A 288,358-nucleotide genomic window follows, 5' to 3' on the forward strand; every position below is an offset into this window, starting at 1 on the left:
TGACATACTCTTCAAACGGGAACAAGGGGAGGCTTGCGCCCAACGTCATTTATCCTTCCAACAATCACTACCTAAACAACAACCACCATAACAACCCTCTTTGAGACACACCTCTGACTTCGAGTGACCCCACGGACGGCAGAACTCTGGAATTATGAATAACAACCAATTTTACTTAACAATACCCAGTGACAGTTCCATGGAGGTGTTTCCCCAAAATACATTGTGCTCTTTCACGGTCAAATTAACTCAGACCATCCAATTAGATCACGAAGCTAGACAAATTATCGATGATGAGTAATATCTAAACTGACATCTGCTATTCTCAAGTTGGAGGTGTGTAAAAGAATGGTTGAACATACAGCAGGATCCATGCTCGACTCTGATATTAGGGCAAAGTACGTTTTTTTTCCAGCCACAATAATGAAGTGGTGGGAAAATAGGGAGAAGTGAGCTGACAAAGGTAACATTTAGAATGTTAAAAACACTTCTCTAAAACCAACAGTTGAGACAAATAATATAAAAACAAACAAAACAAATGCTCATTAAACTTTATGAAATAATTACTCTGAGTCAGCAAAATTGCTGCTTAATTTTGTTTTTGCTAAAAGAAGGAAACTCCAAAAAGAGATTACTATCGAAAATGGGTAAAAGATACTGAGGTACAAGTCATTTCCTCTTTTTAAAGGATAAAATAAACTTTTTTCCCTTCCCTTGAAAATAATCTAAAAAGCTCAGCAGCGTAATGATTTCCTCGTGATGAGGCTTTCAAAAAACTTCAAGCTTTATGTGTAAATATTTCATAAAGAATCTCATTGATTGAAATGTAATTGCAGATATAAACACTAGTCCCTCAAAGGGACCGATGAAAACCTTATGTCAAAATGTCTTTACGATTTAAGAGGAGTAGCAATAACAAAATTTTCAAGATCACCACCATTGTGGCTATATTGAGTGTCAAATCAGTACCATTTTAATTTTGAACCAACAAGACTTTATATGAAGTCTTCTGGTGAAAACGACAGGGTGATATGACTTTCCGTTTTGGAGGAGTAACGATGACAAGGTATTTAAGATGGCTGCAATGGTGGCCATATTGGATATCAGATGAGCTCCATTTTCATTTAGAACCAAACAGAAGGATTCTGGTAAAAGAGCAATGTCTCTAACCAGCCATCTTGGCAGACAAATCAGCATCATTTTCATTCATGACCAACCAGACGTTATAAGAAGTCTTCCGGTGACAACCCAATGTCCAAACGAATTTTGTCAGGAGCAGCAATAACACGATTTTTACAAGATGGCTGCTGTGGTGACCATTATGGACATCAGATTCGCACCATTTTCTTTTATGGCAAACAAGACATCATAAGATGTCTCTCTTTGAAAACTCCATGTTGATATGACCATCCATTTAGAAAAAGTATTAAAAATATTTTCCGGAAGGCTGTTGTAGCAGCCATATTGGATATCATTTAGATCCAACTAGACTATAAAAATGTGTGTAAAATTTCAGTGCATCCTTCCATGTACTATGGGAGGAATAATGATAACGAACTTGTACTAATGAACAGACAAAATAAAATATCCAACAAACTCTTCTTGTCTTGATCTGTTGAGCTAAATAAATCATCAAATTAACAAAAAAAAACTGATATAAAGCACGAAAACATAATGTTTCAATAGTTTTATATTGCTCATTGAAAAGAATGAAAAAAGCTGATACCATACTCAGAACATGAAAGCTTTCAATGGCCTCAAAGAGGGAGTGTGTATATGTTTGTAGGGGGAAGGGGGCATCAACTTGAAAAGAGTTAAAGTAAACAATGTTATAGGCAATGGGTCATCTATTTTGCATCCTAGAATGGACCCTGATACAGACCTTGAAAGAAGTAATTTTACCAGTGAAATGAAAACAGAAAATGTACATGGACACAAACAATATGCAGTATGAATGCAAATTAAATGCTGAATGAATGCAAATTATAAGCACTAAATGAATGCAAATTATAAACACTATATGAGTGCAAATTATAAACACTAAATGAATGCAAATTATAAACACTAAATGAGTGCAAATGATAAGCACTAAATGAATGCAAATTATAAACGCTGAATGAATGCAAATGATATATGCTGAATGAATGAAAATAATAAACGCTGCATGAATACAAATGATAAACGCTGAATAAATGCAAATGATAAATGCTGCATGAATACCATCAAGCAGCTGTACGCCAAGGTTACCAATGCAGTAATTGCCCAAGATTCTGTGGGGGGCTGGTTCCAGACAACAGTCGGAGTATGTCAAGGCTGTCTCCTGTCACCCACGCTTTTCAACGTCTACTTAGAGCGCATCATGAGCGAAGCCCTAGAAAACCACTGTGGGACAGTCAGCATTGGAGGGCGTAACATCACCAACCTCTGCTTTGCAGATGACACTGATGGGCTGGCAGGCAGTGAAGACGAGCTTGCCACCTTAATGAAGAACCTGGATGAAACATCTTCCAGATTTGACATGGAGTTAAGCGCTGAGAAGACAAAGCTGATGACAAATAGTGGCAAACAAATCTCAGCCAAGATTAAAATCAGAGGACAAGAACTGGAAACAGTGAGCCAGTTCAAATATCTTGGTTCCATAATCACTGAAGAGGGATCAAGAGCAGAAATTTTGTCAAGAGCAGCACAAACAACAGCAGCTATGTCAAAGCTAAGATCCACCTGGAGAGACAAGAATATCTGTCTGAAAACTAAGATCAGACTATTGTCAGCACTAGTCATCTCAATCTTTTTGTATTCATGTGAGGCCTGGACCCTGACAGCAGAATTACAAGGAAGAATCCAGGCACTTGAAATGAGATGCTACAGAACCATCCTTGGCATCTCTTACATGGACCACATCACAAGTGAAGAAGTGCGTAACACCATCAAGCGCAAAGTAGGCCAATATGAAGATCTCCTCATCACCGTCAAAAAGAGAAAGCTGATCTGGTATGGCCATGTCACTAGAGCTAACAGTCTATCCATAACAGTCCTGCAGGGCAGTGTCCAGGGTGGCAGACGGATAGGTAGACAGAGAAAAAAGTGGACTGACAACATCACAGAATGGACCAGGAAAAGTTTTGCAGAGACACAGGCATTGGAACATGATCGAGAGAAGTGGAGAGAACTGGTCAGATGTTCAGCAGCACAGCGCCTCAATGACCACACTAGGTCAAGAGACTGATGATGATGATGATGAGGGGTAGAAAAATTGGTAGTCTGCGCACGTGACTACCAATTTGTGATTTTTAACTCATTAACTATACGGTTCTAAAGCCCACAGGATTACCATTCACATTTTTAGTTTAACTGTTAAGTATAAACTAAAGCGCAGATTTGTACTACAGTCCTACAATGTACAACGTCAACTGTGATACCATTTACTGCATAATAAGTGATACATTTTGATGTGTGTTCCCCAATAAGTTGATACTATGACATCATATCCTAAGATGCACAGCCTCAAGGCAGGCATATAAAAACAACATAGATTTACTCATACTTATAACAATCATGATATTAAAATTAGTAGCTTTTTTTAGTAAGTAAAACCATAAAAACTGTCAAGTATAATACAATTACTAAATTCACATTTGACACAAACATCTAACTAAAAGCTTTTATCAGTTGCTTTTATAGTATTATTTTACCTTAAAATTTTTGCAAAATCTTCATACAACAACTCTACACCAAGAGTCATTCAAAGGGACTGGCACTTTTCTGGCTGAACATAATTATCTGGTACCCAAGGTTAGTCCATATGTTTAAGTGGTGTTCAATAATATTGAATACAAGTATATTATGGTTTTAAGTCACTGATAAAAATAATGGCAGTATCAATGTCTTGTATCAGTATTGTACTATACTGATGTAAATTTGTACCCTTGATAATCTGCATCAATAACATTTTGTTTCCTTGGGAAGTTGCAGCATGGGTAATCAATAGTTACATGTGAATCTTCATCCTGCTGAAGCTTTAACTTCTCATTGCCATCAAATGAGCACTTTGCTGATACTGATGACTGATTTACCTCAAGCAACAAGTGTTTCAAGCTGGCTGAGTATGTACGACCTGGTGAAAAATTTGAATGCATGTTCAGCCATACTGACTGATTCTGCTTTAAGAAAGAGTAAAATGGATGAGAAGATTGGTGAGAAAACTATTGTGTGCAAAGTATTCGAGGCCCATGTTAAGTTTTCAAATCTAATCTACCAAGTACCGTACTGAGAAAATTGGTCATTACAGGAAGACGGTTGATAGATCATTGATGTCTACAGATGAGAGTTCATTGTGTGAAGATATATATGATCCTTCTAAAACTAAAGCGTCATTACCAACCCAGTATTCTCATGGGTCGGTGATTCTTCCCGGGGTTTTCCCGGGTTCTTCCTCCACCATTAATACTGGCCGCCATGCATAGCCGATCATGTGCTGAAAAATGGTGTTAAACCCACAACAACAACAACAACAACCAACCCAGTAAACCTTAAAAGATCTCACTGGCACAAAATATGCCTTCCATTCTTCACATTTTTTTTATGATCACTAACCACAAACTGTCCAGACATTGTATCAGCTTTGAATTATTCTTTTCCAGTTTTGCACTAAATTAATAGCAATCTGTAATCCTTTCTTAAATCACTATACTACAATAATATTGTGATATTTCATGCAATTATGTAATAAACTTAAATGATTTTTAATTCAATACCCATGCCTAACATTTTGTGTCCTTTCATTATTGCCGAGAACTGTTAACTATATCCTATATTCTTGAACACCTCCAACACAAGATTTATGTGAAGATTTTAAAACTGAACAGTATCCTCTTTGTCACAGTCTGGCTTTTACAGTTCAGAGGAAACTACAAATTTGTTCAACTATATGATTTCAAATGAACAGCACTGATTGTAATCTGCTGGCACATTATGCATCTGGGTTTATGATGCTTGCAGCTGGACATGTGTTACGTATTTTATATATGGTAATGGATGGAGAAGTTTATGGTGGCACTTTCGTATATTGTTGTCACATAATTTATTAAACGTCAGTTATTATCAAACTTTAGAGCTGCCGATTGAACTTCATATGCTTGGTAAGGTTTATAACTGAAACAAAAGTATCTAAAATAATCTCATTTAATTATGCCAAATGATGAAATTAATGTGATCATTGAAAGTTTTTTAAAAAAAATACATTTTTAATATCTTAATTGTGAAAGGCAATATTCTTTGCCTGAAGCCCACACACATCCAGGGCATAACAGAATCCTAGAGAGAAAAAAAACAACACAAATTTCTACTTGCTCAGAATGAGATTTTAATGATAATAAACAAAAATCTATTTTTTCCTCCAGATGTGACATAAATGTCCCTGGCAGAAAAATGGGATATTTTGTTTTCACTTGATTTACAAGTCAATATTCATTGTTATTCAGTCATTAGGCTTTATTATGTAGTGCATTCTTTGTTAATTAGTCACTATTCATGTATATCCTAAGATTTCTCTCCCATATTCTATCTCTTTGTTCCTTCTTTCTTTGGGCCCTCTTACCTAATGTCCTTACAGATTCGATTCTTGTTGATGTCCCATGTACTGATTTGACAGACTTAGTATCTCCAGGTCCAAAATGTGTGATTTTTGCTTTTTTCTCCTCTGATTTATCTGATGCTCCAAGACATTTACGATCTCTTTTCAGGACAGTTTTTATAGGATATTTCTGTCCTTTTCCTTCTGGGCCCAAGCCATGCTCTCCATCCCAACCTGATTTCCGCAGGATCTGATACCCCTTGTTAGTTGATGGAATGACAAATGGATAAGATTTATGGGTGAGCTTCAGATTAAATAAATGTACAGTTGAAGATTCATGTGAATTTCTTGAAGTGCCAGTAAATTCTGTCTTACATACATCACAGTAAAAGTTTTCCGACACATCTTTAATCACAACTTTTGTTTCGTTTGTTTTATCTCTTTTTCTATTATGCGTGTGACGACTGCCTAATATTTGTACCATTCTGTGTTTTCTTGCTAATACTGCTAATTCCTTCATGGTCTGTTGGTTATTATTTCTAATATTTGGGTTAGCCCCTCTTTCGAGAAGACACTCAACTACATGTTCATGTCCGCCAACTACAGCACACATCAATGCAGTCCAGCCATATCCATCCTGAAAATCAACTGGTACACCCATCTCAAGGTTTCTGAGAACGTTATTCAAATCTCCATCTTGAGCGTTTCTTAGAAGTTCATTCCCATGATGCTGATTTCTACTTCTCTCGTAGGACTTCGACTTGGTTTGATCTTTGCATGCTTGACTGCACGAAAATTGTCCATTTAAAGGTCTTTTCATTTTTTCATGATTCCTCTTTGTAAATTTTATATCTTTCTTGTTAGAGCTGGAAAATTCTTGATGCCCTGATATGCATTTATTGCCATCACTGGTTACAGATTCATAGAAGGATTTGACCTCCTCCCCAGTGAGATTTCCATGTGACTTTTTCCTGACCTCCTGTTTGGTTTCCTGGCCCTCCTCTTCTTTAGCAGAAGTAAAACTTATAAGGTTCCGATACTCAAAGGACATCATGGTAGTAAACTCCTGACTGAATACCTGAAAATGATAAAAATAAAACAATTACAATCTCACAAATGAATTATTCTGGAAAATGTATATTTCAACTTAAAATGTTTCCAAAAAATGTAAGATGTTCCATATGACCTCATAAAGATAAGAGTGTGTGTGTGTGATTTGGATTTTTAACATAGCTTTAACAATTTTTAAGTCATATCGCTACAATATCTGCAGTATGACAGTTTATAGTGATGTCTAGCACTGGGGCATCATGCCGCAGACATGTAGCATGATGTCCCACCCAGTCACATTATCCTGACACCAGGCTGACCAGTCCTAACACTAACCTGTTAATGCTGAGCGCCAAGCAAAGCAGCTGTTAGTACCATTTTTGTAAGTCTTTGGCATGACTCGGCCAGGGATCAAACCCACAACCTCCTGCAGCCAAGGCGGACGCTCTACATAAAGATAAGAGGACCATATGGTTAATCTGAAAAGTACTGAAAGTGACTATATAGATTTATGCACAACACTGCAAGATCTCCAAGGCATACATCACTGAAGAAAAAAAACTTAATACATTCAGATGTAGTTTTGCAGAACTATGCAATGTCTTTTTTTCAATGTTTCCTGTGGCCATTTTTAGGAGGGTGCTGCCTTGCTGTCTTAAACCTTCAGAAGTACATGTACAATTTAGAGCATTCAGAAAATATTCTACATGGAAATACCAGACATATAATTTTTCTCATATTTTTCACTTTTAGTACAAATATAATCTTAAATTCACCAGTTGAGTGATAAAAATGCCCTCTTTCATAAAGAAGGTACCCTATTATGTTAAAAAAAGTCAGGGACCAATATATCTGGCTGTTTATGGATGTTCATATGAGTGTCTCTGAATCAACACCTTGCTGACAACTTGGATTGTGTAGGTCCTGCAAGATTGGGATCTGTATGACCTAACTCGTGTTATTTCTTTCTTGAGTGCACTGATACCTACATAAAGAAACCTGTTCATGTAAACCAGCAAGATGAGATTCTATTTATGCATCATGGCACTTAGTGTTACAGTTGCCAGAACATTTGGTTCAATTGCTGATAATGCTTGGAGTACCTCTTTGGTTTGAGAATTCATGCATGTCTCTAGATTTTCAATCAGTGTGAATATACTCGGTTTTCAGATTTCTTATCCAACTTTTTCACAGGCATTTTTATGTTGTAAACCCTTATAATAACTTCTGTCACTATCTACTGTCAAATTATCAAAAAGTACCAGCCATATTTATCATCTATACTGGGTCAGAATGAAATATTTTATTTCCTGTCCCAGAACTTTTGCTGAAATTTTTTTTCTTACAAAAGTCTTATGTTCCAAGACTTGACAAAAGAAATAAATCTGTGATGAATTTTTTGCCCCCCCCCCACTGCAACAAAATAGACAAACAAAAATATTTGCCAATCAAATGAAAGAAACTAACCTTGCATTGTAATCATTTATTGATTGCTTTTTTATCATGAGCAATTTATTAAAGAAAAAAATATATCCATGAACTCCCAATATGTAGCATGTGTATCCATACTGTAGTGTGTAACGCTTATGTCCAATAACACATATATAATTCATTGACATGAATTATAGACAAATGAAATGTGTTTGGTTGTAGTCAAAGGTTTGAATATGTAATCAGACTGAAAACTGGATCCAATAAAATTGCGAGAGAGAGAGAGAGAGAGAGAAAGAGAGAGAGAATGAGAGATTCAACCAATTGCTTGAAGGTACCCGCCATTCATGCATATATTGTGTAAGGTGCAAATTAACCAAGATTGTATTATACCTAAGTTAACTATATGCTAGTAGCTCACAAATAAAAATCATTAAAAAATACATTTGCTGTGAGTACAAATGGCAATCTTTTCACTAGCATGGGTTACAAAAAGTATTATTGAAGCAAGTTACTGCTCTGTATACTATTTACCATGCTGGCGTCAATGCCAATTTGTATCAGTTATGATTACAGATGGCAAGCAAATCAAGGCCCAGGTGGTGAATAATGAGAACTGCCAGTGAGCAATAAATTCATTGTTTGAACTTACCAGCAGGATATCAGTTACAAAGGTTGCCTTATTACAAAGCAAGCCGACCCTGGAAGCCAACATTGGATTCTTTTTACTGGTATCCATGGGAATTTTGAAAATAAATTGAAACAATGGAACCGTTTTTAAAATGACAAAATCTAGTGTTTTAAGCACGGACATCAATGACCCAGAGTACTGGTATCCCAGAAGATTTGGAGGAGAAAATAAAATCGTTCAATAAATTTGGGAAGGCCAGAAGAGAAGATGATTTCAGCAGCAATATGATCATTAACATGGATGAAACTCCAGTGTACTCTGATCTCATTCCTGTAGACTATCAATAAGAAGGGGGTTAAAGCCTGAGAATTCAGACGACTGGTGCAGATTTTAAAAAATCTTCCTTTAGTCCTTGCAGTTTCAGTAGCAGGAGATATGTTATTGCAAATGACAACTGTTGATGGCATGAAGGAGTTTAAAAATATTCATTCACTGAAAGGATGGATCGTATGTGTGCAGCAGGGTTGGGCTGATCAGGTGACACTGCAGTGGATTAAAGAGATTTATCTCAAACACAGCTTAATATTCTTTGAAAATAAAATGCAAGTTTGAGTGCATTATTTTACATGTAATTATCAAATGATTTAAAAGGTGTTCCCCAAAACATAGTGCAAAAAATGAAATTACTTTAAAAATTAATGTATGGTTTCAAAGCAAATAATGTGTCCCAATATATACGGTAAATACAATACATTACTTTTATGTCAAAGTCTGATACAGACTTACTGATCGAAACCAAAGCATTTTTATAGAAAACATTCTTTTCTACCAAATACTGTTTTGTTTTGTATTTCTTTAAAATCTTACATTATCTGGACAACCATGATTCAGGGTCTGAAATTAAGGTCCTGAACCCTCTGCTTGGCCAAGACTACTAAGTTCTGGTTAGTGGCAAGTCCTGGATTTACTGTGGCAGATCCTCAGACTACAGTGAATGGTCATGCAACTGTATTCATGTTCCCTATTTCCAGACACATGTATAAAGTACTTACATATCATTATGCATTATGATTTGTTCAAATAATGGTGATTCTAATGTAAACATTTTTTAAAAATGAACACCAAAAATTAAAATTAATCTGAGAATAGCTTGGGAGGGGACAAATAATGAAAGATATGGATTAACATCAGGCACTAAGAAAGGGTATGTGTGCAGTCTTAACATCACAAAAGGGCTTAGAAAGATTGAAAAACCTGCATGCAGAATTCTTCATGATGGAAAACAAAATGATGGCAGTTATTTTTAAAAAAACTCTGGATAAAAGTACTGTATGTAAAACAATATGGGGCGGATCCCCGAGTGGCCAAGTGGTCTAAAGCGCTCTCCATTACGGATCAGTGCCATCTCACCTCTGTCTGCATGGGTTCAAGTCTCGGATTCAGCCAATGTGGGTATGTGACAAAGCTTGCCAGTAGCTTCTCGTGGGTCGGTGGTTCTTTCCGGGGTTTTCCTGGGTTCTTCCTCCACCATTAATACTGGCCGCCATATATAGCCTATTGTGTGCTGAAAAATGGCATTAAACCCTACAACAACAACAACAATATGGGGCATCAGACTGGGAATTTGTTTCATTCCCAGAATCTAAAAGTAAATATGACATGTCACATGGCTTGGTTTGGTGTTTATGAGACAGAAACACATGCATTCAAGGCAGGGTTGGCCTGGCATTCTTGCCACTACCACCCAACCCACATAAATTGCTGACAAAACTTTTCAGACCCCAGGATGCCCTGTAAAATCTTTTGGTATTCTGGAGGGCCAGTCTGACTTTCTGAGTTATATAGTGCAGTGGATATTAAAGATGGTTGGAATCATATATTTCCATGTTATGTCCCAGTGCAAGCCACTTTGTATATATTTTTTACATACAAAACATTAACAATTTAACATTTTAATATTGACTATGACCCACAGTACAGAAGGTATTTCTGTCACTCTGTATGATTTGTTCCTTTAGATTATTGTTTTTTTTTTTATTCTCAACATTAAGCTTGCGTTGAGCACCTGTGGCCAAATCATGGTGGTAATTTTTCTATCTACTCCACAGCTGAGTAAGCATGGCGGGGCTTAAATGCCCACTGTGATGGGTGCAGATATGTTAAGCTGCATTAGCTATACACTAACTCAAACACTAGAAAACTTTTTAACTGCAGTTACCAATTTATGCTGGGCAATCAAATTTTCAAAGCAGTCTGCAAAATTTCAACCATGGATTTACACAAATTTTCCACCCTTAAGCTGGTTGAGTAGTTTTATCTGGGCATGGATTTCTGAGAGATATACAATGCTGTCAGGCATTTCTGCGCACTTAAGGTTTCCGTCTCCAATACTGAAGCAAAACGCATACCGAATTCGACTGATTGATGAAAATAAAATACAGCAATCATTACCATTTGAAAAGAGGCAATTGTCACCAGAATATTCTGTTCAAAAGAATATTAATTTTGGGCACAGGGGATACCACCCCCACATTTTCCTAACTTGTGATATGTCGGCCTATTCTGCACACAGCATTGAAAAAATGTAATGTTTATCCATCAGGCTATAGAAATAAAATACATTACTTTGGAATGTTTCTGTCCGCAGTTCAGTCGAGTAATTAGGTCAGGTTTATAGCTAGTTTTACCAAATTCAAGTTGTCATTGTTGAAGTGTTGAATGCCATTTTTCAGCACAAGATAGGCTAAACATGGCAGCCAGTTCAACTGGTGGAAAAAGAACCCTGGAAAACCCCGGGAAGAACCACCGACCTACGAGAAGCTAATGGCAGGCTTTCTCACATGCTCACGTTAGCCGGGCTTGAGACTCGAACCCATGCAGACAGAGGTGTGATGGCAGTGATCTGGAATGGTGAGCGCTTTAGACCACTCGGCCACTCTGGGCCCCCACCAAATTCAAGGTAAAAATGCCAATAAATGGAAAGAGATATTAAGAAAACTAAACCGATCTTGTAAAAAAGTTAGTCAAGTTCAACGTTTTATAAAAAATGATGGTGAAAAAATTACTAAAGAATTTAAAAATAGACTATACGCCGGGGAATTTCTTGAGAATTTATGTTCTAGCGGCAAGTTGACACATTGGGCAGCAGACAATTTTGTACGTATGGGACAATTTCTTGCAAAATTGGAAACTTGGATTAAAATGCAGTATTGTTTTTAGGTATACATTTTGCTCTTTTATATAATGTATTTATCTGTATGATTCTAAAAGATACATAGTAAATCAGATTTTCTGGGTTACTGGTTCAAGAAAGTCATGGAGTGGGTCTTCATGTTGACATTAAGAAATCACATTTTCATATGCATTTCAAGTCGAAATGCAGGATATTTTTGTACACTTTATGTATATCAACTTCCTTATCTAAAGTACAATTGTTCTTTCTTTATACAAAATGGATTTTTGAACAAAAATAACACGTGATTCAATGTTTACAGAAATGACGTATTGCTGCACAGAATTACCTGAAGTGCAGAATTGCCGACATGGTGGTACCACAATGGTAATATCTTCATTAGACCAACAAGTTGTTCTCAACCATTTTTGTTTTCCGACTGTTGGTATGTCAGAAAAAAAGGGTGGAGAATAACTTGTTGCCTTACATTATGAGTAGACCAACAAGTTGTTCTCCGTCTATTTTCTAATATGACTGGCGGCTGTCAAATGTGCAACAACAAAAAAAAGGTGAACTACTTGTTGATTTATAGTTTCTGAATATCTCACATAGACAATATTAAAAAGAAAAGTATCTTGAAGACTGTCTTTATCAGGCCTTTTCCTACATCTCAATACACTGATAAACCTAGTCCTACAATGTAAGACACAGTACATGTTCTTTTTGTTTCAGTGCCATCACCCCACCCCCACCCCGAACAAAAATATCGGGTGATGTGTCTTACGTTGCAGGACTATGATAAACCATACTCAGCTGTTTCTCTCTAGCTGCTTTTATTGCTGATTGTATTTTGTTTATTATTATAAAACATATCGCCCTTATGTTAGATTCTACCCCCTACAGATTCATCCTCGAATATAGGTGTTTGTCGGACAAACCAGTTATATCCATTAAATAAATGGTTTCTTGATTATAAGAATGTATATATGATTTTTAGCAAAACTTTCTAATGTGAAGAATCTAGGAGATGTGTGTGGAAAACAGTTCTGAAATGTAAAGGCGCTAATACGTACTTTTTGTTCAAATGACACAGGTCGATGACTGGGTACATACAAACGTAACCTTTGCGTCAAAATATCGACAGCAAATTTTTATCAATGTATAAAAGAAACAAATAAACTTATCAAATATAACAAAATAATATAAATTTTAAGTGAAACTTTTTTATATATAAAAATTAAGCCAATAATAACACATCACACAATAACGAGAATTTGTTTCCATAGTAGTTTTGACGATTTACAATATGGCGTCTCCCGTGCAGACAGAAGGCTCTTTACTAGAGATTCATAGAACTTCATTACTGGATGTCATAGAGGAGAAAAATAGAAATCAAAGCAAGGTAATTAATGCTGAAATTTAAATATTCATTAAATCAGGACCCAAAAGCACACAAACTCCACTAAGTTGATAATAAATAGGAAGACGGAAAAACTCCTACCCCATCTCATATGTTATACCACCATGTCGGCCAATTCTGCGCAACGATACGTCATTTCTGTAAACATTGGATCACGTGTTTTGGAGTGAAAAATCCATTTTTTATCAAGTAAAAATGATCGTATATTAATTAAAGAAAGTGATAGTCATAAAATGTACAAAATTATCCCACATTTCGATTCGAAATGCATAGATAGATGTGATTTCTAAATGTCAACATGAAGACCCACTCCATGACGTTCTTGAACCTGTAACCTAGAAATCCTATTTACTGTGTATCTTTTAGAAATATATAAATAAGTACATACTATAAAAGATGGAAATTTATACCTTAAAACAGTTCTCTTAATTCAAGTTCCAGTTTTGCACGAATTGTCTCACACGTACAAAATCGTATGCTACTCAATGTGTCAACTTGCAGCTAGAACGAGATTTTCAAGAAATTCCCGGGCGTATAATCTGTTTCTAAATTCTTTAGTAATTTTTCCCCGAAAACAAGACACTGTGCAAATACATTACATCCTATTCGATGTTGTTTCTCTTCCTCATAATAGCTTATTTGTTATAAAATGTTGAACTTTAGTAATTTTTTTACAAGATCAGTTTAGTATGCTTAATATCTCTTGTCATTTATTGGCATTGTTACATTGAATTTTGTAAAACTAGCTATAAACCTGACCTAATTACTAGACTGAACTGATGACAAAAACAGTCCAAAGTAATGTATTTCATTTCTATATCTTGATGGATAAACATTACGTCTTCTCAAAGCTGTGTGCAGAATAGGCCAACATATCACATGTCATGAAAACACAGGGGTGGTATCCAGTATGTCCAAAATTATTATTATTTTAAACAGAATATTCTGGTGCCAATTGCTTCTTTTCAAATGGTAAGTATTGCAGTATTTTATTTTTGTCAATCGGTTGACTTCGGTATGTGTTTTGCTTCAGTAGTGAAGACGGAAACCTTAGGTGCACAGAATTCCTGACAGCATTGTATATATACACCATTGTCAGGCATTTCTGAGCATAAATGGGTTCCTTCACCAATATTGGCATAAAACAATTACCGAATTTGACTGACAAAAATAAAATACTTAATCGCTTGCCATTTGTAAAGTGGCAGTTGTCATCAGAACATTCTGTTCAGAATAATATTAATTTTTGACAGATGGGACAGGACCCCTAATTTGTCATGACTCGTGATATATTGGTTTATTCTGTGTATGGCTTTGAAAAGATGTAATGTTTATGCACTGGGCTATGGAAACGAAATGCATTACAATGGACTCTTTCTGTCAGAATTTCAGCAGAGTAACAAGGAAATTAAAAGTAACAATGCCACTGAATGGCAAGAGATATCAAGCAAACTAAACAGGTCTTATCAATAAATTTAAAAAAATTGGTAAAAGTTCAACATTTTTACAAAATAAGTTATTATGTTGAAGAGAAACTACAATTTATAGGATATAATGTGTTTGCATCTCATTTATGGGAAAAAATACTAAAGAATTTAGAAACAGACTATGCCTGGTAATTTCTTGACAGTCAATTAGAGTAGCAAGTTGACAAGTTGGTTAGCAGATGATAAAGTAGGTGTGGGACAACTTGCAAAATTAAAAATTTGGATTAAGATGCAATATTGTTCTAAGATAAACATTTCTATCTTTTAAATAATATATTTATTTGTATGATTCTAAAAGATAAACATTAAAAATGTTTTCCTCAGTCACAAATTCAAGGTCATGGGGTGGATCTTCATGTTGACATTTTACAAATCACATTTTCATATGCATTTAGAATAGAAATGTGGGATATTTATGTACATTTTGTGAATATCACTTACCTAAATTAAAGGACAATCATTCTTTCTTGATATAAACTGGATTTTTGACCAAAAACAACACATGATTCAAAACTTACAGAAATGATGTATCAATGCTCAGTATTACATGGTACACAGAAAAGGTTGACACGGTGGAAATAAAAGTCACACAGGTCATGTATGTATTCAGTCGTGACTATTTAAGCAACGTCATTTTTTTAAAGTTGATTGTACATACCTTTGAATGATGATTTTTTTAAAAGTTGATTGTACATACCTTTAAGTGATGAGTATTCATTTTATTTGGATCTTCATACATCCATATTTTTGTGGAAGGTCATTAATTCCATGCCCCTAAAAACATGGCAAAACTCTATGTTAAAATAGCTGGAAATTGTTTGGATGAAGTCAAACTTAATGTGTGATCCAGTACAAATCAGACTGAATGCCACACATTGTGACATCACAAAGATAGCTAAGCATGTGTAAAAATAAATCATACAACCCTATATTATGATAATTAGACCCCACATGCTCTTTTCATCACCCAGTTTAGGACCTGGCCACCATTTTAAAATTCCATGGTGATCAATAATTTTTGTTCGGAAGTTTTTTCCTGACAGTTAAGGTGCAGAGCATTAAATAACCAGGACTGAATGGACTTTGGTTAAACTATATTAGTATTACATTTTTGAAAAATAATATTTAATTGAAGATGACTCAAGTAAATGTTCCTACATGACCACATTGACAGTCACTATGGTAAAAGTCATACGTGTCCTGTAGTATTCAATATTGATTATTTCAGCAATAGGTGTAATTGTTTAAAATTTGATTCTACATACACTTAAATGGCAATTATTCCTTTTATTTAGATCCTCATGCATCCATATTCCTTTGGAAAGTCATTATTTACATGCCCCAAGATGTAGGTACAGCAAAATCAATGTTAAAGTAGATGGACATATTTGGAAGAGATCAACCTAAAGGTGTGATCCAGTACAATCCAGATTGAATGTAGCATGCTGTGATATGACAATGAAAGCTACAAATGTTAATAAACAAATTTCTTCTACCCCTAGATTGTGATGATTAGACTCAATGTGCTCTTTTGTTAACCCAATTTAATACCTGGCCACCATTGTAGAAGTCCATAGCGATTGATTATTTTCACCTGGAAGTTTCTTGATGAGAATTTAAGGTGCAGAGCATTCTGTAATCGGTATTGAATAGACTTTGGTTAAACAAAATTATTATTATATTTTAAAATAACAATTTATATTTAATATAAAATGAGTAAATGCGCATACTGGACCAGTATGACTTGTATTATAGTGTATGTCAGCGTGGTGATGTAGTGTGCATTTACTCATCTTAATTGAAATATTAATTATTCTAACATTTTATACAAATATAGTTTAAACAAAATCTATTAAATACTGATTACTGAATGCTTTGCACCTTAATTGTCACCAATAGACTTCCAATCAAAAGTTTTTGATTGCTATGGACTTTCACAATGGTGACCAGGTACTAAACTGTGTGAAGAAAAGAACAAGTCTGGTCTAATTGTCCCAATATAGGATAGTACAAATTTTATTTTTAAAATATGTACCTTTCATTGTGACATCATGACGTGTGACATTCAATCCGGTTTGTACTCGATCACACATTTAGGTAGACCTTGTTTACAAATGTCCTCATACTTTAACATTGAGTTTTGTCAAAAGTGTTATTTGGGGCATGTAAATAATGACCTTTCAAAGGAATATGGGTGTAGGAAGATCCAAATTAAATGAATAATCACCATTAAGGTATGTACATATAGAATCTAATTCTAAGAGAATACACCAGTTACTGAAACAGTCAGTACTGAATGCATACATGACCTGTATAACTTTTAATATAGTACCCGTAGGTTAAATTTGATTTAAAAGGAGATGACAATTCTCTGGCAAGTAAGATTATTAATTGGGCTTTGAGTTGAACTTCAAGTAAGGAGCCTGATATGTTTAGAAGAAAGAACAAATATCAAACATAGTGACCATTATTTCACCAAATTACCCTTGCTAAGCTATACAATACTGTACTTGAGCATATACCAGCATTTCTTTTTCTTCTATTTTTATTTTAAGCAGTAAATCCAAATTGGAAATTAATTGCACAAACCTTCAGTATGAGTAATTTTCAGTGTCATGGTTGCTACAAGAATTTGCATAATCAGAGTAATTTAGTTTTGAGAAATGATTGGGTTGTATGAAGATTTTCCACCTGACAGTTTGGAGAAATGATTGGGTTGTATGAAGATTTTCCACCTGACAGTTTGCAGAGTATTTTCAGACTGCATGGGTCATGCATATGGCAGAGCTGGGCCATCAGATCAGTAGATTTCAAAATTGTGATCAATAAATTGGCATCTAGGTCCGTAGGATTTCTTTTCAACATAAATTTTAAGGAATTGGGGGGGGTCAAAAACAAAATAATTACAGTATTTGTTTCTATATAGTGTCTTTGTAATTTAAAAAAAGCAAGTTTTGATCATGAATCAGATTCTGATGCAATGATACAAATAATAATAAATACAAGCCAGGGTGTTGTCAGTTACATAAAAAAGGACAAGTTGTAAATGTCAGTTTAATGCAATGGAATTTTATAAAATCCGCAAGCATAGCATTTTAGTTCCTTTAGATTTTCCCTTAACAGTAATATCTGTAAATGCCTGTGGATCTCATTTCTTCCCCCCCCCCCCCCCCGTATACAGTGTTAAAGTCCACTTTGCATTAAACACACAGTGCAAAACTCAGGACCTTTGCTATTTGCCTACACCAGCTTAAACTCTTTCCAAGCATGCTAGAACTTAAATATAGCTTGAATTATCACCTCAAGTAATGCTGATTTTCTCCCCAAATTCAAGCCTACTACAGCTGTGAGTGACCATAGTACATTCCAGACTGGGAAAACAAATTTGCCTATAATACTTACTGTAGTGATTGGCTTGAACAGGTACAACCAGAAGCATGAAACTGTGAACGTCTCATGCAGATTACACAACCATGTAATACGTAAACAAAGGTTCAATTTTCAATCATTTTTCCATGTAGATATTAAATACATTGATCTTTGTCTGCATGAAAAATTTCATTTCCATCTATAAAATCCAAGCAGTATTTTAGAAATGACCTTAAATCACTGTACAGTGATCTAAAGCTACAACCATACTTTCTGAACTCTGAACAGACAACCTTGTCAAACCTTAAATTAATTAAAGAAGATGAACGATTTACTACAAATAATGGATGAGTCTAGTCAAACCTAAGCCACTGATCAAAAATTTAATCTGTTATTTGTGTGTGTGTATGTGTTGTTTTTAATTGATTCAAAATATTTCCTTGACATTTTGTTCTTATATTAAAAATGTACACCAATTAATGTTTTTCCTTTTTAAAAGCTGGTACTATGGTTTCTCAAAGAAAAATAAATCAACATACAGTTTTCTTAAAATAGAGAATAATAATTATTGTTCATTAGTAATTAAATGAGGAAACATATCAGCCATAGAGTAAGATTATTTTGTCTCAAATATCTATACCATAACCTTTTATAATATGCCATTAAATGAAAACTAAATAATTTGAAAAGATAAATGTATGTTACAGGAATATGCAGGTTTAGAAAGTCTTGATATAAATAAAATGTGTTGTTGTCTACACAATCAAATCTGACAGAAGACATTGTGATATGTTGTAACTTTATACAAATATGCTGAATGGATGCATCCATCACAAGTGCAATATGAAGCAGTTGTAAAGTATTACATCAGGCATGCAATAAGGAATAAATGAAGAAATGATGAACAAACTTTCATAGTTATGCGTAAGAAATACACATAAAGGGTACATCAAAACCATTCTCAGATTGGAAGATCACATTAAGAACAGTTGAAAAGACACATAATAATCTATAGGATCGGTAATAAAAATATGGTGGATGGATCCATCACAAGTGTAATATACATAACAGTGGGTAAAATTACTAATTGGTTATGCACGATCAGATGTCAAGAGGTCCAAATGAACATAGGTTATAATAATTAACAAGCAAGTAATACATCTCCCTGAATCTAAGTGTTTCTTTTTCACTATCACCTTCTGCGAGGAAATGTGATTCCCCAAATTTGTAACTGATATTAACATAGGGCATATGTCAGGTATGTAGAAGTGTCATTTTAAAGTAAATACTGATAAGGGGGCATCCAACTGAATATATTTACAAACATACAGAAATTACTAGGACTTGAGTTTAATTGTTCACTATCTTCTGTGTTTGGAGATATTCCCATGGTAGTGCTCTGACTTACTCCAGATTTCTCTGTAAGATAGGCATTTTCTCACTGAGATAGAGGCACAGATGTGGGTGCATCTGGATCAAGGTTTGTTCTCATGGTTGAAATACTGGAGTCACTGCTTCATAGATTATGTTTGACTGGCACAAGTATGGATTCATCATCCACAAACTCCAAGTTATTTTCACTAGATCTAACTTCCAAAACAAAAACACAGGTGCTTTGAAAAGTGAAGGCATCTTGAAAACTCTAGTTGGATTCAGGGATTAACAGATGGTTCATATTGTCACAGTGGAAGCAAGAGCAATGCCATGAAAGACTGGAGAACATCTCTGTGTATTGTTTAAGACATTTCCCATCCTCTATCTGAGTGACAAACATAGAAATATTTACATTAGGTTGTTCCTTTACCACAAAAAAACTTTTGACTCCATATATCTGCTAGTTTGTGCTTTCCAATGGTATTATCTCCAGATTTATTTGCAGACTTTTGGACTTTCAGGTTATATTATCTTCTAAGCATGGGTGAGTAATGGACCATTATGTCTTACATTGTTTTCTTCTTATCAATCAATGTTCCAAGCATTCTTTAATAATGTTTGGTTTAACATCTTGCACACACCATTTCCCATGGGGTAGTATGGTGTTATTCTGGATGCAGTGTTGTAGTGTTCTGATATCACAGCTGATCTGAAGTTCCTTCTCTGGTCTCTATGCAGATTTTCAGGGAATGATACATTATTGAAACAGTGCTCATACACTATTACTTGCTGTTTAGTTCTTGGTATGGATGGAATGGATATAATGTCTAAATCATCCATTATTACCAAAATATGTTCATATCTACCTTTTTATCTTTTGATGGTTAGATAATCCATAAAGGCAAGTTGCATGGGATCCTGGGTGTCAGTTGTTGGAACTGCTATATTGGGTGCAGCTAGTGAAAGCCTATAGAACCTCATGCAAACCAAGTTGTGGGTTATGTCTCTTCCCTGATGTCTTAGTTATCCTGGAGAGCCAATTAGTCAGTGGCTCTAAAACGGCCTGGTAATGCCAGTTTAGATGGTTTTCTTTGTTTCATTAATATCACTTTTCTGTACAAAACTCTATTCCAAGTACAAAGCTCATTTCACTCTCAAATGAGATGTTGAAGCTCAGGTGGTTGTAAGAGGACACTATCTCATCTTGGTCATGTTCTTACTTTGAAAATATCCATCGCAATTCTAATAGTATGATCCATCGTCCTTTCTTGGCTCCAATTATAGTCAAATGATGAATCCGTGGCTTTTTCTTTCCTTTTTTCCTTAACCTTCAAAGAACAGTTATTGTCTTGATCTCCACTGATTGAATATGCGTGAACGCTTACTGATGGTCTTCATTGTTCCAACAGAACCACATTACAGGGACAGACCTTTGATGCTTTGATTTTTCTCCAGACTAAGTATCAGAACAGCCAGTGCAAGTATGGCGAATTCCTCATGGGCATAATAGTATCTGATGTAAAACAGAATCACGTCAGTGGCTGAGGTTATCTCTAGTTCAACGACCAAAGCTGTTGCAAGCTGTCTAAAGGTTCTTTCAGTGGCTTCTTTGATGTTGTTATCACCATGAATCCTTTATCCAACAACTCTCCTCTTCACTTCGTTTATGAATGTATTGGCTGCTCATTATTGTAAGTGGACATCGTTAGCAGCAGAGGGGCTGTACAGACCGAAACTTTTTGCACAATAAACCCCTCCAGGAAACTATTCCTCGATAGAGGGCTTATTTCAACGAAATAAACCCTTCTATTCAGAATACAGGACAAAAAAAAATGTCCCCCGAAAACTCGAAGAGTTTCCAGGGACAAACTCGTTGAGTTTGCACTGACAACTTGGGTTACTTCAATAAATCTGAAACAGTTTCCGTGGCGGGGTCGTTATTGAAAAATCCATGGGTCGGGTCCATCCCCTCTGCTGCTCTGGGAAATGAGTTTCCAAGGAAAAACATTTTTATGTTAGCGGAATTAAATCATTGACAAATAAATAATGGCAAATATTGGAGAAGCACATACGACTAGATTAGCTCGAGAACGTCTCGAAGCAATTCAGAAATTTCTTCCTGTCCGTGATAGTGTCAGACAAAAATTACAACTAAGACAGCAAGCACGGGAAGGCTTTGCAGAGACTACGGAGGAATTATTTAAACCCGTGACCAAAGCTACTGAAAAATCCGCAGCTGTTACCAAAGAGGCTTTAATAGAGCAAAGGAAAATTTTACAGGATATTTCAGCTGGACTTAAACCCCCGCCTCCACCCGATGAAGTTGTTGTGTCAGTACCTGCTGGTAAGCGAGTAACAGGGAGAATTACTGACCCCGCCAAAAGATTTACGCCGGATTATATTGAACTTCTTAAAAATGTACCAGAAGAGAAATTACCTGAGACAATACTGTTAGGATTGATTAGAAGAGATGTGTCTTTAAACCCAGAACACGGTTCTATGACAGATGATAATTTTATCAAATATTCGTATCGTATACGTGAAAATAAAAAACAAATCAGCAGGGACGATACAAAATACGATAGACTTGTAGATGCTATACGTAAACTTGAAATTCCACCATCGCAACCTCAAGAAGAAAAATCACCGTTGCAACACACAGAACGACAACAATATCCTTCACGGCGAAGAGCAATAGATCCTGACCTAACTCCGTTAAGTGAATACGAGGCTGCATCTGAAGGAAGTCCGCGGGGCCAAAAATTCAAACAAACTAGGTCGCCGATAATTAGCTTAACAACATCTTCTGAAAGTTTGCCTCAAGACATTTTATCCCCAAGAATTGTACCATCAACAGGGGAGGGTTTAGGATCCGGTTTTATTGCCTGCCCTAATAATATCATCGATGATGTATCACGGTTGGAAGTTCTCATCGGAGGAAGACGTGCCGGAAACAATTCTCCGGAAATTATAAATGAAGCCGCAGATATCTGTCAGAGACTATTTCAGCGTGGCATCATGGATATCAGCATCTACCGGGGGCTCATTGATGAACTCGCAGACGGTTACCACAGCGACTAATAATTAAATTTGCTAGCAAATTCAGTTAGATAAACAATAATTAAATAAAATGATACTACACGATTCTTTTCGCAGACCAAGAAGTGTCAGAGTAGTAAACTCACGATTACCAGTATACGAGGTTGTTTACGGAGATGGAGTCGGTGATGTTGTTAGGGATTTAGTCACAAGAATCGCTCCGAAAGCTGGACCGTTAGCAAAACAATTCGCGATGAAAGCCGCTGATGTTGTCAAGGATAAAGCCATTGGCACTGTTGGTAGTCTTGCCGGGAAAGCATTTCAATCAATCAAGGATCGACTAGCACAGCTGATACGAAAAAAAAACCCAGTCGAGAGGTTGGTGCCAGTAAAACTACCATCCACTGAAGCTATGCCGGCAAATGTTAGTAGCGTAGTAAATAAGGCCGTAAATCAGAAATTAGCTGAGATCGCAACAGCAGGAATTACCTCCAAAGCGTTGCAAGATAGTGTAACTGCTAATTTGATAGCTGGTAGTGGTTTCCGGTGACGATAACATTTTAATTAGATCATCACAAATAATAATAATGTTTGCACGAAAATCCAATGACGCGTTTGATATGTCCAAACCAGTACTTAAAGATGATTCTGTACGTGATTTTCAATATTATTCTTATGAAGCACGTGATCCTAACCAACGCGGAAGAATTGAACTACAGGTCCAGGATACAAGTAGATACTTCTTGCCCGCTGAGGCCTTCATCGAAGTTGAAGGTAGGCTTTTAAAGAATGATAACACTAACTAAGGAATCGGCGACCGAGTTGGATTTGTTAACAACGGCATCATGGCGTTATTTAAATCCGCTATTTACATGATAGATGGAAAAGAAATTGAAACAATTCATGATAACGTCGACGTTGCCACAACAATTCTCGGGTTGGCGAGATACTCGGATGATTACACCAGATCAGCCGGACCATCAATGATGTTTGCAAAGGATATAACCGACAGCCCCGAGAACAGGAATGTAACAATGAATAATGCCGGTGACGCAGTTGCATCGATGAACGAAAATTTTAATTTGGGTTTTGCAACACGTAGATCGATGTTAAGTGGAGATGAAGAGTTCTCAGGTGTGATTCCATTGTCTCACATCTTTGGATTCTGCAGAGATGTCCACAAGGTCATATTCGGTGCCAAACACACAGTTGTACTTGTGCGAAAACCTGATGATAATGACGCTATCTGGCGAGATGCTGCTGTTGCCCCTGGTCAGGTAATACTAACTAAACTGTGGTTGTGGATGCCAGTGTTGTCTCCGTCAATCACCGAAGAACAACGACTGTTGTCTTTCTTGGACACGGGCGGTAAATCACTGCTATCCTGGAAAACAACAACCACAGACGTTATTCAGGGTGATAATGGTGGGTTGTTTACATGGCATATATCATCGCAACAAGGAGTATCAGCACCACGACATATTTTCATTGCATTTCAATACCGTGCTAGAACAGATAGCCAGGAAAGAAATCCAATGGTATTTGATACACTTGGAGTTTCTGAAGTTTCGTTGAGAATAAATGGGCATCAGGAGCCATCTGAGGATATATTAATAGATTTCGAACATCATCGTGTCGCACGCGCGTATCATCGTCTGATGTCATTTATGGGGCGCGACCTTAATGTAGACACTGGCCTGCAAATATCACAGCGAGACTTTATGAGTTTATATCCGATTTATTACTTTTCGCTGGAACATCTTGATCTGGTTAAACAATCTGTTGTCGACCTACATTTCCGAGCTCGTGTAGGTGTTCCTGCTGGTGGTTACAGAGCGATTGCTGTCATACTCTCCGATAAAGCAATGCTGCTTGAAGGTGTTGGCGGACGAATGAGGGTCATCGACGCTCCAATCGAGAATATGTAACGCAATTAAAATCAAACTTAGGATATAATGTCATACAGTCATGTTAATGTCACCTTGACTTCCGGTCAAACGAAGAAATTGCAATCAAAGAACGCAAGCACGTGCGGGACATCAATAACACTAAAACGAGATCAGATTACTGGTGGTCCAAACAAATTGTCGTTGACTAATACTCAGCTTAAACATTTTAATAAGGCACTAACAGCAAAAACCGGTGTCCGACTTGATTTCTCTGCTGCAGCTATCAAGGACATGACTAAAACCGGTGGAATATTTCCTCTTCTCGCAGCAATACCGGCGTTGATTGCCGCGGCAGCACCAGCCGTAGCAAAAGCCGCAGCACTCGGTGCAGTTGGAACTGCAGCTGGAATGGCACTAAAAAAGGCAACGGGAAAAGGATACAAGAAAAAAAAGGGACGCGGTCTAAGACTACCAGGAACTCCACCATCATGGTATCCAAAAAAATTCTAACGCCGTTGAGCAATTTTGATTTACTCGATGCTGTTAAAAAATTGCGTGTAAAACATTTCAGAGGCGTATTTATGCGAGATCAATTACCGCAACGACCGAATAATCCAGAAACTGGCATTATCAATCTCGACAACAAAGATGGTCCGGGAACTCACTGGGTTGCTTACGCGATCGATCCACGTGGAATTATCTATTTTGATTCGTACGGTTTAGCACCGCCAGTTGAGTTTCTCAAGTATGTCAGCAGATTTTCTAATGTTCCAGTGTGGCAGTCGACGTTACCAACACAAACATTAATTGATCCGCCCATTTGTGGGAGGGAGGTTTTAAATGTTCTTGATGCAATCTCAAGAAATCCAGCAACTCCTCCTCATAAAGTAGTGTATGAATATACCGCATCGAGAAATGCTAGCATTTGAAAAACAGCAATAAGAATAATGGTGGATATTTACGGAAGACCTTTCACACGAGGAGGTAAACCAAGCACAGATGCTGATCTCTCAAAATATGCGACCAAAGATGAAGTCGATAATCTTTTGAATATAGCTGGAGTTGACCCAGATGAAGTTGCTATTTTCCAAGACAGGCAAGGAAAACTAAGAACGAGCAACATTAAGTGGAATGATATAATTCGCAGAGTTCTTGGAGCTACCAAGGATAACTTCGTTGCATTTAGTGATGGCGGCCGGATCAAGGACTCGAATATATCAATCGCAAGCATCAAAGACAGTATTGATAAAGGTGTTGATAAATGTGTGAAAAAAGCCGGTGACACGATGACAGGCGAACTCAGCATGAGCGGCAACAAAATAACCGCGTTAGCGAATCCCGAATCCGACCAGGATGCGTCAAACAAACAATACGTGGACATCGTCAACGGTAAACTAAATACGCTGCGTGCAGAGCATGATGTTCACGTGGGCGCGTTTACAAGATTTCGAAGAAACTTCGTAAAAACTGATGAGGTCGTGGATAAGTTCTTTGGGACTCCTCCAGTCGTCGATGTAAAACTCGCTGATGTAAAGACCGACATTAACACGATCAAACAAACACAGCAGGATATCGTATCGGGTATTCCTGATATCGTTAACAAAACCAGTTTGATTAAAGTTCCCACTGGAGTTACTCCGGGGCATATCACCAACATCGTATTCACGGTATCATCGGGATTCGCAACATGGTCACGACAAAATAACACTATCAAATATACAGCAACAGCCACCGGTGTTTACAGGTTGTCTGTGTTTTCAGCCGCTAAATTTGAAATCTTCACAACATATCCTTGGAGACATTCCACCGATAAGTATTCCGGGGTTTGCACTGTAATACTAAACAGCGGAACCGAGGAAACATTTATGCTTGAAGCCGAGGACGATAGTTTAACAGCAACATCTTACTGGTTTTGTTTGGAATTCGTCGCTGCAACGCCTCAATTGGTTACCGCGTAATTGAATAATGTCAACGACGCCAGATGCTCAACAATATCGATACAATCAAGTCCGTGAGTGGCAATCTGAGTTAAAAACTGTCATCGAAGTAACTAGTCAAAAAGTAAAAAAATACAAGCGCCGCATAACAGTGCTGGATATTATGGTTTATTCAGTATCTGCCGTTGTTGCATCTGCCGGAGCAATACTATCAGCGGTCACTCCGGTAACTGCAGCAGTCGCCGCCACGATCTGTGTTTCCGCGGCCACAACAACAGCTGGAGTTTTCGGCATCATAGCAAAAAAAATATCATCATGTGCTAACACAAAATTACACGATTACACGACAAAATTAAATACAGCCACGACCGCATATCAGAAATTATCATCGCTGATATCATCATCGTTAGACGTGCAAAGTAGCGACGCTACGATATCAGATTCTGAATTCAAACTAATGTCAGATGCGTACAATGACTATTTGAAAACTAAACAAATAAATAATGTCAATAGAACTGCTTCAACAAATAGTCACAAACACAACACCGGTAAGGACCACAATGATCTCAGTGTCCTCGACGACACCAGAATTCGGTATTAATTTTCGAACTCCAATTCCAGTGAGTGAAATCGCGTTAGCAAAGCTCAGTGTGTATCACAGCTGGCCCAATGTTAGGTCGGCATCATTTGGTGGTCTGCAGCCAAATAATTCATTCGTGTTCGGGAAAAGCAAAGCCGACTCCGGCGAACAGGGTGAACTTGACTGGAATACAATTACACTTCCCACTGGGAGTTATCAGATCGAAGAAATCAATAATGAGATACAACGCCAAATAAAACGAATCACCGGCAAGGAAGCCAAAATATCTATAACAGCTCATGAACCAACGCTGTCTGCGGTCATTGAAATCTCAACGCCAGGATACGCCGTGGATATTTATAACAGCTCAATCCGAACATTATTAGGATGGCCAAAGGCCCCCGAGGTTAAACCTCGTCCACCAAAACCTGAAAAATCGGATTTTATGACCTATAAAGAAGCACTACACGACCTCGAGTACAATTATTATTTACTCCTTGCAGATCAATTACTAGCAAGAAAAAGTACTTTAATGCCCGATACTTGGAGTATAGAAGCTCCACGTGTTAAGGGGGGGCAGGAGCTCCGTGTTTACCGTCTAGATGATATAGAATCTGAATTATTTATTCCGATCAATCTAGTACATAAACAACAGCTACAACTCCTGCGAGTATATTTCCAAGATTATATTTCTGATTTAACAAGTCCGCGTGATAATATTATCACAACCATAGAAAAACTAAACAAACTCGCATCGGCCATGGAAACTATAAATCTAAGAATAATTCAGGCTTTACTGGATCTTAAAGACTATATCGATGATAATTATAGACAGATAGCCAGAGCAGATTTTGCAATTAAATATGGTATTCAAGTAAATGATATTTCAGATTTTAAATTTCCTGGATATAACGTGCCCGAGCTGAGAAAATCAGTCTCTGATCTCATCGATCAATCTTTCGAAGATATTCTTGCCGCGTACGAACGAATAAAACCACAACCTGTTATTCTCAAGCACGACAACAGTACAGCATCCGATGGCAGACACATCTCACCCGGGATCGTAAATATCACAGATGTTATTGCGGTCAATCTTGTATGTGACGTCATCGATGGCAGTTACAGCGCATCAGATACTACGACGGCACAACAGGGGTTTATCCTGTATACGTTCACACCAAGAGACCCCCCTGGTTTTCTGATTGTGCAAGAACCAATCAATCCGGTCTATCTACGGTGTCATAACCCGTGGTTGTCAACGATAAATTTCAAACTCACCGACCAGAGGGGGAATTTGTTGGACCTGCGTGACGAGACTGTTAGTATAAACTTACTGGTGAAGTCCTAAGTCAAGGGATCCATAATATTTATAATAGTTTTTTTTCTGCACTGATCCATTTTCGTCATTTTATCGTGCAAATACCCTATCAAAACCAGCATAAGTTATCGTTGAAAGTGCTAGCACGCATTTAAAAAAAAACGGTTGTGTATAATGTATCAACCCGAGTACATTCATGCACGAGTTCATATTCATGATAAGCAAATTCTTTACGAGGCAATAAAAACCGCATTTCAAATACAGACATTCCCAGAACAGTATTTCCCCGTTAAAATAGTTATTGACGTGTATGGTGACGAAGACTTCTTGTTAACTCCGTCACAATTAACAGAGCTACAGCAAAATCATATGATCATAGTTTGGTGTCAACGAGAACAGATTATGAACTATTCTCATTCCTGTATTGATGTTGAAACGCTTAAGCAAATCCTGAAAATCTGAAAGCGCCCTTCACTTGAGAAACTCTTTGAGTTTCCAAGGGCAAAAAAAATAATACACTTTTTTTTTTACCCGTGGAAATGTGCTTTACACTCCAAGCGGGGGGGGGGGGGGCGCTAGCGTTCTCAGGTTCTACTTTCACTTTGTGCTGTGAGTCACACGCTATGCGGTTTATACTTCCTTGTCGGCCTCGTAGTCAGAAACACTAGTATTTTTGTCAGAAATGCAAGGCATTTCCGTGTCTAGATTCTTTATATAACCTTTTAACCGTCTCACCCTGGTGCTAATTAATTTTCGAGTCTCATACTCTTGTGACAATCCAAGACGAATCTTCTCAACTGCACGGCACAGTGGAATAAATTCAGATACCTGATTTTCAGTTATCCCGGCAAGTGATCTGTAAACACGATCTTGCAAACCCTTAATGAACCTATAACGAGCAGGGAGATTGTTCTTCCCCAAGCGTGATAGCTCATTCAAGGATTCAAAATCTGACATAATTGTTTCAGTGTCTAGTAAAATATTAAAACCTCGCTGTTGTAATTCTTTAATTTCAACAAGTATGGTATTTATATTTTCGTGATTCATATTATTATATATTTTTATATTTTTAATAGAAACACTTTGCATGAGAAACGCTAGCTTTCCAAAACAAAACGAGACAGTCGGAAACATTTATCCCCTGCAAGGGCCTAGATCGTCAAATAACGTTCTAGAACCCCACGAGGACTGCTTCCGACATGACAATACAACATGTAACACGAAACACTTTATCCCCTGCAAGCCTCTAGATCGTCAAATAACGTTCTATAGGCTCAAGAAGACGTGTTTAGTGAATTGACAAGGACAAACATATAACACGTAACTTATCCTAAGGACGGACCCCTCTGACTGCCAAGTGACTCAGAGGCACATTTATTTACAAGACGAGACAGCCCTGGCTTCTAGGATCGAGTTCTCTAGCAGGCCCGGCAAACATTTATTTGACAACACAAACAACCTTTACCTCTGATTCGAGTATCACAGCAAGCAAAGGTACAATGAACATGTAATCTTATCCTAAGAGACGGTACAGAACAGACAACCTTTACCTCTGATTCGAGTATCACAGCAAGCAAAGGTACAATGAACATGTAATCTTATCCTAAGAGACGGTACAGAACAGACAACCTTTAACCTCTGATTCGAGTATGACAGCAAGTAAAGGCACAATGAACATGTAATCTTATCCTAACTTATCCTAAGACCTTATCCTATGACGACACAAACATACACAGGTGGGTCATTTTCTACGGTCAGCAGCAGAGCAAAACCATCCATTGAATCGACCATTGGATGGTGCACAAAAGACACCCGCCATTGGCGGATTAAATTTATGGTTTTGCTTGCGCGTGCTGACTTTCGATCGACCCAAAGGTCTTAGGGAGCGATTTCGTATATAACCCAACTGTTACTTGCGAGTTGGAAATTCGCTCTAGCAGTGGGCGGGACTTGTTTAAAATATTTTAATTGTATGTTTTCTTAAGCGCGGTCATATAACAAGCACAGAAGAGCAAAACAGTCGGATATATTCAGTAAAACGAGGATATTGTTTGTAAAAAAATATATATTCTACGGTAAATAAATGATTACATGTTATGAACTCGATAAAATATTTTATCAAGGTGGCTTTCTTAGGGGGAGCAAATCCTCTGACCAGCAACGACAACTCTGCAAAGCGTTACACACTCTCGGAGGAGTTATCGTCGTTTGTGTCAACGATAAGAGTTATATAACAGAATGAAATCTTCTGTTTGAGCTTCTTTGAAAATGCTGTTTTGTAGATCCCATCTGCGACATGCTGTACAGAAGGTGGACAAATACCGAAATACCTACCGGCTGCGCTCATTGATTGAAATATTATTTCTTCACGAGTCTCAACATTCACAGATTTCACTGCTCTTCTTATAGCTGTTTTACATTTAACTCTTCCTCGTATGGTATTCTTGCTCTGAGTGATCGCTTGAAGGTTTTCAATACTGTTATCAAGTCTGTTCCCGTTAATATGATCAATGACAAGGCCTTTAGGGATCTCTCCGTTAAAAACCTCATAGACGAAACGATGACATAAATACCTCCCTTTCCTAACAGTAAATCTTAAATAACCAGCATTATCAACTGTACCAACTTGTTTCCTCAGCCTGTAGTTTCTCACTATGCCATCTCGGTTTGCCTCATAATTTGGAATAGTTGGATGTCGGACGAATTCTTGATTCATTATACTATAAGCAAATCATTGTCTAATTCATAATTTGTCTGAAAACTTATTTATGTAATCACGCTCGCATTTGAGAGCGTTATCACAGTCTGGATTTTTTTTATCATAATACCGTTTTAGTTCTCGATAGCGTTTTCCACCACACGCTGAACATAATTGCGTTTTTCCTCGTACTCCAATGCCGCATCTGATACACGGTATCGGTCCTAGACTCCCACCGCGGACCTGTTGAGCATGTTGTCCACAGTATTCGCCTCTGCAGGGTTTGCTACACGGCGCTGATGAATTTAGTTTGATCCACTTGCATTGGTTCATCATATAATATATTTGTCTATTTAAATATTTGTCTTAATTATAATAATGGGTTTTGAAAGACTATCCAGAATAAAACCCATATCAGGTTCTAGATTCGATCTTGACCGGTTAACCGCTGATCCACGACGAAGAGAGTTAGCAGAGGTAATTGGTGTTATCAAGAATGCCAAAGAAGAGTTTCGTCGTGATGGTGCCGCACACACGTGGTCTTCGTATAAAATTATCCTCGGAAACGCGAGCATTTCTCGTGACCGTATCATTGATGCTACCATGAACGATACAATCGCGCGTAACATAATTGGGTATCTCGACGATAGAAGATATTTCGTACAGATAAAATTTATTGTTGGAGTCGGCGAGGGAACGTGGATTATCAGAGACAAACTAGACCCTGTTCTTGATGCCAGAGGCGTTCGTGGAAAAACCGTTCTGTTAAGTAAAGACTCAAAACCGGGAGTACTTGTTGGGATTGATATACCATATTATGCCAGAGCGTATCCTGTGACCGCAGTTGTTTATGGAATTTATCCGATGAAGAAACCACGCGTTGATAAACTCAAACCGATGAAGGTGTCGGTGTTGAATTGTGTAGCTGAGCGAGTAATGGAACATTTTAAAAATGCAATGCGAGGAAACGGCCTAACACCGCTAAGACAAACTAAAATAACAGCGTGGGCGACACGAGTAGCGGATAAAGGAGCGTCAATAAATGATGTTGCTGAGCTAGAGCGATTACTAAAATTTCCTATAACGGTTTCATCGTTAACCGGTGAGGTATTGTATGAGTGTAAATACAATTCCCGTGGAACACCAATAACTATTATCGATCATAACAGTCACGCCTGGACTGACTCGGTTAGGATATTTCCGCAAGACCGTGTTGTGAAGTATTATCCGGAATTGCAAAGCAATTCTGGGAGCATGTTTGATTTTATTTATCAGATAAGTAAAACCGATCCAGTGTCTGTGTGGTTATTCAGAAGTAGCGAAGATGGAGAATATGATCAGTTTGTGAGACCCAACGGGGAAATATACAGAACAATGGCGTTACAGCAGGAAATGAAAAAACTCGCAGAAAAATATCATGCTGGCAACACTGATACGTTACTGACACACTGTTTTACTGTCCCGGGTGTTGTCGCGCATGTAGCCCGGGAACGAAATTCATGGAGACCAACTCCGAAAAGTTTTCTTGCTGATATCCAGCAGAGCTGTGTCGAATACGGACACGGCGGTTTGTGGAATACTCAGTATGATCACCGCGGTATGATATCCGTGGACATGACGGCGTGTTATCCAGGAAGTTTCCTTGGGCGTGGAGAATGCAGCGAATATTTTAAACGGTTTGGCCACGCTGGCAATACCATGACAAGAGTAGCTGTCAACGGTGTTTTACCCGATTTTGACTTGACCGGATTTGCTTGTGTGTCGTCGTTTAAATTCGCTAAGGATTTACATCCTGTGTGTTATGTTTGGTTTGGCAGACATTTCGTTGAGAAGCGATGGGCACCGATAGTGTTATTGCGATACATGCTTGACAGTCGAATACTGTTGTCGCTGACGGTCAGCGAAGCGATTATATGTTATTGTCGTCAAACCGAAGTTTGGTTGCCAACTCCAACGCCGGTTACGTTAGAAGAAGTCATCGAAGATTGGTCACGAGAATATCCAGAAACTTCTATCGACGCTATCATCAAGAAAGCTCCTGAAGTACTTAAAAGCAAACTCAGAAATGATGAAAGCACAGCAAAAGATCTAGGACGAAGAATAATAGGGAAATTCACTCAAGGTGGAGCGTATGATCATAAACAACATCACAGTCGATTAATCATGGACAAGACTGAATTGGATCTTATTGTCGCTGATGCAGCCACGAACAACATGTTCTGTAACCGCAAAGATGTGTTTCTGTCAAACGGGGAAAAACTAGGGACTGTTTTTAGTTATATTGACGGAGAATCATCTCAGTACATACATTTGAGATCTTCGATGCTGGCTTATGTATCCATAAATTTGTTGTCGATGATCAATAGATTCCCTGTTGCCGCAGTGAGAGTTGCAACGGATTCATTTTATATTGATAAAAAACACTCAGCGCTGTTGGATAATGTTATATCGGATGATCCATCGTGGGGCTCGTGGAGAATAAAGAATGAAATGTTACACGGATATTGTAAATCGGCTGATGTTGAAATCGAGGATGAGTATCGCAGCGCAGAAATATCTTCGATGGTTTCGTCGGGGGCAACTTCGTTGTTGCCGCCGGTGCACGATCCTGTTACAAGACACAAAACAGTTTATCTGAACGGTCCTGGTGGTTCTGGTAAAACAAGTCGAGCGATTGAATTATTTAGAAACTCTGACATGATTGTGCTAACACCCACACACAGACTTGCCAGGGAGATGAGACAACGGGATGTTAACGCGTGCACGTATCACAGTTTTTTCAAATACAGCGGCGGCACGTGGACACCTGAACGAATGGGAACGAAATATATTCCCGAGAAAATCATCTGGGATGAGATAGACACTGTGCCGTTGGATACATTAAAACAGTTTCTGGATTGGCTGCTAAAGAAAAATACCGCAGTGGTGATGTGCGGCGATCATGGTCAACCACCCCCATTTACAGGTGAATCTCCACACGAGTGGCTGAAAACTTTTGTAGATTATTATGAGGAAATAACTAACGATGTTAGAGCACTCGATGAAACGCTGAAAGAGTTTAAGGCACTGATCAGGCTACAAACCAATAAAGTCCAGTGTGAGATAATGCGTGAAATAATTCCAGAGACTTCGCTGAGCGACTTTTGGGAAACGTGGAAACCAGGTGATTTAATTGTGGCAAGTAGAAAGATAGTCAGGGACACACTTCAGCAGCGGTTATTTCAGTTACATCAGAAGAAATTTCCCATGTTGCCAGTGCCGTTGTGTTATAGACCAGCTGATACGCGATTGCAGAATATTGATGTTGATATTCCAGGGCGCCTGACTGCGTCGGGTCCGGAGAAACAGAATTTAGTATTAAATGATATTGTCACAGTTGATGTTGATGCTGTTGAACAGGCACTGAAAATGAGCAAATCCCCGTGGACGCTAGGATACGCTATGACCATCCACAGTTCGCAGGGACTAACTATTTCAGATACAACAGTTTGGATTGTTGATGATCGCATCGAGTGGTCAAATTTAGTTTATTTAGCCGTGTCAAGAGTAAGAAGGATAGGTCAGTTACGAAGAATTGTATTAGATGATGTTGTCAACGACAGCTCAATCGCTGATGACACAATAAGAAAGAAATTAGCCGGTTACAAACAGAGCGACAAAAAAATGGTAGAGAGTTTGATCCCAAACAAAGTTTGGATGTTGAATTTGTAATACAATTACAACAACAGCAGAATAATCACTGTGCGAGTTGTAATTGTTTATTGCTGTGGCAGTATTCGAAAAACGACCCAAGGCAATTCACCGTAGATAGAATAGATAGCAGTCGCGGTCATACACGTGAAAATGTGATGTTGACCTGTCTTGAGTGTAACCGACGCAGAGGTGTTGCTGCAGTTATTTAAATGATTGAATCACTTCAGTGCGGATCACTTTAGTGATCGGGGTGGTAATTGTGTATCCTCGGGAATCACCTGAAGTTGCTCGCGTTTAAATCCGCGTTGAGGAGCAGTCGAATCTAATCTGTAGATTGCGTTTCTCCCAGTTGATCTGGTTATGCTGGATATCTTATGTGTAGTAACACTCCATGTGGGATCGGTTGCTCTTTTTTTTCCTCCTTCTAGTTCGCCTGGTTCGTATAAATACCTAACGGTGACATTACCCAGCAGTGGGGACGCTAGCGTCCCTGGCTGCGTTGAAACATTTTGTTGCTGTTGTCCGCGTTCACTGACGCGGGGTATATATTTTTTTGTGATTGCATTTACAGGTCTCATGTTTGTTGTTCTGGTAATTTCATTATTCAGTGCGGCTATCACGTTTGGCAGTCTTGCAACCCATTCACGAGATCTCGTATCGTAAATGAATTCCCTCGCGTACTGGTATCCGAATAATCTCTCAGCGAGTGTTCTATTAAATCGCTCAACAATTGCCTGATCCCGATGAATTTCAGTATGTCCTCGTCGTATGGTAACGTTATGCTGCTTTGTCAGTGATGACACCGCGCCCTGAAATTCCTTGCCAGGATCAACTTGTAATAATCGTGGCCAGTTTAGAGGTCCTCGTTGATAAATTCGTTTAAACGCAGAGGCGACTTCGGACGCTGTTTTAGTCGCTAACGGTTCTGCTTCTTTGTATCTACTGGCAACATCAACTACTGTTAGCGCGTATTTGTATATTTTTCTACGGACAGTATCATGAGGCAGGAATAGTATGTCAGCCTGATGAACTTCATTGGGCACACTAACATCAAAATGTGCAAAGTTGATTTGTCGAGGTGGTGGTAAGTAGATTTGCCATATTGCTTGTTTTGATAGCCAATTTTTGGCAACCTCGCGTGTTACTGATGCCGCGTTGGCGAGTTTATTAATTGCTGAGTTACCTCTCCAGTATCCGATTGGGGAATAATAAATCGCTTGCATTTTTATTTAATTATCCAGCGCCTAATACTAATTTAGATTTCATCGCTGATCTTACTAACCAATTAGCGAGTGACTCCTTAAATGATTTATTTTTTATGGCGCTTAGTGCATGAATTAATTTCACATCCGCGATATGCCTGTCTTGTAGATCTTTACTTCGATAAGCAACATCATGTATGTGACACGCTGCGTCGATAGCGTTTATCGGATACTCTCCCGGTTTTGGTTTAGATTGTTCATCAAGTCTGATATCTAGTCGGGTCCCTGGACCGCAGTAATTGTATCCTGGGAGATGTTTTTCTCCGGGATACTTTGCCCAGGGAGTTCCGGGGAGCTTTCCAAGTTTGGCTGCAATGTCACCTCCGCTAAATTCTCGCTTTTTTTTTGAAATCTAAATTTTTTTGTGCCACATCGCGTACACTTACCAGAAAGTGCTTGTCTGTTATTTTTTGTTGTAATGGTTGTTAGATCATTCGTAGGGGTTCGTGCCTTACACTTCACACAATATAGATCCATAATTATTATTCTTTATATACAAATGGAAATTACAGATTTTTCTGCGACAAAAAAGAAAGAGCCAGTTAAGCATAATTCAGTGCTACCAAACTCTATCCGCGCGATTATAATTGGGCCATCCGGTTCAGGTAAAACACAGCTGTTGCTGAACTTGATAATGAAGTGGATGAAATGGGATAAACTGTATTTGATAGCTCCATCTGTAGATGATCAACGATGCTATAACGTTATAAAAGATTTTAATGAGAGTGCAAGCGCGCTGAGTAAAGACGGTGAGGATGTTGTTGAATTTATCACTGATATCGAAGAAGCCCCCAGCGTCGAGGATCTTGATGAATCAATTAACAACCTAGTAGTGTATGATGATGTTATGTTGGACAAGCAAAAAAATCCCGCAAGAATATTTTCCCGGGGACGTCACAAAAACACTGATGTGATTTATGTTACTCAGCGTTATACACAAATTCCTAAAGTAATCAGGGATAATTGTAATCTTCTTGCGATATTCAATGGAGTTGATACACATACACTGAGAAATATTCATCAAACCTGGTGTGGTGGCGATATGGATTTAAATAAATTTAAAAATTTCTTCAGTCATGCTCAAAGAAAACCTCACGGATTTGTGACAATAAATTTACACGATCCCAGAACAAGATACCGTATTGGACTTGATACACTATTTGCAACATAAAAATGTTTTTCCTTGGAAACTCATTTCCCAGAGCAGCAGAGGGGATGGACCCGACCCATGGATTTTTCAATAACGACCCCGCCACGGAAACTGTTTCAGATTTATTGAAGTAACCCAAGTTGTCAGTGCAAACTCAACGAGTTTGTCCCTGGAAACTCTTCGAGTTTTCGGGGGACATTTTTTTTTGTCCTGTATTCTGAATAGAAGGGTTTATTTCGTCGAAATAAGCCCTCTATCGAGGAATAGTTTCCTGGAGGGGTTTATTGTGCAAAAAGTTTCGGTCTGTACAGCCCCTCTGCTGCTTCGTTGAAATCGGTCGTCTGGTTGGCATTACCTCTAGTAGCAATCGAAGCAACTCGAATCCGATACGTCACGCTTAGACCACGTGTGGAGAGTCTGGAAGAAGTTCACATGGCAGAAGTGCTGCGTGCACACGCGTTGGTCTCCTGCAGCTTCAAGCACCGTGCCTATGTATAATTACATCGTGTAGCAGCGTAATCAGGCCATGTTGACGTCATCCACGTCCTCAAAAAGAATCTCTGCCCAAAGGCGAATTCATCATCATCCAGAATGGTATCTAGATATCCCAAAAGAACCAACAACGAAGCAGTCAGTAATACAGCGCTTCCCCATCGATCTGGGTCTTCACAGTTTTTGGCGGTGGGACATATTGCAATTCCTGCAACTCTTTGGTCGTTTGGGGTGGTTGTCCAGCACCAGGCACGTGCCGAGCTCTTTGGCAAGATTCTCCTACTGTCTTTGCATAGGTTGCACAGTAAACTGACCACCTCCTCTGAAGAAACAATATCAAGCACGAACTGCACAACAGTGCTGGCGATTCTTGCACCAGTCTCAATATCAGGGCGGCATGCGATGGATGAAAGCTTGATTCTGATGCAGCTACGAGCATGGACGTCTGGATGCAAGAATTTCTTTCGCAAATGCTTACTTAGGCAGTTGGCATAGTCCGACGAATGCTTTCCAAACGACTCTAGTATCTTGCTGTACAGCCTGCATCGTACGGAGTATTCCTGGTCTTACTTGCGTATGTAGGTACCGGCATTATCGCCAATGGTATCAGTGTTTTCCAAAATAGTCGGTGCTTCGCTACGCGGCAAACGGGCTATGTCGCCCTACTCTCGAATTGTACACAAGATACTCAACTAGAGCTTTCCTTTCGAGCGCTTCGAAGAAATAGCTGGTGTAGCGATAGAGTTTATGCTGTAGCCGCACTACAGTAGGCAGCATTTGCGAAATGTTTGCACGACGTCCATAGTTGATGAAGTATCCGCATTTGCTAGAATAGTTGTCGAAGGCTTTGTGCAACATATAGGCTGTCGATATATTCCCATGACAACAAATGTCATTTGCGATGTTTTTGGATGCCACGAAGCATATAAATTTGCCAAGAAAGCGCAAACTGGCAGATCGAAAAAGGGTGGTTGCGCTGGGGTTAGCGGTTTTTTGACTAATAGGCCAAGTAGTGGTTTCAGCAATAGCCCGTAGGTTCCAGTCCAACATGTTAAAATGTGGTGGTTGTCACCTATGATTGTCAGAAGTTGCAGTTGTCCTCCTAGTACAGCAAACATTAGACCAGCAAGTTGTTCTCCACCGCCGCCAGTCAAACAAACAAAAAAAAAAAAAAGGTGGAGAACAACTTGCTGGTCTAAGCAAACATATGATCTAGCCGCTGAAACACCACAAATAAAGCCCTGCATCGCACATCGCAATTCAAAACAAGTACAAACTGCATTCCACATCGCAGTACAAAATATTTAATAATAATACTATTGCAGGGAAACTTCACATTATTTAGAAAGATTGAGAGACAGAGAAGTAAAGGTTTAAACATCTGGTACGTGTTTCATCAAGATTGGTACCTTTCTGTGGTATAATTAAATGCCTTCTTAGGCAGTGCACAACCCCCCCCCCAAAAAAACACAATCATACACAAAACGAAAATACCAATAAATCTTGTGTTACTGACTTGTGTGCTTTTGTTGTTCATGGAAGAAATATTTTTGTGGCTTCTCAGAAATACAGATGATTGCACATCCATCTTGATGCATCATATGTCATTTTTACTTTTTTCTGATTAACGACTTCTAGAAATAAATTTGACATGGCTTATATATATATATATATATATATATATATATATATATATATATATATATATATATATATATATATATATATATATATATGTATATATATATATATATGCAAAAACGCAGAAAAATACCTTGTTTGACTACGATGTCTCCGCATACAACACACACTTCCAGCTACATTATAGTGCGCGCGCGCGCACACACACACACACACACACACACAAGAGTGGATAGGACTCAAGTGGTCATCATACCACCAATCTATGCTTCTTTTTTCAGTCAAACAATATTGGAATATATATATATATATATATATATATATATATATATATATATATATATATATATATATATATATATATATATATAAATGTTATAATCATACTAACTCACAAAATCTGGAATTTGAGTTTTACTTTTTAAAGTTTGTGATTGGTTGAAACAAATATTCAAGCTCAAACACAGTCTCAGAAATTGTATAGTTTCTAGACATGGAGACCTTCTCACTAACACACTAACTGTCTGAACAATACAGCAAAACTGCATAGCTGTAGAAAAAAAAAGGAAAGTGAAAAAAAGGAATAAAAGGAATGTCGTACATTCACGAAAATTTGTTTTTCAAAAACTAAATCGACACAGAACAGAGGGAAAAAAGTTGAAAAAAGTTTATTAAAGTCTTTTTTAAAAAAAACATCAAGTATGCGTTCTTAAAGGAAAATATACTGATCTCAATTTCTAGTGATATATAAATTTTCGACGTTTGCATTGAAGGAATCAGGAGTCAAACTTTCTACAGCAGACGTTGGTAACCGTTCCATCTATGAACATTTCGGGGGTGGGGGTAGGAATGTGTTACAGTATTTTGAAGACAGCGTTAACTTTCAACAATCGCTTAGTAAGTTAGAACTTTGTGATAAAGATTGGTTGATATAAACATCCATTTGAATGAATTATGGCACGGTTTCAAAATAAATTGCCATCGATAAAACTAGTCCCTTGAGTCCTTCCAAACTGACATACATTGCATAATCTATAGCTATTGAGTGCTTCCAGTCTGAGTGCATTGCATAATTTATTGACCATTTGACATTAACAGATAACCGGTCAGCACATATGGCATCAAAGAAAACAAAAGATACTACTATATTGCAGTTTGTTCTGTTGTTTTTTTTAAAAAATAAAATGCAAGAAAATAATTTATTTTAATTTTTTATTAAAAAAACACTGAAAAACTTAACATGGTTGTAACAAATAATAAAAAGAGGCAGCAGAGAAAATGTTTCCACGGAATTCGATTTTAAGTCTTCTGTTGCACGACCCAATCACTCTTACTAGCGAACTGACCATGACAAAATAAATAAGATGGAATATCCAGAAAATGCCCACATAAGCAAGTCTGACAATGCATGATTTATTGGGGAGGGGGTCATTGTTTTTAAGCAGCTTTTTATGCTGAGCACATTCAAGGACCCATTTCATTTATCATTTAATTTAAAGAGTTTTACTGACAGATTCTTTGAAGAAAATGTTGTCCAGGTACTTCCTTGTGTACCAAGGTAAATAATGTTAGGAAGTCTGGAAAACTCAGTATTAAATACAAATGAAAATTTAAACTTATAGCTGCAGTCTCCCTTATTTTGCAGAGTGCGCGCGCGCCCGTGTGTGTGTGTGTGTCATTTTTAATTCAGATATAAATATGCAAAATTATGCCAAAAGAATTTGATTTTGCTTAATCTGATTTTAGGGTTCAAAAACAGACATGCATTTTTCTTCGACACTAAATTAATGCATTTTGTTAAATTTAATTAAAAATTTCAGTATCAGAGATAATATTTGAGTCTTCAAAGTGTTATGAAAGGATATGTATCTTTGATTAGAAAATGTATTGGAATATCTTCCACCCAGTGATCTGTTAAAAACTGTTGGAATAAAAATAGACAGTGCTCCAACTATACAGATAAAAGAGGAGCGTACCTCCACCCTTTATGTCTTCTCCTCTGATTTCTTGCCTTCCCCTGCCTTTCACCTCAGATTTCGAAGTACGTATTTTAGACTGTTAGTTTTAAAGAATTCACTTAATTTATTTTACTGTATATGATACAAAATGAGTTTCCTCTTTTTTGTTTTAACAGCTCAAAAAAATTAAAAAATAAAAATAAAATATTCTAAATTTTGTCATCAAACGTTTAATCTTTGGTCTTAAAAGCTGCACCTACGCTGGAAGAAAAAGTGTTCCTTTCATGAATGGTGCCCTTCGTCCTCCCCTCTTGTAAACAGTCTTAGCTGATTGGCTTTCGTATTGCTAAATATAATCAACACTTAAGTTGGCCGCAGCAGATTTACCCATCATGCTCTCCCTTCCACGGATTTGTTTCTCTCCATACTATAAATTTATAGTTGGAATCTGAAAGATGTTGGAAAAGTATAGCAAAGGCAGTCACAACATCCCAACAGGCTACTGTAGCTCGTTAACGGAAGTAGATGAGTCTGCACATAAAACGGTCGAGCTACTTTTGTAGATTTCATGTTTGCTAGCCAAGTTAAGTTATTTCCAGTCTCTCGCCTTTCAATACAGTCCTCTTAAGCTCATGTAATAAGCATGCGCGCCATTTGGTGGACTGCAATGAACGCCATCGAAATGAAGACACTCCTTTAGAAACGCTGAAACAAACTCTCGGTCAAGCGAGAAATTTACTTAAGAAACTTGTAAACACTGTCAATTAAAGATGGTGAGATCGAGAAGGAAATCACTCAGAAACCCAAGTTATAGCATTAGTGTCTGAACTATGGTCCCTCTTAGACTAAGCCAAAATTCGACATAAGTTACCGATAAAGACTGAAGTTAACGGTCGAGTCATTACAATGAGCAGCAAACTTACTCAAACGGCACACAAAAGAATGGCAAATAATTAAAATAGTTAACGGCGCCATCGTTCGATTAGAAGAAACGAGCAGAAACTTTTCAAACTGAGGGTAAAGATTTACAAAATTAAGACATTAAAACATTTAAGATGGTGTAAAGGATACTGTGACGGAAACTCGCATCAGAACATCTGCATTTTTCATCAAGTCCAGAAAGAAACGACGGATGTAATTGATCGACATCGAGAACTATATTCTGAACTACTTTCGTTCATATGGAACAATATGGCAGCAGAAAGAGACGAAGTCACAATCAAAACATTTTGCCATGCTCCAGAGTCGAATCACCAAAATACATCAAACTTATGTGTATTTCTACAACCATTTTCGAGGTTATTTAACAACAAGAAGGAAATGTCTGAGCGATGTTCCGATTGGGTAAAATGGAAAGAAAAACCACGAAGTAAACAAGATTTTGATTGCTAAATTGCAAAGAAAAGGAAACGGTCTGATGAGGAATAATAAATTTACAGTTATTGAGTAGAACCGAACATTAAAGTGCAAAAAAAAAATATATATAAATTTTATCTTTAACTACAAAATAAGTGTGCCTGTACATAAGAGAGCTCTTGCTGCAAGTGGTGTAAACCTGTGATTGGGCTGGAGGGGCCAGCTCACACAATAAAACTAAATTATAGCCAAAACCAAAAATTGAATGGGAGGCATAAGGGGACTGACATAAAACTTCCTTCTAGATCTTGTTTTAAATTCTTTTTGATATGCTGTTAAAAAAAAACTTTAATCTCTTGCAGTTAATAGATCTCTTGTGTTTTTGTGATTGTATGTATGTTGTTATTATTGTTTTAGATAAGTGCCCATAAGGTAATTTATGAGGATTAAAATGTACCTGCCAGATTAACAGTTATAGTTTCATCCCAGAAATAAAAGCAAAAATTAACCTAAATTAAAATTGTATTTTGAGCTAGATAGTACCCTTCTTCAACTTACTCGACAGCTCTCACATTGTTCTTTCCTTGAGTTTCTGCTTGTGTCGAAATCACTGCAATGAAAATATTCTTTTTGAAAATAATTTAAGATCCTTTCCTTGCGGCTTCCCTCGAATCAAATTTCAGTTCCAGTTTTTTCTTAAATACAATTTTCTTCCAACAATTCTGGTTGCATATCAATCACTGTTATCGTTGAAAAAATTGGAAAATTTTCTTTATCATTTTGTTATTTCTCATCCTCGTCTGTAGTTAGTGATATATCATAAGCATTTCATAATACAAAAATGTCAGCTTGCAATATGCCCATGGAAGACTGCACTGTTTATACAGGTGTTATTGTCAGCGGCTGAAGTGTCGAAACTTCGTGACGGGCACTTGTAAGCTCAAGTCGTCGGCACATATAGGTGGATAAAATAATGGCACGAATAAAGTAAATATTGCCTTTTCTAAAGAGAGTAAATAAGAGCTAAATGCAACCGATGTGTTCGTATTGAACGTGAGAAGAGAGAATGTTATATATCAACCACTGGTATCTAGGATAGCACAAGCTGAGTATCTCCGGGGGGGGGGGGGGGGTACTCGAGTCAGGCGCACCAGTAGGATTTTGTAGAATCTTAAAGACAAGTTAAGTGGAATCTTACTTTGAACAATTCTTATGTGTTAACACAATGGTAATGTGTTGACATATTCATATGGAATCCTTTGTAGTTAAACCATTCTGTGTTCGTTTCTTCATTTGCTTTTATCCCCCCTCTAGTAGAAAATCGGTGGACTCCAGCTACCGCTTTTTATTTCACTATCGCACTTGTAAATGTTTATTTGTATGCAGCTGATAGTCTTTTGTTGAAATTTGAATGATTCAATGTTGAAGCTTATCTAAAGATATTAGCAACCGACAAAACAAAATGATTTAGGGCTTCATAAAAGCAACGGTATTGTTGGTGTGGGTACACAATATTACATACCAGACAGACTCGAAGTTGGAGCGTTTTCCTGTTTTACTTGTCAAAAGTTTCTGTTGGTTGGATAGAATGCAAGTATCGAATTTGGTCCATGTAGTGACGGAGTAATTTAAATTTATTCATATCACTACATCAAAGTATTTGCACATTTATGGTGTATGCATTCAAACCTAGCATTGTCTCAGCGTGGAGAAATGGCCGAGGCAGAAGCGGCTGACGCTTCAAATGAAGATGAAACTAAATCTAAAGGGTCTAAAAGTGCGCCTGTAAGCAGGAAAAAGGGAAAGAAACAAGAGCGACAGTTTGATTGGCCGAAGAAAAACTATTTTGAAGTGAAATATCAAGACGTAACCGACGCTCCTATGGTACACAGTCTCTCTCGCTCTCTCTTTCTCTCTCTCTCTCTCTCTCTCTCTCATTGAACATTGATTTTTAACCCCTTTAATGTTCACAGGAATAAAAACAGGACCGTGAATGCGACAAAATTACCTGCGATTTTTGGAAATCGTTATTGTGTACAAAACGTAGAAAATTCTAATCCGTCTCTTTACTTTAAAAAAAATATTCTAGAATTGCACGTAGCTTCCCGCAAGATGCGTTCAACTCGATACTGAGGTGATGTACAACAGCTAGTCTTTGCAGAATGTACCCGTTATTGTGCATGCGTTACGGTCGGCATTACACTTGCATATCTACAAGATGTCTCTGAAACGGTTTCAACAGTTGTTTTTAAAAAAATTGCAAGGAGTCTTTCTTCAGCAAAAAAAATCTTAAGAACTGGCTAATGACATCGTTTTCAATGTCAAAAGTGGACTTAGAAGTTTGTATGATACTGTAATATTCCACATCCATTGTTAGCTAGATAGATACAAGTATTAAACCGTTTAACCAAACCTTGCCAACGCTGGAAGGTTTGTTAGGAGGGTCTCAAATACTGATTAGGTTTTTTCGACCTTCGCCTTATTATCAAGGTCACACGCGACTTTGAGTTGTCATGCTAGTATATGTACCATACGTATATTTTTTGCAAGGCATCTCAGAGGCCATGTTGAGATTATTTTTAGGGAAGTTCAAATTTGGTAGGCGTGTTTCTCTTCATTTGTAGATGACCTTGTTAGATTTTCAAACTATTTGAATGGCTTTTCTCGATACCTTTTGTAAAACAAAAAGCGTATTGATTATTTGTGATTGCCAGTCTATCCGTCCGTCCGTCCATCACGCCCATTCCTTCTTCAGTTTTAGACAAAAGTTTCCCAAACCTGGGGAACTTGCTTGGCTATAAAAACTGGTGCGATACTTGTTTCGCTTCTAGCTCCTATCCCTCTTGGATATCAGATAGGTGTCGACAGATCAAATGCCCAAAAGATGCAATTACTACCACTATATTTTGATGAGGTTTTTTGTTTTTCCAGACGTGAAAGGCGAATTCTTTACATTGAACAAGTTCTATCCATATCCCAAGGGACTTGGCTGCCGAGTCAGTGATGAGAAACCACTGATACCTCTGTACCAAAATTACAGAGACACGTTTTGAGCATGGGAAATTGAATTCACATATGCAACCGATATTGTCCACATAAGTTTTGGACTCTTTGTGCGGAGGCGATTCGGCGGTTTGTGTGTGTGTGTGTGTGTGTGTGTGATCATAAATAAATTCAAAACGAGTGCGGAAACACCAAAAACGTTTCCTACAGTGAGTTTTATTTTTAAGTTTGATGGCTAAAATTATGCCATGGAAAGACATAAAATGCAGGACCTTCCAGGGACGCCAACCAAGGGTTCTGACCCATATACCCCTTCCCTACCCCCCCCCGGCCGTATTCTTGGATTTATGCGTGTGCAGTCCAAACCTTGATAGCACAGTTGTGCTAACACCCGCTAACATCCATTAAATTACACAGGCATACTTTTACTCCTATGCAAATGACCTAATTGCACGCCAGATCAATAATTTTGGATCTGTAGCTCGCGTGAGGTAAGTTCAAATGAACATTGTTTCCATTGTCCTCCATGGATCTTCAACCCCACCCCCACCCCCACCCATGGGACCAGTTCAGGTAAACTTGTCCAAGAGCAATCTGGCGTGAAGGGTTTTCACTTGTATAATTTGTGTGACATTCAAATGAATTTTGTGATCTTGATCCGTTTTTGGATGTTCGCGTTAGTATGTTTCCTATAATATTTATGGAAGCGGTCGTTAATATGTACATTAAAATTGTAGGGAAATTCATATTGACGTAAGTAGAACCATTTCGAAGCATTATTTCTTCTCTTTCAGAAAAGCTTGGTCCATCGGCTTGTTTACATAGGTAAACTGAGAGCGGACATTCCTGATAGGAACGAGGTTGGAAGTAAGTCATGCTTTTGATGTCGATGTCAGTTTTCTCTTCACTACCAGAGGCGTACTAAGGGTAAATGGAGTCGGGGAGGGGGTGGGGAGAGTGGCGTGAATGGCTCCCAGGACGACGATGATGGCCCAAGGGCCCAAAATACGAGGTCCCAAGGGCCGAAGCCGGGGGAGGGGCACTAGGGAAGGACTAGTGCCCCTCCCACCAGCTTGGCAACAGCCCCCCCCCCCCCGGCTAATACGCGACTGTTCACTACATACGATATTGTTAATTATTTCAAGAACCATTTTTACCAAGTAATTCTCGGTGAAAAAAAGAAAACAGTCCATGCAATTTTCAAACATCCACTCGTTCTTGCGTGCCTTTGTGAGAGTATATGTAGGATTAAACCATTCGATATATTCAGTAGATGTGCACCGCGTTGTTATTGTTATTACTTTCTAATCAGTCCCTTTCGATAGTGTAAACTTGTTTAGGTGGGACGATGGGGTTAGCAGTAACGGGAGAGCATAGCATCAAAACAGCATGAATTACTACGCGTTGCCTTGGGGCAGTATAAATAACCGAAGACAGCACTAGGGCCATCTTCGGTAGTCAAGGTTTTGATATGATAACATGTTCTACCTAAGGTTGTCATATCGGAACCTTGGCTAGCTTTTTATTTTTTGCTAAACCAACCCAACCCCAACCCCCCAACTTACTCGAAATAGCGAGATGTTTAGTCGAAATCAGGAGTTAGAATCTTGAAATTTTTACTTAGTATCTCAAAACATTTTAGTGTCTCGAATTTTGAGATATTATCTTGACTTTACTGTGTATCTAAAAATTTCGATTTAGAATCTCATAATCTTAAGTTCTCGAACGTTCTGGTTAATAACTCGACAGTTTAACTTAGTATCTTGAAATTTCGAGTTAGCATCTCAAAATGTAGATGTTAGTATTTTTGAAATTTCGGCCGAGTAAATTTTATGTTAGCATCTCGATATTTAGTATCTTTGAAATTTCGAGATAATGAATTTCTTGATACACAAAGTAAATCAGTCCTCTTGGCCCGAATGCTATTTCGTTATGTAACATAGTCCTTGGGCAGAATGAATAACCAAGCAAAGCGCTGTGGCGGTCCAGTCAACCGAACTTAAGTTGGAGTAGTGTGATTTAGTTTAGTATAAAGGCGGAGAATATTTGTCACTGAGCATTCTGTTAGTATGGTTAGATGAGTAAGGGTAGGGTAAGAATGAAAAATTTGAAAATAGCGCTGGCGCAGACAAAATAGCGGAGCATAGGCCGAGAACATGTAACGTGCAAATTTATGTATTAAAAAAAGGCAGTGAATGAATTGAATAATGTATTGTTTTGCAAATCAAACTTTAATTTAGCATTGTATATTCAGAAATGATTTGTGAAATTCACTGTTTTGCAGATCATTATGAAAGACTACTGAAGAACTTGCAGAACGTATTCCAGACAGAGCCCATTACAGGGCTCCTCCTTGTATATCTGAAACATATCGTCCATGTTCTAGAGGTAGGACATATATATATAATGTGTGTGTGTGTGTGTGTGTGTGTCTACCTACATACCTACACTTTGGCTACCAGAGATTTAGAAAAATTTGAATGCTAAATTAGACTTTGATCCATCTTAGCTTACGATTTGCTATCACAGAATTTGCAATATTTTTTCCAATAATCAATACGATCAAATTGAGGTCCCCTCCCTCCGTTTTTACTATCATTACAAGTGAGACGTGGTAGCTCAGTTGGTATAACGCCTGGCTCATAATTCAAGGGTTGTGGGTTCGACACTCGCCTAGGTCAGCCGGGATCATGAGTCTCGGTGTATTATTAGAAAAAGGCACTTAGCTACCATTGTCTTTGCATGATAATGTGTTTAAAGTGCCGTTAAAATCAGCAAGAATAAACCAAAAACAACTCACCATATTGATAGGAGAGAGACAGACAGACAGACAGACAGACAGAGTAATACGTGTATTTTTTCCTAATGTGCATTCTGCTAATTTTTTTAATAGAAAACGTTCGGTATTTCAGGTTTCGACGGACATGGTGACTGAGATTATGCGAGATGTAGTCCACAATCAGGTTGCAAGAGATGGCTTCCTAGAAAAGGCGAAGATATTGGTCATTTCTCACGATATATCCTTTGTTTGCAAAGTCAGATAGGAGAAGGGTGCAGTGTTGTTTTTTAAAAAAAGAATCACACAGCCCTTTTTTGTTATACCGTTCATGAATGATTTTTAAAAAAAAGGACTGAGAGTGGATTTGAGAATCGTTAGTTTAGCGTCTTTCTATCTAAATAAAGTACTAATATAATTTGTTGTTTGTTAGCAAAAGCATCATTGCAAGTGAAACAAACTTTCCATACTATAATGCTATTTAAAAAACTGTAGCAAAATTATTTTAACAAATGGAACAGACTTTTCATGTTTTAATACTATTAATAAAGCTGTAGAGTATCATAACAGGTGGAAGAGAGTTATCGTATTATAATGCAATTTACAAAGCTGGTGCAAAAGTATCCTAACAGGTGAAACAGACTTTCCTTATCATAATGCTATTTTTAAAGCTGTAGCAACATTATCACATCAGGTGGAAGAGAGTTACCATATTATAATGCTATTTATAAAGCGGTAGCAAAAGTCTCATAAGTACAACAGACTTTTCCATATCACAATGCTATTTTTAAAGCTGTAGGAACAATATCATATCAGGTGCAAGAGTTACCATATTATAATGCTATAAAGCTGAGCAAAAGTATTGTAACAGGTGGAACAGACTTGCCATATTAAAATGCTATTTATTAAGCTGAAGCAGGGTTTAATTAAGTTACCTGAACCGTGAAAGAAATCATCGACAGTCGCATCTGGATGCATGGTGTAAATCTTCCTATCACTTGTCATCTTCGCTAGCCAAGGTTTGGATATGATAACCCGATCTACGTACAATCTTGGCTAGCGAAGACGGTCAGTTGTATGACAAGCTAGGATGACTCCAACTAAATACATATTCTGCAAGATGCAGGTAGTATCACTGAATTGATGTTCAGGAAAAGAAACCTGATACATATGGAAAACTGGTATCTGGAATGGGGGATCAGTTACCTTTGTAAATTAACACGCAAGGTCGGCATCCCATCATGAACTCAAATTCAGAAATGTACAGAGCAGTGTTTTAATAATCACCACCATCATCATCATCATCAATAACAGCATTAGTAATGGTTTTAATCGTGGATTACAATTAAAGATTCAGCCAGCCTTAACAGCTTTCAAATATCCAACCGATTGTATCAGCAGTGGGGTATCCGTATGTTGGACATTCAGTCAGCACGACTCGAGTCATACGAGTCATCTGAGGGAGCGGAAAAAGTAGTGATTGATCTTTTGGCTCAGCTGCTGAAACTGGGCAACAAGCTGGCAACCACACCAAAGGTTCTCTCTCTCTCTCTCTTTTTCCTTTCTTCTCTCTTTTTTAGACCATAAATAAACTCCATTTCTTACCTCAGGCCCAGCAGATAGACTACATCAGTTTCCTTCAACAGTCAACTATGAGATGAAGCCATCTTGGCTGCTTTTGGCACAGCTAAATTTATTTAAGATAACTTGCCATTTAATTAGGTGATTTCTCTGCCATGCTGACATGTTTTGTGGGTCAAAAGGGCCTAGAGTTTGAATAAGCTTTAATTTAACAAAGGACAGGTTTGTTTATTCATACCTGATTGGTGACAAAGATAAAACATCTTAGAATAACAACCGAGGACATTTTAAATTCAAATTCAGATACTGAAATCTCATTAGTTGTAGGAAAATTCATTTGTAAGAATAGAGACAGAAGGAATATATGGAACTTTGTCTATTTGTGAGGTATTATAGTTAGTGTGGTTAGCTGGATTTAAATTCTATGGAATAATTCTGATATGCAATATGACAGAACCATTAGGTAGCACAAACAGAGAATTGTAATTTGTATTGTAATAGATGAAGATGACACATATGTGAGGAAGTGAAATTTGTTTTAAAACTGGGGGGTGTATCCTTAAACAGGTGTGGCATATTGTGTATTAGGTTTGACAATTCTTTTTTTAACATACTAGTGGTGGTTGTTACATATGGATAAAGAGACTGTTTTCTGTCTTTTGTGACTGTGGACACACTTCCTATCCATACAGCAAACAATGCAATGCAAAATGTTAGTACAAACCTGAAAAATATCTTAGATCATCATGAATCTCAAAAAGGAAGATGCAGTAAAACAACAGACTGATTTGCTTCTGCTTCAGTTCTATAACCTAGAAAATGATTTATGTATTGTTATTATAGCTTGTATTTATTTACATGTATTAATTTATATTTTGTGTGTATTGTCAGATAATTGCTTATTATATTCCTGCTTCAAGAAGAGAGCTTAAACTGAGTTCACTTTGTCTCTTATTCCATGATTGCTGACTGAACTTATGGTCCTTTTACACTGGGAGTGTATTTTGTGTACAAGCCTGTGTCACACATAAACACTGCATTGCTGTGACCCATCCTGCTGGACTTATTAAACTGCTTAAATTCAATTCCAGGCTTTAATGATAATACCTTTAATTACCTCTGTAACAAGGACATGGAGGGTGCATCGTGGGATGCATATTATTTTGCAAAATAACTTAATTACTGTGACCTACTTTACATGATGTAGTAAAGGTTGCTTAAAATTGTTTTCAGCCTTTTTTCACTGATTTACACAACTGATGGTGCATCATGTGGAAAATGTGAGTTGAATATCATATTTTTGTCACTTTCAGACCCTAATTCAATCATGTTTACCTATGCCTCTAAACTTGCAGTGATCATAGTCTATTCTTATTATGGTGTGTTGCATATCAAACTTTGCTCAATGGGACATACTTTCCATCATTCATTTAAATTACTTAAAACCATGTTCAAACTCAAATTAGAATACCTTTACATTTATTACCACTGCACTTGCACTGTGGATGCATCTTAGAATAAAGAGTGTCACAGAGAAACTGAAACACACTTTCCAGGATGTATTCAAAATTGCTGAATCTCCTTTATATTCAGCATTCCTGACAACACTTATTGCCATCAGACTTGCATATAGGATGAATCATTGGATGTAGGTGTCTTGCACACCAAAACTTAGTGTCAGTTACTTATTTTCTAGGTTCATTTACTACTGCATAGAAAACACCAACACATGCTACTTAAACTGGATTATCTTGCTTATTTCTCAACTGATTATTGTTTTAAAAATATGTACTTTCTTTTACGATAAACATTCTCTTTTTTTCTAATGTATGTCAAATTTTTTATTATCATTAATCACATTAAAATCATTTACAGATCTCACTAAAAAGTACAATGGATACCCTTCATGAAAGGTTTCCAGATTTACTGCCACAGCAAGGTATGAGCAAGTTTTCTTTTGTTTCTTTTTTATTTTCTAAATAGAAAGCCCATGATAAAGCATTTTTTCTTCTTCAAAAGATTACTCAAAATAGAACTATTTTCAAATAAACAACCTATTATAGCGATTTGCTTTCAGTTTACAAGTGGGTCACACCTTGTCCCTGTCCCAGAAGTTTGAAGAATCACTGTTGTGGTCAGATATAATCTAAGAGGAATTATTTACTTAAATTATTCATTGTAATTACACAGTGCTCATTGACATTTTGGACTAAATCATTAGTTTGGGATTATTGTGAATTCATTCAATGACATGGATTATATCAATGTGACACAAAAGGATTATTTGTGCATCAACACATTTAAGACTTGTTACATCAGTACATTCAATATTGGAATACATTCAGAACATTCTGTACTTCTGGACTTGTTACAGAACATATAGGATTATCCAGGATTTAATTCACAACAGTGTAAGTTTCTCTTAAATTTTCACTCTGCTACTTAAAGAATGTTGTTGTTGTAGTTGTTGTAGGGTTTAACGCGATTTTTCAGCACAAGATAGGCTATACATGGCGGCCAGTATAATTGGTGGAGGAAGAACCCTGGAAAACCCATGGAAGAACCACCATCCCACAAGAAGCTAATGGCAGACTTTCTCACGTACCCACGTTAGCCGAGCCTGAGACTCGAACTTAAAGAATGAAATTATTTGTTGAATTTTACAAAACTTGTTGGCTTTGCTTTTATGTTACTTAGTTTAAGATCATAGGGTTAACACGACATTCCAGCAGATCAAGGTCTACACTGTTTCCTTGAAATCACAAGCATAATAAACACAAAAGATGATGATAATGCAAATGTATTACCTAACTATTTAATCATACATCTATAGTTCATCTGGTGATCAACATGGATGTTCGATCTGAATTACCACACTGCATAACTGACAGGAAGAAATTTGCTGTTTTCACTAGCGTTCATGCATTGATGCACTGAATCTGGTGTATATATATATATATATATATATATATATATATATATATATATAAAATCACAATTTGCTTTTAAATTCCGTTGACTGTGTTACCAAAAAAATGTTTGGAAAGAGGAGCTATTTAATAAATTCAAAACTGGATTAATTTTTGACAATTTTTATGTTGTTTTGGAGATGCACATGCATTTACAGAAAGAAATACTGCATTAACTAAATAAGATATAACCAAAGTTCCTTCAGAAAGAAAAGGAATTAACTTTAACACTTTGCAGTTTGTTATTTAATTACATGAGCAAGGTACTTAACTTCAATTCTTGAATACAACTGACCCAGCAACCAATAAGGTTCTGCATCAGTACTTGGTTAACCTAATATGGACTGGTGTCCAATCCACAAGTAATCTTTCACTTTCTGTTACTTACTGAAAGGAATATAAAAGATTGATCTTTTAATTTTCAGTTGTGGAAGAAAAGAATTCTGGCTCTGAAAAGCTTGAAAAAATTCTCTTGGTCTGATAGGTAGAATAAAAGACCTTCCCTTTTATCTGCCATTTTAATTTCTTCTGAAAAAAGAATAAAAATATCCTTGTTGAAAAGAAAGTCAAAGGTCACCCTTACCCACCCACCTACCCCCATCTTTACATAAAATGGTTGGAACATAAGCTTTCTCCTTATAAGCTGTACCCAGTTGTTTGGTAGGACATTATTATTTTACATGCTAAAGATTAGGATTTTCAAGTAAAGCCTACCAGATCCTATTAGATAAAACTTAGACTTTCCAACATGCTCCATTCATTGCACAAAAGTTAGATATGGAAAGTAAAAGTAGTCTGAAAATGAAATTGAAAAGCAGGTTGTTTCATATCTCATTTGATGCATTATAACTTTTCTGTTTTCTTTTGCAGAGATTCTTCACTACTTACTTGAAGAGAATGATAGCTGTATGATGTCCCCTAAAGAATACCTTGACTTGTATGAAAAACCATTTGATGTTACTTTAGAAGAAGGTAAATGACATTATCATACAAGTCCAAAAAGTATATTTATACAGACAACGGACAGTTGCAGTTGTTCATTCACACTACCCATCTGTTTTTATGATACAGCAGCCTTAATTCAAAGACAACATTCACTTCATGTAATTTCTCTAAAAACACTAAAATAAAGAACCATCACTCTTTTAACACAATCTTTATTAGACAATTTAAAAATATTTTATTAATAAAATTAAGAATGAAATTTCTAAAGGCTTGAAACATGTCTTAGTACAGTTCATTTGTTAATTACTGTGTTTCATCAGCTTTCTCTTCTTAAACCATTTAGTTTGCATCACTGAAATAAATTTCTACTTTCAACTTATAGGAATGGTGAGCAATTTACTTGTGTAAATATACCCTTGTCCTTCCCATATCCTACACTAACCTCATGATGGAGATGAATTAAATCTATAATGAAAAATGTGCATAACTCATCTGAAAACAGTGTGAATAAAAATACTGATTAACATGATGACCATAATATGGTTAAAGTTTCACAGCAAGCCTCTGAGAGAAGTTGCATTTACAAAATTGTATCACACACTGCATCCAGCTCTCAGCCAGAAAGGGCACAAACTCCAACAAAAATGGTGGGTTTACGAACATTACTAAATTGCATATATACTAAGACTGGCTAACATGCATACATTTCTTTTAATGATGACAATAACATGTAATAAGTTTAACAGCAAACCACTGATAGAAGCTGCATTTACAAAATTATGCCATACATTTCACCCAGCTGTAGGTCAGAAAGGGCAATAACTCTTACAAAAATGATGGGTGTACAATGATTTGTCAATATATGCATCTTTAAATGATGACCACATTATAAGACACATGTATAGCAGAGATTGGTAAATGGATCACAAATCAAGTGCTCTTCTTGACATCAATTGGCAGTGGTGTGATTGAGTGGAGAGCCAAAGCAATCAAATAGCCCAGTGGTGGGGGACCCTTCTACATCTTGATTGGGCTCCTCCCATATTCCAAGTGAGTTGCCCAGTGGGCTTAAAAGAGTGTTATCCAATTTGTAAAAAAGAGAATCTTGTGACTGATAAATTGGAAACTATTATTTCTGTTCTCTGTATTTCACTGGTTACCTTTAATTAGTGCTCAGTTGTCCTTTATGAATAATAATGACTTGTCCCTTGCTTATGCAAACTTGTATCACTGGTTAAATATATCAAGCAGTACATAGTTGATTGTTTTGACAGTTAAGCTATGGAGTTAGCAACTTATAAAAGGCTCCCAATACAGTTTATTTAATCTTCAAGGAACTTAGATAATTCTAATTTATTTGAATCCATTTAGTTCAAAGATTTGGTAGAGCTGGTTCTGTTGATATATTGCATATTTTCTGATATTGTGACACACCCACAGTACTGTGAAATGAACTTATAAAACTTCGGTAGTTTTTTTAGTGATCGATACAAAAGCTAACATAAAAATCTTGAACTTCATTTCTGTTTTAAAGTTTCAATGAAAAACATGCAGATTTTTGCAGCATTGAGAAAAAGAATCTGCTGATTATAGAGGTTTACATCAGGACCAGAAAAAAAAGCCCAATGCTTTAATGAGATCAAATCAAAATCGCAGCAGACATGGTCACATTCAATTTTATTTCAAAAGTATACTAATACAAGACACAAATCCACACAGAAATGCACCGTAATAAAATTTTAAATATTTTTAGCTTTCTCTTTTTTAAGTATAGCGGATTCTGCATTGTGTCAAAATAATAGTAAAACATATATGGCTCTGTTAGGCAAGTGGTTTTCCTGTCAGGGCAAGTGATTTTTGTAAAGTGAGAACAATGGGGGCAGCTATATTGCAAGTCTACCATAACAGCACATGTCTTCCAAAGTTTGCTTTGAAATGTGGTTTGTTCTTAATACTATGTGATTGTTCTGGGATATATCATTTGATGGAAATAAAAGTATTATAATTATTTCTCGGTATTCTATTGAAATTTTGTGAATATCTGATTTGATCATGCAGATAATGAACCCAAGGTGTGGGTGTGACATCAACAGTTAATTTGTGTGGGGCAACATGTTTTCATGCTCCAAGTAAGCTGTCAGATTATATATGTTATTATCAATTAAATTCCTTATAACTGTAGATTGTTAACCAATTTAAAAAAAAAATTAAAAGTCATTTATCAAATCCAAAATATGTAAATAAAGAAATTTTTTAAATATAAACCAACTTGAACTAATTTAAACTGAATTTCAGTACTATTTGCCAAATGAATTGCCTTGCTCTTTTCAGTGCATTTCTTAATATTTGATAAAAATTTAAGTCATATTTGATGTCATTAAAAAGGAGAGTGAATTTTATGTAGACTGTACAATATTTGAAAAATCTCAATGAAATTTAAGGATAGTCTAAACAAGAACATGCCATGCCATCTTTGAAATAACTAGAATCACTTTTTCATCACAACTGCCCAACAAATACAAATTGCTCTATTTTACTAAATTAAGTTATATTTGGTATTACTGAAAAATTTATTCAGTTTTTAACTAGTCCCATAGTTTTCCTTGGATAGCCATGAAACCTTGTACATTATTATGGTCATCATTTGAAAATGAGCATCAAGACAAATTACTGTCCTCCCCCCGTTTTGTTACAGGTATTATTGTTTATGTCTTGTATATGACATAATTTTGTGAATACAACTAGTCCCACAATTTATTTTAGGGCTTGCCATGAAATTTGGTATGGCTTATCATCATCATCTGAAGATATGCCAATCGAAAAGCCAATGTGCTTCTGCAATTTTTGTTCGAGTTATTGCATTCTTTGTTGTGAAGCTGAATGCAGTGTTATGTTCACAAAATTCTGTCATATATAACATCCGACTCCATAAAAAGAAGGGCCAAAACAACAAAACTCATAGGACAGTGATTTATCAACACATGCATAGTCATATGATGACCATAACATTTACTATGGTTTGTGGCAATCCATTGAAAACAGAGATTTTTCCGCAAACTGTAGTTAGCTGAAGGCAAAAAAGGCAAAAACTAAAATTTTGGAGTCAAGGGATTTGTCACTGCATTGTCAGGTGATGACCATAATATTTATCAAGTGTCATAGCAATCAATCAAAAACTGGCACTTGATGTATTCAAAAGATTGTGTGATAGATGGATGTACACAAGGATTCCAATATACCTCTACCTCAGTTGAGGTTGGGGTACAGGAATACTAAATAGGGACCGCTTCCACTTAAATATAATTGTGACCAACCATATCAAGTATTACAAGAGTAAATAACTCATTTTAATACTATCTGGAGTCAGATTTTTCAAGTGTAAATAACTCATTTTAATGCTCTAAGGGGTCAGATGTTCAGTTTGTTTAACTAGGTCAAAAACAGGTCAGATCAGGCATTTAAATTGTACATTTCAAAATTCTTCCACATAAAGAAAAGATACATGTGTTTTTTTCCCCAAGTGGAAATCAACCTAGGAAAATGGTAAGTCTTATATCATCATTAAAAAACATACTGAATACTGTCATTATCTTTTTTCTTTCAGATTTAGTATGGCCAGTACCTACAAGATTGTTTCCATACAGCTGAACTGATTTTGAAATTTGGCCAGACTTCTGCATCTTTTATTTAATGTCTCCATCAGTACCTATTTTTGGCAACACATAATATCCAAAATATAAAGAATGATGTGAAGGTCTTTGAAAACAACTCTGCATCCAAGATCGATTTTTAAGCTATGAAATAGGAAACTTGTAAAAAATTATGATTTTGTTTAGTTTTTAAAGCTTGGATGCTTCATTTAATACTGAGAAAGATTCACAAATGAATGTGTGATGGAACTTGAGGAATGTTACAATCAATCTTTAGTAGCATGATCATTCAAAATATGAAGACATTTTAATTTACAAGTTATTTCTCTAAAAATTTTTTACTTATTACATTAAATATCCTATTTGTAGATTGATGTATATAGAATCATGGCAATAAAAGTTGAAGCTACATTCTGTTTCAGTGTTTAAATACTACAACAATATAAAATCTCTTCTTAGAGATCACCTGAGGCATCTTCATACCTGCCAACCCTTATGATTTTGCTATAAGCCTTATGGAAATGACGCTTAAAATACGGAGTTATGGAAAAGTGATTGTTTGCAATTACGTTTAGTGGACATCAGGTGTTGATTTGAACATGTCCCTTGGTGGATAAGATGGTTACCATCTCCATGGCCTGCGTTAAATTTAATTTTTTTAAAGGATTATGTCAAGTTGAGAGTTATCATGAAGCCATTGAGCCCTGTACGGTTTGGAACTGCACTTTGTGAAACTACTGGAGGTAATCAAGGTTCAAGTAAACTTTACAAACTGTTGAGTTGAACATATTAACATTGATGCATCAGTCTTAAATCACACTCGTGATCTGGCTTTACCGTAGTAGTACATGATATTTTGTCACACCTCTCTGAAAACTGGTCCAACTTGAATAAAAACTTGACTACCTTACTGAGAAGGTCTTGGTACGGTTGGCAAGTCTGGATCATCTTTAAATAAACAGTGACCTCTATAGAGAGGTGGTCTGTTATCAAAGTCATACTGTATGATAAAGATGATACACATAAAGAATCTGGTCTTAAATTACAGGTGATCTTCCTATGTTTTTAAATAAAATGAGCTGTAGTGATCTTTATTTGATAAAAACTGAACAATATTCCACAATTTCCCCCATTTAGGTGATGTTTTCAAAATTATCATTGATTAATATCTATCTAAAAAGCTCAGGCAATTAAATGCATGATCACACCAAATTAACATGTATGGATTTTGTACAATCTCAGACAAGTTTGAGATTATGATACAACACCATATCCCAGCTTTGAACAAAATCAGATCAGAAAATGGTATCTAGAATGTCAACAAGTTCAATCATTTGCCAGATCACCTTGTTAATATGCATGGGTTTCGCTCATTATGAAGCTTTTACAAGATTTTGTTCATATAAACCCATATTTCAAGTTTGATGAAATAAATCCACATTTCATGTTTGATTCAAGTAGGTTAGGAAATATGGCCTTCAGATTAGAACAAGCAATTGCCAACAGATGGACGATACATGGTGGATGCACAGCCATTCAATAAGCTCACTTGGCCTTATTGGCAGATGAGCTAAAAACACACAAAGTTTCATTAAAACTTTGTTTAGAAAAAAACCTTATTAATAAGGTACTGACAGAACTAGAATGCTGAAAAATTTAAAAAATAAAAAATTTAAAGTTTTGTCAAGTTACACAAGCAAATTTATAAATAACTAATATTTAAATATATTCTTTTCTCTCAAGATATTTAATAGTAGTTTCCTAATAACGTTGTGGATACAATATGGTATTTTTTTGCTACAAATCAGAGCAAGATATTTTTTCCAGTTATTGACAGATGGAATTAAAGAAAAAGGTGTCAGGCTCCAGCCCCAGAACACTGAATTGTTGGTCCTGATTATAATTGCGGTATATGTATCATGGTATGTTGAAAAATACTGTAGTACAAAATCTGATGTGGTACCCAGCTCTACAGAACAGATTGATCCATACTTTTAGAGGGTTTTTTCTTGTTTGCTTTAACAGAAGCCATGTCATCTGACATATGATGAGTAACTCTGGCAAATCTTCAGTCCATTATTTGGGTTTAATTTAAGTGAAATACTTCCACATTCTAGTCTTTTGAATCTTATTAAACCTTTCCACAACAGATTCTTTTATATCTGTGCATGTTCAAAAACACTCTGTATTTACCTTTTCAAACATATCCTTAACTTTTATGCTGTAAAACTCTTTTCCATCATCAAACTATCTTTTCTGGCTTTCTCTTTCTGAAAGTTTCACTGAAACCTTTGTGTATGACGTCTCCTTTTTTTTTCTTACTTTCTCTTTCACTGGAATTGAGAACACATCTATATTTGTCAAGAAGAATTTGTAGCCATTATTGTATTTTTCATATACCCGCATGAAAACAATGTCTGTCTGCTAATATAGACCCTTCTTAAGGGAAATCTTTTTCTCACTTGTATGTGTAATGTGTATGTAGATTATTCAGTTAACCATTCATTAAATTTGGAAAATTTACATTTCTGTATGCCCGTTTTAAAATATCCCCATATTTGTATCATAGTTGTACAAGTGACTTTCTATATTATAGCATAGAATCTTTACATACTGTTCTGTGTCTTGCACTTTATAATCTCCATTAGTCATTTAAAACTAAAAATATCCAGAGTATACTTTATGCTTGATAAACTGTCTGTTCAGCATTATCAACAAGTCAACTGGACATTGTGCAATTTGCAACATTTTTCAGTCCCTTCAAATGTATAAACAATTTCAGAATTATGCAAAATGTTGCAATTGCTCTTACTGATTCAATACTTCAAAGAAACACCTTGTTGTTTTAAATTCAACTTTATTTTCTATAAATTTTATGTTTTTATTTGATCACTGTAGAGTTACCTTGTAAATTTAAAAAGATCATGAACTTGTACTATAATTTTAGTCTCATCCAAATTTGTATATTTATCTACATCAAATCTGTAACATATTCCTTCTTCATACCTTACTGTTTAACAAACTTGCCATCAAGATTGATGATGCTCATCTCTGTTATCAATGAAATCTGTAAAATCTTCATCTTTTTCAAAACACTGCAGTACATCCTTCTCAATGATTCAAATGTGAAATCAACATCTCTGGTAGCCTGAATATTATTTTGGAACACAACTAACTTTTACTACACTTTTATCCCATCTAAACTTGGAAACAAATGTACTACTGAGATTGTTGCTTTATGTTAAATTTATGGAATATTTTTAATCACCTCTCCTAAGGTTTTTGCCTCTATCACCATAAATCTTTGTGCCCTTGTTTATATGGTGCAAAATTTCATTTTATTTTCACTCTACTCAATGCACAATCAAGAAATAAGAATGCAGTCCAGAACTAGAAAGTCCAGGAACATAAAATAGCATAGTTGTATCTAAAAAACTTAAGGGGCCTAGATATGTCATCCTGTTTGGCCATTTTAAAAACTGATTAAATTTTTTTTTCCAAGTGGTCCATCTCCAAAATATAAAATCACTATAGTTTGTATGGCTTGGGGTTCATTTTCTTTTTTTTTTAAAATGATTGTCTAGAAATGTTCTCATATCCCTATACAAGATTTTACATTCAGTTTTTTATATATCTGAAAACTGATCAAATGGTCCAGCTCTGTCAGTACCTATCTACTAGCCTCCAAGGTTATTATAAGCAACTGTTGATTGACACATGGCAGCCATGATGGGCAACAGATAACTTACAATGAAAAATCTATGCTGGATCATACTGTATGTAAACTTGGCCTCTGATTAGACAAGACAATTAAAGAACAAGTGAATTATTAATCATGTATTTTTATTATCACAAATCTATATTCATATAAGCTATTTTATCTTTGATGAAAACTTAACAAGTGTGAAGAAAAAACATGTTTCACACCATGCTTGAATAAGTGTATTAGAAACACGGGAAGGCCAGGCCTCAGCCTCAACCCCATGATTGAGTCATTGCTGTAATATGTGTAACTTTGACTCCAAGGTCCAATGATTGATCAAACATGCTGCAGAATGATTTGTCTTAACTTCATTATGATTCATTCAAGGTGTGAAGAAAATCAATCAAAAGGCGCAGGAAATATAAGCAAATTAAACAACTTTGTCCATAACTGTAACATGTTTCTAAGACTGTCTTGTACTCCAACATCAAGGGCAAGTGAGTTGTGCAGAATGAACTGTCCTAATTTATAATGATTTATTCCAAGTATTAAAAAGATCCAATATGGATTTTAGAAAATAAAAGCCAATCAAAAGTTTTATTTAAAATCTTAATGCAAATTTTCTATGACTGTGAACTTGACTCCAAGGTGATAGGGGCAAGAGAGTTTGCTGTAGAATGAATTGTCTTTGCTTTATTATGCTTTTTTGTAAGTATGATGGGAATCTATCATGTGTTATTAAAAAAAAGCAAATGAAAAAATTTAATAAAAACTTTTACATACATTTTCTATCACTATCACCTTGAACTAGAGTTACAAGAGGTCAGAAGACATGATGCTGAGTGAATTGTCTTACTTTCATAATAATTCATGCAAAGCTATGAGTTGAATCTATCAAAGGTTCAGGAAATATATACAAATGGAAAACCTGAAGCAAAATCTTAACAAGTTATTGAGGATAACAAAACTGCTGCTGGAAACTAACTTACATCTCTCTCCCACAAACATGGGGTAGACAAAAACGTTCCCAATAAATAATGACCTTCCAAGTACATTATTAACTTGCGGCAGAATGCAGTGGGTTGTAGTTGTTCTATTGCTCACAAGATTTTTCATACTGTGACTATTCAAAATTTATTTGCATATTAAATTCATATAAAATTATTTCTAATTTTGTTTTATATGTAGGTGTATAAGATAGTAATTGTGTATGACAATCCAAGCACAATTCAGGACCTACTGCTGAAAGACTGCACAGGCTGCCATACTTATTCTTTACTTTGTGCATTCATTTATACAGTAAAAGAGAAAATGGGCCTGACATTAATGTGCATTTATTGCTACTCTGTCAGTCAAATTACAGAGCAGACTCAACATTTGGCAAACATTACATGACAAATGGTTCTATGTGGCATATGATGTAGTCTCTGTAATTATTAAACCTGTTCAATGATATGTAGTTTCTGTATCTGACAAAATTCCACTAAATTCTGTCAATTTAAGCCCTGTATTTACATAGAATACATATTTCCATTATTTAAAAAAAGCAACCAGTCTAACTTGTCCAAAAATTTCAAGCCCACACAATAATTAAAAGATTACATATAAAAAGATGTAAAGAGCTTTTCACAAGTAGTGGCCACCTATATGGCTTAACTAACTATTTCCTTAAAAAAATACAGTAAGGATACACACTAAAATGATGCAAACACTATTATTATTTCTTTTGCATATTTACAAAAAATGATGCTGAAATAATATCACCCAAAAATGTATCGGTTATGGAGAAAAAAGATTGTAATGTAATGGAAAAAAAAAATAATTTCACAATAACACATCAGCATAAAAGACAGGGTAAACAGTTATTGTACTGATTATCCATAGCTTATGGTACCAGAAACTGGATGTTCCTGTCTTGGGATATAAAATCATCACCTGCATAAGTAAATTCTTAACAGCAACTGAAATGCCTTAAACAGACTGAAGTTTATGTTAAACAAATACAGCATCTTCATCTAGGTTTCTGCTTAATTATGCCTGCGTTCTATGTGTAAAATAATATAATTACCAGAGTGCGATCAATGATTACACAGCTCATCTGTTTGAAACATTTAGTATGACTGTACACATTAATCATCATGCAGAAAATAAATTCAGACTAAAGTGCCCCTGACAATGAAATGTTGGCCCCTTTTCTAACTAAAGATTCATTTGCAATTTTTATCTTAACATCTTAATAAACATCAGGTTTTCACCACCACAATACAGCAAGTACTGTGTTAACACCCCCCCCATACACACACACACTGTGATGGGACATAAAGACAATACAAAAATAAACAATCTTTTCTCTGATTTCAAAATAAAGGAATTAAAAGTCAATAAAAACCAGATTTTTTAATGGATACATTTTTCTCCCTGAAATCTGCTTCAGAATCTATTATCATTATTCACACCTAGAAGCCCAGATTCTTCTTTGTGACAGTCACACCGTTTGAGTAACCCTGGAATGACAAGTATTTGAAGCCTAGTTCATGTGCCAGTAATTATCTTGAGTAGTCATTACAGCCGAGTCCTCAGATAAGTAGAGCAGGCAGTCCTCTCATCTAATTCCTGTACTTATTCGCATGTGCAATACACAGTTACCTTGTTCACAGTAACATATCATGATATGGAATGTTTACCACTCAATAAACATTTTCCTAGGCCTATCTGCAGTGATCAGAAAGGGACTTACGTGTGGCTTATGATGGATATAGCATAGAAGAATCTATGGGTCAGGAGCTAAACACAAATACTTAAGTTAAAAACCATAAAATGTAGGTCACTGTCTGCAATTATAAGGGTGCTGTACTTATAAAGGTGCATCCTATTATCCTGTTTCATGATTGAAACACAAACATCACTCAGTAAATGAACTTCAAAATTAAAATTTCAACTCAAGTTATTGAAGGATGAAATATATGTCAAAGAGACCTATTTCTGCACTAAGGGTGCAGCAACTACCATGATGCATCCTCACATCATCTTTTAGGATTCTAAGTATGCATATAGCATGTCACGATGAAAAAAATGAACCAAGGCAAAAAAATGAAATACAGGTCACAATGAGTTTCATTTGTTGCAAAGGTACATTAATAATACAGATGCAGATCAACATCCGTTTTCACAATTTTAGCATAAAAAGTGCCTGAGAAATGAACATAAAATATTAAATATAACCTACGACAGTGAAGCAGAAAATATTGGTTATAATGACATGCTACTGAAATGACGGTCAAGTACTCAAGATCTATTCCCAAAAAAAATCTGCATAATAAGCATGTTTTTTTAAAAATCTGTGATGGTTGTACGCATTTTATTTTTAATATGTGCTTATCAACAGTTAAATGCATCATAATTTAAGTATTTGTGTAATTTTGATATTTAAACTACTGACTAGATTTTACAACATATTACATAATAAAGATTTGTCAAAGAAAGATAGAACAAACCTGTGTAATAATTACACAACTAACTCACCCCGTTTAAACTTTTAGGAGTCTTCAATAGCCAATGTATACATTATCATGAAGAAAAAATGTTGGATTAGAGTGATCTTGACAACAAAATGATGACTCTGTGACTGGGCATGAAAGAAAAAAAATGTGCATTACTATAATATAAAAAAGAGGTAAAACAAGTTGATAAAAATATTTTACATTCAATTTTGCTTTAATTTCTTTGTAAATCAATGTTCTTAAAATCTGCTTCTGAAGGTGTTATTACTGTCTACCCCTTGAAGCCAAATTTACTGGATGAAAGTCACTGTTTTCGAGTAACCATGGAGTGATATAAATATGACAACTAAAAGAAGCATAGTTCAAACTCAAGGATAAAGACATGTGGAAATGTTCAAGAAACTTTGTACAATAGAACTCTGATTATCTGTCAGGGTACGGGACCAAGAATATGACAGATATGCGAATAGACAGATAACAGAATATGTACATTAAAAGTGTATACAATAGACCGGGTCATCAAAAAAATCATAATATCTACACATGTACCTGTACCTAATATTTTGACGTACAATGCCCTGATGGTTAACAGAGAATGACGATTAACTGGCTACCAGATAATCAAAGTTCTACTGTATGTACTGAACTTAACCTAGAACTGGGCACATTTTCATAAAAGTTGCAGTTTGCCCCTTGCGAGATTTTAGTTTGCCCAGAATAAGACAAGATAATGTATCAATGAAGACTTTCACAAATTTGAATAAAATATGGGATTTATTTCCTGAAAATGTTTTATATTTCTTTTACATATAAACTACATATTTCTTTTCTTGTTATCTTTCCTCACATATTAGTGCGCCCATAATTAAATTTAAAAAACAAAAGATGTATCTAATAGCATACGTAGATATGTAAATAAGAAAATGATAGATGAGCAAAGATAGAGGGATAGATAGACAGATATGTACATTGTCATTACCTTAGTCCAAACCATTGTTTCTGTAACAAGCGAGTTTGAACAACATATTGATGGGTACAATTTTACCTAATATGTGTGAAAATAATCTTTGACAATCTGACTTTTAAGACTTATTAAGCTTGGCACATTTCATTAAACCTGAAAGCTGGCAAGTGGCAAAGCGGTTTCAATGGGCAGCCTAATGATTAGAGAAAAGTCTACTCACTCACTATATGTCATTAGTGAAAGACATGATATTTAGAAATAATATATTTAAAATGTGTCAAGTTAAAATGTAAATATGTGTTCCCTATTTGTCAAAAGATGCTTCAAATAGTGTACATTCATGTCTGCATGAGAAAATGTGAGATTGACAATGCCTACAAATACAGAATAACCCAACTTTGCGAGAATAAAGTGTCAATAGATGAAAGAAATTACCGACATTTATAACTCTGAAGCATATAAAAAATAAATGTCTGATATACTGTACTATGGCAAATTTGAAGTGTATAAAACCTCTGGAACACAAAGCATTATGAACCTGACAGCCTTCATCCTCTCTCAATTTTCTTATCTAATCTGTGGGCAAGCATGAACTGATTTTGAGCAGCACGAAAAATGGATCAGACTGACCAAATTATGTTTGGACTGTACTCATTAAGATGCTTCCTCTCACCAGGTGTCATATTTCCATGTTTAACAGTATGTACTCAAGGTGCAAACCCACCCCCACCCCCGGCTAAATTAACAAACTTAACTAAGAATGCATATGTATCTACAAAGTCAGCCCTCTTGGCCTCCTCCCCAAGAGGTAAGTGCTATAAAACCCATTCCAAACAAACTGATGCCTAGGACTTATAAAGAAGGAATGGTTAAGGTACATTGAGGCAGTACATATGTATACGTTTGTGTGGACACTGATGTTGACACTTGGGGTACCACAATAACTCTTCTCTTCTTCGTAAAGGAAAACTAACATGAAAGGTGGCAGCAAATTTAAACTAGGTGCTATAAATAGATAAACAATGTCATTAATCACATAATTAAAGCTGAATGGTTGTAGATAAAGCAATATTTTGTGTGTTAGACATTTTCTTAAACACAAAGATATGCACTTAATTTTTACACAAGGCATTGCATAGACTTATTGCAGGATGTTTATTTTCTTGATTATACAATACTTTCATTAATCGAGGTAAAACATTTTTAACTTACATGTTAAACAAACCATGATTGAAAATTATAAGACTGCCAACATAGTTGCCCGTGTTTCTCAATAGCATCCTGCAATGTTCATATGGGTTGGAAATTGATTATCACAGTAGTTCCTCTTCTCTAGGAATGCTGTGTCATCAAGAAACAGCCATATCTTCCATTTTAACCTTGTCTTCATTTCTGCCTCCAAAAGATTTCTTGCTGATTATCATCAATATCAGAAGTGCTGGGATGTGAATCAAACTGAACATGAAAAGCTTTCTGGATGAATGACTATCACCATCTTTGTAAAATCTATATGCAAGGTATGTCAAGTAAATATTCAAAGGCAAAGAGTCTGCAGCAAATGTCCATGATGTGACATTTAGGACTGGGGCTAGTGTGCACAGACCAATCATTCCTACACTATACCTGAGAGCAACTCGCCGGCACATTGCTGGATTAACCACAGACATCATCCTGTAACCTCCCCGTGAATAATCTGGCCTCAAGTTCCAACTGAGGGCATTAAAGTGTGGAAACTGCCAAGCATACAAAATAGCACCCATCAGCAGAGCACCTACAACAGAAAATTTTAAAAGTCTTTACAGTGATTCTTTCTGTAATTTTCTTAACTAATGTAAGAGTTTTATCGATGATCTATTGCATAAATTTTATTATCATCAATAAAGCTTTAAAATGCTTATCCGAAATATGTCTGTTACTCCAAATGTCTTGGCACTAAATGACCCATTTGTACAGTAAAACACCAACCACTCAACCATCCCAGATACATCCGATTAACCATCCAAATAGTTCTCATTTATGTCATTACATTAAAAAAAAGAGTGCTGTAGATGTGTATTTCTTTTATAAGGTGGAGAATAGAGTGTGGTAATTGGGTACCTTCATAAAAAATTGTAACATTTAGTATAACAAGATTCTCTTGAAGGGACAGACACTCTACTGCCTGAAATATAATGTCCAATAATGGAGATAACACCATTTCTTCTTTATAACTCCCAGGTGTTGAAAATATCTGGCAGCTATATTGGCTGCAAAATCAGCACCATTTTCATTTTGGACAGAAAGACATCATAAGAAGTTCTTTAGAGAGAATCCCATATCAATATGGCCATCCATTCAGGAATATATATATAACAATATTTTCATGATAGCCATTGTGACAACCATATTTTTACGTAAGATCTGCACCATTATCATTTACAAATTACATACCATAAAAAATCTGTTGGTTTCAATATGACCCTGTATTCAGGAGTAGTGATAACAAAATATTTTGAAGATGGTTATGGTTGTGGCATATATAGCATGTCAAATCAACATCATTTACATTTAGGACCACATGAGATAGCAGTTACCGATAAATTTAAACTTTTTGTGTGAAAGTGTTTTATATATATAAAAAAAAATCACGCATTTTGGGAGTCTTAGATGTGTTATCTTTATCTTTTGTTTTATATACTGTTTAATTACTTTTAACATCTATACCGTTTATATTTAATAATATTGTATTTCATGTTTACCAGTTTATAAGTCAGTATATATAATATAAATAAACATAAATAAACTGAAATGTACAGATCCTGCATAGGTATATAACCAAAGCTTTACACATAAATTTAAACCTGCTATCAACATATTACAAATCTTATGGGCAAACATCAACCATGACTTTGTCTGCATTATCTGCACAATAAAAATGGCAAGTAATATTATGTAAAACAAAGTATTAAAATAAGGTAAGCACATGGTATATAATACACATCAGTGAAATCTAATCATGTTACCTACATGTGGACGCAAAATGAGATACCCAAATTTAACTTTGTTTAGTGGGTTTTATTTGCATTCCTGCTAATAAGCTTCCCAGGATGGATATCTGGATATGAACAGATAATGGATGTACAGGACAGGACAGGTTTCAAATTAAGATGCCCCCTCTGTAAGCTGTAGGGCACAAAAATGTCATACTGTAGTATCATCAATTTTTGTGGGGAACCAGTTTTCGTGGTTTTTGTTGTTGCCTGGAGCTATGAATTTAAATCCCCAATGAAAAATGAGCAACTTAGGATGATCCCCACCCCCCAAGTTTTCGTACAGTGTTTCATTCCTTGAGATTAACACAGCTACTAATATTTGATAAATCAAGGTCAATACTGTAAGCTGGTAATTAAATATTAGCTTTTACATGAGTTTTTTTTTTAACCTTTTGTAACAAGAATTATAAATCATTTTATATTGTTTCAACACACGTTCGATATGGTATCCAATAGCTGTAATTTTACACTCACTGCCTTAAATCAATATGTGAGGTACAAATGCTTCTCGGGTAAATAATCGCCAAATTGCTGAATTAAACAAGCCCAGCTTTGTCAAAACCACTGATAATTAGGTCCAATCTTTCACTCATTGTCGCGTGAGCTGCAATTATTCATTCTGCGTAAACTGGCTTGATTAATGAGGTTGCAAGGTTTACTAATACTGTGCTCTGATCGTCACCAGTAACATCTTTATCTGTAATATTTCCATAATGGCATCCATGACATGTTTAGAATACCACTCAAGGAAGTGTGACTTTAATTCTTCTTTAATAACCAAATGACCAAGTGTTGTTGGCTGCGTCGGTTTCCTTTTATGTTGAGCACTCAAATGAAAACTGGCTAAAGTGATTAATCTTGACAGGTGTTTTATTTGTGCTCATAGAGATGGAAGCATTGTTTTAGTGTTGTTGGCTGCATCGGCTTTGGCTGATAACTTACCAGGTCTTTGATTTGTGCTCATACAGGTGGTAGTATTGCTTTAAACATTAAAATGACTGCCGTTTTGCATCGGCATAGTTTTATTCTTTTGTATTCTTTATTTGGGTATTTGTTGAGGTTAAACCATGAAATTAAATACCTACTAATATACAAAACCATGAAAATTGAGCCCAATTAAAATAAATGATACTGCAGCATATAGATATGGGCTTGTGTATGACCAAACAAAGGAAGCAATTAATATTATATTGAATTTCCATTTCCATGCCAAATTATACCAGAATGACCTAATTTCTGGGAAAAATTGATCCCTATTTGTTGAACATGAAGAAAATCGCAATCAAAATTGGTAACAGAGACTTTGATGTATCTTTTGTTTTATTGTTGAAAACGGTAGATAGGACCTGGACATTTTTATCAACAATATGAAATATCAAGTTTAAAAATAAGTTAAAGCTGTACCAATGTCACCTTTTACCGATTATTAAAATTGCGGATACCAATTATTTCAAGAAACCGCCTGTTCTACAGTTAGCAAAAGCATTAGCATTTGATTGACAAGTAAACCATGTCCTATTTTTTTTATAACTAACAATGCCTAAAATGGGTGCGGATTTATGTTAACAGTTCAAATGTGGTCTCAAGCTACCATACATGTGATAACTATTTCCCACATCTTATATCCCACCTTATTTCTTATTGTTAACTCATATATGCAAATAAAACTCTTTACTAAATAACATATTTATTCCGAATTAATTATATGGGGGCACATATGCTCTGTGATATGTTTCTTCATTCCTTCTTTTAATTTAATGATGGTAATCAATGCTTATATATATGGTACAGTAATGCCAGGTCAAGTTGGCTAGTGTAAGTTTCATTGCTGGGAATGGAGATCATAATCTGCTTGTAAAGAAAAAATCTACAGCATTCAGTGATCATTCCTGGGATTTATATAGCAATTCACTAACAACCAAAGCATGTAAAGCACGGCAAAAAATAAATCTCTGAACTCCTGGTTGACAGAGATGTACTTTGTGAAGCTAGCCATAAGGGGGGGGGGACCATTTAATTCCTGAATGCGTGAAATCGACGGTCGCATTATACGTCACTTATCTTACATGGCAAAGTAAGATCATAGGGTTTTAGTATTAAAATGTCATTATCTAAATAAAGTTTCTTACAAAACTATTAAGTGGAAAATAATATACATAATACAGATTTGCTTAATACCTGAAGTTTCTATTAAAAACAGAGAGACTGTTGTAGGAAAGCAGATATTTTACATTTGATAATGCATTTATTTCAGGTGACAACAGTTAGATCTATGCACTACCAGTGATGTGCAATGCAAAGACCATGGAAGTAGTGCAAAACAGTCATGTAATGATTTATTTTGTAATATTATGGCTGTATTGCTTGTTGTCACTAAAGTAATAACTATCCCATCTTTTTCAATTTTCATTGCCTATTACATTAATAGTCTTGGAAAAATATTCACTACTTATTCTGGCAACATTTTTTGAAAACTGGCAACAAAATATTGAGATTGGTGATATTTTTTGGCGATAACTTTTTAAAAGCCAGGACCATCCCTGTAATGTGTATGCTGGAAGTTCAACAGCCACACGAGGCATCATTGGCTGGTTGGCTGCTGTGATTGGGGTGAGTGCATGCATGGTATTGAAAATTTGTTGTGAGCAGATAATCAGCGGTAGTTTACAGCAAGCGTGTTAAAAAGTATTTACTTTCAAGAAAATAGTGTCTTTCAATTAACCCCCAAATCAGAAGTTTATTCCTTAATTTTCATTATTTAATTCTGATTTAAAATTCAAGCCACGTCAAGATGAATGTTATGATTAAATTTATATTTTGGAAATTTGTTTACATTGGCACCGATTATTTCTGCCGATACCGATTATTCCAATAATTGGCCCGATTATGAGTATGGCTGATTAATCGGTACAGCTTTAAAATAGATCATAAATTTTTTTACATTTTCTTTCAAAACGACATTCATAGTACACCACAATTAATGATATGTAAGGAAATTTCGATCAATGAAAATGTCACTCATGCCGAGTGGAGGCAGTACTTTAAATAAATACAAATTAAATAAATTTTTATCAACTGAAATTTGTGTTGTAGTTCTATCTTTTAGTTTCTTTTAAGTGTAATCATCATAAATGCAATGTGTTCTCTTGTAATTAAATGTAACATAAAATGCACCAATCTACAGTAACAGCTATGTCAGCGAGCGTTTCTCTGAGAACCTAATTAAGTGTACCGACCGTGTTCTGATAACTGACTTCTGGGAGTATTTGTTGTATTTTTGCACTAATTAAAAGCTGGACTCCTTGGTATTATCACGTTAATTATGTCTTTTGAATCAAATAAATGAGGTGGAATAAAAGAAAAGTTAAAAGGCACGAAAATCCTACAAACTTAAAATGTAGTGGCCACGGTCGTAAGTCGGGTGAACTCACTACATTTGATCAACTGAACACTTATAAATGTTATTGTGTATGTAACATAAACTACCTTAAATTAACTGACTCTTTCATAACTGTGATCAAAGATAACAAGGCAGCCAAGTGAAATGAATACTTCGTAAAATAAAGAACTTGATTTCACAGATAGGGACCATTGTGGGCAAGCGAGTTTCAGAGAATTCTTGAACTGGCACTCTTAGAGATATACTCAAGGATGATAGGAAATTTCATTTATTAATTCCAACGAAATCACGTCATCAATATTGTACTAATTGAGCAACACAAACGTTGAGTTTCAATGTAGACGATTGTCTCACGATATAAATGTTGCAGGTTTTTGAAAAAAAAAAGGAATCTTTGTTGGTGTATCAGCAGTTAGTCTAGTTCCCTGCTCTGTGGACCCCCGATTTAGAAGGATAATATTAAACACCACTATGGGAACCATACTCATCAAGAAAACAAAAAGCAGTGACGTAATACACTGATTTTTTTCCACGTACATGTGATGGTTGCTGAAACCAGTTGGAACGATCTTTCATATTTTGGATATTTTGAAATTTTTTTATTTAAACAGAATAACGAACAACTTATTCGAAAAAGTGCATTATTAAAAATTATTACTGATGTGATTGTAAAAAGAGGATGCAGTCAATAAACAGCCCAGTTCCCTAACGCCGCTTCCCCCGTTTTTTTCTCAATTTTTGTAGGTCCCTTGGTAACTCGTGCCTTGCTTACAGTGCGGTCTAAGTTTGTGGACTCCGTTGTGTGCAAGTTATCGAGGGAGAGGTGTAATTGTAAAAAATACTGACTGGTAAAGCTGATCAAAATTATAAATATATAAAGACATAAAAGTGCAAATGTATGCTGATGTAACATAATGCTTCTCTCCCAATTCTGTTAGCATGGGGTTTGAAAACGCAACACACTAAAACTTGATGCTAAAATTACCTTTGTATTGTTTTGAATCCCACTTACCAAATACCATTTGCAAGAAATTATTAAATAGAAATGTTGCTGCGTCATGGCTGCAGTAAGAGTTACTTGTGGGTTAATCAGACATGATTTTGGTCTTCCATAAAAAAAGCTGAAAAAATTTAAGGGGATTTGAGGGTTCTCTCCAAATGGGGCCTTGAGGGGCAGTGCCCCCGATGTAGTGGTGCAGGGGGCCAAAGGCCCTGACCAAAAACGCATTTTACACTCATAAAAAACTGCTCCTGGTGCAACTTATGATCATAAAATAAACTAAAATAATCATTTGAAAAACTAATAAACTTACAAAAAATGTTCAACTTTAATTTCACAATATTTATAATCACATGAATTTGTTCTCCAATACTACTGATGCTCAAGTTATTTCATGTGCACGTCAGTGTTCACATCATAATTAAGTCACAATAATTTGTTAATTTTTGCAGCAAATATATTATACTTCTCTCTTTTCATAACAAATCTGTAAAATAAACACCCAAGTGCATCAACTATATACAAAGAATCCCATACATTCACTTGTCTTTTTCTCCAATGGACACAACTTGTTGATATGCCAATCGAGCTCTTTTTGTGGCTTTGGCAAAAATTTCTTTAACTTTTCTTTTTGTCACCAATGACTTTTCTGGTTCTATGTACAATCATTTGTTTTCCTTCTCAATGACAGCCTTTTTCCTTTCAAGCTGGTGCTTGTATTGGCAACATGCAGTGTGCATATTCTGACATAGGGCTACATCTGTTCTCTTATGCAAGAAATCTTTCTTCATACAGTAATTAAATGCACTTTTTAAAGATGCCTTCTTTTTTGTATGCAGCTTCTTTTGTAGGTACTGTTCCAACCTATTCCAACCACAATTACTGTAATTTAGATCTTTCTTGCAGAGGTCACAAAATGCCAGGCATCTAGCATTCAGTTTTCTCATAAACTGACCAACTAAATTTCCATCAACTTTTTGCTCCAGCCATTCCCATACGTTCTTTTAAACATTTATCTAAACTTTTTGTGTCATGGTCTCTCTCAACAACTCAGGATGTCATGTTTTGCAAGCATGCTTCTTCTATCCACTGCCATCAGTTTCCATTACACAAAGATTCAATGGATGAATTTAAACCTTTGACCAATCAGAATACTCTTTACGAGAGTTGTGTGCTAACATACATATGGAATGAATAATTTACAAGGGTCATTGCGGAATGGGACCAGACAGACCGTTTTAAAAATAAAGGATTAGAGATGATATAAAAAACGGACTATATCAAGAAAAATCTGATTCAAGTCAGGAGTAAAGTGGATTTCTGCTTTAAAATGGAGAAAAATCATTTCTGGTTAATCTTACCTGGTTCCAGGACTCCTGTGCAAGCGGTCCATCCCATTACAGGTGGTATAGCTCCAACAACTGAGCCAACCCAAGTGTTTGCCACACTCAGTCTCTTCATTGGGGTGTATACCATAGTGTACAGGCCAAGAGTGAAAGCTCCTAGCATTGCAGTCATTGGATTTACTTCTAATGTCAAAATTATTAAACCCATTGTTCCTGAGAAAGCAGCAAAGGACAGGGCATGTAAAGGACTGTAAAAAATGTATGTATGTATGTATTAGTATATAAGAGCACAAAAGCATAATAATTTGATAATGGCCTTATGGTACTATTAAATTAATATTAAGTTCTAAAATGTCAAAATGAAGAACTGCACAAAATGTTAGATGATCCATTATGAAAAAAGTTTACATAAAATATAAAAAGTAAACATGTTAAAATTCTGTAAAAGATCTGGCCAATAAAAGAAGAGCAATGATATTAATAATTACTTATTGTCTCTTAAAATACAAACTCTTCTATGTGAATGATTCCTTAAACATTATTTTCATCAGCACTGGTAACCATCTTTTAATTTTAATGTCTGAAAAGGTTAGCCAATTAGTCTGCCAATTGTTGAAATGCATATTATTTTTTATGCATGCATTTGCCAAAAACTATTTTTTTTTCTGGTCGCAAATTTAGTAATCAGGCTTTTATCAGTTTCAGAATGGGTTTTACTTAATTCTGGAAGACCAGCATCATTTATATAAATCTGAAATGTCTTCATGCCATAATACTTTCAGTCAACGAAATCAAACTCTGTTCAGCAGTTTTGGAGATGTAGTCATTGAAAGTTTTTCTATTCTCAGCAATGGTGGCCAGATCTGAAGGCAGATCAAAATCAGCTGTAAAAACTTGAAACTCATCTGTGCCAGGAAATTTCTGCAAAATTTGGCCAAATTGTGTTGAACAGTCTTTGTTTGCAGATCAACATCAGTTGTAAAACTTTGAAGCACCTTCATGCCCAGATGCTACTTAAGTTTAGTCAAATTTCATTCAGCTGTTTTGGAGATGTCGTTTAAGTTGTTTTCATTTTGAAGTAACAGCAGTCAAATTTGATGGCATTTTAGCAGCATTTGTAAAAATTTGAAAGGTCTTCTGGACATAATGCTCTCTGTCAAATATTATCAAGGTCTGTTAACCCTTCACCTCATGCAAGTGTCTTTGGACACCTCTACTCCATTCACATGGAAGCGCCTTTTGACGCCTGCTGTAAACATCAGCCATTTTGAGCTGGTTTTCATAGTGCCACCTTCGGGGAAAACCCTCCTATTAGATACTACATTCATTTCTGCGAATGACAATTGCATCAGATCACGTGGTCGCTATTTATGCACTGGTCGATATCTGCTATTTAAAGTAACTGGGTTGTAATCTCCACTCTCCAAAATGGCGGTCGCGGATTTCATTCAGTACATACGAAGTTTTCACGATTAGAATCACAACCATGAAAGATTAAATAACTTTGGTAAAGGCTCTGATACTGATGTAGGCAGCAATTAGTTTTTATAAATAATCAAATTCAGATGACTTAGTGACGTAGATGCACACGAAAACCTTGTAAATTTCGAGTATGGGAAATAGCAGCTACGGTTGGTCAAGCGGCCATACTGACATGACGGAGAACAAGTTCTCTCTCGATTTTAAAGCACATAAAAAAGTCTTCTATTAAAAATAATTACACAGCTATAACAATTGGACTTTACTCTTAAATTTTTCCACATATAATAAATGTGTACCAAAAATGTAAAATGGTTAAAACTGCTGTTAAACGTAACATACACTACATTGCTTAACAGTTCATAGGCAGGATTTCATTTAGTACTTACGAAGTTTTCACGATTAGAATCACAACTATGAAAGATTCAGTAATTTAGGTAAAGGCACTGATATTTATGTAGGCAGCAATTAGTTTTTATTGATTATCTAATTCAGATGACTTAGCGATGTAGACGCAGACGAAAAACATGTAAATTTCATTAGCAATGATATACTACAATCAACTGGCTGGCCAGACAGCAACGAAAGCAGGACTGAAGCAGATGGCAAGCACAATTTCGTCAAAAATCAGAACCAAAACAAATGCAATTTCCATGCACTCTGGTCCTATTCCAACATCTGGGGGGAATTCAAGCTAACTGGCCTGCCAAAGGGAAGGAGCAAGATCTCCTCTGATCAAAAGTGTCAATAGGATGGTTAGAAGGCTGGACAGACTACTGGGAGCTGGACGGACTAATCAGGATCTGCATGGTGGCAGAATGCACAGATGGCTGATGTGGTTGGTGGAGAAATTCATGCAAGACATCAAGACTTACAGACACTACAACCTTGTCCAGCACAAGAGGGGAATTACACCAACGGAACTACTAAAGAAAAGGAACAAAATTTCCTTAAATATCCATCTCAACAGAATGGGTGTCGAGCATTTCCATTTTCATTTAATACTTCCATAGAACAAATCCCTATGTATCCTCTTGAGACTTTGAAACTCTTGTATACTTTGAACACAAGACAATTGCTTGTATCATTAATGCCTTAGAGTGATGAAAACTGCACACTTGAAAAGTGAAATAGCATTATATCAAATATACTACATATATTAGGCCTACCTTAAAATTCCACAAACAAGAACCCTGTTCTTTGTCCGATTCATCTGCGAGTCAAAAGGAACCTCAAGAAACTGAAAGAGATAACAGAGAGAAAAGTTCACAAGCAAAGCACTGATGATTATGTACAGACAAAAGCTTCTACTGACAAAGGTTAAATTGTAAAATAGGGCCTAACCGAGTAGATAATTTTCACTGAGTACCAAATCCGAGTATTTGGATGTACTATTTGCCAGATCCAGACACGAAACAAGTAGTAGGTGCGACTCTGGAGAGTACTGTTTGTTTCATTATCGTATGCGAAGCTTAAACTTTTTGTGTACCGTATATATAGCCTATAAGACGAAAAATTTTAGTCTGAAACCATGGGAAAAGTCTGGGGGTCACCTTATATACGAGGCAAATCCATTTAGAATTTTAGAAATCCATCAAGACCGACCTACAGTAAAGTTCAATCGACAACATGACTCATTATAAACGTAAGTAACACATTGCACAACAATTGTACATTATGTTTTTTTATTTGAATGACTATACGAAGTAATGAAAAAATTATATACATGCAATCAAAATTCGGAAATAAAGAATAAAAATGAAGTACTAAGTATTACATAGTTTCAGACTCTATAGTCTAGAATATTTAGGAGTAAAATCAGTAAATGTGCAATAACTAACACAGTAGCATTACTTATACTACAAATACACTGTACTACTTTTGCAAAGACTGTCGAACGAAATACCGACTATTACCGAGACGGTAAGTATACTAAGTAACATAATAATTAAAGTCTTATAGCTACTCAAAAATGACAATAAAATCATAATATAACGTAATATTTTAGTAAATGCAATAAATTTCCAAAAAAATTGGTAATTTAGTCGTCTCAATTTTGTTACTGTTGGTAATCGAAATTAACCACGCTCAAGTTATTCTTCAAGAACAACAGCTGTTCCAGTTTGTGTGGCGCCAAGCTTGAATGTTTATCCTCGCAAATGTCACTTGCACTGCTGAATGAACGTTCGCTTTCGACACTGGAAGCAGGTGTTGCAAGAAATGACTTAGCACAATCTGCCAAAATAGGATATTTGTATTGATTTTGCTTCCAGTATTCTATGGAATCTAACGGAGGAGTAATGCATGGCTGAACTGGTTCAGCCAAATAAGCATCCAGCTCCTTGAGGCAGACAGCTTCATCCGTTGTTGAATCAAAACCTGCAGTGTGCTCTTGCTGCTGGTCATCAAAATCTTCCCAATAATCATCGAGAACAGAAGAAGCACAATGTTTCATATCCGAATCAGCAGCAACTACCTCGGAATCCAACTGCTCTGAAGTACATTGTGTTGCTGAAGTCACTGTTGCAGTTGCAGATCGGCGTGTGCGAATCTCTTTCACAGCTACTTCGAGCGGAATCTGCCTGGCTTTTGTTTTCTCATCATTGCCAAAAAATCTCAGTTTGTAAGTTGCATCCAGCACTGTGGCAACAACACAAGTTTTACTGGTCATAAGGTGCTGGAATCGAGCATGCAGATCAGTGTATATCTCCGTACGCATAGTCTGAATCCCAGTGTCATCGCCAGGATTTTTTGTTCTTTGTAGATATCATTCCAGTAGGTGAACACTCTGAATAATCATTCCGGCATGCGAGGAAGCCAAACTGGCTTGCTTAGTCTGCTCTTCAAATGGTTTGAGTGTTTAAAACCTTCTCCACAAGGCTCCACTGATTGGCGGTTAAAGATTTGAAGTCTGCTTCCTGGCTGTATATACCAATCGCGCGCTTTTGTTCCAGCAACCTTTCTAGCATATAGTAGGTACTATTCCACCTGGTCGATACATCCTGTATGAGTCGATGAGCAGGAAGAAGTTGATCTGTAACGTCAAGTATGTCATCGGTCCTATTGAAATTTAATGATTCCTGAATTCTTTTCAAATGGTCTGTTGCTTTACTAGAGTGTCTAGAATGAACGACAATTTCATGTGCAACTGCGATTGCGTCTTTAACTGCCCTTTGCATGTTGAGACTTTCACCAACTACTAATTGCAGAGTATGAATGTAACATCCTAAGTCAGATATCTTAGCTACACGTGCTGCTTTTACCATATTTGAGCCACTGTCTCTTACCAAAATTCCCCTCCTGTCACCCACTACTTTCCACTCTTCCATAATGGACAAAAGTTCAGCAGCAAGCATTTCTCCTGTATGCGACCCTTCTAACAAACGAAGCTGCAAAAATGCGTATTGTCTCTCCCAGTTGCTGTCTATCCAGTGAGAAGTTAGACTTAAAAATGCATGTAAATTATTATCACTAGTCCATGCATCGCTTGTGAAGCTTACATATAGTGCTTTGTCAACCCTTTCTTGAATGATGGCTTTCACTGACAAATACATGTCGGGTATTATAGTACGAGAAAAGAGCATGGCCGAAGGAAGCTTATATCGTGGTTCCAGCACCTTCATGAGTCGAGTGAAGCCAATATCTTCAACCAAACAACACGGTTGCATATCAACTGCTATCATTTCTCCTCCTGATTTAGTTATTGCATGCTTGCGTGGATCATTTTGTCCGAATGGTGTCATTTTCTCTATAAGTAATCGAGGTTACCTTGCTTTGAGTGTTTCCTCTTTAAATCTTCTTCATCATCTCTCTTTCTTTTGTGGCTCTCTGTGGATCTGGTGTATTTGTCATACTCAGAGTGATGGAAGGATCAAAGGTGATTTATTAGAGCTGAAGTTCCATATGAACGAGCATTTTTGCCACCTCATGTTAGCCTTTCATTGCAGACATCACAATTTGCCTTCGATTCGTTCACAGCATTTATAGTGAAAAAGTTCCAAATCTTGCTACTTAATTTCGGAGTAGACATTTTTTGATGAGTATTTTAATAAATATATTTATTATTTATTAATTTTATTTTGAACATGTAATAATTAAATTTTGTTAAGATATTTTTTACAAATGGCATCTCTACACTCAAATATTTACCGGAAGCAGAAAAGTTATGCCACCTGGGGAATGCTAGTGAAATTACTAAAGGAAATTGAGTTAAATAAATTATCATCAATCATGATTCATGAAGTCCCATGGAATGTTAACTGTTTGTGTAATTGTAATTTATTTTTAACTAAATTATTATGTATTAAAAAAACTTTTTTTTAAAAGTTCGATATTTATTGAATTATTTTACTTGTAACCATTTGTGCACGTATTATTTGCCAAGGCAAATACTTCTGAATAGTACCGAAAAACGGGATATTCGGCCGAGGCAAATGTCCGAGGTGATTTCCGGTTAGGCCCTATTGTAAAATCACTAAAATGACTATATTACTGCACTCTATTTACTTCTCTCAATTATTACAATCTGTACAATAATGTTTGGGTAAAGATAATTCCTAACATGTCAATCAAAGCCTTATCTTATTACAGCACAGACAAAATTTTATAGATAAATTTCATATTCGACAATTCAGTAAATTAAAGTTGGGATGACATACTGTACAAAAATTCACTGCAGGACAAAAGCCAGAACAATTCTTTACTGTTTAAAATGTGTTAAATTTACACTTTCTAAACAAGAAAACCAGAAATGTGCTCATGGAACATGACAATATCCCAACATGCAACACACACAAAAATACCATATTTTTACCTGATTGATAGAATTTGCTGAGCAGGATGTCAATGCTGTCCCTAGAGTACACATCAATAATGTTTCCCATTCGAAAGGACCTGGTGCCATTCCATAGCCTGCCATTGTAGTCAGTACCACTAAACCTGCAAGCAGTATATACATTAGAATAAACAGGTTAAATGCATGGTTTGGGTATTACAGTGGTAACACATTCACTTTGCTTCTTTGCAGTCTCATTATAAATGTACTGGTAAAAAAGTTCCTATCATGCATATTGCCTAAAAGTATATATCCTAAATTATGCATAACAGTCAATGATAAGACTTATAAAACTTTTGTTTTGAAACAATGTACAAATGAAGCAAATATTTCCATCAGGTTTGGATGATTACCTCTGACACCTATTTTCATTTTCTTTTAAAATGCTTTGCACATGTGTATGTTTACCACAAATTTTCTATCGTATTCATGCCAGAATCGCCCCAGATTTTTCTATTATTTGTTGATCATTTTTCACAAAAAAAGGAGTGAATACACATTGTACATTAATAATGGCTGAATGTTGATAATGGGTAAAGAGATTAATTAAGAATGTTCAAAATGTTAGCGACAAAAGCCATTTTGTTTACGCATCATGGGGGGGGGAGGAAAAGATTAAATTATTTTATTAACAATTCAGAGAAAGATATTCCTTATGATTGACCATAAAATTTTGACTTATTTCTAAAAATTTCATATGAGAGATAATACAGTATCTGTAAACTATACAGCATGTGACACTTGTTCAACGTATATAGCATGGTTTTATTACTTCGCCGACCGAAGATATGAGTTTTGATACATTGTCAATATGAAGAGTAAATTGGCATGGGTTTCTTATTATGTTTAAGATGGGTTTCTGAGATATATGGTATATAATACAAAAAACTACACAAAGACAAATTAGTACAAATGTATTTGTTCCAGTACATAATGCTTCCCCACTCTATGAGCTTATCATTAGCCTCATTTCTGTGTCAACTCAATAATATCTCATTATTTTTAAATACATGCTATTTAACCCTTAAGCTCCCATATATTCAGTCATTAAAAAAATCAGGAAATGTCTCAAAATTCATTTTTGTAGAAAATCATACCATATTTTTGCATTTGTCCCCAGAGCTGCATTAAATGACTTGAAAAGTAAGGATGGTGCCTTATAAATATAGATATACACCATAGAATTTTATCTTTATGAACTTTGTATTACTGAAACCTTGAACTTCAAATAAGCCAGGTCATATGGCATTGAGTTTCAAGCTGACATGGTAATATTTTTCTTCTTGCAAGAAAGTAAACATAGAACTAAAATTTGAAAAGACATACACCAGTTTTAAATTAATGTTAGAAGAATTAAACAGGAAAATCAGCAAAATATCAGGTGTGAAAAATGTCCAAAATGTTTTATATGTGCATCCATATAGAGTTCATGCATAAGAAGAATTTACATTCATTCACGCATAATGTGTACAGAGCTGTACACACAGACACACAATCATGCACCCACACACACACAGGGTCCAGGGATATCAAGACTGTTCAAAAGAGGCTGTTTACTCAAGGTTAAGGAGACTATCCAAACAGTGGTGAAGTCCACAATCAAACTGCTTGTTAATGATTGTAAAAAACAAGGAACAGCTATGGTAGAACATCTTGCCAAATTTTGACAATCCACCTGCATGTATTTGCATTACAAGTACAGAAAAGTTCATAACTTTGCAATATAATCCCTTTTTTCAATAAATACCTCATTGATAACTACCGTATTTATCGTATATCCTGGGAAGCCTTATTTGTTGGATCACCATAAATTAATTTTTAAATTAATTTTTTGGTTCACTGTATGTTCTGGGACATGTCGTCTTTTTGAGTCATAAGTTGTGGCCACTTGTGCAATTGTTCCAGCATAAATGTTATAGGGGTTATTTAACCAAAAAAAATTTAGAAATCATTTTGACTGCCATTTTATAGTGAACATTTAGAGTACAAAAAATGTTTCAGCGGTAGCTAATTAAGCAATTTTACCAACATGCAATTACAAGACTTATCTCGTTACTCCTATCAGGTAAAATTAAATACAATGTATAGTTTCATCTGTGGCCTTTTAAAGTCATATGGACAAAATACACTGCATGAATCTCTCCAACAAAACATACACACTTTCAAATACAACAACAATGGGTATGAATATAATAATTTTTATACATGTAAAAAATGTGTTGATAATAAATATTTAACCCAGATTTTTTCAACTTGAAAATCAAGAATTGCTTAAAACCAGTGTTAAATGCATATTGAGAAATAGAGGACATAATTCAAATAAGCAAACAAAAATAAACACACACATACATGCATCCCTCTTCTGTAACTTCATTATCTGCTCTTTCTTTCCGAATGCTTTGGTGTATGGAGATTGAACCAGAAGTGTTTCCAATGCATATTGCCAATGGTCAACATTTATCAATTGCAACACAGAATGAACTGAAATTATATTTCTTGCCTTGGGACAAACTTTCCAATTAACTGCCCTAAATAAAAGTGCAATAAAGTAATTAATGAATAATTCTTAGGCACAATGGATACAATCATATATCTAAAGGTATGTGTATAACCTGTGCAGATACTTGTAACTGAAATATGGAAAAAAATGCAGAAGAGGAATATAATTTGAAAATAGTAAAAAAAATGAAACATAGTTCCTTGGCAAATCAACAAAAATAACACATACAAATATGTTTAAAAAACAAAGTAAATTTAAAATCAATGCTGAAGGTAGAATTTTATTTAAGTCAATTATGAACCTTCATTTATGATATGTTCTATATTATGTATAATGCTTTGAATATGCATCTGATGATAAGGTTCCCAAGCTTTTCTAAAGATAAATTTCCAGGTCATTTCAAGGGTTTTTACAGGATGAAATTTATTTTTTTCAAGGTCCACATATGACCATTACTGAATGGAATTTAACTATATTTTAGATTATAAAATATGCATTTTTAAATCTAAAGATTTTTCTCTGTCAAGACTCTAAAACATCTAAGTCAGAAAAGATGATCATGCACAAAACCAAAAATGTATCAAACGAAACAATAATACGACGATTGCATACTTTCTTAAATGTACATGTTTCATACATTAGTATCAGTTTTGAAAATTCTATTTTCTGTTGTGCAAATCAAACAGATATGTATGCATCTGATGATCATAAACTTTTGATTTTTTTATAATGAAAACATTAAAAACAAAAATTCCCATTGATTATTTTATTTCCATTTTCTTCCTTTTGTCCGCAACAACTAGACCGTTAATCAAGTTCTTTTACAGAGAACTGTATACCATTTTTTTTGTGGGCGCTTATCCATCCTTTAGCTATGTTAAGCAACTGGCCTTTGATGTGCCCCTCCCTACACCCATCTAAAATTTTAAAGGATTTTGTGATTCTGTATCCCCCATTGTGTACGTTTTTCATTTTTCTGTACAAGATCAAAAAGAATTTGGAAGAAAAAAGTAGTTATTATTTTTGTTCAGGGGTTGCTCTTTGCTAATTTCTTTAATGGTGGGACACATTTACAAGGCCCTTCGAGCTGGTCCCTTTGTTTTCTTTCCTGGTATAACCTGTATGACATATTTCCCTCCTTAGATACAAGGTCTTGCAGCTGGTTTCTATATCATGGTCCGTAAATTGTACTGATACTGGCTAAGGATCATTTTGATGTCCTCTGTGTGTTATATGTGTATGCCATATTGTTATAATCATGCTACATCGTGTTTTTGTAGGACTGGTCATGTTATCTATTTTAATTTGTGTTTAAATTTTTTTATTGACTTTTTTTTTATTACATACAAACAGAAAGAAAAAATGGTGTAAGGTATAGCAGTTGTATAAGATTATTGTTACTGTATACATATGTATTTGCCCAGTCCTTTTACATTAGAGTAACTGTATACTGTAAGAGGTGAGAGGGGATAAAAATCGTTCAGCACTGCATCGTGGTTAACGTAACTAAATACAAAAAACTTGGCAAAGGCAGATTCATTTGTGACGATAGCAGATCATCTTGTCCAGCAGCTTTATTACTGGATGTAGTAAATACTTTATAAAGGAGATAACTAGGTTACTGAAAGCATCTATATATATTACATTTCTTGCTTTGTTTCCACTTCTCCCTCTTCAGCTCTTGCTTCTCCCTACTCTGTCCAAACGGAGATGTCACATCTACCTAAAATTCAAATCCAGCTTGACCACTGTAGGCCCAATTAGAATCCAGTATGAAATTCAAGTTTTGTAACGATCATCAGGAGTAATAATGTATTAACCTATATGATGGACAAAACAAGCACAGCAAAGAAACCAAAGTAGATTCAACTGTTAAGTGAATTTTAACTTACCAGTGAGTCGTATTTTGGATAATCTCATATAGTAGTGAGGTAGCTTATCCAGTTCAAGTTTCTGTTCTCGCCAACCATATACAGTTCCCGATGAAATATATTTCGGTGGATTAACTTGTTCATCATTACTTTTTGTTTCCCCACTCTTTCCATTCTTCCTTACAGCAATGTTTGTGTCAACATTTACATTTACTAAATTCTTTAAGAATGGTAAATGGATAGAAAATCTCTGTTTATGGTCAGTTACAGTAACATCTAAAGCTAGGTTGGAGTCTTTGACAAACATAGTGAAATTCTTTGAATATGGTTGTTCCCCATTTTCTTGACTGGGAACAATGACTTTTATTGTTTTATATGGAGAATGGACCTCTGGTCCTGTTCGAGAATATTCAGCAGTCCTATCCACCAAAGTCTCCTGAAGTCCATTTTCAGTTGGGGCAGGTTTTGTTGGATACTGGAAAATTAAATGACAGGATGCATAATGTAGGTTTATGAATGTATTTAAAAACCCACTCCAGTGCAATTTATATATGTAAAAGTATGACTTGAAGATAGATTATTAAAACAAGCAAGGATATTCATTTGTAATAACATTAATCTTGTCAATGATACAAAGATAAATTAATTGCAGAGATGACATGTACAAAACTTAGTCAAAATTAGGAAACAAGAAACGTGTCCACAGAAAACAAATGCCACAACAACACCTTTTGTACAACCCTGTATTCAAATGTATATAAGGAACTAATATAAATGGTAAACTTAACCAGTCACATGGATGTGAAATATAGATCAGTGACCTAATTGTGGTAGGTGATGTTGTACTTGGCATGATGCATTTATGTACAGAGTTTCATGCCTCTGTGACCAATAAAACCTGAGAAACTGACTTATGCGTAAAATGTCACTGAAGCATGCTATGTAGGTTAGTAACCTAAATATTACAATAGGTTGTACTTGACCAATATGCTTCTATATACCAAGCTGCATGAATCTGATGATTAATACTTAAGAAACTGACCCAAGCATAAAATTTAAGCAAACTCACTAAACTATAAAATACTGCCCCAGTAGCCTAATTTGGTGGAGTTATGTATCCACCAAGCTGCATTTATTTATGCAGCTGCATGACTCTAGAGCCAACAATGCCTGAGAAACTGATCTAAATGTAAACTTAAAGTTGCTTAAGCATGAAAATTAGATCACAACTACCTACTATGAGTTGATATAAAATGTGAAATATAGGTTACCAACTTTTAGTAAGATAATGGTAAACTGTTCGATACATATCTGTAGCAAAAACTACAAAAGTCTGCAACCGATTCCAGAGAAACTGTCCTAAATGAAAAGTTTAACTCAAGTTGCTGAAGTGGACAAGTCGCAGTAACCAGACTTTGTCAGGTGATGTCATCCACACCAAAATGCAGCTACATACAATGATGATGGCTTAAATACTTACACTGCTTGAGAAACCAACCTAATAGCACAACTTAAAGTGTAATGGGCATACTTGTAAACAAATGCTAGGAATCATGGTAGCTTCAATGGTAGAGGGTGGGTTTTGTGATCCAAAAGACACAAAACACACTCTCTTATTTCTTTTCTGGTACTAATTGTGAAACCATTGCTCTGTACACATGTAATAGGAGTGAGGTAAAATTCAAAGACTTGCCAGTCCTGCTTCAGCCTCCTGCTTTGTTGGAAAATGTGTTGATCAGTTAGCTGTGCTGATATTTACAATGACAGAATTCAGTGACTGAAAGACCCCTTGATATACATACATGTTCCATTTTATAAGAGTACATAAAAAAGAACATGATGCAATAGCTCAGTGGCAAGTTCAAAGGCTTTGACTGGCGGCAGGGTGGTAAAATGTACTGATATTTACAGTGATTGAATTCAGAGGTAGAAAGACACAGAGATGTACATGTCGTCATTTATAAAAGTACATCAAAACAAACAACTTTAGCTTTCATTATTGTGTTCATTTCTGAATGTAGTGGAAAAAGCAGTGCACGTGACCTCAGAATCAAGACATGTGGATACTTAGACAAAATGCCATTTGTAAGCGTGTGACAAGTCGCCTAAAAATGTAAACTTCTTCTTCTATTAGGAAAGCAAAAACGACTTTGCCCTGTGATTATTTAAGAGGTACATTGACCGACTATACCGTATTTTTTTTAAATGCCCCTCGCCTTAGCCTGGTTAGTTCTAGTGTTGTAGCAAAATGTATTCATCAAGGCATCAGCAGCTAGGTCTAGTTTTTATATCAATTACGTTGACAAACAAACTCTTGCCCATTCACAAGCATTATGTTTTGATAGCTGATTGATTAACCCCTTTCCGAGTAAAGTAGCAACTATCAATTTCCTGCAGGGTATCCTTTGATGATAAAACATATAAACTTGTGTTTTAAGATCAGAATCTGTGATCTGGATATATATTAACTGCCTCTTATACAATATTTCGTCATAAAATTAGTTTGAAACTGTAAGTGAACCAGTAGGCCTAACAGGAAATAATGGCGGAATTCGCTAAGTCTGGGATGTACCAGTTTATTAGATTGTCTGTTTCTTAAATCATCGGGCAAATATATTCAGAAAAAATATACAAATCATTGAAACCAAAGCCTAGGTATTATTTTATTAAAGATTTAACTTTAAAATGCAAAATATGTAGGTCAGAAACGTATGGGACAATGCTATGCTGTGGAATTCGCGAGATGTGCCTTAAGGTCTAAACTATACAGGAAAAACAGCAAATCAGATACTATTTATTTGCCTAAAATTACTACAAGTAAGTATACAAATAAATAAACCATAAATTTGTGATCCTGTCAATGGACTGTTGTAATGATGCTATATTATAGTAAGTGATTACATTACGAAAACCTCTTCATCTAAAAATAGATGCACACACGTCTGTTGATTCTGTAGGAAAGAAGGGACTGCAACTTTTGATGGTGGGACTCCTATTTTTACCACAATGGGAGTCCTGGACTCCTAGTTTTAAAATCCTACCGAGACCTCTGGTGTTGATAATGGCCTGATTTAGGAAAAGTTAATTTTATATTTTCTTTATGGAAACAATGGTGGTGGTGGTGGTGGTGGGGTTTAACGCCATTTTTCAGCACACGATAGGCTATACATGGCGGCCAGTATTAATGGTGGAGGAAGAACCCACGAAAACTCCAGAAAGAACCACCGACCCATGAGAAGCTACTGGCAAGCTTTCTCACATACCCACATTGGCTGAATTCGAGACTCGAACCGGCGCAGACAGAGGTGAGATGGCAGTGATACATAACGGATAGCGTTTTAGACCGCTTTGCCACTCGAGGCCCCTGGAAACAATGGAAAGTTATTTTGGCAAAAATAAATGTAAATGCAATAGCTCATATATTGTTTCCGATTTCATCTAGATGAAATAAATTTAAAATGATGAAACTCTACCTTTTATATTATATTACTATGTTTGCGAAAACATTAATAACTTCTAAAATACACCAGTTATGCGTGTTTCATCATTTGTATTTCTTCTTTTAATCAGATTGTAATTTGGGTCATATTTTGGCATGTCCTCTCGATTTGCTATTGAGACTGAGTAATTCATACACTGACAGAAAGAATGTACCATGTAGAACACCACTAGTTGTATTTATTTCAGTAAATATGTCTTACGATAAGGAATAAATTTTATTTTTCAATATGCAGCATAAGAAGAACAACATGGCGAAGGGTTGATCTCGATCTCTCTCATTCTATACACACACACACACATACATATATATATATTGGGTAATCTGTCATCTGGTTACATATCACCCCCTCCACCCGACTAAAGGTGTTAAAGCATGAATGATAATTTCTCAGGTAAACAGGATTATAAAGCCTTCTACTTGAACTAGGTCACAATTAACATTTTCCGGAAATAATACTACTTAACACATTAACCCCTGGCAACGAGTATACTCGTTGTACTTTTCCTCCCTGATCTCCCGCGTGCCTTGCTAACGTGGCTGAGTTTACATAGCTTGTATCCCAAGCGCCGAGTTTGCGAGGCAGTATTTGTCTAGGCCTGTATCCCGCACGACGAGTTAAATCGGCGCAAACCATTGGTTGATTTGAAGCCATTTCCTAATTATACAAGCAGTTTAACCAATAAAATTGTAGCGTACAAAGAGTGAACATTGCTGAAAGGAGGGGAAAAATTTGACTTCGATGGCACCAGAAATAGTGAAAATATATACATCTGAAAATGATGCAAATTGACGAGAATCAGCAACTGGGAGCAGACTTTTACTTGACAGATTCTGACAGAATTTTCTGGATTTTAATCAGACGAGATTGATAGTGACATCGAAAAAGCTACCGGAAATAACAGCGGTAGTGACGAGAATGAGAATGTTGAAGAAGAAGAAGAAAATGAAAGTAGAGCTGATCGATGATCGTAAATGATAAAACACACATTGACATGAGGCTATACAAAGGACCAGCAACAGATTTAGACCCTGATGCAAATGAATTTGATTTTGTGGAGCTTTTTTTTTTTGAATAATCGTTAAATAAATGTTTGGGAAATATATGTTGTTAACATGAGTGTTCACAGTTCAAGGTTTGTTAAGTGTTTTATTAGTTTTAAAAATTTCAGTGAGAGTTCTAAGGAAGAAAGGTGAGTAAAGAGCAAGTAAAATATGCCCATTTGTGTACAGTATTCACAGGATGTTTAGTTTACAAGAGACGACAAGTGTTATTTCTGTGTACATAAAATATAATTATTTCATGTGTTGATGGCATTAATAATTCTGTGTAATTCATAATGGAGTTTATGGATTATTCACGGCAAGAGAAGCAAACTGGCAAGTACATCATTTGTTTTCACCATCATGCATTAGTTTTATTTCTGCATGTAGCATGAAATTGATACCATTAAGTATGTAAGTTTATTGAGAACTGCCGTGCCAAATTTCAGCTGAATTAAATGAATACAAATAAAATAATGACAATTTTATTGTAAGTAGCCCCCTCTATAAAAATCTGCAAGCCAATTGCTGTCAGCTAGTCTCAGGGATACAGGCACTGGAAAGGCTAACACTGCTCTAGGTGATCTCTGCAAGTATGCTGCAGGGGACTACCTAGCTGTTTGACTCAGCAGTTAATGTGTTAATGGATTTTTCCATTCTAGAACATTCTGGGTTCTCATCAAGATAAAATCTGTTATAAAATTATAATACAAATTAAAGTGTAAGCAAAACGGTCATTTATTGTCTTTAACACGTGAATATTTAAGATTATACAAATGAATATTTATCCAATATTAATGCTTGAATAAGTGTATTTGAATTAAACGGCTTGGTGGTTTGTGAGTTACTGTTGATAAATAATTGTCTATGTGACTGTACCAATCATTAAATGACCTATATATTCAGACAGTTTAGATAAATTAAATCTGATATGTCAAGCATGACAATGGTGTAAAATCAAGGGAATTACAGAGCAATTTTCCTTCCCGGCTATGTAAAATCTAAAGATATCACTCCCGTGGAGTTTGTAACACTCTTTGGTCATGTATTTTAAACGTCTGTCAAAAATTTTGATGCAGGATTTAAAATGAAAATTTGTATATAAACCGTTTATAACAAAATGAGAGAAGTATGGTGCATTTCCTTTCAATGAGGAAATTGTTTAAAAAATAATATAAAATTAAAGATTTGATGCACAATAGTTTCTGTAGGTTATTGGAAATAGGTCCATCAACCAATAATATTAATAAACTGATAGTAACAATGTCCGTATATGTGTGGGGTTGTTTTTTTTTTTTTGCTTCTTGGTACGTTTTTGAGAGCTTTGGTGCAAATATATATGTGGGTATGTGAGAAAGCTTGCCATTAGCTTCTCCTGGGTCGGTGGTTCTTCCCGGTGTTTTCCCGCGTTCTTCCTCCACCATTTATACTGGCCGCCATGCATAGCCTATCGTGTGCTGAAAAATGGCGTTAAACCCCACAACAACAACAGCAAATATATATAATATTGGGGTGTTCTTGGAGTCTTGGGTGTCTTGGGGCGTTTAGAGAGACCGATTTTCAGCCTAGTCACCGTGGAACTAAAATTTCGTGAGAAATGTAAGCGAAAAACTTTGCGACATGTCCTACAAACATACCTGTCTAATGTGTTGCCAGTGCTTCTGTGGTAGCCTCCCTAAGATTTGCTGGGTAGGTAAATGCAATGAGCACAGCAACCGTTCAGGTAAGAACTTCAAAATTACTGGTGAACCTTGGCAACAATGGCGGAGAAATATGCGACAGTTTAGTCGATGACGGTGCATTTTGATTTGTAACAGTGAAAGGGCTTATCCCTTTCTATAATGTTCATGTTCATATCATCCATACATAATTCATTTTCAAGATTAGTGTCATGGTACGAAGGCGTCTGCAATAGCACGTTGCGACTCAAGGTCAACTTAAGTAAAGGAGAAGTTTATTTTGAAATATAAACAGGCAATAAGCGTCTTGTTCATGAGGAATGTCATCATTTGGAAATCCTCGTATTTAGCCGTATTTCATACTAAACTGATGAAACATGAAAGCCGGCAAGAACATTTCTCCTTCATTTCACAGAATAAACTATCTTTATCAGGTATGTAATGAGTAATCATGAAAACAGTCTGACAGCTAATTGTGGACTAGAATCATAAGTGACAGTATTGTGTGCGCGAAATTAGTGGAGAGCTTCAAGAAAGTACTTGAACAATATTACCAACTTTCTATAAAAAAAACAATTCCATACATTTTGGATTTTAATCTCTTTGAACACATGTATACAAGAGTTCCTCCTATTTATTTGTTCAGTTTGCTTTAGAATTATTAAAACTAGATGTTGCAGATATTGGACGCAGACGACACATATTTACTCAACTAGACTATTTTTAACTCAACTAGACTATTTTTGAAACCAAAAACCGATGACCAGGGCCCTTTAATTTCAGATCAGGCCCCTTCTGTGTTCTAAGTGAAGTGTCTGTCAGCTTTGTCAACAAACTTTGATTTGCCAGGGAAAACTTAAGTCACGCTGATGAAATGTGGACATTTATTTTCAAGATGTTAACATGTCTGCTATAATATGGCATGTCATGCTAAAAACTATTTACTCCCGAACTGGCTGAAATGTTTGTTTTGAAACGCACTATTTTCGGTCATCTTCAAAAACAGAAGAAAAGAAAGCACTTCAGTATATGCCCATTACATGTAAGATATATAAATGGTAAGCATTAATGATTGGAGTTGACGTGAAACTATCCTTTGGGCAGTTTAAATAGAGGCAATTAAAAGGTAAAGAGGCCAGGTATAAACAAACATTTCAAATATTACTTAATTGAATGTCAGTATCTAGTCAGCTGTAATGCAGTGGGTGAGCCCATAGTACTAGTTTGTGTAGCTAAAGACCAAAAAGTGAAACAACCCTCTATAAGGTAAATCCAAGAGATGCATGTAGGAGAACAAAATTTATTACATATATTTCCCTTGAATGAGAATATTTAAGCCATCTGTATTAAAGATTACTGACAAGTTTGTGAGCAGCAATGTTTCTTTGAAGTCGGATTTTACTTCATACAGCAGAGGTCTCGCTAGTATTTTAAAACTAGGAGTCCAGGACTCCCATTTTGGTAAAAATAATAGTCCCACCATCAAAAGTTGCAGTCCCTCCTTTCCAACAGAATCAACAGAGATGTGATTACATCTGTTTTTAGGTGGAGAGGTTTCCTTAATGTAATCACTCACTTTAATATAGTTTCATTGCAACAGTTCATTGACATGATCGCAAATTTATGGTTTATTTATTTGTCAACATACTTGTACTAATTTTGGGCAACAGTTAAATAGTATCCGATTTGCTGTTTCTAATCTATATTTTCACAAATACAATTAGCTATCAGCAAAGTCCAGAAAAATAAATTTCAGAACTCCTGGCTGACAGAGTTTTGCTATGTGAAGCATGCCAGTAAGGGTGGGCGGGAGGGGCAATTAATCCCTGAATGAATGAAATTGACATACAAATTATAAATGACTCATTTTACATTGCATACTTTGATCTTAGAATATTAGGAAAAATATTACTCCTTGCTTGGTGACATTTTTTATAAACTGGTGATACACTATTGAGGTTGCCGATGGGGTGACGTTTTTAAAGCCAGCATTATCCCTGTTTGTAAGTATGTATATATATGTGTGTGTGTGTGTGTGTGTGTGTGTGTGTGTGTGTGTGTGTGTGTGTGTACACATACATACATTGAGATGAAGCTCACTATATGCCAATTATATTTATGTGCTCATTTTTATTAATGTCATTTATAATGAACAAAGAACATTCAGTTTGGAACAACTGTGCTTGTTTTTATGCCATTGCTGGTGCCATGCACTGAGACTTGTGCACAGCTCATGTACATGTTATATGTATTAATTTGTTTGAAAATCATGAATAAATAGTCATTACTTCAAAACTTGGGTATTAAGTATCCAATGGGAAAAACATTACTTTTGATTTACACCATAACCTCATCAAAACATTATTGTATATATATTGTTATGACTATTTATCAGGGTTCTTCAAGACCTAACACATTCTGGGTTTGCCTGGTACAGGTTTGAAATGAAAAGAAGGTAGAAGATAAAAGAGACCACAGACAAGAAATATATGCCATATGTGACATTTTAAATGAGTAAAGAATAGATTATGTTTTATTGTTTACTATGTTCTCTTTTCTTTTTCTCTTCTTTACATATTAAAAGTCTTAATTATATACAATGTCATTGATTTAAATTGATTACCATATCATAAACTTAACAAAACACAGATTTCACAATACAGAATTTCAGATGTGCTTAAATATAAAAGATTTCTTATTTTGGATATTGTGTGGTGGCTGTGGATTGAATATAGGTTAATAATATATATATATATATATATATATATATATATATATATATATATATATATATACCAAATTCATATTTTCTAAATTGAAATTTGGTAAATGAACATTACTGTGTGTATTATCAGGGTTAAGTCAACTTAATTCAGTTTATTTATATGGAGACTTATACTGTTTTCTTATATCAAAACACTAATGGTGTCAACAAGTACTCGGGTACCTGCCTGTTCATAATTACCTGGGTAATAGGGTAACTGTTAAATTCATGTTGTTGTGGGGTTTAATGCCATTTTTCAGCACACGATAGGCTATACATGATGGCCAGTATTAATGGTGGCAGAAGAACACGGGCAAAACCCTGGAAAGAACCACCGACCCACGAGAAACTACTGGCAAGCTTTCTCACATACCCACATTGGCTGAATCTGAGACTTGAACCCACGCAGACAGAGGTGATGTGGCAGTGATCAGTAATGGAGAGTGCTATAGACCACTCAGCCACTCAGGGCCCTGTTAAGTTCATGTAAAAATAACATTTCCTTTGTCAGATTAAAGATGACATTTGGAGACATCAGGAGAGAGTAAGACACAAAATAATGAGTACAGTTTGAGGCTTGTGTCATGTGACATTGATCCATTGTAGACTACTGATCTTCATATTATTGACTTGTACAACCATTTTGCTATGTACTTGAACAGTTTCCTTATTTTCTATTAATAGTAACTATATGATATGCTTAAGGAAAACAGAGGCTTCTTGAATTCAAAACTGCGTGTCACAGATTAATTATTGTTTGATACACACTTATGTAGTGGACCAGTCTTGATACACACTTATGTAGTGGACCAGTCTATATTGTCACCAAATATTATTAAGTGAAACGGGCTTTATTGATGTGATTCATGGCTGTTATATGACTGAAAAATGTTAGAGGAGAGGGATTTTGTTAAACTGAAGGACATGTTGCATCAGGAAGAGGACAAATCAATAGCGCTTTAAAAAGGTTTGAATGAGGCATTCTACTTTGATATAATACAGCATTCAGAATTTGTGGATTTGACTTTATAATCTTTGAGTGAAAGTTAAACATGTGATGTAGACTAATTGAAGTGAATGTTGTGTATAAATAATTTATCATTTTGTTTTGTGTCTCTTAAAATGTCACAAATAGCATATATTTCTTGTCTGTGGTCTCTTATATGAAATATATAGATCACTCTTTTTATGCTCAGATTGAGCTTTTTTGTCACTCATATTAGTAATAATTATGATTATACCTCTCAGGCGGATGGCATGTATGAACTTAAAACAACAAAGCAGTTTAGGTTCACATTTAATATAATTTCTCTTTGATCAGGTACCAGGGAAACCGATCATTAGGATTGTGGGGTACGTAGTTGACTTTTTCTAAAATGTTGACATTTCTAACGAAAACTCAAAAAACTAGTTTTTTGAGCTTCCTAAAACTGGGCAAGTGAAAATCTGGGAATCTAAAATTTGGTACAATAATAAATACTTAAATCCTCTTAAAGCAGAGTTATATGTGATATTAACCGTTTACCTCATAGAGCATAGTTACAAAGTGCAGCTTGCTATAAATAGAACACCTGTTACCTTTTTGACTCCATACGCATAGGCCTGCCTGTTAACTGTTAAGCATTGTAGTGTATGTATGTTTAACAGCAATTTTAACCATTTTACATTTTTGGTATACATCTATTATGTGTGGAAAATTTTTAGAGTAAAGTCCGATTGTTATGGCTGTGTAATTATTTTTCCTGGAAGAGTTTTTTATGTGCTTTAAAATCTTGAGAGAACTCATTCACCATCATGTCAGTGAGGCCGCTTGATCAATCGTAGCTGCCATTTCTTATACTCAAAATTTACAAGTTTTTCGTCTGCATCTCCATCACTAAGTTATCTGAATTTGATAATTTATAAAAACTAATTGCTGCCTACATCAATATCAGAGCCTTTACCTAAGTTATTGAATCTTTCATAGTTGTGATTCTAATCGTGAAAACTTTGTAAGTACTGAATGAAATCCGCGACCTCCATTTTGGAGAGTGGAGATTACGACCCAGTTACTTTAAATAGTAGATATTGACCAGAGCATAAACAGTGACCACGTGGTCTGACGTAATTGTCATTCGCAGAAATGAATGTAATATCTAATAGGGTGTTTTCCTCGAAGGTGGCACTATGAAAACCAGCTTAAAATGACTGATGTTTACAGCAGGCGTCAAAAGGCGCTTCCATGCGAATGGAGTAGAGGTGTAAAAAGGCGCAGAGGCGTCCAAAGATGCTTGCATTGAGGTAAAGGGTTAAAGAAATATGGCAGATGTTTTTTCAGTTTAGCAATATTTATTACTTGGAATTTTTATAAATTAGAATTTCTCTGTGACTCAAAATATAGATAAATTACAATAAATTATTAAGAATCTGATGACAATTTTACAAATAATTTTACCTGTTATAAATTTGTCATTGTTACTCAATTTCCAAAAATGGAATCTCAAGAGAGACAGATGACTGATGATGCAAATGTCACATCTGAAATCTGGGTTTACTGGCCCCTGTTATGCTCTTTGCACCATCAGGGAATCTCAGATATTTACACCTAAATTCGTAATGGAGTGAACCAGGTTCTCCAATATGGGTCTAAGAAATGTTAATGCTACCACCTTGCACTCAGTAACAAAGAATGGTGGGAACAATGCCACCATTATAAACATAATGAGGCACATTCCAGGAGGCAAGTAATAAATGAAAATGCACATTAAAAAAACACAGCAGTATGAGTGTTCTATAAGAAATAACTATGTAACAGTTCAGATGCAATGTAGTGACATGATATAAAAATGAATGATAGCTGATCAATCTCATCCAATACATTCATTGGTTTCCCATTGATTTTTTCTTCTTTTGTTTCCTCCAGGTTCTTAGATTTTCTGCTTCATACCAATAGCTGAGCTATTGAAATTTCTTAAGCGGTCAATTATTGGAGTTTCTTTGCAAATGAGACAACTTGGACCAAACGCAAGTTGGCCCAGGTTTAGGACAACTTGATCCCAACCCTAATTCAGCGTGGCTTTTTGCTGATTCATAAAGGACAACTGAATCCCATGTTTGTTGTTATTGTAAAATTATTTTGCATCATTTGAAAGGCTGACCCTATGAAATAGACCACAGGTATTACCTGCCGCTAATATATATTGGCAAGTGATGTATCATTAAAATGATGAACTCTCTAAAGTAAGTAAATTTGTGATAGGCTTTGAAAAGAAAATTGATGCTTTGAATATTTAAGGAATTAAAATAACTAATGCTACATCTTTGGTCAGTATGGTTATTGTCTATTACTGGTATCTTGATTGCAGGAATGTGCGTCTCTATGTTTGTAATGGTCCCATCATTCCCAGCAATTTTTATTAATGTTAATTGATAAATCGAGAGGTAAAAATTAAATGATGAAAATTATCGGAAAGAAGAACAGAAATACTTTGCATTAAAACATAAAAGTGGAAACTGCATATTTTTGGACTTAGATTTTATAAACCACATTGAAAAAATAAATACATCAGATTCCAGTTTGTTTGAAATTATTGATAATAACTCGTTCAAAAATGACTGTAGTACTTGATCCATGGGGGATCTCCCACTGTAAACGTACTCATTATGTCCTCATTAATAGAATTTTGTAATGTTTTACCTGATATTTGTTGCTCTTATTTCATTAATATATGAACCAAAGGCTTAATGAATATAACATGTTTTTAGTTCAGTTGTCTATACCCTGTGATAAAGAACAACTTATTTTTCAATGTTTGTAGTATCTATTTTCCTTGCTTTCATGCTCTCACATTTTCCCCAGAAGATTCTAAATAGTCAACATTAATTTTTCGCCATTTAGAAGAATTTTTATGCTTGTATAGCTTGTAATATGGTGAAAACAAAGAATGAGCAGTACATCAAACTTGGAAAGCTGTTCGTAATACTTTCCACTTTAACACAGTATGATAAGAAGATCCCTATTTTCGGAGTCCTTTATTTAGAAATTCAAAAGGAAAAAAGGGCCCTTATCAGTTTTAGATGCGACTTTGTGACCACATACCTCCTGCACAAAATGTGTCATTTTTACTTGCCATGTAGTCAGTACATTTTTATATTAATGGCTAGTCAGTTTGTTCTGGAATGACATCACACATAACTGCAAACTGACCATTAGTCAGTAGAGGTAATGCAATAATGGAAATTTTCAGGAATTTGCTTGGAGTACATTTTATGAAAGAAAATTTTTTTGAACACAGGATGTTCTACAAAAGCATGAAATAACATTTTGGAGATTTTCTGCCTAATTTTCATTTATTACTTTCTGTAATTCCTCAAACTACAAGCATATGGATAAAAGGTCTTTGTCTTGGCTTCATTTACTATAATCTAAGATGTCTTGAAAAATGCTACAGCATGGATGAAAACTTGGACCAATTTGTCATGTAACTGTGTCATGTTATTTTTTGTTGTCCTTTATCAAGTTCATGGAGACAGGTTGAATTGGGGTTAGGTCCACATTGTTCCAAACCTAGGCTGGCAGTTGTTTGGAACAGCTATGACAATACTGTTTAGTTCGGGGGAGGAAATGGGGGGGGGGGGCGGTATTTTTAAAAATTACATTAAATAACTCACAGAGAAGAAATGCATCAAAAATATATTTTGGTCAAAGTGCTTCAAAACATAAACAAGAATTCATTGATATGGTGAATGCTTCTCTACAACCTAAAATGTAAATCCTTGTTACATAATTCTTCACCATGTTTTATTTGATATTTGCAGTTCTTAATTTTTGTTGTTGTCATTAATCATTCCAGTTAAGGTTAAAATGAAGAGATGTTTTCAGTTTTAATTTCAGTACCACAAAGAAGAGGATGACATATTTATAAATATTCTCTCTCTAGTAAAGAAAATAATTGCCTAAATTCATTATCCAAATCATTTAGAAGAAAATTCTGAATGAGCAGTACTCACATTGCTCTTTAAGATACTTAATTGGTATCCATATTTTCTTGCCTTTTTTAACTTGAGACATTAAAAAGATGAAAACAATTAAACTTTTCTTCTGTTTATAAGTTATTTTATTTGAAATGAAAGTTCAGTCAGTACACCTGGAATAACAAAAGTCCAGCTTATTCTGGAATGATGTCACACATAATAGGAAATGAAAACTAAATCAATCAATTCTAGCTGTAAAGTTTGGGAATTTGGTAGGAGTACATTTCATCATGCAAGCAGATTTTTAGTTTACTTGTTTGCTTCAAAAAGCAAGATTTAAAGATTTTTTCACTATTTGTCATTTAATGTATGTTATGAGAACTTGTACAAATGACAAAATTAAAGTTTAAAGATGCAGGTATGAAAACACAGACATGAATGCATTTTCTGCATATCATAAGGCAGAGCATATCATTTTGTGATGATGTCTGTCTGTATGTCCAGCCTTCTATTTCCTGTTTTATTTCCACTCAGTAACTTGTGTTTACCACCATATAGTGTCATCAAAGAAACATAGTTTGGATTAAGAGGGTTAAAGGTCAAGGTCATTGGAACTCTTTTTGCATGATAACCTGTAGTTTAGAAAACATGACTAAACCTTATAAATGACTTGAATTTAAGATAAGATACATACATATTGATTTTGGGGTCAGAAGGTTCATGTTAAGGTCACTGCTACTGAAGGAAGAAAAGTGCTTTCCATATAGTAGTATCAGTTGTACATAAGAAACCTTGGCCACAATTGATGGATGGCATGCATTTTGAGTGAGAGAGAATCAATTTGGGTGCAACAAGGTTGAAGGTCAAGTCATCTGTGATTGAAAGAAGAGAAACTGTTTCCACACAATAACTTTAGTTCTTCAACATAGAGGTTGACAAAATTTGTGATTGGCTTGCATTTGGAGTATGGTGGAAGTGTGTTGATTTTGGGTTCAAAAGATCAAAGGTCATAGCCACATTGCCTGAAAATGAAAAATGGTTCCTGCTGGAAAATTCCGTTATTGGACATGCACATTGCCAGTGTGTGTGGCTGGTTTATACACTGAGTGAGAAAGAGGCCTGTTTATTTTAATGTCAAAGGGTAAAAATTCCATGCTACTGTGACTGGAAGAAAAAGTTCTTTTGCATAATAGCTTTAGTTCCAGACCATGTACTTGCTTCTTGTTTGTCAGTGGTTCTTTCTGGAGTTCTTCCTCCACCATTAATACTGGCCACCATGTACAGCCTATCATGTGCTGAAAAATGGCGTTAAACCCTACAACAACAACAACAACAAGACCATGTACTTTGAGCAAGGTTTGTTGAGGATTTGCACTTACAGAATTGGTCTTTTGTTTTTGGGTCAAAAGTTAAAAATCAAAATCATTGTGAATCAGAGAAAGACTGGTTTTCATAGTAACTTTTATTTTAGAGTGGTTTCCTTGACCAAACTTTACGTAAAGTAGATTAAGAAAGAAACCATTAGATTTGGGGATCTAAAGGTCAAGATTATGGTAAATACAGTGAGAAAATTTCTGTAGTTCAAGATTGCATTATAGCTTGGGTGACCCTGTAGTCAGCAATCTCAAGAGTTATCCATTCCCTACTGGTGCCTTCACAGAAAAATTATTAAACACAAGGTGGGCATATAATATGCTATTGTTAGTGATGGAAATGAAATTAAAGGAAACTAGAACTTCTATTAGAACTAACTCGGCATATAATGACTATTATTCTCTACACCACCAAATGGCAAATATGCTGTGTTTATTATAGGCTTTTACTGATAAAGAAAGGTTTATTACAGTGCTGACATTGTGGTAAACTGTACTTTGTTAAGAGAAGATACAAGTACCATACCATGTATAAAAGGTGTGAACATGCGTTTGTTTTATTAATTTAAACATAATGATTAACATATTTTTTAGAAAGAAATGTATTAGAAACGTAATGAACATTACAAATCAGTTGTAATTATTGTGTATTGGATCCAGCTTTAACATATATGTGTATTCATAATCGCCATTTTCCATTATAGGCTGCTTTTCTTTGTATGAAGACAACACCTGAGAATTTGGGTCTCTGCAGATTCTACATAGAAACAATCAAAACCATTGCCAAGAAAGAAGTGCTTAAGCTGTAAGTATAGTGATAAAAAGAGCTTTCTGTCAACATTTCATTTGTATTCTAGACCCCATAAAACTGTTTCTTTGTCTGATTTTGTGTCTGACCCTTTCTCACTGCATTGTTTGATATTTAGACAGGTTTATTGGGGTGGGAGTAAAGGTGCCTTACATGGGCTGGGAAAGGTCAGAAGAAACTCAGACCAACTGGTTCACAAATTTGTTCCAGTCCAGGGTAAATAATAATAATCTTTTTCTTACTAACCTGGGCTGCCAATTTTTCATCTCTCCCCCTACCCACCAATTTCTGATGACCTTAGACCCATGACTCCTCACTGGAAAAAGCCTAAAGGAAACTGCTTGAGAAGTATTTTTATACTGAAATAAAGAACACTCAAATTGAACATTTTGATTACTTTTTATGTTATGACGTTGTCTGTCCATAACATCAACTGAACATCTGTTACCTTTTTTTTATTCTTGCATGATATTTTTTGTTTTACACTATCTGCCTCTTCAGAATTTTATTAATGTCTTGCACTTTGGGTTAAGAATGAAGCCTCAATGTCTTAATGCCTTGGTAGATCAAAACCTGTATTTGGTCTCCTTCCCAAGCATTCACAGTTAAAACTGACAGCCTCGGTGAGAATGCAGAAGCCACAGGGCAAGTAACATTTACTATTTTGTCACTGTCTTAGGAATGGATCTACTGAAGAGGCCCAGGAATTAAACAATCTTAATGATAAATAAAATATAGAGATTGGACATATCTTGGTGCTTGTTATTGTTAAGAGGTTTAACAGCACATTTTTAAGCACAAGATAGGCTATACATGACAGCCAGTATAACAGGTGGATTAAGAACCCAGGAAAACCTTGGAAAGAACCATCAACCCACAGCAAGCTACTGGCAAGCTTTCTGATGTATCGGGCATATCTAGGAAGATAGAATACACTGATTTGACAAAGTACATAAGCAACTGGAAAATTAGTAATTATGGTACAGTACCATTATTTTGTAAATGATGGAATTTGTTTCTCAGAACTGAACTATTCACACTTTATGTTATAATTTGGAAGATGGACTGAACACAAACACAGTATAAGAGGTTTCTCAATTTGGCTTTAGAAGTAGGTTAAGTTATTTCATGCATGCCTTTGAAAAAATTACAAGCCCTTGAAAAGTCCTTCAATTTGTTCTGAGTTGAACCCGTGAACTGTACCATTAAACCAGAATTACATAGCCATTTTGTTTTATTATTGAGCCTACCTTGGCATCATAATCACTTTCATGTGCAAACATGTGTCCATCCATAAATTCATCCACACCATAGATCAAGGCAAATGTTTGAGCTTATTATTTTTTTAATAACACAATGTTAAAACGTTTTGTTTTCTAACTAGATAAAAAGGAGTCTATTGTATTGGCCAATAGTCTTGTATAAGCCAGGTGAGCCATCTCAGGCACACTTGGGTCTTTTGTTTCTTACCATGGCTAGAGAACTCTTTTATCAAAATTCAGAGGTATATGACTAAAGTTATGACTATTCCTCCTTGTTATTAGGAAAGAAATATTTATATAGAGCTGCACTGAGAACTTAGCTAACATGTTTTTGATGGGTCCATTCATTTTGTAAGAATATACAGCAGAAAGTGAACAATAAACTATGTAATAAGAAAGTTCACACACAAATTTTTGACAGGTGTCTTTTACTGTAATAATGGGATATTGTGACAAAGTTATGGACAAAACTATTTTGTCCATATGAGATAGATGGTTTTTATATTAGAACCAATTGCTTATGACATTGTTGAGGACCCAGTGTCCCTTGTTGATGTATATCCATAACAAAAATTATTACGTTTATGCCAATGAATGTATTTACAGTATAAGAGACCATATATACTATATACTCCCATATAAGTCTGATTTTACTGCAGTCTCCTTTAACTTAGATTTGCAGTTACAAAATGCACTGACAGATCATGGTCTGTGCTGTTTGTTATTAGTAATCACTGAAAATATAAAAGCAATGACAGATCATGGTCTGTGCTGTTTGTTATTAGTAATCACTGAAAATATAAAATGCACTGACAGATCATGGTCTGTGCTGTTTGTTATTAGTAATCACTGAAAATATAAAAGCAATGACAGATCATGGTCTGTGCTGTTTGTTATTAGTAATCACTGAAAATATAAAAGCAATGACAGATCATGGTCTGTGCTGTTTGTTATTAGTAATCACTGAAAATATAAAAGCAATGGCAGATCATGGTCTATGGTATCTGAGCAAATATATTAACTTTTAAGCGAATATATGTATAGTGATATAAAAATCTTTCATTTAGACTGGTTTGACTATTTTATTTTAAGCTTCTTTTGGGTCATGTGTTAAAAAGTTATGACTATTCCTCCTTGTTATTAGGAAAGAAATATTTATATAGAGCTGCACTGAGAACTTAGCTAACATTGCAGATTTTTATGTTGCAGCCATCCTTACATGAAGAGAAATTTCTGCAAGAGATGTTTTGTTCTTCTGATACCAGGTGTGAGTGCCAAACTCCGCATCAGAAGTGAGTTATCATTTTGTGAACTATATCCATATTACCAGCTAGAAAAAAATCTCGTTTGTTTTATTGTTTCTTAGTTACATGGTGAATTCTACAAGCAACATGAAGACTCTTATGATGGATTTCTTACATACACCAAACAAACATGATTTCCCCCCCAAAAAAACCCAACTTCATTTACTATATCAGTCAGTCTATCAAGTTTTTGAAGAAGAAAAAAATGCCCTAAGCTGTCAGTCTAATTTTGTCATCCTAAAGGGAACTGACTGGAAAATTCAAGTTGCCCATGTGGAATTAGACCTTGTTCCAAGTTATGAGAACAAAATGTTGCAGCTAGAGTTAAAAATATGGTACATTAAAATATGTTATGTTTTAAAAAAATTGCATAATATTTATTTCACAAGCATGAAAGGTTTGTTTTCATTCTATTTTTGTTTGCACCTTAAAGCCATATGTTAGGAACTAAAGTTATTACAAAAGATATATGTAAATAGTTCATGCAGATAGATTTGTAGGTGAGGTAAAAACAGAATGCATTGTTAGAAGAGCAAAGACAGATGCACACATGTATAAAAACAGGTAAATGGATAGATAGATAACAGTTTGAGAAATGGCATGAGTTTAAGAGAGATGGAAAGATTCTCATTGAAATATTCAAATATAAAATTCACTCTGTTTTTTCTGGTTAGTGTTTTGTCCATTCACACATTTGCTTTTGCTACATCATCCAATTTTCATAATGCAACATGCATCTAAACAGTCTACAACAGGCCAACTTTTGAAAATGATTTGAGATCACTTATTTTGATCCATTGAATAAAGTTTGTATGTCTCTTGTTAAAACCACCTTAACAACCTATGATAAACGCCATTTGTGGGTGCTAGAATTCCAGCTGGCTAATCATTTGAGATGAGTGGCTTTTATTTCCAAGCACACGTCAAATTTCTTGAACTATATTATGAACAATTGTCACCTAGTTACCCTGAAAACAATGACATGCATGAAAGCAATCTTTGACAAAACGTATATTCAGAGCATTGGCACATTCAGAGTGCACAAACTGCCTGTGACTGGTTAGGACTTGAAATTGGCATAGAAATGTTAAAATTAAAGTGTTACTAAAAAGTTAAAATATAAATATGCAAGACTGACCTTGATATTGACTACAAGATGGAAATGACAAATTCTGAATATGTGTAATAAAGGATCGAATGATTAAAGAAACTGGGGACACTTAACTTATGGAAGAATGTGAAATTCTGCTATATGTACTGTGCTAAGATCTCAAAATATAAACCTTGCAGAACATAATCTGTACACAACCTTTCTCTCAGTTATTTTAGATTTGATTTTTTGGGCAAGTACATTGCAAACTTAAGCTTGCCCCAAGCATCAGGCAAGTGGATGTGTAGAGCCCTGCCCATGCATGTTTGCTATAGTCGGATGCTTTGAAGGCACAAATGTAAACAGTGTATCTGTTATGTACCAGATTGATGGTAGGGTACATTTCCAGCTTATCCTGAAGTACTTCATACAGCCAAATGTTTGCTTATGTAACAACCTCCCCAGAGACTTGCGAAAAGTAACTTTTACAAGCAGGTGGTCTTTACCTGCAGATTAATATGTATTGATTGATAAAGTAAAAGGAACTATTATATCTTTTGATCTTCAGGCACAGGTAGCTATGTAACAGGTTTGACTGAGGTTTTCAGTAAAGAAACATTCCTCAAATGGTCTACTTGCTCAGAATCAAAACTGTAAGAAATAGCTTCAAAACCTTTTCCTTAATACATGTATTTTAACAAAATGTCTGGGCAAGTCACAGAAAAGTTTTACTGCTCATCAACAATATCATTTTGTATGTGGTTTCCAGAGAATTTATTTCTCATTGAATACATTCCCCATCACATTAGGATTATAAGTCCTACTACCAACCCAATCCAGCCCTCTCAAAGTTAAAAATTCATCTTTTCTGTCTATAATATATAGACAAAGGGCAATAACTCTTATCTCCCATTGCTGCCTACAGGTAGCGCAAGTTTATGCTTTTGCTTGTGAACTGACAAGATGTTGTTCACTTCACCTCCCAAAACCAAATGGATATTTGTGCATTTCATTCTGTCCATTGAGGATTTTATTATTTTAGGATGTATTACAGATTATTCTGAAGGTGGTATACAGTATATTTTTAATTTTGACCATAATTGTGTGATTTTTTTTCTCACCTATATGGACTACATTGTATTAGAGCATGTTGAAGTTGTTGTTCATGCAGGCTCAATATTTATCAGCCCAGGTATCAGGGGTGTCTCTGATGTTTTGGCTGTACTGTCCAGCTCTTGATTTATACCATCTGGCTGCACCTCAGTTTTGAGCCAGCTGCCAACTGTGCAGTCCAGCCATCTGACTCCTGATCTATAATGTCCAGCTGCATGTCAGTTTTGACGCTTTATTGGCTGATAACCGTACCAATCAGCCATCAAATTCTAGATTCATACCGTTCAGTGACTGTATGGTTTCTATTACATCTCATGCTATGCTTTGTCAAGTTGAGCCATAGAACATTTTTTAGATTACAAGGAATTTTATTGATAGATCTGTCCATCTGCCTAACATTACTACTACTCTGACAGTCCAGCTGGCTGGACTGAAATCTGTATTCCCAACACCAGCTGTTTTTGTTTACAAAAGCCATCCATACTGAATTGACGACTACATCCTGCAGATATGGCTAGCCATTTACTCATGACTTACCCTCCTGGATGGATTATTAGAAACAATGGCCATGTTTTGTCTACGTCTTTGGAAATGTATTATAAGGATATTGATCTTAACCACAACGAGGAAGACCTGCCCGCTGAATGTGAGAAAAACCTGATGATACCTCATGCTCAGATTCCACCACAGAGAGGACCAAGTATAGCTTCATGGTGGTGATAAAAATTTTGGGGTATTGCCGGACTCAGAATGTCTGCCACCCCCTATTGTGTACTGACATACAAGGGTCAAGGCCTCAGTTATTTTAGGATGAAGAGGAAGTCATCCCTTCCTTCCATCTTCCCCACAGTTGGAAAAAATCTATGAAGTTTTAGAGAGTCTATCTGCCAAGACAAATGGCCTATGCAATTCCAAAGCCTTCCTTTTTCTGAGAGTCAGCTTCCAGTGTATGTTGCTGTATTGCTGGTATAAGAACCATACTGATGCCTTCATCACAGATCTCCTAGCATTGGACAAGAATTATGCTGCAGTCAGTCTGACTTTGCCTGCTTGTATACGGTGAATAAAGACATTTTGCACACCATTCACAATAAAGTGACCATGTCCTTGTTGTTGGACTTCACATCTATGGTGTTCTTTTAGGCTTGCGGACAATACCAGCAGTGTATATCCCACCCTGATCATGCAAACTTCCATTTGGATCACCTCTGCTGTTCAGTGGAAAGATAAAAGGACCTGTGGAGGCAGGTAGCCAGAGAACTGCCCCTCCATTTCTCTGTGCAGCAGCCATCTCCTTATACATCATCTCTGATTCACCCCCAATGACATGATGACCAGAGACAGGGAGATATATGATCTTTTGCTTCTCAACCCAAAAGCCAGCTGCATTCTCAATCCTATGCATGAAGACAAACTACTAATCATTTTCAGAGAAAGTCATATCAAGGGGATAAGAAACAATTTCTTTAACCCCATACCTCTGCTCTCTTACCATTGACTCATGTCCCCGATCACCCGCAGGCAACTATCCAGTAGGCACCTGATTCTTGCTTGTTTTTCAAACAGGGTTGGATCTGTCTTTTTCCACCAGGTGAATGTAGAACCAAATTGTCTTAGAAGGGCCTTAGTTCTCATTTTTCCAAGCCCATCCTCTGTTGCCCTCTCCGTTTCTGACTAAGGTATTGTTGGACTCACTTTTGGTATTCAAGATGGAGATAGCAAGATCAGTCCTCCTTTCCATCCATCTGAATGAATTTGCCATCTGTCTCAGTCAGAAAGATGCATAGTTTTATGTTCACATCCTTACAGAAATTTATATGGTTTACATACCGGTGAAATTGTTATCAGTTTCACGGTATCTCCTAGCTTGAACATAGGTACTTGGGCCTAGTTTGTGAAGCTATTCCACTGTATCATATCCCTGTTTCATATTGCGTCATTTGTTTCTATGGCAGTGTATTGTGATGACATCCTCAAGAAACATCAATTCCATTTTGCTCAAAGAAGATAACAACTTCATATCCTTTTTATGTGATCTAGGTTTTCTGATAAATTGGGAAGTCCCATCTTTGTTCATCCCATCAGTTCATCCATCTATGGGTATGGATTTTCTCATCCACCTCATCCTGGTACATCTTCTCTACCTTCAGGTGGTCAGAATCGTTGTCCTTGAAGAATCCATCATAAAATGGATCACAACCAGGAAGTGTCTGCAACAGCAGATTTTATCCCATTAGGTTGCCTTTGCAGATGATGTCACTCAAGTACAGGATTAGTGTAACAAGTTAGATATTATCATTCTTGGACCAAGTTTGGCTCACAACAAGAATACCTCTCAAACAGATGCACCTAAATGTGACTGTGTGTACAAGTACAAACACATATGGTTGAGAAACCCATCTGTTACCAGACATTGATACTGTCATTGACCAGTGGGGTCCAGAGGACACAGGTCTCCACATCAATCTCTTAGAGATGAAACCTGTCATCAGGGCCTTTCATTTGGATTATCTTCAAAATGAGCTGGAACTCCTGATGTCAGACAACTCTGCAGTGGTGACATACCTCCACAAACAGGGCATTACCAAATCACCCCAATTCTTCATTTTGGTCTGGGAATTTTGTAACACAACAATGACATCCAAATTGGACACCTTCCTAACAGACTCATTGTCATGGCCGATTATCTGTCATGGAGAAGACAGATTCTCCAGACAGAATGGTCCCACCATTGGTGGGTCTTTCATCAGATTTGCCAGCTATAGGGGCATCCAATCAATCTTTTTGCAACCAGGTGGAATCATAAACTGCCTGTCTTCATTTCCCCAGTACCAGGTCCTGAGGCTTGTTCCTTTGATACTCTTTCTCTCTGTTGGGATGGTATGTGGGCCTTTGCCTACCCTCCAGCTACCTGCAAACTATATTAGTTCAATAGGTTATACAGAAATTGAGGGGACAGAAGAGCCAACTAATTGCAGCTCTCTGCTAAGACAAATACTGGATCAACGATCTTCTCGATCTAGTGATTGATATACCTAGGAATATCCCAGTCAGGCTGAATCTTCTCAAGCAACCTTAGACCCACATGTTCCATCCTTGCTCATAATGTCTTCTTCATGCTTGGTTCTTGTCAGGACAGCCTTGTAGCAAAAACAATTCAACCCTTCATTCATAGAAAGAATTGCACAAGCTAGAAGGCCCTCCACAGGGAAGTGGCAAATTTTAGGGACTGGTGCAAAGTCAGAAACATATTCCCTTTGATTGCCTCCACCCCACAAGTAGCTAACTTTTTTCTTTGCCTGCTCAAGGAGAAAACGTTGGCTTGATTACTTTTAATGGCTACTGTTGTATGATATTGACACATTCCATCATCTTGGTGGGTAGGATCTTGGTTATAAGAAAGACCTCTCTAATTCGAAGTCCAACTCTGACTTAAATAGGTCTAAATCACTCACTTTGTTTCAGTTTGGAAGTGAAATCTTTCTTGAATTATGAATTGGCAGAATTCAAACAAGTTCAGGCCTTCAGCCAGTACCTCGTTGAATCTCCTTTCATACAAAAGCTTTTTCCTGATAGCGTTTGCTTCAGCATGCAGTCAGTAAATTACATTCCCCCTCTCTTGGTCCAGCCTAACTTAATTTTCGATCAGACCAGTTTCATTGCCAAGAATAGGTTGCTGTAAGTGAGCAGTAAAAATGTATCATATATCCTCCCTCCAGTACTGATGGATCCCAAGAGGCTTTCAAACAGGACCTGGTATGTGTGGTCAGACTTTATCTGAAGTGGACTGAGCCAGTTAATCTAGCTCGAAAACATCTCTTTCTCCTAGTTAAACATGGGAAGGAGAACATAGCCCCTCAAGCCCTCTCATTGTGGCTGTTAAGTGGGCAATATGTACAGCATCCTCTGCCATACCTTCAGAACAGAGTTGTCTCATGAAGATCTCTGTTAACAAAAAAAGAGCGAGCCTTGCCTTTGGCCATAATGTCTCTATCAAAATATTGTCAAGGCAGTCAATTGTCATGCTCAGTCAACCTTCTCAAATTTTTATCTTGGAGACATTACTTCACAATGACAAACTATGGATCTGGTGGGCCTAGTCTCAGTCACACAAGCAGCTACCAGACCCAGCTGACACCAGCATGACCACCAAACAAGCACCCAGCTTTTGCTGTATTCGCCTGGAGATTTTGTATACAGTAGTAAAAAGATTTCATTATTTCTTCTTATCAGACATAAACCATGCCACCTACATTTGTGATGCTTATATTTAGGAGAGTGGGTTAACCTTCATTTGGGGAATCCAGTTTTCTTCCATCGTAGGTTATCTGGGGTATAGGTTGAATTCTCAACATTCCCTCAGGATTATTGTGATCAGGGAAATGTGTTTGGAGAAAGAAATTTGTATAGTAAATTATGTTTCTCCTACAATATATGTACTTACCTGATCAAATTAATTTACTACCCTCCCATCCATGCCACAATGCAAGCATCCCATTACACTATGTTCAGCTCAGCTCAAACTAGCACCATCTGTAGGTGACAAGGGAAGATAATGGGCAAGAGTTATTGCCCTTTGTATTTTGAGTATGGATAGAAAAGACGAATCTTTGTCTTTAGGAATTTACACAAAATTTCATTTTCTCCACCTTGGCAGTAGAGGAAAAAAACTTTACCAGTAACTTTTGTTGTCAGTTACATTGCAGTTAGTTGCACAATATACTGCTTCAGTGGCCTAAGTGGATAAAGTATCTGTCTCAGATGCAGGAGATCAAGGGTTTGAACCCAGGTCAAGTCATACCAAAGACTTATAAAAATGGCTCTAGCAGCTGCCTCACTTGGCACTCAGCATTAAGAGGTTAGTGTTAGGACTCATTGGCCTGGTGTCCAGTTATTGTGTCTGGGTGAGACAATACTACATGTCTGCGGCATAATGTCCCAGTGCTAGACATCACTATAAACTGCCACACTGCAGATATCATAGTGATAATCATACAAATAAAAAATTGTTAAAGCCACATTAAAATCTAAATCACACACACACAGTTGCACAATACATATATAACATAGTTAAATTATTGACATGCATACTCTCTTTGTTGAATTTGTGACACTCATTGAGCTTATAATCCTAGAGCATTGTTAAAGTTTGCCTCAATTCCAAACCATTTTGCAGAATATTTGACAAATTCTGATTTTATTTGTGGAGCATGCATAATATATCAACACTGGAAACGATAATTACTGATTTGGTTGTTAGTAACCTGCCCTTGTATTTATGAGAAGTTGAAATTTTATTACCTGTGTTCTTAATAGCTGGAACGAAGCCAGGTTATATATTATATTATCATAGTTACATGTAGTTCATCCATCATTCATTCATATACTGTAATTTTAATTGAAGAAGGATTGATAGTTAAAATCTAATTTCTTGGCATGCAGAGAAATTATCTGCCCAATGGTCACATATATATAACCATTCTGGAAGTTATACAAATGTACAATAGACCGAAACCCAGTTTTAAAATCCAAAGAACTACTTTAAATATTTTCAGTCAGAAATTATTTAATGATGAGAAACAGATTTTTATATACCAAGAATGGCATGAAACAAAATCTAAATTTGTTATGAACATCTCACACCATATCAATTATTTAAGTACAGTGAATATTTTTTCATGACACAAATGTCAAAATGAAATATCATCTGTGCATTTAGCTAGAACATTCAGCTAGATTTAGCCTCTTGTTTAGTTTGTTTTCCATCATACATCTCAGTTAACTCTTAACATTTTAATTAATAGGCAAAAGACAGAAGCATACAGTAATCACATGCCTAGAGTGTGGAAATATTAGAAGGTTTCCAAATATTCCAAGGGAAAAGAAATGGTTTGATCAGGTGGATGATGATGCAGATGACAAAACTGTACAGCATCAAATGACACATGGGAATGAAAAACAAAATAGCAAAGCTGGAGATAATAGTATCAGTCAACAGCGGAATACATGAACAATTTTGACATTTATAAAATTACTGAAAGATGAAGTCATTAATAACAATTAAAAACTTTTTTATTATAAATTCAGTTTGTATTAGGAATCATTCGAGTAAGCAGGCTGGATCTTCTCAGGTTGAGGATTAGAAGAATGCCAAAGTTTCAGCAGACGAGGAAGTCATCTACATCAGCACAGGATGTATCATGTTTAACCCTTTTCCAGGCATTTGTAATCAGTGGATATACTGTATACATATACACATCTACGTAATTATATATGCCATCTTCCATCAAATGAGATTCCTCATCAGAAATATGTGGCAGGCGTTCCACAAAAAAAATAAAAGTTACTCAGAAGTAATGGTCTTTCAAATTCAAAATAATGATAAATAGTGCATCACAAAAATTATATGTTGATTTATTTTATTTGTGTCCATTTTATAAATGGTAATATAAAAATTGCAGTTTTATGTTGATTTATTTTATTTGTGTCCATTTTATAAATGGTAATATAAAAATTGCAGTTTTATTTGCAAGTAGACATCTCTTTTTTAAGGGTGGTAAATATCTTACTTACCTGCAATTTTTCCATAAAGCATTAGCATAGAAATTGCTGACTTGCACTTGGAGTTTTTTTCTAATTGTACAAATATACTCTTCAAATTGAGTAAGTAATATTGGTGATTTTAAAATTTAAAGTCTTGAATGATGTACAGAGAACACTCTAAATTTGTGGGTTTCCAATTTTTGTGGTTACATGGGTGAGTCAGGGCCTCCAATGGAAATATCTTTCATTGCACCATGAAATTTGCCAAATTAAAAAATTTGGAGCCACTTTTCAACCATAGGAGCCATTTTATGCCATGATGCAGGGACTTAAATATGTGTGTAATATTATATTGTCCCTATTTTCATTCTATGTAAACATGACAATAAAACTGTTTTTACATGTTTTTATTACATTTCAAATCACAAGAATAATTATTAATAAATACAACAAGACCATTATATACATGTGAAGTCCAATGTATAGCATATGAAAAGCAAGAATGAATAAGAATGTTTCTTTATAACTGATAATACAAAATACTGCTTAGTCTTTATGAACAATGTCATTGACACTTCTTCAATATCCACTTCATTTTTTTTTCTCAGTCCATTTCTTAAAGCCTTCCTGAAATCCAAATTATCAACGCTGGGCCCATCAATAGAATTTCTCATTAAATTGTTCAGAGTAGATATACCCATAGAATTGTACAAGTTTGTTTTGATCAAATTATGGTAACTGAACACCCTCTTACAGTCTGCAGTAGAAATAGGGGCAACAAGTAATCTGGTAGCTGCCTCAGATGCTACTGGATATCAATCTTTGTTTTTCAGAGCTAGATTAGCCATATTCTTTGTACCTGATACAGACTTGTTACCACTGTTAATTAAAGATTGAGCATAACATACTAACTCATCCCAGAAGCCAGCCATACCTATTATACCTAGTCAGTGATTACTTCAGTATTATCATATTTTAATTCTTTATTAACGGAAGGATTGAATAAATTACTCAGGACACTGAGTATAGCACTATCATCAGTGTCAAAAAATCTGTCATTAAGACTTCTAATCAAGCCTATGATAAACTGGTCACAAGCACTGACTGCCTCTTGCCTTTGCTTTTGTCCATCTCTGATTGTATGGCCTTCATACTCAAAGGTACAAACACCATCTGAATCTAGTTCTGGCTGTAATGGGACCTTCCTCAGGAGCTGGGTCAGTCTGGTACCATTTTTGTTGTCACCCTTAATTTTTCAAGCATGTCAATAGTTGACCCGAGCAAGGGAGTAGCCTCTGAAAAGTCTGTCAGACTTTTGATACATTTTACACAGGATGGCCAGTACTTTTAGAAAATCTCATAAAAATTTACAACATAGAGAAACTTGAAACTTGAAGCATGTTAATGCTTGTGCAAACTTAAAGATTTGCCAGAGTTTTCCTCTAGAAACACTGAAATTAAAGTACTGTAATTGGTCACCAAAGCTTCAATAGACCCCTCAAAACAAAGCCACCTAGTGTGAAAAACTTCCTTAAATTAGAAATTTGACCAGGGATTGAGGCCTGAATTGTTTCCAACATAGCCATATTTTTAGGAGATAAGTGGAAATGGTTGTACACACTATTCAAGATCTCCTGGACCTTCGCAAAATATGGAATGGAATCAGTACCAGTACAGCAACTCAGTGCTAGTCTATGTGCAATACAGTGTGTTGCTAAGATACCAGGGATATTGGCCTTCAACCTAGTAACTACACGATTTGTTACCAACCATCACAGAGGCACCATCAGTGCTCACACCAGAAAGGCATGCCAAGCTTATAAATATTCCATCAAGCATTGAAATGACCTTAGTATCTATGGTTTCTTCATTTGCCCATGGGCGACTGTCGATGTCTAGAAAGTAAGTGTGGGGCTCAAAGTAACCTAGGGTATCTGACTCTTGAATGTGAATGTATATAATCAGATTTTGATGTACAGAAAAATCAATACTTTCATCAAACAATAAACTATTTTGGCACCTAATTTCACTTTCTTCAACATTTCTTCATCTGTCATGTAAGCTGTTGATTCTTGGAAGTCAGCAACAGATGTTGAATATTCATATGTTGTGTTGTGATTGACTTTAAGGTGCGTAAGTTGGGTCAAACCCTGTACAATAAGCAATGCAAGCCATAGGATTTATGAAACTAAAACAAAATATAATCCTCTCTTTTCCCTATTCTGTCAAGAAAAAATATGTACTGCACAGAATAATTTTAACGTCCTTCATTAAAAAGTCTGTAGTATTTGTGTAAGCATGAAAAAATACGCAAATATTAAGTTAAAATAATAAAATGAAAATTTCACCTTCCATACTATAATTTTTAAATATTTTGGATAAGAATCCAGCAATTAATTAGGACCAATACGGCTAGCAGCATTTCTCAGTTCTGATGATTTAGCAAACTACATATAAATGTAGTTTGTAATGTATTTGAAGCACAATTAACAACTGAATAATGCTCAAGTGTCTGTCTTGTAGTAAATCACTTACAGTAAAAATAATATTGAGTTAACATTATTCAATAAATCTTTCACTATCTTTTTGGTTCATACATGTACGTAATACAACATCCATTCATTTAGCTTTGGGGCCAAAGAACTTGCAAGTTCCTCCTTTGTGTGGAAGTATACATTTGCCATGGCTTTCATAATTGGTCTCACTTTTACTTAGTGATGCTTGCCTTGCTACTTCCATGTTAATGCTTAGTTTTGCAGCTTCAGCTGCTTTCTGGTGAACTTAAAGTATAAAAATATAATAGCTTATAAATATTATTTTTTTTAATTGTACTTACATAACAATCCAGAATGCTAAAATGGCCATTTTACAGTCATGATTACAAAATCCAGTAAACATATTTTGTGATTCACAATGACAGTTGTCAGTATTTCAATTCAAGGTAAACATATTTGGCACGTATTTTATAATGACATTACCTATAAATTGGTTTGAATAAAAATTACATTTTTGTGCTTACCTTTTTAGAGGCATGTTTTGTCATGGATTCTTTCTTAAACACTGTGCAGCCAAATGTGAATATATTTAAATTATGTGCCTTCAGACATATCACAAAACATAGATTTTGATTTGTCAAGGGTTCCAATTTTCCAACTCTCTTTGAAATTCCTAGCAGGTAAATTCTGTACTTTCGCAGGTGGAGATTCACATGAATCAAGGGCATGCTTTCTGATGTCCAAGGCCATAGTGACAATGAATGATGACAATAATTTGGAAATCATATCTTTTATATTCAAAATATGACTGCTATTGGTTAAATCAAGCTATCGCTCCTGTCAAAAGCTATTATGTCTTATTACCTCTTTTTACAAAGAAACAAAACATGGAAACATTTTCATCATTTGCCTTTGAGGTTGGTGTTGAAATGGAGATCAAGTTAAGTGTTTGTATACACTAAAATTGTTACATGTCGGCTTACTAGTTTGATCTTGTTGATTCCTTTACAGTCAATGACTGGCATCCTTGTAGCCACATCCTGTATTACTCAGTTAATTTCAGACCACAGAAATGTGTTATCTAAATAAATAATCCCGAAAACACTAAACAGTAAATTAATAACATGTGCAAATGACACAATCTTTTTTCCGACCTGTTCAACAGTAGTGTATATCAACCGGCCATTCCTTATTTCCTACTAATCATATTATATTGCTTCTCAAAACTGACTGACAGTTTGCAGTTAGCTTTAATCATGTTCAAATAACGTATTATTCATCATCTACCGATATGATCCACTGATTGCCACAGATAGTGAAAACAGGTATTAAGTGGCCCATGTCACTATTATCAATGAAAATTTATAAATTTACTTTATAAAAATGTCACTAGCAACTTTTGCTAGTCACTAAAAAATAGTGCCACTTAAATGCAGATTTACTCACCATATCCATCTTGATTTTCTAAAAGAAGATATTCCCATTTATAAATACATTTTTCAGTCATGTCTCTCCAACGTGCTTCTTTGTCATGTGTGCAGATAAGCCAATTTGCATGAATTGGCTTAAGGGTAGATGGTTTCAGATCAACTGAAACCTTACCTGAACATACATCTCCACTTCATTTAACTGACTAGTCACCTTTGTTGAATACAACTCATAAAATTGTGACCGGAGTTCCTCCTTTTAAAAGTTGTTAACAGTTGCCTCTAGGGGTTGCAACTTAACCATGCATGGAGCTGGCACAAGTATTGGTATAATCCTGTTTTCTTTAAGGGAGACAGCCTTTCTCCACAATGCACACTGAAAACATCAAAGATTGCTACAGCCTTCGATTATACAGAGTAAGAGAAAGCAAGCTGTGTACAGAGTTTACATAGGGTGTCAGAATTTGGTAAACAAACTGAATCATGGGATTCTTATTGCTCCATTCAGTTCCTGTAAATGTCGTGTCCAAGCAAGTTTGGAAGATTGTTATGAAAAAAAGAGGTTCACAATCATTGGCTTTTTCCCTAATTGTTGAGAACTTTATAATTTGATAGGGGTCTTGAAGAACACCTGACAACCTAATTACTGAAGATTTCAATCTACAGTTTCATCCACATGAGTTTGAGGCTCAGCTTGACCAATGTGGTACATGAGTGAAAAAGCATGCCATTAGCTTCAGGTGGGTTGGTGGTTCTTTATTGGGTCTTCCCAGGTTCTTCCTCCACCAGATACATTGGCTGCAATGCATAGCCTATCATGTGCTGAAAAGTGACATTAAACCCCACAGTCAAGTAAATCTGTCATCCAATATCGCCATCATTCTTAAAAATTATTTTTTTAAAAATGCATTGCAAGAACTGCAGAGTTTGATCAAATTTGACAGAAAGTATCCTGGCATAGAAGGCTTCAAAACTTGTACAAATGTAGCTGAATCACCATCAAATATGGCAGATATAACTACCATCTGTTTAATAGAAGTTGTTGGTATCTGATATGGTTTTAATTGTGTTTCTACTTTGAGTAACTTTGGATTGACTAGATTCTGCATTGGCATCTTTTGTTTGAATGTGAAAGACATTCAGACTGGAACTCTACATGTGTTCACACCAGGACTCTATCAGCCACACCTGGTCTGATACAAAATAAATTTGGAAATCAATCTACGAGTCTTTTTTGTATATAATATTAGTCCCATTCTGGATGGGAAATAAGTATCATTTTAAGGTTTTCTACCATATGGAAGCCAAACCATTCCTGGGAAAGCCATCCTGAACAAAACTTTAATAGAGCGTGCGCTAAGAAATATTCATACCAAGTTTGATCAAATTAGGCTCTGTCATTCTTAAGGGGGGCCCCGAGTGGTCTAAAGCGCTCACCATCACAGATCACTGCCATCTCACCTCTGTCTGCGTGGGTTCGAGTCTCAGATTTGGCTAATGTGGGTATGTGAGAAAGCTTGCCAGTAGCTTATCGTGGGTCGGTCGTTCTTTCTGTGGTTTTCCCTTGTTCTTCCTCCACTATTAATACTGGCTGCCATGTATAGCCTATCATGTGCTGAAAATGGCGCTAAACCCTACAACAACAACAACTGTCATTCTTAGGAAGAAGTTGAAAATTTAACTTTCCATATGTTAACTATGGAAATGACACCATTGCTGAGGGTCCCACCTCAATATTGAAAGAGAATGCAGGATGTCCTCAGAAACACTCCAGGTTTGAAAACAGCTGCTCAGCTGTTCTAAAGAGGTCAAATATAGGTTTTCCACCTGGTCAATAAGGCAGCAACACTGTTGATGGGAGAGTCAACTTGGACACACTTTTGAGTAGAGCATGTCCTAAGAAACATTCCTATCAGGTTTGCTCAAAAATGGTTCAGCCATTCTATAAAAGTTAGAAATAGACTGTCCTTATGATTGTTATTGGACACAAATATTCTTAATTTGAGTTGTAACAAGATCAGCCAATCAGATGGGATCATCTTGCTCATTTTCTAACTTGTCCAAGATCTTGATGATATAAGCATTTATCCCAAGATTAATCAAAATTACATGTGGCCTCTTCATTGGAAACAATTTCAGTCTGTTGGATGCAAGATTACCTTTTTAATATGCACGGATTTTGCTCATTATCAAACCGACCAAAAATCTTTAGGATATAACCCCATAGTTCAAATCTGATTAAATTCAGATCAGAAATACAACCTCCATAGTGTAACAAGTGAAACCAATTGGAAAATAACTTTGTAAATATGTGTGGATCTTGCTCATTATCAAACTCATGCAAACAACTCCAGTGGCCTAAGTGGTTAGAGCCACTACCTCAGATGCAGGAGGTCGAGGGTTCGAACCCCAGCCAAGTCATACCAAAGACTTATAAAAATGGTACTAGCAGCTGCCTCGCTAGGCGCTCAACATTAAGAGGTTAGTGTTAGGACTGATTTGCCTGGTGTCAGGATAATGTGATTGGGTGGAACATGATGCTACATGTTTGCATCATGATGCCCCAGTGCTAGACATCACTATAAACTATCACACTGCAGACATCAGTATGACATTTTTTTTAAAGCAACATTAAAAATCCAAATCACATACACAAATCTTGCAAGAGATATGGCCTCCTGAGTGTTAACAATGGCAGCCAATTAGATGCAGTATTACTTCATTAATGTGCATGGATTATCAGACTTGTCCAAGATTTTGCAGATATAAGCCCATATTTAAGGTTAGTTCAAAACATTGGATCCCTTGCCATAGTCAGACTATCTATGGATGAATACCATCATAAATCACAGGAAATGGTTTGATGGAAGTTCTCACAGATGGACCCCTTCTGATTTCCAAATAACTTCAAGTTTGTTTTGAGACTCGAGACATGTTTAATTAAGGCAACAGATGCACTGTCCTGTGAGAGACTCTTTCTTTGAATAACGGGGGTTTTAAAACCTGAAACTTTTGCAATTTACATATTCCTAAATCAGTTAAGTACTTTCAACCTTGCCTTCATTTTTAGCATTAAACAAGAAATGTAACCACAGAACACAAATGCCTATCACCTCTCTTTGTATGACCCATAGTCAACTGTGCTTGAAAAATGGACTTCAGTTCTGAACCTTACCAATTTGTGAGGGAAGTATGTTTGTATGGACATACAGACAAAGGTGACACTGTTTCCCTTCCTCATTTATTTTGTTCAGCATGAAAAATGAAGTATTTGATGTCCTAAAGGTGCATAACATTTAAAAAATAAACACAGGTTTCAAACTTATGCCAGATAACAACTATCCATGGCTGGGCAACTAACTGTGGCAAATTAAAAGTAGAAAGGAAATAAATATTTCAATATTTTTTATTGAAATTTAGGCATATTCTTGTTTTACTTTTAAATAAAAACATATTACAGATATACATATATTAACACAGAATGAAATCAAATTATTCTTACTTAAACTGAACAACTATGTTCAACTAGTGAAACATCATTTCTTAAATATGTTGATATCCGTGTCCATTCTGTCATATTCTGGCTTTTTTAATAAAGACTTGTAACATGCACTGACATCATATTAAAGTGTACTTACTTAATAATTCACATTAAACAATACTACAACATTACATAACCACGCAAAGAGAGAAAGAAATTCAAAACAATGGGTATTCATAGGTTTAGTGAGGTAAGGTGCCCTAGAGTCAGACAAGTTCCAAGTTACCACAACCCACCCTCCCAGGCCCATGATCTAAATATATCTCACTGAGATCATGTCTATCTTACAAATTTCAGTTTCCTTCTTTTATCATATACCTAAGCTACAAGAATGTGCTAATGCAATTACCTTGATTCAGTCCGAATCAGCACTTGAAAGAGTTCATCTTTTTGGACAAAACCAAATGTGGACAACTTTGTTCTTGAAATTAAAATAAAATTCAAACTTCAGTGCTGAAATTTACATCTTTATGCCCTTTGCAGGTTAAATTTTTTTTATTAGAGAAATAGTTTTGAAATAAGGAAACTGACAAGATGTCCAACTGGAAACAAAGATCCTTATCTACCATTAAATCCCGATTAATTTAAACAAAAACTGCACAGACCCAGATCTGCCAGTGCATTATACAATGGTGTAACAGAGTGAATATTGAGGAAAAGAATTAATGCATGACAAATTAAGTCGATTTTGTCATTGTCATTGTCAGCATGACATAATTAACTTTGACGTATGAGCTAGACAAAGCAAAATATTTGTCTCAATTGCATAAAATATGTTCATTGATATAAGCTTGTAATTAGTTGTTGCATTAATTTGTTTTAAATTCATACAATATGACCTTGATATGAATTCTGAGAAAACTGCTCAAATTTACTCGTGTATTCTACGAATGTCATACAATATTACCGTGATAGGAATTTTGAGAGAATTGTTCTAATTTACTCATTTGTACGTAATGGGGATTTCATGTTGACACTGAATTTATTGGTCTTAAATGACATAAATCATGTAGGCTAGAAACTGATTTTTGCCATGCCTGGAAATGTTATGCCAATGATTTCTTATTCCAATGATTTATAGCTCTACAGGGGCCTAGTAGCCTAGTGTCTATGCCATGTCACAGTCTTTTTAGGGATGTGACTAGCACTAAGGGAAGACATTATTTTTAATGGTAATAGGGTTGTGTATCAGTGTTAGGTTGTGCACTGACCCATATTATCCTTAGTTCTATTCAATTATGATAAGATATCTGACATTACATGAGTGGGGATTATTGTTCAATCCTAAAAGCAAAAAAGCCAAACAAATATTTAGGTTACATTATTTATTTAGAAGGGAAAGATAGCTCCTATGTGCACCACACAGTGGAATGGAGAACAGACAACCAAGTTAAGGTTGATGACTTGAACGGGCTGGAGAAATCGAGAGAAGAGGAAAAGGAATATGGCAACTCTGACCAGTCATCAACTTTGACAGGACTGGAAACAACCAGGTTATGCAGGCAAGCTAAGCCAAATGAGTTTGATTGTTCACTCAAATCTATGATGAATTTTGTTTTATTTGTATAACAGAATGGCTAATTGCATTTCTTATAAATTTTGTAATTTTATTTTTCAGAGAAAGTGTATCCTTCAAATGTCATTTTCAATTTCATTTCATTTATTTAACTGAATAAATTGTAATATTTTTCATGCAGGGACTAATATTGTTCTATTCTATATCTCTGCTCAGATCACTATTATTCCATCCATTAATTTCATGTTTTTATTTACTCGATCTGGGCAATAACACCATGGTCGATCATTTCCTAGACAACAATAACCAAAACAAATGTGCCACATAACAAGTGGATGACCCTAACAGATAGCGGATCTGGATCTGTGCAGTTTGCAGATGGACTCAACTTATAACTGAGTATACATGGTCTTATTTTAATACAGTACCTTACAAACACTACATCTGCAGATGTTGCATTTTACAAATGTATTCAGTCTATCAATACTGCTTGCAGTGCTATGCATGGGATCTTCTAAGGTGATGTAGACTGTACTAAAATCATATGCCACTAAGATTTAACAAAATGATAAAACAACCATTGTGTGCTAAACATATGTATGGTTTCTTAGAGACAAGTACTGAGTAAAATAATTGAGTTTATATCTGTCCAGCTTATGGTACCAGTCCAATGCTAGGGCAGTATGCTGGTATTTAAAACATATCACATATGCAGCTTGAATCTGCATCAGATTTAAAAAGGATTAAAAACTGTCAAGCAAGTCCACACATACTTTTACTCTGTACAATCATTTTAACTTGGGCCATATATGATTATTGCAGAGAATATATATATATATATATATATATATATATATATATATATATATATATATATATATATATATATATTCATATATTCTCCATTTAAAATGAGGGTTATATAATGACAAGATGGTTGTGTAGCTATAGTGATTCCATGTCTAGTAAACCTGACATCCACTCCCTGGCTTTCCTTCAGTGGCTCTGGCCCAGGAGCTTCATAAGTTCCACTAGACTGGGTCTCTTACCAACAAGTACACAACCAGTTTGTCCTTCAAGTGTTGAAACAAGATCTACCTTAAAAAAAAAACAACTAAGTGATAATATTCTACATCAAAGATCATTTCACGAACCTAAATGTTGCATACATCTGACAAAATAAACTAAAAAATTTATGATGTATGCAATTACATCATCAAATAATAAATTGTTCCTAACAGTTACTTATTCAAAATTCAAATAACTGAGAAATACTTTTCCACAGTATTATTTTTATCCTCATTTAATAAAAAATATTTACAACTTTCTTCCCACTCACACATGTTGAGCCTTTTTGGGTAGTTTTACTTGATTTCAGTTTTCAAAGCAAATTAATAATAAACATGGAAGAAGAATAGGACAAGCACGCGTTCCTTATAGTTGATAAAATGTTTAAGTATCAAATCATTTATTTCAACAGTTGTCATAGAGAAGACCTGATATCTGCAACTAATATCAACTGCAAAAGTTTAATTTCATTATATTTAATGACTTAAAAAAAAAACATATGTCTCTTCCAGCGCTGTCTATGCCAAAAAATTTCTTCCTAGGATAGTGAAGACTATCGTTATAAAAGCAAAGAAAATATATACAACTGGCAATAGTTTCCAGTTATACCATTGTAATTAATGAACATTTCTGTTATGAATGTAATTCAAACTTTAAAATACAGATCTGACTCGAGGGAACTTTGACATTTTTATAAACTTTTGCAAATAAAATATTTGGAAAATATTTGAATTGCATTAGATGCTAACTTAATGGGTTGAAAAGAAAATCAGAAAAGTTCTTGTGGGGCTTCTTGCATATGGTAAATTAACTACAATGTCATCCATGCTGACTATTAAATTTTAAGATTGTATAACTGAAATTATACAAGTCTGAGCCTTAACACACTTTCAACTGATAAAAATACCTTATTTTGATTTATATTAATTATAGCCTATAACACGCATATAAACATGCTTTAAGCGGAGAAAAGTATCAGATCTAACTGAAGAGCATCCTTCAAACTGTGAAATACATTTACCAATGTTTGCTACACAGAAACAACAGGAGGCCCAAGGTGGTCTAAGGCGCTGACCTTTACAGATCACTCATGCCTCACATTTGTCCAGGTGAGTTAGAGTCTCTGCTTGACGTACATGAGTAAGTGAGAAAGCTTTCCAGTAGCTTCCTGCACGTTGGTGGCTCTGACTTGGTTCTTTTCTCACCAAAATATACTGGCCATCCTGTATAGCCTATGATGTGCTGGAACATGGCTTGAAATCTTACAAAGAAACAATTGTAATGATTCCTGCAGAACCTTCAAGTATGGGACAAACATTTGTTTTTATTAAATGATATTAATATCATCTTAAAACATGCAGAATAAGCCCTCCACACTTTCCCTCAACTCCTTTGTTTTCACTCCTGAAATTTAGATATTATACTCTCTGGGCATTGCAATATCAACTGTACGTTTCCAGTCCTTCACATGTACAAGTCCTTGCTGTAACTTAAAATGAAATTCACTATGTGGGTACTCTGGTCCTTCCAATCCAAACATGTATATACTTATTATTACTCATGATCTGACCTGATTTAACACTAGATGTCAAGTAGAAATATTCATTAATTACCAGCATCTTTGATAATTAAGTGATTAACATGAAATGTTTCATTAAATGTGACTATTAACAAACTTAATAAACAGTACAAAGAAGATCAACATTGAGCTTCGGTGGCTGTCTGCTGATGTCTGTATTTATTCTCTTCTTGTCTCAACACCTGGATGTCACAACAATAGGAAATCTCTCTTGAAAATGATTGTCTACCCTTTGATTTCTGTGGAAGAAAAATGAAGCACACACAAAACATTAGTGGTGTGATAATTAATCAAATCTAATTATATTTATATGCAAATTCTGCACTTCATATAAATGTACTTGGAAATATAATCCTTTCTGTGAGAAAATAAACTCAGTGCTCCAAATATTTTACATGTTTCATCTGCCTGCCATGCTTGTTTACAATTAAAACAGAACATCTCAAACACCTCCACAAAATCTTTACTTGCCCTAAGGATTCAGTTGTTAAACCTGACAAAGAAGTTACTTAAACTGAGTACAAATACTGTACTCCATGTGGATTCAATACAAAGGAAATCGGAAAGTACAATAAAAGAACATAAATTTGTTAACATGAGTACTGGTATATTATTCTCCTGTCCCAAGTTTACAGTCCTCTACATAGATATTTAAAAATTGTGCAGCAAACAAATTTTCTTTCATCTGTCAGTGACCTTGAACTTTGACATCAAAATTGATAGACCTATTCCTTATCCCAAGTGTAAATCATGAACAAAGTTTGGTCCAGATATGCAATGCAGAACTAGTGTTATTATTTTTCTTCTTTCAGTTGATAACATTTCACCTTTTCACCCCCAAATCAATCAAGTTCTTCCTTTTCCCAAGAAAAAGCCAGCTGCAAAGTTTGGTAACCATAGATGATAGAGAACTCAAGTTACTGTGCAGAAACCTTTTTTCTTCTTTCTGTAACAGTGACCTTAACCTTTGACCGTTTGAACACAAAATTTGATAGGCTTCTTTCTTACCTAATATGCAAATCATCCAGAAAGTGTGGTAACTGTACATGATGGTCAGCTTGAATTATTGTGCAGAAATAAAATTGGTAATAGACTGAGAATATGTTCTGCCTTATGGTATGTGTAAGAAAAGTCTTACAGTCAATGAACCTATGGATTTACCAATGAAATATTGCGTCATTAAGCAGATACTGATTCTGTTAAACCAAAATTTCCCATGAGTCATGAAAATATATACATGTGATACATACCAATCATGAAGACATCCATATCACTGTTGTTGGTAGCATCAACTCCAACTTCGCTTTTTCCATTACAGTGAATCCTAGCCTACTGGGGGCTAGGGTGGGGTATGTCAAAGGTCACCCCCAAATTTATGCATATTTTGATATAATTCAATGCATATTTACTATGCTGCGTGCCTGCATCTTTGAATTTATCTTCTGAATACTGCATAGGTAGACAGTTAACTTTAGTTTGAAACTAACACTGCCCCTGGGTCATGCCACTATGTCTGTCTTTACATAACTCTCTTTGGCCCAGCCCTTGAATCATAATTAAAACACCACTGAGTGAGACCACCATCCTATAAACATACATATTCTATCATGTTGTGAAAAGGCCACATCATTTATGAAACCAGTATTGCCTACTGGGTCTCTCCCCACCCCACTAGATTGGCACCATGGATCACAAATTGTTCATAGTCCCATCCTAAAAGTATGTATACACTTATGTGTCATAAAAAGGTGAATTCAGTTATGTAACCTACGCAAGCTAAGACTAGGCTAAGACTGAAAAGATGAAAGAGTGTTCTTTTTAACCCTTATCTGTCAAAATTAGTATTCCTTACAAAATTATTTTATTGCTAATAAAAATAATGTGAGAAAGTTTAAACTGACTTACTGTCTGCTGGGACAAATTTCAATGAGGAACTGAATATTCAGAAACGGCTCTGTCCTTCCTTGGGCCCATCTCCCAGGAATTCATGGCCCAGTCCATTGCCACACTTAGAACAGGAAATCTGAAAACAGATGAACAAATATTTACTGATACATATTTGCCGCAAACATTGTAGGCCCAGAGCTGCTCTCACAATATGTGGTGTTACAATAAAGGTACATGCCATTCACCTGAAACTAAACATGAATAAAACCATGTATATCCAGATCTGCTATCACATGACTTGATAAGTTACTCGAAATTAAAAGTAGAACAAAACAGTGCAGACCCATATGTGCTGCTGAATGGTGTGGTGAGGGAACAGAATCTTGGTTGTTCTCTTAAAAATAAAAGAACAAAACAGTGTATACGAGATCCGTCACATGGTATAGTAGCAGGCTAAGATCAATGCTGTTCTTCTGAATCTTTTAAAAATAGAACAAAACAGCATAGATCCAAATTTGCTGTCAGATGGTACGATGGTGGAAAACGGATTTTACCTGAAGCACATTAGGCTGCTCTGACTCTCCAAAAAAGCATAGTCTGAATATTGCCATGATATCTTTCTAAATTGCAAAAGTCTGTAAATTGTTTGTCTCACCACTAACACAGGAACTATTTTATCTCATTAAGATTTAACTTAATAATGCGGACAACTGGAAATCGGGTACCTCAGAACCAGTCTAAGGCACATATAAAGGCAGGCAAGGAGGACCATGTTCAAATCCACACGTTGCAAAATGAATTGCCCTAACAAAATTATCTTGCAAATATCCACTTCCTGATGAAGATCAACTCTAAGAGCTTGATAATCCATGGATATGGGGAATATGAACCCTTGGCATATTTCGAGGAAATGGTACTTTGAACAAGTGCAATCTTGCTGATAAAAAATAATCGTAGCACATGAAATCAATTTATCAATAACAGAGCTCATTACATGACCTGTTAGGTATTCATTGAGGCAATTAATTAATGTTCACAGGCACTTGGAATTAGAAGTTGTTTAAAATGTTTAAAAGCAGAAACTGATTTGCAATGTGTCATTGTGTATGGAGGCCATTACAATAATTCCTAACCATCTCCCAATTTAAATGTTTTGATCATTTTCTACCAGCTGCATCTAATCAGACGGCAGAGCAGTAAATACCATTTAAGCTAACTAGATGTAGAACAAAATGGATGGACAACCCTTGGTAAGCAAATATGGGGGATGGTGGGACAGCATGCAGCATGACTTGTTGATACGACAGACCTCTGGTCACTAGCTCAAATGAACAGCTGGCTGGACTGGCTGGTTGACAGCTATGGTGGATGGCAAAGACTGCCAGTAATATGTACATGTAAGGTCAATATTATACCCCAGACTTGCACTAAGGCCAAACTCTAATATGCAGTGAGATGAGTACCCACATGGCTGCCAAAATGTGTGAGGATAACTTCCCATTAATTCCAAGTCAGTATTTGAGAGACATGATAAAGCATTGCTCTTCATTCCAAAACAAAGTCGATGTGCTCTATTGTCAAATCCATTTTTCAATATGCTTGTCAATTTTGGACACTCACATCAGATCAACAAAGCAGGATTCAAACCTTCAAAATGAGATGTTACCACAAGATCTTGGGCATCTCATACATTTACCATGTAGCCAACAAAGAGGTCCAAAACAGGATCCAATGAGCCATCAGTGAAAAATGCAGACTGACATGGTATGGTCATGTCTCAAGATCATCTGGACTTGCAAAAACAATCTTGCAAGGCACATTCAGAGGTTGCAGAAGAAGAGGCAGACAGAAAAAGAGGTGGGAAGACAACATTAAAGAGTAGACAGGCATGGGGTTTAGAAATTCTCGTAGGGCAGTAAAAAGAATAGGAAGAAGTGAATTGGTTGCAAAGTTATATATGGTGCCCCAACAGCCTCTTGGGTTACTGGAGGAGGAGGAAGAGGAGGATAAAGCAATGAGAGAAACTCTATTGAAGCTTGCAACTGCATCACATTCTTCTGTATAGCATGGATATCTCCAGTGCACAACAATCTTTCACTGCAAGTTTGCCATATGTCATGGTTGCTAAAGGAATGGTTCAAAGAATCTCGGAATGGGGAGAAGTTCATCATGGCATTACCAGCTATGGATGATGTTCTAGGATGGAAACTTAAAATTTCATTGTCCATAGACTTTGACCATGCCCATCTGTATTTGCAATTTAAACTTTTCTGCAGCATGGTGGACCACAGTTTCCGACCATGCTGTGCAAACACTTTAAGGAGAAGTTGACAAACTATTGGTACACAGCATGAGTATCCTTGTTTACCTTAAACTTATTGCTTTTGGAAAACTGGTCACATCGAAAATGACAATGAAAATGATAAAATTGCACGAAATAACAAACCAAGCATGTCAACTATATCAAAGGTTGTTATTAAAACAAGTGAGAAATTCAAATGGTGTTTAAAATAAAATTAAAATGTATGAACAGCAGGTAGAAATGATACTGAGTGTGACAACAAGGTCAGAGAAACAAAGTCCTCAAAAACTGCAAAACTAATGCAGAATTGTCCATTAAAAATCAACTTGCCAATATATCGCACATAACTTCAGTAACTTTAACTAACCATGCCGACTTTACATTGTAATGGACAGAATAATGATGACCAGGAGAGCTATCAAGAGGCAATGCAATGTGATGGTACTTGTACAACAGTGAAAATTTATATGGATGGTACTTGTACAACAGTGAAAGTTTATTTGGATAACACAGGGTACATGGGAATAAGTAAACACATAGTGGTAGAATGGGGGCAATGCAAGTTTGGATGAATTGTCCCCTTTATATATATATATATATATATATATATATATATATATATATATATATATATATATATATATATATAGAGGTGGAAAAGATTCCATTTTTTGGCAGCAGGGTGGGGGCTAGATTTGTGGATGTGAAGTTTGTTTCCCTAAGCCCAAAAAAGTGTTTCCTATTGTACTGGTTTTAAAATTAAGGTTGGTAAGTAGTTGAGTTTTTTGGGGTTTTTTTTACAGTTTGACTCAACTTACAAGCAAGTATATAAGGTAAATGGAATAATGTAACTCCTAAATTAATAATACAGAAGCTGGCTATACCTTTATTGCTCTAGCTGACTCGGGACAACGTGAGACACTGTCTGGATGAACAGTACTAGTGAATGCTGGCCATGGAGTATGATGTTCATACTTTGTGCTGCTGTGAAATAGCTGATTGTCACATCGAGAACAGACATATATACCTGAAATATATAAAAACAAAATTCCACCATTATCTGACAAAATTTATCAAGTCAGCTAATTTTTCTTAAGTACGTGGAGCCAGGAGTTCAGTTTCAAAATGTTTCTATTTTGCAAATCTGAAATGAAAGGTCATACTCAGGTGCACTGATCTGTTAAAGTTACAGATTTCAAACTGACTTATTAATGTTCCATAATTAGTCCAGTTATCCCAATAATGTACTCTAACAATATGTGTACTGTAAATATTCTAATAGTATGTGTGCAGTTATGTGTTTTACATGTAGCATACTAAAAATTTGTCAACCAAACATGAAACTAGTGACATTGGTAAAGTGTCAGGAAATCAAGTCCTAAATGATAACTGTAGCATAAATAAGGCCATTTTTTATTAAGTTCTGACATTAACTGTCTTGGTGGAGAACTAATGTACAGGGGAAAATTCCATGGTGGATCAGGTCAACTTCAGATTCTGTATTTTGAGTGACTCATAAATTCTTTTTATATTGTCTAGACTTACCTTTATGTATCAGACAGCAAATGAAATCAAATCCCAACTCCAACACTCTTTTATTAAAACTCTTCAAACAATCCCTGTGTATTATCTCTGAATTGACCACCTATCAGACCAGTGCTTGAATTCCATTATGATTTGCTAATTAATGTACAATCACTGAACTTCAGAACGTAAGTTCTTTGCCAAAACCAGTAAGGACAGAAAATAATAAAAATGGCAGAAAACTACTTGCCGGTCTAAGAAAGACACTTCTCTTGGTCCTATATTCAAAATATGCATCATGAAACTATTAAGAAACAAAAATACATCTTTTTTTTAAATTTCCTACTCATTTCACCAAGTTAAAAAAACAAAACAAAATGTATTAAAGCTGAAACAAATATCTTTACATTTGAATCTGAAAACTTTCAAGGCAATATCATAAAAATTAAAAAAATTAGTATTCAAATATTTGTTTTGTTTACCTTGCAAGTTTATGAGTATTTTGTAACAGACAAAAAAGCCAAATGTGAACTATGTAATATTGAATTAGTTTACAAGGAACACTCTCAAATCTGCAAAATCACCTGCAATTCAATCTTCAGCTAACATCATAAACATTATGAACAGACACACTGCACAAAACATTACCAGTAATTATCACATTATACTCTTTGAATCATATGAAACATCTAATATAATAAACAACATAGTACAGAAAGAGTGGTCAAATCAAAGTCAACAAAGCACTACATATCAGATGTGTAATACAATGAAAAACAAAGCCTTTTATGTATCAATCAAACCAGAGTTCTGAAAAATGTGTAAACTATTGTTGGACATTGGTTCTATCAGAAGCAATTGTAGTCAATTCTGAAAATCATTACTTTAAGTCCCACCCCCACCCACTAATCATCTAACCTCAGAAGACTGAATGCAATACATTTTCCAGATTTAGTCTTTTATTTAAATTTTGAAGCTGTTACACAGCAGTCAAATTTCCTATATGCTTCAAATCTGACACTATCCTTTTCTTCTTAACTCAGCAATACAGATGTCAACTTATTTCATTACTAAGATCTCCATAGGCCAGTTTTAATTACTCTGGAACAGAACCACTTAAGTTGTAGGGATTGAGAGTTTGTGGTCACAACAAAACTTGTTACTGTTTTTGCTGTATTTGTATATAGTCATAGTTATGAGCAAGTATTTAAATTTTTTAATTTCTTTCCTTCTTATGCTATTTTGAAATGAACTCAACTGTTTGCTGGGAATCACTTTTTGCCCATAAACCTGAGTAGTCTACTCCCTAACTTGGTTGGGCATGGAACAAATTCTCAGGGACAGATGGCACTTTTAGAGGTTACATTATACTGCCATAAGCTACAATACACATCATATGTACAAGGTACCAGTATATGTATTTCAGTAGAAACAACTGATTATCAAGTCTGAATAACCTTCCAATGTCTGATCTGAATGTCTGAGAGTAATGGTTGGAGAAAACAAAAAAGTCAGCCCCATCAGACATGTCCCACATATATAATTTCCAAGATCTGCAAATTAACTTATTAACATATCAAAATTCAATTAATTTGCTGCATGTGCATGTCCTTGTAATTCTCATTGGGTACAGATCACTTCCTAGATGAAAGTTTTGGGGTAATCCCCACATTCACGTGGGCAGGTAACAAAGTTTCAACCATTTTTTTTTTCACCATCAATTTCCAGCACCAAAAGAAAGTTTGTGGTCGAAATGTGTTTGAGGATAAACATGGAAATTAACATCCACGTTCATTTTTTTTTTTTGAAATCCTCAAATTTTTTTGTTATTCAAGGCTCTTAAAATGCAATTGGATTGGACTTAACTTGCTTTATAAGGTTGGTAACGCGGCTTGGCGCAGTCAATAAATACTAAAAATACAAATTAAAGATTATATTCCTTACCCTTATTGACATTGACCAATATCTGAAACTTATTCAAATACCTTCAATCAATATTCGAAAAGGAAATTCTGGTATTCGTTTCATCTCTAAAGTGTATAAGCTCAGGCTACTCTCAACGAATAGTAGAAAGTCATCATTTGTTGAGCAGCGAGAGTTACCTTTCTCAAAATGATCTCTAAAAACTTCTCCTCCTGACCACGAACAAAAAGACATCTCGATCTGATTTGGCCCTTGTTACACAACACACAGGCTGACAACAGGTCGAGTTCCGGTTCAGCAAAAATAAAATCAAGCCTGAACACCTGCACTGTATATAAATTTATCTAGGGGGCAAATATAAAAAAAGAAATATTTCAGGAAATAGTGACCCCTATTAAGAACTTAAAGCTCTGTCAATTTGTGTATTTCTTAAAATAACGTTATGAATTGCTTTCCTGGCGCAAAATAGCGAACGTACAGTTCGGTGATTTATCGACTACATACTTATGATCATCAAGACGATTAGTACATTTCTGGTGTGCATTTTCAAGCTTCCAAGTGATTGCAAATTGAGGGCATCAAAATGGTGGAGTACAATCGAGTTGGGTCCCCAATGGACCTTTATGAAGAAAATTTCGAAGAATCGAAGTCTCAGATAGAAAAAAAGAAACGAGAACTTGAATTGAAACAACGAACTAGATCTCGTATCCTGTTTAAAATGTCAATTTATTATCTGGAATAGGTTTAATGAATGTTCAACAACCGGTTGCTATAGCAAATGTCATACATATGAAACAGGTTCTATCTATCGATAAATACGTTGACGCAGTTATACATGATTATTAGGCAACGGGTGGTACGTGGTCAAGGATAAAGTAAAGACGGAAGTGAGGAAGTGATAGGACAGTCAGAAGAGTAATGATAGGAAAGGCAGAAATAAGTACAAGAGTGTCAGTGTACGTTTTCGTCCCTTCATATTCAGACCACAGGAGTCTGAAGTTTTATCAGTAAAGTACGGCTAAATCTCTGACAACATGAAATCATCTTATCGGTAATATAAATGAACACAAGGAGTGCAAGCATAAACACAACCCTCTGCTCGATTTCTCACGCATCTTTTATCGCTTTAGAATCGCAACAAGACTGAAATACTACACATATACGTTCAAAAGACAGTAACGTACCAACGCATAACTCTCGGACGACCATCGCATGAATCCAATCCGGCGAATTAACCTTTATTTTCACCATTACAGTCACAAACCCTTTCTATTAGAATCCACCATACGGAAGTAGCCCATTCTACCACTTTCTACCCTGCAGTAAAAATATGCGTTAGGGTCTAATAATCATACCAAATGCGGCGCAGAATCTGTGTTATCTTTTAATACTAGGGAAATTTAATAATGCGGTATCAATAGATTAGTTGAATTTGCTCAGAATTATTAATGCATCATGAAAGTTTTATTTACATTATTATATTACTACTATTTTCAAAAGTTGTAAATAAAATGCTCTCACTCTGCACATACATACATACATACATACATACATAAAGTTGCTGATAGTATTCAGACTGTCCTCGCATTGTATGCACATTAATCCTGAAAATTTTAGTATTTTGTGTTACCTGCCTCATCTCTCTCTCTCTCTTGCACACTCTCACGTATATGTGTGTGTGTGCATGTGTGTGCCACTGTGACCCAGTTGGTACAGAGTCTGATAAGTAATGCACGGGTTCCAGACGTTACAAGGCCACCTTCATCCGGCTTGTATGTGTTCCATTGGAAAAGCATTTATCTATCATTTTTAAAGATAAGATAATGTCGTAGTTCTTTATCTGTTTCAGTTTGTGCTTCTCCGCTAATGTTGCTTGTTCTTCAATCACCACTCTCTCTCTCTCTCGTTTGTACCTACCTATGCAGAAATAAGGTGTGTTTCATGAACATGTATGTTACCTGGATATGGGACAGAAGGGAAATAAGAATACCTTTAAGACATTTTCAGATAAAACTTAAGGAAAATTTGCAACCTCATTTTATTTGGTACTTTAAATGTACTGCCATGTGCATAGAGCACCATCCTGGTACTAAAATTAGCACCTGTCACTGACATCAATGGACAACCTCAGCATGACCATGAAATTAGTGAAAGAATGTTGTTTGTGGAATTATTCATTGAAAAACTAATAAATACAAAATTTCTTTAGAATTCTTTTGTTGATATATGGAAAATAGGTCTTGCACTTAATGCAAGTGCAAATAAAGTGCAAAATATAAGTAGTGACTTTGACTGTATTCCTGGGTCAGACAAGAAATGTAAATAGGGAACTAGGCTTAATACATTTGTTGTACTGAGTATTTGTTGGATACTAAAGACAATTAATACATTTAGCATTCATCACTTTAATGTTTATTAAAGACATGTGATTATTTTGCTGACGATAATTAGACTAAAAGTAATGTACATGTGTTACAGTTGCATGCATGTTTCTTTAATAAACGATGCCACCAGTACACAAATTAAACATTGACCGATCCCATCGATGTCAATTCATCTCAGTTATCACATGGCTCATACATATATGCACACACACACACACACACAAACACACGTACATACATACATACATGCATACATACATACATACATGTGTGTATTTGAAAGAGAGAGAGAGTGAGAAAGGAGAGGGGTAGTTTTGAAGATTGAATATTGTAACCTTCCCAGACCTTTGAAAGAATTTCGTCAAGTATTAGATGAACTGTTACAATTTCGGTACAAATCTTTATATCATTGGCACGAGCAAGGTATTAAACAGTGAAACATGTTTCTCTTCACTGTTGTCATCATTATTAACAATGGTAAATCTCTAGGAAACAATATTGTATTCACAAGTGTTTCTTCTTTCTCATCGTCATATGTGATAAACGTATCATTCACTATCATTTTTTTCCTTCTATCCTTCACCATCATTATCAATGGTATAATTATCAGGTAAAGTATCTCTCTAACGTCAGTATTACCATAAATGCTAAATATATGTAATTTGTTTCATTTGTCATCTGCCTTTACTCTCTCTTTCTCTCATTGGTAAATCAAACAAGTATCATTTTGTTCTCACTCACTTCGTCATTAATTGTAATGTATTGTATTACGTATTGTATTACGTATTGATTTTATCTGTCACAGCTATTTTCTCTCTCTCTCACACAGACACATCACCATCAATGGTTTATCAGTGGTATAAACTATCTGCTGTTCTCTTTTCCTACTGTTTTTTTCTCTCTAACATTATCATTATAATAATAATAATGATAATAATGAGGACTTTGTATAGCGTCTAATCTTTAGAAGCTCTAAGCGCTTTACAACATTAGACAACACCTATAAGATAAAAAACATATAATGATATGATTACAAAAACAAACACCATGAAATTAGAAAACATTAAAAAACATGCTGAGAATATTTAAGGTAGGAAACATTAGGTCTTTAAGTTTGTTCTTGCAGTCGAAATAAGTGAGTTTTGAGAGCATTCTTGAATGTGATCACTGTGTTTTTGTGTCTAAGTTCAGTGGGCAATTCATTCAACCTTGCTGGGCCCTGGTATGCAAAAGTACACTGTCCATATGACTTTGTTTTAATAGTGGGAATAATGAGTATACAATTGTCAGAAGAGGAGCGTAATTATCTTGCTGGTGTGTACACATGGGTGAGGTCAGATAGGTATGTTGGACTAGAGTCCGACAGTGAAACGTAGCACAGAGAACAAATTTTGTGTTTGATTCTGGATCGAATGGATAGCCAGTGTAGGGTACAGAGCAGCGGGGAGGTGTGCTTTGATTGTGGTACTCTGAGTATGATCCGAGCAGCTGTGTTTTGAACTTTTTGAAGTTTCTGGAGCAGATATTGAGATGAACCAGACAGAATTGAGTTACAGTAGTCCAGTCTTGAAAGTACTAATGAACACACAAGTGTTTTAGTGGTATCAACTGAAAGATATTTGTGAATTGAGCTGATGTGTATCACCTCAAGATATGCAGCCTTGCATATGTTCATGACTAGTTGGTGCAATGTGAGAGTGCTGTCCAGAGTAACACCTAGATTTCGTGCTGATTGTGTGAATTTAATGTTGGTGTTGCTGATATTGTTTGAGGTAAAGGATGTGAATGAGAAAGTCTTTGTGTTGTTATCAGAATGGCCTCAGTTTTATCATCATTCATCTGCAGCTTGTTACAAGTCATCCATGATTTCACATCAGAAATGCACCTCTCTACACCTTGGATGGTAGCATCAACTTCAGTTGGGTGGCTAGATTTGTTTATTTGGGTGTCATCAGCGTACAATTGGTGAGACACTGTATGATGATCTATGACACTTGAGAGTGACTGAGTGTACAGAATGAAGAGAACAGGTCCAAGAACAGACCCCTGTGGAACACCACAACATAGATCAACTGGGCTGGAGTGTATTCCATTTGCAGATACAATCTGTGTCCTGTTGACCAAGTAGGACTTGAACCACATTAAGGTTGTATCATGAATGCCAAATACATGCTGAAGACAGTGAAGTAATATATCATGGTCTATTGTGTCAAATGCCGCAGACAAATCAAGGAGGGTGACTGTAATCTTTCCGCTATCCAACGCAGAGAGAATGTCATTAATTACTTTTAGAAGAGTAGTTTCTGTACTGTGGCAAGGGCGATATGCAGATTGTACATTGCTAAAAAGACTGTTTGAATTTAGATGAGATACAAGCTGGGATAGAACAACCTTTTCTAAGATTTTTGATATGAATGGGAGATTAGAAACTGGGCGGTAGTTCTTTGAATCATTATGGTCTAGTGTTGGTTTCTTCAGCAGAGGCTTTATAATGGCAGCTTTGAAAAATTGTGGGAATTCCCCAGATGAGAGAGAGGTATTAATAACATCAGTTAGTGAAGGCAATACTGGATCTAAGCACTCAAGCAGCAGTGATGTTGGAATTGGATCAAGTTCACATGACTTTGGTGCACTTGTCATCAGGATTGTACGTACGAAGTCCATAGAGACAGGTTCAAATGCTGCTAATGGTTGCCGCTCAAATTCTCTATCCCAACTGTATGGTGATGACGAGTCAGTTGAAATTGTGGTGTCAAGCTTATCTCTAATGGTTTGTACTTTGTCACGGAAGAAATTTGCAAACATGTCCGGAAGGTTGACTGGAGCGAAGGTAGTTGGAAGTGTTGTTGATTTGTTCCTTGACATTAGCTTGTTAGTAAACTCGAAGAGCTCTTTGCAGCTGGAACTTTCCATGATCTTAGTAGTATAGTCAGCTGATTTCGCTGCATGGACTATATCTGTGACATTCTTCTTATCGGCTTCATAGATTTGCTTATGAATAGTGAGTCTGGTGGAAAGCCAAAGCCTCTCAGCTTTATGGTGGTCTCTTTTAGCAGTGCAAATCTGGTCCCTAACACTGCTATACCATGGAGAACACTTTTGAATTGATACTTTGCACTTGGTAGCTGGGGCATGTTTGTCAAGCAATGAACGCAGGCAGTTAACGAGTTGTTCTGTGGTAGGAGGTAAGCAAGTTGTTAGGTTAGCTTGGATGTCATGCATTAGTTTGGTTCTATTTATCATACGGAGATTTCTCTTAGTAGCAGATAAAGATGGAGGGTTAGGGACTGATATGTCAAGATGGCATATGATGAAGAGGTGATCTGATGCAAGGTCATGGGATACCAGGGAGGACCATAGAATGTTATCATCAGGTCCGTGAAGAATCCAGTCTAAAATGTGACCGTGTTTATGGGTGGGTTGATTAACTGACTGTTTGAGGTTGAAAACATTAATGGAATCTCTTGAGTTTTGATGTATTTGGATTTCTGGGATAGTCAAAGTGAAAGTTGAAATCTCCAAGAATAATCAGGTTGCCACCTATTGAATTTCCATAGTCCAGGAGATTCGGAAACTGCTCCAAAAAGAGAGAGTCAGCCAGCTTGTTTTTTCTACTAGGAGGAGGGCAGTATAGGCAGAAAAATGGACTGACCTTTGCTCCAGTGTGAGTGTGGTTTGGACTAGTTCAAACGATGTGTGGTTGAAGTTGAATGTTGTGGTGTGGTTAAGACATTTTATCATGGAGTTCATTGTGATGACAGCAATTCCACCTCCGCGAGAATTATCATCATAATAAATAGTACATCTCTCATACAAGTATCATATTTTTTCTTCACTATTATTTTCTGTTTTGAAAAGAGATCAGTACAAACAACAGATGATCTTACCAGGTGGCAACCTTTAGAAAGTCGATCAAACATGTTTTTAAATCTACCGGGTCCAGCATCCATCTTAAATAATTGAAGTGTGATGATGTCATCAACCATTATTTCTACTATTTTTAATTACATATTTCTTTTCTAGAAATTTATATAAAATTATTAAATAATCCAATCTGAAATAAAAATCAAGCTAAACATTTTATCTTGTGAAATTACTTTCATCATTTATTCAGCCCATGGTAGAATGGGCTACTTCCATATGGTGGATTCTAATAGAAAGGGTTTGTAACCATAATGGTGAAAATAAAGGTTAATTCGCCAGATTGGATTCATGTGATGGTTGTCCGAGAGTTATGCGTTGGTATGTCACTGTCTTTTCGATGTATATGATTATGTAGTTTTCCAGTCTTCTTGTGATTCTGAAGCGATAAAAGACGCGTGAGAAATAGAGCAGAGGGTTATGGTCATGCTTGCACTCCTTGTGTTCATTTATATTACTGATAAGGTGATTTCGTGTTGTCAGAGATTTTGCTGTACTTTACTGATAAAACGTCAGACTTCTGTGCTCAGACCAATCTGGCTACCGTAGCAGTGATGAGATATGGAACCTCAACCAGCATAGCCCTGAGATTCACTAGGTCTTACTTGTAGCTGACTAGCTCATTAGAATGTGATTTTGGAAAGCTCCCGCCAAGTCAGGAGCTTCTGCAATTATTGATGGTAATTTGTTCCACGTCCCTATTGTACATGGGAAGAAGCTGAACTTGAAACAATTTGTCAATACTGACTTTAATTGGAACTTTTTCCTGTGGTTTTCCCTAGTTTGGCAATATACCAGGGTCATGTATTTGTCTGCTGGTATGTCCGCTAGGTTGTTCGCAATCTTGTACAACATGGTCAGCTGGGGTTTGGTTCACCTGGATTTGAGTGATTCCCACCGGAGATGGTTCAACATTGCACTGACACTGCTAGTGTAACACAATATTTATTTGTGGTGAATCCAGCAGCTCTCCTCTGAACCATCTCTATCTTATTTATTAGATCTTTATTATGTGGGTTCCACATAGTTGAGAAGTACTCAAGACCTGGTCAAACCAGAGTGAAATATGTTGCACATTTTACTTCATTGTTGATTTGGAGGTTGCGGCACAGGAAACCAAGGTTACTGTTCCCTGTTTTCACTATCTTGTATATTTGCCTTTTCCAAGAGAGGTCTCTGGACAGTTCAACCCTGAGATATTTTGTTGCCTGCTCATTGGCTAACTTGTGCCCCCTTAAGAGTATATTCAGACAAGATTGGTGATTTCTTCCTGTAAACTCTTAGGATGTTGCATTTTTCTGGGTGGAATGACATACTCCAAGTTCTTTCCCAGAGGGCCAGTTCATTCAGGTCTTCTTGAAGGATCTCACAGTCCTTGGAGACATTTATTTCCCGGTAGACTATACAGTTATCTGCAAAAGTCTTGTGTTGGATTTGATGCTTGCAGGTAGATCATTGATGAGGGGCCCCGAGTGGCCAAGTGGTCGAAAGCGCTCACCATTCCGGATCACTGCCATCTCACCTCTGTCTGCGTGGGTTTGAGTCCAAGGCTCGGCTAGCATGGGTATGTGGGAAAGCCTGCCAGTAGCTTGTCGTGGGTTGGTGGTTCTTTCCTGGGTTTTCCAGGGTTCTTCCTCCACCAGTTATACTGGCTGCTATGTATAGCCTATCTTGTGCTGAAAAATGGCGTTAAACCCTAGAACAACAACAACAACAAGATCATTGATGAGCACTAGGAAGAGGATGGGGCCCAAAACTCTCATGAGGTACCCCACTAACAACTGGTGCTTGGTCGTATGCTGCTCCATCTACTATAAATCTCTGTGATCTGTCTGATAGGAAATCTCTGATCCATTTCTGGGTGTTGCCCCAGATGCCATAGTAGTCCAACTTACTGAGGAGACTTTCATGGGGGACACAATCAAAAGCCTTACTGAAGTCAAGGATAGCAAGGTCATACTGCTTCCCTCTGTCTAAGGATTTGGTGAGCTCATCCACTAGGGTTATGAGCTGTGTTTCACAGCTTCGTCTGACACAGAAACTATGCTGGCAGTCTGTTAGAATGTTGTAGCAATCTAGATGTTGCATCATGTTGCTGACTTTGATGTGTTCAAGCATTTTGCAGCAGATACGTGTGAGGGAGACAGGTCTGTAATTGCTGGCCTTGAATCTTTCTCCATTTATGATGATAGTTGTAAGATTTGCTGTTTTCCAAACATCAGGGACATAACCTGTTGAAAGGCACTTCTGGTAAATATACCTCAAGTATGGTGCACACTCTTCTGCTAGATCTTTCAGGATCCTTGCTGGAATCATGTCTTGTCCTGTGGCCTTCTGTGGGTTAATTTTCTGCAACAAGCTGTATACAAGAAGGTTATTCATCTTCTTCTATTAATGTGCTAGGTTTGTCATGATGTGAACTATGTACACTTGTTGTATTGTAGATGTATGTATTGTAGGCATTCAGAGATGGATGATTCAGTAATGGGTGTTAAAATTGCGATTACACATACCTTAAATGGCAAGTATTCACTTTATTTGGATCCTCATACATCCATATTCCTTTGGAAGACAATTACTTACATGCCAGAAGAGGTGCATTCAGCAAAATCAATGCTAAATTATTGGACATTTTTAGACAATCTAAAGGTACAATCTAGTACAAACTGGGTTGAATATTACGTGCTGTGATGTTATAAGGAAAGCAGCATGTGTTGAAAACAAATTCATACTACCCAGTTGTTAAAAACCTTTCTTGACCATGTTTAGTGCCTGGCTACCATTGTACAAGTCCATATCAATCAATAATTTTAGCCTGACATATTTTTGGTGACATTTAAGGTGAAGAGCAATGGACAATAAAGATAGAATAACTTTTGTTTAAACTACATGGGTTTTAGCATTAAGTTTTAGAAAACAAAATTTAGTTTAATTTGAATATCAGCACCTACATCATCGCCTTTGTGTGTGTGTGTGTGTATTTGGTGGAAACCAAGGACATTAATAAGATTACACATCAACGTACTGAGGACACACCTCCAACATGGTAAAATCTTGCTTCTCACAACTATTTTAGCCTATAATAACGTAGAATCATGATTTGTAGAAAGGTCCCCATTTACATGCTTGGTACTTGTTCATGATTTTGGCGTGTATCTTTCCTCAAAAGCTGGTGATACACACGCCCGAAACCATGTCCTCGATTGCCTTGTGGAAAACTTGTAGAGAGATCTCTACTATCAAATTACACGTTGCAAACACATATTATCTCCCTTTAGATCCAAGCATCAGATACCAACTACTAAGATAAACTATAAGAAGATAAGCTGATGCATATAACAGTCCTTGGCATTTTTATTAATATTTCATGCATGTGAGACAATAGTGTTGGGAAACTCACGATACATTCATACCATACACATCCAATACAGGCAAATAAATCTACGACATATACAAATGAAGTACATCAAAATGCTATTGGAAATACACATGAATTCATTGTCGAGTTGTACTGAAATTGCTTATTATCTGACCCATCTGTAAAGTTAAGACGTCCTCTTTGCGCTGAGATTTTATTTACACACGTAAAGATATTGAAAAGACATCCTTGATATGCAAAATTTATTTTCTGATTATTAAATGAGCTATATCCGCCCCTATTTCATCATTTGCCTATTTAGTAGAGAGAACAGATGTGAATCAAGTGAAAAATTCCGTTAAGGTGAAATTGAAGTATCACTAACCGAATTTGGAAGTTACATGCACAGAACTTCAATAAATTTATAGAAACATAAATATATTATACAGAGGTCAAACATTTATCATCAAGATGATCAGTCCCAAAATGAAACATTTAATTACAGCAAGATGTTTTTCATTTTCACGCTCTTTAGACCTGCGACTAAATGTGCAGGCAATCATAAACTGTTTAATTCATTCAGTGTTCTATTAAACATATATACTTGCTTCAGTTGGTGATTGGATGACTTTGCTGAACATATCATGACTTATATTTGTATTGATAGTTCTGTTGTAAACGAAGTCTTTTTAAAACAACACACAACAAGTAAAAACAAGGTGTCAATCTATATTGCTTTCCCAAATTTAAAGAGATTTTTAACAATAGCCAAAACACTCAGATGTTCTACTGGACCAACTTGTCTTTATAACGTAACAGAACATTTATTTAGAGCTGCATTGGACTGTACTATTCTTACTCATTTAGTCTTTTTTCAGTATATTTAATACACAAGGCGACACGGGGAAAAAAATGTTTAAAACTTCCAATCAGCGATACAAAACACCTTTAAGTGGTACCTTAAATTAGCAAATGTATAAACTAAGTGATTTGGAAGGTGAACCAAGAGAGTTTTGTAACATTAAAGTATATTCTTGTTCATTCATGGCTCCAAAACATTAAAACACTATAAACTGTTTGTAAAAAGGTATTAGACAATTATCCCTTTTCACTAAATCTATACATACATCTACTCTCATAAAAATCTGTTCTTCACTTCTGCAATTACTGAACTTTAAAGCTATTCAGGAGGTTTCAATTCAGTTAACATAGATAAGTTGATGTTGTAGTTGTTGTTATCGATGTTTTAGTCTATCATTATTCTTTGTACTGAGGTTGAGATAAAACACTATACAGATTGCAACATAAATAATTTTGTATGCATCATCGATTTATTCAACCAAAGTGACTTGAAAAATAAAAAGTCTCCGTGAAATACACAATATGGGTAACGCAAACATTCGTTCTTATTTTCAACTATACATCTGCACATGCAATTTTGTATGCATCATCGATTTATTCAACCAAAGTGACTTGAAAAATAAAAAGTCTCCGTGAAATACACAATATGGGTAACACAAACATTCGTTCTTATTTTCAACTATACATCTGCACATGCCCGAGAGAGAGAGAGAGGATTCGTACGCTTATTATACAACAAAGATATTACTGTATTTTATTAAAAAGTGAATAGTCATTGCCGATAAGGTGAGTTTCCTGCCATAAATGCTCAAATCCAGCCAAATAGTATTGCTATAAGTCAGGGGTATTTGCTTGACCGAGCGGTGTCAAACCCTGGCACGATTCCACTAGAAGTCATAAGTTTACACCAAATTTCCAAAGACTTCTATACAACTTCAGTTATAAATTAGAAAGCCCGACGTGTCCATTCTATACATAAATTTTTCGCTAATTAATACAAGACCACCGATCTTAAAATTTGACAAAGATATATCAACCACACATCTGCATGGTTTCTCTTCATCAACTTTCCGTACTGTCAGCAGTTCACGCCGTAGAAACTATACAACTATCCTCTAACACAGGGATCTATTTTTACTGCGCCACCTTAGGCCAGTCAATTCATGGTTTCAAGACACATTTCGCCAGTACAACTGCATCAAATTTGCCACCATGGCGACATAAACGGTATATGCTGAGTCCCTTCTTGTTTATTCCTTTGTGTAATTTACCGGTTTCCTACCGTAAGAACTGCCACTGCAGTCACACATCCAGTGTACACCATTAGGTTTTAATAAGGACTATATTACTCCAGGGACACCCATGCCGTTTTGACATGAATTCACAAAAAGTCAACCATGGCATCATGGAAACTCACTAACACTTCTCTCTGTGATGTTTGCTCCTACTAAATGGCTAATTATTTCGGGCTAAGGAATATTTACATTGCATAGAGTTCCAATAATCAAACAAGTAATCACACATCTAAGAATTCCTTAAAACGGGGCACTATAACCAAATGCGCATACTCCAAAGGTATTACTATATGATCTCCAAAGCGGTGAATTAGTCGGAAGCGTGTTATGTCATACTAAAGTCTAATTGTAGGACAATTAGTCAGTCAATATATTCATCAGTCACTCAATAACAACAATATGTATATTCAAAAAATAATGTAATTGCCCTAAAGAACAGTTGTAGTCGAAACCCTTATAGAGGTTACAGTTACTTAATAATTATATGTGATTTAGATTTGATTTTAATGTAGCTTTAACAATCTTTCAGTTGTATTGCTACAGTGTCTGCAGTGTGGCAGTTTATAGTGATGTCTATCATTGGGGCATTATGCCACATACATGTAGTGTGATGTCACATGCAGTCACATTATTTTTACACCAGGCTGACTAAGTCATAACACTAACCTCCTAATGCTGAGCACCTAGCAAGGCAGCTGTTAGTATCATTGTCATGTCTTTGTTATGGCTCTGCCTGGGTTCTAACCCACAACCTCCCGCATCTGAGGCGGTCACTCAAACCACTAGGCCACCTGAGCAGTCGTTCTGATTGTTAAGACTGGATTAGATGTGCAAATATGTCCTTGTTAATGTACGAATGTCCATGGTCTCCATGATTTTGTCAAATAGTGTGCGTCCTTAGTTTGTATGGATTGTACAGAAAATTTGTGTAAACGTGTGCGTCCTTGCTTGCCTTGCTAAATTTCATATTCCTTAGAGTTGATAATACAGTTCCCTCCTTGATACATCACCATTTCCTATTAATGTACTGCCTCAAACAGTATTTGTTTTGGCTCTAACATTGCCAGAACAAATGTCCTCAGTATGCGGTTCCATACACAAGTCCTCTATATCCATCAAATACAAGAATGTGTGTGTGTGTGTGATTTGGATTTTTAATGTAGCTTTAACAATTTTTCAGTTATATCACTACAATGTCTACAATTTGACAGCATATAGACTTGTATAACTCTGGTACATCTTACAGCAGACATGTAGCATCATGTCCCACCCAGTCACATTATCCTGACACCAGGTCAACCAGTTATAACACTAACCTCTTAATGCTGAGTGCCAAGTGAGGCAGCTGCTGGTACCATTTTAATAAGTCATTGGTATGACTTGGCCAGGGTTCAAACCAGCAACCATCTGCATCCAGTGTGAATGCTTTAATCACTTAGGCCAATGGAACAGTACAATTTCTACACTGACATTCACTTTAGCATGAATGACATCACATGACAAGTCATAAACTATGGTTGGCTTCTATGTTATTTGCATTAGATACCAGACTGCACCTCATGGCATATTTTAATTGGATGCATTTTTATGATCTTATGAGAGAAGATTTACTGTGTATGTGCTAGGTTAATTAATATATATAATTTTTATTGGGACTCCTATTTTTATGGCAGAGACTCCAATTTTTTTCAAGGAAGGAAGCCTGGATTGCAACTTTCAAAATCCTACAGAGAACAATATCACTAGAACTCAAAGACCTGCCACTGTATCAATTTAAGGATGCATAGTTTGGGAGTCTTTCTAATAAAATAATTTAATATATACTTTTGTATGCTTTAATGTATTTATGAATAGTACCAATATTAAATGTCATTGGTTAGGAATTGAAATGGCATGTATCAGCATTTGGAAAAATAATTTCAGCCATAAAATTGTGGAGTCCTCACCACTTTGTATAGGCACCCTCAGTTCATGCTTTTAAAGTCATAAAAAAACTAATTCTAAATCCATTGCAGTTTGATATCAGTAAGTAACAAAAATATATTCTTATGTAGAAAAACAATGGAAAAACACAAAACCAGTAGAAACTTTATGGTTAATGTCCACATCCTGACTTGAAATCTCTGTGATTTAAGTTGCATTAATGACCCTGGCTTTTGGAATTATTTTTTTTTACAAACAAAGCACCAACTCTTTGATATTACTATGCAAATAGGTATAGATCATTCCAATGCCATATGTATTTTATCACTTTTTCTTCCTTTCTGCAGGCTGAACTGTACTGATTCATATATAAATATGTAATGATCAACAATATTTATACAATACTAAATTCATGTAATCATGATTGCTTGGTGTTACATAATGTTTATTACTTTACTCTTTACAGGCAGATTGTAGATCAAACTGAAAATGAAAATATAAAATTGCTGTTACAGTAGTAAATGCAGTTGATCTTGTATATCATCAGGACATATGATTGCACATAAGACATTTTACAAGTAAGAACTCATCATGGATATATATATATATATATATATATATATATATATATATATATATATATATATATATATATATATATATATATATTATTTCATTAAAACATGTCATAGGAGTAGCACTTGCTGATGAAGTATTTTTCAATTTAGCTGAAGAAGTGATGATTTTTCAATATGGGGCTTATAAGGGGAGGGACCATGTCAGCTCAGTGGTTCGATTGTCTGACTCATGAGTGAAAGGGTTCAGGTTCAGATCCTGCCGTTAGATCAGCCTGGGCTGGATACCATGGAGTGTTGTTAGGTAAAGTAGTTTACAGTGATTGCCTTAGCATTAAATAACCTACCTGTGTTGCTATGCCATAAAACGTCAAGCCATTTGAGAAAAGGACAGTTAATTTTGCGTGAGTGTTGATTACATTTTTAAATATATTAAAACTGAATGGCAGTATTAAGGGATATATAAATTTGGAATGAATGGTGATCTGTCCATTTTTTAAAAATATTGTGTGAATTTTTGTGATTGTTGATTAAGTTGTCAGATATATGAAAACTGAAAGGCAGTAATAAGGAATGTATAAACTTTGAATTAAAAGTGATTGGTCCATATTTTTTTAATATTTTTTTTGGTGCTGGACAGGATTATTTTAAAACATATCAGTGTCACATTTTTTAAAAACAACTATTACTGCTTCTGTTGTAAAACTCAAGTAAAATCACCTTAACTGTATGTCAGCTTTTCTCATTGGGTCAATTGAGGAAGTCAACAGGAAAATAAGCAATCTTGACCGGAAGCTCCAGGCTTACACAGAGTTGGTGGTTGAGAGTCGAGCTTCAGACCGTCCAGATGTGGAAGAAGTATTTGTTCGTCCCTCAAGTTCCAAAGGAAGAGAGATGGTTGCAAGAAAAGGTTCTTTTTACCACAATATGAAAGTTATTTCTTAATAGGGTCTATAAAATGAATATCATAAAAAGTATGTTTGGCAGCATTAAATTTTAATGAATCTGTAATATTTTTAATTTTATTTAAAAAGAATCTGGATGATATGCTTAAATGTTTTAATTTGTATGCCATTTCATATAATATTAAATTTTTTGTCTTTATCAAATTAACACATTCTGTATTGGTTAAAACCTTCTGAAATACAGTAATTACAAATTTATAATTAATCAAGTTCTCATTTCAGATTTCTACTTCTTTTAACTTAATTTTTCTGTAGATTCCAAGCAGTTTGTCTTGTTTATTAGTGAAATATTAGAGTGAATTATGAAAGGATTGATGAAATTAATTACTGATTTGCCTGCTTTTTTGGGGACATAGGGACAATAATGGATCAATATCACTGTTCTTCTAACAAAATAGATTGAGGAACTTTATCATTATAATAAATGTCATGTAAGCTTGAATTATTGATTGCCACCACCATTCTTATATAGAATGGCATGACAAGTATTACCATAGAAAAACCTTTGGGTTGGAGAAGTAAAGAAAAAAAAGTTTGAAGTTTTTAATAAATCAGGTTCTAAAGAGTAGTTTTTTTTCACGGAAAATTTACTTGTTTTTAATTTTCAGAGAGGGAGACACGAGAGATGAATCGATTTGCTGGTTACTATACACTGAAACAAAGTAAGTGAAAAACATGTAAATCCATATTAAAATTTTAGTTGATACAGAAACTTCATATGATTTCCTTATTCCAGTTCTGACCTCCTTGATACAGGCTGTATAGTACATTTACATACAGCACCTGCATTACATATAAATTGCTTAAACAAAAACTATAGAATTGGTGTACCAGTCCACATTAAATTTATAATTGATGATTAAAGTTGAAGTCCTTTTTCACACACATTTCTCCTTTACAAAGAATGAATTTAAAAGGGTTAAAATCTTTTTAAAATTGAGTAAAATCTATTATTCATTCTAAGTATTTAATGTCATCTTATTTCCTCTTCCTCTTAACTTTTATCTGATTCAGTTTTTATTATTTTATATTTCTTGCAGCATTTCTACCTGGGAGGAGTGAGCGAGTGAAGAATATTTCTAAAATCAGTGTTCAGCCCAGTAAAACATCCCAGGCAGTAAGTATAGTGGATATGTTATCTTTAATTCTACATGTATGCCCTAAAAAACCAAAATAGAAACCATCTTCAAAAGTAAGTCTATTTTGAAAATACAGTTTCCAAGTCTTACAAGATTGTGCTCTCAAAGTTAAGTCAGGCTACAACAAACAAGCAGCCTAATATATTCAGTGTTTTAATGTATGCATATAAATTAAAATAAGGAGAGAGAAATTTATGTCTTAATAGAAGAAACACAGAAAGTTTCAGCTATTGTGAAAATTTTATTGGTTAGCTCTGTGCTTAGATCATGTGCAATTTCCATAAGTACAATATCCAAAAGAAATTTCAGCCATTGTACACATAGAGGTATGCCAATATTCTCACCACTTTGCATGTTGCAATTGCAAACAATTTCACCTTACACCTGTCACTCTCTCAGAAATTAATTGCTCCGGTGGCCTAGTGGTTAGAGCATCCGCCTCAGATGCAGAAGGTTGCTGGGATAGGCACTTAGCATTAAAACGTTAGTGTTAAGACTGGTCAGCCTGATGTCAGGATAATGTGACTGGGTGGGACATGATGCTACGTGTTTGTAGCATAATGCTTCAGTGCTAGACATCACTATAAACTGCCACACTGCGGACATCATAGCGATATGAATGAAGCATTGTAAAAACTACAATAAAAATCCAAATCACACACACACACACACTTTCAGAAATTCATAATATCTGTTGAGTGCCCCAAAATGACCCTTTTTCAAATAAAGGGGACATTCCCGCACTAAATATTCATAAACAGACCATGTGTGAGCAGCCCACATAATAATCTTGAAGGTTAGCAAGCAAAGGGTAGAGCATATGCTTTTGTCATTATAGTGTCACTATCAGATGTTATCATGGAAGACCTCAAACCAGTTCCACTTGAAATTTGTCTAATGGACCCAATCACAATCTCACTCATACAAACACAGTTGATGGTTACATTCTGAAACATACAAGGGGTATTTAAAAAGTTCAGAATATCTTTTTACATCAATAAATGTAATGCTGATCAATAGATAACTGTCTATACAAACTACACTCCAGACACTCGGATATATGTGTGAAGTAAAATAGGTATATGAGAGTAACATCAAGATGTTAGACAAGGAGTACAAAGAGCATTCTGCACTCTATGGATGCTCTTCGACTGACACCAAGGTTGACTTGGATAAAGTTTACAATTTAATTCTCCTTATATCCTACAGTTTTGAAGTGGTTCCATTGTTTTAAAGATGGTTGTAATTCCATGGAATATGGCCACAATCTGGATAACCATTCACTGCAGTTGGTGAGTCAGTGGCTGCTGTGAAGGGGGGCAATTGATGAAGATGCTTGATGCACAGTGGAAACTATTTCTATTATCATCGACATTAATTGTCAGTTGTTTTAGTATGTTGAAGAATTATTTGGAGCCAATCAAGGTTTGTGCAAGATAGCTCCTGCATTTGTTGACAGCTGATAAAAAACAGACTTGGGTTGAATTATCAAACATCTACTCACTAAATATGAAAACAGTGACCAGAGATGTTTAAATGAGATTGTCACAAGTACTGAAACATGGATTTACTATTTTAACCTGACTCTAGAGAAAATAATACATTTTGGACCAGAGAAAATGAACAGGTTCCCAAATCTCTTGATTTAGTTGGACTGTCAAGTTAGTTTTATATGCATTATTTTTCAATGCAAAAGGCCGTTTGTCCAGGTTCCTGTGCCTGGCTCAGTCACAGGACATTTTTATGCCTTCAAAGTGTTGCCAAAACTTGTGGAAAAGTACAAAAATACCCATCTTTACTCCAGTACCTGAGCTATCCATCTACTCAATAACAACACGCTGCTGAATAAATTCACCATCAAGACAGACTTCAGGGAGTACAACATCCAAACTTTGTCACATCCTCCATTTAATCTTTATTTTGCTTCAGTTGATTTTTGGCTGAACCTTGTTATCAGAAATATGATATTGGGTAGAGAATTTGAAATCTACCATGCTACTGGAAGTGCAGTATTCCTGTTTATGAACAACATACCAAAAAGTTAATACAAAATGGCATTGAATAATCAGACTTATAAAGTGTGTAGAGGTGCTTTGAGAAGATACACTGACATAATGTTCACTAATTAATAATTCTTTTGTACAGTGTATTAACATTCAGAACTTTTTAAGTACCCCTCATGTACATGAAAATAGGCCTTGTTCTGAAATCTAACTTGCTGTAATCAATACTATTTTCAGTCCACATCACTTAAAAACTAAACAGTGCAGACTGTGTGAATTTTATTATTACGACAGTGATGATAAATATTTAGGAGTAACAAAGAATGTTTGTATGTGTGTGTGTATGTGTTTAATGAAGCTTTAACAATTTTAGTTATATCACTATGATGTCTGCTGTGTGGTACTTTATAGTAATGTCTAGCACTGGGGCATCATGTCGCAGACATGTAGCATTATGTCCAACCCATTCACATTATCCTGACACCAGAATGACCAGGCCCAACACTAGCTCTTAATGCTGCACATCAAGCAAGACAGTTGCTAGTATACTTTTTGTAAGTCTTTGCTATGATTCAGCCAGGCTTCAAACCTGCTACCTCCTGCATCCAATGTGGACTGTCTAACCACAGGAGCAGTTGCAACAAGGAACACATTTTTATATCAGTTTTGTAATTGCTTTTGACAGTGAGTACGCTTTTAGCTTATATTATATGGGATGAACATTAGTTCACCATATCAGTGCTTGAAGCAGCACTTAGCCTGATAACTCCTTAACATAAAAATATGCCATTTTTGCTGAATTGATAAGAAAATATATATCAAGCTGCCATAAGGTTTAGGTGTCAGTTCATATTAATGTAGATTTAAGGTAATTTACCTTCAGCCATTCTTCAAGATTGACCGACAGACTAACTGCCCCATTATGTCAGTAAAACACACAAATGGGGTCCAAATACATTATGTATTGTCTTAAACTGCAACAACTCAAATCTGCCAGCACATAATGCACTGGCAGATCCATGTCTATGCAGTTTGTTAGGACTAGTCAGTAGAACAAAAATCATTGATCCTGATCTGTTACTTAGAAGCCTCTATATATGGCACATTCTTCAGTCAAAATGTAGACTCTTGAAACAAATTCTTTTGGAATATAATTTTTTATTTTATTACATGTTATGAATAAAATAATATGTTATGAATAAAATAATATCATGGTTATTAGGAATAAAATGTATGAAAATTTGTTGAATAATTTGTAATGTTTTTATTGAGGCTTGCAAATCGTGAAATGAACTAATGTGCAAGACAGGGTGTTCTCTAAGTGCCAGTAGATGGGTAATGTAATTGCCTAAATTTGCTGCTTTAAAATTTTTGACACCTACTTCCAGTTTTTTGGAATGCCATTCCTTTGCAGATTCAGCATAAATTTGTTTCTCAGAAAGTTTATTTCTTTGAATTCTGGTCTTTTTCTTGTTTTTAATTATTAGTTGAATGTCTGGTCTGCTCTAAAAGTCACTTCTTTAGTTTGTGAGTTCAAGTTCCTTTATTCATTATGCACACCCTTATGAAATGATGCGAAATTTGTTTGATATACAAATTCTTTTTCTTTTTCTTCCAGACAAAGAAGGAATCTGGGAAGCCTAAATTTGTGGAGGTTTGTTGAACATTGATTTAGCTATATATATCATACTCTTGATTACCAAGAAGCACATCAGTATTTAGCAGTACAGTGTATATACATCTTATCATAATTACAATTTTGAAAACAAATTATTACCACCTTTGTATTTTCAAAATTATACAGACTTGTAAAATAAATTGTTGGATTGAATCATAATACACCCATCCTAATGTCATGAAAATATAGCATTGTTGGAAAGTTCTGCTTTTTGGTTGTGTTTTTTTTTCTTGTGACTCTAAAGAAATGAAAATTTTCAATGTTCCTTGTTCTATAGCTTCATCAGTATCCAGGTTATGACCCAATAGAGTTAACTCCCCTTCCTGATGAGGTGCCAGCAAAAGATATGATGAAGATAGCAGCAGATGCTCACATGCAACTTCATAAAAAGGTAAGTGTTACATTTAAAAAAAACTGAAATCTGACAGCAAAATTAATTTTCTTACTTCCTGTTAGAATAGCTGTCACTACATAACTGTACCATGGATTTTTTTGACAGAAATAAAGACTGTTTTTTAGAGTCTAATCCAAGTTAACAAATTAATTGGATTTTATTTTAATTATAAAAGGGACCAAAACTTAAAGCCAATGTGAGCAGTTACCTGAATATTCATGTTTATTGAACTATAGGGAAGCAAAGACAGAAGTAGTGTTGTGGTTGTAATGGATGGGAATCCAAGATACTTATAGACTGGTTTGGACAATTTTAACTGTATTATAGATGTTATCTTTGTTGGACTGGTTACTGGATATCCTAAAGTAATCACTTCTTCAAATCGTCTACACATTATTTAGAAAGCCATCAGTTTAACATGTGCCATCAGATTTGTGCATTCTTATGATATATTACTATCCAGGGAAAATAGATGTGATCCTGTAGAAAAATATCTTAGCAACCATGATACACTTAGGTGTATTAGAGATGAAGGAATCTTTCAAACATGTACATTTTCAACATCACACATTGTTATAGTACTCTCTACTTCAAATCAGGACCATTTCTGATATACTTATGTTCTAATGATCTTAAAATACATCTTTTAATGCAGTTCACTATATTTTCCATATGAAAGTGAATGGAGGTAAATTCGTATGAGCATAGATTGTGCTATACTGCCAGCTGATTTTGCCCATAATATATGTGTAGTAGTCTGCAGTCAAAATCTGTCTTAAAGACCAACTGTATAATGTAGTCACTTGCTTTGAACAGCCACACTTTTTAGATCTTCACATCAAATTGTTATAGAACTAAATGTATATTCAGAAGCCAACTGTCTTATTAGGTCTTTTTTTTATATTTCCGATGTAAAATGAGCTCAAAGTGAACATGTATAGAGCCAGATCTGCTATTACAGAAAGTGTTGGAATCATAAAAACTCTTGAGCTTTGAGCCCGGGCTGAGATTTTGTTGTAATTAATCTGATTAACTGTAAGTGGAAGCTTAATCTTAGACTAAGAGCTTTATAATCTCCAGGCCAGGATCCATGTACATACTGTTCATTCTATTAAGGATTAAATGTCTTCCTGTCCATTACATTACAACATGTATATCTACACTGTTTGCATTGGATGCATGGTATACATGGATAACTATTTACATTTGCAGATATCATCAATTTCTTAAGGCAGAAGTCAGCAGACAAAAGTGCAGACCTCCAAAATTCTCAATGGCCAAAGATGTTTTATTCATAGATTTGAATCACCATTGATAATATCTGGTGATTTGGCAGTCATTAGAACTAGTGCATGTATTTACTTTGTATGTACATGTATTTACTTTGTATGTACAGATATTTACTTTGTATGTACATGTATTTACTTTGTACATGTATTGTCTTCGTATGTACTTGTATTTACTTTGTATATACATGTATTTACTTTGAATGTACATGTATTTACTTTGAATGTACGTGTATTTTACTTTGTATGCTTTCTCATTTATTTTTTAGCCTCATTTTAAGCCTGAATTTGAAAAGTATTTCTACTCTCCAATGTCGCAAGCAGTTTTCCAGGTGTGTATACTAGTATATCTTATGGCATAGTGTATTTTGTTAAATTGGACTTAACAGGTATTCATTATACATACATTTGTGTGGACTTATTGTGATCAATTGTCCATCCATATGTTTGTTTGAACATCCAGACATCCATCCTTCAGTTGTTTCTCCTTGTAACCATAAGTTCTTCAACACAGATTAAAAAGTGATTAGATTGATTGATATCTAGTATATACTTGCTTGAATGTTGAGTGCCACTGGAAACAACATAGAATAATGCAATGGGTCTGTGTTATTTTTTCTATTGAGCACTCCTAACAAACTACAGAGACGCAGAGTTACCAGTGCATTATGCAAGCATATACGGTAATGTTTCAGAATGATGATTTCTTAACAATAATGTTTGCAAACTCTGGCTGGGGGGAGTGTAGGGAGCATTCCGAACAGAGAAAGAAGTTAGTTCTGTTACAATAAAATATACATGATACTAATAGCAGACACTTTTAACATGGCGTAGTCACCCATAAATACATTAAGAATTGCATGTTATTTTCATATGAGCTCATTTAGAAATTAGAGTACCCTGGCATCAATTTCTTAAAAAGCGCCTTCCATGGGTACTATTTTTGCATAATTGGAACAGCCCTAGGAAATAATAAAATCACTTATGATTATCACTTAAAATCAATTCATAAAAATGTTGCGACTATTTGAATAGAAGACATGTTTGATCATTTAGGGACCATGTGACATGTAGTTTGAATAATACATTATGTTATATGTATTCTTAAAGTCTGTACAAGCTCCTCAAAGCAAGTCTGTAAACCAGTCCTTTCAGATATTCCTTGCTCACCATGCAGTAATCCCAGTTGTCTTAAAAAGCTATAAATTAAAAAAAAAGACAATTGGGTTATTTGTGGATTTTTTTAACTGTATTACTTCACATTATGTAGATAAACCATTCCACAATCTACCTTACAAACAGGAAACCTTATTGTGTGAAAAAAGCATATATTTTTATATAAATATGAAAATAAAACAGTTTCTAATTTATGAAGAGAGAATGATCAGAGATGGGGGGACGGATTAAAACATTATTATTATAAGTCTTTCTTCGGTATTATTTTGAAATATATATTAATTCTTACCATATACACTCACTTATTAGTCAATTCCAACTGCAAAATGCATAGATCCAGATATGCAGTTCCATTATGTGCCACCAGCAGATCTGGATTTATGCAGTTTGTTAAGAGTACTGTCTGTACTTGCTTATAAGTCAAGTCAAACTACAAATAACAAAGATCCTTATCTGCTTTTGCTTAATGTGCCTGCAGATCAGGGTCTCTGTTGTTTGTTCTACTGATTACTCCTAACAAGCTGCACAGACCCAGAGTTTCTAGTACATTAAGCAATGGCAGATGGGTGTCTGTGCAGTTTGCAGTTTTCATCATCATCATCATCATCAATCCCTTAACCCAAGAGGTCATTGGGGAACCATAGTTTACTTTACAACCAATTCTCTCCATCTTTTCCTGTTCTCTACTGCCCTTTGGGAATCTCCAAAACCCATGCATGTCCACTCCTTAATGTTTTCTTCCCACCTTTGTTCTGTCTACCTCTTCTGCTGCACCCTCACACTGTGCCTTGCAAGATTGTTTTTGCCAGTCCAGATGACCTTGAGACTTGACCGTACCACTTAAGTTTACACCTTTTTATAGTGGTCAAGAGGTCTTCAATGGATCCGATGGCTTGGTGGATCCTAATGTGTGGACTTCTTCGTTGGTTGCATGGTAAGTGTATGAGATGTCCAAGATCTTGTGGTAGCATCTCATTTCGAAGGTTTGAATCCTTCTTTGTAGATCTGATGTGAGCGTCCATGTTTCACAAGCATTCAGAAAGATGGAGATGACAATCGAGTGCATCAGCCTTATTTTGGAACTAAAAGCAATGTTGGTATGTTTCCATATTGGTCTCAACCTTGTTATTGCTGCTGTTGTCTGGGAAATCCTGCAGAGTAGTTCTGGTTTGGAGCCCTCATCTGTGATAATTGATCCCAAGTACTTGAAGCTTGTGACTCTTTCCAGCTTCTGTCCACTGACCTTTATTTCTGCACTGATGCCATTGGTGTTGTTTCTCATCAGTTTGGCTTTTTTGGCACTAATCTCCATACTGTATGCTGTTGAGGTTGTCTCAAAGCATTCAACCAAGTCAGCCAGTTCTTTTTCATCTTCTGCTAAACCATCAATATCATCTGTGAAGTGAAGTTTGGTGATTGTTCTTCCTCCAATGTTGACAGTGCCCTTGTGGTCATGCAAGGCATCCTCTATGATCCTTTCCAGGAAAATGTTGAAGAGTGTAGGTGACAGTATACATCCCTGTCTGACTCCAACTGATGTTTGAAACCAATCTCCTCTGCTGCCATAGATGAAGACAGCACTGGTGGCTTTGTCATAGAGGTGATTAACATCCTGCACCCGGTTTGAGCTGATGTTGTACTTCCTCATAGTTGCCCATAAGGCCGCATGTCATACCCTGTCAAAGGTCTTTTTGAAATCTATAAAGATGTGGTATAGATTCTGCTGATGCTGAAGGTATTTCTCACAAAGGAGTCTGAGATTGAAGATTTCTTCTGTAGTGCTCCTTCCTGCTCGGAAGCCTGCCTGCTCTTCAGCAATATTTTTCTCTGCTTGAGTCTTTAGTGTGTTGAGAATTATCTTCAGCATGACTTTGCACTTTTACTCATCTTATAAGCAAGTATCAACAGTAATCAAATAAACAAACAACATAGTCCCTGGTCTGCCAGTGCATTAAGCAATGACAAATCTGGGTCTGTGTCATTTGCAGTACTATTGGACTTGGCTTGCATATGAATTTATAATGCTAATAATAGCATACAAGTATTATGAAGTATTAATGATTAGTCATCAGTACAAGATAGAACAAATTGGGAAATCCCAGTGTATCTGAAAATTTGGATATTTTATAATTTTCAGTATAATCATTTTCAAATCATGGAACTTTCAGGTTCTCATGACATTTAGTCCTATACTATCAGGCTGCATTTTCCATTAAGTGTCTTACAGATAATCCATCTTACATAAGTACACCCCAAAATGTAGGCAACAAAAGAATATTTTCTTTTAAAATACAATACTACATTGTATGTGGCATTAACTGTTTTAGGATAATACATTACTATCTTTTTAGTGGCATTAATTACATGGATAATACATTACTACATTGTACATCGCATTCACTATTCAGGATAATACATTACTACATTGTACATGGCATTCACTATTCAGGATAATGCATTACTACATTGTACATGGCATTCACTATTCAGGATAATACATTACTACATTGTACATGGCATTCACTATTCAGGATAATACATTACTACATGGCATCAACTGTTTCAGGATAATACATTGCTACATTGTGCATGGCATTAACTATTCAGGATAATACATTACTACATTGTACATGGCATTCACTGTTCAAGACAATGCATTTCTACATTGTACATGGCATTAACTGTTTCAGGATATGTTCTGGTACCTTTTCCTTGAACGTTACCAGACAAGCAGGAACTCTCAAGTCAAGTTGTTCAACAGGGTTGCCTTCAACTATGTCAAACTGTTGTTGTATGTTAAAGACCCTCTACAGAGAGATGTCTTATTCAAGGTGAGCACAAATTGTTAATTGTAGAACTATGGCATCAATGGCTGCTCGGCACTATAATATTATGTTTTTCTTTAAATTCATTGATTGATTTAGCAGAGAACAGATATATTTAATACAAAATTATGTTATGACAGATATATTTAATATCTAATTATCTGTTATCGTGTCAATATACTCTCACTATATATCCTTCTTTGCTTTTGCCATTTTTCCATAATTGGTTTTAAAATACATTGTATTATAATAAATATCACAACACGTGCATATTCCAGGATTATCCCAGCCTAATTTCGCAGGCAATCTATGCTGCATACTGCCACTGCTTCCCTGATTCCTACCGGCAGTTTGGAGAGGACTTCAAGGAAGATCTGGTAGCATTGGTGTATGGTTGGATAGCAGGTAGATTACATTACATTTATCATGAGAGTGAATTAACTATGTTTATATTCCCAAGGTCAGACAATAACTTGAACAGTTTCATGTACTATATATACACATGTATAAGTCAGGTCCTAAGACAGTACAAAATGATCATCATCAGTCTCGGATCAGGTCACTTGGCTACATCCCAGACACTCTCCACCAATAAACCCCAATAGCCACTGAAAACAATTGATTCATTATGCCTGAATTTTCATAATGATAAAACAGATATCAGGTGCAATCTGGATTAAAAAATGGCTTAAAATCATACATTCTTTTGTTTAGAGTACAATTAGCAATTCATTAGAGAGTTTCAAGACCCTGTTGATATTTTGACCCTTTAATAAGTATTATAAGGGACAAGAAATTGTCATTTTCATGCTTGTATGATAGTGCTTGCCATTGAACAGTACTTGTGTTGGCACTAACAGTTTTCAAAGATTTGGTTATCATTTTAATTTGATTTTCATTCTTCCGATGATTTATCTTCTTTACACAATAAGAACTGATGGTTCAAAAAATGTTATGGAAAAAGAGAGAGTAATATATATATATCAGCTTCCTATGTTGAAACATTGTCATGCTAAAAACAAAGGCATAAGAAGAAATATTTGTTAAGTATGTAGTTTCTTTTTGTGCTAATCATGTCCATGGTTTAAATAGAACCAAAAATTGTATAAAAAAATGTACATGGTGTCGGTAAAATACTGCAGGAGCAACTTGACATACATTTTATAATACAGGTCATGAGAATGAACTTTGTTTGTTGAAATAGATAGATACTGAAATGCCATTTGAGATGCTATAAAATTTTGTTCCTTTGTCAAAAGCGGTGTTGAAGATGAAAAACAAAACAACATTGTTGTTATAACATTTAGTATCATGAAATTTGGACAGACCAATTGCACACCACTTTTTATTTATTTATTCTCACACCAAAGGCACCAAAGCCTACATACGATGAAGTGATCACCAACTCAGTCACCAAAAGCATATCTGTCATTGAAGTTATTGCCAGTTCAGCCACCAAAGGGAAATATGTCAGTGTCTACATCATTGAAGTGATCACCAATTCTGACACCAATGGCATATACAACAAAGTCTATATGAAAAATTAAGTGATCCCCATTTATGACACTAGAGGCATATATGACAAAGTCTATATGAAAAATGAAGTGATTTGCAATTATGACACCAAGGAGGTGAACCATATTTCTCACCTATGTGAAAGAAAAGTCCTGCAAGTTTATGATCCCATTTTTTTCTTCTCATGGTATGAGTGTTTCATGTTGATGCCAAACCTTGTATAAAAACAATTCCTATAAGAAGAATTGTGCAAAGCTTAGTACATTGTAGTACATAACTTAAAATAGTTTAAATTTAGTTTCTTGTCTTGTTCATGAAAGATATCTGTGTTGCTTTGAACTCACTAATCATAAGCAGTATTTCTCCTTCAAACAAGTTGCCCAATCACATTACGTTAGGAATATTAGCTTGCTACCCCACGAATCCAGCCCTACTAAAAGAAAAACCATCTTAGATAGACAAAGGGCAGTAACTCTTGCTCATTATCTCCCCTTGATACCACCAGGTGTTGCCAGTTTTTAGCTTTGCTGTGTCCTGAGACATCTGCAGTGCAATAGCCTCCGACAATCCAGCCCATTTTTGTGTTCCAGTGGACCGATTCAACATTCATTTTGCATTTATAATGCAGATTTTTCGGTCTACTGCAGGCTGTATACTTTAATTTACAATTTCTGCCAATATTTTGAGAGATTTGTCACTTGTCAGGACTTCATCTTGTAGGACCATTGTCCCACCATGCTATCGTTGACCTTACACAAGGTTATTACAGGTTAGCATACATTTGACTTTATTCACTTACTCCATCCACTATGGAGCACTTAATAGTGAATTTTGATGTGCTGCTTGATAATTATGCTTAATTTATTTGTATTCCATGCTATTTTGAGAGAATTATTATTAAGCAAACATACAGCATAGGTTTCTGATATGACACTTCACCGATCTGTTAGTTACAAGTGTTTTTAGCGACCTAGCAGTTTCACACATTACTAGTTTCTGCTTTAGTTTATGTGTCTTGTGTCGTTTTAGCATATATCAATTAAACATTCTACAGGCAACTTCAGAGGATGGAAGTTTTCCAGGACTCCTGTTTTGTTTAAGTTATGCATACATGATTTCTATTATGCAGCATCTATAACATGTGGTGATGACAGTGTTTTATTTCAGGAACCTAGTAATTTCAACAATTTTCTAGTTTCTACTTAGGTGTGTTTTTTATATCAGAGCATGATAGCCTACCACGACTCTGGTTTGGTTTATAGTATGTACACATTGTCCGTTTATTAACTATGCATTGTGCTTAAGCTTAATATAGGACATATGTTTATGATGCGAAACATTTACGGGTCTGTTCGTTATGGCAGTGTTTTTGCAACCTGGTAATTTCAACCCTTTACTAGATTCTGCTTTAGTTTGTGTCATTTTTGCAGAATATTTATTTAATCGATCTGTATGCAGTTTCAAAGCATGGAAGTCTGTCATGACTCCGGCTATGTTATGTTATGTTTACATTGTTTCTGATATACAGCATCTACAATATGTAGTCTTGGCTGCCGAGTGAGATGATTTATATTATTAGCTTGTTAGTCACATACTAATTTGCTAATCTATGCTTTGTTTTTCTATCATCTTGTGTCGTTTCAGGAGGAATGTTTACTACTCACATTTCATGCATGTGCACAAATGTCGCCCTGTTCTTCATTAAAGGGCATGAGCTAAATATGCAGTGCTTGGTCAGAAAACATATGGACTGCTGTATTTCAGAAAGCGGCAGTAGGGAAAGAGAGATGGTTGAGTTCGTGACAGGATATCTCTGACATCCTTAGTCTCCACCCCACATCAGCATCAGTGGCAAGCCTTGTGGGGGTTGCTGGAGTCCCCCCATCTGGCTAAAGTTTGTTGCATGGAACCAACACGTACCATTATGTCAGGGGACGGAGAGGATAAAGAAGCGGACCATCCATCGCTGGATAAGCACTCTCTTCAGTATAAGCAAAACATATGGGGAATATTTCCCATTTGTAGGCAACCCAGATGAGGTAAGCATCCACATGTCAGAGCATGGCCTTCAGACCAGTAAGTCGGGGTGCATGGGATTTACAGTTGATCAGCTGGACCCAAATAATAATAATAATAATAATACTGCTGCACTGACACCGGCCGACACTGGCAATCATGCCAACATTACCAGCAGTCCAACCATCCCAGCATGGAGACCTCTTGGCCAGAATTGGCCAACTACAAAATGTGTATGGGGTCTTAGTGATAGATCTGTCTGTCTAGCTGGGCAGTCATCAACATATCGTTGTTTCAACGGTGATTTAGATGAGAAATCTGCCTGTTCTTCCATGGTTTTGGATTGGCTGGCACAGATGTGTGCTGGACCAACATATATGCGACAATGGTGCTGGAAAGGCCAGTAGTGTGGCGTTGCTGACAGTTTGGCAAAGGCCAGAGATACCAGTAGTGATGGAAAGGCCAGAGTGAAGTGATGCCAACAGTGCGTGAAAGGACAGCGATGCAGGCACTACTGGAAAAGCAGTCATTGCTGTCTTTACCAGCATTGCTGGATATTAGAGTACTCATGGCTTATACTCAAGGGAGAGATTGGGTCTTGCACAGATATAACTGAGCGGAGTTGTCAAGGCCACCCAGCATGACTTATGCAAAGCTTGAAGCCGAGCCAGATGATAACCCAGTACACAGTAAGGGTGATAAGTCATCGATAGTTGCATGTGCAACCACATCAACCCCTATCGTGCTATAGTATGAAACTGATTTGAGCTCACTAGTCCTCCCTTTTCCCTCAGAAAGGGGAGGGGCTGATCCAAGTCAGTCAGAGGTGCTTCAGGTTTTATTCATCAACAATTCCCGCACTCCTCCACATGATACACCATTAGATTAGCCTTATGATAACAGAGGATACGGTCACTCATAAAAGGCATGGGAGCATGTGCTAAGGAGACATTCCACAATGATATACTCTAAACTTGCTTTTGAGATGCAAACAGCAGGTGGAGGTCCATCATGGACTGGAGTCTCCCCACCTTATTCAAGATGAGGAAGGCGATTTCATTCCACCTCTCCATCAGACATGGCAAGTATGCCGTTAGTCTTGATCTGACATGTATACTTCCACATCCCTATCCACCTTGTCTATTGTTAGTTTCCTTGTTCCGCTTACTGCCACAGCATAATCAACTCCCCATTCTTCTCTTTGGCCCTCATCAACGCCAGGGCTTTCACTCACACTAGGTACTCTGCCATCTCCTCGTTCCAGGTGTCGTTATCTACATTGACAGCAGCGTACCTGGGCAGCATCTTAAAGAAACACATGGTAATTTCTATCCTGCTCTAAGGCAGAATGATATCCCTTCTCTGCTAGATCATCCAGGCCTTTTCACAAACTGGGTTATTCAGGCCTTGTCAGCACATTGGCATCCCGTTTTATGTCCTCTTAATCAAGCAGTCATGATCACGCCCAAAATTTGATCACTCCCATGTCAGTGGGGCAATCCAGGCTGGCTGACCATTGGAATTCTGCTGAAGAACCCCAGGCAGAAATAATGTAAAGTACTGCTGCCAAAGCACATGGTGGTAGTACCCACCTGTTACTGACATTTACTACCACTAGTGACACCTGGAGAACAGCCACTTTGCATCAATATCCCAGAAAGGAAGCCTGTCATCAATACCTTTTTATTTCTATAAAGATCGATCCTGGGGGCAAAACGGTCGTCTTTCGATCTGACAACACTGTGATGGTGACCGATTTCTTGAAACAGGAAGGTACCAGACCACTTGTCTGGTGTTCTGATTTGGCATTTTTCTATGTGGGTGCAACAATCTCCTTATCAACATACAATTCAGACACCATCTGGCTGCATCAGTGGCTTCACCAAAAATCCAGACAGAAAATGCCATGTCCTTCACACAGAATGTCCCCTCCATCAGTTGGTTGTCACTCAGATTCACACACTTCAAGGGCATCCGATGATCAATGCTTGGCGACAAGGTGTAATCAAAAGCTACCCACCTTTGTTGCCCTCCTCCATTTCCAGACACAGCAGCTTGGGCTGTGAGATGCACTATCAGCATCTGGGAGGGGTTGTGGGCCTGTTTCACCCCTCCTATGGTGCTACAATTTTGAGGTCAGAATGGCAAGGTGACTCTGATAGCCCCTCTTTGAGGGCACAAGCCCTGTATCACTGATCTATTTTTCCAAACAAAGATACACCCAAGAAGATTCCACCCAACCTGAATCGACTGCCTTCTTCTTCTACATGCTGAGCTTTTTCCAGTACAGCCTTGCAAGTCAGACAATTCAAACCATCATATGTGGAGAGAATCTTCAAACCTGGAGAGTAACCATCTATATCGCTGATCTGCTTGCCGCTATCCCACAACAGGCCGACTTTCTCTGGCTCTGTTCTTGGAGGAGAAATAGTTGGACCCCAATTGTTACCTAAGGCTGCCACCCTACAATATTGGACAGATTACGGCACCATGGCAACATGTTTGTGTGGGATAGAGTTCTGTCAGATCTTTTAGACAATATTGGTCTCCTTGACCAATATCCCTTATTTGTCTCCAAAGGGATCCCATCGGGATTTTTTAACATGGTTAGATTTGAACCCCTTCGAACTTCTTGCCTACACATCGCTAAAGTCACTATCATACAGACCATGTTTACTGATAGCTTTAGCTTCAGCATGCAGAGTAAGAGGGGCTGTATCCACCTTTATGCTCACCTGACTTCTCTTTGGTTCAGATCAGGGTTTAGTGGTTCTCAAGAGACCATTGGGATTCATAGCCCAGAACAGATTACCATCTGACGGTAGTCAGCCAGTGTCCCTGCTTTCTTTCTTCCATAGCCAGGTCTAGAACAGCAGCCATGCAAGATTCTGTTCACACCTGCAGAGATCAATGATCTCAGATACATTCTGATATCACGGCAGATGTGAGACATTGGGCATGATAAAGATCTCTCACATCTGTTAGGCAATTTGATCTGCAGCAACCAAAATCCATAACTTTGTTTCCAAAATGGAATTTGTCTTGGGTTTTAAGTTGGCTCAGCTCAAGCAAGTTTGAACCTCTTGCTCATGCTTCGAAAAGTTCCTATCATATAAGACATGCTTCCTGATTGCTTTAGCTTTTGCATGCAGGATCAGTGAGCTGCATGCACTTTGAGTCGACCTGAACTATATTCTGTTCAGTTCAGATCATTCGGTAGTCCTCCTTACACAACCAGTCCTAGTTGCCAAGAATCAGTTGCCATACAAAGGTAACCAACGAGTTGTCATTTGTCCTCTCTTTTCCATGCAAGATCCTGTCTGCACCCTCAAGCACTACTTGAGATGCACAGAGACAAGTTGTGACACTAGCAATGTCTCTTCTCATGTGGCTTACTGCTTTGAGGTTTCAAGCTATCTCTGAGAGACAGAACAAAGGATATCACTCTTCACACCCTTTATTCCCGGCTGAAGAGGGTCATATGCTTGGTGTACTCTGGCATGTCACCAGATCAGAGTAGCCTCATGTCTGTGCCCACAAGCATTACTTGAGACACACACAGACAAGTCATGACATGTGCAAATAACACTTCCTCCTGATCAAGGTCAGAAAAAAACGCATCACCCCTCAAGCTCTTGTTTCGTGGTTGAAGTGGGTTATATGTTCTAAATCTAGATCAGAGTCACATCATGAAGATTACATCACATGAGATTAGAACTAATTTTGTGAGCCTTGCTTTCGAATGCAATGTTTTGATCAGAGACATTATAGAAGCTGCGCGCTGGCATGCAGAGTCAACATTCTCAAGGTTTTACCTCAGAGATTTAGCGTCGCAGAAACAAATTTTGGATCTAGTGGGGCCAGTGGCAGCAGCAGTCAGCCACCAGACCCAACTAGACCAATCAACACAGCCCATGAGCTTTGCTGGATTTGCCAGTGAATATATACACACACACACACACACAAGTCCCAGATCAATGGATCTCGGGCTATGTTGCTTAGGTCATTAGGAGAACGGGTTATCTTTCATACGGGGAATCAAGCCACTCGTCTCCAGGATACCTGAGGTAGAGGCCTGATGCTCAGCATCCCCTCCTCCTATTACTTATTCTCCTAACATAATGTGATTGGGGAACCTATTCAAAGGAAAACAAATTTTTGAAGTAAATTATGTTTCTCCCAGAATACTTACCTAATCACATTACTTAAAAACCCTCCCAACTACCCCACCATGTGGGCATCCGTGTTAATGTCTCACTCATCTAAAAACTGGCAACACCTGGTGGTATTAAGAGGATAAAATGGGCAAGAGTTACTACCCTTTGTCTAAAAATAGATAATGATTATCGTCTTTTAATAGGGCTGGATTTGCAAAGTAGAATGTATTCCTAACTTAATGTGATCGGGTAAGTATTCTCCAAGAAACATAATTTACTTTAAAAGTTTGCTTTCCGTACTCAGTTTAATCTAATGCTCAAGAGCACTTGGACATAGAACACAATTAATTTTACTATATGTTCTCTTCATTTGTTTCTCAGTACTGACCTTTCCACTGTGTGACAATCAATGCAAATCATATGTTAATCTAAAATACCTTCAAAGATGACTTCACGGTGAAGTTCTTGTCAAAGGTTGACCTGTTCTTTTTTGAGATGCTGGACTGTCAACAGAGCAGCATCTAAACAGAACACAGATTTCACTTCCAGATCATCACCAAGGCCTTATTACTCACTGTGCACTGTCACCAAAATACACACAGACAACAACACCCTGAGCTCATATTATCAAGAATAAACGATTACCTTTAAATCCCCACCAAACATGCATAAATAAAACTCTTCTGTCACCACCAAAATGAGAGAGGAAAAAATGTTCTAAAAATGGACTAGAACTACATTCGTGGGTACTGAACTGGAAGTACTAATTGTGACCCAATTCCACTGACACCCAATATCAGTGGCATTTTTGGATAACCTCTGACTTTTCTGGCTAAGATTTAAATCTCAAACAATTGAAACAATTGGTTGGAAGTGTTTTAAAAAAATGTAACAATGACTCAGAATAGAAAACGAGTTGAAATAAATACATGTTGCTCATACATCTGTGGTGTGCCACATTGATTTTAGAAAACATTGCTTACAGCAATTGAAGGCAAAACTAACCTCCAGTAAGACTTGTTTATCGAGATGGTAGTGTTTGCTCAGAGCAAGTTTTTACCTGTAACTGTACTGTAAGCAGTGTTCCATGAAAATGACATAGTGTAACAAAGACATTGAAGTAGGAGCTATATACCTCATCTGGATTTCTTGTCTGAGCAGTTTTGATTTTTTCAAATGCTTGGATCAGTTGTGCAGACACATAAAAAGCCACTGCCGAAAATGACTGAAATATTCTACATGCTTATCATACTTTAGTGTAGTGGTGAAATGGACTCTGATCAAGGTAACACTGTTTAATAAGTATGGCTGTCATTCTCATTCATTTAGGAATAAAGCCAGCTCCACGCTGTTGGTTGAGGTGGAATTTCAGTAAATTGGAGCCTCCTAACATCAAAATGAGAGAGGAAATCCTGAATCAAAAGAACAAGAAGAGTAAGACAGTTAATTTATTTATTTTATGATTGTGGTTTATTGTTCATGTACTATTGCAGACATAAATGATGGTAATCTACAACATATGGATAAGCTTCCTGCATGAGCCTAATATTTAATTATCAGCAGCAAAAATATTCCACTGTCCAGACAACTGGGGCAAGATTATCATGCTGCAGGGCTAGTGGTTGTTCTCATGGTCATGCCCAGTCGGGCAAGCATTTATTCCACCAGTACAGAAAGTGGTTATTTCCTAGAAATAATTAAATACTGCATAATTCATCTGAAATGCAAGTTCTTTGGTCAGTAATCATTTAAATAATATTCAGTGCATATCAGTAAACATTATTTCTCACCTGTTTAATCCCATTCCATGGCCATATAAATCCTTTAATCATTCATAATTTGTACTGCCTGCTTACCAGAAATCCCTATTCAAGAGGAGGTGTTCAACAGATATTTTCCCACACTTGCTATCATAATGCTGTTAGCCTGTTTCAAGTGATCATAGTATTTTGTTACTGGTTATTTAATTGAATAACAAACTTGAGGAAAACCAATAAGATTTCATAGTCTAACAGTTTCAAACAATTTAATTTATTGGAAGATGTAATAACAAATACAGGTAAAACCCATTATACTGTGATTCGTTATTATGCAGTTCTGCTTATAACATGATGGCAGCATGGCTCTCATTTTTTAATTTAAGGTGACCTCTCTTTTTAAGATCCTAAATTCGGAAAAGCCAATTATTTGTATCCCTAGCAGATTATATGATCAAGAGGTTAGTTTAAATTGATGACATTGAAATTTCAATGTACATTTTCTATTGGGAAGTTTTTCAAAACATTTGTTAACGTGATTCTGCTTATATCGTGATGTTATTCTTTGGACCTAGAGTATTGTGTTATAACAGGTTTTACCAGTATATATCTTTCTGAGCCAAAAACTTGTGACATTACGATAATGCAAATCAAATGATTTAAATATCTGAAAGTTTTATTTGTTAATTTGTGTTTAAATTAAATCACATTGCATTTTAAATAATGTTTTATTGGTTTGTATGAAATTGGAATAGAGTTTCTACTTAATAGTCTGAAATATTTTACCTTTAGTTTTGATCATTAAATACCTACACAGATACATTCCATTTTGTCATGCACAGGCTTTGGGCAAGTGGACAGGCTGGCTGGGCATATAACTTTGATTCTTATGTGCCCAGTGGGCAAGTTATAAAAATTGGGATTTTTCTAGCCCTGTATTATGAATTGTTCCTTACTATTCCTATTTAGTATTTTGTTATAAATGGATGAATAATTATGACATGAATGTAACAATGGACTGATTGTTGTATAATTATCTTTTGTACCAAGGTATGGGTGGAAAATTTAAAATACTTGAGAGCAGTTATGGATGTGTGATTTTCCAGAATATTGCATTTGTATTTGCATTTATTTTTTGGATGCAGTAATAAAAACTCAGTCAAATTTGGACACAGAACATATCAATAGAGAATAATTAGTTAAATTATTTATCTCATGTACATTTTTAAGGTCAAAATGGAACATGGTCAAGGTCGCAAACATAAGCATCAGACAATTCATTTGATAATTTGGCTTGTACACTTTGTTGTACTGATTTTTGGGTTACCGAGTTGAAGAATAAAGTAGGTTAAATCCAAACACAGTTCAGAAATGAATGAAAACTTTAGTTACACATACTGAAACCTCACCAGTTTTTTTATGTGGTTGTTCTCAGGCTTAGGGGTATGTGGATTCAGGAGATCAGTTTTTCTGAAAAATCAGAAGTTGCAGTAACAATGAAAATCTCATTCAATAACATTAATAAGAGCATGTGTGTATGCATGTGTCCTTTTTATTTTCAGAGGAGCATGTGTCTAAAAATGTATGTGTAATTACTATTGGTATTGGAACAGTGTATGTGTGTATATGTATATTTAGAATTTGCATAGGAACATGTGTGTGTGTGTGTGTGTGTGTGTGTGTGTGTGTTCTAGCAGAGCATTGTGTGTGTACTGTTGGCCTAGGAGTATGTGCATGGATGTATATGTAGTTACTATTTGCATTGGAACATGTGTATGTGTGTATTTTACTTTTTGCAGAGGACTGTGTATAAGTGCTACTATTAGCATATGAGTATGTGCATATATGTGTATGTAGTTACTATTAGCATATGAGTATGTGCATATATGTGTATGTAGTTACTATTAGCATATGAGTATGTGCATGTATATGTAGTTACTATTAGCATATGAGTATGTGCATGTATGTGTATGTAGTTACTACTTGCCTAGGAGTATGTGCATGTATGTGTATGTAGTTACTATTTGCATGAGTATGTTTAGTTATGTGTGGTTACTATATGTATAGGAGCATTTATATGTCTGTATGTGAATGTATTTGTTATTTGCAGATCTTTCCTCAAGCTTGCAGGTTTCCTTATTGTGAAAAAATATCAAGTTGAAGGTGGTTGCTACCTTTTAACCAATTTGGCGGCTGAACTACAGAATGATATTTCCTATAATTTATCTATAGAATTTGCTATAAAATGTATTTAAATGGGGATACAAATCATTGGCATGTGGAAGCATTGAAATAAAAATAAACTGGTTGAGCAAATGTCCATTACAGATATTTACAACATTTCCAATATAAAAGCATAAATCAAAATATGATTATATAACCTTCCCCAAAACTTGAAATATTTTTTTGTCCAGATTAAATCATTTTTCTGTTTGTTTAATTATGGCTGTAATATGACTAATGGTATATAAAACAGGATAATTTGCATGCACTGACATTAGAATCTATTGGTTTAATTAAGTGCACAGTTTTCAATCAGTAATAACATAGATTGTAAAAAGAAGTCACTTTAGACAATGTACACACACATATGTATCATGACCTATATGTTTCAGCATCAATGGTTGTGAACTTTGATTACCTGGATTCACTCATATCTAGCAATATCAGTCGACATGCTTCAACAACTTCCTTGTCCCAATCTGCATCCAATGCCTCTGCCCCATCTGGCATGGGGCGCTCACGCTGGAAGGGTGCTATGAGAAAGAAAAGTGGGGGATTAGTGGAACAGAAAACAAGTAAAGGCCTAGTCCCTTCCTCCTCATCTTCATCATCCCATGAAGGTATGTCATGTTGGGATATTCTTCTGCTACTTGATAGGAACTTGCAATTATAAATAGATGCACCACTTACAAAAACTTTTCAGGGCTCTTCTATTTAAACATACATGTATATGGTACCCAGGGAAGGCAGTTTTTAAAAAATATATGCCAGGGTTCTTTGATCTTACAGAGTTCATGTTAAAATGATAAGAAAATTGTAAATTGCATCTATGGTTGAGTACCCGGCTTTAAAAGTGCCTTCCCTGGGTCCCATGTATGTTTTAATGGAACAGCCCTCAGTAAATATCTGTGTAGTTCACTATTTTTTCATGCACATAATTTGTAATATTTAAAAACAAATAAGAGAATTTTCTGGAAAGTTGAATCAGAAAGCTGCAAAGTCCAAATGATTGATGTTTGGAGATTAATTTTTGTACTAAAGTCTTTTCCATGCTTAGTTGTAATGGCAACTGGCAGGCTGCCAATTGAAATCACTGGCATTTGAAAGTTATATCTGTAACTTAAGGGATCTCGATCCAGGTTTGTGCATAGACATGTTCAGTTCTAGTTTCTGTTTATTTAGGGAATTATTAAGAAATATAAAAGCAAAATCATCATTATTCTTAATTTTGAATAACCAACATAAATAATAGAAATTAGGTTGTGCCTAATTGCTCTATGAAATAGACAATACTGGCCCAACATTGTGCAAACAAATCCCAGTTGCCAGTTATTGTCTGGATACTTTGATTGCATAATAAACTCGTTAGCACCATTTTCACTTTTCATATATTTTTTTAATTGTTCTTGGTAGCAATAATTGTATTTTGCAAATGTTCTTTTTTTTGTAGGGTACTAATTTGTATGGATTTTATGTTTGATAAAAAGCATGGATTTAAAGACCCAATGAACATTGAACCTTTTGTGGAAACATTAGGATCCATTATCAGATCTACATATTTAATAACCAATGAAAATATCATTTTCACAAAACCTTGAAAATGTATACCGCAAAAATAAATGAGTTCACAGTATTTATTATTAAAATAATGACGTCAAGACCATATTACACTATAAATCAGCATCAAGATGACTAATTATTTCCCTGAAAATTATGTTATTTTTCCATCTCATAACTGAGCTTATTCCTTGACTTATGCTTTACAGAAATTGTTGACTGTTTTTACTTGAAAGAAAATAAGTACAAAGATCTAGCTTGCATAGTGGCCATTCTGAAATGAAATGGTGGCTTTGAGGGGGCTAGCCTCTCATGAGGCAGACAAAAAGGCATACACAAATACATTTTCATATAGAATGTGGTAGTCTCTGAGCAAATAGTGGCATCTCTTTGAAATACATGTCCCTCGTTACAGAAGTAACTACTTTATGAAATAAATATCACAGTGTATAATCATACTTGTGAAAGATCCATATTTGGCCTGGAACTTTTGGATTTTTTTTTAGGATGCCCTAGACTCATACTGGAAATGTATAGACAAATCATTTTAATTGTATTTCACATGTAATAGTTAAAATTATCGGTAAAAATATTGATTCCTATAACTCTCAGTTGAACTAACTGGTATGTTAATTTCAAATTTCTGTAGTATCCTCAACCAAACTTGGGAAATTTTATTTCCAGACCCTGTGACCTAAGGATTTTAATTTCCATAACATTCAAAAGAATTATATCAAGCAAACATTGACAAACTTGTCTTAGTGGGTGCCGCAGTGTAAAGAATACTTACCATCTATACTTGCTTATAAGTCAGATTCAATTAAAAACAGCAAAGACTCAGATCTGCCATTGTATAATGTGCCTGCAGATCCTAGTCAGTGCAGTTTGCTACAAGTAGTTGTTACAACCAAGCAACAAAGACACAGATCTGCCAGCACATTATGCTATGGCTGATCAGGGTCTGTATTGTTTATATCAACTATAAACAATACTCAGTTTATTGATAAGTAGAGACAGTATTCATACTTGATGGCATTTTATACTGCTTTTCCTAATCTCACTTTAAAAAGTGACACATTAAAAAACGGATACATTTTGTGGTCCACTGTCTGTTACGCCAGTTCTTTTAATGCCCACAGCTTCAGACTCTACCTCTGACACACAGAGATCCAGCCCAAAGAAATTGGTGGGTGCTCCTACTCGCCTGAAGTCGGTTGACCCACGGAAGCTTATTGAGGCCCTGACACCCATTCGTGAAACAACTTTTGAGGAGGATGAGAGCTCTATGCAGAAAACACTCGTCGGGAAGGAGTCTGAGACAGTACAAAATATCAGAGTTATGGCTTCTAAGAAAGGAGCTCCCAGAGTTAAAGTTGAGGTAATTTTACAAAATAGGAATCAGTCTTGTTCCTCATATGATATGGGTTGTTAAACTTTTCTTATTGTGGTAAAATAAATAACATTTGTTCTTTTAAAGGAAGTTTGCAAATATTTTCTTCAAATGACAATAATGCAGTTGCACTGGTAAAACTGTAACACATTTTTTGTCATATTCATATGTTTTTGTCAACTTTCCATTTTACTGTAGGTTTTTTTGTGAGTTTAATTTCTTCCATAATCACTGCTGCTTGAGTGCTTAGATTCAATATTGCATTCACTAACCAATGTTGTCAATACTTCTTTCATCAGTGAAATTCCCATCATTTTTAAAAACTGCCATTGTGAAGCCTCCAACACTTGACCTTAATGATTTAAAGAACTACCACCCTATTTCTAACCTCTTGTTCATTTAAAAAATCTTAGAAAAAGTTGTTTTATCACAATTTGTATCTAACATGTATTCAACTAGTCATTTTAGCAATGTACAGGCTGCATATTGCCCTTGCTATATGTACTGAAACTGCCCTTCTGAGAGTAGTTAATGACCATCTCTCTGCTTTGAACAATGGACAGATTACAGTCCTCATCCTCCTTCACTGGTCTGCTGCATTTGACTCATTAGACCATGATATTACTTACCATCTCCAGCATGTATTTGGTATTCACAATACAGCTTTACTATGGTTCAAGTCCTATCTAGTCATCTGGACAAAAATTATGTCCATAAATGGAAAACAGTTCAGCCCAATTGATCTATGATTTGGTGTTTCACAAGGCTCTCTTCTCTGCCCTGTTCTCTTCATTCTGTACAGTCACTCAGCCACTTGCAAGTGGCATTGACATCTAGTGTCACACCACTTGTATGCTGATGACACTATACAAATCTAGCTACCCAGCTTAAGTTAGGCCTACAATCCAAGGCATAGAGAAGTACATTTCTGACGTGGAGGACATGCAACAAGCTGCAAAAATGAATGATGATAAAACTGAAGCCATCCTGATCACCATACAGAGACATTCAAATTCACATCCTTTGCTTCAAGCAATAAGTATCAGCAATACCAGCATTAAATTTACACAGTGAGTGTGAAACCTAGGTGACACTGTTGACAGTATGCTCTCATTACATCAACACATAGTGAGCATATGCAAGGCTGCATATATAGACCTGTAATGCATCAGCTTCATTCGCAGTTTTCTTTCAGTTGATGCCACTAGAACATGTGTGTTCATTAGTACTTTGAAGACTGGACTATTGTAATTCAATTATATCTGGTTCATCTCAGTATCTACAACAGAACTTTAAAAATTTCAAAACATGGTTGCACATATCATTAATAGAGTAAGAAGAACTGAGCACACACACACACCCACTCTGTAACCTTCACTAGCTACCCATTTGATCCAGAATCAAACACAAAATCTGTTCACTATGCTACATTTTGTTCACTGGCTCCAGTCCAGTATACCCGTCTGACCTCACCCATGTTTACACCCTATCTAGAAACTTGCTCTCATCTTCCAACACTCTCATTCTCATTATTCACACTGTTATACAGACTGCTTTGGTGGCCTAGTGGTTAGAGTGTCTGCCTCGTATGTGGGAGGTCGTGGGTTTGATCACCAGCCAAGTCATACCAAAGACTTACAAAAATGGTACTAACAGCTGCCTCGCTTGGCGCTCAGCATTAAGAGGTTAGTGATAGGACTGGTCGGCCTGGTGTCAGGATAATGTGACTGGGTGGGACATCATGCTACATGTCTGCGGCATGATGCCCCAGTGCTAGACATCACTATAAATTGCCACACTGCAGACGTCATAGCAGTATGCTGAAAAATTGTTAAAGCTACGTTAAAAATTCCAAATCACACAAATCACTCACACTGTTATACATACATTGTTGTACTGTATATCAAGGCCCAGCTACTTGGAATGAATTGCCCATAGATTGTAGACACAAGGACACTGTTTTCATTCAAGACACAAGGACACTGTGATCTCATTCAAGACACAAAGACACTGTGATCTCATTCAAGACTGCTCTTAAGACTCATCTGTTTCGATTACAAGAACAGACTTAAAGACTTAATTAATGTTTACTTCCTTAATTATTGTCAGCATGTTTTGTTTGTAATTTCATGGTGTTTGTTTTTGTAATCTTGTCATTATATATATTTTTGTGTGTTATCTAATAATGTAATGTGCTTAGAGCTTCTGATGATTAGGTGCTGTACTGAATTCACATTATTATTATTATTATTAATACTATTATTATTATTGGTGGTGGTTTTGCGTTTTCATCAGTGCTTAAACTTATGAAAATGGTTTAGATGGGGGAATTTCTTTTCTTCAGAGATGGATCATATGTCAGGTTTTAAATTCTTGATTCATAATAAGAGTGAATTCCACAGAAATCAGAACTCCACAAAAAATTATTTTTAAATGAAAGTTAAAAAGCGAAATTTCTCCTAAAAGTTAAAATATTGACAATATATCTGACCCGACTAAAAATACCAAGTATTATATAGATATATTTTCTCAACAGCTTTTCTGCTAAAAGTGAATAAGCAATAAGATAGTCGCAGATGTTTTTGTAATGTTAAATATTGCTGGTTACTTATATTTAGCAAAAATTTCAGTCTCATCCAGCTTGTAGGGGACCTGACACAACACGATCCGTTTTCAACATAGAGGGACATAGTCCACTGGTGGCACACTTTATGCGTATGAAGAATCTAACCAGAGATGCGGGTCAAGCCATCTATGTGCAGAGAACAGAGCAAGAGAACTTGCCACCATATCCTTTTCCATGTTTTTAATTATTTTTTCCTTTTTTTGCCTGCCTGACCAATGGTCAGGTGAGCTTGTGGTATGGCCTTGTGTCCATAATTCATCATGCACCAATCATCAATTGGTATTTAAACTTGTTTTAAATAACTAGACCAGTTTTAAGCAAATTGGACACATTGCATCGTGGGATGAAAGACTTTTAAATTTTGGCAGATGATGCCAATATGCTGTCAAATATGGCTGCTATTATACAAATAGGAAAACCCTTAAATGACTTCTTAAAAGCTGCTCAACACGATATGATCAGATTTGAGAAAAAGCATCCTGTTAGGAATACCATTCTAGTAGTGTTCAGATTTGAGAAAAAGCATCCTGTTAGGAATACCATTCTAGTGTGTCCAGATTTGAGAAAAAGCATCATGTTAGAAATACCGTTCTAGCGTATTTAGATTTGAGAAAAAGCATCCTGTTAGGAATACCATTCTAGTGTGTTCAAATGTGAGAAAAAGCATCCTGTTAGGAATACCATTCTAGTGTGTTCAAATTTGAGAAAAAGCATCCTGTTAGGAATACCATTCTAGTGTGTTCAAATGATGCAGATCCACCTTCAAACAAGGCTTCTGATATTAATAACCCTTTACCTCATGCAAGCGTCTTTGGATGCCTCTACACCATTCACATGGAAGTGCCTTTTGATGCCTCTACTCAAGTCACATGGAAGTGCCTTTTGACATCGGCTGTAAACATCAGCCATTTTAAGCCAGTTGTCATAGCGCCACCTTCGGGGAAACCCCCTATTAGATACTACATTCATTTCTGCGAATGACAATTACATCAGATCACATGGTCACTGTTTATGCACTGGTCGATATCTGCTATTTAAAGTAACTGGGTTGTAATCTCCACTCTCCAAAATGGCGGTTGCGGATTTCATTCAGTACTTACAAAGTTTTCACGATTAGAATCACAACTATGAAAGATTCAATAACCAGGTAAAGGCTCTGATACTGATGTAGGCAGCAATTAGTTTTTATAAATTATCAAATTCAGATGACTTAGTGATGTAGACGCAGACAAAGAACTTGTAAATATTGAGTATGAGAAATGGCATCTATGGTTGGTCACACAGCCTCACTGACATGATGGTGAATGAGTTCTCTCAAGATTTTAAAGCACATAAAAAATTCTTCTGTGATAAATAATTACACAGCTATAACAATCGGACTTTACTCTTACATTTTTCCACATATAATATGTGTACCAAAACTGTAAAATGGTTAAAATTGTTGTTAAACATAACATATACTACATTGCTTAACAGTTCATAGGCAGGCCTATGCATATGGGGTTGGGTAGGTCACAGGTGTTCTATTTATAGCGTGCTGCACTTTGTAACTATGCTCTATAAGGGATAAGGGATAATAGAAAACCCAGTCTTACTAAAAATGGAAAACCTTTAAAAAAAAACTTCTCCAGAGATGCTCAGTAGAATTTGACCAGACTGAACAGAAAGCATCCTGGCATGAAGACCCTTCAAATTTGTACAAATGATGCCAATCCAGCATCAAATTTGGCCACTGTTACTAAAATAGGAACATTTTTCAAACAAATGCTCTTCAAAAATCAGAAAGTACACACACGTACATACATACATACATACATACATACATATATATATATATATATATATATATATATATTTGTCATGAAACAGGCAATTCATTTATGATTATGATAAGCAGCACAGGTAAGGCTGAGACAGTTAAAGGTGAAATTGAGACCTACTAACTAGTAAAGAATGCTATTTCTTATTCAGCAAAAGCAACATCAAAGCCTAAACAGATAATAAAATATTAATTGAATTTGCGCTCTTGTTTTGGCATAGGATGACAAACTTTACAGGTATGATTTGTTCCATTCCAGAAACGTCATTTGCACTTAAAAATATGGTCATTTCATAAGTACAACATTACTATTTCCAAAATGCCATCAAACCTATACAAAATCTTTTTATTATTAAGTCCATTATTATTATCACTTAACAAGGTTAGGATAGCCTGGTCTAGGATTGTTCATAACTAATGAACTGAAAGGTTTTGGACAATAATGAAAATATATAGTATTTGTACCTTGAATATATGAATAGAGTTCATAAAACTTGTTCATGTTATATAACAAAATAAAATAGAATTTTAAATATATGTAAAAATTATTACAGTATATTTCTTGTTTGGTTCAACTTGAACAGTTTTTGTTCACGGACATGAAAGGGTAACAAAATCTGTGTAAGAAAAGACTTCTTTGGGCAGACCACTAAAACATACCCTAGCATAAAATGCTTTTTTCAGAGGAGTATGATTTTCCATATAACCTTCATTACGATGTTGGTTGTATCAGGAGTATGATTTTCCATATAACCCTCATTACCATGTTGGTTGTATCAGGAGTATGATTTTCCATATAACCCTCATTACAGTGTTCCATGTAACCCTCATTACAGTGTTGGTTGTATCAGGAGTATGATTTTCCATATAACCCTCATTACAGTGTTGGTTGTATCAGGAGTATGATTTTCCATATAACCCTCATTACAATGTAGATTGTATCAGAAGTATGATTTTCCATATAACCCTCATTACAGTGTTGGTTGTATCAGGAGTATGATTTTCCATATAACCCTCATTACAGTGTTCCATGTAACCCTCATTACAGTGTTGGTTGTATCAGGAGTATGATTTTCCATCTAATCCTCATTACCATGTTGGTTGTATCAGAAGTATGATTTTCCATATAACCCTCATTACAGTGTTGGTTGTATCAGGAGTATGATTTTCCATATAACCCTCATTACAGTGTTGGTTGTATCAGGAGTATGATTTTCCATATAATCCTCATTACAGTGTTGGTTGTATTCTGCATTCTCTCCTTAATGTGCTCACTCTTGATGCTCCAACTTACCATGACATAATACAGGAGTCCTTCAAGAAGGTCAAAAAGGCAGAAAGACAACATCAAAAGTAAGTAAATACCTAACATATATATTCACTAATAAGTTGAGTCCAACATAGATTTTGATTTGCCATCTTATATTGTACCAGCAAATCAAGGTCCATGTTCTTTATTCTACTGATTACTCCTAACAAACTGCATAGACCCACTTTATGCAGTTGCAGACCTAGGTCTGTGCAGTTTGCAGTTGAATTTAACTTATAAGTAAGTATAGTATGGTACTTGTTACAGTCAGAGAAACATAATGCTGAAGTTATGTTTATATGATGAAAATTGGACAAAAATTCTGTAACACAAACCTTTTGAATTTTTTAAATATAATTAAAGTAAAAAGATATAAGTCTGTGATTTTAACCAGACAAAAAAATGTATGCTACAGACCGCTTCACAAAATTTTGCAGGATGATGTAAGGGGTGCTCTAAAATTAATTCTCTGTATATCATGTATTTTTGAGAAATTTTTGTGATGTACAGGTCTGAAAGTAAGATAAAAAGAATATATATCCCATCATAATTAGTCACCTTATTATAATCTCCCTAATTGCTTAAGTATAACTAACCAGTTGATCATCTTTTGTATTATAATCCCTGTTCTGCAATCACTAATGTCTAAGTAGCCCATTTATCACCTTTTGTCTTATAATCTCTCAAATCTAGTCAATAAATTTTAACTAGTCAGTTGATCACTGTATGTATTATGTTCTCTCAGATCTGCAATTACTAGAGTCTAACTAGTCAGTTGATCACTGTATGTATGATATTCTCTCTGATCTGCAATTACTCGAGTATAACTAGTCACTTGATCACTGTATGTAGTATATTCTCTCGGATCTACAATTACTAGAGTATATAGTCAGTTGATCACTGTATGTATTATAATCTCTGATCTGCAACTGCTAGAGTCTAACTAGTCAGTTGGTCACCTTATACACTAATATCTCTCTGATCCTCAGTTCCTAAAGTATAACTAGCCAAAATGAAAAGGCTTCCTTCCTTTGTCACGATTGCTCAGTTTCGTATCCATGAAAAGATCTCACAAAGTGCATTTTTTAAAATCCCATAATGAGACCTAAATAATGTCATTCATCGCAGTTTTCTGCTCTTCATCATTTAGTTTTGGGAGACTTTGTCACCCATGCAGGAATGCTGGAGATTTGTAAAATGCAAGAGATTCCAGCAAATGCTAGAGATATAGAGATGTACTTTCACTCACTTCACAAGAGAAAACTGGCAATAGAGATTGAATCTATGCTGTAGATGTTGCCATGCTTTTATTTCAAATACATGTTTTCCTAAAATACAATCGAAGGTGACTTCCAATGGCAATATCCAGACCTTGAAGCTGGGAATTAAGAAGTTAGGATTATAATCAATTACGTTTAGTTTTTCTACCCCTTTTAATTTTTTTTTTACAGTTTATGGTTTTATTTTGAAAAATAATTTAGGAATATTATGAGAATTACTTTTTTAGAATCTTTTTTGTTTCACTTTGATGTTGGCTAAAATTTGCTTTTCATTTCACTGTGGAAAGAAAAGCAAATTTCGCCTAAAATCAAAGTCTGTATTTAGTCTGATCTCTCAATCATAAATCTTTAATAATGTAGTATCATTTATTTTCATTGTGCTTAAATTTGTGGTTTTGCCTGTCAAAGTTTGCATATTAGTAGATATTTAATTCCATGGTTTAACCATTACATATACCCAAAATAAAGAATACAAAAGAATAAAACTATGCTGACGCAAATGGTGGTCACTTTAATGTTTAAAGCAATACTACCACTTGTATGAACACAAATCAATGTCATGGCAAGTTCAATACTTACACTATGTTTTCGACCAAGTGAATAACATCAATTGAATCCGATGCAGCGAGCAACACTAAAACAATACTTCCATCTCTATGAGCACAAATAAAACACCTGTCAAAATTAATCACTTTCACCATGTTTTCGTTTGAGTGCTCCACATCAAAGGAAGCTGACGCAGCCAACAACACTGGCCAATTGGTTATTAAGGAAGAATTAAAGTCATACTTTCACGAGTGGTATGCTAAACAGGTCATGGATACCATTACGGAAAAGATGTTACTGGTGATGATCAGTGCACAGTATTAGTAAACCTTGCAACCTCAATTATCGAGCTAATTCATGCTGAATTGATAATTGCAGCTCATGGGACAAAAAGTGAAAGACCGGACCTAATTGTCAGTGGTTTTGAGAAAGATTAACTTGTTTAATTCAGCAATTAGGGGATTATTTACCTGAGAAGCATTTCTGAGTACCATAAGACTTGATTGACACGATGTTGATACAGGGGCTTTGTCCAAAAATCTGTGAAGTGTGAGCTTTAATACTCTGTTGTAATTAGTGTATATACATAATGTCTCATTAATAATAGTGTTTCAAGAAATAGTTTAAGTATTTTACAGGATTGTTCTTTTGGATTACAAATGCATGAATAAAATGAAATGTGCTTTCAGAAGAATTTAAATGTTTCAACAACAATTGTACTTGAATGAAGGATCGATCTGAATAAGTATTAATTAAATTTTCATATACTGTTATTTTATATTACTTTTTCTTTCGTTTTCATTATTACTATTGTTTGAATACCTTATGCTTTTTCTGTTTTCTCTCTATCCTTATGTACCTCACATATTGATTTAAGGCAGCGAGTGTAAAATTACAGCTGTCGGATACCTAATTGAACGTGTGCATTGAAACAATATAAAATGATTTATATTTCTTGGTTCAAAAGGTTAATATAAAAAATAAAACAAACACATGTAAAAGCTACAATTTAATTACCGACTACAGTATTGACCTTGATTTATCAAATACTAATAGCTATGTTAATCTTTAGGAAGGAAACACTAAGAAAACAGGGGGAGGGGGGCATCATCCTACGTGGCTCATTTTTCGTTGTGGATTTAAATTTCATGGTTCAGAGCAACAATAAAAACTGTGAAAATTGATCCCCCTGGGAAAATTGATGATACAACAGTATTTTAATAACAAATATGCTTAATATTTTTTTTACATTTCCATCACTATAGAAGGGCAGAAATCTAATATTCTCAAAACTGTTTCAAAAAGTACCTTCAGAGAGAAAAGTTTTTTTATATGATGGTTAAAAATGTCCATTGTTTCTGTTTTTATTTGTAAATCACACATATTTAACCTTTAAAATTAAATCACTTTTCCTGCTATTTAAAAAAATATTCCTAATGTGCTGAAGGAGAAAAGATAATGATGTATGCCTTTTCAAAATTTTTGTAATTTACAGTTTAATTATGAAAATGTGATTTAAAAAGTCTAACTTTACTTTTATCTTTTCACCCATATTAGCCAGGATTTTTCCGGATATTTTCCAGATTGTATGAGAAGACACTGAAGGAAAGTGTGTCATTTATAAAGTCTCAGCGAGCCATCTTACGAGAGTTCAGCAGGAAAGAAGAAGCATTACTGTCCAATCCCAAGGAAGTGAAGAGGCTTAGTGATTTAATCCTTCTGGAAATGAGAGTAAGTTCAGGGCTATCAGAAAGTGCCACCTCCCCAATCCTGTCAATTGATTTTTTATTTTTAGAAGTAATGACATTTTTGTTGGTACCATATATATTCACTTAGAAGTTTGCATTAAAATTTGTGCATTTCATCTTCACAGATTGATCATTGTGTGTTAGGTCTAGAAATTAATAGTTTGCAGCACCCTTCAACCAGGAAAATTGCCTTAATCGGTACTGTTTGAATAAAAGTGAATTTACAGTATGCCATAGAACAGTATCCTCTGAGAATCTTAAATTTTTTAACATCTCAGCTTCATTAGCATTTGGTGTTCCAGATGGCCAAGTCGTACAAGCATTTGGTGTTCCAGATGGCCAAATTGTACAAGGCATTTGGTGTTTTAGATGACCAAATTGTACAAGGCATTTGGTGTTCCAGATGGCCAAATTGTACAAGGCACTTGGTGTTCCAGATGGCCAAATTGTACTAGGCATTTGGTGTTTCAGATGGCCAAATTGTACTAGGCATTTGGTGTTTCAGATGGCCAAATTGTACAAGGCACTTGGTGTTTCAGATGGCCAAATTGTACAAGGCACTTGGTGTTCCAGATGGTCAAATTGTACAAGGCATTTGGTGTTCCAGATGGCCAAGTCGTACAAGATACTTGCCTTTACAGATCACTCATATCTCACCTCTGTCAACCAATTTGATTATGTGAGAAAGCTTGTCAGTTGCTTCCAGTGGGTTGGTGGTTGTTCCCAGGCTTTGCCTGGGTTCTTCCTTTGCCAAATATACTGGATGCCATGTATAACCTATCATCTGCTGAAATGTGGTGTTTGACTCTAAAAAACCAAAACCAATCATAAACAGTTAGTGGAATATTGGTGTAGAACATACAAATTGTGTGTATGTTTTTTCGGTCTTGTGCATGGAGGATACATCACAACATAGTTTGTAGGCAAGAAAGTGTGTCTTGTACAGTATTTGTTTTTAAATTTAGAACAAAATTTTACAGATCTGATTGACAACATGTGCATGATAAATCACAGTAAAAAATCGTTAATTATGAAACCACGCTGACTGACTATTGCAAGCAAAATTGAAAGGATGGATCTGCTGTCTTGGTGAGAAAAATTATGAAAAGATAAAGAATATTCAAAGAAAAATTTATATATAAATTTGTACTTGCAGCATATTTTCAATATTTCATTTTAAAATAAGAATGCTTCTTTCTTAAAGCATGGAGTTGAGTATGTGGCAGAGGGTATTTGTTAAATGTATGCAATTTCACCTTTCCATTTTCTGTTACATTTGATGGTTCTAAAACTGTCAGAACTAATAACACTTTCTTGGCTTGTATTCTCAAATCCTTTAAGCATGAAATTCTTTATTGATCTCAAAATAAAAAACATAACAGTCCATAGTAGCTTCATTTCAAATAAAGTTAGGGATATTGATATTACAGGATTTTAACTTTTTTATTCTCCTAGGATTCTAAGTTTCAATGTTATGAAATATACTCCATGTTAAAGGTTTAGAGGTGTTATGAGTTTGACTTTGTTTTGTGCTAAAATAAATTCAGAGTAAACCAGACCAGTTTTTATTTCTTACAGAAAGATCCAGATTCAGTATCTGCCAGAGCTGATGCTGCTATTGAGGCTGCCTTGATGACACAGACCTAGACTGGTTCACTGCTCAAGTGCCACCATCCTAGACTGGTCCTGAAATCTCCTGATTTTATCCTGTTATCTTGTGCTTGAACATTTTTAATCCCTTTTTTTGGTGCATCATCAATTAATTGTTTGTTCTGATGAGTGCAGGTGCTATTGAGGATTGGACTAATTACAGTCTTGCAGTTCATGGTTCATGTATCAGTACATGTACTCGTATAAACTTGGAAAAAAAATGAATTTAAGATCATAGTGGCCACAAATAATAACTTCTCATAAAGACTTAACACTGGGTGATCAAGGGGGAATCTAAGGGGACACTTTTCCCTCCTCTTGGCATAGCTTTAAATTTTCTTGCATATATATACATTTGGAAAGATTTTTAATCTCCTACTAACCATCATCCTTGGAAGCAGATGAACCTTTGTAATCCTCCCCTGTACAGATTTTCTAATTCATGCTACAGTAGAACTTTGATTATCTATCACCCTATTAACCATCAGGGCATTGTACGTCAAAATATTAAAAACTGGTACATTTACATATGTTACAGTGGAACCCCGCTATAACGCGATAAATGGGGTCCAAAAAATTGGATCGCATTAATATTGAGGTCGCGTTAGCATGGGGTTTTACAGTATTTTACTTTTTTTCAGAGAACAGCTCATTGGCACATATACGTGTATTCGTGTCTAATGTATATGATGAATAGGGTATCAACACCGTTTACTATCATGCTGTCGTAGCATGCAGTTCGTCTATAATGCATGTAATTCCATTGAAAAAATGCACACAGATTTACAATATTCAAAAAAATGTTCCCAGATCATTGTGTCTGAATTCAATACCTAATATACAGCATGAACAGAGTATCAACAACGTTTACTTGCCATCTGATATCGTACCATCAGGGCTTGCAATTAATCCATAATATATGTAATTCCATTGCAAAAATTGCATACATATTTAAACTATTCAGTAATTTTGTCACATCATTATGTGTCTGTATTCAATGGGAAAAATGAACAGCAAAATTAGGTTAAGAAAGACAAAGCATGTGTACGGTTCATTACGTTCCAGGGTCTATGAATGGTGTCTGTACACATTTCATACTGCTAAAATTTCCTCATATGCGTTGCTGTGTAAATTTATCCATTGCAAATTTTCCAATAATTAACACTTGTATGTCTATTCGTTTGAACGACTACAGCAAGAATAATTGACAATCAACACATGCTTTCAGCATGTATATAACTCTTACTTCAGATTTTGTGAATTTCAAAAGAAACGTGTGAAACTACTATACTAATCATTGCGCAAAGTGAAGAGAACGACTTGCGTTTGTGAACTTGCTTTTCCATAATGGTAAAATAATTTTTTTTAAAAATAGGAAATTATTGTTGTTGTAGTTGTTGTAGGGTTTAACGTCATTTTTCAGCACATTATAGGCTATACATGGAGGCCAGTATTAATGGTGGAGGAAGAACCCAGAAAAGCCCAGAAAGAACCACCGACCCACAAGAAGCTACTGGCAAGCTTTCTCGCATAACCACATTAGACAAATTCGAGACTCAAACCCATGCAGACAGAGGTGAGATGGCAGTGATCTGTAATGGAGAGCACTTTAGACCACTCGGGGCCCCTGAAATAGGAAATTAATAATGAGTTCATAAACAAATACCATACCCATGAAAAACCAGAGAATTAAGTGCAGTAGGCCAGCAATGATCATCAGTCACTTTTATAAATTTTTATACGCTGAACGCATGTACAATTTCATACTCTTTCAATATCCAGCTAATAAAGTGGACATTATTTACTGGTCAACTGATTGCGTCTAATAACACCGCCAAGCCCAACAAACATGTTGGTGGCTTTCATTTTTTATGTTTATTAAATTGTGGGAATTTTTTATCAACCACTGCATTGCCTGGTTCTTGGTTGTGTATGCAGTTAAAGAAACACGTCGGCTGTTGTTTGAGCAATGATTGTATACAGAATTAACTGAAGACAATCACAAAGACGACTTACTGGCTTTATTCATGGATCAGTAATAAGTAACATTTCCAATAATGTTTATTTTGGCATAACATAAGCTACTACTTTTTCATGTGCGAATGAATACAGGAAATTTTGGAAGCCACTCCACGACCGCATTATATCCAAATTCGCATTATAGTTGGGGCACATTATATCGGGGTTGCACTGTATTATTATGATTTGTTTGATGACCTGGTCTATTGTATAATAATTTTAATGTACATATTCTATTATCCATCTATTCTCATATCCGGCATGGTCTCAGTCCCGCACCCTGAGGGATAATCAAAGTTCTTCTGTACTATAATCTATTCCTATTTGTCTATTGTAGTGTACCACGTGAACACACTTCTTCATAATTACATTTTGAAATTCAATTTAACTTGATCATTCTGTGATATCTCTTTGATATATCATTGATTTTTAACATAAAAATGATGTTATAATTTCTATCTTTTCTTTGAAAATTTGTGCAAAAAGGATTTCATTATACGAGTAATGAATCAAGATTTCATTATGTGAGTAATGAGTTGAAAGATGTTATGTGATGTAACGAGTCCAAGGATTTTATGTGAGTAATGAGTCCAAGGATTTCATTATGTGAGTAACAAGTTCAAGGATTTCATTGCGAGTAATGACACAGAAGCTTTCATTTTGTGCGTAATGACTCCAAGAATTTTATTGTGAATAGACACCAAGGATTTCATTATGTAGCAAGTCAAAGGATTTTATTATGTGAGTAACAAGTCCAAGAATTTCATCATGTAACGAATCCAAGGATTTCATTATGTGAGTAATGAGTCCAAGGATGTTATGTAATGTGAGTAATGAGTCTAATGGATACATCATGGTACTGTTTTAAAGCTAAATAAACATTTTGCTGATTGCACATCTTTTAGGACAGCCAATTTTAATTTTAAGGGCTATATCCAAGGTTTATAAAATAGTATTTAGGGTCAAAACACAAATCCAGTAAAACCTTTATCTTAGAAATAACTCCAATCTACTTTCTGACAACTGTTAAATATAAACATTGCCATATTTTATGCATTTCTGAATTCTGCATGCAGTTAAGTCATATTTCTGTTATTTAAAGGGCATATATAGCCAATTTCAAATTTAATGGTAGTCACAAGCATCAAAATGAACCGGTTTTTTTTGGAGGGGGGAGGTTAATGCCCTGAATTTGATTACTTTCTCAGATAATTTCCTTGTTTTGATTAATGCATATTATCTTCATTCATTTATCGAGATGGGTTTGGTTTGTTTAAGAGATTAATACATTTTCTGTAAATTGCTCAATTTTCAAATTGTATTATTCATTTTGAGATATTTTTTAATGGTAAGAAAATATCACTAATGATAATGAAACATCTGATACAAATGTTTGGAACAGTGCCACAGTGTATCCTCAAAAACCTTTATCGACTTGTTTTACATTACTGTCGAAATGTCATTATGAAAATGTTATAAACAACTAATTAAAGTCATAATTGTTACTGTTACAACAGCCATCTGGCATCATCACTAGTTTACTACTCTACATAAAGTTTCTGGATGTTTACAACAGAGTTGTTAGCCACCACACAAGCATAAACAGACACTTGCCACGACACTCACCATTTTGACACATTTACATATGAAAAGGCTGCTACTAGAGAGTACAAGTACAGTGGGGGTGTTGTGAATCTGTTGTCTCTTCCCCATTAAACCTCATAACTCAGCTGGTGAAAATTATGTACTATTCATGTGGCCACAGGCTCAGAGAGAATTTCCCTTTTTTTAAAGCTTAAAGAGAAAAAGAAAAATGACATTATTGTCAAAGCTGTTGAGGAGATGCCATACAAACTATGTTTTACTTAACCATTTAAGAAAACCCTACTAGTGCCATCAATGTTCAGTTTCATACCAGGGCTGTTTTGACTGTTAAGACTTATTTTGGACAAGTTCACCTTGATTAAAGCTCAATAAAGTAATTATATTGGTGTCCAAGTGTCTGTCCCTCTGTCCAGACCTAGGATTAACCTCAAAGTTTATGTTTTTATTTACCAAAATAAAAGGCAGGCTGAACAAAATAGAGGAAGGGGTATCTCTCATCTGTATCTAGTATATTGCTGGTAAACAGCTTGACCTCAAGGATGAGCATGTTGGATTGGAGTGTTGAAGCTTTTGAATACAGAAGGTCTGGTGCCACAACACAATTTCAAATCCGATTACCATATCTGCAGTATAACTGCATATACTGTAGACTCTGATCTCTTGATACATGTTGTGCTGGCAGATTAGAGTATGTAAGAAAGCTGTTTATCTATTTACTATTTAAAGGAATCAGAATATACCCAGGTTTGATGGAATATCATGTTATGGCAGATATGGGTCTATATTGTTTGTAGTTACATGTATTACAAATGTAACAAAAAGTCTGTAAATACAGCACATTTCAATTTTTTGGACTGTCAGTTGTCACTCATCTGCCAGTTGGATAAAGTTACAATTCTGCTGACTGCTATAATATGGTAGTTTGGGTCCATGACTGCTGACTTTTATAATATGGCAGTTTGGCTCCATAACTGCTGACTGTTATAATATGGAAGTTTGGGTCCATGACTGCTTACTGCTACAATATGGTCCATATCAGCTGACTGCTATAATATCGCAATTTGGGTCTCTAACTGCTGACTAAAATATATACCATACTGTAGTATATTGAAAATGATTGAATTTGATGAATATACGAGTTAGGTGAGGTGGGATGGCTGCTTCAGTTCCTGATACCGATCAAAATTAAATGTCAGTCAAAGAATGTTAAAGACATGAAAATGTATGTATTACGGAAGGAAAAACCAAAATGTAATACTTTTACTATGTGCCAATATTTTTCAGAATTAAGGTAGTTCCATGCACAATGAAAATTAATAACTGCTATATAAGAACATTAGTTACACTATGTTTTTACAGATGAATTTTTTTTTAGTTTTTCAGCTTGGCTGATTTTTTTTAGTATAGCTAGCTGAATATTCAAGAAAATAATTAGGAACCATGACAATTGTGTTATATCCAAACTCATGTTATAACAAAACCAGTTTCCCCAGTATTTATAACCCATGCTAAACATCTTTAATTTGATGGCAGTTCATCTATGGCCATAATATATGGTACCATCAGGTCCAAAATCTTTTAGAACAGACCCTCGTGCAAATTAACCTATTGCATAATATGACCTTGACCTTCAAGCAAATTGCATCATGTGACCTTGACCTTCAAGCAACTGACACTCAAAATATAACCTATTGCATCCCATGACCGTGACCTTTAAGCACATTAGTGTTCAATTTCAAGGGATGTTGTTTCCCACAAGATGTATTTGTAGACAAGGTCTGATAATGATTCCCTTATGAAACGAGATATTGCCCTTTAAAAAAAACTTTAAACGTGTTGGTGCTGTAAGGATGGACATTGTGACAGCTATCTTGCATGTTTGTTGTAAATTGCAATATTTAGTTGAAAAATTACCTTGATATAGATCATAACAATTACACAACCATCGCATTTACCACAATCAGGATCCCAGTTTTAAATATCAAGGTCATTACAAAGAACATATGTCATATGCATTTTGACAAGACAGTCTGTTGATATTATATTCAAGTCACTAGCGCAAAAGGTCAGGTCATCACACCTGAAATAGTCAAAAGACAGTCACATCATGTCCCTTTTATGGTACTCATTTAATTTCAAAGAAATTTTCTCAAGGTGGTCATCTTAAGAAAGTCATTCAAGTTCAGTGATCTGCAAATTTGAATAAGTTTTGACCTTTAATCAACCTAGAAATAGCACTCAAAATTAGTGCCTGTCTGCAGATCTGAAACTCCGGATTTTCTGGGCATGTTGAATTAGCTTGGTCAGCTCTTTGTGGCCAGTTCCACATTTTGCAACTTCATGAAAAGCAAAGCAGGTAATTGTTCAGGAAGACAGAAACTTTTGAAAGTAAAAATTAAGAGAAGGAGAATGCTGTCAAGAATACTGTACCCAGTTGATTTTATTTGTGAACACATGTGCATTCTTTTTTGAAAATTCTTAATTTTAATCAACTTTACATTCAAGTTTTATCCATATAAGGCATGTGATCACTTGTTAGATCAGGCGTTTGTAACCTTTTAGAACTGCTGTGCCAGGTCCACTCAGTTGTAGTGCCATAGGTTGCCGACACCAGTTAGATGATCACAAGATTTTTACAATTTACAGACTTGTGGCACCTAACACTTTGGCATCCACAATTTGTTCAATTCTAATACAAATTTATTGCAAAGCTTCATCTGAGCAAGACCTTAGATAAGTTAAATAGCAGAAAATATTTTGGCTTTATTATATACTTAAGTGTTAAATATAGGAATATAACCTTATACTTTCATGTGAATATAGAAGAATTTTTTTTCTCTCTGCATAAATACCATATATATTGCATCTTGTGGCACCAAAGACAAATTTTAATTTGTGGCTTTGCCACTTGATAAAAGATCATTTCTTTTGTTCCACACAAAGATATATATCTAGTATTGACCCAGAAAAAGAAAATATCTATATATTTACATTAGCATAGTCATTACAAATTGTCTTTGATAAAGACATGAAGAATGCAATGGTATAGCAACCATGCAATTATTGCGTTTAAGGCCCAAAATTCCCATCAATTAACTGTTTCTATAATCGGGGAAGGAGCCTTAGAACTAAGTTTTGTAGAGGGAGAGGGAACCAGAATTTCTTGCTATGCCACTGATTAAATGGTTACTGTTCATTTACATGGCATATTTGTATAATGCATTTAATTTGCAAGACTTTTTGGCAGTGGGAAACAATATCCATGTTCGTTGCAACTGCTTGTTCAGCATTTGTTTATTTTAAACCATTTTCAAATGGATCCATGTAAAGTATTCTAAGGGTTGGCAACCTATTTTACATAGATGCCACCAGTAAGAGAGTAAAACTTAAAATCAAGATTTTTGGTTGCCCTTCACATGCCAAACACAACCTCTTGACGTGCCACCTTGTGGCACGCGTGCCATAGGTTGCCGACCCATGAAGTATATTATTCTTGATTGTCTAATAATCTGTACAACTTTATAAAAAATATTTGAGGTGTCTGGTAATGATACAAAAGTCTGTGATATTTTAAATGACAATTTTTATTAAACAATTAAAATATTATTAACATAAAAGTCTTTGGGTTTTTTATAATTAGTGTCAAGTGTTTAAAAAGATGAAATAGAAAACATAGATGCATGCAATTTTGTGACATAAACTGTATCGTAACATAGCCAAAGCAAAAATATAACCCATGATGGAATATTTTAATTGAATTCACTTATTTGCTTTTTTTCAATTATAAAAACGATAAAACCCACCCAGTAGCACTCACCTTTTATCCTACTTTAATTTTTGCACCAGCAACATGTCATTATATTCAGTTGTCTGCTGCAAGTCCTAATGCTAAACAAAAATAAACGTCAATCCAAGTGAAACACACAAACATATTAACTTTCTCTACCTTGTTAGAGGTGTAGAACAAATCTTTGCTCTCGGCCTTGCCCACATTAAACAGTGTTCCAAAACCTCTGAAGTAGAACCTTTAGGACCAAATAGTTTATCATAATTAAGTCCTTTAGTGAAAACCCCTGTTGGTATAACCATTCATTTAGGAGGAATAGTGGTAAGATTTTCAAGATATGCAACTGTGGTGTTCGTACTAGATAAAAGAAATGGCAACATTTTCAATTTGGACAAACTAGATTTTGAGAGGAATATTCGCCAAGTTGCAGGGCAATCTTCCAGGTAATTTAGGAGTAGTGACAACAAACTTGTGCTAATGGCCAGACCACAGACAACTGGTCATTCCACTAGCTCTTCTGGTCCAAGACTTGTAGATCTAAAAATAAATTTAAAAAATGGCAACTTCTGTCGAGTGGGTTGATACTGTTGAGTGTTTTTTTTCTTTAAATGTCAATGTTAGCCAGTTTGGAAGAAATTCACTGTGGATAGGTCTAGTATATTATAAAAACAAAGCATTTGAACTGATAACAATTTACTGTATCCACATAATTTAGCATGACATATGCTACAATGACATTAATTAAACAATTAGCAGTCTATTAAAAAAAATTAAAAATTAAAACATTGTATAAAACTTTTTTTACCAAAAGCCATGCATTTCACATATATTTTAGCCATGTTATGGCCGCATTTTGGGCTGCTTCTATTCCATTACTTAATGCCCCTACAAACATCTCATTGCATACATGTTGGATATAATTATTATAACTTGGCACAAATTTCCATGCTGATCCTGTTCCTATGATGAACACATGTGCAGGCAGAAAAATAATGAGAAATGTGGGGGAAAATATTTGTAAAGAAATTCTATAAATGATGCCTAAAAAAGTCTAATGCATCTAGAATTCTGTGCTCAAATATCACATTAAGTACAAGTTAAAATAATAACTTTCGTGATGAATGAACAATGGTTGATGTAAACTGTTCCATTTTTCGCTGGCATAAAATGTGGCAGTGATTGTTATTTTCAAGTATGTACAGTTTCTGAGCATTCTGCTGTTGATAATTTTATGGATTAGAGTATTTCAATAGTATCTTTGAAGAAGCAAGAAAATAATGTTCAGTAATGGCGGTATTTTAAGCACCGGTTGATAACGAAATACAAACATATCAAAAGTGTGTGTGTGTAATAGTGCATCAGAACAATTCCAATTCTGGCTATATAATATCAAACGAGTTAGGTAAGTTTGGTCCCTCAAGTCTACTAAATTAAATGACCATCACGGAATTGTCCGACAATCTGAGGGCAACCTTTCCACAAAATAGGTTATGTCAAGAATGAACATAGTTGATTATGCTGTTCTTTTCCAGGCCCCAGTTGCTACTGACTGTAGTGAATGGATGTAATGCATATGAAACATGACAAGATGACAAAAACGAACAGAAACCAATAAAAAGATTTTTTTCTTATAAAATATAAGTTATAACTACAATATACTTTACAAAATATCATTTGTGTATTTTCCATGATTCCATGCTCTGCTGAACACATTCAATATATGAAGTAGAAGAAACATAAATAAAAAATTTGTTTGAAAATAGTAAAATGGTATAATTTATAGGGATTATTACTCAATCTTCAAGCTCAATGTCAAATGCACAATAGCTTTAATCTCCTGTGACGCTGAACACAGACACCTGAACCTGAAAGTCCTTGTCACATGATAACTACTAGACAACAGCATCATATGCTGTAGTTTCACAAGGCCAGCAAATTATTCTGACATATTCCACTTCCACACTACGTAGCATCAGTCGTCATACACAAAAAAGAAAACCTGAGATCCTTGAGGTTATGTAATTGTATATTAATTAGACAAAACCACATAGAATTTGTTGTCTTTTCTCCTCATAGATTTCTGTCATTCTGCTGTAGTCACTGTTTGCATCAAGGATCTGTAAATAATATTTAGAAAATTTTATTTAAATACCAAGTGTAAGCATTATGCTTAAAAAAAAAAAATCAGATGAAACTTAAGATGTAGTTTGAAAATCTCAAGTTGGTGCATAAATGCCGACCAGATGAGAGGTACAAGCGTGATTATTATAAGGTACAAGCCTGATTATTATAAGTAGCAAAAAATGCATAATTTGGGTGTAAAAAGTATAATCTATATACTACATGCCAAAATTACAGCATATATATAATATACTTCTATTTTTGCTACTAACCTTGTTCTGGTAAAAAATTCTTGTTATAAAGGGCAAAATCCATATGGATTAGTCCCGGAATACAAACAGAAAATATCCTGAAAAATTATCTAGCACTCAATTTAACTGTCTACATGTGTAACTTTCACTGAATAAACTGGAATTTTACAATGAGCATGATCAGGTCCTCAGCATGCTGTATTATATTACTCTCATAAACATAATTTTGTGATGAAAAAAAGCATAATGCATGTATGCTGGTGTACCCAATGATGTTAAGATGTTCTGCTGTGCCACTTTTATCATCCTTGTCAGATTGGGCATTAGACTTAGCTTTGTGTGTTGCAGAGAATAAACATCTGCAAAACACCAATTATTACCACTACAACGTTTATGAATGGGTACCAGAATAAGATTAAATGACTGAAGATGGCCACACACAAAAAATCATCTTCATGTTTGTGTACAGTTGTGATTTTGTTTGAACAAATAATTGAACTGACTTGTTTTTGTGTGTTTTGTTTCAAGACAGATTTGTGTAACTTAAGATGAGAACTTTTTTTGTCCCAAGATGAAGAGGTGCCTTCCTTCCTCCCCCAACAAGGAGGTGAAAGAAAATAACCCAATCAATATAAAGGAGTAGTGATTTACCAAAAATACATTTAAAAACAATAAAGGCTGAATTTAATGAGCATTCTGATGTGAACTTGCATGATTGGTCCAAGGAAAAAGCAGATGATTATTCTCTAAGTTGGCTATGATTAAAGTCAAGTTAGGATCGTGTCCTTTTCAATCCAATTACTCGATGTTCCAGGAAATATTAGCTTTGACTGGGAACTTGGCAAAGGAAAGCAATGTAATAGTAGCAGGTAATGAGTTGCTCTTTTTAATAGCCTAAGTTCAAAAATGTGTAGCCTCACTATTCACAGACTAACAGCAAGTACTACAAATATATTCAACATGTTAACTTAAGAAAATGCTAATACCAATCTGATACCAATAACAATGCTGGGGTGACAATGTGAATTTCCCCTTTTCTTTGATAAGTAAAAGCAAAAAGAACAAATGAAATATTTTTTAAAAACATAAATTAAATATACTCATTATTCCTCTGACACTTACCAAAACTGGTGCTGGCAACTTTCCTCTTGTCTGACGCACAAGCCATTCTTCATGTAAATTATGGAGATCTTGTAACAAAGACTGTAAAATCAGAACATGATTTTAACCAGTGTATAGCAGAATTAGTTGATAAACAGGATTGAAGAATGCAACTAGATAAAAAACTGAAATGTTTTAAAAAAACATATGCCCAAGAAAAAGCTAATATGTCAAAAGGCATAGATCAATAACCCAAACGAGGGTTGTGTGTCCTAAGGGCAAGGAATACCATTGAGAATAAGGGAAGAATACACAGTATTATATATTCCAAATAAGATGTGTTGTAAGGTGATTTGGATTTTTAACGTAACTTCAACAATTTTTCAGTCATATCGCTACGATGTCTGCAGTGTGGCAGTTTATAGTGATGTCTAGCACTGGGACATCATGCCACAGACATATAGCATGATGTCCCACCCAATCACATTATCCTGACACCAGGCCGACCAGTCCTAACACTAACCTCTTAATGCTGAGTGCCAAGCGAGGCAGCTGTTAGTACTGTAAGTCTTTGGTATGGCTCGGCCGGGGATCGAACCCACGACTTCCCACATCCGAGGCGGACGCTCTAACCACTAGGCCACCGGAGCGGTTCCAAATAAGATGTAAACTGGATGTAAAAACTATAACAAAAATAGGCTTCTTTGTTTGTTCTGATGGCACTTTAAACATTATTGGTTATAGTATGCTGAGGGAAATGGGAGCTAAGTGCCTCTTCCAAGGAAAGTCCAGGCAGCTAATCTGGGCTGGCGTGGTCAGGTAACAAACCATCGACCCTTTGATTACAGGTCTAATGCTCTAACAACTGAGCTCCCTACTGAAAAAGGTCTAAATTTATTTGACCCAATGACGCATGTGAAGGCTGTTCCATTTAAACATACATGGTACCCAGGGAAAGCAGTTTGTTTTAAAATACATGCCAGGGAACTTTGACTTGACAAGAATTCATATGAAAATGATAAGAAATGTCTAAATTGCATCTATGCGTGCATACAACACTTCAAAAGTACCTTCCCTGGGTCCCATGTATGTTTAACTGGAACAGCCCTGAGGAAATGATCCAAGAACAGGATTGTACCAGGTCATAGGCAGGAATCTTATGTCATACTCAAAATATGAATCTGACAAAGACTTTACTGAGTAATAATAATAATAATAACTTGAGCTATTATTGATGGGTGCATTGCAAAGGGCCCTTTCACAAAAACTGACTCAGCAGGACCATACACAAAGGAACTTGTGTTGTAAAACCAAACAGAAGAATTGGCAACCAGACTTGGACTCGTACGAATGATCATGTGTATTGCTGGAAATTTAACTCACTTGAGGTCTCATAAATATAAAGGTCTGGAGTAAAATGGTTGAAAGTGATATTCCTCACTAGTTATATTGTCGAACTGAATGAGGGTAATCAAAGTCCACAACTCTTGTAAATGATAACGTGGAAAACTAGAAATTAAACCCCAAATTTCATCTGTATAAAACTATGCCAAATCAGATTCAAACCCAATAAACCTTGGTAAAGCAATGTTGCAGATTCTAAAGTTAAGAGGACTGACAAACAGAGCCAGCAACTCCTATAAATGATGTAGAGGAAATCGGAAATTTTAACCCATTCATAGTCTCCTCGACATATACCAACTCTGCCTGCAAACCAAGAAGCTTTGGTAAAGCTGTGCTATGGAAACAGGTAATCTGTAAGCATAACTCTAATAAGGCATTTTTCATCCCTTAGTTTCTAACAGCTCTTAAGTTATCAAACAGAATGTAAAGTGTGACGGAAAACTTTAAAATGTTAAGTAGTCGCCTTAACCATGAAGATATGATCACTGATGTGGAATGGAACACACCATCTTTCAATGCTGTATAATCATACAAAGTTTCCTTCCTTGATCTCAAACGGCTCTAAAATTACAGAGCAGTATGGAAAGAGGAAAACTTTGCCTATACCTTAAAGACAGGACCCTGAATGTGGTTCATGAATCTTCGTATAACTTGTAATACAAAGTTTCATCCATCAATCTCAGATGTCTTAAAAGTTTTAAAGCAGAAAGGAAAGTGCTGTGGAAAATTTAAAAGACACAGCCACAACATTTAGCTTTAAGATAAGACCTCTAATATCAGACATGATTTTGGTCTTCCGTTAAAAAAAGCTGAACATTTTTTATGGGGTTTTGGGGGGTCCTCCCCAACAGTGTTTCAAGGGGTGCTGCCCCTGATACAGGGGTCCAAAAACGCATTTCACATTCATTAAAAACTGCCCCTGGTGCAACTTATGATCATAAAATAAACCAAAATATTCATCTGAAAAACTAATAAACTTACCAAAAATGTTCAACTTGACTTCAATAATTTCACAATATTTATAGTCACATGAATTTGTTCTCCAATACTATTAATGCTGAAGTTATTTCATGTGCATGTCAGTGTTCACATCATAATTAAGTCACAATAATTTCTCAATTTTTGCAGCAAATATATTATCCTTCCCTCTTTTCATAACAAATCTGTAAAAAAAAAACACAATGGACACAACATGTTGATATACCAGTCGAGCTCTTTTTGCGACTTTGGCAAAGACTTTTTTAGCCTTCGTTTTGCCATGACTGAAATTTTTTTGCTCAATGTGCAATCATTTCTTTTCCTTCTCAATGACAGCCTTTTTCCTTTCAAGTGCTTGTACTGGTAACATGCAGTGAGCATATTCTGACAGAGGGCTACATCGGTTCCTTCATGCAAGAAATCTTTCTTCTTAAAATAATTAATTGCACGTTTTCCAGATACCTTCAGAGTTTAAATTTTTCCATATGCAGCTTCTTTTGTAGGTGCTGTTCCAAACTCTTACAACTACGATTGCCGTAATTCAGATCTTTTCTTATAAACGGACTAAATTTTTCGCTCCAGCCATTTCCATACGTTTTTTAAAACCTTTCTTGTCATTGTCTCTCTCAACTACTCTGTATGCCATGTTTTGCAAGCATGCTTCTTTTCCATTACCATCAGTTTCCATTACACAAAGACTCATTAGATGAATTTAAACCGTTGACCAATCTGAATACTCTTTACGAGAGTTGTGTGCCAACTAATAAAAGGAACAAATAATTTACAAGGCTCATTGTGGAATGGGAGCGAACAGACTGTTTTTAAAAAACCGGATTCGATATATAAAAAATGGACTATATCAAGAAAAATCCGATTAAAGTCAGGAGAAAAGCAGAATTCTGCTTTAAAATGGAGAAAATTCATGTCTGTATTATGGAATGTAACATGCTTGACTCTATAATCTCAAACGTCATGAAAATTATCATGGAAAGAAAAGTGTGACAAATTAAAATACTGAGCTATGAAAATGATCTTAAAGAATGGACCCTCCCAAAGTAGTATATCAGACACGTGTGTGCGATTTGGATTTTTAACGTAGCTTTAAATAAAATCATATCAATACAATGTCTATTAGTATAACAAATTTCATCCTTTAGCCTCAATTAGCATTCAAATTATAGAGCAGAAAGGAATTATTACAGAAGGACTATGTCCCCCACTTTTTTCAGAAACAAGTAGGGGACAACAAGTGGAAAATTTAATGAATCTTTGTACAAAATGCATTAGCATGGAAGGTCATAAGCTGGCAATATAATATCAAGATATAAGATCCTTACAAAGGGTACACAAGACTCTTCTTTCCTGGATCTCTTCTTTATCCTCTCATAGCAAACTTCTGGATCTGCTCTCAGATACACTGAAACAAAAAAGGTATACTTCATTAACTTTTCTATCAACTATATTGTTCCATATTCATCTGATTCTTCTTCAAAATCACATAAGAACATTGTCTTTTATTACAAGACTGATATATCACAAAACCCATTTATTGGCCTGGAGATCCGAAAATTATAGGCTCAAATCTGAAACTAAGTTTCAACTTGCAGCAAAGTCCATTGTGATTGGGTGTTACAAAATCTCAATTCATGTTCAAATGTTTTATCGTCTCCATGCCTGATAACAACTAACACATTTGTAAAGAAGAGAACATGGTGTCTCATTTGTGAATGTCATGACATATTTCTGCCTACAAAAATGAGACAAGAACACCCTGCATATGAGAGTACAAGCACAAGGCCATACAATTATCACCCCCCTATTTGAATAAAGAAATAGAAGATACCAACTTTAACATGGAATATTAATACAACTGCCAATGATGATAGTCACAACAATGCTGCTACCATTTAAAAGAGAATAGAAGTCTCACGGTCATTGGTAATACAAAATACAGCATCTTGAACTGTAATTGTTAACAGAAATAACAAATTTTAATGACATTTCTTATCCTCTACTTTCAACTTTTTAAGATTTTGTCAGTAAATATCTCGACAGGGCTACTTGATTTGCAAACCTACACAAATAAGTATACACAGCTACAACCAGCCAATCAAACTGATTTTGCTGCTAAAAATATTTGCCTTACTTTAATATAAGGTACAGTGGTTAACGTCTTGTTCCTGTTTGTTTTGCTGGGTGCCTTCAACATAAAACTTCATTCACCATTCTAAGCAATAAATGTTACTCCAGACTTGAAAATCTTACATACAATGTACAAGTGCAACACTGAAACCAGTCAAAACATTTCTTTAGTAAAACTTAGTAAAGTTTCCTGATGCAAGGCCTGGTTTCTTTTAAGCTCTATTAATTGTTAGGAATGGCATAAAATAACAAATTGTTTGGTTTGGTTATATCATGCCAGCCAATCCAGGCTAATCAATGGTGGGTACTGGACTTTGGCATTCTGATCACGAGACCATGTATTTACCATTAAGCCAATGAGGCTTCCAACCAACAACAATAATAATAAAACTAACTAGTCACTATCTGACTGTCCATGTCCCATTAACACCTATCCTGAATAGCATTGCCTCCTTTCTAAGGGCCTTGAATCACAGTGCCAGTCACCAATAACAAGATGTCCATTTGTTGCCTTTTCTACATTTTATCATAAACTACAGCCAAGATGCTGAATATTCCTTTTTATGCTTCCGTGCTTATTGTCTGAACTTACAAGCCCTCTTACATTAAGCTTTGTCGGAGTGCACTCAGTTCATTCAACATTAACAATCTTTTCTGGAGTCTTTCTTATGCTGCACCATAGTGGTAACTTACTTGTACCAAAGAAGAAAAAAAAGGGTCTATGGCACAGCCTAAAATGAACAATATGCTTTTAACTTTTAAATAAAAGAATAAAAAGTTTGTAAAATAACTTTGTATATACTTGTGAAATGTTATTCCAGAATTGTTAGTTCAGACATGATTTTGGTCCTCCATACAAAAAAGCTGAAATTTTTTTTAAAGGGGATTTGGGGGTCCTCTGCCAACAGGGGTCTTGAGGGGCAGCTGACCAAAAAAACCATTTTACACTCATACAAAACTGCTCCTGGTGCAACTTATGATCATAAAATAAACCAAAATAATCACTTGAAAAATTAATAAATTTACCAAAATGTTCAACTTTACTTCAATAATTTCACAATATTTAGTCACAATAATTTGGTCTCCAAAGCTATTGATGCAGAATTTATTTCATGTGCATTTCACATCGTAAAAATGTCACAAATAATCCCATACATTCATTTGTCTCTTTCTCCAATGCACACATCCTGTTGATATGTCAGTCAAGATCTTCCTGCGGCTTTGGCAATGATTTCTTTAGCCTTACTTTTGTCACAACTGACTTTTTTGGCTCAATGTGCAATTGTTTCTTATCATTCTCAAAGACAGCCCCTTTCCTTTCAAGCTGGTGCTTGTATTGGCAACATGCAGTGTGCAAATTCTGACAGAGGGCTACATCTGTTCTCTCATGCGAGAAATCTTTTGCTGCATTATGTTGCTAAGTGGGAACAACATAATGAACATAAATTATGCTTTGTTTCCTTTGAAACCTTTAATTCAAAAGAGTTCTGTAGCAGTATGTGAGTGGCTAGAATTAGCCACCAACATATTGGCCTCTTGTGATGCTAGACTGGTTTGTATACCTTCCATGTAAGGAAAGATATGGATATCAAGCTGACTTTGAAAATAAGTTTTCTGGACGAATCTAATCCACTGGGCGTTTTGATTGACTCAGCATATATGTACATTGCAAGCAACTAAATGATTCCGAATATTCTGGTTAGAACTCGATAAATTTAACTCACAATCAGTTTAGTTATGACTCAATTGCTTAACTGTTTCGGGTGTCAAGTGGTGGTGGAAAATTCCTGGGTTTTTCCGGACTTTCATCAATATCTGAGAAAATCAAGGACTTTTCACGGTTGGGGAAAAAAATTATCATTTCTCCCAACTTTTTCCAGATAGCGTGGGAACCCTGTTCTTCTTATAGTAATTAATTGCACTTTTTCCAGATGCCTTCTGAGCTTTGATTTTTACATATGCAACTTCTTTTGTAGGTGCCGTTCCAAACTCTTCCAACCGTGATTACCTTAATTTAGAGCTTTCTTACAGAGGTCACAAAATGCCAGGCCTATAGCATTCAGTTTTCTTATAAACTGACCAACTAAATTTCCATCTACTTTTTGCTCCAGCCATTCCAATTTCCATACGTTTTTTAAACCTTTATCTAAACTTTTCATGTCATGCTCTCTCTCAACAAAATGTTTTGCAAGCATGCTTCTTCTTTCCATTGCCATCAGTTTCCATTACACGAAGATTCATTGGATGAATTTAAACCTTTTACCAATGTGAATACTCTGTACGAGAGTCGCATGCTAACTAATACATGAATTGAATCATTTACAAGGGTCGTCGCGGAATGGGACTGGACAGACCGTTTTTTAAAAACCTGATTGGAGATAATACAAAAATTGGATCACATCAAGAAAAATCTGATTCAGGTCAGGAGAAGAGCAGAATCCTACTTTAAAATTAAGAAAAATCATGTCTGCTAGTTTCAAATCTGTATTTAGATTACTTATAACGTTAATGTGTAGACATGTGCAAAAAATGTCCTCTTCTCTCAAGATCTAAACATCTATGAAACAGGAAGGAATTATTTTGCAGAAAGGCAAGTCAGACAAAGTGACATGTATGACAAAGGTCGTCCAGCAAAATCAAAGTAGTTACAGATTGACTTTTGATTTGTCAGACTCACCAATAAGATCTAGGTTCACATCATGATTCTTGATGAGCCAGTTGTACCACTCCGTCAATATTGCATATTCCAATCCATTAATAACATTGCTGAAACATGAATAAAAGGACTTTAGTCAGATACAATTTGATGTCATGAAACAAAAAAATGGAGTTCTGAGGGTAAATCTAATTTTATAGTGTAAAACTTGTCTGCTATTTGTGCAATGCATTTGCTTTTCCTAAACTTGCATAGAAAGCATCACTGTAAACAGCAGAAATAACGCTGTGATCCTCAAAAGAAAAAAAAAACTTATTTCTCATCCTGTTTAACCAAACATACGTGTCACATGTGCTATGTCTAAAAACAGGATCAATTTTACGCCAATCGTACAAGGGCTGTTCCATATAAGCATACATGGTGCCCATGGAAGGCAGTATTTTTTAAATATAAGCCAGGGTACTTTGTTTCGCATAATTCATATTAAAAGGATAAGAAAATTTTAAATTGAATCTATGGGTCAGTACCCAACTTTAAAAATGCCTTTGGTGGGTCCAATTTATGTTTTAATGGAACTGCCTGAAGTTCTAAACCATATATGAGGTTGCACAAAAAATAAATTTCTTAACCTAATTTATGGCACAAGTCATAAAATGAAAGCACCAGTCCAACTTTATTTTCAACATAGTTGGGTCCGAAAACTGACTTAGACTTAGGACCCTACACTGCCCAGGTCTGCATTAGTCTCTCATTGGCCCAAAATCTAGTGTGACATGCAAATATTTATAACAGCAACAACACAAACAAAACACTGGAAATACTGTGAAAATTAAAGCAGACCAAAATTTCTGACATTTCCATGATTGCCATCTTGAAGTACAGCAAGTTCAGGGTACTGCACTAACTTTAACAGGCAAGTTCTGTGACTGATTTTGGCCTGGCTATAAATCAATACTGAAACTCCTCGAGTTATCCATGAAGAAAATGTTATATTCTTCATAAATTTACTTATTTGAGGTAATATATGCTTTTTGTTTCATACTCTGAATGAAGGTCTCACATCGGCTTAAGAACATTTGGCAAGCCATATGGTAGAAACTTGGTTTTAGCTCAAGCTGAAGAAGAGAAACATTGGAATGAATATGATCAAGCTTAGCCGGGTGTTCTTCACAGTAAACCAACTTATTTCCAGTATTATTTTGCAACCAATCTCTCACTACTGAATGATCATCAGTGTGTATAATATCTGGTAGAACACACACAGTTGGTACCATACCTTGGAATACAATAATTTTCAGGCCCTGCAGTTTTCCATATTTTTGGTAAATTAGTTCGGTGCATTATACTTTCTTTCCAACATGCTTTACATCCAGTTTTTCTTCAATGTACAAATTAGCACCAATAAACACTCTTATGTCCTTAGTACTGCACTAATCCATCAATGCTCTTTATAGAAACCATAAAAGTGTAGTCATATATAGTCCACACTTGGAGGGAGATTCCGGTGAAAAGTTGACTTTCATCCTGTCTCAAGTCAAAATCACTTCCTTTCTTTCTGGTCAAGCAAACACTTTTGTATGCTCAGTACAATATTAGCTCCTCTTGTTTCCTGTTCAATGAGCATGATAAAACATTTTAAATATAGCAATTTTTATGAGTTTTTTAAAAATCAGTTTGTGTCAAGTTTACTGCCAAATATTCAAACATGAAGCAGAAGGAACTGACAGAAATTCCATTCATTTATAGCTTAATCATGAACAAAAATTACCCTTCAGAGGGTTAAAGGAAGACTGCTATTAAAGATATTTCATTTCATATTTCATCCTGGACAGGCAGAAAGAGAAGGATTTGTGCCTGCTGTCTTTGGCAAAAACAGCTATTTTGCTGAAGGAAACTTAATAATTTTTTCCGTTTTATAAACTTCAACTATTATTTATTGTAAATTATACAGCTCAAATCACTAGCAAAAAGATCTGTTTTAAGTAACAGTTCTAAACATTGCACATTTTTCGATCTTTACACTCACATCTCCAAATTTTCTGCTTCAAATTTTTCTGGCTGGGATTCCAGAAAATAATGAACATCAATGAGACCAGCATGGACCTGGCTTATAGCTAAGGTCACTTTTATATAAATGTGTATCTTGCATAAAATGACTCAAAATAATGCAGTAGAACATGTGACTCTAGGACCTGGCTTGTAGTGTCCACATAGTACTTTTCAGTTACATTTTTAATTTGCAAACTTAAAATTGTATATAATTCAATAACTTCTTTTTCTTCAGAATACCACTCCAAAATAATGGCACACCAGAAAACATGCTGTAAAGCACATCAACACATTCCTGGCTATATTGTGCCCAGAAAGTCTAGGTACCCACCCTCAGATATACAAAACAAAGGTAAAAGAAAAATGGATACAATCCGTAAATTCTCAGGGCTGTTTTAAATCCCTGGATTTGCAGGGTGACAAGAAACATGCATGACAAAATTTAATTTCAGCCTTACTCAAGTTAAACAACACAAATGAAGCAAACAAGCAGTTTCAGAAAACTTTTCTATGCATCTACTTGTACACTTAGATCCAGTGCTGCTAAAACAAAGCTACCAAAAAGGAAATACACAAATACGCACAAAAAAAACTTGCACTTTTTTCAACATCTCTTAAGACAGATTGCAATAAATATATTAGAATACTGCAAAGATAATTAATGTTATTTTTAACTGTTGTGTTTGATTAAGACTTTTTTTTGCATAGCTGTAACACTTTCCGTCATATTGCTAGGATGTCTGCAGTGAGACAAGACCTAACACTAACCTCTTAAATGCCGAGTGCCAAACGAGGCAGCTGCTAGTACCATTTATTATACGTCTTTGGTATGACCTGGCACCATTTTCTTTGATGACCAACTAGAAATCATAAGAGATCTTTCAGTGAAAACCACATACTGATAGGACAACCCATTCAGGAGTATGGATAAAAAGATTTTCAAAATGGGCACTGTGGTGGTCATACTGGATATCTGAGCAGCACATTTTCATTTGGGACCCAACAGATGTCACAAGGTCTACTGACAAAAACACCATGTCAACATTAGTTTTCTTCCAGGAGGTGTACTAACAACCAAATTCTCACAATGGTCACTATGATGGCTATATGATCAGCACCAGTTTCATTTAGAACCAAACAGACACCATAAGATGCATTTTGGTGAAATCCCCATGTCGATATGATGACATAGTGACAAAATTGAGTTTAAACAAATTAGGTCCAGTCCACTTCAGAAAAACATGCCTGGATGCATCGTGTATTCTGGATAGTCACAATATAATTCCTCCAAACCATGTAAGCAGCAAGATATTTCACTCCTTCACTTCCATGCAACAAAAAATGCTTTTTGTATAATTTATGGGATTTCTAAAGTGGACATTTTAAGAACACATTTGGCTTGCATGCTTATGCAGACCCCCCCCCCCCCCCCCCCGGACAGTTATTTCAGCCAGAAGTGATTTTATTAAACAGACATCCTCGGACAGAAGTACAACCACTGGCAAAAGGGTTTCCTTATATAAAAGGATCAATGGGATAAGAAGACGCGTGCAATTTTGATACTCACTTCCTAAAGTCATTTTCCACAAAACAATATCTAGTACTGTGCAGTGACCGCTCCAACATCTTTACTGATTTCTCCTGCAAAAAAAAATATATAGCTGAGAGACCCTGAAAATATCTTACTATCACAAATATTTGTATTCGGTTCAACTTATGCACACAATTAGTTCCAAACAAGGAAGTAAATAAACCAGTTGATTAAATTCTTACCTCAAGCTATGAATTATCAGATTTACAAATGCTCCTATATCTTAGGTCATATTTTCTGATACGCTATGTGATGAGAAAACTCACATGTTTCTTGGTATGCATCTGGACTCGGGTTAGCTGGGCATAGAGGTTGAAGGTGAAGCTCCACCGAGAAGGATCCTTGTACAGCAGGTCCTGAAATGAAGAACCATAATGAAAACAGCAGGAAATTATGTGTCTCCATCAGTTGTATTGCAATGAATTTCTTATTTAAGTATTTTCCAAAGCAGAACGTACATTCATATTTCTCTGTCCTCAACAAAATAATCTGTACAGAATCTTCTGCTCCCAATGTCTTCTGGTGCAATCCTAGCAAACAAAACACACATTAGCCAGTTAGTGCTTTAAGTGTTTGAAACAATAGTTTGTGCATAAATCAAAGTACTGAAGTATGGAGAAATCTTTTTATAAAGGAGAAAATTGTGCGATACACTGCTTTGTGCTTCTGACCATCAAGAACACTTGCAGTTCAACAAAAATGAAACTGTATGTTTGACCTTTACATTGAATATACATCAGGGCCTTCACACACATAATACGTATTGAATGCCTGCATACTGCTTACATGGTTTGGAGGAATTATTCTGTAACTATCCAGAATACACAATGCATCCAGGCATGTTTTTCTGAAGTGGACTGGACCTAATTTGTTTAAACTCAATTTTGTCACTATGTTAACCTGGTTTGCCAAAACATGTTTGTTGACAATCTGATATCAAACGAGGACTACCATTTTTTACACACACACACACACACACATATATATACACGTTTTAGTTGTGTTTTCTAACAGGATCTGACTGATTTCATATACATGTACATTATTTAACACGTTGGAGTGTACCTCACAAATGTAAGTTATCAATTTACGAGTATATTTCAGACTAGTTGTCTTCATTTAATCAAAATATCCATTTTTTTCTTTGCGTACATCAATTTTTACTTTTATGTGAAATATCAATTTATTTCCAGCCCTCACCTCTCATCTTTACACCCACTTATGTCGACAATATTACCTTGGTTATGATGATGTTGAGATAGATAGTATTGTATTATGAAAATGGCAACAAAATATTGAGGCTGGCGATTTGTTTAGGCGACAACTTTTTTAAAGTCAGCATCATCCCTGCTACAGTGATTGCATTTTGATAGTTTGTGCTATTATTCTGTACATTCATAATTTATGGGTCATTTCAGTAAGACTTGTCATTTTACCATTAGGGTTGGTAGGTGTGACATTGTGGCCACATGAAGAAAACCCTCCTCATTAAAATACAACTGTATCATGTACCAAACAGTTACAGCAGAAATGATTAAAAAAATATGATTGCATGTTCTGGTGTCTGGGAAAGGTGACCAATGTTTCAAACAGCAAAAATAAGGATATAATACGAAGCTTTGTGTTGTTTTCTTTCAACCCATAGAGATACATTCGAAAGAGCAATTCCAGTACCATGGTAGATGTTTAGTCACAGAATGCAAACCAGTATTGCCTAATATCCTGAATCATGTCATAATGAGGGGCACATGTACTGATCTTGTACAAAGTTGAACAAATAAATTTTTGTGCAAACAATTTGGAAAGTGAACTCACCAAAGCATTATGTCCTTGAACATTGGTCCACTGTTCAACTGGTTCCTTAATTGCCTTAAAAAAAGAAAGAGAAAAAGAGTGAAATTTGTTAATCCATTGCAACGTATGCTTCATGTTAATTTATTTTTATGGCTTTGAAAAAATTATCTTGTGTTTGTTCATGAAACTGGAAGGCTGTCCTTACACAGATGGATCATTGTTTTAAGTGTTTTTAAATTCATTCAGGGGTTAAAAAAAATCCACTGCCTGGTAGAGTATGACAACTAAATATTACTGCTAGGCATTCATTTTAGACCAGCAGGCCAAACCAAAAGATATTAGTAAGAAATGATCTTGTTAAAAATTAAAATGGAATTTTATGCTTTTTTTCCCGGCAACAACCATTTGATGATTAAATTGTCCCTCTGGGTAACAAAAGAATACATAACCATCATGTTAAGCAGCTGAATGTTGGAATATTTCTATCAGTAAGAGGCCACACTAATCCATGTGTGTTGGCAACTCATTATCTGATCAATAAACTACAGTCCCTCAGACTGAAGCCTGAAAGAAACAGTACTCAAATGGTCATCTTTTGTCAACACACGGTGGCAGTATCTTTCTTCCATGACCTGAATGCCTATGATCTAGTATGCTTTCTTATTGGTCTGTTGAAGAAATGGGCATTAGCTGTATAGTATAAGATGGTTGTTTCTGTTCACTAACACAAGCTAAAAGAAATATGGCACATATAAAGAATCAACCCATCAAAAATCTGTTCTTGCATTTGATACCGACTCAAGATGCAATCGATAAACACACATTACATGGAAATTTTATATTTATCTGACAGTTTAGACGCAGGATTAATAGTTCTGGATTAACAATAACATGAACTTTAACGATGCAAACTCTGATAAGGATATTATTCTGGTCAGAGCTAGACAAGACACCATATATAAAAAATTGTTGGATTATCATATATTTGCTATTTTAAACATATTAAAGTGTGTAAACATGCACAACACTTACCAACAGCAGTACTGATTATATATAGGACAAAAACAGAAGTAACTTACTGGGCTGCTCAGCAACTTGATTGGCACAGCTGTAGCCCAAGAACAAAGGATTTTCAAAATTTTAGTACACCCTTGGGTTGATCAAAATTTATTCTCACCAATGTTTCACAGACAACTGGTTTCAGAAAATTCACTTGGCTCACATACATTTTAGCTTGTCCCAAGTTTCTGCATAGAGTTTATGAGATTTATTCATTTAATCCAGAGGGAAAGAAAAATAAAATAATATACAACAGATTTATTTCTTCAAAAGACTTAACTTGTTATTGCCAGGGTACCTTATATACACTATTACTTTTTCTGATACAGTCGATTCTTCCATCAACAAGAATGGAAATGCATTTACTGAAATTCAGACCTTCTCCAACTTCTCTGAAAGTTTACCATTGTTCTCCTGGAGGTTACATAACATTTATATATCAGAAAATGGAATTTCATATTGAGCTAGAGTGTATGCCATACTGAAGAGCTTATTTTATTTTTCATTCTCATTTAATTTTCAAATTGTTTTCCTGGTGGAGTGTTCGCAACTCCAAGGATTCTCTGCACATGATGGCTACTGTCAAGCACTGTGCTGCCCCACAAGAGTTTTGAGGTTCAAACTGTCCTGAGATGTGACTGATTACATACTGAATGTGTTGGCTCCATCGACAAATACACTGGTTGAATATCCAACCCATGCCAGTTTGGATATTGTGTGCAATAGCTGCAAAGCATCTTTCCTTCAGCAAATTCAAGACATGGACATTATTAACCAAATGTGGCTTTTGTTGTTGTTGTTGTGGGGTTTAAGGCCATTTTTCAGCACACGATAGGCTATACATGGCGGCCAGTATTAATGGTGGAGGAAGAACCCAGGAAAACACCGGAAAGAACCACCGACCCTCGAGAAGCTACTGGCAAGCTTTCTCACATACCCACATTGGCTGAATCTTAGACTCAAACCGCCGCAGACAGAGGTGAGATGGCAGTGATCCGTAACGAAGAGCGCTTTAGACCACTCGGGGCCCCCCAAATGTGGCTGAAAATATCTTTGACTCATAGTAGTGCCATATTTTTTTTTTTTACTGTCAGCATCTGGCTTCTGTCTCTACCTCAGACTGAGTGGCAGCCTTACAATTTATCCTTTACATCTGCATGAATTTTCTTTCTTCCTTATGACCTTCCTTGCAAAAATAAATGAGTAAATCCATTTATCCAAAACAAAAATCACCTCATTTGAAAACTATAATAAAGTGATCATAATATAAATTTTAAAGCTACGGCTCTGATCTAAAAACACAATGCAGATATGAACAGAATGAGAAACACATTCTGACAAGAACACTTTATCAACTTTTTATTGGGGTGTTGTAAAATAAAATACTGGGTTGGCCAACAGAATCTAAATAATATAGTGGAGTCATCTCTGTCACCTGACACTATAATCAGTGCAATTGTAAATATGAAAAGTCACGAACTTATTCAATTGATTCCAAATGCTTAAATGATCACAATGTATACAGTATCCCTATTTATCCTATGATTTTCCATCATTGTTACCTCAACAACTTGTGATGTTCTGAAGTACTCCAACAATGTCGTTTTCCCACATCCAATGTTTCCTTCAACAGAAACCTGCAACCAAACATAAATGCATCATAAAGGTGTAAAAGATTGTGTTGCCCATTCCAATTTGTTCATTTACTTTGGGCTGTCAAATGCTGATATGCAAATAAACATAGAGCACTTAAGACATGCTGAGAAACAGATGGAGAACATGACTGCAAGTCTATTACATTTCTTAGAATTAGGGCTGGGTCTTCCCATGTTGTATCACATGTCCTAATAAAAGTCCATCACAAAACATGTATTAAGACAGAAAAATATATATATATGGTATATATGCTGTATCAATAATATATCACAAGATGTATAAATTTTTCACAAAAAGGAAACGAGGCTTCCTTTTAATTAAACATTTATTCAAGTGGTATATCACTGATCAGACATGGCTGTGATCTTCCATAAAAAAAGCTGAAAGTTTTTTAAGGGTTGTTTGGTGGTCTTCCCCCAATGGGGTCTTGAGGGGATGTACCCCTGATATGGGGTCCAGAAGCCAAAAACGCATTTTACACTTATAAAAAAACTGCTCCTGGTGCAACTTATGATCATAAAATAAACCAAAATAATCATTTGAAAAACTAATAAACTTATCAAAAATGTTCAACTAGACTTCAGTAATTTCACACAAATTAGTTCTCCAATACTATTGATGCTCAAGTTATTTCATGTGCATGTCAGTGTTCACATTGTAATTAGGTCACAATAATTTCTCAATTTTGGCAACAAATATATTATACTTCTCTCTTTTCATAACAAAGCTGTAAATTAAACACCAAAGTACATGAACTATATACAAATAATCCCCATACATTTACTTGTTTTTATTCTTCTGTGTTGATTATTAACACTATTCTAGAAGCTTATTTTCCCTTTCATCTTAAACATACATTACTTTCTGGACGCCATTTTAAAAATTCTATAATCAACAGTTTGATTATGCAGACACTTTGCGTGAACAAATAGGTGCAGCTTAAAGCGTCTGGAGAGCTGCTGTAAAGTTAGTCTGTTTCCTGACTAATTTCACTAATTCTAAGATGAAACCTGGATCCAAATAAAACACAGATGAACCAATTATCCAGATTGTTTGGCAAAGATCATTTTTTCATAGCTTTTGCTAGCATGTCGTAAGTCTGTAAGGGTAGTTTTCATAAGACTTACTGCAAAAAATTGTAAGAGTTAGCAGGTCTGCATATATATCAGACCTACCAACCCTGACGAGTCCATCTCAGTAAGGCCGTTCATTTTTTTTCTGTAAGATTGACCAGTCTTCAGTAAGGTGTAACAAAATATCGATAACTGCTACTGTAAAGCTGGAAAACGTAATTAAGTTTGATGCATCGACAATAAACATTATATTCAACTGAAAAGTTTGTAAAGTAAGCGTAGACTTTATTTACCACAAATACAGTGCTATCTCTCAACTTGACATAATTCTTGGATATCTTTTCCATTTCACAGCATGACGACAATCATATCTCCTGCTGCAAGACAAACTCAAATTGGCATGTGATGTCCAATAAACGCAATTTTGTCCTTTCCAGCTTTTTTTCCACAAGAATCTGAATACTCCTTTTCATTCTTCTGTGTTGATTATTAACACTTTTTAGAAGCTTATTTTCACTTTCATCTTTAACATGCATCTCTTTCTGGATGCCATTTTAAAAAAAATTCTATAATCAACAGTTTGATCATGCAGACACTTTGCATGAACAAATAGGTGCAGTTAAAGAGTCTGGGGTGTTGCTGTAAACGTAGCCTGGTTCCCTGACTTATTTCACTAATCCTAATATGAAACCCGGATCCATATCAAACACAGATAAATCGATTATTCGGATTTTTGACAACTATCATTTTCCCATAGCTTTTGCTTGTATGCAGCAAGTCCGTATTTTAAGGATAATTTTTGTAAGACTTACGGCAAAATCATAAGAGTTGGCAGGTCTGATATATATGTAATACACGTAACATTAAATGATATGTAATAAAATTATATCTGTAATATTCACTACTAATTTGGGATATATATATATATATATATATATATATATATAACATTTTATAAAAGAAAGTTAAGTTGTTGAACTATTTTGTCATGAACAATGAAAACAATGTTAATGTCATTTAAGTCATAACAAGATTTCTCAGGAATTTCCGTACATTCCTTACTGTTATTGTTGACTGTTGAAAACTTTTGGGGAGGGTGTCTTTACACAGCAAGAACAATCATCTTTCCTAATCTACAACACACTCAAATCTTCAGGGCATGATGCCTCATAAACGTAATCGATGCCTTTGCAGCCTTTCCCACCAATGAATCGGAATATTCCATTTGACACTTCCTTGCTGATGTTTAAACTTTTCATGGGGCTTATTGTCCCTTTCACCTTCAAGATGTTTCATTTCTTGGACACTACTTCTAGAAACTGCTATAAACAACAGCTTGATCAAGAAGGCATTTTGCATAAAAATTATGGGCAGTTTAAAGCACCTAAGGTACTCCTGTCTAGTTAGTCTAGTTCACTTACAAACTCCACTGAAATTAATATGAAACCAAATTCTGGATCCAACAATGACAAGCCAGCATCTGGATTTGACAGCAACATAATCTGTTATTATTCCATAAGGGTTATTTCAGTTAGATTTACAATCAAATTGCAAGGGTTGGCAGATCTTCAAATTGTCAGTGACATAACCAAGGGGTTCTGGGTTCGTGTATTTAAAAATTATTTTGATATGATAGTTATAATGTGAAATTGTTTTTAAACCAAGAAAATAAGCAGTTGCTCTTGTTCTGAACTAAACTGACAAATAAATGTGATGCTTACTGAATATTTCTTTCCTGGCTCCAAAGGAAGGCCTAAATTTTCCTCTGTCAGTACTGAAAAGACGAAAAACAACATTAATAACTAAATATTGTCCAAGAGATCAGTTTTACAAAAAGCAAAGTAAAGTTTTCCAAATTACCAGTACATGATGGCATTAGTGATCACCCAAACTAGCAACTTGGGATCAAAATTCTCCAATTCATTTCAACATATTTGGAGAAAAAATGATTCCCTCTGCAGATTTTGGTAAAGTTGCTGGCATCTGCTAGAGCAGTTTTATCTACCCATGTGTCATGCATCAAATATGCACTCTTTTTGTATTTTGACGCACAACACAAAAGTCATAAACGGTACATAAATTGATGCACCCCAATGTTATGTTTTGCTGATTAAGACAAAATAGAGGTTTGCTCTACTTTATTGGCTAGATTACAACACTCAAACTGGGAAAACATGTACATATCAGTTTCTTATGCTAATATTATCATAATACATAGGGTTACAAGTGAATGTGGGGACCCCAAGTGGCCGAGTGGTCTAAAGCGCTCTCCATTATGGATCACTGCCATCTCACCTATCTGCATGGGTTTACAGTCTCGGATTCGGCCAATGTGGGTATGTGAGAAAGCTTGCCAGTAGCTTCTCGTGGGTCGGTGGTTCTTTCCGGGGTTTTCAGGTTATTCCTCCACCATTAATACTGGCCACCATGTATAGCCTGTCATGTGCTGAAAAATGGCGTTAAACCCTACAACAACAAGTGAATGTGGAGCCTGGGGCTGACCTTATGTGACCTGTAACTGTCAAAATCATTTGTAGCAACAGGATGTTAGAACCGTATAACCACCACACACAAGAAAGAGGCAGAAAATAAACATGTGATTTTAAAGTGATTCTCACGAGAAACTTATTTTATGCACATCCTTGTCACACAATGAAGCAATGATTTCCATTCGTTCAACTGTATGCCTTGCGTTGTTCCAAGTATGACAGTATGTCAGCATTCGACTGAAAATGGTGTACAAGGTAAACAAATTAAAATAGATCAGAAACATGAAATTATCATCTGGACTGCGTTTTTACAACCGACCATCGATAACAGTAATGTTATCAAACCAGTGGAGGCTTCATCACCTAAAGATGAGGTAAGGTACCAGTTACTCGTAAGATAAAACATAATTTTGTGCAGCAATAGTTGAAAACATACAGCTGACTAAATTTTCAAAAAGAAGTTGAGTGAAGAATGTGACAGTGAATACTCTTTATGTTTTGCTATAAATGTGCAGAGGCTAAAAAAAACTCCATGACCAAATGTGCAAAAAAACAATAACAGAACAGTAGACTAGCAAGGCATATGCTGGGTTACCAGAACACAAACTGCTCAATTAAGGTCCACAACACCAGGCAGATTTTAATGCAGTTTTACAAACAAGACCTAGCAGTGAAAGTGCTACTTAAGTGTGCACATTTGCTGAGTGTAGAAGACATCCCTTTTTAAAAATACAAATCTCTTCCTAATTTAATACATGACTTTAACAGCTGAAGAAATTGATGCCATTTGCATTTTGAAGAATTCCACCGTTCAGTATAACTCAGCTACTACCTGTTCAGAGTTACTGGAGAACCTGTCAAACGTTGTTGAGGATAGTCTTATATGTGACCTGCAAAATTCCTCATTTGTGACAGCAATGGCAAATGAAAGCATTGACATATCCAACAATAAACATATTGGTATATATGCTCAGATTATTTCTGATGACATGAAGCCACAAACAAGAATTTTAACAAATACAGAATGTTTAGATGCTTCTGGCAAGGGAATTGCCTTATTGGCTTTAGTCACATTATATAAATGATAGTTTTGATGTATATTTAAACAATTTTTTAAAAACTATGGTACTGGTCATCAGCTTGAATACGACTCGTATGTTTGGATTCTGACTTACTATTTTTTGCCATGTTGAGTCAGATGACTTACATGAAGCCATTTGTAGAAAAAAACACTGCTACAATAGTGCATTTTCAAAACTGTATACATAATGCAAGGTCCACAGTTTAAAAAAAATTATTCCAGAAATGCTTAATTCAGCAATAAATAAGAGTGATTATTTTCAAATGAAAAGTTTCAGTAAGAAAATGAAGTTAATTAATACTGCAGATAAAAAAATTAGTTTTTGTAATGCTAAGCACAAGACTGCAAAAGATATTTTGCCAAAGTGTTTGGAACATTTTACAGTCAGATGTAACTGGACTGGATTCAAAATTCTATATATCTCCAATTTTGGGTCCAATAGAAGCCATCAGTTGAACTGTGGTATATTTTATCAGTATTTCTCACGATCTTCCTTTTTTGAAGATTTTAACTATTATTGCTGTATATAAGATGCATCTTTATTCATTTTGATGTGTAGCTATTGTGGTGCAAAAGGACCACATCACAATTTATGATGTAATCAATAAAATGTATGGGCAGTAATTGGAAGAGAATGTTTCCTCAAAAGAGTTAAATTCACTTCCTGCAAATGACTATGGGGCCTTAACATCCAAGTTCTCATGGGAGGAAATGTAATAAGTTAAAAATTCATGGACTCCCATTTAAACAGTTGTTACTCCCAACCAGCTGTATGATAAAACATACCATATCAAATATGAAAATTTCTTAATCAAACTACGCTGATATAGCACATTCAATGTTCTGTCTTCAGAAAAGACAGATTGTTAAAATGAAAAAAGGTGAACTACAAATTCGTTAATAAAGAATGTACATCTCACTATTTCTTTACTTTTCCCTTATTTAATGTTTTTCTTCTGATGTCTATCCAATTCCCATATTTTTTTCCAAAAGATGAAAACCACTAAACAGAGTGATTATTCTCTTTGATAAAATGTTAGTGCCCAATGATTACTTCTCACAGCTATCTAAATCAGACAATATCAAACAATGTTCAAATTGGTTGTTTATATTCCATTAACCTGCTTCAATTAACTTGGTTGTGGCTTTGTCAACAAAGGGATGTTTTTCCATGGTCTTTTTTGAAGAAAATATAAAACAAAAGCCCAAGGGAAGCATGTCCTTTGAAGGGGGGGGGGGGGGTGAACACAGGTCTCAACATTACCCAGAACCATACAATATGTGTTGTTGTTGTTGTGGGGTTTAACGCCATTTTTCAGCACGATAGGCTATGCATGGCAGCCAGTATTAATGGTGGAGGAAGAACCTGGAAAACCCCGGAAAGAACCACCGACCCATGAGAAGCTACTGGCAAGCTTTCTCACATGCCCACATTGGCTGAATCTTAGACTCGAACCACCGCAGACAGAGGTGAGATGGCAGTGATCCGTAACGAAGAGCGCTTTAGACCACTCAGCCACTCGGGGCCCCTGAATTTGAGTTAAAAGATATGGTATTGATTCCAACCTTAGAATCTTCTAGAAAGGAAAATTCCATTAAGTAGTGTGTTCATTAATTTAAATTGTTTTCCACAAACGTATTATGGGATTTATTAATTTTACTTTAAAAACACTTACTGATTTACTGAACATAAGTGGGTGATAACAGCTAAATTGTTGGGATAAATTCCCAGAACCCAGTAACTAATGACGCCACTTAAGTGACAGTATTTTCAGAAAATGGTAATTGTGACCTAGGTCAGGTAGAGGGGTAAATAATTTTTTTGTTTACCAAAATTACTAATTCTTGCATTTAACATTTGAGGTAGAATAAGTATTATTGTTCTGTTCAGTATTTGATTCGGGTGGGTTAATTTATTCAGATTATTATTCACTGGAATTACAAGGTGCCCACTAATATTCTTTGACAGAAACATTGATTTATACAAGAACATAATGGATCATATTATTGTGATACATCAAAAAAGCACTAAAATTATAGTTCCCTATTCATAGGTCGCAAGCTTCAAATTGTACACAAGTTCACGGTTTTCTACAGGTAAGTGGCATACATAGGGTTAAATATTAATAATTTGCTAGTATTTCGATAACTTGAGATCATATTTTATGGACTTGGCAAAGAATCTCTATTCCCACGATAATATGAGTAAGGTAAGCTTTAATTTACCGATCACTCAAATCAACTTCAGGAATCCCACTCCATGGAAGAACTATATATATCAGCCAAGATTCATGCTGTTCGAATTTATATGCACCATTTTCTGAAGCACTGGCTGAAGATTCATTTGGCAAACACAACATACAGGTCTAAAATCACTGGTTCAAAACTTTGTGACATTATAAGCAACTAAAAATTTAATTTAGTCGACTCATCAACTTTATAGTTTCTAAATAGAAATGTTATGTATTACAATCATTTTTATATTCCTAGGCAACAATTAAGCTCATTATTTTACGCTCCAAAGTTAGTCACACAAGCAATCTTCACCTTGAGGAAGTGAATTTTGTACTTTCGGATTTAAAATTGAGTTGATGTTTGTGCAAACGCATATGTAATTTTTTCATAGAACAGGAATCCTAAAGTTGAATTAAATGGTAATTAACTTAAACTTGCATCTACCACTATTTTTAGATTAATGAAGGAATTTGTCAAAGAGTTGCATACACTGTATCTCTATACAAACCGCAAATTGTAATAAAGATAAATGGTTACCGTTCAGCGTAAGTTACCATTTCTCGGCTGGCAAAATTCGGGCAATTCTAACTTACCTCGTTTCTTTTATAGTATGTTTGACATGTACGATATCAGAACGGGTCATGGGTGTAATCTGAGGTAATTTTGTCATCCGGAGGAACTATTTTCCTTCAGGTTATTATTTTTTTCAAAATTAAGGCTTAAGCTCGCGTCCGCTACCTGTGATCTATGCAAATGAAAGATACTGAAAGAAGTGACACTCAGGCAGTATTTCTTACACAAAGACCGTAAACTATCAATGAAAACTGAATTAAACCTTTAGAGGCAATCCTTCTGAAGTCGTGTGTTCCCAACATTTTGCTTGAAAAAGCTCTAGTCGTCCAACTCCAAAAATTTTCTTCCTTTGTCACAATGGTCCTCCTTTTGGCGCAATACTGTTTCCCACCAAATGAGCTTGTATTTACCGCGGCGACACGGATAAAGATCTGCGCGCAGCGATTGGCCAGAACAACTAAGCACGACATCTAACGGAACACAAGCAAGAACTGTAAATCTCAATGTTTACCACGAATGAACAAGCCTTGATTACTTGCAACTGATTCTGCAATGTCTACAAATAAAGTATGGAACGAATTCCGCAACATAGTCTGAATCACACAAGAACTTAACTAATACAACACGAATCCCACAAGAACTCAATTAATACAACACTCAAAGATTCTCGAGAAGATGAGCTAGGGGGAACTAGCGTTTACACAACAGACATGCGTTCTACCAATTATAATAATACGATGAAAACATCCGAAACTTTCAAATGAAAAATGGACTGGTGGTTTCTCTTATCAAACCTACCAGAGACAAACTACACCAGTCCGAGCCTCGTTTTAACAACAGGAAACGGTGCGTGAAAATATCTCGTACATTTTAATGTAAGAATTTCGAACGTGATTACATGTAATTCACTGACGAGAATTGCCTTCCAGGGCCGTATCCCAGGAGGAGGGGATCCGCGAACTACCCTCAGGGTAACAAATAAATAAAAACGTACATACACACACAAACGTACTGTCACTTGAAATTTGACCATTGTTTATTCTTGTGCAAATTTAGTGGGTATTGTGAAAAACTTTGAGTAAAATAGACAAAGAATTTTGCTTTGGTGCCCTTTCTAGAAGTCAGAGACCTTTTTAGTCTGGTTCCCTGCTTAGTATGCTCCCTCCGTTGCACTCCACTATACTAGTATATATGCTCCCTCTACTAGTATAGCGGAGTACAACGCAGGGAGCATACTAAGCAGGGAACCAGACTAGGCCTTTTTGAAATTTTGGAAACATCCCACCCCCAAACCCAAACACTTGACCTGATTCGACCCCGCATACGATTTCTCGCAAGTTTCTTGTACATAGCTTTTTGAAAAATCCTAAGCAAGCATAAGGTTAAGTTTGGTTAGCTCGTTCGCGGAATGAGGTGTGGTTTGCCTAATTTCGTTTTAATGAAAATATATATTATTGAGAATCCAGTTCTAGCGGCAAGTTGACATTTTAAATAGCAGATGATTTTGTACGTGTGGGATAACATATAGCAAAATTGGAAACTTAGATTAAGATGCAGTATTGTTTTAAGGTATAAATTTCCATCTTTTATATAATGTATTTATTTGTATGATTAAAAAAGATACATAGTAAACTGGATTTTCTGGGTTACGAGTTCAAGGAGGTCATGCGTGGGACTTAATGTTGTCATTTAGAAATCACATTTTCATATACATTTAGGGTTGAAATGTGGAATATTTGTGCACTTTATGAATATCACTATCCTTAAATAAAGTACGATCGTTCTTTCTTGATACAAAATTGGATATTCGACTAAAAACAACACGTGATCCAATGGTTACAGGAATGTGGTAAAGTTGCGCAGAATTACCCGACGCGCAGAATTAGACTGCACAGAGAGAGAGAGAGAGAGGGGGGGGGGCGGGGGGGGGGGGGGCTTTGCACGACGGGTGAAAAATAAAAAACAAGCATCACCGACATCTCTAACCGGGTTATGTGTTCGTGTGTCAAATATATTTTACCTGGGTCGTCACCGTGTGTGTGGTATATAAAAGGGAACAGATCTCTCAACCAAAACAATTTATCGAGACCTATGCGATATCGCGACCGAGGATCATGTAGATTTATCGTGATAAATCCACGAGGAATCGCTTGAGCACGTGAAAAGAAGTTTTTAAACTTAATAATATCCATAGCCCTGAATAAAAAGTCTGGTGGATGCTTCTTAGTTGTGTGGGTATCACCATCATGAAAGACAACCAAAAGATTGCAGTTATATCTGATCACGTTTGGTATTTGCGTATATCGCTGAGTAAAATATATAATATTGGCGTCTTTGTGTCTGCCTCGGGGAAAATAACCGAGCCGGATTTTATTGTTAGTCTAGCATCATAAGTAGTTATAGGGGATACTTTAGCGTCATTGGAAATCTCAGTCCAAAAGGTCGTGGGAACCATTGGCGCCAAGACTTTTCAGATCATCCTGGGAACTTTTAGCGTCAAGAGGAATTTAACATATGGAATATTGGGCCTGTATAGCGACAAGGGAAAGTTGGGTTGTTGTATAGGAATAATAGGTAGAGTGGGTAAACAAAGACACACAAACACAAATACATGGCAAAGAGAATAAATATCTTTTCGAGGCATATAAGTGGCCCTGACCATCTTCTTAGTTATGTTATTACTGTTGTCTTCTTTTTTTTTTAGTTTTTTCCTCCTCCTGTTTTTCAATCTCCTCTTCTTCTTTCTTCCTTTCATTTTCGTCTTCCTTTTTTACTGTGTTACTCCACTCTTTCATCCTCTGTATGTCCTCTTCATCCCCCTTCTCCTCCTTTTCTTCTTTAATCAGCTGTCTTAACATATCCTTAAAAAGGTCGTGGGCCACTATAGCGTCAAGTGGAATTTAACATGGGCAAATTGAATGGACCACTTTGGCGTCAAAGGGAATTGAACATGGGAATATTGGGGCTGTATAATCGTAATGTGTTAGCTTAAAATGTAAGAGAAGGAGATAAAATCTCACAAAAAAAACTAACTCTTACACTGCCAAAAATAATATGTGAAACACGCTAGTATTTATTTATAGTCACCACTGGTAGGAAATTCCTTTGGAAAAAAGCTAGTATTAATTTTTAGCTACAACTTGTGGGAAATTTCATTGGAAAAATCCACTATCTGTTTATAGCCTCAACTTGTGTGAAGTTCCTATTTAAAAGTCCTTGTATCTAATTAGAGCTACAACAGATAGAAAAACCCAAGTCTATATTTACAGTCTCAAAATATCCAGCTTCAATTACGTCGCTGTACTGGACACTAGGGGAGTAATGGTCACCGTGTTGCAAGTGGCTGACCTGAATACGCACTACTGCAGGTAGGTAGGTAGGTGAAATGAATATGATAGGGATAAGGGGACTTTTTTAGGGACAAACAAAGACAAATACATACACACACAAATAAACGTACGCGCGCACACATACACACAAACCAAACGTACACGTGGAAACAAACACATGCACACATAAACACAAACACGCACACACAGAGTGAAGAAGAAAAACAAACCCAAAATATACTATCCACACATGGGAAGAGGAAAAAACAAGCCCCAAATATACTATCCACACACGGGATGAGGAAAAAGAACACAACACAATATCTACTATCCACACAACGTATGCAAACGAATACAAATACACACGCTACTATCCACACAAATGTACGCGAACGCACAAAAAAACACATTCTACTATCCACACAAACCTACGGGGACGCATACAAACCCCAAATATAGTACGCGCATGCATATAAACACACACACACAATCACATCAGCAAATGAGGGCATGTTTATAGTCTCACTACTCCACATTCACGTAAATTGGCAACTTGAATAGTCTCTTTTCTGGAGATTTGGATTGCCATAAGAAGGGCTGTTTTTTCAAAACTCCAAATACACCTGGTTAATGTTGATATCTCCCAGGCTTGGCACCACAGACGCAACGGCGGCTCCAGTCATTGTCACAATTGATCGTACCTGCTGAGAGTCCGGAAGTAGCTTGAGTGGCCTCATCATCCCAAGCTTCAGTTTGCGGGACCTTGAAGTCTCTCTCTCTCTCTCTCTCTCTCTCTCTCTTACAATTCTTGGTCCTGCATGTGGATGCTGCTGTGGTTTCCTTACTTATGGGGGGGGGGGACGCTGTTGTCTTCCCAACTCCTTCCTCCAGTTTTCCATCTGGGAGATCACGGTTTTTGGTAGTGGTTGTTGCATTTGCTGTAGTTAACTTGGTTGTGGTGGTGCTGCTATTGCCTGTGGAGGTGTCCTCACCTTAGGCTTGACCTTACAAGGAGGTCTCAACATGACTTAAGGCAGGATCCTTTTCTTCTTTTCCTTCTCTTCTTCTTTCCTTTTCTACTCTTCCTCCTTCTATATCCTGATACTTTTTGCTATATCCATAATGGTCACAAAGCCATCGATCTACATTGTCATCGTTTCTAGAAGAGTTACGATCAAATAAAGTCACTAAATGTTTTAAAGAATACCCAAGATTGCTTTGATGAAGAAACTACACACAATATTGTCCACACACCACGGAATCTGTACCTTGTAATTTCACATTATTGAATTGTGTCGTCTGATCATTCTTCTCATAAAGACGATGATGTCGTCTTCCAAATGTAGCAATCCATACGAATCAAAATACTCCACATAACCCTCTTTGGGAAAGTAGACGGCTACCCAGTAGGTTCCTGGGATATGACTGTCATCCGTGTTGATCACATAATCTTGATGGTCTTTAGGTTTGCGATGATGCAGTTTAAACAGGATTAAAATAAAGCGGTGTATGAACTGTTTTTCAAAAGGTAATAAAGTTCCCAGGTATCCATTTTTGTTTTTTGTTTTTTCTTTTAAAGGTGATGATAAGTCATCAACTCAGTCCTGACCTTTGTTTAAAAATCTCTGACAAGTAATCGATTCTTCGCTTCGTCTCCCCACTCTGAGGCAAGAGAGCTTCGATGCGATGGATCTACGGAGCAATCAAGGGAGGAAAGGAATGATCACGCAAGTCTTTGTACCACTGATGCAACACTGCTTCTTCTTAGATCAGGCGCCATGCGCCATCCAGATACTTGGCCAATTTTTCTTCTTGACTCATCATCAGACATTTATCGTGTTGAAGTTCACTGGGATTATCGTTCTGACATCCATAGCCATCTTTCTTGATCAATTCCGTAATTTTTTTCTGCCAGGCAAAACAGGAGACTAAATGTTGTTCTTGTTCCGGCTATCTGGACATGACCACTAAATCCTCCTCGTCTTTGTCTTTGGGTTTTTATACACTGTATCCTCCTATTCCATTTTCATAGATTCTTTACCATTCAAAGAGGGATTACAGACTTCCATAGTTTCTAAATTTCAAGAATGAATTCTCAGACACTGTTGATTTATATCTTATTATCGAATTCGGCAAACAGGATGACGTTTACCGTCTCAGATACAGATTTAGCAAACTGGAGTTCCACACGAATCTGTCCGATTTTGCAGGGTGCAAATGTCCCTCGTCGCTGCTTTGGTCTGGATTGAAATCAGAAGCCACAAATCTTAGTTTCCTGCATAATCATTATGTACTAATGCCATGACTGGTGTTGGTCCCTAACTGTCTCTTGGCTTCGTACATGTAATTCATCTTGACATTAAAGTCAGGTTCGAAGGGTCTGGTACAAGGTCTTGCCATCGCGACTGACTTCCATCTTGGACACGTTGTAGTGCTGAAACTCGAAAGGATTTTGATTGTGGGCTCCGTTGAAGGCTTCATTGCTAACGATTACAACAATTAATTGCTTTGGTAAGTGTCCTTGGAACAGACGATCTTCGATCTTGGATCAAAATCCAGTGCAAACGATAAAGGTTTTCTTTTCCACGCGTCATATCGGATACGTGGTGGTCGTTCTGCTCAAAGTGTGACTGATGTCATTTCCCACTTTAGGTAACACTTCCACTCGCCGCACGTAGAGTCTGGCTTCCCTGATGTAGGTTTTGTAATCGGCAGCACCAGCCATGAAATGGAAAGCGGTACTGCAGAGATTCAGTCTAAGGAGAACATTCACGCCTTTCAACAAATGCTTCTCTTGTAACCACATGTCCAAATGTAAGCGGTCCATCAGTTCTAAACTTCGGATTTCAGCAAATGTCTTTTGACGTGCGTCGAATCCCTTAGTGGTGCAATCTTTATGTGCCACCTCATTGAACTTGCCCACTGTGTCAGGTTTCCATGCCATACAAGCAACCGGACGGGTGTTTTTGGCTTATTTTCCGTACGTCAATTGATTTTCCAAGTACGCTCATTAGGGTACGTATCCATGCTGCTGCTGGCCAGTTTGTTATTCTAGCACAAATCAACTTTGCTGAACAAGGAATGCATGACATTGTTGATGGGAGCTCATGCCTTATTGGCATTTAGTTCTCTACCATCCGATTCGTTCACTTTGACTTTCAAATACAAGTAACTACTGTTAAGATCAATGTAATCTTCGGGCTGTCCTTTGATTTCAAACTCGATGGGAGTTGACTCCGTCAAAGAGGAGATGGATGAAATTCGACCCGTTGAGATTCTTGCATCGTCATCATAGTGGGCGGCATGGCAAACGGATCCAGTTCCGATTTGTAACAACCGCAAGACTCTCGGTGCATCATTTTCTTTTCTTCTCTCTATGATTTTGCTAATAATCAAAAACCTATTAGTCTCGAGTAGATTTTCTTTTCTTAGTCTTTCTAACTTTATGAGTGTGAAGTCCTCTGGAGGGGTGTCTTCATCGTCTCTTTCTGCCTTGTCCTTGGTGTGGCGCCAGGGAATAACGAATGCCTCATTCATCAGCGTCCAAGGCATTTTTTGGATTTTCGCGCTGACCCAAAATCACTGAACAAAAGACCGATTTCAGCATATCTCCCGAAACATGCTCGACCCTCAGTACTCTGGACACATGACTTACAACTCGTTAGAGAATCGATTTCGAAAATCGAGTTTCACCGTTACTTTCCTTCTGGAGAATGGAAACTTTTGTCCCAGATCTCCTTTTATAGCAATGCTGATAGTGTCGAAAAACGACTTTCTTACAAACAATTAGTGACAATGTACGAATTTGTGGTGAACATGATAGGTGTTTCCACCTTCCTCGTCAGCAGCCGTGGTACAACCCACTTTGAAAGAAATGACACGCAGTAACGGTACACAGGTGTGTCCCACTACGTTGTATTCCACCACATAAGAGTACACAAACATCAAAATTGAGTTTCTCGTTCAGTTCTACATAGGATCCAAAAGCCCTGTGAAATTCTATATTGCTGTTGATCTTCGGGCTTAGATTCTGTGCTTTCATCTGTGGATGTCCACCCAAAATTTCAAACAAACTACCATTAAACCTGATGGACAACGTTTCGCTATCCTGAAATCTCGTCATTAGGCGACCAGCCACTTTATGGTACTCAATCTAAACACTTTTTGGCTTTGCCAAGCACTGCCCTGAACCTGTCATCAATTGTTTCCAACAAATGATCACCTCTAAAATAATAGCCTGACGAAATTTTCACAGAATAGGTGCGAAATAATGGATTGCTTGATGACTTTGTGTCACCTGAAATCTCGATTTTATTCATCTCGTCTTGCAATTGTACGTTCAGGATTTCGACGTGGAAAGTGTTTTGAGTTTCAGTGATGTTTGTTATTTGTATACAGTAAATCACTTCCACCAAAGCCACTTCACAAAGGGCTTCGTGATCCAATTGGATGGCCTGAGGTAATTTGGCCGTAAAACAGCGGAAGGTATTTTTGGGAAACACCTCCACGGAACTGACTGGGTAACGTTAAGTAAAATTGGTTGTTGATGTTTAAAATTCCAGTGTTCTGCTGATGTCCGATGGGAACTCGAAGTCAATGGAGTGTCTAAAAGAGGATTGCTGAGAGGGTGACTGACGTTGGAAACAAGAATCCCGTTGCTCCTGCTAGAGGAGTATTTCAGGGACGGATTGGGAAGAAGGTAACCGATGCAACTGCTCAGTAAAATGGTCCATAATTGTTTGTCTCTTTGTTGCAAATTAAAATTAGTAGTGTCAGCACCGATGACACAATACACCATAAAGAAATGTCAGAAAAAGATTATTTGCGTTTTAGGCTCACGTTTTCCACACCATACCCACGATGTTGCTTTGGATCTTGCACTGAAGAACTGAGTGAAGGAGTGGTCACGGTGGTAATGGTAGCTTAGGTTGTGCTGAAAGGCATGATGGTCAATTCTTTTTATAGTCGATGACTTGCGAAGCGTCGATCCAAAAATGAAAACTGGTAGAATATCCTTTCCAACTTATTTTCACTTCTTTGACACGTCGTTTTCCCACTTTTCGGGTTCTTCGTTCGAGAATGCTTTCGATGTCGTACACTTCGTCTTCTATTTTGGTCACGCGTTGTAACTCGGGCAAGTAAAACGTTCCCTGGAAACACGAGCTTGAGGGCTGGCACTAACTCACTGCTCGATTTGGCAGTCAATGGTACGACCCAGGCAAATTTAGAAACGACGTCGATGGCACAAAATAAATATTTGTAGCCACGAATGTAGGTGACCAAATGAGAGACATCGGCTAAATCGGCTTGCAATTGATGTTCGATGCCCTCCACTCGGGTACGACTTCTGGAAACTTTTGGTCGAATTGGTTTGTGTAAGGTTTACGTGGCTTTTTCTTATGACCATCGATGAACTTGAGTTAAACGGAGACTTTTCAGTCGAGTTTTGGCAGCACGATACAATTTATGTACTCCTCCACAATCTGCAGGATGAGATGGATCGTAGTAAATACTACCTAACACCTTGTTTATTTATTTATAAGTCACCCACTCTTCGCTGATGCTACTTTGGATGGGGCGAGATGGTGGTTTGGAAACAGCTTTACGTGTCCAACGTGCCACGGGAGTAGTGTGTGTGTGTCTCAGTGTGTGTGTGTGTGTGTGTTTGTGTGTGTGTCTGTGTGTGTGTGTGTGTCTCTGTGTGTGTATGTGTGTGTATGATTTAGATTTGTAATGTAGCTTTTACAATTTTCAGACATATCGCAACGATGTCTACAGTGTGACAGTTTATAGTGATGTCTACTAGCACTGGGGCATCATGCCGCAGACATGTAGCATGATGTCACACCCAGTCACATTATCCTGACATCAGGCCGACCAGTCCTAACACTAACCTCTTAATGCTAAGCGCCAAGCGAGGCAACTGTTAAACCATTTTTTTTAAGTCTTTGGTATGACTTGGTCGGGGATCAAACCCGCCACCTTCCGCATCCGAGGCGGGCGCTCTGAGCACTAGGCCACCAGAGCTGTGAACAGAAGTAGAAGTCGATGGTAGTGATGGCAGTGTCGGGTGGTAATGGAATGGCTTTGGTCTTCTTTTCTTTTTTCACTTCTGGTTTCCCTTGTTTCTTTTTAATTTCTGTCGAAGGAGAAGTGGACATCATCTTTGTAAGTCAAGCTTTGAGTTATTCTCGTTGAGGAGTTGCGGCAGGGTTCAACAAGGACCCTTATATCTTACTAGGGATGGGAGCTGTTGGCGGCATTTGTGTAACTTCTCGTGTCTCTTCTTTGTCTGGCATCCGTAGGGCTGCATCTGTATATTCGCCCAGTTTATTAACCGCGCACGTTGTCATTTTTTCGGTGATATTAAAAATACCAGAAACACCGGTTATAATGACATCTCCAATTTCTGTTACTGTCGTTATTATGTATGGAGATGATAATATGCCGATTGTAGCTACTGTTTCAGCGACTACGGTGGATGAAGCATATACAGTTATGTCAGTAACAACGATAGGTCTCCGATATTTTTGTTTTGTTTTGCTGTATGCGCATCAACGATATTTTTCAGTTGGCGCTACCACTTGTACGCTTGCTCGTATCTGAAACGTTGAACGTCAGTTAGGTTTTGATTAATTATGTAAATTGCTTACAGTTAAAATAGGTAGTATGTTGGCAACGAATTCAAGACACCATTAGTACAACACATAGATGCCTTTTTCTTTGGATTCCACCACAAATATGTCATTGTCGTTTTGATCCATTACTACTAACACAGATCCAGAAGATCCATCAACTGGACAACGACTCAGTGAAAATGTGGTGGATACTGTAAATGTTGTTACGCCGAGTACTGAGAACCTATATATACCGGTAACCTCAGCGGTATATTTCATAAATTTATTGAGTGGGGACCATAATGCTGATCTAGACGCTATTGTATATACAGCGTTGATTGGGGTTGTACGATAAACTACATCATTGGTAATCTTTTTGATGTCATAGAGCCTTATGTCGATGACTGCTACATTTCCCAAAAAATAATGAATGATTGTTTTTGGTGCTATTATGAAAATTTGTAAACGCGCTTACATGATTAGACTATTCAGATCTAAATGTGGTCAATCCATCATTGATTGTCATTAACGATGTCATCATCGGGAAGTTGCTATTGTCGATATATTTCTTCGTTGCAGCGTCATCGTTTGATTCTGGTTCAATCAAGTTAGCAATGCTATTTCCGCCCATATTGTGATCACCAGTCATCGCATCACTGATTTTAGCAACATATTTACTGATCTCAGTTCTGATCTTCGCGTTGTTGTTGGCCACGTATTTTTTTTTTTTTTTTTGCCACATCATCGTCTGATATGGTTCTTTCACATGGATAATTGCATTTTTGCTCACGTCGAGATCGCCGTAAATAATATCTCCAATTCTTCTTATGCGTCCAGTAATCTCTCCCATGATTATTAGAATTGATTCCTCCGAGTTATCTTCGGTCGCACCTGGAACCCGCAGAATAATATCTGCGAACGGGATTTTGCTCGTCTTTAACCGTTCTTGCTAATCATGAAAACAGCGACTTCAGTTTGGTTCACATTTACGAGACTCAAAAGATTAGAGAATTCATTCCTGACCTCGTCAAGGGTTGCATATTTTGATAAGTCTCCTTGAGGCTTAACTCGAGCAGATCTTCCGTAAATATCCAACATTATATATTACTCTATGACATGTTTTAAACGTTAGACGAAGACGTATACTCATGCACAACTTTATGAGGTTATGTCAGAGACCTTGCCACAACGTCAAGCACAACAATTACTTCACGGCCACATATTGGTGGATCAGTTAATGACCGTGTTGGTAAGGTTGAATACCAGACGGGAGTGTTTTGCACTTTGCTGACATATTTTAAAAATTCTTTTGGTGGCGCCAACCCATACAAATAAAAATGGCCATATTAACGTTGGTCAACAGCATATGCAACCCAATGAGTACCTGGACCAGGACTTCCAACGAGATTAATTACACCCGTTTCAAGACGGTTTGGTTGTTTTGGTAATTGATCACGCATAAAAGCACCTCTGAAGTTTTTGATGTTTAATTTCTTAGCAGCATCAAATAAATCAAAAGTGGACATGGGAAGCATCAACTATGTGTCCCGGGCAGTCTCAGACCCGATCCTCTCGCTGATTGACCGTACTACCAAGAAGGGGTTCCTGGCAGTCTTAGATCCCGCCCTTTTTTGGGGGGAAGCCTTTAGTACGTGACCTGTTGCTTTCTTTAATGCTATCCCAGCGGCAGTTCCAACAGCATCAAGTGCAGCTGCTTTTTCAACAGCTGGGTCTACAGCGACTCTCAACGCTGGTATAGCTATAAGACGTATAAATATACCACCCGTCTTGGCTATGTCTTTAATGGCACCCGCAAAAATATCAAGCCTAACACCGGTCTTTAATCGTTTGGCTTGTTGAAGTGTCTGATTTGACGTTCTGTCAAAGATAGTTCATTTGGACCACCTGCGATCTGTGCTGATTTCAGCAATATTTTTATTCCAGAATGGTTTTTTATACTGATTTGTAGCTTTTTAATCTGACCAGAAGTCATTGTAACACTAACATGATGATATGACATTATATTATTATGAGCGATTTAATTACATGTTTTCTACTGGCGCATCGATTACTCTCATTTTCCACTAACTCCTTCAAGCAACATGGTTTTGTCTGAGAGTAGAACAACAATTTTTCTGTAATTAGCAGTAACAGCTGGTGGTGTTAATTGAGCTCGAAAGTATATATCACGGACAGATTGTCTAAACAAATCTAAGTGTGCCAGTGATAAATAATGGATCGGATATAGTGTTGTAAAATCCAGCTGATATATTTCCAAACCAGAATCAACATTTTGATCACGCCCCATGAATGTCATCAAACGATGATAGGCACGTGCAAAGTGATTGTTATCAAAATTCAGTAACATATCTTCAGCTGGTTATTGATGCCCGTTTATCCTTGATGAAATTTCAGAAACACCAAGTTTGTCAAATATTATTGCACTGCGTAATTGTGAGTTTATTCTAGCAGCATCTTGCAAAGCAATAAATATATGTCACGGTGCATATATTCCTTATTGTAATGCTATCTGCCATGTAAATAAACCATTAATACTACTTTGAAGAATCTCTGTGGTCATCGTCAACCATGACAATGTTGATTTACCACCTTGATCCATAAAAGAAACTAACCGTTGTTCCTGGTTCAGTAATGGAGTCATTGTTTGCATCCACAAGGAAAGTTTTGTCAGTATTACTTTTCCGTGAAGTGCTGTGGTCGTATCTGCATCAACTCCTTCATCGTGCCATATTGCATCATTGTCGGTGGTTTTTTTCTTACAAGTTTCACAGTGTGTTAAGCGCCAAATATAACTTTTCTAACATGTCAGCAAAATACAATGACATGTAAAGTGGATTTACACATAAAATTCTTCATCACCGTTTAATACTGATTTACGTGATGGGAATCCCAAGTTTAAATTTTCATTCGCCGATGTAACTCCAGTTCCAGCTGCATTCAGTCTCACGTTATTGCTCTTCGGTTGATCAGTAGTATCCTTTGCAAACATCACTGACGGACCAACAAATCTTGCAAGGACCAATACCTTTATCACGAACAACTCGATAGCTTTCATTCCTAGTTACTTTACAATCGGTATTGCTTTTTGGGCTATCCTGCTGAAGAACTCACGGTACTAATCCAGTCCCCATAGTAACCTATGCAAACACCATGATATTAAAAATTCAGTAACTTAAAAAATTTTGAGTGCTCAGGATCAAACCTATATTTATTAGTATAGATGAAACTTGGATGTCCGATTCTGTGTAGAGAAAAGGCTATAAGCCGCGGCATTTCCTGGACCTGCATGTGTTGGAAACATGTGCTTTCAATTCCGCACCAAAGAGTCAGGTGCTAATTTTAGTAATGAGTGCTTCAAACTCAAGATTGTTAAAGGACTGAAATTCCATCAATAAAACAATGTCTATATTTTTTCCACTTACAATTAGGATAAGCTCTCAAAAGATTCTTTTCCTACAACATACCTTACATTATTAACCAATCCTGGTCAGACAAACCCATATATACTCTTTTTTATGTTCACCCATATCCAGGCACGTTCCCATTTTTCCATACCATTAGTACTGTGTGTCCTGAATAGACCCTGAACAACATCTCCAAGTCTATATCCGTAGATCACTTTATATGTTGGTAACCGCAAATGTATCACCCTGACCATTACAGGTCCACGTTGAGCATTATGTATGATCATCTTATTTTCTTGTCACTGATCTAATTGCATACCCTCAGTCACTAAGGTAATAACCATCAACAATTTCATCAATAAGGGACCGATAAGCATTAATGTTCATGATACCGCCTGTAAATAATCTCTGACAAATAGCAACTTCTTCGTTAATGATTTCTGGGGAATTATTGCCGGCTTGTCTTCCAGCGATTAAAATTTCTAGTCGATCAGCATCAGCAAGGACGTTATTAGGACATGAGGAAATAAGGCCACTTCCTCGAGTAGCAATACGGGGCCCCGAGTGGCCGAGTGGTCTAAAGCGCTCTCCGTTACGGATCACTGCCATCTCACCTCTGCCTGCGTGGGTTCGAGTCTCGGATTCGGCCAATGTGGGTATGTGAGAAAGCTTGCCAGTAGCTTCTCGAGGGTCGGTGGTTCTTTCCGTTGATTTCTCGGGTTCTTCCTCCACCATTAATACTGGCCGCCATGTATAGCCTATCGTGTGCTGAAAAATGGCGTTAAACCCTACAACAACAACAACAAAATCGAGTAGCAATACCACTTCCAATTGCTTCTTCTTCCTCCTCTTCTGAAACTTTGTCTGCTTTTTCTTCCCTGCTCTTAAGGCTGGTTTCCTTTCTGCTCTTCCTCTCTTAAGTGCTGCTTCATTTCTTCTTTTTTGTCTCCTTTCTTCTTTTACTCGTTCAATATACTCACCTACTGCCTGGTTAAAAATGTTAAACTGATTAACATCTTCCGTAGATCTGATCTGCGGAATATCAGCAGCGATGCGATATACATCCCTAACCAAATCGCCATATTTCAGAGTATCGACATATTCGGGTTTTTTATATTTATCTCTATTACGATATCAAAGCACGGCAATATTAGTTAATTGTTCTGGATCATTGATGGCGACGATACCTTCAATCATTAATTTATATATAATGTTAGTTCTAACTTTTGGAAGAGGTTGTGGTGTGGTTGAGGAAGTTGCTGGGGTGGTGGTATAGTTGCTTGAAGACAGCCAGGTAATGCCGTAAGAGCTTTTTGAGTTGCCTCAGTCGCTGTAACAATTTTCTTTGTTGGTTCGAGAATTGGTTTAAATAACTGTTCTGCACTATCTGTAAATTCCACCCGAGATTCCTGACATTCTTGCAATTTTTGTTTCACAGAATCACGGACTGGAAGGTATTCTATAAGTGCCTCTAGTCGCTGTCGTGCTAGTTTAGTTGTACAAGATTCCATGGTTAGCGTATTATATCAATAATAATGATTTAATTACGCCATCTGACCGTTACTTTTTTTTACCACACATACAGTGACGACCCAGGTAAATATATTTGACACACGAAAAGCATAACCCGGTTAGAGGTCTCGGTGATGCTTGTATTTATTTTTACCCGTCGTGTGAAGGCTTTTTCGCGCAAAAAAAAATAATTGGTCTGTTCACCATCCCCTACATAGCGTTATTGACTTGTGTATTTTTTCACCTTCCGTTGGAAGCTTTATTTTAGTCTGCAATTTTGGTCTGCTCAAACCTTCCTGCTAATAAGAGAGAGAGAGAGAGAGAGAGAGAGAGAGAGAGAGAGAGAGAGAGAGATGTGGTCTGGGGGACCAGCACAACGGGTCAACTGATTTAAGATGCGTCTGGCATTGGTGAAAAAATGACACCCCCCCAAAAAAACAAAAAAACCGTTGGAATGACCAACGAATAGTAATATAAACTTTATGTAACACATCGTGATGTTTTTATGTGCAATAAAATGTGAGTATTTTTATTTGATTTTGTTACGGTAGAATATCGACAAATCATGTCATAGCAAGGGGGCGGGTAATCGACCAAGTGAAAATGACGCAAAAAATACAAGGCTCCATTTTAGTAATGAATAAATAATGTGTCAGAGTTCATTTTGCAAACTCAAAACGATGGAACAGACTTACAGAATCAAGAGTAATAAAGGAATACCTGGGAAAACTCTTATTAACGGAGCTAAAATAAATGGCGTTGCCCCACTTGAAAAACCACTGAAGAGTCCAATAACTGTAAAAACAATAACCAATGAGATTTTAAACGACTCTGGTAATTATCGTAGCAAAGGTGCTCCAGTAACATGAACTGCCCATAATTATCATGCATGGACACAGTCTGTGACAAAATTACCACAAGAAAGAAAAATAAGATTTTACAACGGAGATATTTTTGAGGAAATTAACAGCATAAATAAAACCGACCTTGTATCAGTCTGGTTATTTTACAGTAGCGGTGTCGAAGACGCTTGTATAAATAGCTTCAACGACGAAACATTTGATCAGTTTCTTCTGCCATATGGAGATCTTCATCGGAAAGAAATGGCTCCAACGCGCTATGAAACAGATTGGGGTAAAATATGATGGCGACAACTAAGTGTTTTACTTTTTCGTCTGCTGCATCTCATATTGCACAACAAAAAAGTGGCGTCCAACACCAAAAGAATTTCTCGATGATGTATCACAATCTTGTGTCGAATTTTTCAGCGAGTATTCATCCGGTTATACCAATCTCGTTCGGTCGTCAATTTAATAAACCTGATACCAGTATCAACCTCAAGGACTGCTGCGTAAACAATCAGCTTGGTTGGGTTCCGACAGTGCTATTACGATATATGTTGGACACTAATATTTTAACCTCCTTGACTATAACCTCTGCGATAATTTGGTACAAACAACAAAAACAAGTTTGGTCAAAGCAAGATGTCAGAGAACTATGCAGAAAAATTATTAGTAAATTTACTCAGTGTTCATCACGTCGTTGTACAAGATTAATTATGGATCCAGCAGAATTAGATTCTGTCATCAAGGACACAGCGGCAAAAGTTATATTGGTGTCAAGGAGAAATGCAATAACACGAGATGAAACAATTATTGGTACGATCATTAGTTACTGCGAAGTCAGTTCTCCTCCTTTTACCCATTTAAGATCATCAATGCTCGCCTACTCATTAACAAACATGTTATCTACGATCTATAGATGTCCTAATGACGCTGTTCGAGTCGCCACGGATTCTTTTTATATTGGTCGTTGCAAAATAGGGCCTTCTTGAACCATTTACCAATAATGTCAGCGATGCCGGCTGGGGGTCGTGGAGAATAAAGCTTGAGCAGATACATAAATATTCAGAGCCAGCTGACGTTATAACACCAGATATTGTTACTTTACTGTCATTTTATCAAACCATCATCACCACCGTCAGTAAATGATCCAATCACGAGACATAGAACGGTCTATCTTAATGGTCCTGGTGGTTCTGATTGTGTTGACGCCAATTCACTGGCTTGCCAGAGAGATGAGACAACGTGGTGTCAGCGCATGCACGTATAATATTTTCTGTATATGGCACGGCAATTCATGGACACCCGAATGAATGGGTGTGAAGTATATTCCGAGAATAATTATCTGGGATGAGATTTGTACAGTATCCAAAGAAATATTACAGACATTTTTTATTGGTTATTAACAAAATATATTGCAATTATCATGTGTAGCGATCATGGACAGCCTCCACCGCTTATAGGTGAATCACCACACGAATGATCAACTCTGATAGCCACTATGAAAAAGTTTTGTACGAACATCGACCAAAGGATGAACAACTACCGTACGACAAATGAAAAATCGTTAATCAGATTACAACCTGATAAAACTGAGTGTGAAACACTGCGTACCGTAATTTCAGAGACCCTGATGTCAGATTTCTGGAATTTATGGCGCCCTAATGATCTAATAGTTGTATCCAGGAAAAACGTCCCTGATTCACTTCAGCGTAAATTATCTGAGCTTCCACAAGGAAAACATTCTAATCTTGTGTTACCTTGAAACGCAACGAATATATGTCGTGGTGCTGAAATTCCATTTTGAGACTCTATCTGCCATGCAAATGAACTTGCTGTGCTTGTAACTGAGTCTGTGGTCATTGTCAGCCAAGACATCGATGGAGTCGTGACTGGCATCCACAACGCAAGTTTTATAGTACTGCTGTACCTGCTGCTGAAGCATGATCTCGCCATATTGGATAGTTGTCAGTGGACTTTCGGGCTAAATCGGCTGTATGTGTGGCTCCGAAGATAACTTTTCTAAAATGTCTGCAGAATCCAAAGATATCACACATCTGAATCTACCCTGAGCATCAATTTGAGATCGTCGTGCCTCGAATCCCAAGACAAATTCTTCACTCATTCCAGTTACCACATCATCACCACCAGCTACAGCTTTCCTTGTTAGATTGATGTGATTAGGATGAAAAGTAATATCCTTCGAAAACATCATTGATGGACCAGCAGACATTGAATAATCATCGGAATATCTTGCAAGACCGATTATCATCGTAACAACATCGACGTCATTGTGACATACTTCGATTTGTCTGCTATGAATTATATACACGGCACTTTTAAATAACGATATAACACCATTATTACCGAATCCACGTTTGTCTTCTGCAGCGTATCGATTATTGCTATCTCTCAAAACTCTACCATGAACTTTAATAAATGTCTCGGCGGGTAGGAAATACCGGAATGTATATTTGACTTGTAGTTCGATTCGCCCACGTTGGTTTTGTTCTCGTGCTTCATAAAAACAATATTGATGATCACGCACAAATTCGTCCTTGAGTATACGTGTGTCCATTTCAAATGCTGGATCAGATACACATTCAAACATTTTTATTATATTCGCTGCTATGTAAAACGACATTCCAACATTGATCAATAAGTGGCTGGTCAGCAACGAGGACGGACCAGACCACTACAAGTTGTTATGTTTTATTCTGTCTCGTCGGCAAGCTTGTTTCGACTCAACAGATAATTCTTTCAACCGCTCGTTTGCAGCTTGATTTATTATTTTGCTGACACTTGCTGGCATCACTTCGGTGCGGGGCAGTTTTACTGGAATGCTTGCATTCTGATGTAGTTTTCGTCGTACTAATCGTGCGAGTCTGTCTTTGATTGCTGAGAATGCTTTACCAGCATCATCACGAATAGCGCCAATACCCCGATCAAGTTGACGCTCAAGTTCTTTATGCTTTTTTATTCCCAGTTGTATTTATCTAACACGCGCAACTACTGCCCTGTTAGAAAGTTTAAAATCATCATCATTTTCTTTGACCTGATTAGCATTGGTAATAATGCGATATAAATATTTACGCATTTTTTTCTTCAGTTTTTACATTTTTAAGATATCCAGGTTTTATTTTATTTTTTCTTTCTTTCCAGTCAAGCACTCACCGCTCCGGTGGCCTAGTGGTTAGAGCGTCCGCCTCTGAAGCGGGAGGTCGTGGGTTCGATCCTCGGCTGAATCATACCAAAAATGGTACTAACAGATGCCTCGCTAGGTGCTCAGCATTAAGAGGTTAGTGTTAGGACTGGTCGGCCTGGTGTCAGGATAATGATAATATGATTGGGTGGGACATCATGCTACATGTCTGCGGCATGATGACCCAGTGATAGACATCACTATAAACTGCCACACTGCAGACAGCGTTCTCTCACTTCTTTATTTAGCACTGCATCACTGCATAAGGGCATTTTTGTTATTGTCAATTCATCTGTGTCTCTGTTGCTCGATTATGCCTGACTAACCAACACAGTGACAGAGAAAGAGATGGAGAAGCGACCTTATTTTCTTTTTAGAATCTTATTGTAGGTTTAAAAAGAACAACCAAAAAAAACCCAGAAAGAAACAGAAAAACAGACATTAAATAGATTACTTCCTAACTGTATAGTCTCGACAGGCGATATTGCAACTTTGTTCCATTGATCTTGTGTATATTGCAGTCCTATGTTACGTGTTTTGGCTCGAATAAACGGCAACAAAAGAAAGAATGAAAACAACAAGCTTTGAAAACTTTAACAAATAATTTATTTCCCTGGAAAAATGCTGTAAAAATTAAAAATAAGAACTTACGGTTTTAAGAATCAAATCCAAAATCAATCCAAGAATAATCCACAAATTGAATTTTAGAAGTCCTAACAATGAAATGTTCTAATGAATCCAAGTTCGATTCCCAACGTAGAATCCAAGATGGAAGGCGATGAAATATACTGAATCCTTTGTGGTGTTGAAATGTCTATAGTTCTGTGTTATTCACAAATAAAAATCCGGTGTTTGAATTTCCCAATAAAATTTAATGAAATGTCTTTGTCCAAGAATTCCGTATGAGCACTCAAATTTCTCCAGGAAAAAGAATTATCCTTTAGAATCTAAAGAATCTGAATGAAAATTAAAATGTAATTCCCAAAATGACACAACAAAAGAAACACCTTTACGTCCCAGTGTTTAGAAGCCCAACTGAGAGATATCTCTATAAACAATGATTATACAGTAACTCGAAAAGCAACACAAATTCCCGGATGAGGTTCAATTTTCCAGAACCTTCGAGAAGAATTTAGGTATAGAAGCACGTAGTCCCAGTATGACCTTGACAAGAAACAATCATTTTGCTCCTCGAATAAGATAAAAAAAAAAAGTTGTTTACTTCTCTCACTGATTTCTGAATTAAGATCGGGAATTAGGTCAGCTTTAGATGTTTACAAATGAACAGTCATGGTCAAACTATTTTCTGGAGAAGTTTCGAGTAAAAACAAAAACTACATTCTTTAAAAATATAATGAAATTAAAAATTAAAATATTTTAAAACTTGCAAACAATCAAATTAAATCAAATATAAATTAAATCAAATATACGTGACATGCAGAAAAATCCCATAACAAGTTCGAAAATACCGTTACGACAATTGCAGTTTCGTATAGGTAAAACGGTGTGATTTTCAGTTTCAAAGGTTTCATCAGTCGCATATTATTCTCTCGATCGATCGATAGATTTATGCGTATTTTGTTCCTTACATAAGATAGAGAGGGAGAGATAGTATGGGGTATGGGGAGAGAGATGGTGAAAAGGGAAAGCAGAAAGGATTTCGATGAAATTGTGTACCATTTTTAATTAATATAAATAATTGGGATGATTAATATTTTATATTTCTTTCTCCTTATTTTCTTACATCTTTAATGATTAAATAGTAGAAATTCATCACTGATCAATAGCCTACTATTGAAACAATGTTTATATATGCGTATTAATGCGCCATTTTCTTGTACCAACAGTACTGGTATATAAATTTGCTTCGGGAGGTCGTGGGTTCGATCCCCGGCGGAGTCATACCAAAGACTTACAAAAATGGTACTAACAGCTGCCTCGCTTGGCGCACAGCATCAAGAGGTTAGCGTTAGGATTCGAACTCAGTATCTTCGATTTCTATTTGTTAATTTTTGGATTATTTTTGGATTTGATTCGTAAAGTCGTAAGTTCTTTTTCTCATGTTTAGCTTGTTTTTCTAGGGAGATAAAAAAAATTTAAATTTTATAAAGCGTGTTGTCTTCGCTTTTTTCTTGTTACGTTTTGTAAGAGCCTAAAGACGTAACTGTATATATATATATATATATATATATATATATATATATATATATATATATATATATATATATATATATATATATATATATATATATATTGCATTTTTGTTTGATTTATTTTCATTTAATTAATTTTTTGTAATGTAACATGGTATGTTCCACTTGACCTTGTACAAAATGAAGTTCAATTTCTAATTGACCTGAATGGTTGATTTTTGTATTAATTTTGTAAACAAGTAATGCTTACCTAAAGTAATCGCTATGTGTATGGGTTTAATATCAGGATCATTATGAATAGAAGCAAACATGTTTATTTGGATGTGGGTCTAGGTTATTGGAATTCCCTAACAATTTACCTGATATAGTCCAGTTTATATAATATAATTTTAGTAACAGACTTTCTAATTATAACTAGCATTTTATTTTTCAAATATTAAGACGTTTCAAGTAGGTTTTTTTCCATTAGTTTAAAAAAAAATAGAAAATGTTAATTGTGTGACACAAGGTCAAGTGCCAGTCTATATAATCTTGTCACTGGAAAGAATATTCTTTCATGCTTTAACATCCGAGCGGAATCAATTTATTGTTGTATACAGTATTTGATTTGGAATTATTCACATTATTTCCTCTCTGGAAATACAAACGTACTCTGTTAACATTCTTGGAAACAGATACTTGAACTTATACTGAAGTTTCAAATAAGTATTTCTTCTTGGATTGTATGATAATGTTTCAACAAAAGGCTGTTGACACATCAACACTTTACAAGCCATCTACAGATACATCAGCACCTTCATTGTTAGATTGAATTCGGATTTCTACTGAAGTTTATTAGGAACGTTTATTACTAGGACTATTGTCTGTAATTTCCATGATTATTTTGGGATTTAATTTGCAATCCCGTAAGTTCTTTGTTTTTGAATTTTCAATTTGTGTTCTAGGAAAATAATATTTTTTGTTGATTTTTGTAAAGCTTATTGCTTTGCACTCTTCTCTGATACTTATTTTAAGCGCATAGACTCGTGATGATAATAATAATAATAATAATAATAATACATTCGCTGAAAACTTCTTCTTTCCCACCTCTCATGTGTTAGGGACAAAATACATGCAGATATGTGGAATGAGAGAGAATAATAATTTGTGCTTGACGAAATGTTTGAAACGAAACTAGCACCAAGTAACCTATAAGAACTTAGGTCCTCTTAACGGTATGTGTACACTTTCCATGGAATTTAAATACAGTGTTCATAATACCAATGATACAAAGTTGTAATAGCCTGTCGAGACTGCACACAAACACTGTAAAAGCCTATAATACGTTCTCAAAACAGATTATTTTTACATGTAACAAATATCACAAGGACGCGCAGTCCTGCTCTAAATCACTCACTGTGTTGGTTGGTCTAGCGGCAGACAAATCAACCAACCAAGAAACATAGGGATGGACAATTAAATATGACCTTATAGCAAATTTGCCACCACTACAGTCTCTCTCTCTCTCTCTCTCTCTCTCTCTCTCTCTCTCTCTGAGCCATCGTTTCAAGATACGGGCAAAAATCCATGAAAAAGTGAACGTATTGGGTTTTTGTCGTGCGACGATGTTTCTGGGCCTGTGAATGGTGGTAAAATTTACAGACTAACTGACCAACTTAAAGGGGAAAGAGAGATGGAAGATAAAACAATGGCATGGTCGGTAGCAATGCATAACCTTCATTTTCATGAAAAAATGACTGTATGCTAAGACCGGAAAAACGTGAGACTGTTCCACGCAAACATGTTTATTTATTAGTTTGCAAATGTTTATTGTAAGACTTTTCAGTTAGGAGATGGCACAAATAACATTTGTTAAATATGATCAAATTAATTGTAATCTCATAGCTTGTATATTTGTCCTCGAACAAGTTTCATAGAATATACATTAATCCTTTACTCGTCGCGTTAGGTACCTTACAACTGTCAAACTAATATTATAAATGGGTGCCTTTTTAAATATAGTTTTAAAAAAACTTACAAGTATACAGTCAAACGAAACTTATATTTCGAATTAGTCTGAACCAAGTATAAGCTTTAACAGCTTTTAAAAAAAACATTGTCTTAGAAGTTTTTTGCGCGTTTGTCAAGTAATCATATGGATTTATTTGCAAAATCTACTTATATTTCGAGTTTGACACTGAAAGTTCTCCACTCGAGTCTGGTGTGTTGTACTAGGTGACTTTTGTTTTATCGTCTGCCAAAGGCAATATACCATAAAATGTGTCCATAATACCGACCTCTCTGTAAACATCACTATCTTATAGAACATACTTTATTCCGACTCGTTGTATTTCAGTCATTTCGTTTCTTTGTCAGCCATGAGCAAACTACGATGTTAACCTTTATTACTATCAATTGCAACCCTTGAATGTGTTTAAAAACTTAAATGATACGTTTCTGTCCTCCAGTCTGTTGGGTTCTACATACTCTCCCGGCTACCGCCGAGTGATCAATTTCATCCGCTTTGCAGTTGTTTGCCCTTGTAATATGAACTCCATTCGAAGATGGACATCGTCTTGTGTCGTGCTTTAAAACGACGAGAAAAAAGAAAGTAAGGGCAGATCCCATTGCTGGATGGGGTGATTCTGAACTTCGTTTTGGACCTGCTGAGCGAGCACCATCATTATCCATCTTTTTTTATGTTTTAGGAGGAGGAGTTCAGATGGCAATACATATTTCTGATATCCTACAGGGCAAGGGAATCTAACAAAGTGCGAATAATTATCACAGCTTCCATCTCTAAAATTATCTTCCTCAGTAGTTCCATCAAGTTTTGCTGAAAGTGTTATTTAGGGACAAGAAACAGTTGATGAATCAAGTTGTATAAATTATTTACACCGTTGACGATATGTTACTTGGTCACACGAATAGTCTGCTATCTTCTTTCTTCTTGTTTGTTTGTTTCGGGATGTGTTGGGGGGTTGGTTTTGTTGTTGTTTAGAGATGGAGGAGATTGTATGTATGCTTTATGATACAGTTTACTATATGTTACATGGTCCACATAATTAGTATGTATGCTTTATGACACAGTTTACTATATGTTACATGGTCCACATAATTAATATGTATGCTTTATGACACAGTTTACTATATGTTACATGGTCCACATAATTAGTGGACGGGTCATCTGTATTACACTTTGCTTCTGAGAAGCCATTTTCAGGTAACATATTGATTTAGTCTCAATACGAATGGGGGGGGGGGAGGAGGCTAATGTTAATACTTTGTGAAGTTGACCAAAAACAATCTCTTCCTCCCCCCACCCCCACCCCCGGTGTTTGTAATAAAAGCTTACGGGACTGATTTCAGTATTTACAAGTCATTTTGACCTTACATTCACGCCTGATCGTAGCTGATGGATTTTGTTAGGCTGGCTACTCTCTCTCTCTCTCTCTCTCTCTCTTTCTCTCTCTCTCTCTCTTTCTCTCTCTCTCTCTCTCTCTCTCTCTCTCTCCAAACATAGACACATAAACAAATATATATATATATATATATATATATATATATATATATATATATATATATATATATATATATATATATATATATATATATATATATACATGCAGAACGCACATGTTTAACTGAAAATATTGCTTCTTGTGCGAGAATATTGATTTCTATTGTTTGTATTTCAATACTAAGTGTAGTATAGGGTTTAAAATACACATGACTTCACAACTCTTTTCTGGCCATATAGTGTTTGTTCAAACAAGTTTGAAGAAATATTAACAATTTGCTAAGCATTTTCCTCACATAACATATGAATGAAAAATAACGATAATTTACTCATAAATGCATATGGTCAGGCACTGACTTGTGCGACTATCCCTTTTAAGTGCGTCATGATATATTCACTGACACTAAGACTACTTTTGAGATGTCTTAATTAAATGAAGCGTGAAAATATGTCTGAGTATACAAGCTTTCATGGAACAATGTTGTGTCTCATTGCTTCAGTCTTGATTGTATCCATTTCATCTATTTTCACGTACATAAGCTCAGCTCGGTCTGTCCACACGTCCATAAGCTCAGCTCGGTCTGTCCACACGTCCATAAGCTCAGCTCGGTCTGTCCACACGTCCATAAGCTCAGCTTGGTCTATCCACACGCCCATAAGCCCAACTCGGTATATCCACACGTCCATAAGACCAACTCGGTCTGTCCACGCGTCCATACGCCCAACTCGGTCTATCCACACGTCCATAAGCCCAACTTGGTTTGTCCACACGTCCATAAGACTAATCCGATATATCAACACATCCGTAAGACCAACTCTGTCTATCCATACCTCCATAAGCCCAACTAGGTATATCCACACGTTCATAAGACGAACTCAGTCTGTCCACATGTCCATAAGCCCAACTCGGTCTATCCACACGTCCATAAGCTCAGCTCACAAGTCCAAAGGCCTAACTCGGTCTATCCACACATCCATAAGCCCAAACTCGGTATATCCACACGTCCTTAAGCCCAACTCGGTTCGTCCACACGTCCATAAGCCCAACTCGGTCTGTCCATACATCCATAAGCCAAACTCGGTATATCCACACGTCCATAAGTCCAACTCGGTATGTCCACCCGTCCATAAGCCCAATTCGGTCTATCCACACGTCCATAAGACCATTTTGGTCTATCCACACGTCCATAAGACCACCTCGGTCTATCCAGACGCCCATAAGCCCAACTTGGTCTATCCACATGTCCATAAGCCCAACTCGGTCTATACACACGTCCATAAGCCCAACTCGGTATATCCACACGTCCATAAACCCAACTCGGTATATCCACACGTCTATAAGACGAACTCAGTCTGTCCGCACGTCCATAAGTCCAATTATGTCTATCCACACGTCCATAAACCCAACTCTTTCTATCCACACCTCCATAAGACGATCTCGGTCTGTCCACACGTACATAAGCCAACTCTGTCTCTCCACACATACATAGGCCCAACTAAACCTTTCCTGCAGCACGGGGAGAGGGGTAGGGGCGCTTAATACAGATAAATGCAGTTGGTTTGTTCCTGTGCATAAATGCATAACCTCGTCTCATTTTATTTTCGGAATTCAAATGATTTTTGCATTCTTTAAGTTTTAGTTTTTAAATTTTCCTTCATTAATTTGTAGTTGAGTACTTCTTGAATTTAGCCATGTTGTTGACACCTATTAGAAGGATTAAAGTAAAAACGATTTTTTGTTTTAATCAAATAACATAGTTTTGTGTTTGTAAAATAAGTATCCCACCGCAGTTCCTAAGCCCCAGAAGTTCAAAAATTTAATTTTTTTATTGTTGTTGAAACTTTGCTATAATGGCATTAACAATAACACATTCTACGTATGAAAACAAATATGCTTACAAAAAAATTCATATGTCTGTCTCGAAGTAGTTTTTGATTAATGGTTGAACAATATTTTGATTTTCAGTTTTGAAATAATCTAGTAAAAGTTCAAGCATTAGCAAACAACAGAACAACAAGCCACCCCACCCTTCCAAAAAATAAGAAACTACAAAAAGCAACAATAAACAACACAAAAAAAACAACAACCAATTCATTGAAAAGCTTGTTGTCGCTACTTCTCCTGAACGGAAAGTCATGTCGACATGAGGTTTTCACCATGATATCAAGTTAGTTCATAATGAACATATTGTTAATCCGACATTAATCGTGTAAATCGTATTGTCATTATTCCTCCTAACTGACGTTTTCATCCAAAAACGTTTTGTGATGTCTGATTGGTCCTAAATGAAATAATGCCAACTGATATCCAGTATGGCCGCCATGGCAGCTACCTTAAAAAGATTATAGCTACTCCTCCTTAACGAAAAGTCATAGTATCATGGAGGTTTCTCCATAAAACATTTTTTTTTAGGGTGGGGTGGGGTTAACGTGATAACCCTAAATGAACATGTGACTTATCTTACTTCCTTTATGGCCACCATGTCTGCCATCTTGAAAATCTTGTTATTGCTAATCCTCTTCAATGAATGGTCATACGAACATGGCGTTTTCACCAGAAGACTTATTTTAACGTCTAGTTGGTCCCAGTGAAAATGAAGCTGATCTAACATTTAATAAGGCTGCTACGGAGCTCATCCTGAAAATCTTATTATCGCACAAAAATATCAAATCTTGTTTAAACATTCAGCCGTCAAAAAGAACAAATGATCTTATCGTGGATTTCTGCATATTCTTTCCTTCGAGGGACTTTTGTTATACAAATTTTTTCCTTATTATCATAATTAAGAAATGTGACAAATAACCTAAATACCAAATACAAAATGGTGACCATACCCATACAACAATCACTTATAGTGATACTCATATCAACGAGTTCTAGTCATAACAATTATCCTATATGAACATTTAAATCACATGTCGACCCTCAGTACCAACAATATTCATCGGCAGCAGACATTGTCTCGAAACGCCAAACGACATACACACCTACGATATATAACATAACAGACCCAGCAAGTCATTACAAAAGTTACTACCGTGCATTCTCCATCAAGTACCTTACGTGTATTTGTTGCAGTCATGATAAACTCATACATCTCTAATCCATAAGACCGCTCCGGTGGTCTAGGTGGTTAGAACGTCGGCCTCGGATGCAGGATGTCGCGGGTTCGAACCAAGGCAGAAACATGCCAAAGACTTATTTTTAAAAAAATGGTACTCTCAACTGCCTCGCTTTGAGCTCAGCATTACGAGGCTAGTGTTAGGACTAGTCGGCCTGGTGACATCACTATAAACTGCCACACTGCAGACATTGCTACAATTGTTAAAGCTACGTTAAAATCTAAATCACACACACACACCTAATCCATCAACTCAAACGAGAAAACTCGCATTATTAATGGCAGATATTTGGGAAGAAATCGCTAACTACAATGACCTCTCTTCTTATCAAAATATCTTGTGGCGCTGTTATTTTTCCTTTTTCTTTTTGTGTGGGTGTGGAAGGAACAAAGTCTTTTCAAACTGCATTTTTGTGGTGAGGTATTAAACTTTTCTGATCTCTTTAAAAGTTTGCAGCGACATCTTTAGTTCAAGTTTGACATGGCCTCGTTTGATAAAGAACAAATGACACTATCAAAATATATCATTGCAAGTTTCGATGGAATTTGCACGTGAGTTGTATCTTACTGAAAAGCCGTGAGTTACATGATCCTCGGAAATCGCAATCGTATGCTATACCGTTAGCTTTGACCAGGGTACAGTAATAATGATGCAATATTTTCTTTTGCGAAATGATAAAAATTGAGTTATCTACCTTACAGACAGCTGCTTATCCTATATTTTGTTCATGAAAAGACAAACGACTCCAGACACGAAACTGGTGGTTGTTAACATGACGTTTGCACGAACTTTCAATTAATTTTTTTGAGAAAAAGAAACATTTATCAAGATTCTGACCCTTGACATCAACTAGCCTGTGTTTGCATGTTCTTATCTGAATAGACACACAAACATACATGCACGCATGCACACACAAATACATACATACATACATACATACTAACTTTAGCTTACTTTTTTAACTTACTTACTTACTAACATACTTACTTACTTACTGAAACTCGAGCCAACGTTAATAAGTATATGCAAACCGAAATTTAAACAAATGCTAAAACATTCTCATAAAAGACTTCATCTCGAGCGAAAGTAAAGTTTTGCACTGTAAGTTTATGAAGTTTCAAATAAACTCTGCACAAAACTTATTTTCTACTTGTGTAAAGATGAAAGACTTCGTAAGGATCTGAAATTTCACAGAAATTTGAAATATCTGAAGAAATGTTCTGTCCGTCATTTCAGAGTTCTCATCTGAAAAACAATCATACTTTTAATGACTTCGATTAATCTTTCGAACTGAATTCGATTCAAACCAGATAATATCAACGCCACATCACATTATGAGCCATGTAATTTCTCCCTCGAAGTGACATATCCTGACATTTTTCACATGTGCGCCACGTGCGAATGTTGTTTTTGTTATTAGAAGAGTCACTAATGGTATTTTTCGAATGTACGACATCTCTCCTTTTGGAGCACTGCAAAAAGAGATCGGAACTACGAGCGACTACGCTGACTGAATTGAGGTTACGCCTCTTAATTCTAAACTGAATATTTGAACGCCATTTAAATCTTTGCTATGTACATTTAATTTGCGTTGTTATTTTTTTAAATTCATTATATGCTATGGATAATTGGATTTTGTACTTTGTCAAAAATCACGTTCACTGTGCTCATTACTAGAGACAGTGATGCTGTTTTTTTTTTAGTAAACAAATTATACATAGCCAATATTTTCTCTGTGAGTATGAATTTAATATTGGCATCATTATCAGTAGAAGTAAACATATTTATGAGTGTCTGGGTCATGGTTACTGGAATTCCTCCCCCCCCCCATAAAAAATACATAGCCTACCCGATCTTTACCACATTTTATAATTTTAGTAATAGAATCTTCTAGAGTGGAAGTTTCCATTAAGTAATATTTTTCTTTTTTAGAAAATGCGAACTGTGACCTAGGTCAAGTAGATGGCTTTATAATCTTGTTTATCTAGAAATTATTCGTTCTTGCTTTAATATCTTTAGACAGTTGTGTTAGGTATTTGATTTAGGCAAATATTAATTATTCAAATTATTATTATCTGTAATTACAAAGTCCTCAATAATATTTTTGGAGAGAGACATTAACTTTGAATTATAGTGAATTAAACAAGCACATGTTGGGTTACATTTTGTGATTCATCAAAAGACTGTTGGCACATCATCGAATCTTCAGGCCGTTTGTACATTATTACATTCAAGACTACAGACACACCAACAGCTTCAGCGTTTGATCTTACCGCTGGCATTTAATTAGAACCTTATTCAGTAGGACGGGTGATAAAATGTTTAGGATATTTGGGATTTAATTCACATTATTGTAAGTTCTTTTTAAATTTTCACTTTTTATTCTTGGGAAATACATTATTTGTTGAATTTTTTTTGAAAAAAATTGTTGGTTTTCGCTCTTCTCGATTACTTGCTTTAGGACCATTGATTCGTAACACCTAACATCTTGATTATTTCAAAGAACGGTTTAAGTCAGACAGCTTTTTTACTATATCGTTGCCTTCCTTCCAAACCTGTGTTCGATTGGAAAATGGTGAAATTGATGATAAACGGCGGCATCAGGTTATTAAAATCCACTCAATCAATCCCTACACCGATCTAAAAGAAATTAAAGTGGCCGGTCCCTTAGTCGCCTCTCACGATATCCCTGAGGGCGTATATGGCTGATTCTATATCCCTTAACTCCCACCAGGGAAACAAATCCGCGATGAATCCTTAACAGGTCAACCCTTTATTGGATTAACACGTGATATGAGGAAATTATAACCAGTAATCACGATAACTTAAAGATTGTACCGTTATCTCTTCATCTGATGTAATCTATATTTTAACATCAGCCACGTCACCAACATTTATACCTCCTAGATACATATCTTCGTGGCGTACCCCAAGCACGTGCCCCTGACCTCAGAAGACCTACAGCTGCTAGTCTGCGCAAGTTCTACCTCAGAATTTAATTTAACTCAGTACACGCAACATAGCTTTAATATATCGTCACCAGTTAATTTAGGTGAGGACAGGAAACCCGTCTGGATTTGTATACTTGTACTATGCGATGTGTACTACGAATACTACACAGGTATACTATTCAGGTAGACGTTCCTGTCTCGCTCTACATGACAGAGCAATCATTACCACTCAATGATCGAGTACACCACACAAGGCTGTGCTCTTTTGCTGTTAACAACGGCGATCCGTTTTTAAATATTGTCTCATAACTATTTTCACTGTCTGACACAAGGAGAATTTTAGCTGGAAAGTGTTGAACAAGTTTACGCTGCAATTGTCAATTGTGATTTGACCAATACTAGGATTAACTGTGATCAGACACCGAAGTTGTCGGCTCGCACCGACAAGATCAAAGAGGGTTTAATAGGCAAATTGTGTATAGTGTTTATATGTAAATCGTGTTCATGAGGATTACACAAAATAGGAGAAAATTACCGAAGTCCAATATGTAGTATATTGGCTTACTATGGGAACGTGCCTAAGTTTGGACCAGGAAGAGCTAAAAGCAAGAGTAAGAAGCGAGACCATTGACAGACAGCTCCACACGTGGGCCAAAGAAGACGGAAATGTCATCAAAATTCTTCTGCTGGGTACGTAACGTAAGATACTATAATAATGTAGGCCACGTTGCCACATTTATTTATACTCAAGTACAACTTATCAAACCGGACTGTTCTCTTATCGATAGGTGAACTTCGACCAGAGTGCATATCTTACTAGTGTCCGCGGAAGGTAGAAGTCACGCGTGTCGAATGTATAAACTTCCACCCCTGAGACAAGACAAGACTTATTCGAGGCTGCGTGATGAAAATAATAATTAAACATAAGCTAAACTGAGGCTTTTAATGACATTATAATAAATATTTATTTTTTTGTGAAGAAAACAAACATGATTTACATGAAGCAGAAAAATAGCATGATGCCTAATTTCAATAACAGTCCAATCGCATAGAACATAACGTAGCCAAGTAAAACACTTCAAGAGAAACAGTGTGTCAATGATAATTTAGTGGCAGTGTAGATGGGAAAGGGTCAAATGTGAATTTAGTGGACATGTAAATGGGAAAGGATCAAATGTGAATTTAGTGGACATCTAAATGGGAAAGGACCAAATGTGAATTTAGTGGCCATGTAGATGGGAAAGGATGAAACGAGAATTTAGTGGCCATTTAGATGGGAAAGGATCCAACGAGAATTTAGTGGCCATGTAGATGGGAAAGGATCAGATGTAAATTTAGTGGCCATGTAGATGGGAAAGGATCAGATGTAAATTTAGTGGCCATGTAGATGGGAAAGGATCAAATGTGAATTTAGTGACCATGTAGATGGGAAAGGATCAAATGTAGTATTTAGGCATCCTATAATGGAACAATATGTGAGAATTAGAAATGTAAGTTGTAAATTTAAAAAAAAAAACAGAATAGACAAGTACATGCAACGAAAGAGCAAGACCAATGGCACCGCTATCAGATGTCATAACTATGAAAGGAGATTTGGGAGTTATTTGCAGTTCATTTACACTCTGTACGGCTTCTTGCAGTTAAGGATCAAAAGGAGTTAAAATTATTTTTTTTTCTAAAGTGAGCTTGTATGCACGTTCCACACAATAGCATATAGCTATCTATCTATCTGTGTGTGTGTGTGTGTGTGTGTGTGTGTGTGTGTGTGTGTGATGTGTTTTGCGCATCGTTGAACTTCTATTGTTGGGACATTTACGATATTTGAATATCTCAGATTATCATAATTTGTGTTTAAAATATAACAGTTGTTCCCACATTGAGGAGCGATCGCATTCAGAACTGTACAAGTCTTAAGTCTACATCGTTTTGGCCTTTAGTAAAATTCATTGTAAATGCTGGTGAAATCATCAAACGGCTGTCTCAGGGTACACTCTTGTAATTTTGATGTTGTGTTCTGGAAGCTGAAATTGGAAAGGCTAAAATTTTGCTGAATTGTACTTTTGGTGATTCCAATTACTTTCAAACGTTCTGTTTATTTTTTGGTGTAAATTTGAACTTAATCGAGGACTTTTTTGATAATGAACCACGAAAGAAAATCGTAAAGTTTTTTAAAGAATGCGGTTTATACAAAAAAATTCACCCTTTATTTTAAGGATTTTTGTATTTATTTTAAACTTTTTATTTTATATACTATAATCTTTGAATTTTTTAACCTTTATATTTTATTTAACACACCATTCTTTAGCCTTCAAAAATTGACGGACTACATGTTTACTTATTTGGAAGAGTTTATTCCACCTACAAATCTGTGGCAATTTTGGCCTGAACATTTGTTAGAACTTAAGTTTTAATGCTGTTTTATAACCAGGATTGTGCTGACGTTACATACATACATACATACATACATACATACACACACACATACATACATACATACATACATACATACATACATACATACATACATACATACATACATACATACATACATACATACATACATATATACATACATTGATACATACATACATACATACATACATACATACATACGTACGTACGTACGTACATACATACATACATTCATACATACATACATACATACATACATACATACATACATATGCTTTCTTATTGTCGGAATTGATGCAAGACTTTAGCATGGATATATGCTTGGATTATTTACTTGAGGGCTTCAGTTTCAGGTATCTTATATAGAAGACTACTTTCAATCAATAGTTTTGTCAACTGGTTTACATACGTAATCCCAGCCCATAGATTTGAATTTGCCAGTTTCTGTATTTTAAAATCTCACTTTGAATTTCAGAGGGACTACTGAATGTTGTTCTTCCAAATGATGAATTACCATTCCAATGTTCTCATCTTTGATGGAGCAAGCAGTAATAGTATCGAAACATTTTATGCATCTCAGTTTAGTCCTACAATTAAGAAAAGGGCAAAAGTACCCGTCGTACTCGCTTAAAAGTCGAGTCCAAGTGCAAATTGCACAGACCCAGATCTGTCTTCGCATAATGCGCAGACAGATCTGGCTCTTTGCTGTTTATTAGGAATAATCAGTAGAACAAGTAACATAGACTCTGATATGAAAGCGCGTTTTGTTACGTTAGATTAGGATTTTGGTTAGGTTTTTTTTTTTTTTTTTTTTTTTTTAGCTGTTTGACCTGACATTTAAGCGACTAAATACTTTAGCTTTGGGGTCCCGAGTGACCGAGTGGTCTAAAGCACTCTCCGTTACGGATCACTGCCATCTTACATCTGTCTGCGTGGGTTCGAGTCTCGGATTCGGCCAATGTGGGTATGTGAGAAAGCTTGCCAGTAGTTTCTCGAGGGTCGGTGGTTCGTTCTGGTGATTTCCCGGGTTCTTCCTCCACCATTAATACTATCGTGTGCTGAAAAATGGCGTTAAACCCTACAACTTTAGCTTTTATAGGAGTCCGTGACAACTTGACTACTCTGTACAGCGCATATTTTGTTTATTTTAGTCTTGCAGATCGGACAGTTTAACTTTTTGCATGCTTAATTTCTTCCTTATTTATTAAACATGAAATTGGCCCGTTTCAAATTGGGCGGGTCTTGTTATAAGCAGTATGTGAGTGATATATTAATATTTAATTTGTAATATGTGCGTATTAATCACCAAACAGTGAGTATTTGTTTTTCCGACATGTAAAACTAAAAGCTCAATAATTATGTTTATGTTAGAAATAGCATTGTCACTTGAAGCATTTTTATACAAGAACTCGCAATGCCACTTGACTGATTAACAGATTTTACTAATAAGTGATGACAATTTAGCCCTGAAAACTAATCTTAGACATATAATGTTGTTGTTTTTTTCTTCTATGTAACGGTAACACAGAATTATTGCGTTTGCTTTAGGTTGCCGGTTAACTGTTCTTAAATCGCCTATCCCCTCTGGACAACCTTAATCACAGTGGAAACAAGACGAGTAGGGAATACTCATATTCTGAGGTCAAGTACTCTGTGCCACTCAAAAGGAATCAATTATGCCCTTGACCATGGTGGACATCGTCCAGCCTATAATAACAAAGTAATCAAAAGTCAAGTGTCAAATTCACCAAACCTTAAATCCAGCTGTCATGTCAAAGCAACGCAAATACATAATCACAACAATCCATATAAAATTACACCTCAGGGTGAAATCGGGATGATTGGCTGAATTCATAATGATTGGCTGAATTCTGATGATTGGCTGAATTCTGATGATTGGCTGAATTCATAATGATTGGCTGAATTCATAATGATTGGCTGAATTCTGATGATTGGCTGAATTCATAATGATTGGCTGAATTCATAATGATTGTCTGAATTCATAATGATTGGCTGAATTCTGATGATTGGCTGAATTCGGGATGATTTTATCAGTCCGCAAACATTTTTCTGAATTCATTTAAGAGCCAATGATTAGTTATCAATAACTGAAGTATGGGACCGACAACCAAATTCTCGGAAGGGAGAGGAGCTAAGAGTTTTAGAACAAAGTTTCTTTCCGATCCCCGATAAGGTACCGACCATCGAATTTTCGGGAGGGGGAGGGGCAAGAATTCTTAGAAACAATTCTTTCCGATAAAAATAATAGGTGTGCTTCACTTTTCTGAGGAAACGAACAGGACAAATTGTCTTGAGATTGAAGAAAACGTATGTTTGATGGAAAGAAACTCCCAGCTCCACCTACCTACCCATTCCGTAAATTAAATGGTAGGTCCCTAATATTAACAGCAAAGATTTCGTTTCTTATTTCAAGTAAGATTGATTCCTGTTGTTGTAAATGTAAAATTGAAAGCAGCCAAGCACATGCATTGACGTGTTTTGTAAGTATCCTATATTTGTCTTTCGTGTTGTGTGCAGTACTGGAGGGTAGAGTCCAGAGAGCGTGACATTGCGATAATGGACGGGTACAGGGTAGGGTTTGCATAATGTAACAGGAAGAGATTCCCATCGTTAGAGAAATGTTATCTTGTTCTGCACTTTTTGGTGTTTATGTAAATGGGACATGTTTTCTAAACTGACACAGGATTGGGAGGAAAACATGTCAAATTGAAGTTCAGTCAGTCCACATTTTCGCACTGTACGTAGCAAGCAACTATATAGAAATACAGGTGCTGAATTTTAGCGCTGTTATCAGCTGTATGGGGAAATATCTAATTGTAGCTTTAACAACCCTGACCTTGATGCATGCAAGAACAAACTTAAAGACCTAATAATGTTTCCTACCTTAAATATTCTCAGCATGTTTTTTAATGTTTTCTAATTTCATGGTGTTTGTTTTTGTAATCATATCATTATATGTTTTTTATCTTATAGGTGTTGTCTAATGTTGTAAAGCGCTTAGAGCTTCTAAAGATTATGCGCTATACAAAATCCTCATTATTATTATTATTATTATTATTTAGGACACACGTTACTAATGATATCGAAAAATGGGAACCAGCCTGGAAATGGGTGAACTTAAAAAAGAGTATAAATGGGTTTGGCTCACCAGGATTGGTTAATAACGTAAGTTATGTTTTTTTTTTGTTTTTTTTTAAAAAAGAATCGTTTGGGAGCTTATCCTAGTTGTAAGTAGAAAAAAATAGAGACATTGTTTTACTGATGGAATTTCAGTCCTTTAACAGTGTTGAGTTTGGAATACTCATGACTAAAATTATCACCTGACTCTTTGGTGCGGAATTGAAAGCACATGTTTCCAACACATGCAGGTCCAGAAAATGCCGCATCTCATATCATTTCCTCTACACAGAAGCTGACATCCAAGTTTCATCTATACTGATAATATAGGTTGGATCATGAGCACTCAAAAATTTTAAGTTACTGAATTTTTAATATCGTGGTGTCTGTATAGGTTTACTATGGGAACTGAATTAGTACCGTGAGTCCTTTAGCATCTAGATTTTCTACTTACTGTGACCCAGTTTAAATATGCGAGTGCAACGCCGTGAATGGAATACTGTCCACTCATAGGTGGACTGAAAATGACGTTATCAGTTGGCGTAATACTTCATTTACGATCAACTTATGAGAAGACAGTGTTCCATTCATCGCGATGTAAATGTATATTAAGCAGGCGCTATCGTTGCCATATAATAATAATAATAATAATAATAATAATAATGAGGACTTTGTATAGCGCCTAATCTTTAGAAGCTCTAAGCGCTTTACAACATTAAACAACACCTATAAGATAAGAAACATAATAATATTATTACAAAAACAAACAACACGAAATTAGAAGAAAAAAATGAAAAAATAAAAAACATGCTGAGAATATTTCAGGTAGGAAACATTATTAGGTCTTTAAGTTTGTTCTTGCAGTCGAAATAAGTGAGTTTTAAGAGCACTCTTGAATGTGATCACTGTGTCTTTGTGTCTAAGTTCAGTGGGCAATTCATTCCACGTTGCTGGGCCCTGGTATGCAAAAGAACGCTGTCCATATGACTTTGTTTTCATAGTGGGAATACTGAGTATACGATTGTCAGAAGAGGAGCGTAAGTATCTTGCTGGTGTGTACACATGGATGAGGTCAGGTAGGTATGTTGGACTAGAGTCCGACAGTGAAATGTAGCACAGAGAACAAATTTTGTGTTTGATTCTGGATCGAATGGATAGCCAGTGTAGGGTACAGAGCAGCGGGAAGGTGTGCTCTGATCGTGGTACTGTAAGTATGATCCGAGCAGCTGTGTTTTGAACTTTTTGAAGTTTCTGGAATAGGTATTGAGATGAACCAGACATAATTGAGTTACAGTAGTCCAGTCTTGAAAGTACTAATGAACACACAAGTGTTTTAGTGGCATCAACTGAAAGATACTTGCGAATTGAGCTGATGCGTCTCAGCTCAAGATATGCAGCCTTGCATATCTTCATGACATGTTGGTGCATTGTGAGAGTACTGTCCAGAGTAACACCTAGGTTTCGTGCTGATTGTGTGAATTTAATGTTGGCGTTGCCGATATTTATTGTTTGAGGTAAAGGATGTGAATGAGAAAGTCTTTGTGTTGTGATCAGGATCGCCTCAGTTTTATCATCATTCATCTGCAGCTTGTTACAAGTCATCCATGATTTCACATCAAAAATGCACCTCTCTACACCTTGGATGGTAGCATCAACTTCAGTTGGGTGGCTAGATTTGTATATTTGGGTGTCATCAGCGTACAATTGGTGAGACACTGGATGATGATCTATGACACTTGAGAGCGACTGAGTGTACAGAATGAAGAGAACAGGTCCAAGAACAGACCCCTGTGAAACACCACAACATAGATCAACTGGGCTGGAGTGTATTCCATTTGCAGATACAATTTGTGTCCTGTTGACCAAGTAGGACTTGAACCACAGTAAGGCTGTATCATGAATGCCAAATACATGCTGGAGACGGTGAAGTAATATATCATGGTCTGTTATGTCAAATGCTGCAGACAAATCAAGGAGTGTGAGGACTGTAATCTTTCCGCTATCCAACGCAGCGGTAACGTTGAAAAAAGGGACTTTTATTCCTTGAATGTAAGATAGCGAGTCAAATCTGATGTAGACCTAAAAAGCAGAATCTCTGAAATAAACATATGTGCTAAAGTTGTTAAGCTGCTCGAAATGTATCCCGAGATATCAGTGTCGATTCTGAAATATGTCGCAGGGGATTTGGAATATGCATTGTAAACAACGATACGAGCCACTGTACTTAAATGCATCACAATCAACTTATTTGTTCATCCCCTGCTGATAAAAATAGATAACGTGTCTGACAATACTTTGGCCAGTCGGAACGATTAGAAAGATTGAGATGAAGGAAACCCCAGCCCCAATCCCAAACTTTTGGAATTTATAATTAACCATGAAAATTTTGGTCATGTTCATTGAATAATGTACTACAGATATTACCACATATATTCGTCGCATTGTTTCGTCAAATGCCTAAGATTTACTTTATATTAACTTGTGTCAGCCGTGCAAAAGTCTTAATTGTATGGGTACATTGTGGTATGCGTCTATTTCAAATGGCTAACACAGACTTGTATGGATACGATTGCACGTTTCGGATTTAACAATGCGTCAAATCACCATGTATTTTATGAAAAGTATTGGGGGAGGGGATCAGTGAGGTCTACTTGGAAGTAAATAAATACAAACAACTTTAAATTAACGACTGCTTTGATGATTATCGCCGGGTTAAATGCAGTCAATTGGCTTGCCCAAGGATACACCATGGTATCCGATCTGGGCTCACCCGATTATGGGATTCGAACCCGCATCCTTTTGGTCCTTAGTCAGGCACGCCAAGCACTGATCCACATCGCTTCTTGACTTAGCACAATTCCGATTACAGCTACTGTGTCTTGTTTCTTTATGCGATTCTGGATGTACGATTTAATCTATGGGTATTTCTGTTTTATCTGGTCACTTTATTTCCCAAATTTTGTTTGGTTGGGGTCTTATTAACAAGTCAAAAATTCTTAATAACGTCACAGCTTATAACTTAGTGGGTCAGAACATTTATTTACAGTAGTTTTGGTTACTGGCCCTTGCTTTGACATTTACATTTATTTGAGTACACTATTATGCAAGTATGTATTGTAATTTTGTACAGTACATTATCGATCCCACTTTATTTGAAGGTGTGTGACTGCGAGGTTTTTTTATTCTCCTAATCACGTTGAAACATGTTTTGATGAGGTATTTTTTAATTCTTTCACATTACTATTCCAAAAAGAGGGAGAACGAAATTCTTTTAAATCAATTAGAGTAAGTCCCTGTTTATATACAAATAATTTTATATATTGCTTGACGCCACTAAGAGAATATCATAATCACGGATATGTGGGTCATTTTTTATTTGAGATATCACAAAGAAGACATTAGAAGCTTTTAGAAATGCATAAGTTGTAAATTCAAGTGCATTTAGAAGCATATAAACAAACCCTACGTGCCATTCACACAGAAAATGGAACTATTAGTTAATAATGTTTTAACGGATATTTGGCAGCTTACATGGGACTTATGTCTGACAATGGCTTACCTATTACAACTGGTAAACCTTGCTATCGTCGCCAGGACTCGACCTTTCATTATCTACTAATTCTAACATTTACCCAAACAAGGAACATTGGTTAGAAGGAGGACAAGAAAGACTTACGAAAGAGCCAAAAGAATTCTGGTACAGTCGTGCGGCAAAAAGTCACAAGAATAAAGTTTTGCAAAGAATCATACTTAAATATTATGGAAATAAAAACATTATTATTATTATTATTATTATTATTATTATTATTATTAATGCAGATGTGTTGGTTAACTTGAGAAAATGGCTACAAAAGACTCGTTTTTAAAGTTTCATAATGGTTGCTTTCACTCTCGTACAGTTATTTGCCATAAGGCTAGTTGAGTTTATAGTATGGACTTGAGTCTGGCATGCGTCGTTCTGTGTGCCTCTTACGTCATCCATCAGCAATTATATTTTGTATCCTTCTCAAAACACACTAGACCAATCTCAACCAAACTGTGCACAGACCATTCTGGCATAAATGATTTCCAGTTTATACAAATGATGCTGACCTGCCGTACAATATAGTTGTCGCTACTAAAAATAAACACATTTTTAAGGACTTAATTTAAGAAAGCTACTCAATACAATTTGACCAAAACTGACAAAAAGCATCATGTCATAAATACCTTTAAAATATGGCATGTGACGTTGATTCACCATCAACTATGACCAAATTTGACAGAAAGCATTCCGGAATTTAAAAAAAATAAATTTGAAATTTATACAAACGATTCCAGTCGTCAGATATGTCCGCAATTGCTAAAAACAGAAAAGCCATCAACGTATCATTTTTAAATACTGTTGAACAGAGTTTGACCACATTTGAGAGAACTCCTTTTTGTATAAAGGCCTTTCATGTGTATATAAATGATGCTGATCCATTTTCAAATATGACAAGAGTTACTAAAAATAGAACGACCTGTCACTTTCAGCAATCATTATGTTTACCCAGATTTACTTGTCAATTGCCATGCTTAGGGATTTTAGATGGCTGTCAGCCAAGTGAGGGATCTTAGACCCGCTTGGACCTCATTTCTTCTAGGCTGATTTGTACGTGTATTATTATTCCTACAGAGTAAAGCCGTCATTCCAGACACTTCCACAGAGACGGCATTTGCTCATAAAAAGTACTTCCAAATCTTTTTTCTTAATGTCAGTTTTAGTTGAGCCTCCATGTATAAAAATTAACAGAGGTACATTAAGGAAAACATTTCATGGTCATTTAATTGTCAGGTAGAGTTTGGGCTCTATATTGTGTTTGACCAATCAAAAAGTACTTTACGTTTGAAAGACCTTTCCTGGTTGGCTAAACGTGAAAATTCCATCTCCAACTTAAGTTCAGTCTTATGATATCCAGACCTGTTTACTGCTTACGCATATTAATTACTTTTCATCACTTATTTATCTGAAATTTACGCTTATGTTGATGCGCCTATTGACAGGTGAATATTATACTGATGCATTGACCAAAAGTGCCCCTTTGATGGTAAATGTTAACCCCATGTGTTATAGTTAACTGTTAATATTGTGGGTGAAATTTGATCGGGTAAATAATCTGTCTCGGAAGACGATTTGATATAGATTAACCTGGCACCACATGATAGGTCACTGAACTGTGACCGATCGTAATCGCATGAGGTTCTTTCTGGCCTCTGATTTCAGATATAAGCCCGAATGTCCGTTACGATGAAGTTTTTTATATCATGAAGTAAAAGGTTGACAGTTGCTTTTTGTCACAGAAACAAAAATAGAGGTTCCGAGTTCAAAGTAATTTGTATTATTTTATGCTGTAGATTATCAATTGATTGAAGCTTGTCATGCTCATTTATGGTTGAAAAAAATATTCTTATTTTTCAGACTTGACACATTGATAATCAACAATTGTTAAGTGTTTGACAAAGGTTTTAAATATTTTCCCAGCGGATACAAGCGAAGGTTGACACACTGAATTAGATTTTTCTCATAACTTGATCTTCTCCTCCCCCCTCCTTTCCATTCAGTGGTAAAGAAGGATGAAAACGAATATGTGAACTGCACTGGCCAAAAATTTGACAGGAAGAGAAAATATTGTAAATGTACTATGCTGAAATATGGAATATTTTAATTTGACCCTATAAAGACAAGGTACAAATCTTGCTGTTTTCTGCACTTCTAAGGTCAGTTACAAGTTACATTGAACTATCAGTCGAGATTAGATCAGGTATGTGTAGGTTTTGCGCGCACGCATGCACGAACTTACACGTCACATCGCTGCCTAAATCTATGACAATCCAGCACTGTGGAAAAAGCAAGAATACACATATGCAATGAATATCATTAAAGACCCACTTGTCCTAGATTTCTAAGTGTTCTGGGTGGCGACACAAATTATTTATAATTTAGATATATAAGAGATATGTTTAATCTAGAAAAAAGAAGATATTGTGGGTAGAAGAACCTGTGACCGCAATTTAGAAATAAAATAAAATAAATGGAATTACGTTGAAATTAGAAGACAGGAAATCAAAACTAAAAGTGAGATTTGACATTTAATGGTATTTAACTATAAGATTGGACTTCGCAGGTAAACGTCAGGGTGGTACACATCAAAAATATAAGAGCAGAAATAAGTGCCATCGTGGTAGATATGACTATCAATCAATCATTGTCCAAGGCCGTTCTTGTTAGCAGTGGTCACGCAGCACGTCGAGCCAACCCTAAGTTTATACATGTCAGCATTGGTTGAATCCACCTGTTGTCTGTATTAACGATGTATTTACCCAATAAGAGATCCCACCTTCAACACATCTTTATCTAAATTGGAGCAAACGCGTATTCTTCGTAATTTTGGCTTCTGGAATATAGTTTGTTTTGGGTTGGTTTTTTTGTGGGAATAAAATCTGTTTTAACCTAACTGTTGAATATGTGCATTGTTCTGTGTAAAATTGTATATGTCATTAAAATTCCTACTTTCTTTGAAGACACGCTATTCTCAACATCACTACAAATGCACTACTGTATTGTTTATTTTGGGCTAAGTAACCTTCAATTGCAAAGAAAAGTTAAAATTGTTAACTGTCTCTATAATTTAACGCATCTTTAAAAATCAAAGCAAGGAAAAGTGGTTTAATGGACATTAATGTAATTTCAATAAGCTATAATGAATGCTCCAGTCAACGAAATTTCATGTATTACACTTGCTCTTTGTTTGCAACACAAACACCAATTGTCTAATTCTCACCTTAGGCAGTGTATCAAATAAACTTAAACAAGTTACCAAATATTACCTGAACGGACTTAATTGTAAACATATAAGGTATCTTTTATGTGTGGAGGAATTGTAAACAAATAAAGGATCCGAGAACAAGTTTACACAGAATATATTGTTGCACTATTGACTTTCATATCAGACTGTAAAGTGTTTACCCACCAAAAGCAAAATGCTCGAGAGTCCTAATAGAAGTAACGTTTTGATCTATAAGCCGCCATCTCACATTTGTATTGCCTTCTCAAACGGTAAGACGAATCTCGATCTGATTAAAATCGCATATCCGACATTATTTACTGAATAGTAATCAGGGCATCTTGTAAGTAGAGTCCTATGACTATAAAAAGCCCGAGTGTGGACTTCCGTATTTTCAATTCACGTAGGACTGTGTGCTACTACTGGAACTCTGGGTGTGTTCTTGCATTTGTTGACTTCACGTAGGCCATGGTAGTACCACTAGAACTCCGGGTGCGGGCTTCCATATTTTGTGTAGAACAGTGTATTATTACTTAACACTGTGTATGCTTTCGTATTTTGAATTCACGTAGGGCACTATAGTACTACATCATATCGCAAATTTATATAAGTCTGCATCTCTTGTGTTATTTCAGAATATATAACTTTAAAATATTTCACAATTGATGTTCATTATTATGAACAGGTAATCCATGAAGTAGTAAAGCTAATAGTTTCATATTAAAAAGCCTTACATATTCTCTAGGCTACGGATTTTAAGTTTGACTTGTGCAGGTAGCACGCCGGCCTGGCATCTGATGAAAAAATGTGTCAGTCACTGTAAAAGACATCCATTTCTCCCTATGGAGTCCATATATACACATGTGTAAAGGTTTGCTATTCTTACAGACGCGCGCGTGTGTGTGTGTGTGTGTGCGTGAGAGAGAGAGAGAGTGTGTGTGTCAGTGTGTGTGTGTGTGTGTGTGTGTGTGTGTGAGAAGCCGCGGTAGTTGAGTGGTTAGCACGCCAAACTCGCGGCCAAAATAGCGCGGGTTCGAATCCTGCCATCAGATCACTGCAGTTAGGCAACCATGGTGTGTCCATGGTCAAAGCACTTTATTCCAGTTGCGAAAAAAACAAAAAGCATGACACAAATTGTGCCCATCCTCGAAAATTTATTGTGAACATGGATTCAAGAAAAGGTTTCATTGTTAACTTGACTTCAAGAAATGGTTGCGCTAAAGTGCTAAATGTTGTATACAGTTATTCACATACTTGATAAAGTAGTAATAATTGCCCATTGTTTACTTTTAAGGGGAATGGCTTGTTTGTCATCTAGTTAATAGGATATTTATTGCAGACTATAAAAAATGTTCAATCAGACGATTTAATAGAAGTCCATTAGTACCGACACTTTAACTGCTAGTGTCATATTCATATTTGTAAAATTTGGGGAGTATCTTACCTATACGCATAACGTACTTCACATAAATAGTCGTGTGCAGTTATATGTACTTTCAAGTAGTAAAGTGAAAACAAATTATGACCCACATTATCTTTATCGTCGTACCGCATGTACACGCTTATAAGTCGAATCACACTGTAAACGGCAAATATCCTGATCTGTCGTGGCATAATGCGCCTGCATATCATGGTATATTTTGTTTGATCTACTGATTAATCCTGATAACCAGCACAGACCCATATCTGCCTGCGTATCATGCAGGGGCAGAGCTGGGTCTGTGCAGTTTGCATTTGGACTAATCTTAAAAGCGAGTACATACGGTTCGACCTGCTGAACTAGCGGTACTGGTTATACGTGTTTTGGGTCAGTTTTTAATGAGAGGTTTGCATTAAAGTACAGTGCATTAATTTTCGTGCATTAATACGGAAACAAAGAAGGATGCGATGGGTGGGGTTGGTGGACTTCGGCTGCCTCCCTGTTTGAATTGTGTACACTGCCCGTATAGATTTGCCCCCGTGCAAGTATATTCATATACCAACTTGTATATACAGTATTGATTATGTTTCCGTCTTAGAAATCGTTTTATTATTTGGCTCTTGATGTTGATTTACGTTAGAAATGGACAGTAATAACCAGAATGTGAAATCGTTCCGAGACAGAGGAAACTCGTACTATAAATATGGCTTGTAGTGTTGCCGATAATAAATATGCAATACATTCATACTCTGTTACCAGATATTGTTTATGGTGCAGTTAAAATGAACTGCAGCATAGTGCAAATTTGACACCAGTAATTTCAATGTAGCGAGTGCTTTTGAACTCAGGAAGAGACTTTTGCTACTGAGGAAAAAAATGGAGCTTATGCTCATCGATTCTAGTTGATGGGTGAATGGTGCTTGAAAGGATCGAGAGAAGGTTTGATGGGGCAATCTTACACACTGACTCTGTTATGCTTTCGGAGGTGTTGTTAAATACTTTAACATTTCTACTCGAACACCAGTTTTACATACTTGAATACTTCGTCACGTGCAAAAGTCATAGCAGAGTTAAACAAACTGGGTAAAACATTTTCTTTTACTGACTACAGAAGGCAAATATTTCACACAAAAAACTCCTTGCCACATACGAGGGAAGGTATGACGTTGATAGTAAGCAACGCTATGTAACCACAGCATGTAAATTTAACAACTCATCGACCAGTACATGTCCGTGTTTGTGTTCACATGACAACAGCTCTGACATAATAAAACATAGATGTACATTCATTCAGACATAACTTGGGAAAACTTTCTTTTATACATTTGAATCAGAATAAATACTATTACAAAATGTGTAACGTGTATCTTACATTTTCCGAAGTTAATAGCTTTCAAGAATTTTCGTTCAAATATAGATCTTAATTTTTTAAAATTATAAACTGACTTTGTTTTACTCACCATTTTGAGAAGAAAAAAAAAGATCATTGCCTTTAAAGATTTTCCCACCTTGATATGACTACTGACACGTTATACTTTAATTGCACATTTGATACGAACGATGTTCCGATCGCTATCGGCACATATTCGAAATGATTTGTAGGATTGACATCAACGCAGCGAATGCACAGGCAGCTACTACATTCAGACCAGATCGACTATTTCTGCGTGACAGATAAAGTGTGCCTGTTATGTATGTCCACGCTGTCATTAACATAAAATTCAAATATTCAGTTTGCTGTAAATTTCTTCACAGAAGTTAAAACAGCAATTTATTCGTTTCACCTCGGCAGTTTATGCAATTGGCTGTAGGCTTGACCCAGAAAATGTGAATGAAAAAAAAGTTCGACGCATTCGCAACTTCTGGGTCAATTCGTGTTTGGTAAATAACCGAGATGGTCCGAACGGTAGCTAATGGCAGCCGTGGCATATCTTTGACTCTTTGAAAGAGACTCTGAGTTATCTTAGTGATACTTCCGAAATTGGTACGTTTTTTTTGGCCGACGAATATTTAGCTAGATGTACGAATAACAGATTGCTCTAAAATGATCGGGGTTGAACGATGTTTCAACAATCAGTTAAATACCAGCTTTTTTAATTTGTAATATTACTCCTGCAGCGTTATATAATCATTGTTACGTTCATGGAATTATTATGACGAAATAACAACCATAGGCTTTATGGCAGTTCAGAATGGCCATTACTTAAATTTGAGGCTTCTTCTAGCATGCGATGGAAAGGGCCTAGGATGTTCCGATTGCTACCAGCATACATTCGAAGTATGATCCGTCAGATTGATATCGAAGTTGCGAGTAACACCCACGGTTGTGTGTGTGTGTGTGTGTGTGTGTGAGAGAGAGAGAGAGAGAGAGAGAGAGAGAGAGAGAGAGAGAGATTTATTTATTTTTAACGTAGCTTTAAAGGAGACCAGAAACAAGAAAAATCCTTTCATGTATGTAATTCTCTACAAATTTTAATTGGACTGTGATGTTTATAAATTAAATATCGTTTTATTCAGTAAACAGTGTTACACGCCTTAAGACTTAAATTTAAGCAAATAAGGTGGGATTTAAATGTGGGACAGATTTTAACTGTTAAAATGAAGTCCTAGGCATTGTAAGTTACAATAAAATAGGGCATCGTTTACACTGGACAACAAATTTTTACAAAAGTCATGTTACTGAAATAAAATTAGTCAATTCTTATCAATTTTTATGTGCTGAACACGAATATGACAGTCAAATTGCAAAATTGGCTCTAGTTTTTTTGTAATCTGCAAGAAATTAATGTTTACATAACGAAATGCATTCCAATAGTAAAAGGTCAACTGTAATAGCCTACCTATAAAAAATCAAGTCATTGACTACATCTTAGATTTCTTCGCCTGTCTCTTGTACAACTGTTCGGGAGCATCTCTGAGGAGTGTCCAGCAGTAGTCAGCCAGCATTGTAGTGGACCATTTTCCCTGGTATCTTTGTTCCATTGTTGCGATATCTTGATGAAAACGTTCGCCGTGTTCATCACTAACAATACCACAGTTGCTAGGAAAGAAATCCAAATGGGAATGAAGGAAGTGAATCTTTAGAGACATATTGCAGCCAAGTTTCTTATACTTCATCAACATGTCTTCTACTAGTTCCTTATAGTTTTCTGCCCTAACATTTCCGAGGAAGTTTGTAGAAACTAGGCGAAAAGCATTCCATGCTTGTTTCGCGTCACCTTCCAGCAAGTTGTTGAACCGGTCATCTTTGAAAAGCTCTCGAATCTGAGGACCCACAAAAACTCCCTCTTTAATCTTTGCTTCGCTGAGTCGAGGGAATTTTTCATGCAGGTATCGGAATGCTGGCAAAGTCCGGTCAATGGCTTTCACGAAGTTCTTCATCAAACCTAGTTTGATGTGAAGGGGTGGTAGCAAGATTTTCTGAGCCTCAACCAGAGCTGGGTGTTGGATATTCTTCTCTCCAATGGCTACATTCTGCCTGTGAGTCCATTCCTTCCTCATGTAGTGCATTTCCCTTGCTCGGCTATCCCACTCGCATAAGAAACACATGTATTTTGTATATCCTTGCTGCAGTCCCATTAAAAGGGCAACTACCTTCAAATCACCACAGAGGTGCCAGCTGTACTTGTTATACTCAATGGAATTCAGTAGCTGCCTTAAGTTATCGTATGTCTCTTTCATGTGGACAGCATACGCTACTGGAATAGATGGAAGAATGTTTCCATTGTGCAAAAGCACAGCCTTGAGACTCAGTTTCGAAGAGTCCACAAATAGTCTCCATTCTTGTGGGTCATGAGTGATTTTTAAAGCATTCATGAGGCCCTCAATATCGGAACAGAATATCAGATTACTTTCCTTTCTGAAGAAAGGCTCCAATTGCTGGTGGCGCTTTCGATATGCAGTAATTGTGACATCTTCTAGAAGATTCCATTGTTGGAGTCTTGATCCTAGCAATTCTGCCTTGTTCTTTGATAAGTCCAAATCACGAATCAGGTCATTTAGTTCTTCCTGTGTTATTCTGTGTGGGGTTGATGATGCACCACAGTGAAAATCTGGATCACTGCATGCTGATGGACCAGGAGAAGAACAGGTCGACTCACCTTTGTCTTCGTCAGATGAATCAAGAGAATATTCTGCTGGAGGTTCTGGAATAGGAAGTCCCTCACCATGTGGAACTGGTCTCAATGCAGACGGAATGTTTGGGTAGACTATTCTCGACTTCTTTCGCTTCGTTATTCCGCCGGAAAGAGGAGGAACCAAGCAGAAGTAACAGTCATTTAGGTGGTTGCTTGGCTCTCTCCACACCATTGGGACTGCAAACGGCATTGATGACCTTTTGCAATTCAACCACTGTGAAAGCTGTGTTGTACATGTAGCACAGCATATATGCGGAGCCCAAGGCTTGTCTTGGTCACCAACCTTGCATCCGAAGTAAAGATGATATGCCTTCTTCACTTGAGAATTGATACTTTTCTTCTGGTTGGCAAATGTCACTTCCCCACAAATATAGCAAAAATTGTCCGCGGTATTAACACACTTTCGAGGCATTACTGTTCTTTATTGTACGTAAATGGATAAAATAATAAGTTTTATGTAACAGTAGCTTGAACTGTCTCGCACAACGTCTAAAATATTTTAAATGCTGAACCTATCTGATTGGGCTTTATATAGTACACTGCTTACGTCAGCTTCAGCAGCCGCCTGGCATTAGTATAATAGGCCTACACATGTATAGTACACTGCTGACGTCAACTTACTTCAGCAGCCGCATGGCATTAGTATTGCATTGCATCAGAAAATGATGCAATCAACTGTGGATGATGTGAGCATGATGGTATTATGCAATGTTACATCATTATTCCGGATGTTGCTGCAGTCCTACTGGAGAAATTTACACAGTGAAACATAGAAAATGAGGTATATGAATATCTTCAAAACGAGAGCCAATACAAATTTTTCACGGTTATATTCGTGTTCGGCACACCAAAATACTACAGATTAGGGCCTTTTCAAGTCAGTAATGATTTCACTGTTGACCAGTGTTATTTGCCAATCAATGCTGATGTTTACATATACATAATGTAGAACATGGTTTCTTTGAAGTATGTCCGAAGGGCAGTCCTTTTCACAAGATAAATGAATTGATAAGGATTAACTGTTAATTAATCACACTGGCCATATGCTTGTGTACTCATGTCTAACCTTTAGCAATTATGCGGTTTAGCCACAGCTGACAAGAATAAGATACAAGGGTCTTGTCCTGGGGGATAATAAGGTATATCACAGGGAGAAATGGCGCGTCCCATGAGCGCTCGCACATTGGGGCAAGGGGTGGGGTCAATAGTAGCCCCCCCCCCATTTCTATTGTCAGTCAGTTGAAACTTTGATTTTATAACTGACCTCTTTTCTTTTAGTCGCTGCTATTTAAACATCCCAAGGGATAGTTTTACATCAGTTCCAATCATTACAGATTACCGTTTATACATACTAAGTGTAACAGGCATAGACTGAATTTTAAAAAAAAATGTTTGTTTAAGATTACTGAAAATTGTGTTTTCTCGAAAATGACCGTGCCAGGGGTTTAGAATCTTAGTTTTTAGCAAAGCTTACACTTGATTAAAATCAGATCTCAATTTCACATAGGACAGAGATGATTTGATTTCGATTGTGCCGTGTTACGGTATGTATGTCAACATCTTGAAAACACGTTTACTCATTTCATCAGCGTAATCAAAGTTTCTTCAGGCAAACAATTTTTGTCCGACAAACCCGACGGGCACCTCACTTTGAATACAGGATGGGCCCGAACTAAAATTAGAGGGGCCCCGGGTGTCGGGCTATCACATTTTAGCACTGCTGGTGTAGATAAAAGATCTGTGAATTGCTTGTTGCATTTTTGTGGTCACTTACTCGGCTTTCTGCCTATTTTCGTAACTCACACGTTTAACACTTTTCCTAGGATTTAAAATATCCAACAGTATGTCTGGAACAGCGACAACTTTTAGTCTAGGCCTAGCATTTACGTATCATAGAGCTGTCATTTTTTTTCAGGATCGTTCTCGTAACATTCCTTTAGAAATGTAATGATCACAGAGTGCTGTATGGTGTTGCTTTGAAATCGACTCGCGTGTAATAATGTATCCATACTTTCTTTATGCCTTTATCTTTGGAAGGAAAAAAATGTTGTCCACAGGCCACAGGCTTTTCTTAATGTGCTATTACACCCGTAATCAACGCAAAACGGCATTGTCTTTTACTCTTGCAACTCCCAGATGGAATGCTGGAGTCGCTACTATGACGTCACACCCCAATAGTACCCGAATAGGCGCTGAAATTTTGCATACGAGGTGCCAATATTTAAATATTGGCATTACGGTCGCAGATGATACTTCAGAATCAGGTTTTCTTCTATAGTGCTTTTATTATTATTCTGTATTTTCATTGGTTTCTGGTCTCCTTTTAAAAAAAAAAAATCAGTCATATCGTTACGATGTCTTTAGTGTGACAGTTTATATTGCTGTCTAGCACTGGGACATATTGCCACGGACATATAGCTTGATGTCCCACCCTGATACACCCTGATACATTATCTTGACACCAGACCGACCAGTCCTGACACTAACCTCTTAACGCTGAGCGCCTAACGAGGCAGCTGTTAGTACCATATTTATAGGTCTTTGGTATGACTCGGTCGTGGTTCGAACCCGCGACCTTCCGCATGCGAGGCGGACGCTTTAACCACTAGGCCACTGGAGCAGTGGTTATGAAGAAGTGTAACCATACATGTACTTAATGTTAAAGAACAATGGGCTTTTTTTCTTTACTTTAAAGACAAGGCTTGTGTATAAGGACCGGCCATTTAAATTGTTATGAGTGATTAGAATACCGGTTTGAATTCTATCATCGTATTAGTCTAGGTCAGCTGCCGTAGGGCAAGGCATTTGCCCCGGTTGCCTCGGAACTAAACAATACACATGCATTGTTGTGTTATAAACACCAAACAAAGTGAAATCAAATCGAACATATACTTATGCACACAAGTTCACTGGTTACTACATGTACTTACATAATTTGCTCGTTTGTAGCAACCCTGTGCTGTAAGTTGGTTTTGGTTGTGCAAAGTTGTCATCAGTCATGGGGAGGTCATATTATCTGTTGGCTATCAATCAAACCACAGTGGTGTTGTAAATTATGACCCTCATCGATTGCCATACCTGTTTTCAGGTCTGTATATTCCATGATGAAGTTTACCCATAAGTTTATTCTTCTAAACAAACTCACATAGATCAAGTGATATGGGAGCCACATTAACGATTTATCAAACAATTATATCTTGCAAAATCTTATGGATGACATTCATTTTTAATTGATGGAAATTGTGTATGGGAAATATGTATAAATTTGGACACAGTCTCAGGAGCTTGACTTTAGATGTCAAGTAAATTTCAGTTGACTATATTTCTTAGCTTGAGTATGTTTCATTGACATGCATTTCAGTCTATATATATATATATATATATATATATATATATATATATATATATATATATATATATATATATATATATATATATATATATATATATATATTCAAGAAGCATGTCGTAGGCTTTGTAATACTGTGTTGTGCAAGATTTTTGTGCTGTTTGACTTTTTGGTTAAAACATTGGGAAATCAAACCGCTTCGTACATCCGAGTCTGCTTTTTCTTTCTTTTTTTCTGGCTTGGCAGAAAGTGTTGCTCCATTTGACGAAAGTAGACAATACTGTAGCCGGTTTCCACATGATCGCCAATATATAACACCAGTCCGCTAAGAATGATAATTTAATTTGTAAATTTATAAAACATGCAACAGGCACCGATTTCTTATTTGTTTTATATCATATTAATTTTGCGTGTATTAAAATATTAATATTAAAATAATTATATACTCTCGGTACCAGTTGGTATGTACTATATATCAGAACAGTTATACAGTGTACGTAAGTAGAAATTACCAGAGACTTATGAAACATAAATCTCCCGTTTTTCAGTGCATGGCTTTTCAACAATTTTGGTGATTTCGTTGCATTCATTTCCAGTAAAAATGAAGATGAAATCAATTTTTTTTAAATGGACAATTTTTAGCTGTATTGGTCATAGATCAGAAGACCTTATTCCGATGGTCGGTTGTCCTTTGTCGTCCTTCCATCCGTTAACACAAGTTTGTTATCGTCACTCCTAAACTACACGGATGATTGCCCTGAAACTTTACATACATTTATCCCATGTTCCAGTGGGTCCTAAATGAAAATCGGGCTGCTCAGACATCCAATATAGCCACATATCAACATAGTATTCTCCTTAAAAGGCTTCATATGATGTCTAGTTTGTCCTAAAAAATGATACCGATCTGGAATCTAGTATGGACACTACTGCAGCCATCTTACAAATCTTTTTATCACAACTTTACTTAAACGGAAAGCCGTATTGACATGGGGTTTTCCCCCAGAAGGCTCCTTATGATGTCCAGTTGGTCTTAAATGAAAATGGTACTGATCTAACGCCCAATATGACCACCACAGCAGTCCTCTTTAACAGTCTTGTTATTGCTGCTCTTCCTGGATGGAAAGTCATATCTTGAAAATATTGTTATCTCAACTCCTCTCCAAACGGATGGCTATAGCAACATGGGGTTGTCATCAATTGACTTCTTATATTACCCAGTTGCTCCTAGATGCAAATGGTGCCAGTCTAACATCCGATATGGCTGCCACAACGACTGTCTTACAAAATCTTGTTGTCGCTGCTCCTCCTGATTAACATGGGGTTTTATGACCAAAAGACGCCTAATAATGTCTACTTTGTCCTAAATGAAAATGGTGTCAAGGTGACAGCCAGCTAATTTGAAAATCTTATTGTCGCTGACGAATATCAGATATGACTTCAACACTCAACAGTTAAGGAATAAATGATCTTGAATTTCAGGAAATTGTTTTCGCCCATTAGAGCGTCAGTCCCTTTGACGAACTGTTGCTTCCAGTAGGGTTATACAAATGAAGTGGGGTCTTAATTGTTACAGGTTTTATCATAGTTTATAGCTGCATAAATTAAAGAGAACCTCAGAGAGTCCTTATTAGTACTGGTGTTAGATCATGTGTCGTAAACTTGATCATCCCGGATGCTCAGCAAATATTAATCGTCTGATCCAGTGAGACCGATAATTCGGACATTTTAAGTTTCTGGGGATGCGATTGAATTGCAACAGTATCACGGTCTGAGGGACAGTCTAATCCTTAGGGCTGTACTCAAGGGTAACATTCTGCGCAATTCAGTTTTACGGTATGCAGATTATGTTCTGTATTATTCATTCTGCGTGTTGCGAAAGTTAACCGAATTGGATGGTCCATCTTTGAATGGTTCCATATTGGACATCATTTGATGCAGTTAACGTCCTTTGAGATGGTTTTGGCAGACCATAGTATACAACATTTGCCATGTTTAATGCGCATTGAACAAATACCATCATCAACATACATTTGCCATTGCATTCTGCTCCTGTTAATCTTGGTTCATTCATTTTGTTCTCGTTGCTATTTGTTTTAATTTAATGATTTTAAGTGAATAACTGATTTTGGCAGCACATTGTGTGACGGCAGAACTGGGTATACTATAGCAGAGATCGACCGACACTCTTAATTGCTACAAATAGCTCGCAGACTTAGCTGCAGAATGTAGGACAAATAAACCGGCTTTTATACTACAATATAAAGGGCGGAACACACTGAAGAGATTGCATCTATCCCTGAAAAGCGAAAACATCGCGGTGCTTCAAGACATTGTTGCTTTGGACTTTGTAACAGCGATAGTAGATATTCAGATCGTGAACATATGACGTGTGTATCTTGGATTCCATTTCCAAAACCGAAAGAAAAATCTCGATAAGTGCGGGCCTTAGATGCGTGCCTGTGGAAGCGGAACTTTTACTACTGACAAAGTCACAAGATGGACATATATCTACAGTAAACATTTCGTAGGTGGGAATAGACCGACGACGGATCATCCCGACCCTATCCCAGCAACACTTACACTAAATCAGGTTCGTCATTTACATCTTTTTAGAAACTAGAACATGTTCGATTAATATCGGGGGTGGGGGATGTTTTTAATCAATAGATGTGCTAGTAATGCAAAGCTTTTCAGTTCCGTGATACAGGGGCGGATCCAAGAATGAAACAGAGGGGGTCTAGATAAATAAATAAATAAAAAAGTACACATGAGCTCAAACTTTAAAGAATATATATATATATATATATATATATATATATATATATATATATATATATATATATATATATATATATATATATATATATATATATATATATATGGAGTTCTGCCTCCACGCTGATTTGTATACTTCAGAATTATATACAGGTCTGCTCAGTGTAAGGGGGGAGGGGGAACTTAGGGTCCCGCCATCAACTCAGATATCAGAAGAAAAAATATTTTAACAATAAATTTTCAAGTGCTATCCTTGCAGGTGTCTAAATAATGGTAGATTACTACAGGCTTGATATACAATACTGTACAAAAATATTTACATACAGAAAAGTAAACTAGCATTGGGACCCATGGGGCATAATTCATGTATTACCAAAATCTGCAGTTTATATATTGCATAGTAAGACAATGTTACTGTTCAAATGGCAGTTTATTTAATATGTAGGAACCTTTATTCAGATATTTCTTTTTAAGCGTAAAAATAAAAACATGAGTTGTTTAGCTTATAAATCTCACATATTCAAAATTCAACTGTGATATGTAGTATATTTACTAATGTGTTCTGGTTCGTTTTGTAGATACCAGAAGAGGCCATTATGTATAGAGCAAACCCTGTTTGTGATGCTGGGACACAAACTACCTAATATGGCAGTGATGTGGTTGCCAATAAAACTATAAAGGAAACAATGATTCCGAAACGGTGAAAACTTCCTTAAAAAAGACAAATATTGCATCACCAATAGTTTTTATTTTGATATTCTATCTAAAAGTAAAATGATTCATGAATATTTCAGGATGGCATGTTATTTACTAAATGATAAACATTTCTACATTGTCATCAGTTTTAAAACATCTTGTGTGTACAAGTGTATCATCACTAAAAGAATATACAACTTTATTATTTTGAAATGATACATGTAGATCAACTTTTCAAAATGTTCTAAAAGCATGAATTCAAACTGTCTTCAGTGTAGACTAAATCAAAACAGAGAATCATGTCAATTACTTCATTATATTTATATCTTTTTTCTGTCATATATATATATATATATATATATATATATATATATATATATATATATATATATATATATATATATATATATATATATATATACCAGGGCCCAGCAACGTGGAATGAATTGCCCACTGAACTTAGACACAAAGACACAGTGATCACATTCAAGAGAGCTCTCAAAACTCACTTATTTCGACTGCAAGAACAAACTTAAAGACCTAATACTGTTTCCTACCTTAAATAGTCTCAGCATGTTTTTTCTATGTTTTCTGATTTCATGGTGTTTGTTTTTGTAATCGTATCATTATATGTTTTTTATCTTATAGGTGTTGTCTAATGTTGTAAAGCGCTTAGAGCTTCTAAAGATTAGGCGCTATACAAAGTCATTATTATTATTATTATTATTATTATATACATATATTTGTGCACTATGGATATAAATTTTCATTGTTGAAGGCTGTAAGATAAAAGCAGCAATACAAATGCAGTTCCATGCCATTGTTTTGTATTTCCTTACACATGCTATATTATCAGCCGCTGTCATTGTTTGTCCTACATTTTCACTTTTGTGTATCACGTGATACGCATAACACATTTACATGACGCGTCGCCGATCTCTGCTATACGCGAATACAATTGCAATAATTACATCACCATACTTCATCCTCATAGTCATAAAACTGTCTGTGGCTGTGAGGACAAAATGGTAACGCAGCCTAAAAACTAAAAAATGTGTTTTCAAATAACTTGACTCAAAGAAGGTTATAATCACAAATTATTTGGATTTGTTTCTCATTGCCAGATTTTAATTAGATTAAGCAATTGTTTGGTATAAGTTTTGATTTCGGTGTTTATCCTGGTTGGTAACATGCTGTTTTCACAGAACATTCTACATGCATTAAGGATTAGAATACAGACATCAGATCTAGAATTTCTTTAAAAACGACTTGTCTCATGTTAGGGGAATTTTTTTTTAGGCTTTCATACAATATGAGGAATTGCTCAAGATATTTTTTCAACATAAAAATTGTTGTTTCGGAATAAATTTGTATCCCTGTGTTAAATTTTCTTAAAAGAATTTTGTCTTATCTTGGAAGACGATGTGAGGAATTCATCGGCTTTCCTTTCAAAATTAAAAAGGTTTCCCTGCGTTAGATTTTAAAGCCAAAGAGCAACTTTGCATCGATTCCAGTACTCACCAACTCTGCCTTTAACAAAAATGTTGATGGTGTGTGAAGTATCATAGCAAGATAATGTAAAATCACAAGATTTTGTGTCAGTCAGTCAAAAAGAACTTGACATATATAATACCACTTTTGATTGGTTCAAAGTGGAAAGAAGATCTACAGATATTGTCAGTTTTTTGTTAAACTTTATCATAACTAGTTGATCCACTGTTGATTTACTCGAACACTGTCATGGCTGTCATTAGAAAAGGCAAATTAAGGTTTAGCAGCGGATGACCTTGCCTTGCCTTCCCTGCCTACACCCGCGAGTCTCTCTCAGGCAGCACTATCAGTTTGTCATTATGGACATTGTACAAGGCGAAGTAAGATTTTTCACAAGACTTTGGAATTAAAAGTGTTCGTTATCCATAAAATGTGCTTCGTTATATTATGGATTCCTGAATGAAACTTATTCACGAGTTTAATTTAATTAATTCCTTTTATTCTTACTGCATTCAACTTCTTGGATCAGCTTTCACCTCACCTGGCTGAAGACCATATGAGCTATGGCATGATCCTACACCCTTCCTACATATTTTCTATCTTTTTACCGTCGTTATCTGCTGTTCGATCAAAAGTTATGTTTCTTAGGACATACTCTATTACAATGGTGCCTTGGGTAACTCCAGTAGCAGCAGTAACTTTCAAAGGCAATCTAGTGAAAAGTAAACGAGTTTACAGGAACCACTATACAGGTGGTACTATGCTCAAACACATATGTTTTATGCAGCAGTTTGAGATCATCCTGATAGAAAGGCCGTTCAAGCTTGTATAAACAGGGCTAATGTGATATTAGTTAACATTCCACGTTTCAAAATGAAAGCTTTTACGAACAGGGCTAACGTTACAGCAGTTATGGTTTCCACGTGTCAAAATGAAAGCTTTTACGAACAGGGCTAATGTGACATCAGTTATGGTTTCCACATGTCAAAATGAAAGCTTTTACGAACAGGGCTAATGTGACATCAGTTATGGTTTCCACATGTCAAAATAAAAGCTTTTACGAACAGGGCTAATGTGACATAAGTTATGGTTTCCACATGTCAAAATTAAAGCTTTTACGAACAGGCCTAATGTGACATGAGTTATGGTTTCCACATGTCAAAATGTTTGAGCGTTTACATGAAGCTTAAGTAGCTTTCTCTTTGCAACTCAGACTACTCAATAATTGCTGCGAATGTTTTCAGCAAATCATGTTAACTCTGATCGGTTGTGGACTGCACTATACAGTATTTCGTTAAAATTTTATTCATTTTGTGGGGTGTACAATTTTAGGCACAATCGTTTTATATATATATATATATATATATATATATATATATATATATATATATATATATATATATATATATATATATGAGAGAGAGAGAGAGAGAATTGATTGTGATTTTTATGGATCGACGAATGAACCAAAACATAACGGTTAAGAAATATTTGGAAGTTTTTCGGTTCACTGTGTGTTCCACACGGATTGTATAACAGTAAGTACTCGTGACGGTCCAGATGTTTTTGCATGAAGGTCTCAATAGTGGGCATCAAAGCCACCACCATTTGATACGTGGTTATCTCTGACATACTAGCAATGAGAATTTCAATCTAAGACCGCCGAGATTTAAAGAAGTGTGCCCCCCCCCCCCCCATCTCGTCATTGTATAAAGGATTTATTTTTATAGTTGCAGGTTCTGACTGTTAATGCAAAAATGTGGGTTTTTTTTTTTCAAGCTCTAAGTTTGCATTGGTAAACTTTATCTTTCCAATCCAGTCATCTACAGCTCCCATTTCTTTTCAAAAGGTCACTACAGGTATTTGAAAACATAGCAAGGTGAAGGGATTAATTACAGAAAATACCATGAAATCAGAGCTATTCCACGCTTGATCTTTGTCCACCCGTTTCCTTAGCGATTTGCTTTAAATAAGTATCTTCTTTCTCAACACGGCAGATAAAGGCTGTGTGTTTTTCAAGGACTTTGCCTGGTCTCTCTGGTTACTACTGCCGTTTGCATCTGTATTGTTTGCAGACAGTTTTAAGTTATTTATTTTATTCAATTACATAATAAGTTATTCATATTACTCAGTGATTAACGTGCTAGAATTAGGACTAGAAGGTTGTGAGGTTCGAATCCTACTCAGATCAGGCTAGGGCAAAACACTTTACTCCAATTCCCTAATCACTTCATATGCCCTTCATTGTGTTGATTTGTTGTTAAACACCAAAACAAAACAAACAATACAGAAAATAAGGTATTTTAGTATTTATTTATGATTTTCAATGGCAATTGACAGATGTTAACCCTCGGACGATCTGTAGATTAAACAGATTACATATCAAACGCAATTCTATTGGGACCATTATCATGTTTACGTGTTGCCGCATTCAACAATCTGTTATGGTGAATGCTGAACATGCGTACGTTTTATGTACCACATAATTTTCATCGCTGGAATTCTTCTTATGAATAACCTTATTGTTAAGACACGCAGCAATATAAATTGTGGGCGGGCTGGTACATGCTGTGTAGGCCTCCTTGAGCTTATCCCTGCTTTTAGTGACTGACGCAAGAGAGCCAGAGATAACACGAACTTCCTTGTATACTTTTCTGTATGAGTCAGTTTCATCTATTCTTAACAATTGTTCTGCAAAATACAGGTATTTCCAGTGGGGTTCGTTACAAAGAAAATTAGGAGTCAAACCTGTAACAGTAACACACGGGAAGACACGATTCCGCACCCCTCGGTAGTTCCAACCCTGCTAGTTTATCCTAATTGTGTCTGCTAATTTCCAACGTAAGCCAGTCGGAATCAAGAATATTTTAATTTTCAAAACAGTTCGAGACACTTAGTTCAATTTGTGACATATTGGAGAAAATACAACAATTATTCGCCGATATTTGACGTCTGGACAAGAACTTCCCAACTTTTTGCACCGTTGCTGTTGGTTACTATGATAATGTATTCATAACAGTTATCTCGTTTAACCATATATCTCGAATGGTTCTGTGAGATCTCCGCGAAACGAAGGACTAATGAAAAATTTTCCTTATAACGCCTAAACGAAAGATATAATTGATTTCCATGAAATACAACACCATTCATAGTTACCACAATCGATTCGGGAAAAAAGTCAAAAAGTACATAAACCTAAGAGCAGTAGCAGTGTTGTTGATGGTTTTGGTTTAGTATCTTGTTTGTTGAGAATCTGAGAACTTCCCAGTCAATATCCCGAAATTGTTATGAGTAATCTGACTGAGGAGACATGTAAAGTAATACATCAGTGCGATTATGAGATGCTGTCATGTAAAGTAATACATCAGTGCGATTATGGGATGCTGTCATGTAAAGTAATACATTAGTGCGATTATGGAATGCTGTCATGTAAAGTAATACATCAATGCGATTATGGGATGCTGTCATGTAAAGTAATACATCAATGCGATTATGGGATGCTGTCATGTAAAGTAATACATTAGTGCGATTATGGAATGCTGTCATGTAAAGTAATACATCAATGCAATTATGGGATGCTGTCATATAAAGTAATACATCATTGCGATTATGGGATGTTGTCATGTAAAGTAATAAATCAATGCGATTATGGGATGATGTCATGTAAAGTAATACATCAATGCGATTATGGGATGATGTCATGTAAAGTAATACATCAATGCGATTATGGGATGCTGTCATGTAAAGTAATACATCAATGCGATTATGGGATGATGTCATGTAAAGTAATACATCAATGCGATTATGGAATGCTGTCATGTAAAGTAATACATCAATGCGATTATATGATGCTGTCATATAAAGTAATACATCATTGCGATTATGGGATGCTGTCATGTAAAGTAATAAATCAATGCGAGTATGGGATGATGTCATGTAAAGTAATACATCAATGCGATTATGGGATGATGTCATGTAAAGTAATACGTCAGTGAGATTATAGGATGCTGTCATGTAAAGTAATACATCAATGCGATTATATAATGCTGTCATATAAAGTAATACATCATTGCGATTATGGGATGATGTCATGTAAAGTAATACATCAATGCGATTATGGGATGATGTCATGTAAAGTAATACATCAATGCGATTACGGAATGCTGTCATGTAAAGTAATACATCAATGCGATTATAGGATGCTGTCATGTAAAGTAATACATCAATGCGATTATAGGATGCTGTCATGTAAAGTAATACATCATTGCGATTATGGGATTCTGTCATGTAAAGTAATACATCATTGCGATTATAGGATGCTGTCATGTAAAGTAATACATCAATGCGATTATAGGATGCTGTCATGTAAAGTAATACATCATTGCGATTATGGGATTCTGTCATGTAAAGTAATACATCAATGCGATTATAGGATGCTGTCATGTAAAGTAATACATCAATGCGATTATAGGATGCTGTCATGTAAAGTAATACATCATTGCGATTATGGGATTCTGTCATGTAAAGTAATACATCAATGCTAGCATGGGATGATGTCATGTAAAGTAATACATCAATACGATTATGGGATACTGTCATGTAAAGTAATACATCATTGCGATCAACGTTCCCTTTAAGCTGCGCGCGCGCGCGGCCGCGCAGCTGCTCAGACATCCCCGCGCAGCTGAATTGTTCTCCGAGCAGAAGATCAAAATTACCAAATATTCAATCCAACATTAATGCTAAAATCACCGTAATGCTTGCACAATGCAGCGCGCATAGCGCGCACATCTACCATTCACTTAGAGGGAACGTTGATTGCGATTATGGGATGCTGTCATGTTTCGGATAAACATGAACAATTTTCACTGGCTAGATGAAATACGCAAACGAAATCAGCGTCGGTTTAAAACATGATCTTTAATTAAATCCTTCAAGTTTTAAATAAGTATTTGGCTGGGGATCACAGAAAGTATGTCATAATTGGTGTACATCGTAAGTAGACGTACTCAGAGTATGAGTTTTCCTTGACAGATTCATTTTTGTTGATGGATGTTGCGTGATATGCTGAAGATATGTCAAGTAAAGTATAAACAGCACAGTCCAAGATTTTAAACTAAGGGTGTCATTTTTCACTGTCTACTCTTTTATACTGTATATTAACACCCCATTCTCTCAGTAAGGCCCCTATTCAAATAAAAATATGTACATTTCCTTTTTTGTTTTTACATTGACAAGTATTAAATCTATGATATCCATCATAATGTCATAACATAGATTAGGGATCAATAATGCATTAGTCCTTTGCTATAACGCTGTTCATAGGGACAATGCTGACAGTCCTTCTTATATTGATATATGTATTACATATTATTGCTTTTAAATAGTGGGTCGGGATCAATGAACATTACCGTCATATAAAATAGACCATTGGATCTGTATAGTGACGGAGTATGGTAATTATAAAACATTTTTGCATAAAATGATTTTGGTAAGACTTTATTAAGTCTTTTACAACATAACAATTACAGAACGGTGAAACGTATTGATTGTCACTAAGTACACTTCAAATACACTGTGTATATTTACTAAACATTTTGAAACTCTCGTTGGTTTGATGTTTAAATTTCCTGAATGCATTTCCGCACCCAAATATTCTGACATGATATCCTGTGGTATTTCAAAGTTATTATAATCACATCATACTTGAGATTTTCTAGGCTTGTTCTTTTGGCTTCTTGCCTGTGTTTTACAAACAGGATTACATGAAGTATGCAAGATTAGCCTCTAGATATAAAATGAAAGAGTGATTAAAGCCCAGAATTAATGCACCTTAGTATGTGGAGTAGCTGCAAGTCATGCGTAGACTTATTACCATATATCTTGCATGCAAGTATTCTCTCTAACCATTCTCCATTCCTAAACTACTATTGGGTTCATCAGACACATGCACACACTTGCGCGTATGATACTCTTAATATTGTTACTTTAATTAAAATCTGACCGCTTACTCTCCAGCTATTGAATATATTTTATTTTTGTGTTTTTACCCTCATCAGAGATTAGCATGTTGAAATGTGAAATTTATTACAAAACCTGTGAAGTATCATGACAAAAATAGGAAGAAAAAATGATACCCTATGAATAGTTTTAAAATCTCGCAAGTAAATTGTTGGTGTTTTTGCAAGAGTCGCGAAATTCACTGAGTTACGCACTAATATTTAGTTGGTTTTTTACTGTGTGCGGCAGAATGAAATATTGTGTGTGGCAGTATGACATATTATGTATGGCAGTATGATATATTGTGTGTGGCAGTATGGTATATTGTGTGTGGCAGTATGATGTATTGTGTGTGGCAGTATGGTATATTGTGTGTGGCAGTATGATATATTGTGTGTGGCAGTATGATATATTATGCATGGCAGTATGATATATTGTGTGTGGCAGTATGATATATTATGCATGGCAGAATGAAATATTGTGTGTGGCAGTATGATATATTATGCATGGCAGTATGATATATTGTGTGTGGCAGTATGATATATTATGCATGGCAGTATGATATATTATGCAAGGCAGTATGATATATTGTGTGTGGAAGTATAATATATTGTCTATGGCAGTATGATATATTATGTGTGGCAGTATGATATAGTGTTTGCTTCAATACGATGTATTTGTTCGGCAATGTGACATATTGTGTTATCATACAAATATCGATAGAACCATTATCAATTTACATAGCCTTTATCTTTGGCATTCTGTTTCAGATGAAACACGAGATGAACCATTTTAGATTAAACATGTGATATGTCTAGTGTTTGTAGGTATCACTCAACTTAATCCAATATTGAAGAAAATTAATTACTTCTTAAATCTCAAAGAATGTTAATCGTCTACTAGATTTTTAAAAACTAGATTTTTTAATGTCAGATAATATGGGTAGCCAATTTGCATCAAATAGGAAAGATGCTAAAATTTACAGTTTTTCAAATTATATAATTAATTCATTATTTATATGGAATGCTGATCACAAAAGATTATTTGAGATTGTATCTCTACAGGAGCGTCCGAAAGCGGGAAGAGCACCTTGGTCAAACAGATGAAAATTATCCATAATGATGGGTTCTCAAAGGACGAGCTTCTTTCTTTTAAGGTGAGTTACAGTATGAAACAAATTATGCAGTCAGTTTAATTGCTGAATAGTTTTTCGTGCTGTTTATACAATATGTTTTGTTTGGAGAAATGAGATCATAAATACTGTGATTTCGATATTTTTAATGGAATTTTAATATTTGTTGGGTTATGTTGGTTGATTTGTAAGTCAGTGAATAAACGATCTAATAAACAATGATCCATCTTTGGAAGAAAAGAAAAAAGACTTCTTACCCAGTCTGTAAATTTTGTGGAAATAACAGAACTTCTTATCTAGTCTGTAAATTTAAGTACCATTCAAAACGCAATTTTTCTCAAAAACAAAATTATTTATGTTGACAATGAAAGAAATCGCTCTATTTTTATAGAAAATGTAACATTTGCTCTGACACTATAAATAACAGAACACAAGCCAGCTTGACCTACGTTTATGATTTATGCATTACATTGAACTTTTACTTTACATATACTGTAGTGTAGTTTTCAAGCCATGTAAACGAGTCTACTTGCTCCAATGGTCAATACTTCAGGGAAAAAAATGCAAATTATTTTGAAAACATCTGCATTAACTGCCAAAGGTGAACCATCACACCATAATAGGCCATGAGCTGTATAATAAAAATGTATCTTCAGTTTATCAGCAGGTATCATTACCGTATGCACTTTGTAAGCCCCATCCAACTGCAAACTGCACAGACCCGGATCTGCCGTCGCATATGCACTGGCAGATCTGGGTTCTATGTTGTTTGCAGCTCGACCCAACTAATAAGTGAATAATACAGTACATTCCAATGAAACTTCTTCAGTTTATCTTCCAAAACAAAGGCTCACAAAATATAAATTTTGACTTATTCCGCATAGTTTTTGTACTAGTCTTTAACTTAAAATAAACTTCTAAATAAAACTTGCATTACCAAACATGAGAAATAGCCCAACAAATACTGATTGATCCCTGAGCAAAGGAAAGAAGTCCGACCTTGAATCTTGTATAGTTTTCCAACTTATAGGCGGCAGTTTTTATGAACAATGGTTTTCTTTACGTGTGGTGTACTATATGAATTCATTTCTAATAGAGTCATTTGATCCTAGTTTTTCTTTAGTTCGAACTGAGCTACCTAACATATTTATCATCAAGCCACAATTACATATGTGCTTGATTTACTCGATAGGTGTGTGTATGTGTGTTTGTGTGATTTACATAATTATGCATTTTAATTCTTGAATATTTTGAAGAAAGTTTGATCAATTTAGGTTGATATTTGCTTTCATAGCCATATTAAAGTTTCTGAAACGTTGGTTGTGTATTTGTTATCACGTGATATGCATTATTTTAGGGCATTTATTATATTCAATGTCATTCAGTGCTCAGAGAAACAAAATCACTTGTCCTGAATAAAATTTCACTTATCCTCAAGGAAAATATTTTGTCTTAGCAATTAAATTACAGTAAACAAGGAAAATATTTAAAATGAATGAAACAGAAAACACCCACACCGTAAAACAGCACCTATCAACTCCTTGAACTAAATGGATTAAAATAGAGTTCAGTGTGAAAACCGATGTCTTGGACGCTTATATAAATAGTTAATATCTTAGATTAAACAATATCTTAGGTGCCACTAGATATAAGTAGCTAGTGATAAATAACCGTAATAAACGTGTGAGACAGCTCATCACTCATATTGGACAAATGGGCGTTATTAATTTAATAGGTACACCAAGAGATACGGGTGACATAAATAGTATTGTTTTCCATTCTTAGGTTACATAAACCAATTCAAGAGGGTGAGGGATGTACCCGGCGTCCTCACCTCAAACTTAGCTGGAAACAAACGGAACGTTTCCTGCAGTAACTTTACTGTACAGTTATATATATATATATATATATATATATATATGGCTTACGTTACGCCATGGCAAGGCTTAAAATGCAGTAGTTTTTGGGGGCTTCGCTCCCCCGGGCTCCTGCTTGGGGTTCCCCATCTCCAATGCTAAGCCATTGTGTTTGTGTTAAGGATTGGGCTATGAAAAGTTCCTGAGTTATGAATTAGGGCCAGGTCCCCGGGGGCTGGGGGAGATCTAGGGGGCTATGCTGGCTGTACAAATGACTTGACTTATGTCAAGATGAATACACACACACACACACACACACACACACACACACACATATATATATATATATATATATATATATATATATATATATATATATATATATATATATATATATATATATATATATATATATATATATATATATATATATATATATATATATATATATATATATATATATGGTAAGTCTTCGAAAATTAATGATTTATCTTAATTAGTGTATATGGTATTTAGCTTTTGAAATCAATAGTAACATGGGGTGCTATAAATTTATTAGGATGTCTCATAAACTATAAAATATCTATTAAACTTTATAAACATGTGGAAAGGGGGCGTGTTTTGAGGTAGAAAGTAATTGAAAACACTGTTGCTTGAATACATGTTCCAACTTTTATATACTTATTTATATTCACATGTTTTATTATCCAGAATACCTCATTCAATAAAAACAATGTTGCTAACATATTAGGATCAGATTGACCATTGTCGTTGTTGTTATGGGTTTAACGCCATTTTGTAGCACATGATACTTGGCGGTCAGTATAACTGGTGGAGGAAGAACCCGGAAAATCCCGGGAAGAACCACCGACTCACGGGAAGCCACATCCGAACTTTCTCACATACCCACATTGGTCGAGCTCGAGACTCAAACCCAAGTGGACAGAGGTGAGATGGCAGTGATCGGAAAAGGCGAACACTTTCGACCACTGGGCCACCGGCGCCCCAGATAGCCCATAGTACGCTGGCCCATAGTATGCTGGCCCATAGTACGCTGGCCCATAGGAATTGCAATCTGCTGTGGACTATGTTTGCCGAGCTTGCTTTCGGTATAGCTACACATTCGCATCCACGTGCATGTCCATGCGTCCATTCAGACATGCACACCCAAGATTAAGGTCATTGTTTTTTATATATTTTTTTATAGATTAAATTCATGATAAAGTTGTGTACTTTTCAACAAAATGAAAGTCATGCTCAGCAGAAGTATCTTGTTTCCCATTCCTTATCGATTTTATCACAACATGACCAGTCACAATAAAATAGTCACAAAACATATACTAGTATCATAGTATTTCATCTCTGTTACGGTCCAACAGTTTGTTAGTATCATGTTGAGATACTGAATAAAGCTTTTCAAGACAATTTGGATATGTACATTTTATGGATGTTCGTTACAAACTACATTATCCATTGTATAGGATCAAGAAAGCGAACTTTGTCCGTTTGATGTGGGAACTAGAATCTTCTTCAGTATACATTTCTTGATACGACGAGATACGCCAACATTTGCCCCAGTATAAATGAAATCCGAGGCTAATGTGGCATACACCAAATAATACACCTCAAGCATATTTTGTTTTCATTATCGGCCTTTACTGAATAAAATGTGCATCATTATCTGATCAACTCCCAGATGTATTTCACCACGGGGTTACTTTTCTGTCACCACGTATCTCTTATCATTCTCCTGTCACTAACCTTGCGGGTGCGAAGATAAAGCAAATGGACGAGACTGGTACCCGATGTTCAAATTATGCATTGTTTCCCAGCAACTTAACAATATATCTTGACAGTGGGACTTAAGCGTAGCCTCGAATCCAGCCAAATTGTGAAAAAAGAAGAAGAAAAAAACCTTCATACTCCCCCCCCCCCGAAAAGTGGTTTAGCCAATGGCATGGTATACAGAGATGTTAATGCTCGCAAAGTTTGCTGTGTAGCAACGGATAATTTTAATCAGAACTGGCTGTCCAATTAAAATGGCATCAGAACCAGAGCGACGAGGCAATCATGGCCGTTCATCTGATTTTATGATGTAATTAACTGATAGCTGCTCCTCCGCCCCTTTTCCACTGCACACTTGTCTCATGTCCCGAAAATGAGTTTTCCTCACTTCAAAATGTGTTTATACACCCTGACTTTGGGCATATATGTTCAAGTTCATGGCTTGATATTGACATAGCAAATTTCAGCTCGAATTGCATTTCTAATTGGATATTTTACCTCTCGTTTGTTGTTGATGCTAATTAATGTTTAGAAAAATAACATTGAACAAGAATATTCCCTAATGCATCAATATGCCATAAATACAATTAAGGTGGACTTAAATTCAGTAATGCATTGATACGCATTAAGCTGTCAGTACACGTGAACCATGAAAGTGAATTGCGTTGTACTTATTGCAACATTGTACTGAAGGAATGTTCCGACAAAATATTGTATCATAAAAATGCAACAAGGCAGCGGGTCATGTCATGATAATTCAACAAGGCAGAGGGCTGTGTTATGTAATGCAGTAAGACTGGAAGCCGTGGCACAATATGGTAGCAGGGTAGTGGGCTGTGTTGTAATAATTCAACGAGGCAGAAGCCGTGGCATGATATGTGCACAATTGGCAGGACGGTAAAATGGATACAGATGTAACATAGGACATTGTCCTAATCTGATACAGAGTCAACAGAAGTGGATAGACTGTGACCCTTCGAAGAGCGGACAACATGATTGAAAGATGATGAAATGACTTTTGAGTTGACTACTATCTGAGATAACAATGCAAGCATTGACACAGACAATGAAATAAGTTCTTAGGTGTTATCTTACGTCACATTGACTGCAAATGAGGTTGTACACCTGCACACTCCAAACACTTGTCACTTAGATAAAAGAAGAGCATGAATTCTGATTATGCTCTGTATTTGTTCAACAACAATATAGAAACACAGGGCATGCTTATGTATTCCCACCAATTCAATAAAAGTCAGTGGAATGAAATAGTACGTGGGCCATTTAATCACATGCTTCATTTCAGCACTTTATTTCATTTGAGATTTAAGAGACTGACACAACGCTATCACCTTTCCACGCTTTAAGTATACGTTTGTTTTATCGCCTCATTGATTTAAAATCACGTGAGACGAGCTTCTTTGAGATGAAATGGCTTGTAAGATATGATTTTCAGAGATTACAAGCCAGAACCCGTATTTATTGCCTTGAGTTTTTCATGAGGTGTTCGGACAAAGTGAGTTTTGAAAATGAAATTCAAGGATTCAGAGACTTTGTAACGTTAAAGAAGGTTTTGCGCCTAGGAAGGACTAATTTTCATCTACTCTAACAATAAAACTGCAGTCCACTCAACTTTATCTGACCACTATGAAATCCGCTATTATAATATCACAGAATGGATCGTTCCTTTCTTAAAAGTGCAAGGTTATTCATGAGTGTAATCTTTAGACTATCCCGTTTTCATTTAAATATAACATGATCAAGTTGATAATTGTTATCAGTAGGAGAGTACACCTAACCACTGTCCATGTTGGTCTTGCTATCAGTAGGAGAATACCCATCCATAACCACTCTCCAAGTTAGTCTTGATATCAATAGGAGACTCTCCAAGTTGGTCTTGCTATCAGTAGGAGAGTACCCATAAACCACTATCCAAGTTTGTATTGATGTCAGTAGGAGAGTACCCATCAACAGCCACTGTCCAAGTTGGTATTGATATCAGTAGGAGAGTACCCATCCATAACCACTGTCCATGTTGGTCTTGCTATCAGTAGGAGAATACCCATCCATAACCACTCTCCAAGTTAGTCTTGATATCAATAGGAGACTCTCCAAGTTGGTCTTGCTATCAGTAGGAGAGTACCCATAAACCACTATCCAAGTTTGTATTGATGTCAGTAGGAGAGTACCCATCAACAGCCACTGTCCAAGTTGGTATTGATATCAGTAGGAGAGTACACATCCATAACCACCGTCCACTGTTCTTCTCCGACATTCTTACGTCACTGTCATTTACCCGTGTTGCCACGCGTATATATCTGCATATCCGGAACGTTGCACATATGGCCGCATACCATTATATAGAACGTTATTTTGTCTGTTGATCAGCGTTACATTTATTAACACGTTGAAAGAAACATAAAGGTTATAACAACATATTCAGAACTTTTCGCATATCCCTTGAAAGTGTTGTCAAGAGAGAAATCTGACGATAATCACTCTCCAGTAAAAACTATCATTGTGCCATGAGTTGGTATATGTTGTCCTATAACCACCCTGCTCAAAGATGGATACTAATCCTGATGAAAAAATTATTGATACGTATTAATGTAATATCATTGCTAATATATAACGTATATACTCCTAACAAACTGCACAGACCGAGACCTGCTGGCGTATTATGCGATAGCAGATCTGGGTATATGCAATCTCCGTTTTAATCCTGTTTATAAGAGAGTATAGACAGTAACAGATATTTGGCTCTGCTTATTTCCGTTTAATATATGCGCACCTACAAATGTTCATAATTACGGCGTATATTTGTTGATGCTACAGTCGGGTTTATGGCTTTATATTCTACGAGTCTTCTTGGATTAACAAGATTGTGCTGTATTTTGAAGACTACTAGATATTTTAAGACCTTAAGTTAAAGATCAATGCGATCACAACAACAATAAAAACAAACACGTTTTTTTTCTCCTATTTAAACTTTACTGAAGAGCACCAAGGCAAATCTGAAAGTAATTTATATTAAAAAAAAACATATGTAATAGTGATTTACAGAATTTACACTGGAATGTTGATTTCAATTCATATTTTTTTTTCCACATCAATAATTTTTCCGAAACTTTAGCAAGTAGTCATCTTGAAGGGCTAAACTTGTCATTTTCCTGTTTTCCTGATACACGCGCTATCAGGGGGCCAGGGTATAGTGAAATTTCTCGCCTAGAAATTTAAAACAAAGTATGTGGGGTTTTTTCGTCAGCTTTAAGCATATATGTATCTGCGTGCCTAGCTACGCCGCTGACCTAAATATAGCCTTGGTTGAACAAAGTGAGAGTGTAGACAACAAATTAATGCGAACTCTTTTCTTTTTACGCAATATAGGTTGATACATACATTTTATTTCAGTTACTTTTGTGGTAAAAATACATGTAATGATTCAAATATTATAAACATTTAGTTTCATTCAGTACGTCGTAATGGTTTCATCATTGTCGATCAATATTAGTAAACCAGAGTGTCCAAAACGAGTTGAATCTAATCGATCCTTTTCATTGCAAAACAAAGAGTTGTTGTTACACGTCAACAAGACGGACCAGGCTTTGTTATCATGTCAAATGTTTTATTAAATTAGCCAGTTTCTGAAAGCCGGAAACCAGGTAATAAAAATCCACTTGGTCCCTTACGAAAAGCCACTAAATGTCTACTTTTGATACGTCAGGTAATCGTTGATGTGTACGGTGTCGGTGATCTTACATTGTTGGGGAGGATTTTTTCTTTAGAGTTAGCCCATTAAATCGTCATCGTTGTCAAATCAAGCACATCTTTACAACAGGTGACGGTTCCTCCTGACAACCATATATCTTACTCACTATGTCCGCTAATACCTGTTTTGCTGAT

General features: G+C 36.0%; 8 protein-coding genes and 1 pseudogene across 12 annotated transcripts in view; 4 read left to right on the forward strand and 5 right to left on the reverse strand.

The window, feature by feature from the left end:
* Positions 1-5,338: 5,338 nt before the first annotated feature.
* Positions 5,339-43,281, reverse strand: LOC149802689 (G patch domain and ankyrin repeat-containing protein 1 homolog). 2 transcript variants are annotated; one of them, XM_089952072.1, is made up of 2 exons: positions 43,078-43,281; positions 5,339-6,650 (listed from the first exon to the last, which is right to left on the reverse strand). In XM_089952072.1, the coding sequence occupies exon 2, from the start codon at positions 6,624-6,626 to the stop codon at positions 5,517-5,519; it is 1,110 nt and encodes a 369-aa protein (XP_089808198.1). In that variant the 5' UTR covers positions 6,627-6,650; positions 43,078-43,281; the 3' UTR covers positions 5,339-5,516. The 2 variants fall into 2 exon arrangements, with proteins under 2 accessions (XP_089808198.1, XP_089808197.1); XM_089952071.1 differs by lacking the exon at positions 43,078-43,281 and adding an exon at positions 12,930-12,988.
* On the forward strand, positions 13,150-57,854 carry LOC149802690 (testis-expressed protein 47-like). Of its 2 annotated transcripts, none has more exons than XM_089952075.1 (8): positions 13,150-13,258; positions 46,317-46,389; positions 47,807-47,910; positions 48,435-48,539; positions 49,676-49,834; positions 51,755-51,818; positions 53,719-53,820; positions 57,398-57,854. In XM_089952075.1, the coding sequence occupies exons 1-8, from the start codon at positions 13,163-13,165 to the stop codon at positions 57,439-57,441; spliced, it is 747 nt and encodes a 248-aa protein (XP_089808201.1). In that variant the 5' UTR covers positions 13,150-13,162; the 3' UTR covers positions 57,442-57,854. The 2 variants fall into 2 exon arrangements, with proteins under 2 accessions (XP_089808201.1, XP_089808200.1); XM_089952074.1 differs by lacking the exon at positions 13,150-13,258 and adding an exon at positions 43,976-44,403.
* A 3,415-nt stretch (positions 57,855-61,269) lies between these two features.
* On the reverse strand, positions 61,270-91,540 carry LOC149802691 (protoheme IX farnesyltransferase, mitochondrial-like). Its single transcript, XM_089952070.1, has 6 exons — positions 91,253-91,540; positions 85,094-85,547; positions 80,681-80,805; positions 77,037-77,107; positions 74,404-74,636; positions 61,270-67,381 (listed from the first exon to the last, which is right to left on the reverse strand). Exons 1-6 carry the CDS (start codon positions 91,415-91,417, stop codon positions 66,960-66,962), a joined length of 1,470 nt encoding a protein of 489 aa, XP_089808196.1. The 5' UTR covers positions 91,418-91,540; the 3' UTR covers positions 61,270-66,959.
* Positions 91,126-112,416, forward strand: LOC149802692 (ribonuclease P protein subunit p21-like). Of its 3 annotated transcripts, XM_089952077.1 has the most exons (5): positions 91,657-91,728; positions 95,380-95,411; positions 101,089-101,189; positions 103,664-103,746; positions 111,766-112,416. In XM_089952077.1, the coding sequence occupies exons 3-5, from the start codon at positions 101,104-101,106 to the stop codon at positions 111,969-111,971; spliced, it is 375 nt and encodes a 124-aa protein (XP_089808203.1). In that variant the 5' UTR covers positions 91,657-91,728; positions 95,380-95,411; positions 101,089-101,103; the 3' UTR covers positions 111,972-112,416. The 3 variants fall into 3 exon arrangements, with proteins under 3 accessions (XP_089808204.1, XP_089808202.1, XP_089808203.1); XM_089952078.1 differs by lacking the exons at positions 91,657-91,728; positions 95,380-95,411 and adding an exon at positions 91,126-91,214; XM_089952076.1 differs by lacking the exon at positions 95,380-95,411 and having other exon boundaries at positions 91,649-91,728.
* Positions 112,417-112,530: 114 nt separating this feature from the next.
* LOC149802693 (zinc finger protein 862-like) lies at positions 112,531-115,243 on the reverse strand (annotated as a pseudogene).
* A 4,407-nt stretch (positions 115,244-119,650) lies between these two features.
* Positions 119,651-132,265, reverse strand: LOC149802694 (methionine-R-sulfoxide reductase B1-like). The gene is made up of 4 exons (XM_089952079.1): positions 131,946-132,265; positions 129,204-129,346; positions 126,036-126,153; positions 119,651-124,369 (listed from the first exon to the last, which is right to left on the reverse strand). The coding sequence occupies exons 1-4, from the start codon at positions 131,998-132,000 to the stop codon at positions 124,356-124,358; spliced, it is 330 nt and encodes a 109-aa protein (XP_089808205.1). The 5' UTR covers positions 132,001-132,265; the 3' UTR covers positions 119,651-124,355.
* Positions 132,266-132,349: 84 nt separating this feature from the next.
* On the forward strand, positions 132,350-190,383 carry LOC149802695 (protein FAM227A-like). Its single transcript, XM_089952080.1, has 16 exons — positions 132,350-132,470; positions 146,820-146,993; positions 147,657-147,710; positions 148,089-148,165; positions 151,809-151,844; positions 152,146-152,259; positions 153,818-153,880; positions 157,415-157,555; positions 157,828-157,954; positions 166,567-166,671; positions 169,610-169,837; positions 171,914-172,152; positions 174,795-174,951; positions 177,884-177,962; positions 181,328-181,475; positions 183,071-190,383. Exons 1-16 carry the CDS (start codon positions 132,350-132,352, stop codon positions 183,137-183,139), a joined length of 1,932 nt encoding a protein of 643 aa, XP_089808206.1. The 3' UTR covers positions 183,140-190,383.
* Positions 190,333-217,543, reverse strand: LOC149802696 (thymidine kinase 2, mitochondrial-like). Its single transcript, XM_089952081.1, has 10 exons — positions 217,069-217,543; positions 212,150-212,202; positions 209,262-209,336; positions 206,662-206,715; positions 205,113-205,202; positions 204,823-204,896; positions 201,228-201,316; positions 197,746-197,825; positions 194,048-194,128; positions 190,333-192,670 (listed from the first exon to the last, which is right to left on the reverse strand). Exons 1-10 carry the CDS (start codon positions 217,274-217,276, stop codon positions 192,587-192,589), a joined length of 888 nt encoding a protein of 295 aa, XP_089808207.1. The 5' UTR covers positions 217,277-217,543; the 3' UTR covers positions 190,333-192,586.
* A 29,924-nt stretch (positions 217,544-247,467) lies between these two features.
* The window catches only part of LOC149802697 (guanine nucleotide-binding protein G(o) subunit alpha-like), a 65,621-nt gene continuing 24,730 nt past the window's right edge, over positions 247,468-288,358 (forward strand). Inside the window, exons 1-2 of the mRNA XM_089952083.1 lie at positions 247,468-248,149; positions 280,750-280,841. Coding sequence (XP_089808209.1) covers positions 248,026-248,149; positions 280,750-280,841 — 216 coding nt within the window. The 5' untranslated portion in view covers positions 247,468-248,025. The remainder of the gene's footprint in view (positions 248,150-280,749; positions 280,842-288,358) is intronic.

This window comes from Sinohyriopsis cumingii, chromosome 3 (genome assembly GCF_028554795.1).
Source record: "Sinohyriopsis cumingii isolate HCF-2022 chromosome 3, ASM2855479v2, whole genome shotgun sequence".
Classification (NCBI taxonomy): domain Eukaryota; kingdom Metazoa; phylum Mollusca; class Bivalvia; order Unionida; family Unionidae; genus Sinohyriopsis; species Sinohyriopsis cumingii.

Excerpts from the sequence above, each read along its gene's own strand:
- LOC149802689 (XM_089952072.1), bottom strand. The coding sequence starts at position 6,626 with ATGATGTCCTTTGAGTATCGGAACCTTATAAGTTTTACTTCTGCTAAA.
- LOC149802695 (XM_089952080.1), top strand. The coding sequence starts at position 132,350 with ATGGTGGAGTACAATCGAGTTGGGTCCCCAATGGACCTTTATGAAGAA. Across the intron at positions 132,471-146,819 it reads GAAACAACGAACTAGATCTC|CTTTTCTCATTGGGTCAATT; the intron begins GTATCCTGTTTA and ends ACTGTATGTCAG. Across the intron at positions 177,963-181,327 it reads GCAGAAAGACAACATCAAAA|ATTGTATGAGAAGACACTGA; the intron begins GTAAGTAAATAC and ends GATATTTTCCAG.
- LOC149802696 (XM_089952081.1), bottom strand. The coding sequence starts at position 217,276 with ATGTCGTGCTTAGTTGTTCTGGCCAATCGCTGCGCGCAGATCTTTATC. Across the intron at positions 204,897-205,112 it reads AGATGCATACCAAGAAACAT|GAGAAATCAGTAAAGATGTT; the intron begins GTGAGTTTTCTC and ends TTTTTTTTGCAG. Across the intron at positions 201,317-204,822 it reads GTGGAAAATGACTTTAGGAA|CAATGTTATTAATGGATTGG; the intron begins GTGAGTATCAAA and ends TTCATGTTTCAG.
- LOC149802690 (XM_089952074.1), top strand. The coding sequence starts at position 44,197 with ATGCATTCAAACCTAGCATTGTCTCAGCGTGGAGAAATGGCCGAGGCA. Across the intron at positions 49,835-51,754 it reads AGCTGGCAACCACACCAAAG|ATCTCACTAAAAAGTACAAT; the intron begins GTTCTCTCTCTC and ends AATCATTTACAG. Across the intron at positions 53,821-57,397 it reads TGATGTTACTTTAGAAGAAG|ATTTAGTATGGCCAGTACCT; the intron begins GTAAATGACATT and ends TTTTTCTTTCAG.
- LOC149802692 (XM_089952076.1), top strand. The coding sequence starts at position 91,672 with ATGAAAGCCGGCAAGAACATTTCTCCTTCATTTCACAGAATAAACTAT. Across the intron at positions 91,729-101,088 it reads GAATAAACTATCTTTATCAG|GCTGCTTTTCTTTGTATGAA; the intron begins GTATGTAATGAG and ends TTTCCATTATAG. Across the intron at positions 101,190-103,663 it reads AAGAAAGAAGTGCTTAAGCT|CCATCCTTACATGAAGAGAA; the intron begins GTAAGTATAGTG and ends TTTATGTTGCAG.
- LOC149802691 (XM_089952070.1), bottom strand. The coding sequence starts at position 91,417 with ATGCACCGTCATCGACTAAACTGTCGCATATTTCTCCGCCATTGTTGC. Across the intron at positions 80,806-85,093 it reads ATCCAAAATACGACTCACTG|GTTTAGTGGTACTGACTACA; the intron begins GTAAGTTAAAAT and ends TACTGCTTGCAG. Across the intron at positions 74,637-77,036 it reads CTTGTTTGTGGAATTTTAAG|TCCTTTACATGCCCTGTCCT; the intron begins GTAGGCCTAATA and ends CATTTTTTACAG.